At 44.6% G+C, this 216,350-nt stretch overlaps 7 protein-coding genes across 9 annotated transcripts in view; 5 read left to right on the forward strand and 2 right to left on the reverse strand.

Moving 5' to 3' along the window:
• Positions 1 to 2,096: 2,096 nt before the first annotated feature.
• LOC119656897 (ubiquitin carboxyl-terminal hydrolase 45) lies at positions 2,097 to 24,343 on the reverse strand. Of its 3 annotated transcripts, none has more exons than XM_038063578.1 (9): positions 24,135 to 24,343; positions 15,197 to 15,551; positions 14,479 to 14,987; positions 14,289 to 14,425; positions 14,044 to 14,161; positions 4,015 to 4,745; positions 3,406 to 3,962; positions 2,748 to 3,350; positions 2,097 to 2,683 (listed from the first exon to the last, which is right to left on the reverse strand). In XM_038063578.1, the coding sequence occupies exons 2-8, from the start codon at positions 15,518 to 15,520 to the stop codon at positions 2,793 to 2,795; spliced, it is 2,934 nt and encodes a 977-aa protein (XP_037919506.1). In that variant the 5' UTR covers positions 15,521 to 15,551; positions 24,135 to 24,343; the 3' UTR covers positions 2,097 to 2,683; positions 2,748 to 2,792. The 3 variants fall into 3 exon arrangements, with proteins under 3 accessions (XP_037919506.1, XP_037919507.1, XP_037919505.1); XM_038063579.1 differs by having other exon boundaries at positions 2,097 to 2,686; XM_038063577.1 differs by having other exon boundaries at positions 2,097 to 3,350.
• Positions 24,344 to 31,418: 7,075 nt separating this feature from the next.
• Positions 31,419 to 113,766, forward strand: LOC119657106 (ubiquitin-like protein 3). The gene is made up of 4 exons (XM_038063865.1): positions 31,419 to 32,239; positions 103,586 to 103,694; positions 103,760 to 103,924; positions 111,986 to 113,766. Exons 1-4 carry the CDS (start codon positions 32,210 to 32,212, stop codon positions 112,048 to 112,050), a joined length of 369 nt encoding a protein of 122 aa, XP_037919793.1. The 5' UTR covers positions 31,419 to 32,209; the 3' UTR covers positions 112,051 to 113,766.
• A 4,650-nt stretch (positions 113,767 to 118,416) lies between these two features.
• Positions 118,417 to 119,511, forward strand: LOC119656925 (probable cyclin-dependent serine/threonine-protein kinase DDB_G0292550). Its single transcript, XM_038063618.1, has one exon. It carries the CDS (start codon positions 118,417 to 118,419, stop codon positions 119,509 to 119,511), a length of 1,095 nt encoding a protein of 364 aa, XP_037919546.1.
• Positions 119,512 to 130,729: 11,218 nt separating this feature from the next.
• LOC119658237 (odorant receptor 13a) lies at positions 130,730 to 145,011 on the reverse strand. The gene is made up of 6 exons (XM_038065514.1): positions 144,671 to 145,011; positions 138,247 to 138,705; positions 138,083 to 138,182; positions 137,920 to 138,024; positions 137,647 to 137,862; positions 130,730 to 131,165 (listed from the first exon to the last, which is right to left on the reverse strand). The coding sequence occupies exons 1-6, from the start codon at positions 145,009 to 145,011 to the stop codon at positions 131,106 to 131,108; spliced, it is 1,281 nt and encodes a 426-aa protein (XP_037921442.1). The 3' UTR covers positions 130,730 to 131,105.
• Positions 145,012 to 152,516: 7,505 nt separating this feature from the next.
• LOC119658238 (UPF0415 protein C7orf25 homolog) lies at positions 152,517 to 159,865 on the forward strand. Its single transcript, XM_038065515.1, has 6 exons — positions 152,517 to 152,733; positions 152,806 to 152,995; positions 158,620 to 158,756; positions 158,815 to 159,106; positions 159,307 to 159,578; positions 159,633 to 159,865. The coding sequence occupies exons 1-6, from the start codon at positions 152,581 to 152,583 to the stop codon at positions 159,738 to 159,740; spliced, it is 1,152 nt and encodes a 383-aa protein (XP_037921443.1). The 5' UTR covers positions 152,517 to 152,580; the 3' UTR covers positions 159,741 to 159,865.
• Positions 159,866 to 168,061: 8,196 nt separating this feature from the next.
• On the forward strand, positions 168,062 to 199,677 carry LOC119657721 (ran-binding protein 16). The gene is made up of 24 exons (XM_038064764.1): positions 168,062 to 168,212; positions 173,401 to 173,630; positions 173,693 to 173,858; positions 173,924 to 174,153; positions 174,214 to 174,313; positions 174,373 to 174,489; positions 174,560 to 174,658; positions 174,725 to 174,871; positions 174,926 to 175,098; positions 175,159 to 175,282; positions 180,997 to 181,173; positions 181,230 to 181,435; positions 181,490 to 181,634; positions 181,700 to 181,847; positions 181,918 to 182,071; positions 191,812 to 192,002; positions 192,079 to 192,290; positions 192,350 to 192,488; positions 192,553 to 192,630; positions 198,395 to 198,459; positions 198,535 to 198,674; positions 198,735 to 198,854; positions 198,913 to 198,983; positions 199,375 to 199,677. The coding sequence occupies exons 1-24, from the start codon at positions 168,210 to 168,212 to the stop codon at positions 199,419 to 199,421; spliced, it is 3,282 nt and encodes a 1,093-aa protein (XP_037920692.1). The 5' UTR covers positions 168,062 to 168,209; the 3' UTR covers positions 199,422 to 199,677.
• A 13,184-nt stretch (positions 199,678 to 212,861) lies between these two features.
• LOC119657292 (paired mesoderm homeobox protein 2) overlaps positions 212,862 to 216,350 on the forward strand; it is a 7,240-nt gene continuing 3,751 nt past the window's right edge. Inside the window, exons 1-2 of the mRNA XM_038064138.1 lie at positions 212,862 to 213,272; positions 213,418 to 213,674. Of these exons, the coding sequence (XP_037920066.1) occupies positions 213,247 to 213,272; positions 213,418 to 213,674 (283 nt within the window). The 5' untranslated portion in view covers positions 212,862 to 213,246. The remainder of the gene's footprint in view (positions 213,273 to 213,417; positions 213,675 to 216,350) is intronic.

Below are 216,350 nucleotides of genomic sequence, written 5' to 3' on the forward strand. Positions count from 1 at the left end.
TGATTGTGGAAGTGGAGGATGAGCAAATTCTTCAGTTGAAATCTGCTCGAAGTATTCTCGCCATCTATCCGTTGCGGCTCCACGGTTGGTAAGCAAAGTACCGTTCTTGTCATTAACACAACAGAAGTGTTTGATATCCTGTGTGCGTTCACCACGGCTTTTAGCAAGTCGATACAGATCTCTCTCGCCATCCTGAGTGTCCAGTTTATCGTAAAGATTTTTGAAATGGTTCGCTCGGGTGACAGCGACCGCTTTCTTTGCTTCCCGGTTGGCATTCTTATAAATTTGCCAATTAGCAGGCGTTTTATCGTCGAGAAATTTGTGGTAGAGGCGTTTCTTTTCACGGACCTTCATTTCAACATTATCATTCCAAAGCCAGGTATCTCGGTTGATGTACCGCTTACCCGGCTTGGTGACTCCGACGGTTGCAGAGGCCGCTTTGTGGATCGTGTCTTTCATTTGGTTCCATGATTCTTCCACGTTTGTAATGGTCGGCAATCGTATGAGTGAGACCGTTTCTTCTTTCTTCTCACCAAATCGCCACCATTTAATGTGCGGCGGGCCAGTGCGTTCCTCACGCTGTTTTATCGGTGGCTTAATTCGCAGGACGGCAATCAACGGCTGATGTTGAGGTGCGATGGTCTCATAGGGAACGACTTTGCAATCAGTGACAGTGGTAAAATGTTGGCGTCTTATGAGAATTAGTCGATTTGCGTTTTATTGTTCCCACTATAAAATGTGGGAAGATGAGACAATCGTTTGATGAACCATGTATTCATAAGTACAAGGTCATGGGTGTCCGCAAAATCGATTATACGCTCGCCACCTTCATTGCGCGCTCCGAACCCCTTTCCCCCATGGCACCTGTTCCCGTCTGCTTTTTCACCCACATGACCATTAAGGTCGCCGGCAATGATTATGTAATCGTCAGCAGGCACGTGACAAGTCTTTTCATCGAGAAGTTGCCAGAAGGCATCTTTCTCGGCATCAGGTCGACCTGTCTGTGGTGCATACGCGGTGAAGAAGTGAATAGTGCGATCAGCTGATATAATGGTGAGCTTCATCAGCCGATCATCAAATTGTTCGACTTCTTTAATGGCATCACGAAAACCCTCTGAGATGGCAATGCCAACACCATATTGAGTGTGGGGGTTACCACAATAGAGAAGTTTGTAGCCATTTTTACCGCGTTCGCGTTCAATATCGCAGCTTTTGGCACCAGACCATCGGGTTTATTGCAGAGCGCAGATGTCAATGCACCTTTTCCGAAAGGCTCCGGCGAGTTCCTCCGTCTTTGCAGTTAGGGTACCAACATTTAGCGTGCAGACACGTATTTGTTTTGTTTGTTGTTTGCGGACTAACTTGCTTACGTCGCCGTCCATGCGTCAAGAACCCTTGCCCATTTCTCGACAGGACCGGGGCCCGTCCTGCCGCGTCGACTGAAGTGGACGCCCTAGCATTTCTCCGAGGCTTGTGACTCAATCCGATCATCATGTTTGTAACGACATTCTATGCATTTTCTTGGTCGACCTGTCGCGGGGCCTGTCACCAAGAGAGATCAGGTAGGATTTAGCATAGTAGAATAACTCCAACTATACTCTATTTATCTCTTTCCCTGATCTCAGCATTTTATTTTTGTTTTACTGGGGATAGTACAGAGTACGTTGCCTCAAACCCTCCTCCTTAACCTGGGCTTGGGACCAGCATACTATGTTAATAGTTTCTGTATGAATATCTTCGCAATGACGATAACCGGGCCTATGATCCCGAGAGGATCGAATAAGCGGGCCGTGTCTAAGCAAACGCTTCGCTTTGTGACGGTGCTGGCGTTGTCCCATGAGGCACGAACGCAGAACACATTAAGTTTGGGGGACCATCCCAAGACCAAGGCGTTACATTGTTGATCGCTGTCCTGGTCAAAATCCAAGGGAACCTCGACATCTTCCATAGGGAAGCCTTGGAGTAGCTGGGGATAGTTTCCGGACCATTTCCGTAATTTGAGGCAGGTACGGGCTCCTTCCTGACTTAAGACTTTCAAGGTATCGAATTGCCCGAAATGATGCCTTGCCGGCATTCCAGTGAAATAAAAAACAGTATTATATTTTCACATATATTTTTTTAAAATTTTTTCATTTCGTATTTATCATAAAGTATAATCAACTCTAAGAGAATGCTTCCTCTTTCTTTTCCTTCGTTTCTCATAATGCAAATTATCTCGAATATTTCCGATTTCCGAATGAATATATATAATTAGAATAATTTAACTAAGCACTCACGAATGATGGAAATAATGCGACCAATTCTTTGTTAAAATATGAAATAAGCATTCGAAATTTACTATGGAGAAAAAAATGGGGAATATTGCTGTTGCTGCAAAAAATACAATATCTACAAATTTATGTTTCCGGCTGTTCTGCTTGGCATTAGTTCTTCGCTTGTTTCATTCAATTAAATGGAGTGAGTTCAATGAAGTCATACCTCCGTAGTTTAATGTAACTATTGGTGTATGTTTGGGGAAAAATGGGCGAATGGTCGCCTTCAATGATGATGATCGTCCTACGCAAACATACTCTGCATTCATAGTAATTTGCTTCCTTGCAATGTTTTGCTACATTTACGTCCTAAAATGTTTAGCTTAAATAATTAAACAGAAAAGAAGTGACGGCTCGTCTTCGTCTATCAACTGCTGAAAAAAACTAAAATAAATCGCCGAATTGATGGAGTAAAACACACAGGGGGGGCAACACCTCGAGTGACTGGCTTTCTGACGAATTATTTCTTCCTTCCAAATTTCAGTAGATTCGTTCGTAAAATAGTAAATATGCCTGCGCTTTCAGGACACAATCTTCGGTCACCTCCTTTACATGACTGTCTGACACATAGTACCATTTACCCGGAGGGGCGGTTACCTCCGGCTCATCAGACCCGCCCACAGCTCCTTCAGCCTCTTGATTAGCTTCTACGTCAGACGATTCAGAACTCGATGAGTAATCGTCGCTGTCGTTCTCCTTCATTCGAAGTTCCCGGGCTTTCTCTTTTTCCAATAAGTTATCGAGTGTTGCTTTTTGTTCGTCAGTTTGATCCAATTCGGCTTTGCTGCCTTGAGGCAAGAATCTCCAGCGCGGATCCGTCAGTGGGAATTTCGAACGGACTTTCACAAAGGCCGTATAGTGTCCACCATACATTCCTCCGGAGTGCTCCACGATACCGTAGAGGGCATAGAGTAATTTCTTCTGCTTTCGATCAATGTTCGGGAGGTTCTTAACTTTTGATCCGCAAAAAGGGGCAATGTCCAGGACCATAGGGAACGTTACAGCACGAGTCAATTTTCGGAAGCCACGCGGTCCCACCTGAATTAAAGACACTTGTAATTAGAAGACTCGTTCAGGATAAGTGGAAACTTACCTGGAACCTTTTCAAATGTAGTATCAGCACAGCGGGCGGACTAGATATCAGGAATTGTTTCGTAGCATTTGTGTAGATAGTTTTTCCCTTTTCACCATTAATACGCTTCGTACAACCATCACAGCCTACCTTATTGTTGCCAGTCATTAATTCAACCGCTGTGAAGTTATTCAGGCACGATTGTACCGAACATTCACCATCTTCGCATTGATAGCGGGGTGCAATTGTTGTACTCCAGTCAGAGTGGCTTTGCGTTCGAATTCGTTTCGCTCGCATCTTGTTTTTGGCAGCCAGGAAGTTTTCTCTGTCTTTCAGAGACATTTGTTCTAATTGATAGGTAGGCGGAGCATAACCCGATGCTAATTCTCCTTCATTTTCTGACGAAAGAGTGCGTTGTTTCATCAAATTTGCTCCGCCGCGTTCGCTTATTCCTAATTCCAATACCAGATTAGTCGACGGTGTCTTCATATCGATGCCATTGGTTGAGAAACCTCCTCCCCGAACAGGTTGATCGCTGAAGGTGACCGTGTTTGCTGGACTTGTTGCTATGCCTGAATCTGCGAAATATGTTTTTAGTAAATTTATAAAACAAGGTTCAGTTGAAAGTACCATTCTCGTCATCATTTGAATCTTTGTTCAGATTTTCAGGTGAATCATCTCGCTTCTCCGGGTCCACGGGGCTCAGTGCTTGATTGTTCCCATTCGGATCACAATTAAGCGGCGGAATATTCCTATTTACATATTGCACGTATTTCGGCATATCGTCAATGAGATTATCTTCTACATCGGCATCCGATTGTTCAGAGGACGTTGATGATGATTGGGAATTTGAGTTGTTTTCATTGTCTTTTTGCGGTGATACTATGAGCGGATTATCTCCAGCTGGTCCAATACCAAGACCTAGTGGTTGAGGAGCAACTGTTACGTTTGCTGCTGTTGCTGCAGCCGCCGCTCGTTTATTATGATGTTTTTGAGCTCGTTTCGCTTTACGATCTTTCTCGCGTTCTTTTTCAATTTGGTGTTTAGAAGGAACAGTAGTGGGGGAAGCTTCAGGACTACTCTTACGACGAATCGGTGGTTGTGGTTTCTCCACACTAACAGGTAAGGACATATCTAGGAAATTTTCATGTCTTGAGGAAGTATGGAAGCAATCTTGACATGTTAATGTGGATACCAGGAAGCCTCGAAATACTTGTTCCGGCCGTAAAATACGATCGGCTGCTTGTTGACCGTAGATTTTACATTTTTGCTTCATATCATCACTAACAGAGTTGATGTCTTGTCCCTTGTAGCCAAGATTTTGGAGGATGACTTTTTGGTATCGCTGTAAGTCTTCAGATCTGTAAAATAAAAAAAAAACCGTAAGCGTGGATAAGCGCTGCATCGGCCATAATTTCTTGATAAGCTTGCATTTTTGCTGTCAGTTCCTTTGCCGAATAAGATTTGTATATATCGCGAAGGCATGTTCCAGTGCCGATGACAGGTCGAAGCTACGCCAGAGATGCGGAGCGGAGAGCCACATCAGCAAGGACTGTGGAATAGTCCCAAATTGCCAACTACGCAAAGGGAAGGAGGCGGTGGACCATCGGCACACAGCAGGCGGCAGCAGATGCCCGACACACAGGAGAACCCTTAACACAAGTCGCAGATGAGATTGATACAAATCAACCTGAACGAGAGGCGCTCAGAATCTACTCTCGCAAACCATCCGCGAGAAAAACATTCATGTGGCCATAATTAGTGAGCCATATCGAAATCATGGTAGTAGCATTTGGGTCAAGGATCAAACGGGCCAAGCAGCGCTGTGGGCTTGTAGAGAACAAGCCTTCCAGGAAATAATGGAGTACCCGGAGGTGGGGTTCATCAGAGCGAAGGTGAAAGGCGTCCACATCTACAGCTGCTATGCTCCCCCCAGCGCTACACTTGCCGAGTATGAGCAGATGCTTGCCGCTCTGGTTTTGGATGCAAGAGAATGTTAGCCGACCATAATTGCAGGCGACCTTAATGCGCGGGCTATTGAGTGGGGCAGCTGAAGAACTAATGTGAGGGGACGTGTTCTCCTCGAAGCATTCGCGGAGCTAGACGTGGTACTGGCGAATATTGGGCCTCGTACAATTTCCAGGGAAGGGGTTTTGAGTCTATAGCGGACCTGACATCCGTGAATGCCGCTTTAGCCAGTAGAGTCGCTTGGCATCTCAGCCACGGCTATACTCACAACCTTATGTTCTACTCAACGGTGCCGAAGCCTTGCAGCCAAACCCTCCCCCCCTGATGGGATAGCCTTTTTTAACGTAAGATTTTCCTACGGTCTTCTTAAGACGCGGATTGATTTTGTGATCACAAACAGAGCCCTGGTGCGACAAGCAACAACGGTACCAGTCAATGTCAAGTGCATGGCTTGGCATCACCTAAATCTCTACCGAACTATGGAGTACGGTACCCGTGTTGGTACGCAACACCACGTCGAGGCCCGAAGGTCTCTTCTCGCTTGAGCATCAACTACAGCCCCCATGAAACTCCCACTAGGGGGCCAACCGCAACTAACCGAGTTGTACTCAGATACGACAGGAATTTTCCTGAAGTATAGGAGTCCAGGGGCTACCTCGGTTCCCATGGTAACAGTATACCCCTGGTAAGGTTTCGGGACCGAAGCCACTTCAGATGAGTCCCCGTGCAGACTCGGGTCTAATCGCCCTTGCTAGGCTTTGGAGCATTCGCCTACTGCATCACGGTCGGCAAGCCAGTGTGATACAGCGTTTCCCGGTGCCACCACGAGGAGGTTCTCCCTTGCCACTTGGTTTTGGTTCAGCCGACAAGGTTGCCGCCCTATCTTTCTCCCTGCCACCTCAGAGCACCGGCTATACTGACAGTGACCACCAGGCAATCTGCACTGAAATCCAGGACAGATCGAGCTCGAAAAAGAATTCACGCAGAATGCCGGGTGGTATGCTCGGCTGGACAGCGAAAACTTTTGAGGGGGACAGGTTTTCCACGGCGTTCAAATCCGACATACTCTTGAATGGTACGGCTAGAGAAAAAGCCTCCCAAATCACCCGATGAGTAACGGGAGCATGCCACGATACTATGCCTAAAAGACGATTGCTTCCCATTAGGCAACCCAAATACTGATGGAACAACGAAATCGCAAGTTTGTGAGCTGCATGTTTCCGGACAAGGATCCTTTACCAGAGGCTCAACGGAAAGCCCGGTGGTGACGGTCGAGAGGAGGTACAGAGGCTGCGTGGCCGCCTAAAAGAAGCTATTCGGAGGAGCTGCCTCAAACAGCTGTGTGACCATGCCAACATAAACCCTCGAGGCGAAGTCTACAGAGTGGTAATGACTTGTCCACGCCTCCTGAAACAAATTGTTATCACTCTGTTCCCTCACCACGAAAATAGAGGAAGGCAAACGGTTGTCCAGCTAAATGAGGACATAATACCTCCAGTAACTATGGAGAAGCTGCGGGATATATGAGGTAAGATCGGTGAGAACAAGGCCCCAGATTTGGATGGTATCCCCAACCGAGCTTTGAAACTGGCAGTGAAGGCTAGGCCTGACCTTTTCGCCAACCACCGTGCCTAAAAGGAGGAATATTTCTTGTTCAGTGGAAAAAAGAAAGTTGATGTTGCTTACCAAACCTGCCAAGTCACCTGGAAACCCAGCATCGTATCGTCCTATCTGCTTGCTGGATACAATGAGGAAGATGATGGACAACTCCTACCCATCGTCGAAGCCAACAATGGTTTGTCGGAACGCCAGTTTGGTTTCCGATGTGCCTACTCTACGATGGACGCAATTAGCATGATAGTAAACCTGGCAAAAAGCGCATTGATTTCTAGCGGCTGCTGTATTGGCGCTGGATGTCAAAAATGCATTCAACTCGGCCAACTGGAACAGAATTAAAGGGGCGTTGGCTGACATAATTATCCTCGCGTATTTAGCAAATTTCGGGGAAAACTACCTCTCAGAGAGGACTCTCTCGTACGGAACGGGTGAGGGCCCAAAAGAGTACATTGTAACAGCTGGGGTACCACAGGGATCGGTACTTGGTCCTCTATTGTGGAATATCATGTATAATCGGGTGCTTGCTCGTCCCGTCGCAGAGGGAACTGCGATTGTCGCCATTGCTGATGACCTGACTGTGGTAGTCACAGCAAAACACCCAGAAGATGTGAAGGTCTACGCGACGGAAACAGTAAGACCGGTAAAGTCCTGGCTAGAAACTGCCGGGTTGCCCTTGTTGGGCGCGAAAACGAAAGCGATTTTAACAACCAACTGTAGGAAAAATAACACTGTGAAAACGGAAGTCGGTGTATATACGGCCATATCAAAGCCGGCTATCAAATACCTGGGGGCGATAGATAACATCAAATTGAGCTTTAGGGAACACCTGGAATATGCATGCAAAAAGGAAGGCAGTGCCACCGCGGCACTTGCAAAAATGTTGCCAAATATTGGTGGGCTGAAACACTGTCGGAGGTTTCCGGAGGGTTCTAGGAGTGGTGTGTTTCATTCTGCTTTACTCGTCACCTGTGTGGGCAGAGGCGCTTGCTAATTCTCAGAGATGGAAGCAGATGAACTCAATTTATCGGCTGATGGCTTTGAGGGTTTGCAGTGCCTTTAGAAGCACATGCGATGAGGCAGTATTGATGGTGGCATGCATGGTCCCTGTCGACATTCTGGCGAAAGTAATGAGTGTGCTGTGCAAGAATGCGGCAAGGTCAGAGTGGACTGATATCTAGCCACGTAGATGCGTTAAGTCTACAAAAGGTCGCAGGATGCACAGGCTCATTCCCAACGTTAGTGTGTTCCTTGAGCTGAAACATGGAGTTAGCAACCACCACATTACCCAGTTCCTCACGGGACACGGTGGTTGATACAGGCAGCATCTGCACCGTTCTGGGTTTGATGATTCTCCGAATTGTCCTAGATGTGGTGGCATACCGGAGGATCCAGAGCATGTGATGTTTCACTGCCCAAGATGTGCAATGGAGAGGAGGAGCCTAAACCAAATGTTGGGCAGGAGCGTGAGTCCGGAGAACTTAGTTGCCAAAATGCTGAGGTCCGAGGAGAACTGACTTATGGTTTACTCCGCAACCGTGCAAATACAGGAGGTTGTTAAAGGCCCAAAGAAGGAGGAAAAGCGAAAGGAGCAGTAGGACGAACGCATAAGGGCAAACCTATCCCGCAAAGTAATACCTAAATGGTGGTCCGGCGAGGCTGGGGCTGGAGAGACCGGAGGTGGTTTTTAGTGGGTGCGAATCCCACATGCGCCCGTTGTAGTTGCGGCGTTTATGCGGACATGTCTTGCAAGGTTTTCCACCTTCGTGTAGGAACAAATATATATAGCCACCAGGTGTACAAGGTTAATCCCGACCTTAGTTGCAAACGCACATAGCTGCATGCAACCAGGCGCGTGTCATGCGTTACGGATAATTACATGACTCAGCGGGTCAGCTACGAATATCGCAGGTTAATCCTGTAACTAAGTAGCCGCGGAGAAGCAGAAAGTTTCCATTGTGTTCGTCTTCCCTAACCTATTTTTCCCTGTCAGGGGAAGTAAGCCTCTTTAAGAAATCCGTAATCCGGGGTGAAGGAAACGTCGCGCCCATCGGATGAATTGCAGTGATTTTACACTGTATTTCAGCGACTGCCCTCCATCCTTCCTTTCCTTTGGAGGTAACCATGGGACACTAGCATTGGGGCTCTGCTGCACCATTGACTCCTTCCTCATTACTCGTGGGAAGAAATTGAAATTGAACAAAGAAGCAACTCGAATAGTTCATCTATAAGGCACTCCACGAACTCAGTAATCAGGAGAAGCTTAGTGACTGGGGATGTCGACCTAATTAATAATGAAACTTTGATCGCATACCAGCTCACATTCATAGCCTGATCGACGTTGCAGCTGCCACAATTATTCGTCTCAATAGTCAAAATCTTGAAGCGAATAACCGAGGTATGTGCAGGAGGTTTTTACCGTTCTGGGTGTTTTGACTCAACAAAAAATTCGAGAAAGGAGATTCACCGTGTCACGTAAGTGCTTCTTGAAAACCCATCATCAAGAGCGCACAGGCGTTGCAAACTACCATCTGTTCAATGATATGTCAAGCAATGAAATCCTCGAGGTACTGACGCAGAAACTTGCAATATGCTCCAATCGCATCCGTAGGTATCAAAAGAGCATTTGGCGAAGGACAGACAACACCTTTGTTCTTCCAGAACCAAACGGGATTTTATAAAAATCTCGCAACCTCGATCTGGATCAGTTAGAAGTCATTACAACACCTATATACACAATCTAGTCGTAAATACTGTCAGTAGTTTATAACGTCTAATTCATGAGCAGAACACCGATCGGAAAATTATCATTGAGTGGCTTCGGTAAATTTTGGCGGTGGTTTTGACTCCAGCAGTGTAGAAATGCAGAACTTTTCCAGGAGACTCCCCGCCAAATTATCACGGGTGGGGGATGGTGACCTGATTGAACTCATGGGACTCTGTTTTTGGCGAGGGTAAAATTTTTTCCGTCTGTGAACAAAATTTTTTTGCGCAAACTTTTGCGTCAAGCCCCCTATTGCGAACAATTTGCGCGTTTGTACAACCGCGAGCACATATATGTAGTAATCTGTTGCGCCAACATCATATCATTTTGTGGTGTCGTTCGTTGAACATGTCTGACACCCGGACGATTGCTGTGCCGCCCTAGTGACTGAGAAACGGACGGTTAAAAGAAAAAGAAAGCAAAGAGTGTGGGTGAAGGGTTGGCTCCAGAAGAGGAGCGAATTTAGTCATGACCGCCTGGTCACTGAGCTCAAAATAACGTCAATTGCGGACTACAAAAACTACCTTCGAATGGGCGCAGCTTCGTTCAGCGAGCTACTCGAAATGGTGACATCCCTCATAGGGAAAAACAACACGGTCATGAGAGACACAATATCTCCAGAATTGAGATTGTTGGCCACTTTTCGGACTTTACGCCCGCAGTAGCTTTTCCCGTCTTTCAGGAGACACTTCAATCGCGGAGTAAGGAAGTGCCCAGTATATAGTATATTGGCGCTAATTTGATATCAGATACAATGGCTTTCTGCTTACGACAAGCGTTTCGATTAATTCTCGATTGCCTCGCTTCAACCAGCTGTTCCGTACTAGCAGAGCGCAGAGTAACGGCTCTAGGCCGATCAGCAAAATCGCCTGTTTCTTAGTAAAGTTGCTTATCACGAAAAATCGGCCGTTCGTTCCCTTCAAGCGGCGGTAACGAGTTTATTTTAGTAATGCTGTGCCCCGCCTTCAAAAAAAGCAATAGTTATGCGAACGTGATACTCATTTCGCTCCATCTTATCGATTGCTACGGTGGCTACGCGGTCTGCAAATGTTAGGAATATGTATGGGGAACATCATTTTTTTTCAACACTGTTACCGCTCTCCATGCAACATAATTTCTCGTTAGGCAACGCTACTGACAGTATTTATGGCTAAAATATGTACAATGAGCTTTTAATTAATATAAAACTTGTAAGAGTTAATCTATACTGCCCATCCTTCCTTAAAAAGTCGGAAGGCTCTTGGACGGAATCTTCTAGCGAAACCTTGGAGCTGCTGGTTTAAACGCACTTTCCCTCCAGCGAGGAGAACTGTGAGTCAGAACCTTGCTTGGAGGGTTTGCAGCAACCCCAGCTGTGCGAGACTATCAAATCGGTAATTGCCGAGGATAGGATCGGCTGGGCTATAAACAGCTTCTCCGCATACAAGTCTCCAGGCCCAGATGGCATAATGCCAGTCTGGCTACAGAAGCAGCATGAAAGGGTTGTGCCGTGGCTTGTTGTGATTTACCGGAGCTGCATCTCTTTAGGATACATACCGCAGTCCTGGAGGCGCGCAGGAGTGGTTTTCATACCGAAAGCGGGCAGGCGCAGTCATAAGCCCGCGAAGGACTTTCGACCAATCAGCCTGACCTCTTTCGTGCTGAAAACCCTAGAACGCGTCCTGGACATTCACTTAAGGACGACTATGGAGAGAACGCCTTTCTCTAAGTCCCAGCATGCCTACCTCAAAGGGAAATCCACAGAAACCGCCCTCCACGAGGTAATTGGCACGGTTGAGCGGTCGCTGCGGTACAAGCAGTATACCCTTGCTGCCTTCTTGGATATAGAGGGGGCTTTTAACAACGTCAGTATCAACGCCATCAAGGAAGCCTTGACCGGTATTGGATTAGAGGGGTATCTCACGCATTGGATTATATCCATGCTGAGTACCAGGATAATCCAGTCGGACCTGGGAGGCAACCACTTGACCAGAGCTGTGAACAGAGGTACGCCCCAGGGTAGCGCCATCTCACCGGTGATCTGGTTAATAGTAATGGACAAAATTTTACGTACATTAGACAGCAGCGAGGTGAAGGTGGGGGCGTATGCCGACGACTTGGTGATATTAGTATCAGGGATGTTTCTGTCCATTATGAGCGACATCATGGAAAGAGCGTTGCGAAATGTGTGCCTGTGGGCCGCAAGATGCGGACTTAGCATAAACCCAACCAAAACGCAACTGATGCTGTTCACCACCAAGACAAGGATACCTGAATTCCATCTACCACGGCTGAATGAACAAAGATTGGTTCTTTCCTCTAATGTGGAAAAGATTTGGGTAGTGGTCTCGGCTATGTGCAGCCAATGTGAGGAGGAGACGACCCTGCACTTTTTATGCAGCTGCCCGGCATCCTCAGATCTCAGACGAAAACACCTTGGCAAGGTTTTCTTCAATGAATAATCTGCACACTCTCTGCCTTTGGGGAATGTTAAGATTCGCTAAAGCCTGGGTGTAATCCTGGATCCTAAGCTAAATTGGAGGTTGAACATAGAACTGAGGGTTAAGAAGGTCTGTATAGCCTTCTATGCCTGCAAGAGAACCTTTGCAAAGAAATGGGGTCTCCGGCCGAGGATGACTCTCTGAATGTACACCACTGTAGTGCGTCCGATCCTAACGTACGGTTCTATTGTATGGTGGCAGGTTTTGAAGAAAAAATACAATAAAACGGAGCTTAATAGGATTCAAAGAACACCGTATGCCCGGCAGATGCTCTCAATGTACTCCTGCATCTCCTCCCCCGAGACCTCCACATTAAATATGTTGCAGCGTGCAGTGCCGTCAGACTACGTGAGTCCGGATGTTGGACAGCGAAGTCCTACGGCCACAGCAACATTCTAGATGAAATACCTCGAGAAATCTGGGCATCCCCCACGGACTATGTCACACGTAAGCTGAACTTCAAGAGAAACTTTGCTGTGGACCTTCCAACCAGGGCAAGGTGGAAGACCGGCGGCGTGTTGCAAGACTATGACACAGTATTCTTTACGGACGGATCAAAGATGGCCTATGGAGTCGGCGCGGGGGTTTTCTCGAATACACACAGTGTATCTAAGTCGTATGGTCTCCCAGGTTTCACCAGTGTATTCCAGGCAGAAGTACTGGCGATATTGGAAGTCTGTCGATGGCTGGAGCGTGATTCGAGCCCCAAGCGTAACATAGCCATTCTGACCGACGGTCAAGCGGCCATCAAGACCTTGTACTCCACGGCGACATCTTCCTGGCTGGTGGGGCAGTGCAGACGAGCTCAACCGTCTGGGCGGCACGTTCAAGGTCACTCACCTCTGGGTTCCCGGGCATAGGAACATAGAGGGGAATGAGCGGGCTGACGGATTGGCCAGACAAGGCTCTGCTCTTGGCAGTCCCTCGGCGAATACAGTCGGTGTTCCGCTGGTGGCTGTCGGGGGCCGAGTCCACTCGCATTACCTAGCAGCCGCGGGCCTTAGATGGCGAAGGCTTACAAGCTGTGCCAAGTCAAGGAGAATTTGGCCCGCTTATAACATAGCCCGATCACGAGAGCTCCTGTGCCAGACACGTGCAAATTCATTCAAGATTACGGCGGTCTGCACGGGGCACTGACTCATAGGGGACCATGCCGCTAGGCTCGGCATATCCTACAACTCGCATTGGCGAAGCTCCGGAGAAGGAAGGGAAATCCTCATGCACTTTCTCTGCGATTGCCCAGCTCTGGCTAGAGTCAGGCTGCGAACACTGGGTAAACCATTACTTGGGGAGCTCAGAGAGATTTCTAACTGCAGCGTCGGAGAGCTGCTTTCCTTCGTGAATGCTACGGGCTGGCTCTGAAGATCCGAGCCGGCTGGACTCTGCCTCCCTGCTCCCATAACAACAGTCACGGTCTTAGGAGTTTGTGGCATCAAAACGGCGCTAATTTTGCTCCTCAGAGCGGCCACTGATACCTACCCTAATCTATACTGTAGGTTTTATAAGAGGTGCATATTTACAGACAAAAAAGTAGATCTCAAGGCTATCGTACGGAAGCACGCGGTTCAAATATTCCTGGTGACAGTGTATCGTGATTTGACGCCGGATACCAGTCGACTCAGTTGTGAATGTGTACCTGAGTCAAATCAGGGTAATAACCTCGGACGAGGGCAATGCTGCCCACATTACCTCCTATAGCGTACTATAATCCTGTAGTGAACCGTTACGGTATTGAATGAAGTGCTCTAACACACTCCAAGGCCCTGATCCAATTGGATTCTCCCACCAACGATTATTGTTATTAAAAAGTATATTTTGCAGAAAAACTATTACCTCACACTTTCTAATAGATGCCGCAGGAGCTCGTGCGAATCATGCTGATCACCACCTCGAAATTGGGGACATTTCGTTGTCAGTTTGTGGAAAAGCTTCTGAGGAGTGAAAACACCACCTGCAATGCAAACAAAAGTAATGGAGTGAATATCTAGTTTCCATATTCGCCATTCTGCTCTCTCTAATCTTAACTTGTTATTCTTTTTCAGGAAATAGATTATAATTGTTTTTGAAAATATGCTTACCGCTACTTTGCAATTCTTCTAAAGCTTCGGCAAGAGATGAAGTCAACCCTCCCCAGCTACTTAGTGATCCTTTAATGGGAGGAAGTGCAGTTTCTTCGCCATCCTTAAAAATAAATGTGCCCCCGGGTAACACGAACCTATAATGAAATTAATTTACCATACATCCTGCCGCAAGCCTTATTTCACTTACTCTTCTCCAGGTTCGGAGGATTCTTTCAAAACTTCTAACAAATAAGGTGTTTGCGCTAAACATTGCATCACTGCATTGAAGAAACATGTATTTCCTAAATTCGTTAAACCTCGCACCCTAGGTAAAGAGTCAGTTTGCTGCGGTTGTGGTTGCTGAGTCGTTTGTATTCGTCGAGCAATGCCTGGAATCGGGGGCGGGCCACTTGTCGATGGTACAGCAACGGAGGCAGGCGATGCGGATTGATGATTGTTCATTGTTAGCGGTTCACTTAGGAGCGGTTCCATTTGAACGAACGTTGTTAAAATTTTATTCTCAATATTGTTTATTTTGATCTTATCATCACCATTTGGTGTGGTCGGACTTGGCTGTTGGGCAACTTTTTTGACAATCTCCACACACTCGAGAAGTTTCTTTCGAGCCGAAGAATTGACTTCTGCATCACAGGAATAACACCAAATATCAAATGTTGTTGTATTGAGAGCCAAAGCATGAGAATCGGAGCGTGGAGTCTGTGAGAAAATTCAGATAATTTTTTTGTTTTAATCTTTTTTTTTATGTCAAATATCACAGATAATTTTGACAAAAAGAAAACTTTGGATATTTTTCTAACAAATTTTTAGGTGACGTTTCGATAAATCACAATTCACTTGGCATTATTAGAACCATTTTACAGTGAATTTTTGCAAGATCTAGGAAGAAAGTACACAAGGACACTTACCTCGTAATGTTTAAGGGCATGTTCATTCTTCGCTCTCCCACACAGTTGAGTACCACATTTTAAACACAGCCATAATGTTTTATCGTATTCGAAGGCGTCATCAACCTTACTAGCTGGCATTTTTTCACATTCGGAACAAACTTCGCTGGCCAATCCATTTGTTTTCAATATTTTTCTAAGTTTTGTTAGATCAACTGATTTATTTATATGTTGGCAATCGCGCATAGTTCCATTCCCAACAGAATTGTTCAGTTCCTTCTCGTCACAGGATTCTGTTGAGGAGTCATCTTCGTGCGGATCGCTTTGTCTCTTCTTTTTAACCATCTTGACACTGCGTCGTTGAATACGATGTTATCTATAGGAGTAAATACAATATCATTTAGCATACATATTGTGTACAAATTAATAACAAGGGAGATGTACATAATGTAATGATCGCCTCATGCAATACGGTCTCAGATTGAATCTAAACAAAACTGAATTTTTGACGAGCGATCCCCATGAAACAGGCACAATCACTATCAACGGCAGTGATCTGCCCAGAACTGAGTGATTGAAATACCTCGGGTCAACGCTATCAGCCAATGGAGAACTGCGTTATGAAATTGCCCCACGCATTAACGCAACCTGGAAGAAGTGGCGTTCCACAACTGGTATTCTTTGTGATCGACGTATAAACGAACGTCTCAAATCTAAAATTTAACTTAATGTTGTCCGTCCTGTCGCCCTCTATGGTTCTGAGTGTTGGCCGACTATAAAAGACAATGAACGGCGTCTTGCGGTAAAGGATACGAAGATGTTGCGTTGTATTAGCGACGTTACACGTTTTGATCACATTCGAAATGAGGATATCCGCGATCGTTATGGGGTTGCACCGATCGTGGAAAAATTGCGAGAGGCGTCTTCGGTGGTATGGTCACGTAATTCACACCAACGAGAATTCACTTGCCAAGATTGGTCTGAACATTGAAGCCGATGGTAAATGACCAAAAGGCAGGCCGAAACAACGGTGGCTTGATACGCTGGACAGGGATTTGAAAACCTCGAAATTGCATCCAGATCAGGAATTTTATAGAACCAAATGGCGAAACCGATCACAACGACCCGACCCCGCTTGTGAACGGGACAAAAGCTGAAGAAAAAGAAGAAATAAAGAAGCTGGCACCCAATCAACAGAACCAGTTAACGATAGTGCATAAGCGTGCTTGATGCGCTATGCTCAACATGGGAATCAATTAAATAGAAAGTGACTAAAGTGTTCCTAAAATCGTCGTGTCGAGAAATACCATTCACCCGTTCACCAGCGACATCAGTGATTCCGACGTTACATCTGGAATGCTTCCCTCGCAACCTGGGCACCGGAATGTCGGGATGGATCCGGTGTTTAGAACTACCAGCCCCATTCTCGCCGCAATTTCCAAAATTCTTTTGCCTCTGAAGTCTGTGTGAGGCATGCCCCATTCAAGTGCCATGAAACTGGGTCCTTGTTTCGGTATTGCTCACTGATTATTACTAAATCAGCTTTGGTCTCCGCAGCGAAATGCGCTAGCAAATCGTGAGCGGTTGCACTCCGGTGGATATTGATTTGTAGGATGCAAATCATGTTGGCCGCGTCCTAGCCCTTTCTAATTCTGCTCTGAAGACTGGAGCCCGCAGTGTGCGCAACGTTCTCATGAGACGCGCCACGGTCCCTATATAGGACGCAGCTTTCCGTTTCATTCCAGATGTTCGCTTTATGGCCTGACTAACTGCATTTACGTCATTTTGCTCTTTTGTCGGGTCCCTAACAGGTTGCAGATGTGTGCCCATAGTCCGAACATCTGTAACATTTGGTTGCGGCGGCCCGGATTTGTATCCTACACACTACCCAACCACTATTTTCCCACTGTTTAGAAGCTTCCTCGCGTATTCCTCGGCAACTTCTATCACAGCGAGTTTTTGGCCTTGAGAATTCGCAATGGTGATACTAATCCGGGCATTTGTTACCTCTGGATATTCGCTTTTGATGGCCTCTACTACCTCATTCTTTCCAGGCTGGAAACCAAAGCTTTCTCCCCTAGAAGCCCCTCTACTGCTTCACAGAACGTAGCTTTATTTACTGTCCTCGGGCCTAGTTCGACCAGGACTCCACCACCTTTCGTTTTACGAATGGAAGAATGCTCCGCTATCTTCGGGTTTGATCTTGTAATGAATTTACTGAGGACTTCCGCAAAAGTCTTGCCTTCTATCTGCTTAATAAGTAGAGCTGGCGTTATCGGGTGTGAATTCGCTGTCCCAAATCTTGAGCATAAGTTGATGAATCACTTGTTGTAGTGGGTCGCCTCCATAATTTACCAGTTCGGCTGTAATTCCATCGCCATTTAGTGACTGACAATTCTTCAGCCGATAAATTGCACGAAATGCTTCTTCCATGCCTGGCGGTGGTAACATTTGTCCGTCGTCTGCAGTTGGCGGGATTGGCAAGTTGCAATGCTGACTTCTTGGTAAAATTTGCGAACTGGTGCCGTTACTCCGTGCGCTTCTGCATTTCACAGACCTGTGGACCCTTGCAGGCTCCCATTTTCTGTCTTTAACTCGCTTCTCTGTTCGACGGAGTTCGTGATAGGTCTTTGGGTATGCCAGCGTTCTTTGTGATTCTTGCATTGCTCGATATAAAGGTTTTTTTTTCTGTTCCGTTGCTAGTTTCCATTCATCGTCGAGTCAATCGTTCCGTGTGGCACTGCTAATTGAAAAATTCGTAGTTCATTGTCATTGGCAATTTCATCCAAACTATGGGAGTAGACGTATCGTCTCAATGGGATCTCCCTCTCTGCTTGGCTGAAATCTCCAAGTTTAATTTTATATTGAGTTTTTTTTTTTCAAAATAGATCCATTTCGATAGGCCGGGGGACCATTTTTTATGCCTTATCAAAAAAGTCTCCCGTCAGCTCCTTCAGCGATTTCTCCACTTCCCCTTTCATGCCTGAAGAAGTACAAGTCGACCATTAGGACCGCCAGGAGGCATCGAAAACGCCAGTGAATCCGCGAGGCTCAGTAAGATTCTGTCCAAGGGACATAAGAGCCCATCCTTTCTTAAAAAGTCGGAAGGCTCCTGGACAGAATTTTTCAGTGAAACTTTGGAGCTGCTGGTTCAAACGCACTTTCTCGCCAGCGAGGAGAACTGTGAGTCAGAACCTTGCTTGGAAGGTTTGCTGGCACTCCAGCTGTGCGAGACTATCAAATCGGTAATTACCGAGGATAGGATCGACTGGGCTATAAACAACTTCTCCGCATATAAATCTCCACCAATCAGCCTGACCCTAGAGCGCGTCCTGGACATGCACGTAAGGATGATCATGGAGAGAACGCCTTTCTCTAAGTCCCAGCATGACTACCTCAAAGGAAAATCCAGAGAAACCGCCCTCCACCAAGTAATTTGCACGGTTGGGCGGTCGCTGCAGTACAAGCAATATACCCTAGCTGCCTTCATGGATATAAAGGGAGCTTTTAACAATGTTAGTACCAATGCCATCAAGAAAGCCTTGACCGGTATTGAATTGGAGGGGTATCTTACGCATTGGATTATATCCATACTAAGTACCAAGATAATCCAGACGGATCTGGGAGGCAACCACTTGAACAGAGGCACGCCCGAGGGTGGCGCCATGTTTTCGGTGCTCTGATTAATTTTACGAACATTGGACAGCAGCGGGGTGAAGGTGGTGGCATATGTCAACGACTTAGTGAAATTAGTGTCAAGGATGTTTCCGTCCATTATGAGCGACATCATGGAAGGTGCGCTCCGAAAGATGTGCCTGTGGGCCGCAAGATGCAGACTCGGAATAAACCCAACCTAAACGGAACTGATGCTATTCACCACCAAGACAAAGATACCTGAATTCCACCTACTCAGCTGAATGAACAAGATTGTTTCTTTCCTCTAATGTAAAGTATCTGGGTGTGATCCTGGATACAAAGCTAAATTGGAGATTGAACATAGAACTGAGGGTTAAGAATGCCTGTATAGCCTTCTACGCCTGGAACGGAACCTTTGCAAAGAAATGGGTTCTCCGGCCGAGGATGGTTCTCTGGATGTACACCGCTGTAGCGCGTCCGATCCTAAAGTACAGCTCAAAATACAATAAGATGAAGCTTAATAGGATTCAAAGAACCACGTGTGCAGGTGCTACTGAGATTCTGCAGTCCTGCCCTCCTCCCCCTAGACTTCCACATTAAATACGTTGCAGTGTGCAGTGCCATCAGACTACGTGAGTCCGGATGCTGGGCAGCGAAGTCCTACGACCACAGTAACATCCTAGATAAAGTACCTCGGGAAATCTGGGCATTCCCCACGGACTATGCCATACGCAAACTGAACTTCACGAGAAACTTTGCTGTGGACTTTCCTACCAGGGTAAAGTGGAAGACCGGCGGCGTGTTGCAAGGTTGACTCAGTATTTTTTACCGATGGATCACAGATGGCCTTTGAAGTCGAGTTTTATGGAATACACACAGTGTATCCAAGTCGTATGGTCTACCAGGTTTCGCCAGTGTATTTCAAACGGAAGAACTGGCGATGTTGGAAGTATGTCGATCGCTGGAGCGAGATTGGAGCCCCAAACGTAACATAGGCATTCTGATCGACAATCAAGCGACCATCAAGGCCTTGTTCTCAGCGACGAAATCTTCCAGGGTGGTGGGGCAGTGCAGAGACCCCCTGAACCGCCCTTTAGCTGTCAGGGACGAAGTCTACTCGCACTACCTAGCAGCCGCGGGCCTTAGATGGCGAAGGCTTACGAACTGTGCCAAGTCAAGGAAAATTTGGCCTGTTTATGATTTTTCAATCACAAGAGCTCCTGTGCCAGACGCGTGCAACTGCATTCAAGATTACGGCGGTCTGCACGGGGCACTGTCCCATAGGGGACCATGCCGCCATGCTCGGCATACCCTACAATTCGTATTGCCGAAGCTGCGGAGAAGGAAGGGAAACCCTTATGCACTTTCTCTGCGATTGCCCAGCTCTAGCTAGAGTCAGGCTCAGACACGGGGTAACCCATTCTTTGGGGACCTCAGAGAGATTTCTAGCTGCAGGGTGGGAGAGCTGCTTTCTTTCGTGAATGCTACGGGATGGGACTGAAAATCCGTGCCGGCTAGACTCTGCCTCCCTGCCCTCATAGCAGCAATCACGGTCTTAGGAGTTTGTGGCATCAAAACGGGGCACCACAACGCTAATTGTGCTGTTCGGAGCGGCCACTGATACCTACCTACCTACAATTTTTAGGTACACCGGAACATAGACTAGGTTTTTTACAATCAATACTCGATAGATGAAATAATTAGAATTTATTAATTTTAATGAATCAGTAAGAGCAAACGACTATTTACACGTTAGAGGCAGAAGAGAAACATCTCGCTTCATGTGTTTCTTTCTGCCCCTAACTCATGGCACACTTTCCTCGCTAGTCTTCCACTCCCGTGGCGAGCTCTACAAAGTGGATAGTTCCGCGCCATCTATTTGTTCGCATTCGCAACATTCGAAATAAATTTCGAATGCTGCGAATCCTGCCGCGCCACATCACTCCGCCCCCAGATGGGGTTTCGGCGACTGATCCCGGAACTTCGTTCACCGTCAATCCACAAAGCGGGCACGACGCTGCTTCGGGGCGGACACGGGGTTTCAGCCTGGACAGAGAGACCGCCTTTTTGTGTCCACCGATCTCGAGCTGAAAGAAATGTTCTCCCCGCTCGAGAACGCGGTACGGGCCCTCATATGGAGGCTGCAGCGGCTTCCGGACGGCATCCGTCCTGACCAGAACTTGCGTGCACGTGTCCAGTTCCTTGGGCGAACAGGCAGGTGTGGACGAGTGTCGGGTGGATGGTGTGGCTTTTATGCGTCGGAGATTGTCCCTCAGCAGACGCACCAACCCCGACTCTGTGAGACCCGATCTCTTGTCGAAGACCGGATCGATTGGGAGTCTCGGGTTCTCCCCGTATACCAGCTCCGCGGGGCTGGCAGCAAATTCCTCTCGTCGGGTTGTACGTAGGCCGAGTAGGACGAGAGGCAAGACTTGGGACCAGGACGAATCGTCGCGTGCCATAATGGCGGCTTTCTGCGTCCGGTGCCAACGTTCTAGCACCCCATTGGATTGCGGGTGGTATGCAGTAGTCCGCTGACGTTTAAAACCAAGGAGTTTGCCTAACTCGGAGAAAAGGGTGGACTCAAATTGCATTCCCTGGTCAGTGATGACCACTGCAGGGACGCCAAAGCGAGGTATCCACTCTCGACAGAGGGCTTCGGCACATGATTGCGCCGTAGTATCTTTCAGAGGTATTGCCTCAGGCCACCGCGTAAACCTGTCGATGATTGTGAGACAATACCTATAACCGTGCGAGTCTCGCAAAGGCCCTACAATGTCGAGGTGTATTGTGTGGAACCGTTTGGTAGTGCGGGGGAATAAGCCCACTTATTTCCTTACATGCCTGGAGACTTTACACTTCTGGCATGCGATGCACTCTGGCCCAGGAATTGACATCCTTATTCATAGAGGGCCAGAAGTATTTCTCGGTGACTAGCCGATTTGTTGTCCTGATGCCTGGATGCGCTAAGTCGTGAACTGCGTGGAACACTTCCTTGCGAAAGGTGGCCGGAATGTATGGCCGAGGTCCCTTTTCCGAGTCTTCGCAGCAGAGAGAGAGGTTTGAGCCGAAGATGGGAAACTCCCGAAATTTGTATTTGGGGTTGGATTTGAGGCTCTGAAGTGCTGCGTCATCCTCCTGTGCCTTGGCAATAGCCGAGAAATCGAGTGAGGCGGGGATGTTAACCTCGGAGACACGAGACAAAGCGTCAGCAACTATGTTGTCCTTGCCGGACACGTGCTGGATGTCTGACGTAAACTGGTTTATAAAGCTCAGGTGTCGAAGCTGACGAGGGGACGCTTTGTCGGGCTTCTGTTTCAAAGCATACGTGAGAAGCTTATGGTCGGTGAACACTGTGAACGGCCTGCCTTCTAGGGAGAAACGGAAGTATTTGATGCTCAAGTACGCGGCGAGCAGTTCGCGATCGTAGGTACTGTAGTTCCGTTGAGCGGAATTCAACTGCTTCGAGAAGAAGGTCAACGGCTGCCAAACTTGATCCACCTTTTGGTGAAGGGCAGCACCTACTGCGATGTCAGAGGCATCAACAAAAACGGCTAGGGGTGCATCTTGCAGAGGGAATGCCAAGAGTGTAGCGTCGGCCAGTTGTTGACGGGATTTGTCAAACGCGCGGATAGCCTCTTCAGACCACACGATCTCTCGTGTGTCCTTAGTTTTGGGGCCAGACAAGTACGCGTTCAAAATGAACTGGTGATGGGCGGCCTTGGGCAGGCTAAACTTCTACCGTCGTTTCCTGCCCAAGGCCACCCCCTCAATTTCGAATGCTGCGAATCCTGCCGCGCCACACTGCTCATTACGAGGCATTGATTCGCTTTCTCACACCTTGAGCGTAAGTTGATGAGCTGCTTGGTGTAGTCGGTCGTGTCTATATTTAACCAGTTTGGCTGTAATTCCATCAGCACCTGGCGGCTTGTGATTGTTCAGCCGATGAATTACGCAGACTGTTACTTCCATGCTTGATGGTGGTAGCATTTGTCCGCCGCCTTCATTTGACCTGACCTCCAACTAGTTGATATTCTGGTTGTTTAGCAGTTCATCAAAATACTCATCCCATTGCTTTGTGGTTTTTAAATTTTTTTCCTTCATTCACAGTAAATAAAAAATTATTTTTAAGGTCACTTGGTAGTTGTTAATTTCAGGGTAACCATGGCCTTAATTCTCACTAATTTCTCCTAGAAAAACATCACCGTTTTGAATCACAGGTTGATTGAAACAATGTGTTCTTCCACCTACGCCCATAAAATTCCGATGCACTTTTAATCGCTACTTTCGTTCAAAAAACGGTAGCAACCCTTTTTTCATTCTTTTAAAAAGTTTTCAGAATTGATTGCTGGAATGTGGGCCGAATTAGTAGAGAACAACTCAAAAGTGCTGTGTAGGAAGGGTGATGTTGGGGACCTCAACTGCAGTTTGCAGCTTCAATAAATATTTTAGTTTACTTTGAGTGAAAGGGAAATTACTTCAAAGTTTGTATCCTGATCCCAATGCACCTTTTGTGCGTAAATTTACATTTCTCTCCAAGCGAAGAAACCACACAAGATACTCGTATTCTGATAACCGAAAATGGACTTGATTTGTGTTTAAAATAAAACGTGACAATTGTTGAAGAGTGGCAGGGGGTAGCCGCACACATGAGGGAACTGACAGACCACACTAAAAAGCTGCTTTTCCCCCAGCTTAGGGTGTTTACGTGCAGCTAACACCACAATTCGTTAGAAATCACATTAGCCCCCGTCGTCCCAACAAGAAAACCTCATGAAATTCGATTTTGTTGAACTTGCCCTACTCGTTTCTGACCCCCGAGTTCGTGACGTAACGTAACGTAGCGCCTGAGCCAATCTGAACTACGCCAGTAGCACTGCATCAGCAAATAATCCGATTCAGGTCAATTGAACCTTGAGAGCCCCCCGTCGACCTAAATGTCAATGGAGAAGTTTCCATTGTTCCGAGCGGACGTGAAATATGTCAAATGCCTTCCTGCCCACTGCACCAGGTAAACACAACGGGAATTCTGCTGAGATGCTAATCCGCTCAGCGACGTTCGGGGGAGGCTTTGTTTTCCTTCTGTCCTCCCGACACCTGATCTGTTCTGCTCCGAAATCCAATTAATTCGTAGGCGGTTCGATGCATGGGCATTATAGTGCGCACATTTCCCATTTGACTGGTTTACCCCCCGTTTGAGGTTATGGAACACGTCTGCACAATAAAGATTTTTCGCTTGTCACTTTTCACTACAGACAATTCTTTCTTCTCGACGAAACTGAAACTTCGGCTGGGAACATGGACAAGGTGAACACTCTTTTACCTTCTTCACACGGGGTAGTTTCCAATTAGATTAACGCACTTCAATCACTTGAATTACGCACGCAATCAGGATAGACCGTTGAGACGAAATCCCAGTTAGGAACGTACGGCACTGAGTAGAAAATATATGACAGAATACTCTGGGCCGCGACAAATACGAAAGTAGGAAGAAAGCTAAGCAATCGCTCGTGCGAGACAGAAGACGACGAGCACATTGGCTGTTTTGCAGCGTCATGTTGGCTGCCTTGGATCCATTGTCAAAATACGGGCGGCCTCTGGATGTGGACCGGGTAATGGATTTTGGCGGGAACTTGATTGATCCATTTGTTGGCATCTAAAATCCGAATATCGTACTCAGTGGCCGTCGCAGGAAGAGCTCGTTTCAGTTGCATCCATGTCAACTGTGCCAGATAAGTTGCATTTTTTCAACGCCAACAAGCGAATTAATGTCTGATGATTAGTAATGAGGCATTATCTTCTCCGTACATGGGAAAGAAAATGTCCTTCTGGGATACGCCCAGAGGCTTCATTTCAGGCAGATCAATAACAGATCAGATACTAAGTCTGACTAGGGTGACCTTGTTGATTTTGTGCGTTCATACCGCGATAAAAAGCGATTGAATACGCCCTGGTGAAAAGGATGTCTAATCCGTATGAGTGCAGATAATTCAGCCCGGAAAGCTTACAGGTAATATTTATGATGGAAAAACGAGACGTGGCAAATCCTAGATGGGACTATAACGAAGACAATGATACCAGACATCTTCTAGGGATATCGAAGTGGACTTCAAATTAAAATTGGGAAAGTTGGAGTTCTCTACTAAGTCAGAATTAGAAGCTAAATTCCGTATCGCACACAAACTGGTTAACCAGGCGGAGTGACATCTCCGAAATACTGAGAGCCAGGTGATCACAACCAAGAAGGGAGAAGTTGGGATGTGAAGCAGTGGATACAAGGTTAACATTGGTATATTACGAGAACAACAACCAACAGACATTACTACTCAAAAGTATGTCTGAGATAAATATATCAGACATCAGGAAGGAGACAGGTCTTAGTGGCGCAGGTGCTAAATGGTACCTGCGTTATCTGAAGGAAGGCCTAAAACCAGAAAAGGCCCTTAAGAAGGCTCAGGATAGACCTAAGCCATTTTTATCGGAACCAGGAAAGCGGGGAGCAGCGGAGATTATCCCGCATGAAGGGAATGCTCCCAAAAAATCCAAACCTGAACTCAAAGAAAAGCCAGGCAGGTCAGGGGTGAAGGCAGAAATTAGGAAGCCCGCCATTAGCTATGCTAGTGCAGTCAAGGGCATTCGACTGGCCATACTGCCAAAAATGTTTCCCGAGCAAATACTCACTCGTGAGAAACAGGAAACTATCGAAGACCTTGTCGTTAGGCAGTTGATCAAGGGATGGACTGCGAAACTTGTGTTCACCGGGATACGCTTTCGACCAGGTCATATACTGGTGGACTTCGCGACAGAAGATACTGCAGAGTGGGTCTGAACCATAGTTCTTAATTTGTCAGGCTGGGAAGGAGGGGATGTGCTGGGGATGATATACCAGGAGTACACATGGGGGTAGTTTTTCTCCCGAAAGCCGCAACAATAGTGACGGAAGGTCTCATGGACCTCCGAATCTCTCAGAATGAGGATCTCCATACGCGATTGTGGAGAGTCTTCAGAAGCAAGGTAGAGGGCAAGGACTGACACTCTCTGGAGGCAATCAAACATCTCAGTTGCCATATTAACTATCGATTTGGCAGCACTTCTGTGCACAGGCACAGGGAAAAGCCGAGGAAAGACACCGGGTGAAAAGTATGCCGATGTCCCCGAACAACTCTCAAAAGTCATAGAGGCGGAAGGGACTGATTCAGCCAGGGAAGTAGACCTGCTGCCCAGTGAAGAGCAGAAGCTGCACGACCTGGAACTTCTAGGGCTTGGGGTGGACAGAGACGCGCAGGAAAGCGCCATGTCGTAGCAGGGCGATACTCCGACAGCTTTTTTAACCACTGACTTCACAGTAGAACGTATAGCCTTAAAATGCGCAAGGTCGGCGTCATTCTTATAAGCCTGAAACTTCTTCAGCAGTGTATGTTTCGGGCGAATGTTAATAAGAATTTCCGTTGTGAACCCAGTTGGGTACGAACGTAGGCAGGGAAGGGAAGAGAAGAGAAGGACAGTAACAGGAGAGGAGATCGGACAGGATATTATAAAAGTTATTTAGAGCTTGATCACACGATGAGTTGCTTAATATATGTACCCAGTTGAAAGACGTTAAAGCTGAGTTCAGACCGTCAAAATTGGCTTTGCAGAAGTTGAACTTAGTAGATTTACGCTTGGTTTTGAGTTTTGAACGAGGGAGCTCCGCTTCAAACTCAACTGGGGGGTGGTGAGCGTCAGTTTTGGCATATGGGGATATGCAAGAAAATAAAGAGAAGTGGCGCTCCGGGAGGTTGGAAAGGAAGAGATCCAGAGTGCGGCCCAAGGAGTTTTTGGTGGTATTGAAATTTTTTTTTTGGCTCCCTACATGAGAATGGACGATTCCTTAGCCTACATAACGACGAAATCTATGAGCGATATCATGACCGCCAGGTTGTGGATAAAATCCGGCTCAATAGGTTGTGGTCCACTTGGATGATCCAGGCGGAAAGTCTATAAGGGCAATATCTATGGTAGAAAAAGAAGACGAGGCAGACCCTGCCTGAATCCAGCAGTAAGGGAGTTCAGCCAATACAGGTGAGAAGGGCAAGTACAGAGGAGATATACACAAGATATAACGAACGGGAGGCAGTTGGGCGGGGAGACACGAAGAGCAACACAGCCAAAAGGAAAGCCAGAGGAGAAGAAGACGAGTTCGGCGGGGAGTGCATCTTTTATTGCAATTGGGACCCACCGCCGGTGGACTTACGAGATGCATCCCGGTCCCTGCCACAGCGGAAAGTGGAGTACCCTTTGGGGATCTCGGAGTTTAATATGGCATCGTCCACGCAGGTTTCGGAGATACAGATGGCATGGTGTTGCTGAGCCAGCGCGGGTAAATTAAAGGCTCCCAGTTTGGTTCTTAAACCCCTAACGTTCTGATAAAACAGACGGACAGTAAACATAGATCCAATTATATAGCTTGACGAGGCAGACGGGTTGCCCTGAAATTTACCCGCTAATTGGGGTGCTTGAATGGCATGATGAATACACCTTCAGGCCAGAAAGAAAGGTTGCCGTGGACGTCAACTTCGTGTGGATAAGTCACCTTGAAAGATGCAATCACCCAGTTGGTGTTGTTATCTTTTGTCAGTTTGAGGCAGGACAGAGGAGAAAGTAAACCAACTTTGCTCTTTGTATACTCCAGAACATCGTCCTTAGAAGTTGTGAATGCTAGCCTGGAGATAAAGAGCTGTTTAGGTGGTGGCGCCACCTTTAACTTGGGGTTACTGGTATGGGTGGATGAAGTGCCAGGATATAGTAGCGGCGGGAAGTGGAGCTTCGTTGGCGACAGAAACGATGTAAAAAAGTGGAGTGGCCGTGTTCCGATTCGTGACTTGCTGAGGAGGCTGCGGATATTGTCCCGTTGTAGTAGTGATGGAGCGAGGCAGGATCGGAGGCTCGTTGGACCGCTGGATCAAGGGTGTAGAGCCAGTGGAAGCAACCCTGATGTAGGAAGGCATTGCAGTCGAAATCAACTCAGATTGAGCGGCCTGGTGCATAGACTCCTGAGGAGATGTTGAGGCTACACTGTTAAGCACAGAAGGAAGCGCCTTTTTAGAAGTGAAACTCTTGTCGGGAGTCGCCGGGAACACGTACATAACGACCACTTAGTAGATCGTTGCATTTTTGGCAAGTGTTGCAGCGATAGGATATGTTATTGGCGAACTTTGCTCGAATCTCTACAAATACTGCAGGAATACCTAGGCATTTGATGTGGTAATATTTCCCGCAGTAACCGTCGCAATCGAAGAACTTAGAGCGTGCGGATTCAGGTTATGAAGGAGGTAACCTCCGAGTCAAGCAATGACAGCAGAACTTCAGAGATTTCTTGCTACTTCAAAAGTGAATATTGCCTGTAAGCTGAGATCATCAGCCGTCAGTCGGTTAACCGGTCTCGGCTCCCCTCATTTCGCGCCCAATGTGCCTTCAATCGCTTCAACCGGGACAACCGAACGGCCTGCATTTCCGGTTATCATCATCATCAACGGCGCAACAACCGGTATCCGGTCTAGGCCTGCCTTAATAAGGAACTCCAGACATCCCGGTTTTGCGCCGAGGTCCACCAATTCGATATCCCTAAAAGCTGTCTGGCGTCCTGACCTACGCCATCGCACCATCTTAGGCAGGGTCTGCCTCGTCTTCTTTTCCTACCATAGATATTGCCCTTATTGACTTTCCAGGCTGGATCATCCTCATCCATAGTGACCCGCCCACCGTAACCTATTGAGCCGGATTTTATCCACAACCGGACGGTCATGGTATCGCTCATAGATTTCGTCATTGTGTAGGCTACGGAATCGTCCATCCTCATGTAGGGGGCCAAAAATTCTTCGGAGGATTCTTCTCTCGAACGCGGCCAAGAGTTCGCAATTTTTCTTGCTAAGAACCCAAGTTTCGGAGGAATACATGAGGACTGGCAAGATCATAGTACATTGTAAAGTAAGAGCTTTGACCCTATGGTGAGACGTTTCAAGCGGAACAGTCTTTGTAAGCTGAAATAGGCTCTGTTGGCTGACAACAACCGTACGCGGATTTCATCATCGTAGTTGTTATCGGTTGTGATTTTCGACCCTAGATAGGAGAAATTGTCAACGGTGTCAAAGTTGTATTATCCTATCCTTATTCTGGTTCGTGTTTGTGTTTGACCAGTGCGGTTTGATGTTGTTGGTTGATTCGTCTTCGGTGCTGACGTTGCCACCATATATTTTGTCTTGCCTTCATTGATGTGCAGCCCAAGATCTCGCGCCGCCTGCTCGATCTGGATGAAGGCAGTTTGTAAGTCTCGGGTCGTTCCTCCCATGATGTCGATATCGTCAGCATAGGCCAGTAATTGGGTGGACTTGAAGAGGATCGTACCTCTTGCATTTACATCAGCATCACGGATCACTTTCTCGAGGGCCAGGTTAAAGAGGACGCATGATAGGGCATCCCCTTGTCGTAGACTGTTGTTGATGTCGAATGGTCTTGAGAGTGATCCTGCTGCTTTTATCTGGCCTCGCACATTGGTCAAGGTCAGCCTAGTCAGTCTTATTAATGTCATCGGGGTACCGAATTCTCTCATGGCCGTGTACAGTTTTACCCTGGCTATGCTATCATAGGCGGCTTTAAAGTCGATGAACAGATGGTGCAACTGTTGTCCATATTCCAAAAGTTTTTCCATCGCTTGCCGCACAGAAAAAATCTGATCTGTTGCTGATTTGCCTAGAGTGAAGTCTCTTTGGTATGGGCCAATGATGTTCTGGGCGTATGGGGCTATCCGGCCTAGCAAGATAGTGGAGAATATCTTATAGATGGTACTCAGCAACGTGATACCTCTATAATTGCTGCACTGTGTGATATCTCCCTTTTTATGTATGAGACAGATAATGCCTCGTTGCCAATCGTCAGGCATTGATTCGCGGTCCCATACCTTGAGCATAAGTTGATGAACCACTTTGTGTAACTGGTCGCCTCCATATTTAATCAATTCGGCTGTAATTCCATCGGCTCCTGGCGACTTATGATTTTTTAGTCGATGAATTGTACGGACGGTTTCTCCTAAACTTGGTGGTGGCAGTATTTGTCCGTCGTCTTCAGTTGGCGGGACCTCCAACTCGCCGATGTTCTGGTTGTTCAGTAGCTCATCAAAGTACTCAACCCATCGCTCTAATATGCCCATTCTGTCGGAAATCAGATTTCCCTCTTTGTCTCGACAGGATGAGTATCGAGGTGTATAAGGCTTCATCCTGCTGACTTGTTGGTAAAACTTCCGCGCCTGGTGCGGTTGCTCCCTGTACTTTTCTAGTTCACAGACTTGTTGGTTCTCCCAGGCTTCCTTTTTCCGTCTGTGAAGTCGCTTCTCCACTCGACGGCGTTCGTGATAAGTCTCTGCGCGTGCCCGCGTTCGTTGAGAATGCAACATTACTCGGTATGCGGCATTCTTCCGTTCCGTTGCTAGCTTACATTCATCGTCAAACCAGCCGTTCCGACTCCTTTTGCGGCTGGGGCCAAGTATGTTTGTGGCCGTATCCATGATAACGTTCTTCAAGTGATTGTGAAGATCATTTGTTGATACTTCATCTCCAGGTCCTCTGTTGACTGCAGTTATTGCGGCATCCATTTCCCTCTTATAGGTGTCGCGGAGGGTTGTGTTGTGGATGGCTTCAGTGTTTACTCTCACCTGATTGTCAGAGGGGAGTCTAGGTGGTATTGCTATTCGAGCTCGGAGCGCCATGCCAACGAGATAGTGATCCGAGTCTATATTGGCTGAGAGGTGGCGGCGTTCGATCAACACGTGGTCAATTTGGTTGAAAGTAGTCCCGTCTGGAGAGGCCCACGTATGTTTGTGGACCGCTTTCCGCGCAAACCAGGTACTTCCAACAACCATTTCGTGTGACTCTGCTAATTGAATAGTCCGCAGTCCATTATCATTTGTTTTTTCGTGTAAGCTATGGGAGCCAAGGTATCGCCTGAATACGGGCTACTTCCCTACTTGGCTGTTAAAATCCCCAAGTATGATTTTGATATCATATCTGGGACAGGCTTCGAGGGTTCGTTCTACTGCCTCGTAGAAGGTGTCCTTCTCCGACTCTGCAGTCTCCTCTGTAGGGGCGTGAACGTTTATGAGGCTTATATTCCTAAACTTGCCTCGCAAGCGCAGAGTGCATAGCCGTTCGTTTATGTTTTCAAAGCCGATAACAGCAGGTTTCATTTTTTGGCTGACTAAGAAACCTACTCCGAGCACATGGTTTACTGGATGACCGCTATAATATATGGTGTAGTGGCTCTTCTCCAGGAAACCGGTCCCTGTCCATCGCATCTCTTGCAACGCTGTTACATCAGCCTTATATTGGGACAGGGTACCGGCTAGCTGCTCATCAGCTTCATCTCTGTACAGGGAGCGCACGTTCCATTAGAAAATGCGCAAATGGTTATTCCATTATGCAACAACCCATCGAAATATTCTTCAAAACTTCCGGTTTTTCATATAATATTTCCACGGAAATTTCCCAATCCTACCCACCTCAGATGTTCGCATCGGGCATTCCACTTACTCTTGCTAACTTGAGTGGCCATCTTGTGGCAATCATATGAAAGAAAGAAGAAGAAAAACTCCACACAAAAGTGACATTTGTGGGGTCCGTGAAAAAGTCCGTGGTTGTGTTGGATTTCCTCGGTTTGCAGATCGAAGATTTCGCCATCAAGATTCAGAGTGTTTAGTGGCCGTGTTCGAACTCCCGTCGTGCGTAAGTTGGCAACGAAGAAGTCGTGCAATTACAATGCCTTGTGCCGTGCATAGAAATTGAAAACTTGCGTGAATGAGATCACGGGTTGTACGGAGCCATCAGCCCCGCTGCTGTTCGCACTCGCCTTCCCACTCGCTCGTGCCCTTTTTCTCCTCTCTCATTGTTGTTTCTTGAACTCGTTGCTTTTTATAGTTTCGTTGGATTTCTTGTGTGCGAAGTGTGTTTATGAAAAGCGCGAGATATCTTGCGAAAAGGTGCAGTGAAAAATTGGGGAATTGTCATTCCACGGGAACGTGCACGGTCATGCGAAACACGGCACGACGTGAGTGTCAGTGCAGAGCCCTTTGTTTGCAGTGAATATACTACGCGGGTGACCCCAGCAGCGAACGACTTTCAACTCGGTTGGATGTAAATAAACGCAGGGGCTGCATGCGAATCGTCGGGAAAATTGCTTAATTGTGGATGACGGAGTTCGCCTGAGAAACGACTGCAGGACTTGGCCAATCCACCATCTTTTCTGGCGTTGCCTTCGACCCTTTTATGAAAATTGACGAGTAGACATCGAAGGGCCACTTGTGTCCGAGGCGTCACACAAAGGATTACTTGTGGCAGTAGTTACGAAACGTTGTCGACGGCGACTCGAAAGATGTCATCGCGGAGCATACCTGCAGACAAGGTGAGTCCTTAGTTTTACGTGCAACCCCGCGGCCCTTCGATGCCCGTGAACATCCGCGGCGCTGATCCAACTTGGGACGGGTGAAACACCTGCGCGTCGGGCACCAGGGCACGGGGACGGGACAGGACTTGGGCTGACGTTTTTGGCGCTTTCGTTGCACTCGAGTTTTCCGCTGCCTCGTTCTTTGTGGCGTTAACTTGACCCGCTATGTCGTTCTATTTCGGGCGAGCAATTGGGTTTTTGGCGAACGCAGTCTATTCCCATTGCCAGCAATTATTCCCTTGACACTAAACTTTTGCATTTTCGTGATGTGCAGGAGCCTGGGATTTACGACGGCCAGGCGTCGTCTGACTGCTCCACTCGCCGTGGCCGAGCTTTGATTTTCTGCTGTTTATGTTTGTGACCTTAATTCCGAATGACAAGGACTAGTGGAAGAGCTGGGATTGCATACACGGTAGAAATCGATATTTTTTGTTTGGTCACCTTCGCTCGATGTATGCGAGATGGTCGTCCTTCGCATTTCTGTGACGTTTCTCAAAACAGCTGACGTCGATGCGGAGCCCTTCGCTACTCCCACGCTGCCTACTGCCTCCGATTCCAATTGTTCGAGTGTTTCTCAGCTGAAAGCCATCATACAGTGACGACGGTGACTTTGGAGTTATGTAATGGAGCCGAACTTAGCGGAAAGAAAGTATCGATGAAGAGAGAATCCTTCAATTTGCAATGGGTATCGGTGGTTAAAAAAAACCGAATGTAAACAAAAGATCCGAGGCGGGGCGGAGATAGTTTTCAAATTGGTCTGTTTCCTCAGAATGACTCACATTCTCCTCGCGGTTGGGAGTATGTACGGATCATATGTAAATGAGACAAATAAATCATCGCAGTCGTGAAGCCATTTAGGACGGGAGAGTGGTCATACGGAGCTGGGAATAGCATCTACTTCGACGTTCATGCGCTGGTACAAGTTTGTCACAACATTGCACATTTTGGGTTGCAAATAGTTGAGCTCCGCTGCAATTTTATGTGAGTGTGCTCTTATCTGTTGAATGAAAGTTTTGAAAGTACGCACTGTTCACAGATTAAGTGAATACATATCTTTGTCGCCAATCGTTACCGTTGCTGGCGTCTTCAATTTTGTAAAGAATCGCTATTGAGACAAAGATGAAGAAAACAAAGAGCAGTGGGGCAGCATATTGTGAAGGCGAACTTATAAGGCCTACAAATAAGTTCTGTCGGTTTTTTATTTAAATTTGAAGCTTTATTGTGAAAAATTGGTTCATTGTTCAAAGTATTGCCCAACGCTAGCCACAACTTTCTTCCATCTTTCAGGCAACTCATAGATACCATCGCGACAAAAATTGGCCGGCTTGGCCGCGCTAGGGTAGGTGAATGCATTTACGCACACAGTGTTGGACTCCCGATTCGGTACGTCGTCGGACTACCAACTAAACACCTCCCCATCGTCAGAGAGCTAGCCTGGAACCGTTTGTCACATTACTTCGGGCCAGCCCCCGAACTCTCTCACCTTGCGGAGCCTTCAAATCAGGGAATTCCTTTCACCAACGGGAGGGGACAGGAGGAAGGGAACTGTCAGTTCAAGGAATCCCCTGCCATTCGGCTCCTCCACCGCTCGAGTTCTATCTTCTTAGCAACGAGAAGGGCCCGAACGTAATGGGCAACACGGTTCCAACTGTCAGCAGTCCTCAGCATCTCTTCCACAATGTTGTCTGGAGAGAGATCCCCTGTGTTTAAATAGAGCTGCTGACGAACCCCATCCCACCTTCCACAAGAAAAAAAAGTGTGGTGGGCATCGTCCACAACTCCATTGCAAAACACACAATCCGGAGAACGCGCCTTTCCAATCTTGTGCAGGTAAGACTGAAAATGTCCATGCCCACTTAAAAATTGGGTAAGGAAATAGTCAGTCTCACCATGCTTCCGATTCAGCCACGCACCTAAGTTGCCGATGAGCCGCGCAGTCCATCTGCCTCTAGTTTCATTTTGCCAAGAGAGCTGCAACTGGTCTAGAGTGTGTTGCCGTTCTTCGCGAGCAACCACCTCCCTTGGCTCATCTCCCTTGCGCTTGTATATGGCCTGACGCTCCCTAGCAAGAAGGGCAACGGGGATAACTCCCGCGATCACCATCACGGCCGGCTGAGAGACTGTGCGGTACGCAGACGCCACCCGTAAAGCTCCCCGTTTCTGTACTTGCGCGAGGCGTCTACGATATACCTCCTTGTTAAGAGCGCCAGCCCATACCTCTGCACCGTAGAGCAGGACAGACTGCGTTGAGCTCATCAGGAGACGTCGCCTACTAGACGTAGGACCCCCAATGTTTGCCATTAGCCTACTTAACGCCGAAACTCTAGCCGCAGGCTTGTTTGCTGCTGCTTGGATTTGCTCAGAAAAGCTCATCTTTGAGTCAAGAGTCAACCTGAGGTACTTTACCGCTGATTTTGACTCGATTATCGACTCGCCGAACGATATGGGACGCAGGGTCGGAATTCTCTTCTTAGTCAGGATAACTACTTCGGTTTTTCCCAGTGCAAGGTTGAAACCATGAGTAGTCATCCATCCGCTTACCCGTCGCATCAATATGCCGAGTCTGCTTTGCGCCTGTTCGACAGTGCGCAACAAGCGCTGCGACATCATCTGCGTAGCCGACCAGGCGCGACTCTTCTGGCATGTCGAGTTTAAGCAGACTGTCATAGGTAGCGTTCCAGAGATCCGGCCCTAGGATGGATCCCTGTGCTACCCCCGACGTGACCTCCATCCACCTTTGATCCTCTAGTGTTTCATAGAGCAGGGAGCGGTTCCTCAGATAGTCCCTCAAAATCCGTAAGAGATAGTTCGGCACGTTGAAGGTATTGTCTAGTGTGCCTAGAATGTCTTTCCATCTTACGGAATTGAAGGCGTTTCTGACGTCAAGCGTTACGAGGAGCACCACCCGTCGAGTTCGGCGGCTATGTGCCTCTGCTCGTCGAACGGCGTCCACGACCTGCATGACAGCATCAATTGTCGATCTCCCTGCTCTAACACCAAACTGCCGGGGAGATAAATCTCCGGCAGCGCGTATCGCTTCAGCGAGTCTATTTCTGATGAGCTTTTCGAGCAATTTCCCAGCAGTATCAAGCATACATAGTGGGCGGTATGAAGACGGCAGTTCGGGAACGCCTTTCCCTTTAGGGATCAGCACAAGCCTCGCAACTTTCTAACGAGCAGGAAAAATGTCCTCTTTCAGGCAAGCGTTGAATGCGCCGAGCAGTAGGTCTGGCCGGTGTTGGAATACCAGTGTGTATACCTCTGCTGGAATACCATCGGGTCCTGGCGCCTTCTTATTTTTCATAGAGAGGACTGCCTGTTCCAACTCTTTTACAGAGGAAAGTGGACAGTCCTCTGCGCTCTCCGCGCCGACGTCACCATCCCATACGGGGTGTGCAGGGAAGAGTGCCCTCACAATGCGGTCCATCTGCTCGGCCTTAAGTGAACAGGGTTTCCGCAGAGTCCCGATTTTTCGGGTTACAAGTTTGTAACCGAGTCCCCACGGATCCCCATTCACCTCGTCGATCAGATCTTGCCAGCAGCGAGCTTTGCTCTTGTTTATTGCGCTGCGGAGTCTCCTTTTGGTTGATTTGTACTCCATCCTTATGGTACATGCCTCCCCCGGTCGCCTAGACGTTGTGTTAAGCGGCGGAGCCTGTGACACTCCTTCCGAAGCTCTGCGATTTCCACTGTCCACCAATACATGGAAGGTTTGCCGCGCCTCGATGTCTTCCTGAATTTACGACAGTGTCAGCAGCGGCACCACCGCCCCCAGGAGTACCCTTCAGCGTGGCCCCACCTGTTGCCAGAGTTTCGACAAACTTCCCGGTGTTCACTTTCGCGACGTTCCATACACAGAAAGATCGCTGGGGTGGCGCACACCGAGAGTTTGTGTCCACCACTTCGAAAGCAATGTATTGGTGGTCACTTGCCGAAAAGTCTTCCAGAACTCGCCACCAGTCCACCAGCGACACCAGTGATTCCGATGCGAAGGTTACGTCTGGAATGCTTCCTTCGCAGCCTGGGCGCCAGAACGTTGGCGTGGATCCGGTGTTTAGAACTACCAGTCCTGTTCTCGCCACCATTTCCAGAATTCGTTTCCCTCTGGAATCTGTGTGAGGCATGCCCCATTCAAGTGCCCTAGCATTGAAGTCACCCCCGACCAGGATCCGCCCATCCGTGTTTAAGATAGCGTCCTCCAAGGCCTCAAGCCTCCGACGAAAGTCCGGCATCGTCTCATTGGGCGTAAGATAGACACTAAAAAACGTTATCCCTGAACACCGAATCCACACAAAGCCGTCCCCTCGGCCTTGGGCAAGAACCCCCAGGAGGGTGCCGTCCCAAACCCAGATGGCAGCGGTACCTGATATGTCTGGGTGCCATGAAACTGGGCCCTTGTTTCGGTACTGCTCACTGATGAGTACTAAATCAGCTTTGGTCTCCGCAGCGAACTGCGCTAGCAACTCGTGAGCGGTTGCACTCCGGTGCATATTGATTTGTAGGATGCGAATCATGTTGACCGTATCCTAGCTCTTTCCAGTTCTGCTCTGAAAACTGGACACCGCCCCGATCCCGCAGTGTGCGCAATGCTCCCATCAGTCCCTGCATAGGACGAAGCTTTCCTTTTCATTGCAGCTGTTTGCTTTATGGCCTGCCTGACCGCATTTACGGCATGTTGTCCTTCTGTCAGGTCCCCGACAGTTTGCAGATGTAATATTTGGTTGGGGCGGCCCGAATTCGTATTCTACACACTACCCAACCAATTCTTATTTTCCCGCTTTTTAGAAGCTTCCTCGCGTATTGCTCGGCAACTTCCACCACAGCGAGTTTTTGGCCTCGGGAGTTTGTGGAGGTGATACCAATCCGGACATTGGTTACCTCCGGGGATTCGCGTTTGATGGCCTCTTCTACCTCGTTCTTTTCCGTGAGACAGTCAAGGTTTCGGATTTCTAAAGCACACGTGGGTTCCAGGCTAGAAACCAAAGCTTTTTCTCCTAGACGCCCCTTGACTGCTTCACAGAACGTGACTTTATTTATAGTCTTCGGGCCTAGTTCGACTAAGACTCCACCACCCTTCGTTTTACGTATGGAAGACACCTCCGCTCCATTGTCTTCGGGTTTGATTTTGTAACGGATTTCGCTGAGGACTTCCGCAAAAGTCTTGCTTTCCATCGGTTTAATAAGCAAAGCTAGCGGTCTAGTCCTCCTTCGTCTCCTCACCTTTTCTTTTGGCACTCCGTCCTTCGTGTCTGCCTTAGTTTTAGGTAGAGGTTTTTCTGATGGCGCGACGTGTTGTTGTCTTTTGATCCTCTTCGCCTTCTTCTTTTCAGCCCTGGAGAGTACCTGAGTGAAGTCTCCTTCAGATGTCTCTTCCTCCTTTCGTTTTTTACCAAGTTCACTCTGCAATGGGCTGTCAGCGATCCGTTTGGTACTCGTGGTGTTCTCCTCGGGAAGCGCAGTTGTTTCTGCTTCCTGTGGATTTTGTCTTACTTTCCATGTTCGCCTATAGTATGAAATCCTGTCCAGGAGCTCTTCCAGTTCCATTAGCCCGTTTTTCACCCCCTTACCGACGTTTTTCTGAAGGAACGTCGAAGATCGCATGTGCTTCACAACTGCCGTGTATTTTTTAATAAGTCTTTTCTCTTCCGCTTGCGCCAGAGTAATCGACAGTCCTCCCACTCGGCTTATATTCGAAACCATTTTATTAGTTTCGGCCGTTTCCACTGTGCCTCTTTTCCCAATTACAGCACTGTGCGGTATGGTCTGGGTTCCTATCTGTGTTGCAGGTGCCGCATCACTTTCCGAGTCTTTCTCTCCGTCTGCGCGTCCCGATGTCTCGTCGGGCATTTCAGCCCTTGTTGCGTCCTTCGCTGGGCGCTGGGGCGAACGGCGCATTTTCGTGTTGCGAATAAACGCAGCCAGCTCACTCTCCATTTCCACTATCTCCTCGTTTCGTTCGTTTTTATTCTCCATTTGAGTTGTTTACCAGCGCATCGTGTGCAAGGGAGCGGGCCGCGATAGTCAGGAACGGGTATACCCTCGGGGACACAGCCCCTACCCCAGTTCCCTGAGGCCTGACCTACGCTTAGCTGGTCCCGGAATTCACGGACGGATCAGCGCTCGCTCGGGGCAACGCGGTCTACTAATACCGGTTCAATGCACACTACCCGACCAGGGTCCCGAAGGGGCTGGCTCCTGATACACGCCACAACTACCACCTTGGCAGAGCTAGGCTCACATCACCCCATCGACGTCGACAGGGAGTTGTCGATGGCTCCGGGGACTCCCAGTGTGTCCCGGCGTGTATCGGTCATTAGCAGTTCGCTCTTCACCGAGAAACTTTCTCGAGGCTACTACCTAGGACGCAAGTATTATGCCAGCTAGGGGGTCAGAACTACTTGCTTGGGCACCTCGGGGACGCCACTCCCCGTATCGTAAACGATCCATGAAGGATCGTTGACGATCCCTGAGGATCGGTTTTAACAGCTCATAGTATACCACAACCAGCTGGTCCCACCATATACACAGCATGATCTTCTCACCATGAATATTCGCTTTGGCCGTCGATGATGAGGCATGGCCGGGGTATCCCCACGTTGCCCGACGCTTGGGGTTATCGTAATGGATCCTTTTTTCATCGCCAGTAACTATTCGATGCAGAAAACCCTTCCTTTTTTGTCGTTGAAGTAGTTGTTCGCACGTGAAAAAACGGCGTCCGACATCTCTTGGCTTCAGTTCATACGGAACCCAATTTCCGACCTTTCCGATCATTCCCATTGCTTTTAAACGGTGGGAAATGGCTTGTTAAGTGACTCCAAGTGTTTTTCCAAGTTCTTCTTGCGTTTGCGATGGATCTTCGTCGAGCTATGCCTCTAATTCTTCATCTTCAAAAATTGATGGCCGTCCGGCGCGCTCTTCGTCTTCCAAGTCAAAATTGCCACTTTTAAACCGTCCAAACCACCTCTGACACGTTCGCTCAGATAGAGCATGGTCACCATAAACTTCCACCAAAATGCGATGACTTTCGGTTGCTTTTTTCTTCATATTGAAATAATGAAGTAGAATTCCCCGCAAAAACACATTATTTGGTACAAAATTGGCCATTTTCGTTGATGAAAAAAGTATTGTTGTTTACACTTCAATTAAATAATTTATACTGACGTTTGTACCTATTGACAGTAGCTTTCCGATGAATGTTTGGAAATGTGGATCAATTGAATAAAAAACAAGCTACGCCATCTATTGTGAAAACCGACAGAATTTATTTGTAGGCCTAATACTTACAGTCTATGGATATCTCTGAGAGCCCTAACCCGAAAGATTATGATTTAAAATAGCGAAAATTCGAAGCTTAGGAGGAAGTAAGAGGTTCATTTAGTTCAACGCAGAATTTGAGAGGGTCTTATTGGCTAAAACTTCCTAATAGTCTTCTATAAAATCCCCTAATTTTTGGTGATGAAACGTAGCTATTCGAGTTTGACGTCCAAACGGCAAATGTCTCGATGGCACACTTCACAATCCCCTTAAAGCTTTAAAAGACGAAAATGAGGAAATCCGTGGTCAAAAGGGTACTAATTGTGTTTTTCAGTTCCCTTTTCCTCCTAGCTTGTTTCTGTCCTCGAACCGAATTCTGTCATAACATCGAAAAGCAATTTTCGCTATCAAAAATTGCTTTTCAATGTCATGACCACCGCGATTCGCACTTGCGTGCTTCCGACACGTAACACTCCATCCCCACCTGAAACCAAAGGGGGTTTCAGCGACTTACGGCTCCCGCAAATCAAAAGGGACGCGTCGCGCGCCTCTTACTCTGGGTTCTTGTCGGACGAAGGGCTTTAGTCGAGCCAAGGAGATCGGTTTGATCGTACCCTTAACTTTGAGGCTATAATGATGACGGTGTCGCTCGAGGGTTTCCAAGGAGCCACCATAAGGCGCCTACAGAGGCTTTCGAGAAGCGCCCGTCCTAATTAGGATATGCGTGCAAGATTCGCGATCTTTGGGCACGCCACGATTTTTGCGTGGTTGGCGGGTGGTGGCCGCTTCAGCTTTAGCATTGTGTTCTTGAGCAGACGGAATAGACCGGTAACGTTGAGTCCCGACCTGTGTGTCTTGCGGTAATGGAGATGAAGATGCTGCGTTGGACTAGTGGCGTGATACGTTTTGATCACATCTGAAATGAGGGCATTCGCGATCGATATGGGGTTGCACCGATCGTAGAAAAATTGCGAGAGAGGCATCTTCGACAGTATGGTCACGTAATTCGTGCTAACGAGAATTTACTTGCCAAGATTGGTCTGAACATCAAAGTCGATGGTAAACAACCAAAAGTCCGGCAAAAATAATGGTGGCTTGATACGCTGGCTGGAGATTTGATAGAGGTGAAACCGATGACGATGAGCCGACCCCACTTGTCGTCGGGACCGAGGGAACACTACTACGTCTTTCCTCACATGCTTTGTAGTCTTGCACTTCTGGCATAAGATGCACTGTCTGGCTCAAGAAATAATGTTCTTGTTCATGGACGTTGAGCGGGATTAAACTGTTTGGAGAAGAACCTCGACGGCTGTCAGATTTGACTCACTTTTTGGTGAAGAGTAGCGTCTACGGCAATGTCTGAGATATTGACGAATACGGTTAGGGGTGCATCTTCCTGCGGGAATGCCAGAAGTCTATCATACATCAGTTGTTGCTCGGTGGTCTCAAATGCCTGGACAGTCTCTGGGAACCACACAATCAGACGGGAGTCTTTGGATTTCGGCCCAGGAAAGAATGCGTTAAGGATCGGTAACGATGTAAGAAACTACGATAGAAGTTTAACAGGCGCAAGAATGTTCTCAGATCCTTAACGGTTTTTGGAAGCGAGAAACTCGAAACTGCTTGCACCTTGACCGAGCGCGTTTGGATGCCTTCAGGGATAATCACGCGGCGGAGGAATCTCACCTGCAGGAATTTACACTTTTAAACGCTGGGTACTAGGCTTTGCATATTGCGGCACGGATAAGCGGATGGAGGACTGTTTGTGGTTGACGCTTTCTGCTGGAAAAAACCGAAGTAGTCTTCTTGATTGAAAAGAAGATCCTGATCCTGTGTCACATGTCGATCGGCGAGTTGATTTAGTTCAACTGTTAAATATCTTGCATTGACGTCCGACTTGAAAATAAGCTCTCAAAACAGCTTCGGACAAAACCGTAGTTGGAGTTTCAGCCTAAGTCCAGTAATGACAGGGAAGGAAACGACTTCTTTAAGTCTATTCTGTGTTTGGGCTGATGTCTTTGACAAAAAAGTGTGCCGAAAGCGTCCGTGCCCTACTAGCTAAGGAACGCAAAACCATCCACAAACGGAGGGCCAGGAGAAGCGCCACTTCTTCAAACTATCATTTTTTCCTTCTGTCCCCTCCCTTGGGTGAGAGGAAATCCTTGACTTGAAGGCTCCCTAAGGCTCCATAAAACGGGAAAATTTGTATGTCTCAGAGTATAGTAGAAAATATACCCAATCGACAAAATTCAACAGTTGGACGAGTTGACCCACGGTATTCTAAGACACGGATTGTTTTTGTGACCACAATCACAGCAAATCGGGAAGGCGAGATATCGCGCAAACGGGCCTGATGAGAAAATGGACAAAAGTGGATGGTGGATACAAGAGTCATCTAAATCTCCAACGAACTTTGAAATACGGCACCCTCGTTGAAACGCAACCCCCCTCCTTAAACTCCCACTAGGAAGCCAACCGCTACAACTGAGCTAAAGAGTAGGTAGGTATCGTTTTGATGCCATAAACTCCTAAGACCGTGGCTGTTATGAGAGGAGGTAGGCAGCATCCAGCCCGCTCAGATCAGAGCCAGCCCGTAGCATTCACGAAGCAAGGTAGCTCTCCAACCCTGCAGCTAAAAATCTCTCTGGACTCTCCAAAGAATGGTTTACCCAGTGTCCGTAGCCTTACTTTATCTAGAGCTAGGCAATCGCAGAGGAAGTGCCTCAGCGTTTCCACCCCTTCTCCGCAGCTGCGGCAATGCGTATTAAAGGGTATGCCGAGCCAGCCACTGTCCCGTGCAGACCGTCGTAATCTTGGACGCATGTGCACGCGTCGGGTACAAGAGCTCTCGTGATCGGGCTATGTTATAAACATGCCAACTCCTCCTTGACTTGGCACCAGCTACTAAGTAGTGCGAGTAGATTCCGACCTTGACAGTTGCCAGCGAGACATCAACTGTACGAGCCGATGGACTGCCCAACGCAGAGTCCCGACTGGCCAATCGGTCAGCGCGTTTCTGTACTGCCCCCCACCAGCCTGGAGGGTGTCGTCGTTGAGTACAAGACCTTAATGGCCGCTTTACTGCCGGTCAGAATTACTATTTTACGCTTGGGGCTCGGATTATGCTCCAGTATCCCCAGTGCTTCCGTTTGGAATACACTGGCGAAACCTGGGAGACCATACAACTCGGATACATTGTGTGTATTCGAGAAACCCCCCGCCCCGACTGAAGAATACTGTGTCATTACCTTGCAACACGCCTCCCGTTTTCTACTCTACCCTGGTTGGAAAGCCCACAGCAAAGTTTCTCGTAAAGTTCAGCTTGCGTGCGGCATAGTTTGCGGGGAATGCTTAGATTTGCCGAGGTACTTCATCTGGGATGTTACTGTGGCCGTAGGGTTTCGCTGTTCAGCATCCGGACTCACGTAGTCTGACGGCACTGCACGCTACAATGTATTTAATGTGGAGGTCAAGGGGGAGGAGATGCGTACATTGAGAGCATCTGCTGGGCAGGACTGCAGAGCTGCAGTTGCACCTGCACATGTGGTCCTTTGAATCCTATTAAGCTTCGTTCTATTGTACTTTCTGCTCAAAGCCTGCCTCATACAATAGAGCCGTACGTTAGGATTGCAAGTACCACAGAGGTAAACATCCAGAGAAACTTCCTCGGCCTGAGACTCCATTTCTTTGCAAAGGTTCTCTTGCTGGCATAGAAGGTTACACAGGCCTTCTTAACTCTCAGTTCTATGTTCAATCTCGAATTTAGTTTCGGATCCAGGAATACGCCCAGATACTTTACATTGGAGGAACGAGCCAATGTTTGTTCATTCAGCCGTGGTGGGTGGAATTCAGGTATCCTTGTTTTAATTGGGTTTATGCCGAGCCAGCACCTTGCGGCCCACAGGCAATGCTCCTTCCATGACATCGCTTAGAATGGATGGAAACATCCTTGACACTAATATCACCTTCACCCCGCTGTTGTCCAATATTCGTAAAATTTCGTCTATCACTATTAACCAGAGCACCCGAGGGTTGGCGCCACCCTGGGGCGTTTCTCTATTCACAGCTCTAGTCAAGTCGTTACCTCCCAGATTCGACTGGTTGATCCTAGTACTCAGCATGGATATAATTGCATGTGCAACATACCCCTCCAATCCAATGCCTGTCAAGGCTTCCTTGATGGCATTGGTGCTAATGTTGAATGCCCCTCTATATCCAAGAAGTCAGCTGGGACTTAGAAAAAGGCGTTCTCTTCATAATCGCCCGCTTTTGGTATGAAAACCAATCGTGCGTGTATCCAGGGCTGTGGTGCATATCCTAAAGGCCTACAGCGCCAGTAAATATCAACAACCCACGACACAACTCTTTCCTGCTGCTTCTGTGGCATGGCTGGCATTATATGATCTGGGCCCGGAGATTTATATACGGAAAAGCTATTTATAGCCCAGCCGATCTTATCCTCAGTAGTTACCGATTTTATAGTCTCGCGCGGCTGAGGTGGCCGCAAACCCTCCAAGCAAGGCTCTGTCCCGCAGTCCTCCTCGCTGGCGCGAAAGTACGTCTGAACAGCAGCATGTTCCGTAGACAAAATCTTACTGAGCCTCGCGGATTTGCTGGTGTTTTCGATATTCTGACAATAGTCCAACCAAGACCGCCTCTTGACGGTCTTGATGGCCGGCTTGTACTTCTTCAGGCAATCCTTGTATGGCTGCCAATATTTATGGTTACAGCAAATGTTGAACATTTTCCTGGTCCGCTTCCTGAGGCTGAAGAGATCTTCATTCCATAACGGTGGCAGTGTCTTCTTGCTGAATTTAGCAGGGCACCAGACCTTAAAGGCGATATCGAATGCCTTTTCGAGAGCCTCGACCTTTGACTCCAGTTCGTCTGTCGTGCCAATCTTTCTAATCTGGGCACCGGAGAGTTTGTTCTTAATTACTTGAACAGACTTTCTCCAGCCGATCCTCTTGGGATCTCTGAAGGGTTTGAAGAACTCTGCGGCGATATCTAGACTGAAAAGTATTCAACTGTGATCTGGGAATGATCTCAGACACTTTTCAGTTCTCTATTGTCGGTTATTAGGGTGATATCAAGGACCTCCTCCCAACCGTGACAGTTCTCCGAGCTGGGGAAATGGAAGGTTGGGGTACTGTTCGTGTTAATACAGTGATAGGTTCGTAGTAATAATAAGATCAAAGAATGACTAGCCTCTCTCGTTGATTTCCGAGCTGCCCCAAAGCGTATGTCTTGCATTGGCATCGCAGGCTATCAACAGATTGGCCTTCTTTCCTGCTATCGTTTTCGTCAAATGCTGCAGTTCATCTCGCGGAGCTGATCGGTCGTGACCTATGTAAGCCGAGGAAATATACACGTTCTCTGCCTCCGCCTGCTCCAGTTTGATCACGACTAGGTCGCTGGAGCTCAAGTCCGGACATTGAAATGCGTGCAGACTCTTCTTCACGAGGATACATGCTCTATAGGTCTGTCCTGATTAGCGTCGCCTGTGCTGTGGAATAAGTTATAATATTTGTTTCGGAGCCCTTTGATGGTTCGGTCATCTCCGACCCAAGGCTCCTGTATTACTGCGATGTCGATGTCCTCCTTTAGGAGGGAGACAAACAGATTCGCTGAGGCGCACTTCGAGTGTTACAGATTTATCTGCGTTACCCTCAGCATGACCTGCTTGCTTGGGGGGTTCTTCAGTCTCCTTCGGACCGTTTCACCTGACTCCGAACCTTACTTTATAGTCGATCATTTCCAGTGCCTCCAGGCATTCTCCAATCTCCACTCTGCAATAGCATTTCTCGGTGCCACCCTGTGCAAGTTCCCTTCGGCCATTTGGTTTTGTTTTGGCCGACAGAGTTGCTTTCCCATCTTCATCGTAGTTACCTCAGAGCATCAATGGAACGGAAGTATCTTTTTCTAAATAAAATCAAATAAAGTCGACGCAAATGTAAGGAACATGGAATTATATTCCCAATAATTACGATTCGTTGACCGCGATATTAACATGTACATCCCCAGACGTGTAAGCAATTACATTATGAGTACCAGTAATTAAGCTAAAGATGAATTTCGAAGACTGAAATAACATTTGTCGTTGCTTCCTTTTGATTGTGTTGGACAATTAATTAAGTAGACTTGCGAACTCGTCTGCTACCTTTTTTTTGCTGAACCCCTTTCAAATTGGAAAGGCGGACTTGTACTTGCATCCATCTATCATATAGTCGCATTCATACTAATTTGTCGTAATTGCTAAAGTAGATTAAAAGTAATTTGTTAGCACATATTATGTATGTATGCGCGTTCCCCCCAGAGGACAGAAAGTGTGAATAACGTAATTGAGATATTTGCACTTTAAACAAGCTGCATTAACCTCTTTTGATCAATGTTATCATTCGAGATGATGGCGCTCGGAATAATGTAAGATAAAGACAAACTTTTGAACTTAGATACTCATTTTTAAGGTTTTGTGTAAACAGGTTTACTGTCTGTCTGTCTGTCTGGCTGTCTGTCCGCTTTTTTTTTTTTTGTAAGTAGGTGGAAATCTTCAAAAGACACTGGTCTGGACACACCAGCGTGTGGGATTTTTACCCACTAAAACCAAGCCCCAACTCCCTCCCTGCCCCACGGAACCACCATAAGGTATTACATCACGGGGCGGAGTCAGCTCACTCTAGCTTAGTCACCTTTCTTCTATACGCGGCGCACGTGACCACATTTTTCTCCTCTCCTCTGCTTTTCGCAGTTTATTTTGGATAGATCCGATCATGCACATCTCTTGATGCGCTAGCATTTTTGGCACCAGTTTTTCTGGTACCAGCACCTCTCCTAGAGTCTCCTCTAGATTCTTCCTTTCTTCCACAAATCTCGGACAGTGGAAGAATACATGCTCTGGGTCCTCTGAGACTCCATTGCAATTTGGACAGTCGGTGTGAGGTCTCCAATTTAAACCTGTGAAGGTATTGGAGATATCCTCCATGCCCCGTGAGAAATTGGGTGAGATTATAATTAATCTCACTGTGTCGTCTCTCTAACCACTCCTTGAATGCAGGAATGAGCCTGTGAGTCCACCGACCCTTTCCCGAGCGTTCCCACCGCTACTTATTTCCCTTTCAATCTTCTTCGTCCGCAATGAGGAAGAGGTTGGCTTCGCATTGTATATGTTCGCCATCCCATCTGCCAAGATGTCAATCGGCATCATTCCAGAGATGACGAATGCTGCATCATCTGGGACAATCCTGAAGGCAGAGCATACCCTCAGGGCTGTCCTCCTGTAGACTGAGCTCAGTTTGGTAGCATTCCCTGACATCCGCAATGCCTCCCTCCAAACTGGGGTTGCATAGAGCATGATCGAGGTCACCACCTTGGCCATAAGCAACCTAGAGGTATGTCATGGCCCTCTCACGTTCGGCATCATCCTTGCCAGGGCCATACTTGCAGTTGATGATTTGTCGCAAACATACCGCACATGTTGCTTATAGCTAAGCTTCCTGTCTATCACCACCGCCAAGTATTTGATCGGGGTCCGTCATCGGTGTCACACCAGAGCCTCCTTTCAGTTAAATAACTATCGACGATAGCAGCGAGATAGGTGGGAATACCAACTTTCGCTAGGAATTTCCGTATTAGATTCCAATTGGCCGAATTGAATGGATTCCTCACATCCAGGATCACCACTACGCAATATTTGCTGGTACAACCCCTTCGGGGATTTGCATTTTCGACCAAGCCAGCAACCATTTTGATGGCATCAATGGTTGATCTGGTTTTACGGAACCCATACTGCCTATCTGAAAGGCCCCCTTTACTCTCGACGACTGGAAGTAATCTATTATAAATGACCCGCTCCAACATTTTCCCAGTGTCTGGAAAACATATGGGTCTATAGGAGGACGGTTCCCCTGGCGGTTTGCCAGTCTTAGGCAACAGTATCAGCTTCTGCCACTTCCATGGTGCAGGAAAGATACCCTCCGACATGAACAGCTCCGCGAACATATCCGGTCTACTTTTGACGGCAAGTTTGAGGGCCTTATTCGGTATGCCGTCAAGACCTGGGGCTTTACTGTCGCCTATTCGACTGTAGATCTCCATCAGATCGTCCCTGGTGACTGGTGGAATCGGTCTCACATTCAGGGGGCGCTAGAAGGTGTCAGTACCCCCTCTTGCTGGGGAAATTATCCCTGAATTATTTTCAACAAGAGTATAGGGCACGTGATCTGCGAAAACGATCGGCCTCTGAATCGTCCTGTCACGATTTTATAGGCGCTACCCCACGGATTTATGTCCGCTTCCGAACAGAGCTCCTTAAAACATTCCCTCTTACTCCGCTGGATGGCGAGCTTGAGGTTGTTGCGAGCTTCCCTATAGGCATGCTCCTTTTGCCTCTGATCGATCCTACCTATTGCCCTCTGAGCCGTTCGTCTGGCTCGGTGGCAAATCGATCGAAGGCTGGCAAGTTCACTATTCCACCAATAATTGGGTCTTCTAGTGGGGAATGAGCATCTCCTAGGCATCGACGCGTCACATGCCTTAGAGATGCTTTGTGTAACATGGAGAGTTCTATCCGTGGGGTTGTCTGCTTTGCTAGGCAGGTCTAGCCACACTTCCATGAATGTTTGCTCTTCCATCGCTTTTACAGACCATCCTGGTGTTTTGTTGGATTTCGGCTTCCGGGGTGCGGGTGTCCTGCCTTGTGACTTCGTCCTTAGTTCAAAGATGATTGCCTGGTGGTCGCTGTACGTGAAGTTCTCACTAAATTGCCAGAACATGTCACGTGCTAACGCAGGGCTGACAAAAGTCAAATCTACAATTGAACCAGTTCTCCTTTTCTGATAAGTGTTTATATCGCCTTCGTTGGCCAGAACTACTTCCAACCGAGTGAATGCTTCTAATAAGCACCGCCCCCTTGCGTTAGTCTCTTTGCTACCCCACTCGATAGCCCACGCATTAAAGTCACCGGCTATCACCTTTGGACTTCGTCCCCTTGCGTCGTGAACAACATCGTCTAGCAAATCTCCAAATTCAGGCAGTGTGAGGCTCGGTGGGACGTAACAGCTATATACGAATATACCGCTTATTTTTGCCCACACAAAGTCTCTAGCCGCCTGACCAATGCTATATTGTATGGCTTGACAACCGCACGTCCATATCGCCGCTCCACCAGTCGAATCTGTGACCCATACACCACTGTCAAGATATCTGTACGGTTCACTAATGATAGCAATCTCCATTGCGGATTCGTAAGTGGTCTGCGCAAGCAAATCTTGTGCGACCCTGCAATAATTAAGGTTTATTTGTATTAACCACATTTTTTCACTGCAGTTAACGCCTTCCTAAATTCTGGGCATTTACCACTTCCGGCAATATGCCGGTTATCCCGTCCCTCCTTTCGTTCGCACAAAATGCATTTGGGGTCTCTATTGCACTCTTTGGCAATATGTCCTTTCTCCCCACACCTTCGACATGGATCGGACCGATCGATGCCGCTAGTGCATCCCTTCGCGAAGTGTCCAAACATTAGGCATTTGAAGCACCTTTTTAAGGAGATCTGTTCCCTTAGTCGGCAAACAACCCATCCAATCCGAACCTTCCCCACGGCCAACAACTTCTGCGCTGACTCCACTGGCAGTCGCATTGTGGCCGTTTGAGTACCGCCATACGGTTTTCATAGGCTCACGATAGATCCTTCGCTGAATTCCTCCAACTTGAATTGTTGCTTCAAGGCAGTGCAGATCTCTTCTCTGGATGTTACCTCATCAAGATCCTTGCACTGGATATAGATCTCATGTTTTTGGGAACGAACCGCGACATTCTCCCCAAGTGAGTTTAAAACTTGGTTACGAAAGCCGTCAGTTTTCCCTACGCTGGATTTTTTCAGTTCAAATATGAGATCCCCTTGCTGGGTTCTCCGGATTTTGCTGACATTTCCGCCTAGGTCTTTTAGGTCGGGGTCAGATTTCACCTTCTTCAGTATCTCCGCTACGTTCGATGTCCTTTGCTGGAGATTACAATTACCTCCGGGCGAATTCGCATCTTTGGTTTCCTGTCTCTTTTCTTGCTCCCGACCTTAGTCCAACCACCACTCTTATTTTCTCTCGGTTTCGCTTCGCTAGCCGACGTTCCTACTTTAGGCACTTTGGGTCCTTCTGAACTTTTAGTTCCGTTTGTTGAACTGGTCGAGACTCCTTTCTTCCTTTTTGGTGCCTGTTGATTCCAAAAAGCTTTGCCTTACTTGATCGAAGATCGATGAGTTTGTGCTTTGTGTCACTTGGGTCGCCTGTGACATTGTTGGGGCTGGAATGTCCGGCTTTTCCTTAGGCTTTCTTGCTTCTTCCTGGGATCTACTGTTAAGCACCCTGATGGCTCTCACCATGTTCTTAATGGCTTGGTGTACGTTGTGCTTATCCTTGATGAATTCGGACAGCTCAACTATTTTAGTCCCAAGCTGCATAAAAGATAGTTCTTTTGGGTCAGGGCTCTGTTCTCGGTGAGTCTTGGCCAGATTACTCCTTTTACTGACTCCTTCGCCTTTTTCAATTACTGGGTTCCCTTGTACTTTCCCTTTTGCCGGCTTTGGTATTGGAGGCGATCTTAAAATTGATGAGCTTCGCCTGAATGGATCTATTTGCTGCTGCTGGAGTACGTCTTGATTAAATCCGATGGGTGTCGAAATTGCCTTTTTTGGCCAGCTATCTCCTTTTAGCCCATCATTCTTTGCTTTCGTAATTGGTGTTCTTGGCAGAGTTGTGCTTCGTTTGAACACCTCCTTCTCCAAATCTAAAACATTTGTAGTATTAGATGCAACGGTGGCCAAGTTGTCCAGCACCGTGGTTTTGGTGGTGGTTTTTTAGCCATTTTGGTCCACGCACCAGAGATGAGCAAACACTAGCCCATGCACAGTCAGAAAAGAAAAGTGCATGACCACATATTTACACATCAACAGGTATGCCCCAATCCGCTAGCTTGGGTCGCCCCTGATGGGAGATCTGGCCACTCTTCACAGGCTTCGCGAAGTGCCTGTCCGTCTGTCTGTCTGTCTGTCCGTCACACGCATTATTCTCGGAGATGGTTATAGCAATTGGCACCAAATTTGGTAGAAAGGTGGGAACTGTGAACGCTCACACATACAGTTAGTTACATCCTTTTACGCCGAATTTAAGGGGGGGGGGGGTCCCCAAACATGCGAAAGGGGGGTCTAACATTTTTTTTCATCAAATATAGTCATGTGGGGTATCAAATTAAAGGTCTCGATTAGTACTTTTCAAAGCCGGTCTTAGTTTTGGCATTTGTTAGACAGGTGGGGAGTGCGGGGGGTTGAAAGTGATGATTTCTTTAAGGGGGCCATTCTCAGAAACTACCAAACCGAAAAATCTGAAAAGAAACATGGAAACATATTACGTGCTACGTACTAAGAAATATACAAAACTTTTCGTACTTGAAGCGTCCAACTTCCGGTTTCCCGACTTGTTTTTTTAGTTTTCCATTTATTAAGTGTATTTGCCGCAAAAATCCGCGCATTATAATTCCAAGAATTTCTTTGTCAGGGATAGGAAAATTGTTTGGCAAATTGATTTCCCAATTTTATATCAAATTACTTTCTTAAGCGTTGTTATCTATAAACCTTATAGGAGTATGTTGATTAGCGTGATTATGCGTCGTATGTGAAGTGATAAGGGGTCTTAAATACCAAACAAATTACAACATTGGTGAAATTCATTGTGCTAGATCTGTTGGTTTGAAGTATCTTTTTTAAGGTTTTGTGTTTCTTTTTTGAGGAGGTGGAAATCTTCAAAAGACACTGGCCTGGACACGCCAGCGTGTGGGATTCTTACCCACTAAAACCACCCCTGACTCCCTCCAAGCCCCGTGGAACCACCGTACGGTATTACATCACAGGGCGGAGTCAGCTCATTTTAGCTTCGTCTCCTTTCGTCTCTACGCGGCGTACGTAACCGCGCTTTTCTGATCTCCTCTGACTTTCGCAGTTTGCTCTGGATAGATACGACCATGGAGTTGATCGCATCCCAGTCTTATCCCAGTCTTCCTGACATGTTAGCATTCTTCGCACCAGATTCTCTGGCACAAGTACCTCTCTTAGAGTCTCCTCTAGGCTCTTCCTTTCCTCCACAACCCTTGGACAGTGGAAGAATACATGCTCTGGGTCTTCTGGGACTCCATCGCAGTTTGGACAATGGGGTGAGGTATCCAGTTTGCCTTTCCCCAAACTGGAGCTGCATAGAGCAGGATCGAACTCCCTACCCTAGCTATAAGCAACCTGGAAGCATGCCGTGGCCCTCCCACGTTCGGCATCATTGTTGCCAGGGCCACACGCGCAGTGGATGCTTTGTCATAGACATACTGCACATGTGCTTTATAGCTAAGCTTCCCATCTATCATCACTCCCAAGTATTTGATCGCAGGCTTAGAAGTGATGATATAATTCCCAATTTGAATACGGGCAAAATTTCTTTTACGGCGCTTGGTGATAAGGACCGCTTCCGTTTTTTCCTCCGCAAGTGTCAAACCAGAACTCTCAAGCCAACCCTTAACAGCACTGATCGCTTCGCATGAGTATAACTCAGCATCTTCGAGATGCTTTGCGACAACAACCAGCGCTATATCATCGGCGTAGCCCACCACCGTGGCTTCCTCCGGAAGGGGAAGATTAAGAACATCGTTGTACATAATGTTCCGCAGCAGTGGGCCCAGTACGGAGCCCTGTGGGAGACCCGCGGAGACAACGTACTCTTGGGGTCCGTCATCGGTGTCATACCAAAGCCTCCGTTCTTGTAAATAGCTGTTGATAATAGCTGCAAGATAAGCGGGAACACCAATCTTCGCCAGAGATTCCCGTATTAGGTTCCAATTGGCCGAATTGGATGCATTTCTCACATCCAGGGTCACCACTATGCAATATTTGCTAGTGCTGCCCCTTCCGTGGATTGCATTTTCGGCCAAGCTAGTAACCATTTTGATGGCATCAGTGGTTGATCTGGCTTTACGGAACCCATACTGCCGATCTGAAAGGCCGCATTGGCTCTCAACAACCGGGAGTAATCTATTATGGATTACCCGCTCCAACATTTCCCCACCGTGTTCAGAAGACATATGGGTCTGAGGATGGTTGACCTGGAGGTTTACCTGGTTTAGACAGAAGTACCAACTTCTGTCGCTTCCATGCCGCTGGAAATATCCCCTCGGACATGCACGCTTCGAACAACTTAGCGAACATGTCCGGTCTGGATTTCACGGCAAGCTTAAGGGCCTTATTCGGTTCTCCATCCAGTCCTGGCGCTTTATTGTCTACTATTCTACCGCAGATATCAAACAGCTCGTCTCTGGAGACTGGCGGACTGCCGTCACATTCAGAGGTGGTTGGAATGTGTCGGTGCTCTCCTCTTGCTGAGGGAATAATTCCTGGATGATTTTTAGCAAGATGGTGGGACACGTGATCTGTGGTGATAAACGGTCTCTGAATCGTCCCATCAACCCCCCCACGGGTTTATGTCCGCTTCTGAGCAAAGCTCCTTAAAGCACTCCCTCTTGCTTCGCTGGATGGCGAGCTTGAGGGTTTTGCGGGCTTCCTTATAGACGCGCTCTTTTTGCCCTTGGTCGATTCTCCCTACCGCTCGTTGAGCCGCTCTTCTGGCTCGGTGACAGGCTGATCGAAGGCTGGCCAGTTCAGCATTCCACCAGTAGTTTGGTTTTCTACTGGGGAATGAACACCTCCTCGGCATGGACGCGTCACACGCTTCGGCGATGCATTGGACCACATGGGCAGCTCTTTCCGTAGAGGCGCCTGCTTTATTAGGTTGGTCTAACCACACCTCCATGAAGGTCTGCTCATCCAGAGCTTTAGCGGTCCAGCCTGACATCTTTCTCGGTTTCGGGCATGATGATCTTATACCCGGTGACTCCACCCATAGCCCAAAGAAAATTGCCTGGTGATCGCTGTGGGTGTAGTGGTTGCTGACACACCAAAATGTACCACGTGCCAGTGCAGGGCTGACAAAAGTTAGGTCTACGATTGAGGTAGACCCCCCTTTCTGAAAGGTGTTTACACCTCCCTTGTTGGCCAGAACGACATCCAACTGTGCGAAAGTGTCTAATAGACTGCGGCCCCTTGCATTTGTCTCTCTGCTGCCCCACTCACGAGCCCAAGCATTGAAGTCACCAGCTATCACCCTTGGACTACGACCGCTTGCGTCGAGAACAAGGCTGTCAAGCATTTCCTCGAATTCGGGCAGTGTCAGGCTTGGTGGGGCGTAACAGCTGTACACATATGCCCCGTTTATTTTCGCCCACACAAAGCCGCTGTATGTCTGATTCCCAGTACATTGGATGGCTTGTCGACCGCATGCCCATATCGCCGCTCCACCAGACGAATCTATAACCCACACGCCACCGTGACGGTTTCTATAGGGTTCGCTAATGATGGCAACTTCCACCTCGGTTTCGTAGATGGTCTGCTCGAGTAAACCTTGAGCGACCCTACAATGATTGAGGTTTATTTGAATAAACCTCATTTGTTCATTGAAGTCAGCGCCTTCCTAAATTCCGGGCTTTTACCACTTCCGGCAATATGCCGGTAATCCCGTCTCTCACTTCCTTCGCATAATAAGCATTTGGGGTCCCTATTGCACGCTTTGGCAATATGGCCTTTCTCCCCACACTTTCTGCATCGATCGGACCGATCAATGCCGCTGGTGCATGGCTTCGCGAAATGACCAAACGCGAGGCACTTGAAGCACCTCTTTAGAGAAATCTGCTCTCTCAGACGGCAAACAACCCATCCGATTCGAACCTTCCCGGCCGCCAATAACTTCTGCGCCTGGCGTCCACTGGCAATCGCAATGTGGCCGTCTGAGTATTGCCATAGGCTTTTCGCAAACTCACAATGGACTCTTCGACAAGTTCCTCCAACTTGAACTGTTCCATCAAGGCAGTGCAAATTTCTCCTTTGGATGTCACTTCATCGAGATCCTTGCACTGTATATAGACCTCATGTTTTTGGGTCCGTACTGTGACATTCTCCCCAAGTGAGCTCTTAACCTGAGCTCGGAAGCCATCAGTTTTCCCCAAGCTGGTTTTTTTCAGTTCAAACATGAGGTCACCCTTTTGGGTCCTTCGAATCTTGCTGACATTTCCGCCTAGATCTTTTAGGTCGGGGTCAGCTTTGATCTTTTTCAGTATCTCAGCGTAAGACAAACTTCCATTGCTGGAGATTACAATCGCTTCTGGGCGTATCCGCACTTTTGCCTTTTTCTTCGCCTTTTTCCTAACTACTTTGGTCCAACCACCGTTTTCATTCCCCTTGGATTTCGTCGAGTCGATTGCCGGAGCTCGCACTTGGGGGACCTGCTTTCTCTCTTCGGTGTCTTTAGTTCCGTTTTTCGGAACTATTTGTATGGCTTTTTTCCTCTTAGGCACCTGTTCACTTCCCAGAGGATCCACATGTCCTTCCCGCACACTCTTGTTTGGTGGCAGGCCGATTGCAACACGATTAGGTGTCACTTGGGTCGCTTGTGACACCATTGGGGCAACAGATTTCGACTTGCCCTTGGAATTTTGTTCCTCCTGCTGCGATTTGTTGTAGAGCACTCTAATTTCTCTCACCATATTTTTTATGGTTTGGTGGACGTTGTGCTTGTCCTTGCTGAACTCAAACAGCTCCACTATTTTTGCACCAAGCTGTGTGAAGGGTAATTCCTCTGCTTCAGGGCTCTGCTCTCCATGATGATTCCTAACCAGATTACTACTTTTAAATACTCCTTCACATTTGGCATTCATTGACCTTCCCTCCGCTTTATCTTTTTTGATGTTTGGCATTGGCGGAGATCTCAAAGTTGACGAACTTCTTCTGAATGGGTCCTTTTCCTGGTCCTGGAGTACCTCCTGTTGCTGTTCCTCTTGAATATGTGCGGTCGATGTTGTTGCTGTTTTTGTTGTCCAATGATCTGCTTTCAATTCACCCTTCTTCGGTTTTGTTACTGGTGTCCTTGGTAGAGTGGTACTTCGCTTGAACACTTCCTTTTCCAAATCTAAAACACTTGTAGCATTAGATGCCACGGTGGCCAAGTTGTCCACCATCGAGGCAGTGCGGTCGAGGGATATCGACGGCCGGGAGCCCGCTTGCTCACTCCCAAAAGCCGCCGGTACTGGGGTTCCGAGCTCCTGCACCGTAAGTTTACTCCTTCTCAATTCGTCCATGTTGGTTTTATTTTCTGGGTGTCCTTCCCATAGCCATTTTGGTCCCCGCACCAGAGATGAGCAAACACTAGCCTATGCACAGTCAGAAAAGAAAAGTGCATGAACACATATTTACACATCAATAGGTATGCCCCAATCCGCCAGCTGGGGTCGCGCCTGATGGAAGATCTGGCCACCTTTCACAGGCTTCGCGAAGTGTCTGTCTGTCCGTCTGTCCATCACACGCACTTTTCTCGGAGACGGTTATAGCGATTGACACCAAATTCGGTACAAAGGTGGGAACTGTGAACGCTCACACATACAGTGAGTTACATCCTCTTACGACGAATTTAAGGAGGGGGGGGGGGGGGTCCCCAAGCATGCGAAAGGGGGGTCTAACATTTTTTTTCATCAAATATGGTCATGTGGGGTATCAAATTAAAGGTCTCGATTAGCACTTTTCAAAGCCGGTCTTAGTTTTGGCATTTGTTAGAAAGGTGGGGAGTGCGGGGGGTTGAAAGTGATCATTTCTTTAAGGGGGCCATTCTCAGAAACTACCAAAGCGAAAAATCTGAAAAGAAACATGGAGGCTGCAACTATATTACGTGTTACGTACTAAGAAATACACGAAACTTTTCGTACCTGAAGCGTCCAGCTTCCGGTTTCCCGACTTGTTTTTTTAGTTTTCCATTTATTAAGGGTATTTGCCGCAAAAATCCGCACATTATAATTCCAAGAATTTCTTTGTCAGGGATAGGAAAACTGTTTGGCAAATTGATTTCCCAATTTTATATCAAATTACTTTCTTAAGCGTTGTTATCTATAAACCTTATAAGAATATGTTGATTAGCGTGATTATGCGTCGTATGTGAAGTGATAAGGGGTCTTAAATACCAAACAAATTACAACATTGGTGAAATTCATTGTGCTAGATCTGTTGGTTTGAAGTATCTTTTTTTCGTTTGTTTATGAAAGGAGGAAATTGTAGCTAAACATGAGATTCATGTTTCTCCATGAAATGACATCTTTTCGGTCGATACACTGAAGCCACATACTCGCCATTGTTTTACGAGTGTGGAGCGAATTTTGATCATGGAAGCAATTGCAAATTATAGTACGTCTAGTGTTTATAAAAATTCTGCAGTAAGATACTTGTCGTTGGAATAGAAAGGCGACGTGAATATTCATTTCTTTATGGCTTAGCTGCTTGGAATTATAATGAGCGTTCTAAAAACTTTTGAAAATGTCGACTTTCACTCTCATTTCCATAAGCTTTTCTCGCGATTTTTGTAGGTCATAGCAAATGCACACTTCTGTGTTCGTATTGATTTCTTTATCTGTTCAGAAAAATATCTTTAAGGCCTCCATATGCAATATTGAAATTTGTGCGAAAGTGAGAGGAAAAAATAAAACATTTATCATATATTTTTCTGATGTGTTCTGTTCGAGGGGGATCGAGTTGGCAACTTGGTGGTAGTGCTTCGTTTTTAGAGCTTCACTTTAGAGCTATAAAACTTTATAAGAATGAATTGAAGAGCGTTCGAGGGGGTGTGGAAATATGCAAAGTTGACAGTAATCAAATACTGGAATTTAACGAAACACAAATAAGTCTTCAATATTGAAAGCAAATAATACTACCATAATGGGGAAATATAGGTGACATGGAATCGATTTCAATATTGCTACAATTGGGAAGCTTCTTTCCAAAAAGTGTTAGATTCATTTGGAATAATTTTTCAGGAAAGTAGATTTTCATTTTCTGGTTTATTTACCCTTAAAACTTAATATAGCCAATATTGTTTATTTATGGAATAATTTCCTAAAGTAGTTTCCAGTAAAGAAGGCCAATTGATGGTTAATTGTGTCGTCCAGGCTAGAGGAAACCCATCAGATATTGGCTTGGGAACTGTGTAACCAAATTTTTATTTACTTATTTATTACCAAACAAGGTATACAATGTCAAAGGGTAGTATAGGTCCCAGGGCGAGGCAAGTGAAGGCAGACTCCGAACTCACCAATTTGGGAGACAACGTCAGCCGCATTAGACGGTCCCAGAAGGGAGATCTTACGTTGGAACTTAAGAAATCCAAGGATGTAACCGCGGACAAATTCTTGAGCCAAATCGGGAAGACTTTAGGACAGGAAGCCGACATAAGAGCTAGCAGGCCGGAGATCACTATAATCTGCAAAGATATAGATGAAATCACGACGAAGGAGGAGGTTCGCGAAGCGTTGGAGAAACAGTTCGATCTTGCCGGACTACATGAGTCAGTGGTGAAAACGCTAAGGAAAGCCTATGGGGGAACACAAACCGCCATCATCAGTCTACCAGTGGAGAACGCACTCAAACTGTTAGCAGCAGGGAGAGTGAGAATAGGCTGGGTTATGTGTCGCCTTAGGGAACAGGTCGCGTTAAAACGGTGCTTTAGATACCTTGGCTTTGGCCACATTGCGAAGGCATGCACTAACCCAAATGACAGGTCAAAGCAATGCAGGAGATGCGGAGTGGAAGGCCATATCAGCAAGGACTGCGGAGCTGACCCAAATTGTCTACTGTGCAAAGGAAAGGAGAGTGGGTACCATCGGCACATTGCGGGCAGCAGCAGGTGCCCGGAATACAGGAGAGCCCTTAGCAGAAATCGCAGATGAGGTTGATACAAATCAACCTCAACCACTGCGAGGCGGCGCAAGATCTACTCGCGCAAACCATCCGCGAGAAAAACATCGATGTGGCCATACTAAGTGAACCATACCGAAACCGCGATGGCAGCGTTTGGGTCAAAGACGAAACGGGCCAAGCAGCGCTGTGGACTTGTGGAGAATAAGCCTTCCAGGAAATAATGGAGCACCCGGAGGAGGGCTTCATCAGAGCGAAGGTGAAGGGGGGTGAATGGGGCAGCCGGATAACTAATGTGAGGGGACGTGTTCTCCTCGAGGCATTCGCGGAGCTGGACGTGGTACTGGCGAATGTTGGGTCTTCGTACACTTTCCGGGGAAGGGGCCTGGGGTCTATAGTGGACCTGACATACGTGAGTGCCACTTTAGCCAGTAGAATCGCTTGGTATGTCAGTAAGGACTATACTCACAGCGACCACCAGGCAATCTGCATAGAGATCAAGGGCGGATCGAGCTCGAAAAAGAGTTTTCGCAGAATGCCGGGTGGTATGCTTGGCTGGACAGTGAAAGCTTTCGAGGGGGACACGTTTTCCGCGGTGCTCAAATCCGACATATCCCTGAATGGCACGGCTGGAGAGAAAGCCACCCAGATCACTCGATGGCTGACGGAAGCATGCGATGCTACTATGCCCAGAAGGCGATTGCTCCCCAGTAGGCAACCCAACTACTGGTGGAACAACGAAATCGCAAGTTTGCGAGCCGCATGTTTTCGGGCAAGGAGGCTTTGCCAGAGGCTCAGGGGAAAACCCGGTGGCGACGGTCGAGAGGAGGCACACAAGCAATTGCGTGGCCGCCTAAAGGAAGCCATTCGGAGGAGCAAAAAGAACTGCTTCAAACAGCTATGCGACCATGCCGACATAAACCCTTGGGGCGAGGCTTACAGAGTGGTGATGAAAAGGCTGCGGTAATCACCCCAGGTGACCTGTCCGCTCCTCCTGAAACAGATTGTTACTACTCTGCTCCCTCACCACGAAAATAGGGGAAGGCAAATTTTTGTCCAGCTAAATGATGGCATAATACCGCCTGTAACTGTGGAGGAGCTGCGGGAAATATGTGGTAGGTTCGGTGACAACAAGGCCCCAGGTTTGGATGGCATCCCCAACCGAGTTTTGAAACTGGCAGTGAAGACTAGGCCCGACCTTTTCGCCAACACCTTCGAGGCGTGCCTAAAAAAAGGAATATTCCCTGCCCAGTGGAAAAAGCAAAAGTTGGTGTTGCTTCCGAAGCCTGGCAAACCACCTGGAAACCCAGCGTCTTATCGTCCTATCTGCCTGTTGGATACAATGGGGAAGATGATGAAGAGAGTGATCTACAACAGACTCCTGCCCATCGTCAAAGCCAGCAATGGTTTGTCGGAATGCCAGTTTGGTTTCCGACGCGTTCACTCTACGGTGGACGCAATTGGCATGGTGGTAAACCTGGCAAAAGGTGCACTGATTTCTGGCGGCTGCTGTGCCGTGGTGGCGTTGGATGTCAAAAATGCATTCAACTCGGCCAACTGGAATAGAATTAAACGGGCGTTGGCTGTAATAGGTGTCCCCAGATACTTAGCGAATTTGGTGGAAAACTACCTCTCAGAGAGGACTCTCTGGTACGGGACGGATGAGGGCTCCAAAGAGTATATTGTCACAGCTGGGGTACCACAGGGATCGGTACTTGGTCCCCTGTTGTGGAATATCATGTATAATGCGGTGCTTGCTCTTCCCGTCCCAGAGGGGACTACGATTGTCGGCTTTGCTGATGACCTAGCTGTGGTTGTTGCAGCAAAACACCCAGAAGATGTGGAGGTTTACGCAACGGAAACAGTGAGAGCGGTAAAGTCCTGGCTAGAAAAGGCCGGGCTGACCTTGGCGGACGCGAAAACGGAAGCGGTCTTAATAACGAAACGCAGGAAAAATAATACTGTAAAAGTGGAGGTCGGTGGACATACGGTCGTATCAAAGCCGGCTATGAAATACCTGGGGGTAATAATTGACACCAAATTGAGTTTTAGGGAACACCTAGAGTATGCATGCCAAAAGGCAGCCAGTGCCACCACGGCGCTTGGAAAAATGTTGCCAAATATTGGTGGGCCGAAACATTGCCGGAGGTTGGTGCTACCCGGAGTGGTGCGCTCCATCCTGCTCTACTCGTCGCCTGTGTGGGCAGAGGCGCTTGCAAACTCTCAGAGACGGAAGCAGGTGAACTCGGTTTACCGGCGGATGGCTTTGAGGGTTTGCAGTGCTTTTAGAATCACATCAGATGAGGCAGTATTGGTGGTGGCAGGCATGATCCCCGTTGACATTCTGGCCAAAGAAATGAGTGTCCTGTACAATGCAAGACATATGGAGGGGCATGCACAGCGTAGCAATGCGGCAAGGTCAGAGTCGCTTGATCTCTGGCAACGCAGATGGGACGAGTCTACGAAAGGTCGGTGGACGCACAGGCTCATTCCCAACATTAGGGTGTGGCTTGAGCGAAAACATGGGGAGACCAACTACCACATTACTCAGTTCCTCACGGGGCACGGTGGTTGCTACAGGCAGTATCTACACCGCTTTGGGTTGGATGATTCTCCGAAGTGTCCCAGATGCGATGGCATACCGGAGGATCCAGAGCATGTGATGTTTCACTGCCCACGATTTGCGATGGAGAGAAGGAGCTTAAACCAGGTGCTGGGCAGGAGCGGGACCCCGGAGAGCTTGGTTGCGGAGCTGCGGCGGACGTGTCTTTCTAAGATTTTCCACCTCCGTGTACGCAAAAAAAAAAAAGATCCCAGGGCGAAACGTTGACTGGTACCCACGATGGAGCATAAAACCTGGGAAACGCCTTCTGTACCAACACCAACATCTCTACTACCAAACCCTATCTCCATCTCCACGGTGGAGCTGCAGCCGGAGACGGATGAAGGCGAGTCTTCCGCGCCTAAAAAGCGGACAAATTGTACCAAGTGGTCCTCCAGGTTGGGGGTTGGGTACGGCTGACAACCCTACACGGAAAACCGAAGTTAAAAAGCCACAACAGTAGCCCCGGTCGGGACAGATAATACAACGACGAACCCGGCAACGACAAAGGAATAACGACGCATTTTTTCATGCAAACTGCGCTCTCTGTACAGAGATGGAGCTGCTAAGCAGCTAGTGTAGAAACATGAAAAAGTATGTTTTTAAGGTTCTACCCATTTATTCAACAAACACCGAGAAGGTCGAGAGAAAAAGTGCGTAAAAGAGTCGGATGGCGTCGGATTTATATCGTTGCCGATCCATATAGTGACGTTACTTTGTTGAGCATATCAGCTGTTGAAAGGCGTTGCCATGTTGGTGCTGTCATGTCATTACCATGTCGCTACACTAGCCGATACCCTGTCCCAATATAGGGCTCATGTAACATTGTTACATGAAAGTCCTGGGGGGTTTAAGTAGTTTAAGTAAGTACCTGCCGTGAAGGCATAATCCCACGGTCCTCTTCGGACACCACCACAATCAGAGCCCCGCCATGCAAGCACAGCGGTCCTGGTTTATACTGAGTACAGGCTCAGCATTCATACCAGTGGATGCGAGGCCTAACTAACACCTCTGCCGCAACTAAGGAGTACGGCACCCCAGTTGTACAGCGCAACTCCACGCTCGAGCTCCGAGGAGCTCTGCCCGCGGTGTAGGCATAATCACAACCACCATGAAACTCCCACTAGGGGGCCAATCGGAAATAACCGGGCCGAGAACACATCCTCCAGGAATTCTCCTGGAGCATATGCTCTCAGAGGGCCATCCCGGTTCCCATGGTACCAGATAACCTCCAGTGAAGCTTCGTGGCAGAGCCACTTCAGATGAGTTTCTTGCAGACTCGGGTCTGATCGCCCTCCTCGAGTACGTGGGGACGGAACTCCCCAACGGGTTAACTGGTAACATTGTTACAGAAGATGCGTTGGATAGGGACATATATAGCATATATTATAGCGGCTATCCAGTAAACCATGTGCTCGGAATAGGTTTCTTAGTCAGTCAAAAAATGAAACCTGCTGTTATCGGCTTTATATTAGGTTGTTGCAAATGAAATGTCGGATATTTGAGTAAAATTTCAAAAAACTATAACTTTTATGAAAATTAATTTTATTAGTCAAAATAAGAACCAGCAGCTTCAATGCACTTCTCCCAACGAGATACAAGGGCATTTATTCCAGTTTCGTAAAAGTCTGGGTTTCTAGAGCTAAGAAATTCTTCAAAGGCACTTTTGACAGCTACTTCATTGCTGAATTCCCCGCCAAAAAGTGATCCAAATGCTTAAAAAAGTGGTAGTCGGTTGGCGAGAGGTCGGGTGAATATGGTGGATGAGGAAGAGTCTCATATCGTAATTCATTTAATTTTTGGACCGTCATTCTGGAAACATGAGGTCGGGCGTTATCATGGAGCAGTATCACTCCATCTCTGTTGACCAATCTAGGCCGCTGAACACGTAATTTCTCGTGCATTTCATCAAGTTGGGCACAATATTTCTCTGCATTAATTGTTTCACCACGCTCCAAAAACGAATAATGAATAATTCCAGATGCAGACCACCAAACAGTTACCATTACCTTCTTCGGGTGAAGGCTGGGTTTTGGCATGTGTTGTGGAGGCTGATCGGCATCTAGCCATTGCGCTGATCTGCGACGGTTGTCGTACAATATCCACTTTTCATCGCATGTCACTATTCTGCGCAAAAAGGGATTGTTCCTGTTGCGGTTGAGTAGAGAACTGGATATTTCCATTCGCAGCGCCATGTTTTGCTCGTTGAGTTCATGCGGAACCCACTTATCAAGCTTCTTCACCTTTCCAAGCTGTTGTAAGTGCCGAGATACTGTCGAATAGTGTACGCCTATTTTCTCTGCAATGTCACGAATCGATGATCGGGGATCAGATTCCACTATCAAACGCAACTCGTCGTTGTTGATCGATGGTCCTGGGTGTCCACGAGGTTCACTTTGGAGGGTCATGTCGCCTGATCGGAATTTTTCGAACCACCGCTGTGTCGTTCGTTCGTTTGCTGCGTCAGCTCCAAATGCTCTGCAAATGTTTCTGGTTGCCTCCGCTGCGTTGTGACCAAGTTTAAATTCATATAGAAAAAGTAGACGTTTTTGACTCCCTTCCATGCTTTTTTCTTTGAGTTTTACTTGGAACTTCAATGACGATTGAAACTGAAATGACTCCTTGATCGAACGAACGACTATTTATACTCAATTATCCCATACCACCAGAGTCACCTTGCGGCAGTTTTAAACATTAAAATCATAACTAACTTCACTTCATTGAAAAATCCAACATTTCATTTGCAACAACCTAATAGTTGCGATTTTGGTGTATCGAACCACCACCAGTTGGTGCTGTTGGTGTTGAATATTGAAGTATAAATACTCCTACATTTAATCAAGGAGTCATTTCAGTTTTGACTATCGTTGGGATAACAGGGAATAGAAAGGAAAAAAAGGATGGAAAAGAGCCATGATGTATGAGTATGGGTTCAAACTCGGTCATAAAGCGGCGGAGGCAACCAAGAATATTAACAGCGCATTTGTAGCTGATACGGTAATCGAACGAACCACATGGCAGTCGTTCGAAAAATTCCGGTCAGGCGACGTAAACCTTCAAAGTGAGCCACGTGAACATCCAGAACCATCGATTGCCAACGAAAAGCTGCGTTTGCTAGTCGAATCCGACACACGTCAGTCTGTGAGGGACATTACAGAGAAACTGGGCGTACACTATTCGACAGTTTCCCGGCACTTGCAACAAATTGGAAAGGTGAAAAAGCTCGACAAATGGGTTCCGCATGCCTTTACGGAGCAAAACATGGCGCTTCGAATGGCAATTTGCAGTTCTCTACACACAGAATAGTGACATGCGATAAAAGGTGGATATTATACGACATTCGTCGCCAATCAGCACAATGGCTAGATGCTGATGAGCCACCGAAGCATATGCCGAAACCAAGCCTCCATCCGAAGAAGGTATTGGTGGCTGTTTGGTGGGCTACAATTGGAGTTATCCACTATTCTTTTTTGGCACCTAGAGAAACGATAAATGCACAGAAATACTGTGCCCAACTCGAGGAAATGCACCAACAATTGAGTATTCAACGGCCGAGATTGGTCAACAGTGATGATGTGATACTCCTTCACGACAGTGCACGACCTCATATTTCCAGAACAACGGTTCAAAAGTTGAATGAATTGCAGTATGCCTCATCCACCATATTTACCGGACCTTTCGCCCGCCAACTACCACTTTTTTAAGCATTTGGATAATTTTTTAGCGGAAAAACAATTTAGGAACGAAGAGGCTGTCAAAATTGCCTTCGACGAATTTATCAACACCCGACAGTTGGACTTCTACGAAACTGGCATAAATGCTCTTGAATCTCCCTGGCAGAAGTGTTTTGAATCGACTGGCACCTATTTTGATTAAATAAATCAATTTTTGTAAGCTTTACAGTCGTTTCAAATTTTAGTACAAAAACGGCCATTTCATTTGCAACAACCTAATAGTTTCAGCAGCGACATATCAGCACATACTCATTGATTTGAGATAGAATTCCCAGAGTTGCTGGAGATGAATAGAGCCTGGGAATACCTGGTCTATGCAAAGGATCCATATCCGAGAATTTTATACACGCTCTTTGGAATTCGTCCCGAACCTCAGCGGAAACCTCAGCTGGACGGTGGAGAAGAGTGCTTCGGCGACGACTGAACCTGGTGCCTGCAGTGCGGCGTGGTGTTGTTGATGCCGCAGCCCCTGCCCCCATCGACTCTCGATCACCAGTTTCCGCGATGACCTCAAGTCGAACACCCTCCCTGGTGATGGCCGGGATTGTGTCGCTGCGAGTTATAAAACAGTACTGGTCTGCAACTCGCTGCACAGTCACGTGCGTGAACTGCGGAAAACGCTCGACGAATTTCTGGTACAACAAGGGGCGGTAATATGTTGTACTCGCCCCGCCGTTATTTCGTAGTAGGAACGGATGATGAAGAGGTTCATTTCTTCAGTCCACTTGATTCGCAGCCTACGCGAAACTGCTGAAGTGGTCGCCACAGATTGTGATGAAACAGCTGCAGCAGGCGGAGCAATGTTCCTGGTTGTCGTGGTGCCTAGACGTCGAACCGCCCCACGACTAGCGGTTTCGACGCCGTGTTGTCCATTACGGGAGCTCGACCCAGTCACCAAGTCAGACGACTCCCGCTGGTTATCCGTTCCGGACCTCAAGTTTCTTCTTCTTCTCATTAAGTGGATTTGCACTTTATACCTTACTGCCAGGTGTGGGGATAGTTTCCTCAGTGACTAATCTGCAAGACTGCAAAGTTCCTGCACTTTCCTCATCTACCCCCTGAGATGCTGCGGTGGCGTACAGCCATTCAGACTGAAGCTATCCATCCCTCCTCCTTTCACAATCGGGCTTGGGACCGGCTACAGTGGAGTTTATTATTTTCATCATTATTTATCCCTGGTTATTTCTTTTCGGGCGTTGCTTTTGAGTTGGAATATATATTGTATCATGAATTCTAACTAAATTTCTCGATTTGAGGACTCCTTTCTTCTCTCCTCCTCTTTACCCCGCAAAACTCTCAGGGACATCCTCGAATATAATGGCCTGAAGAAGGAAGGAGGAGGAGGCCGCGCGTCACTAAATAGCTGAGGCGAGAGGAACAATGATCGAAGATGTGATCCGTCGTGGATTCTCCTTTTCGATCGCGGCACTCTGGTCCGGAGAACTAAACCTGAAAATAAAATAAAAACGCGACCGCGTGTGGTTACGGTTCCACATTCGGAGATGGCGAGAGAGATCTGTATCGACTTGCTAAAAGCCGTAACGAACGCATACAGGATATCGAACACTTCTGTTGCGTTAATGACAAGCACGGTACTTTGCTTATCAACCGTCGAACCGCAACGGATAGATGGCGAGAATACTTCGAACAGATTTCAACTGAAGAATTTGTTAATCCTCCATTTCCACAGTCATTGCCGACATTTGGACCAGTTCCACCTGTCAGCGCAACTTCCAGTTAACCCGTTGGGGAGTTCCGTCCCCACGTACTCGAGGAGGGTGATCAGACCCGAGTCTGCAAGGAACTCATCTGAAGTGGCTCTGCCACGAAGCCTCACCGGAGGTTATCTGGTACCATGCGAACCGGGATGACCCTCTGAGAGCATATGCTCCAGGAGAATTCCTGGAGGATGTGTTCTCGGCCCGGTTATTTGCGGTTGGCCCCCTAGTGGGAGTTTCATGGTGGTTGTGGTTATGCCTACATCGCGGGCAGAGCTCCTCGGAGCTCGAGCGTGGAGTTGCGCTGTACAACTCGGGCGCCGTACCCCTTAGTTGCGGCAGAGGTGTTAGATAGGCCTCGCATCCACTGGTATGAATGCTGAGCCTGCGCTTGTATGGCGGGGCTCTGATTGTAGTCCCAAAATCAATCCGTGTCTGAAGAGGACCGTGGGATTATGCATTCACGGCAGGTACTCACGTTAAACCCCCAGGACTTTCATGTCAGCACAACTGAAGTCGAGGAAGCAATAAAACGAATGAAATCGTGGAAAGCCACAGGACCTGACGACATCGCATCTGAGCTCTGGAAAGCGAAGAGCTGGGACACAACACTGTGGCTCAGTGAATTTTTTAATCGGATTATTCAGGAAGGAAGAACACAATCTGACTGGCAAGAAAGTATCACAGTTCCAATATGGAAAAAGAAAGGTAATCCAGCAGAATGTTCAAATTTCCGTCCGATGCGGTTACTTTCCCGTACCATAAAGCTTTTTGAATGCATTCTTGACAACCGTATTCGCGAAATCGTTGAAATAACCGTGAATCAGGCCGGATTTGTCAAAAACTGCAAAACTACTGACGCAATACACGCTACGCGGTTACTCATGGAGAAACATCGCTCTCTTTACATTGTCTTTCTGGACCTAGAGAAAGCGTTTGACCGTGTATCACACGAAGTCATCTGATATGATTTACGAGAACACTTAGTGCCAGAAGAACTCGTGCGCTGGGTTCAATTGCTCTACCACGATCCGAAAAGTAAAGTTCGAAGTATGGCGGGTATATCAAAACCGCTTCGTGTCTCTGTTGGTGTTCATCAAGGAAGTGCCCCCTCACCACTCCTCTTTGTTCTTGTTGTGGACACCGTCACACGGGAGATCCCACGTCAAGCGCCCTGCATACTGCTTTATGCAGATGATGTTTTCCTAGCATCTGATACCAAAAATGATCCCGAGCAAATTGTCCAAAAATAGAATGATCGCCTCATTCAACACGGTCTCAGATTGAATCTAAACAAAACTGAATTTTTGATGACCGATCCCCATGAAACAGGCACAATCACTGTTAGCGGCAGTGATCTACCCAGAACTGAGCGATTTAAATACCTCGGGTCAACGCTATCAACCAATGGAGAACTGCGTTATGAAATTGCTTCACGCATTAACGCAACCTGGATGAAGTGGCGTTCCACAACTGATCGACGTATCAACGAACGTCTTAAATCTAAAATTTACCACAATGTCTTCCGTCCTATCGCTCTCTATGGTTCTGAGTGTTGGCCAACTATAAAAGACAATGAACGACGTCTTGCGGTAATGGAGACGAAGATGTTACGTTGGACTAGTGGCGTGACACGTTTTGATCACATCCGAAATGAGGATATCCACAATCGTTATGGGGTTGCACCGATCGTGGAAAAATTGCGAGAGAGGCGTCTTTAATGGTATGGTCACGCAATGAGAACGGAGGTACGAAAACTCTTTAATCGGGCAAAACAAACCGGGGACTGGCGGAGGTATAAAAATGCACTGACTGCGTATAGCAACACGATCAGGGAAGCGAAACGGAACAGCTTTAGGGAATTCTGTGAAGGGATTGAACAGATCACAGAAGCAACCAGGCTGTACAAGGCTGTAGCCAAAGACGGGGGAATATCCTTTGTCTGCTTGAAAAAGGAAGATGGGACATTCACCGAGAATGAGGAGAACAGGGTACACCTGCTTGTCAGAATTCATTTCCCGGGGTCCTACCCCTCGGCGGCAGGCGATAATAATCTGCCTGACACCCCAACAACGAATAAAAGGGGAAGGAAAGAGAGCTGGAAACTAGCAAAAGAGGCCTGCTCAGAAGCTAGGCTAAGATGGGCAGTGGGAACTTTTCAACCAATGAAATCTCCCAGAGTAGATGGCATTTTCCCAGCACTTATCCAGAAAGGCCTAGGAATTATCTCAGAGTCTCTTCTAAGGGTGGTAAGGGGGAGCATAACACTGGGTTACATACCAAGGGTATGGAGACGGGCAAAAGTGGTCTTTATTCCGAAAGCGGGTAAAAAGGATCCTTTTCACCCTAAATCTTTCAGACCAATCTGCCTAACATCGTTCGTACTCAAAACGGTGGAGAAGGTCATAAACAACTATATTAGAACTAACGTTCTAAAGCGTAATCCCCTACATCACGGTCAACATGCTTACCGGGCAGGAAGGTCAACTGAAACTGCTCTGTATCAGCTGGCAGAGGTACCACGGGACGCCATAGAAACAAAAGAAATTGCACTGTGCGCGTTTTTGGATATCGAAGGGGCATTCGACAACACATCGCACACAGAGATACAGGATGCCCTGAGCCGCAAAGGAGTGGGAAACACTCTGGCACTCTGGATGGGGAAAATGCTAGAAAGCAGACAAATAGAGGTACAAACAGGTACAAATTCTATTATCATGAACACCACTCAAGGCTGTCCACAGGGTGGAGTACTATCGCCGCTGATGTGGAGTATGGTAGTGGATGAACTCCTGGACGTGTTAACTAATACTGGAATACAAGTCCAGGGCTACGCGGACGACATTGTTCTAATCTGTAGGGGCAAATATGAAGATACCCTATGTGCCTGGTGCAGGTAGGTGGGACTGCGGATCAACCCAACCAAAACCACCATAGTACCATTCACTAGGAGGCGTAAGCTGGATCACCTGAAAGCCATAACATTACATGATATGGAGGTGAAACGAGAAACAGAGGTCAAATATTTGGGAATCACGCCAGACCAAAAAAAAATTACTCTGGAAGACACATGTCGGAAACACTTGTTGAAAAGCCACGAGGGCTCTGATGACTTGCAGATCCATAGCAGGAAAAAAATGGGGTTGCAGCCCGAAGATACTACTTTGGATATATACTGCAATAGTAAGGCCAATGATTACCTATGGAGCGGTAATCTGGGCAGAAAGAACCGAACTCAGCACACAAGCCAGGGAATTACATAAGCTCCAAAGGCTGGCTTGCGTGTGTATCAGTGGGGCAATGAGGACATGCCCAACGGCATCCCTGGAGGTCCTTCTGGGATTGACCCCTCTCCAACTGCACATACAGATGCAGGCAAGGAGATCAATATTCAGGATGGCCGGTAGTATGAGTGAGGCGGGGAGCTGCCTAAATCGAAGGAAGATTGATATCCTTTCTAGGCGGTATCCCGAATTACTGATACCGAGGGACAACATGACAACAAGGTTTCACTTCGATAAGAAGTTTGAAATACGTTGGAGTAACAAGGCAAACTGGGAGAGCGTGGCTACGACATACGGCTTAAACCAGCAACTGATTACTTGGTACACTGACGGATCCCTCACAGCAGAGGGAGCGGGTGCCGGTGTCATTGGTCCAAGGAAAATGTACTTTGAGCCAATGGGCAGGTACACTAGCATATTCCAGGCGGAAATTTACGCCATAGACAAATGTGCCTCCTTTAATCTGCAAAGGAACTACAGGGGGCAGAACATAGCTATTCTCACCGATAGCCAAGCAGCGATCAAGGCACTTAGGTCCAACCAAGTGAACTCTAAACTGGTATGGGAATGCCTTGAGAGACTGAATACACTCGGCTCGTCCAACAAGGTCTGGATACTTTGGGTTCCAGGCCATGCTGGGTTGGAAGGCAATGAAGCAGCGGATGAACTAGCCAAGAAAGGAGCAGGGATGCCTTTACACGGGCCAGAACCCTTCTGTTGAATCGGAAACGGTTTCATGGCTATGAATCTAAGAAACAAAGAGAAACGGTTGAGGGAACTATATTGGGCGGGCCTACCAGGAATGGAGCAGTCCAGGGTGCTTATTGGGGGATACGAGCCCATGCGTACAAAGGATTGCTTAAACCTCACCAAAAAGAACCTCCGAATCATAGTGGGAATTCTCACTGGTCATTGTCGGCTGAACTATCACCTAGGGAAGCTAGGGATATCTACGGACACTGCCTGCAGGTTCTGTGAGGAGGAGGACGAAACCTCTATGCACGTCCTGGGACAGTGTCCGGCACTTGTGCAAAGTAGGTCGATACATCTGGGAGAACACTTAATACCAGATGCAAAGCTGAAACATCTGGAAGTAGGGAACATACTAACATTCCTAACGGTTACAGGCCTGCTTGAGATACTATGATCAACAGGTACACTATAACCAGTAAAAGGGGCACAATAGTTCTTCAAGGACGCGGTGCGACTTTCCCTTAACAGAATAATAATAAAAAAATGATCGCGCAATTCGTGCTAACGAGAATTCACTTGCCAAGATTGGTCTGAACATCGAAGTCGATGGTAAACGACCAAAAGGCAGGCCTAAACAACGGTGGCTTGATACGTTGGATGGGGATTTAAAAGCCTCGAGATTGCACCAAGATTGGGCGTTCGATAGAGCAAAATGGCGAAACCGATCATGACGAGCCGACCCCGCTTGTGAACGGGACAAAGGCTGAAGAAAAAGAAGAAAGAGGGATTGAGGAGAACTAAGTCCACATCCACTTAATGTCGGGCCGGACCAAATGTCCCCAACTCTTTATGGTCCACGGATTTCTTTTTTTGGTTTTAACACCCAAAATTAAAAGAGGGACGAAGACGACTACGGTATCGTAAAGGGTTCAAATGCAACTCATTAGACGTTGCCTCACCTGAGCTTAATGGGACACGTAGCCTATGATTTAGATCCCCTAGTGAATGCGGTGTATTTTTCTAAGAAATAGGAAGAGCAACTCCGTTCGAAATGACTGCGGATTTGGGAAACCCCAAAAGAGTGGAGTTGTCTAAGGGATGATTGCGAAAATAGCTGCTGGACTGATAGTTTGAACTCGTGTATGGACAGTCCCTTAAGGGGCGCAATGTTTGTTAGGGACTTTTTCAGCTACTTCGAAATCCCGCTATCTAACTAAACGTTCTATTTGAAAACCGTTCTTAACTCACTTTTACTTTTCTTCAACCTAGAATCCTACTTTCTGAATAGTTGCCGCAATGGTTAAAATTTCGGTTGTAATTCATTTTAACACCATACATGAAAGTACTGTTTGACTGACGTTTTATTCAGCAATTAATTTGAGTTGCCGAAAAGTGAGAATGATTTCTCTTAATAAATTATCAAAGTAAATCCAGAACTAACTGTTACGTGTACAATTTACAGTTGAGACTAAGACGAGCAGAAAATGGTTGGCCTGAAGAAGAAGAAGAACTGGTAAAGTTTTATTTTCTCTTTGTTTGAATGGGAATGCCAAGTCGAAGTGTTGCACTCCGCTTACGTCTACCGTTGCCAAACTAATAATTGCTATATATGAGTGAGTAATATGGGTAATACGCGCCATCCACGAATGGTAGCGCTGTAAAAACTATTACAGAAGACGGAACCTATGCGTTGACCTCAATTCACGAGAAGAAATGGCTCACAATGCGAGCCCCAGTCTTGGATGTCTTACTAGCCATTGTTACATAGTAGTGGGTAACTGAGTATTGAGTACTGAATGCTAACAGTAATAGTGCTATCAACTGTTAAGAGGGTCAACACACCTAGGGATTACTGAGTCAAATTATTTGCTTAGAGTGTTGTTATCGTTTGAGTAAATCAGCTGAAACCAGTTCCATTGGAACAAGTTATCAAGAACATCGACAACTATAAAATCGTTATCAGAAGAAGCTTCAAGTTTGCTTGATATCCGTATTTGGTTAACGATAGATACTAGATAGATAGATAGATACTTGAAAATTATTCTAGGTCAAATTTGTTGTGTTGACGATTATTTAAATGTTCGTAAATATGCGGTTGAGGGAACTTTACTGGGCGGGCCTACCGGGGATGGAGTAGTCCAGGGTGCTTATTGGGGGGATACGAACCCATACGCACAAAGGATTGCTTAAACCTCACCAAAAAGAACCTCCGAATCATAGTGGGAATTCTCACTGGTCACTGTCGGCTAAACTGTCACCTAGGAAAGCTAGGGATATCTACGGTCACTGCCTGCAGGTTTTGTGAGGAGGAGGACGAAACCTCTATACACGTCCTGGGACATTGTCCGGCACTTGTGCAAAATAGGTCGAGGTATCTGGGAGAACACTTACTACCAGATGCAAGGCTGACATATCTGGAAGTATGGAACATACTAAAGTTCCTAACGGTTACAGGCCCCCAATATCCCAAGCTTCGTTATTCACTAAACAGCTAATAGTAAACCATGGATTACTCAAGAAAATTGAGCTCTCTAGCGGAATATTATGCGATGTTATTATTGTTAACATAAGATAGTCAACTTCTACCGTTGAGTTTACTATATCGAGCGTACGTAGTTATTATGAATGATAAACAAGAGAACAGGAAGGAACCTTCAATGCACGTTCGTGTTATCTTCATTGAAAAAGCGCAGATAGACACGTCTTGCTCCCAAAGAATATTGCTAGATGTCTATGAACCCTCAAGGTGTTTGGCGATGCCATACTTTCACAACACTACACTCCACACTTGAGACTCTGGGTTTCATTATTTGATGCAGAATAAGACAAGTTAGTTTCATCTGGTCTGTGAATTTAACAGAAAAAAAAACCCCACAAAATTGTACAGTTTCAGCAATATCTTGTCAAGAAGCTTTGGCTTTATGTTGCCAGTTGGCTATGCTATTGGATAAAAAAGCGTAGAAACGTTAGTAGTGGCGGAAACATACCTACAGCTGCGCGCAAGTATATAAGACCATTTACTAATTAAGTCAAGTCGCATGGGCACTGAAACAATGAATTTAGCTCGGAGCTTGGTGGAGTTAGTGACTCAGAAAGATCATGTAGCCGTGTCACAAATTATGAGTTCATCTACTAATGAAACATAATGAATAATGTCGGTTGCGTCAATCGTGAGGAAATTAACGAAAATAATTCGGCCAGTTGGGACTACATAATAGTTATAAAATTTATGGTAGAATGGGTCGAAGTGCAACTTGCGTTAAGCACTCAAGACAACTAGGTTTGATACGAAGTGATGTCTAAGTCTTACAAGTTTTGATGGTGTATATAAGTTAGAGTTTAAAGTAAGAAGCTCCCATTTTTTCTCTTTTTAAAGTTGTGTGTAAAACAAAACCTTATTAAAATCGATTCAATGTCTGTCTGTCTGTCTTTTTTTTTTTAGGCGAGGTGTCCAATTTAAACCTGTACAGGTATTGACGGTATCCTCCATGGCCGGTGAGAAACTGGGTGAGATTATAATTGATCTCCCCATGCTTTCTCTCCAGCCACTCCCCGATGGAAGGGATCAACCTGTAAGTCCGACGACCCTTTTCTGACTGGTCCCATCGCTGTTGCCACCTGCTTATGGATCTCTCCCTTTCGGCTTTTTTCACCTGAGATAAGGGAGAGATGGACCTGGTGTTATAAATGTTCATCATTTCGGTTGCCAGGATGTCAATCGGCATCATTCCCGAGATGACGAACGCTGCATCGTCTGAGACGGTCCTGAAGGCAGAACACACCCTTAGGGATGTTCTTCTGTAGACCGCACTCAGTTTATGTGTATTGCCTAAAACCTGCAGTGCTTTTCCCCAAGCTGGGACTGCATACAGCATGATAGAGCTCACCACCCTGGCTATGAGCAGCCTGCAAGTATGCCGCGGGCCTCCTACGTTCGGCATCATCCTTGCCAGAGAAATACTCGTGGTGGATGCTCGTTTACAAGTATGCTCTATGTGCTGCTTAAAATTAAGTCCTCCGTCTATCATCACCCCCAAGTATTTGATACCCGGCTTGGAAGTGATGATACGATTCCCGATTCTAATGCAGGCGTAATTTCTTTTGCGGCGCTTAGTGATGAGGACCGCTTCCGTCTTTTCCTCCGCGAGTGTCAGTCCAGCACTCTCTAACCAAGCCTTAATAACACTGATTGCTTCGCTTGAGTACAACTCAGCATCCTCGAGATGCTTTGCAAACACAACCAGTGCTATATCATCGGCGTAACCCACCACCGTAGCCTCCTCCGGAACCGGAAGGTTGAGCACATCATTATACATGATGTTCCACAGTAGTGGGCCCAGTACAGAGCCCTGGGGGACACCCGCGGAGACAACGTACTCTTTGGATCCGTCATCGGTATCATACCAGAGTGTCCGCTCTTTCAAGTAGCTATCGATAATAGCGGCGAGGTAGGTGGGAACACCAATCGTCGCCAGAGACTTTCGTATAAGGTTCCAATTGGCCGAGTTAAATGCATTCTTCACATCTAGGGTCACCACCACGCAATATTTGCTGGTACAACCCCTTCCGTGAATTGCATTTTCGGCCAAGCCAGTAACCATTTTGATGGCATCGATGGTTGATCTGGCTTTCCGGAACCCATACTGCCTATCTGAAAGGCCCCCTTGGCTCTCGACGACTGGAAGTAATCTATTATAAATGGCCCGCTCCAACATTTTCCCCATAGTGTCTAGAAGACATATGGGTCTATAGGAGGACGGTTCACCTGGAGGTTTGCCAGCCTTAGGCAACAGTACCAGCTTCTGCCGCTTCCATGGTGCAGGAAAAATACCCTCCGACATGCACGTTTCAAACAGCTCCGCGAACATATCCGGTCTACTTTTGACGGCAAGTTTGAGAGCCTTATTCGGTATGCCGTCAAGACCCGGGGCTTTACTGTCGCCTATTCGACTGCAGATCTCTAGCAGCTCGTCCCTGGTGACTGGTGGAATCGGCGTCACATTCAGGGGGCGCTGGAAAGTGTCAGCATCCCCCTCTTGCTGGGGAAATAACCCCTGGATTATTTTCAACAAGAGTATAGGGCACGTGATCTGCGGAGACGATCGGCCTCTGAATCGTCCTGTCACCATTTTATAGGCGCTACCCCACGGATTTATGTCCGCTTTCGAACAAAGCCCCTTAAAACATTCCCTCTTACTCCGCTGGATGGCGAGCTTGAGGTTCTTGCGAGCTTCCCTATAGGCATGCTCCTTTTGCCCCTGATCGATCCTACCTATTGCCCTCTGAGCCGTTCGTCTGGCTCTGTGGCAAATTGATCGAAGATTGGCAAGTTCACTATTCCACCAATAATTGGGTCTTCTAGTGGGAAATGAACATCTCCTAGGCATCGACGCGTCACATGCTTTAGAGATGCTCTGTGTGACATGGAGTTCTCTATCCGTAGAGGTGCCTGCTTTGCTAGGCAAGTCTAGCAACACCTCCATGAATGTCTGCTCATCCATCGCTTTGGCAGACCATCCTGGTGTTCCTCTGGATTTCGGCTTCCGGAGTGCGGGTCTCCTGCCTTGTGGCTCCATCCTTAGTTCAAAGGTGATTGCCTGGTGGTCGCTGTACGTGAAGTCCTCACTAACTTGCCAGAACATGTCACGTGCTAACACAGGGCTGATAAAAGTCAGATCTACAATTGACCCAGTTCCCCCTTTCCGATAACAGCAAACAACTCATCCAATCCGAACTTTTCCGGCCGCCAACAACATTTGCGCTGCCTCCGCTGGTGCTCGTATTGTGGCCGTCTGAAAACCATCATAGGCCTTTCGTAAGCCCACAACAGACTCCTCGGTAAGTTCTTTCAATTTGAATTGCTCCTTCAGAGCAGTACAAATTTCTCCTTTCGATGTCACTTCATCGAGATCCTTACATTGTATGTAGATCTCATGTTTTTGGGCATGCACTGCGGCATTCTCCCCAAGTGAGTTTTTGACTTGAGGGCGAAAGTGATCAGTTTTGGCTACGCTGCCTTTTTTCAGCTCGAACATGAGATCCCCTTTCTGGGTTCTTCGGATTCTGCTCACACTTCCGCTCAGAACTTTTAGGTCGGAGTTAGCTTTGACCTTTCTGAGTATCTCCGCGTAGGACAGATTGCTCTTACTGGAGATAACAACTGCATCTGGATGAGGTCGTACTTTTGTTTTTCCTTTCGCTTTTTTGCTGGTAACTTGAGTCCATCCATCGTTTTCGTTCGTCTTGGGCTACGCAGCGCTGGTCGACTTTCCTACATTCGCTGTACGCTTTCCTCCTTTTGAGCTATTTTCTTTCTTAGGTGCCTGCTGATTATTTAGAGGATTCCCCTCTTTTTCACGTATTCGTTTATTTCGCCGTGATTCGATGGTAGTACGGAGAGGCGTCACTTGGGTCGCTTGTGGCACAGGGTAAAAAGTTGCCTTATCTGTGCTTTTGCTATTATTGCCAAAATATAATAACTTATAGTAAAAATGAACTAATGGGATAACGACTGTCAAAAAACCCTGGATTTCGGGGAAAAATATAAAAGATAGACTAAAATTCTCTCTCTAAAACAGATAAAGACTGATTAGCCGCCGATTTGGGTCGCGTTTTGTGGAACGACGAAAGCAATCTTAATCTATTTGGTACTAATGGAATTAGACATGTTTGTCGTCCAGGTGGAGCCTGAAACGATCCCAAGTACCAACGGTGGAGCATAGGAGTGGGATCGTAATAATCTGTGACTCATATACCTTTTTGGTTTCTTGTTTTTGTTTTAAATAAATCAATGTACGAACTTTAATTGATATTGAATCGAGCGAAATCAATCATAAAAGAATAATGAAAATGTATTTAGTTTCTTCCTCATTAACAATCAAGTCCCGTCTCATGCAAATTAATCCACAACGTTTGCAATGGACAGTTATAATCAGCGTTTATTCGAAAATTATTTCCACTGAATAGTTAAAAATTGGATTATACTGCGCGTTCAAAGTACACTAATTGATTCTAGTTTCGGATTGGCGATTCACGACTGTTACCTGCAACGGTTGGAGACAGAAGAGACCGGCTTACTTCCATGCGGTCCTTTCTGTCCCAACCAACGGCACTTTCTCACCGCTAATTCTCCACCCCCGTGGCGAGTTCTAAATGAGTGGCGAGTTCTAAAGTGAGTGGAGAGTTCCGCACCATCTACCCGTCCGCATCCGCAACATTCGAAATAAATTTCGCATGCTGCGGATCCTGCCGCGCCACACCTTTTGTGTCAAATTTTCGACACTACCAACATTTTTTATGAGGTGCTTTTCCCGTGATGGTATCGGTCTATTAATCCAATTTGAAAGAGTTATGGGATCGCCAATGTATTGTAACATTTTAGAAAAGCACGTATTGTCACATGATTATGGCATGACAGAAAAAGGCTGGGTTTTCCAACAGGATAACGACTTTAAGCACACGTCAAAGTTTGTTCAGAACTGGCTAAATGACAACCAAGTTACAAAAATAACCTGGTCTTATCAAAGTCTTTATTTGAAACTTTTTGAGGATCTTTAGAAAGAGTTAGACCGACGTATTTAAACCCAAAACTTTTCGAAAACAGCTGAACCAATGGCTGCTCTCCAAAAAAATGGATCACAATTCCAATATATGTACGCGTGTGTGTGATTCAGTGGCAGATCAAACACAACAAATTTTCTCTTTTTTGAGGATGCTAAACGATTATAGAACAGGGCTGTCACGAATGCGAAGAGGAGGCGATGGGGGTGAGATTTGCACCGGCTAGACTGTGACAAAAGATGTAAAGTCTTTCTGGAAATCCATGAAGGGTTTCCGTAACTACTTTAGTGATAAATCTGCGTGCTGGAACCCAAGGAGAAATCTTGAATATCTTAAATTTCTGGCTGGGCAGTTCTACACCCCACCCCCTCCCTGCCTGACTACTTTATATATACCACAGTTTCTCAGCCTTCCCCTGGTCCAGAAAATTTTACTTACCAGTATATACGCTGGTTAGCACCAAAAACGTTCTCTGCTTTGTTGCAGTGTCTAAACCTGATCTGGTGCAATTTAAGTCCGCCTGAGGGCTGCTCTATAATTAAGGACTCCGAACTTTTGACTAGTTATCGACCAATTGCTCTCATTAATGTGTTTAGTAGACTGCGCTTAATTCAATGGTAAAGGCTCGAAGCAATAAATTCATTGAAGAATACAAAATCCCCCCTGCAAACTGTTATCCCTATTCTGCAGGTAAATATTACACATCGCGATCGCCAAAAGTAAATGTCAAAAGGTTAAATCCATCACCTTTTTAGGTAGGGAGAGAACGAGGAGGTGCTCTGTAAGGGACCATTTGAACTCTATCATCTGAAGGCTGGTATGTTGATTAATTTTTCAATCGGTTTTTCTTCGGGTTTCCCATCCCCTAATGTTATTTCCATAACCTCTTCAGGTTATGGACCTCTAAGCTTCAAGTTATTCTGTCCTATGACGGGTCGCACTTGTGGCAGAGCCCGTCTGGAGGGCTATGGAGGGCCTCAAATCAAGTGGTTTTCTTGTCCTTGCGTTGGACGCTGCTTTCATGCGAAGTGGGTCTGCCTGCGCTGTAGTTGGTGCTGAAGACACACATGCCTCAAGGGGTCTTAGCCGCTGAGCAAATAAATATAATAAATATTTCCAACACGGGTATTTCTTCGATATTTTATGCCTAAAATTGAAATATTATTCTCGACAATTTGTTTACAATTTTTGTTGCCGACTTAAGTAAGTTAAGAAATTTTTGTCGCCAACGTGTTGACAACTTTCTTCAATAGATACTCAGCTCAATAGATAGATATTCAGCTGAATGTTTATTCAGATTTTTTTCGGAATGATAGTCTCTCAGTATATAATTTTGAACCTTCATTATCCTTCCATATCTCTGCTTAGGAAACAGCCTGACATTATTTTTTTTATCACTCTCTTCTGCCATATTTCTAAAAGCTTAATTACCATAATATTAATGATTCATAAATCGTTATCCTTGGTAAATTTTGTTTCTACGAAAACAAGAAATGATGTCATAAATGTTTATTCCTTAGCATAAGGTTTTATAATTGAGTGGAGTCTTCCAAAAATTTCAAAGAAATCCAGAAAACAAAATACAATGCGATAATACGATGTATGAGTATTTCTGAGAAAAACCAAAGAATCATTGGAAAGATAAATTCCCCTAGAGGCATTTAAATTATTTTGTGATAAGCAATATAGTGTGTTATGCGTTTCGCGGTATTGACTGCGACTTATATGGGGAAAATTCTTTTGGCTGAATAAGTCATTTGTTTTGTGTTAAGTTATATTTAGTGTAATCACTTTTTGTGATAATTGAATTTATCTGAGATGAATAATCGAACAAGTGGCTTTCTTAAAAAATTATCAAAAAATTTATCAACTTAGACCATTGAAAATATGCATAATTATAAATTTATAAAACAATCGTTGCATCAACCCTGAATAACAATACGTCAATATGTCAGATTTGTAGGTAAAATATCATTCTCAATCGCCTGGAATTTTCTTAGTATCCCGGAATATAGATTTTTACAAAGTTAGATCAATATTATGATAAAACAAATCGGAATACCGGGAGCTGGACACTTTGGGTATAAAGGCTTCGTGATCATATTGTGTGAGAAGTTTTCTATTCACATTTCACCCGGTATCAAAAATATCATCAGTTTCGAAAAGTATGATACTAATTGAGCCCTTTCATTTGATACCCCACACGACCATATTCTGTGAAAAAAATTTACATCCTCTTTTCACATGTATGGGGAGACTCCACCCCAACACATGAACTAGTTGGCGACTCAGATATAAACTGATCACCAGAAAGATCTATGCTCTACCGAAATCCTGTTCACTTAATACCGAGCAGATGGACTTGTTCTGATTTTTAACAACAGCGATATTCTTTTATTTTTCATTAATTGTTTCACAACTTTTAGAATGTTTTTAAAAATGAAAATTCTAAGCGAGGAGTTTTTCACTCTTCGTGCTTATTTCGTCTCAAAACTGACATCGAAAAACAATTTTTGACAGCGTTGTTTTTGGATGTCGTGGCCAACGCGATTCGTACTTGGGCGCGTGTGAAACGCAAGTTGTTCGCTCCGTCACAACACTCCACTTCCAGCTAAAGCCAAAGGAGGGTTTCAGCGAGGAACCAGACGTAAGCCAAAGGGGTTACGTCGCACGTCTCTCGTCCTGATCGAAGGGTTTTAGCCGAGCCAAGGGGATCCGTTTGGTCGTGCCCCCGACGCTGAGGCTATAATAATGTTGATCTCGCTCGAGGACTTCGCAAGGGCCCTCATAAGGTGACTTCAGCAGCCTCCGAGGAGTGTCCGTCCTAATTAGGACGTGCATACAGGATTCGAGATCCCTGGGCACGTCAGTCACGATTTTTGCATGGTTGGCGGGTGGTGACGGCTTCCTTTTTGCATTGGGATCTTGAGCAGACGCAACAGACCGATAGCGCTGAGTTCCGACCTGATATCGAGAACAGGGATGCTGGGGAGTCTCAGATTCTCCCCGTACACCAGCTCCGCAAGACTTCCAGTAAAAATCTTCGCGATTGGCTGTTCGGAAGCCAAGAAGAACGAGTGGCAGGACCTGCGAACAAGAGGGGTTGTCTTGGGCCATTAAAGCGACCTTCAGTGTCCTGTGCCACCTTTTGAGCATCCGATTGGACTGTCGGTGGTAAGCGGTTGTCACCCTTAGGATCGCATAAACTTCGGTTTGAAAAACCGTTGCATATTGCCCCAAAGGAAAAGTCCACTTCTCGTTTTTATTCGAGAGGTAGACTCCGGCTCCAGAACTCTCTACTGTTTTTGAGCCATCGGTGTAGAAGACTTCCGTATATCCCGCCACACATTCCTCTGGGTCTTCCCAGTCCTCTCTACGCTTCAGGGTAACTATATATCTTCTACCAAACAGATGTATGGGGACACGAGAATCGGAAGGCATTGTAAGAACTGGATTCAGTCCTCCCAGTCGGACTTCTGTTTCAAAGCATACGTGAACGGCCTGCCTTCTAGGGAGAAACGGAAGTATTTGATGCTCAAGTACGCGGCGAGCAGTTCGCGATCGTAGGTACTGTAGTTCCGTTGAGCGGAATTCAACTGCTTCGAGAAGAAGCTCAAAGGCTGCCAAGCTTGATCCACCTTTTGGTGAAGGGCAGCACCTACTGCGATGTCAAAGGCATCAACAAAAACGGCTAGGGGTGCATCTTGCAGAGGGAATGCCAAGAGTGTAGCATCGGCCAGTTGTTGACGGGATTTTTCAAACGCGCGGATAGCCTCTTCAGACCACACGATCTCTCGTGTGTCCTTAGTTTTGGGGCCAGACAAGTACGCGTTCAAAATGGACTGGTGATGGGCGGCCTTGGGCAGGAAAGGACGGTAGAAGTTTAGCATGCCCAAGAACCTCCTCAACTCCTTCACTGTCTTTGGACGCGGGAAGCTTGTTATCGCTTGCACCTTGTCTGGGTCGGGCTGTATTCCTTCAGGGGAAATGAAATTGCCGAGGAATCTCACCTGTTTTTGGAGAAATTTGTATTTCTCAACGTTTAGGACTAAACCGGCAATTCGCGAAGTGATGCGCAAAGTCGTGGATGAGGAGAATTGGATATCGGTCAGGAACGGTCTGTGCATTTAGCCTTCTGTAATCCCCACATGGGCGCCATTCGCCGTTTGGCTTAGGGACCATATGCAGTGGGGAAGACCAACAGCGGTTTGAGGGCCTGCAGATACCCTGTTGAATGAGTTGTTCAAACTCTTTCCGTGCAATAGCCAGTTTCTGGAATGGTAGAGGACGCACCTTCGAGAAGATCGGGGAACCAGTAGTGATAATGTGGTGCTGCACATTGTGCTTCACTGGTTTGGAGAGACTACACTCGGTAGTAATCTGGCTGAACTTTTGGAGAAGTTCCCGAACACGAGAGTCGGTAATGTCTTCTAAAAGAACGGAAAGATTGTTGCCTGGGTGAGATACCATTTGTCCCGACGAATTAAGGTTGGTCGTGGGGTCTATAAGGGACTTATTTTGCAAGTCCACCAGCAACCCATAGTGACACAAGAAGTCTGCGCCTAATATGGGGAAGCTGACATTTGCCAGGATGAAACGCCACGTAAACGCCCTACGCAAGCCAAGACTCACGTCCACTTGCCTATACCCGTATGTGTTTATCATCATCATCATCATCAACGGCGCAACAACCGGTATCCGGTCTAGGCCTGCCTTAATAAGGAACTCCAGACATCCCGGTTTTGCGCCGAGGTCCACCAATTCGATATCCCTAAAAGCTGTCTGGCGTCCTGGCCCATGCCATCGCTCCATCTTAGGCAGGGTCTGCCTCGTCTTCTTTTCCTACCATAGATATTACCCTTATAGACTTTCCGGGTGGGATCATCCTCATCCATACGGATTAAGTGACCCGCCCACCGTAACCTATTGAGCCGGATTTTATCCACAACCGGACGGTCATGGTATCGCTCATAGATTTCGTCATTGTGTAGGCTACGGAATCGTCCATCCTCATGTAGGGGGCCAAAAATTCTTCGGAGGATTCTTCTCTCGAACGCGGCCAAGAGTTCGCAATTTTTCTTGCTAAGAACCCAAGTTTCCGAGGAATACATGAGGACTGGCAAGATCATAGTCTTGTACAGTAAGAGCTTTGACCCTATGGTGAGACGTTTCGAGCGGAACAGTCTTTGTAAGCTGAAGTAGGCTCTGTTGGCTGACAACAACCGTGCGCGGATTTCATCATCGTAGTTGTTATCGGTTGTGATTTTCGACCCTAGATAGGAGAAATTGTCAACGGTCTCAAAGTTGTATTCCCCTATCCTTATTCTTGTTCGTGCTTGTGTTTGACCAGTGCGGTTTGATGTTGTTGGCTGATTCGTTTATGATGTGTTTATGCGGGAGGAATTTGCTGCCGTAAGTTTGAGCGGTTGTGGAAAAAGTTGATGTTGCCGAGGTACGGGAAGAATCGAAACCTCCGCACCAGTATCGATGGGGTAGTTGCGCCTGCTGAGAGGGTCGTAAATTGTTAGGCGACGTGGCGCTGCGTTCTGGGTGGCCGTCGCCAGGACCCCCCACGGACCTAGTTTTTTGCGGCAGGCGTGAATTTACAAGGGATTGTACAGGAACACGCACGGCGAGGGCGGTCACTTGTGGGTCCGATAGGCCTGCCGCGTCTTTGTTGTCGATCGACATCTTGACTAATAAAAAGGAAATTTCTTTTCGACGCGAGTGTTAAAACGAAAACGCAGTGAAACTGTTCTAACTACACGGCAGGCCGAACCCACAAATTCCCGCACGTACAAAGAAATCACCACCGAAGCGGACGCTTTTAAGCGCAGACCGAAACCACTTCCCAGAACTTCGCCCAGAGAGCGGACAACCAACGATGATCTGCACCTAAAACGCCTGAACGCCGTCTCTTGCAGCGGGTATACTATTTATTGATTTTTTTTTAAATAAATAAATTCAACTAAAACAAATTAAAATTCAATTAAAACAAATTACAACAATGATTGGCTGCTGCGGCGGTGATGGTGACGACGGCTGCGGCGGCGCTGGCGGCAATGGCTGCGGTGTTGATGGTGAAGGCGGCGGCGACGTCGATGCTGGAGACGGCGAGCGTGTCTGCGGCGGCGTCTCTGGTGGCTGCGGCGGCTTCTCTGGTGGCTGCGGCGGCGTCTCTTGTGGTTGCGACGGCGTCTCTGGTGGCTGCGGCGGCAGCGATGGTGGCGGAGTCTTCGGCTTCTGCCTGATAGCGGTGGCTGTTGAGATGAAGTCAATTGTGGCCTTATTTGAGTTTAAGGCCGCGGTTGCCAAATAATCGTTCGTTTTCTAGGTTGCTGCTGCCAATGTTGAAAGGTCGTTGAACTTCTGATGCGTTGGCTCTCCGAGTGGTTCTGGATACGTGGCACATGATGGGTTCGCTGCTGCGAGTCAGAATTGCAACAACGGTGGCGGAGTCTTCTGACAGTGTGAATAGCCGATACTTTCAATTTTCGCATTCGCCACTTGTTGAGCGGCCTCAGTCGCTGCAAACGAATTGCTCTCAGTTAGACAAGTAATGGGATATGAGAATTTTGTTTTCCTTCATGGACAAATTCTTGCATAGGAACTAATGTGAATTTCTTTTCCTGGATCAATCCAGAGAATGTCAACATGATCCAACTAGGAGTCACAAAACAGTCAAACAACATCGAATTCTCGGCAATGGTTTTTTTAATTTTTAGATCCGTTACTCAAACTTTTTGTTTCGGGGTCACCAATTTAACTAAAATAGTCCATTTCTTGCAAACTACAATTTTTAGGTACGCCGGAGCATAGACTAACAGTTTTTACAATCAATACTCGATAGATGTAATAATTAGACTTTATTAATTTTAATGAATGAGTTTAAATTAATTAAAAACTGCACCGCGTGATAATCGACTATTTTAAACGTTAGAGGCAGAAGAAGAAGAAGAATGATCTCCCTTCATGCGTTTCTTTCTGCCCCTAAATCATGGCACACTTTGCTCGCTAGTCTTCCACTCTCGTGGCGAGCTCTACAAAGTGGATAGTTCCGCGCCATCTATTTGTTCGCATTCGCAACATTCGAAATAAATTTCGAATGCTGCGAATCCTGCCGCGCCACACCCTAAACCGATAAGTATCAAAGAAAATCATTCTTTTATTGTCCTAAACATCTTTCGAACACTATGGAATACTGAAGTGGGTAATGACTGCTCTGGGTAGTTAATAGTTCGGAAGCTTTTCTTATTGGCAGTCTGATTTCTGTGAAGCGATCTCGCTATTGAAACCACCAGGCTCTTAGCGGTTTTTCGGTAAAGACGTGAGGCTTAGTCTGTAAATATTTTTATTTTTTCCCCGCATACGATCGTTTCGGAGACCACGTGCCTCCTTCCTCAGTGCTAGTATCTAGGTACCATTTTCACTAAGGAAGGAGGCACCTGGTCTCCGAAACGATCGTATGCGGGGAAAAAATAAAAATATTACAGGCTAAGGAAAAAAACCTAGTTCCCTTTTTTAAACTTATATACCAACTGTAAAAAAAACAGGGACACTAATTTCAACTGAGTCTTAAAGTATGGAAGGGAGAGGGGAAGAGGAGGTCCCCTTCTTTGTGATCACTTCCTATTAAAAAGTTGTGGCATCTCAAAGTGAGGGCTTTTGATATTCACATGATAATTGTACCGGAAGGAAAGATGGTCCCCCTGTCTAATCGCTTTGAACATTTTCAGAGTCATCTCTCATTAAGAATTAATGGTGGAGCTATTTTGATATAATTATTAGGGAACTTGGTGGGCGACCGGTAATTATTGCCATGATTTGAAAGGAGAGAAGGCCATCTCCCTTTACACAGGGGTATTAACAATTACATTCCTTTATGGCCCTATAACTTACTAAGAGAGAGATGATTGCCGCAATTTTCCAACGAAGTTGTTGAGGGAAGGTTACCTCCTTTTCCTCTCCCTTTCTTTTTGGTACTTGTCAAGATGTCAAACTTAGTGCTCCAACCATATTTGTGAGAGTCCCTCGAAACCTGATTCAGTATCTTATCACGTGGTAGAACGCGTGGAAACAAGATTCTATTGAAAGCTACGAGCAGAGAACATCAACTATTCTTTACTTAGTTTATTATTGCGCTAACCAAAGCAATACCTGAAGGCAACTAATACACTAAACGAAGGCGTAGGAGTTACGTGAAAATTACCCAATGAATAATAAAGCAATTCTTACTCAAATATGTATGAGGAATCACTTCGCTTTATACTTATCCGACATTATATGAATTTTACAACTGCCGCCATTGCAAATGGTTATAGAATCAAATTGATTTGGAGCAGCCCCTTTTCTCGACTGTCCTTATCTCGGCTACCGCAGCCATCGAAATGTCTATAGAACATGCGTAGCTTATCAACAGCATTAGGCAAATTCGTAGCATTTCCCAACAGTTAATTTATCAAGCCGAATCAATATCGTCATGCAAATGAGATAATGTTATGCATATAAGACTCGCCAGGCGATACTTTGCGTGCTTAGACTAAGAACAACAGCCAACCATAACTAGAAAAGCAAACAATCCGCATCAAGTGTTTTCAGATACACCAATAACATTTGAATATTATTTACAAATATGAAGCCACTTACCTTGGGAATAATAGAAGCGATAATGATAAAATTCAAAATACCATCTGAAAACAAAGTAGCATTAGTACTGCATGCGTGGTGGCGCGAACGGGAATTTCGGTATTACCTAAGATACTACCTCTGTTTGGAGTAATCTTAGTGTCAACAGAATAAATCTTCTCTAAATAATTATTCTCAGTTATTGACGTCATTATGCGGTTCTTTAGCACTGGCTCTTAGAATATTTATTCGACGACATTAGATGCACAATTAATGGAGAAGATTTTGGAATCATGCAGTTTTCCAGATACTAAGAAGACAGAATGCAATCCACTTTTTGTTCTATTTTTCGGATATTTTTCCTGAAAAAAAAATTTTCGTTAGAAATCTAAATATGTCGGAAAAATTAGATACAATCTATTCGGAATAATTCCTGAATGGGGAATGTCCAAGTTCCGAATCAAGTTTAAAACTATTCGTAATAAGATTTTCCTTATGAATCAGTTTGTTACTGAATTATCTTACATTAAACCGAAATTATATTCTTTATCATTTCCACGAAAAATGCGGAAATCACGACTTGGGAAAGTTTCAATGTTAAAATGTGAAATTTTATATCTCAACAAATTTCCAGGGTTAATGACATTGTTGAGATAATATATACATAGATATAATGAAAATATGTAGATTCATTGCGAGTTTACATTATAAGATTTGACGTATCCTCTTTCCAGGAACTCATCTGTTCGCTTCTTCTTCTTCTTCTTTTTCTTCAGCCTTTGCCCGTTCACAAGCGGGGTCGGCTCGTCGTGATCGGCTTCGGCATTTGGCTCTATTGAATGCCTGATCTGGGTGCAATCTCGAGGCTTTCAAATCCCCATCTAGCGTATCAAGCCACCGTTGCTTAGGTCTGCCTTTTGGTCGTTTACCATCGACTTCGATGTTCAGACCAATCTTGGCAAGTGAATTCTCGTTTGCACGAATTGCGTGACCATACCATCGAAGACGCCTCTCTCGCAACTTTTCCACGATCGGTGCAACCCCATAACGATCGCGGATATCCTCATTTCGGATGTGATCTAAACGTGTGACGCCACTAGTCCAACGTAGCATCTTCGTCTCCATTACCGCAAGACGCTGTTCATTGTCTTTTATGGTTGGCCAACACTCAAAACCATAGAGAGCGATTGGACGGACGACATTGCGGTAAATTTTAGATTTGAGACGTTCGTTGATACGTCGATCACAAAGGACACCAGTTGTGGAACGCCACTTCATCCAGGTTGCGTTAATGCGTGAAGTAATTTCATAACGCAGTTCTCCATTGGCTGATAGCGTTGACCCGAGTTATTTAAATCGCTCAGTTCTGGGCAGATCACTGCCGCTGACAGTGATTGTGCCTGTTTCATGGGGATCGGTCATCAAAAATTCAGTTTTGTCTAGATTCAATCTGAGATCGTGTTGCATGAGGCGATCATTCCATTTTTGGACAAGTTGCTCGAGATCATTTTTGCTATCAGATGCTAGGAAAACATCATCTGCATAAAGCAGTGTGTAGGGCGCTGGACGTAACAAGAACAAAGAGGAGTGGTGAGAGGACACTTCCTTGATGAACTCCAACAGAGATACGAAGCGGTTTTGATACACCCGCCATACTTCGAACTTTACTTTTCGGATCGTGGTAGAGCAATGGAACCCAGCGCACGAGTTCTTCTGGCACGAAGTGTTGTCGTAAAGCATACCAGATGAGTTCGTGTGGTACACGGTCAAACGCTTTCTCTAGATCCAGAGAGGCAATGTAAAGAGGACGATGCTTTTCACGGTGTTTCTCCATGAGTAACCGCGCAGCGTGTATTGCGTCAGTAGTTCCGCATCATCATCATCAACGGCGCAACAACCGGTATCCGGTCTAGGCCTGCCTTAATAAGGAACTCCAGACATCCCGGTTTTACGCCGAGGTCCACCAATTCGATATCCCTAGAAGCTGTCTGGCGTCCTGACCTACGCCATCGCTCCATCTTAGGCAGGGTCTGCCTCGTCTTCTTTTTCTACCATAGATATTGCCCTTATAGACTTTCCGGGCGGGATCATCCTCATCCATACGGATTAAGTGACCCGCCCACCGTAACCTATTGAGCCGGATTTTATCCACAACCGGACGGTCATGGTATCGCTCATAGATTTCGTCATTGTATAGGCTACGGAATCGTCCATCCTCATGTAGAGGGCCAAAAATTCTTCGGAGGATTCTTCTCTCGAACGCGGCCAAGAGTTCGCAATTTTTCTTGCTAAGAACCCAAGTTTCCGAGGAATACATGAGGACTGGCAAGATCATAGTCTTGTACAGTAAGAGCTTTGACCCTATGGTGAGACGTTTCGAGCGGAACAGTCTTTGTAAGCTGAAATAGGCTCTGTTGGCTGACAACAACCGTGCGCGGATTTCATCATCGTAACAACTACGATGATCGGTTGTGATTTTCGATCCTAGGTAGGAGAAATTGTCAATGGTCTCAAAGTTGTATTCTCCTATCCTTATTCTTCTTCGTGTTCGTGTTTGACCAGTGCGGTTTGATGTTGTTGATTGGTTCGTCTTTGGTGCTGACGTTGCCACCATATATTTTGTCTTGCCTTCATTGATGTGCAGCCCAAGATCTCGCCCCGATTGCCGCCTGCTCGATCTGGATGAAGGCCCTTTGTACGTCTCGGGTGGTTCTTCCCATGATGTCGATATCGTCAGCATAGGCCAGTAGTTGGGTGGACTTGAAGAGGATCGTACCTCTTGCATTTACCTCAGCGTCACGGATCACTTTCTCGAGGGCCAGGTTAAAGAGGACGCATGATAGCGCATCCCCTTGTCGTAGACCGTTGTTGATGTCGAATGATCTTGAGAGTGATCCTGCTGCTTTTATCTGGACTCGCACATTGGTCAGAGTCAGACCTAGTCAGTCTTATTAATTTCGTCGGGATACCGAATTCTCCCATGGCCGTGTACAGTTTTACCCTGGCTATGCTATCATAGGCTATCATAGGTCGATGAATAGATGGTGCAACTGTTGTCCATATTCCAACAGTTTTTCCATCGCTTGCCGCAGAGAGAAAATCTGATCTATTGCTGATTTGCCTGGAGTGAAGCCTCTTTGGTATGGGCCAATTATGTTCTGGGCGTATGGGGTTATCCGGCCTAGCAAGATAGTGGAGAATATCTTATAGATGGTACTCAGCAACGTGATACCTCTATAATTGCTGCACTGTGTGATATCTCCCTTTTTATGTATGAGACAGATTATGCCTCGTTGCCAACCGTCAGGCATTGATTCGCTGTCCCATACCTTAAGCACAAGTTGATGAACCACTTGGTGTAACTGGTCGCCTCCATATTTAACCAATTCGGCTGTAATTCCATCGGCTCCTGGCGACTTATGATTTTTTAGCCGATGAATTGCACGGACTGTTTCTCCTAAACTTGGTGGTGGCAGTATTTGTCCGTCGTCTTCAGTTGGCGGAACCTCCAACTCGCCGATGTTCTGGTTGTTCAGTAGCTTATCAAAGTACTCAACCCATCGCTCTAATATGCCCATTCTGTCGGAAATCAGATTTCCCTTTTTGTCTCGGCAGGATGAGCATCGAGGTGTATAAGGTTTCATCCTGCTGACTTGTTGGTAAAACTTGCGCGCCTGGTGCGGTTGCTCCCTGTACTTTTCTAGTTCACAGACTTGTTGGTTCTCCCAGGCTTCCTTTTTCCGTCTGTGAAGTCGCTTCTCCGCTCGACGGAGTTCGTGATAAGTCTCTGCGCGTGCCCGCGTTCTTTGAGAATGCAACATTACTCGGTATGCGGCATTCTTCCGTTCCGTTGCTAGCTCATATTCATCGTCAAACCAGCCGTTCCGACTCTTTTTGCGGCTGGGGCCAAGTATGTTTGTGGTCGTATCCATGATAACGTTCTTCAGGTGATTGTGAAGATCATTTGTTGATGCTTCATCTCCAGGTCCTCTGTTGACTGCGGTTATTGCGGCATCCATTTCCCTCTTATAGGTGTCGCGGAGGGTTGTGTTGTGGATGGCTTCAGTGTTCACTCTCACCTGATTGTCAGAGGGGATTCTAGGTGGTATTGTTATTCGAGCTCGGAGCACCATGCCAACGAGATAGTGATCCGAGTCTATATTGGCCCCCCTATATGTTCTGACATTCATCAAGGCTGAGAGGTGGCGGCGTTCGATCAACACGTGGTCAATTTGGTTGAAAGTGGTCCCGTCTGGAGTGGCTCACGTATGTTTGTGGACCGCTTTCTGCGCAAACCAGGTACTTCCAACAACCATTTCGTGTGACCCTGCTAATTGAATAGTCCGCAGTCCGTTATCATTTGTTTTTTCGTGTAAGCTATGGGAGCCAACGTATCGCCTGAATACGGGCTCCTTCCCTTCCTTCCCTTATGTTTTCAAAGCCGATAACAGCAGGTTTCATTTTTTGGCTGACTAAGAAACCTACTCCGAGCACATGGTTTACTGGATGACCGCTATAATATATGGTGTAGTGGCTCTTCTCCAGGAAACCGGTCCCTGTCCATCGCATCTCTTACAACGCTGTTATATCAGCCCTATATTGGGACAGGGTATCAGCTAGCTGCTCATCAGCTTCATCTCTGTACAGGGAGCGCACGTTCCATGAGAAAATGCGCAAATCGTTGTTCCTTTGTCGTTGCCGGGTCCGTCGTTTTAAAATCCGTCCTATCCGAGGCTCCTGTTGTGGCTTCGTAACAAGTTGTTTTCCGTGTAGGGTTGTCAGCCCTACCCAACCCCCAACCTGGAGGACCAGTTGGTACAATTTGTCCTGTTTTTAGGCGCGGGAGACTTCCTCCTCCTCCGTCTGCAGCTTTGCGTCAAGAAAGAGCTCCCAACGGTCACCACGTGGAGGTGGAGATAGGGTTTGGTAGTAGAGCTGTTGGTGTTGGTTCAGCCTAGTTCCGCAGTTCTTGACAAATCCGGCTTGATTCACGGTTATTTCAACGATTTCGCGAATACGGTTGTCAAGAATGCGTTCAAAAATCTTCATGGTATGGGAAAGTAACCGGATCGGACGGCAATTTGAACATTCTGCTGGACTACCTTTCTTTTTCCATATTGGAACAGTGGTACTTTGTTGCCAGTCAGATGGTGTTCTTCCTTCCTGAATAACCCGGTCAAAGAATTCATTGAGTCACAGTGTTGGGTCCAAGCTCTTCGCTTTTCAGAGCTCAGATGCGATGTCGTCAGGTCCTGTTGCTTTCCCCGATTTCATTTGTTTTATTGCCTCCTCGACTTCAGTTGCGCTGACTGGTGGAACTGCTCCAAATGTCGGCAATGATTGTGGAAGTGGAGGATGAGCAAATTCTTCAGTTGAAATCTGCTCGAAGTATTCTCGCCATCTATCTGTTCGCTTCTGTTTACAAATTTAGATTTTTTATTAGAAATGATGTACTTACAGATTCGATAACGTATCGCAGGGTTTCCGTTAGTGGATGTGATGCTACCCCTCGCAACTGGAGAACATCGGCACCGAAGATCTGATGCTTGATGCGTCCATAGAAAATGCTCCGCATTCACATAGAAAATGCTCCGTGAATTCCGCTTCCTCATTACAGGAGGGACACCTATAATCTTGAATAATTCCTATTCTAAACATATGTATAGCTAGTGAATTATGGCCTGTCAGAATGCCTACAAGTCTCCTGCAAGTTCTCCTGCTTTTCGACAGGATAAACTTAGCGGTACGCATGTTCGATTCTGACAGGAAAAGTTTGGCGTGTCTAGCAGCATTTAGGCTGATCTGTCACTTGTCATTATGGGAAGCTTGTTCCCAGTTTTTGAAGACAGCCTTAGCCAATGCTACTTCACTTGCTTCTACGCCACAGTGGTCAGGTACCCAGAGTAGTTCCACCGTATTGAATCTAGAGATAGAGTTCAAACGGTTTCTGCACTCCTGAACGATTTTCGAGTTGATCAAAGGACTGCAGCCTGGCTATCACTGCAGATTGCGATTCACCTGCCCTTCAATCGCTCGATAATCACCCAGTTAGCCGCTCTTAGAATCGCATATACTTCGGCTTGAAAACCGTTGCATATTGTCCGAAAGGAAAAGCCCACTCCAGAACCCTGTTCTGTTTTCGAGCCATCGATGTAGAAGATTTCCATATATCCCGCCACGCATTCGGGACTTACCAGTTCTCTCTATGTTTCAAAATAACTTCATATCTGAAATAATAAAAAAACTTGTTGTTTCTTTTTCGTTGGTGTGGATATTTATTCTTACAAATACCGATATTTCGGGAACCACTTATTCCCTTCATCAGTGCTAGTGCAGGTTAGCACTTATTAAAATCGGTTCAATGTATGTCTGTTACACGCACTTTTCTCAGAAACGACACGAAATTTGGTGAGAAGGTTTGAATTGTGAACGCTCAGACATGCAGTGAGTGATATCCTTCTACGTCGAGATTTAAGGGGGGAGGAAGGGGGGTCCCCATATATGTAAAAGGGGGGTGTAAAATCACTGAATATAGTCATGTGGGGTATCAAATGAAAGGTCTCAATTAGTACTTTTCGAGGCCGGTCTTAGTTTTGAGATTTATTAAAAAGGCGGGAGGTGGGAGGGGTGGAAAATGATGATTTCTTTAATGGACCCATTATCAGAAACCACCCAACGGAAAAATCTGAAAAAAATCATGAAGCTGCGTCTATATGGTGCCCAGGCCTCAAAATACTCTCCATATCAATATCTGTTCAAATTAAGTTAATAATAGTATATTACCATCTTTTTGGCAAAATTGAGTAAAACCCCCCTTAAGTTTATCCCAGAGTTATAAAAGTCGGTAGTAGTATAAAATATAATATGAAGCATAATATCCCCAAGTTCGATCAAAGTCATGCTATTAGTAACAAAGTTACAGTAATTCAAAGTTGTCTTTACCGTGTAAATTTATAACCCGAAGTACAAATCTGACATGCTCAATGCATATACATAACGGGCTACATATAAATGGGATAGTTATACACTCACAGAAGAAGCAAATACAACCTTTCATACCTCAAGCGCCCAGCTTCCGGTTTCCCGACTTGTATAGTGTCTATTTTACGCCGAATGAGACAATGCCAGACTTTCGACGCAGGCTTGATGCTTTGGAGAACGCTATCTTAGGCACAGATGGGCGGATCCTGGTCGGGGGTGACTTGAATGCTAGGGCACTTGAATGGGGCATGCCTCACACAGATTCCAGAGGGAAACGAATTCTGGAAATGGCGGCGAGAACAGGACTGGTAGTTCTAAACACCACTGGAGGGTACTCCTGGGGGCGGTGGCACTGCAGCCGACACTGTCGTAACTTCAGTTATGAACCTGATAACAACGGTCTGCGGAGCCTCCATGTCCAGGAGGGCATCGAGACGTGGCAAACCTTCTATGTATTGGGGGACAGTGGAAATCGCAGAGCTGCGGAAAGAATGTCACAGGCTCCGCCATTTAACACAACGTCTAAGCGACCGGGAGGAGGCATCTACTGTAGCGACGGAGTACAAAACAGTCAAAATTAGATTCCGCTGCGCAATGAACAAGAGCAAAGCTCGCTGCTGGCAGGATCTGGTCGACGAGGTGAGTGGGGACCCGTGGGGACTCGGTTACAAACTGGTAACCCGAAAAATCGGGGCTCTGCGGAAACCCTGTTCACTTGAGGCCGAGCAGATGGATCGCATTGTAAGGGCACTATTCCCTGCGCATCCCGTATGGGATGATTTTAGGCACACTAGACAATACTTTCCACGTGCCGAACTACTTCTTATGGATATTGAGGAATTATCTGAGGAACCACTCCCTGGTCTTTGAAACACAGAGAGTCAGAGGAGGATGGAGGTCATGCCGGGGATAGCACAGGGATCCATCCTAGAACCGCACCTCTGGAACGCTATCTATGGTAGTCTACTTAAACACGACATGCCAGAAGAGTCACGCCTGGTCGGCTATGCAGATGATATCGCGGCGCTTGTTGCTGGACGCACTGTCGAACAGGCACAACGCAGACTCGGCATATTGATACGACGGGTAAGCGGATGGATGACTTACTCATGGTTCCACCCTTGCACTGGAAAAAAACCGAAGTAGTCATGCTGACTAAAAAGACAATTTCGAATCTGTGTCCCATATCGTTCGGCGAGTCGATAATCGAGTCAAAATCAGTGGTAAAGTACCTCGGGCTGACTCTTGACTTAAAGATGAGATTTTGTGAGCAGATCAAAGCAGCAGCGAAAGCAAAAGTTGCAGCTGGAGTTTCAGCGTTACGTAGGCTGATGGCAAACATTGGGGTCTTACGTCCAGCAGGCGTCGTCTCCTGATGAGCTCAACGCAGTCTGTCCTGCTCTACGGCGCAGAGGTATGGGCTCACGCTCTTAGCAAGGAGGTATATCGTAAACGTCTTGCGCAAGTACAGAGACGGGAGCTTTGCGGGTGGCGTTTGCGCACCGCACTGTCTCTGAACCGGCCGTAATGGTGATCGCGGGAATGATCCCCGTTGCCCTTCTTGCTAAGGAGCGTCAAGCCATAGACAAGCGCAAGGGAGATGAGCCAAGGCACGCTAGACTAGTGGCAGCTCTCTTGGTAAAATGAAACTAGAGGCAAATGGACTGCAAGGCTAATCGGCAGCTTAGGTGGGTTGCTGAATAGGAAGCATGGTGGGACTAATTATTTCCTTACCCAGTTTTTAAGTTGGCATGGAGGTTTTCAGTCTTACCTGCACAAGATTGGAAACGGGCAATCTCCGGATTGTGTGTTTTGTAATGGAGTTGTGGGCGACGCCCATCACACTTTTTTTTCCTGTGGAAGGTGGCATGGGGTTCGTCAGCAGCTCTATTAAAACACAACGGATCTCTCTCCAGACAACATTGTCGAAGAGATGCTGAGGAGTGCTGACAGGTGGAGCCGTGTTGCCCATTACGTGCGGGTCCTTCTCGTTCCTATGAAGATGGAGCTCGACCGAAGGAGGAGCCGGATGGCAGGGGGTTCCTTGAGCTGATAGTTCCCTTGCTCCTGTTCCCTCCTGTTGATGAAACGAGGAATTCCCTGATTTGAAGGCTCCGCAAGGCGGGAGAGTTCGGGGACTAGCCCGAAGTAATGTGACAAACGGTTTCAGACTAGCTCTCTGACGATGGGGAGGTGTTTGGTTGGTAGTCCGACGACGTACCGAACCGGGAGTCCAACATTGTGTGCGTAAATGCACTCATTTACGCTACCCCAAAAAAAATCTTTGGAAGAAGCTCCCACGGCAGCATTCAGCACTGAGGCTCCAGCTTGCGCATACGTCCTCTTCCTTCCCAACTTCGTGTCTGTATTCCTATGGGGGGAACAACTGCATTGAGATCTCTCTCGCTGACTTGGACCACCTCCCGGCACATCGGTCCTAATCTCCGCTGAGAGAAGAGTCTGGTGCGTACAGTGTGGGTCTCATCGGCGTTACTAGTTTATCCCCACCTTTCGCCGAAGATTCCGCTCCCTTGCTTCCGATTTCTCTGGACATTACCGTACCTTGTGGTACAGCCACGTCCATGTCGCGGATGAATTCAAAGTCTGTGATTTTTTACCACTTGGAGAGTGTAAATCCCTTGTTTCCACATTCATATTTGGACACCCTTAGTGGAGTAGTAAACTACTAGAGGCTCTCCCACCACGACAAGGTGGTGTCCGAGGGGGAGAGTGTTTGTGGTGCCCTAGATTAAGGAATATGACCCTATCACAATAAGAAAGTATGCAACACTACATATGTGTCCTGGAAAGTCATAACTGAAAAAAACATGAATTATGTAAGGCAAATTTGGGAAACTCAAGCCTTCGTTTGAAGCAGAATTCCCTTAACAAATAATACCAAGTACATATATCTACAAATAAATACATTTAAAAAATCTCCTGCGATACAGGGTGTATACATTTGCACATATGAATTTCAGCTGAAATTAGAATAGGATTCGCGAAACTCTTTCAACTTTCTCGAGTGTCGCAAATTAAAGCTGCCGCAAAGCTGATTTATATTCAACCGCGCCCGTTCTCTAATCTGATTGTCATGAAGTGTGTTAGTGATGGTTGGCCAGCGTTTTTTCAATTCGTTCTGGGCTACTCATATGCAAATGGTATGTTCTTATAAATAGTACATTGCCTTCTACCCCCGAAACTAGCCATGAAACATATTGAATGTGTATCGAATGCTCTCAATCAATTTTCCGAGTTTATAGGGCTTGAATGGAGTAAATGTGAAACGAATTGTATGTTGTAGTGGAAATTGGAAAGTCGTATGAGCTGTTTTTGAATGAATGGATAATCTGTGGGGCGCAGACAGCAATGGTATCTTGTGTGGCGGTATCATATGAGGTGTTAAATTCCGACCCAGCAGGGACACATTCATAAAATGCTAATTGAGATGGTAACGTTTTATTTTGCTTATCCAATTTGCAAACTGGGATTTGAATTCACAGGAGGAATGCAAATCAGATCAAGCTTTCCACTTTTGGGATTTTTTTGACTGCAAAACCCTTTCGAACACTTTCCAACATTTAAGCCTCATATACTTCCAGTCAAATGAGTCATAAGAGTTATGAGCCATCACTACAATGAAAAGAACCTGGACAAGCTTCTAGCCACATTTCCCCCTGATTCATTGCTCCACCATAGTTACAGGGGCCCAATATAACGATTTTTGTCCAGTCCTTCCCTCTTTGTGCTACATCTTGCAATTAAAACGTTTCCCAGTGGCTAGTATGGTCCTAATGGCGTTCACTGGCACTGTTTAGTAATATGACGCTGTGATTACATTTTCTATAAACTCGAAAGCATTAGCTCTCGACTCTCGAGATGTTTGGTATTCAAATGGCCATTACATTACTCGTTTCCACTTTTCCATGCAATCCGTAAATAAACTTTCAAATGCTAGGTTTCGTTGCAAACGTAGGGTGCAGCCGTTAGTTATCTGTGGGCAACTTAAATATTAATTACTCATTCAACATTTTGCATTGGTTGTAAACATAAAATTTGAGTTTTCCACTTGCCACTGATGATGATAATGAAGTATTCAAAGAGAGAATCATATTTGAATTTCGTACGCAGAGTTAAAATATTGCGCAATCGGTAAAGAGTTTCAATGATTGCCACTTTCTCTAAAATTGCCTCATTAATGAAGATTTCGTACTTAATGAATTTCCTCTGAAAGTACAATTTGCAATTTTTCAACTATATTGGGTAATTTTTTGTTGTTTCAATTGGAAAAAATGGTTGTCAACTTACAATATTTGAGCAATAGGGGGGACTGGGGCAGAAAGCTGGGTATTAAATTGTCACGCACTTACATTCATTTTGTAGGGTAATCTGTCCTCTTTGATTGTTTGTGATTCTTCTTTTTCTTCAGCCTTTGTCCCGTTCACAAGCGGGGTCGGTTCGTCGTCTATCGAATGCCTGATCTGGGTGTAACCTCGAGGCTTTTAAATCCCCATCTAACGTATCAAGCCACCATTGTTTCGGCCTGCCTTTTGGTCGTTTACCACCTACTTCGATGTTCAGACCAATCTGGGCAAGTGAATTCTCGTTAGCAGGAATTGTGATTACTTCTCGAAACAATCATGTTATGGCCTGTTAGGTTTCACTCTATATTAGAAAAATATCAGTTTCGAAAAGTACTAATTGAGCCCTTTCATTTGATACACGACCACACACATGACCATGGTCTATGAAAAAGAAATTTACATACTCCTTTCGCATGTATGCGGAGCCCCTCTTAAAATTCAACACAAAATGGCGTCTGTAATGATACGAGTGGAAATAGGTGATCAGGTCGATCATCCTTAGTGGCCGATAACGACCTAGAGGGCAGAGCTATCCCAAAAATCTAAACAAATTGGCTAAATTGACCGTGAAGGTCCGCCCACAAAGATTGAAGCTCCATCAAAGTGCTCGGTCGACACGTTCTGCACGCCTCTGTGCTAGCCAGGCTCGGGAATGTGGGGGGGGGGGGGTCCTTTGAGCGCTTTGATCCCTCACGCTTCATTACTCAAAACAACGTGCCGAAGAAAGGAGGATTAGAAAGGGAGGAAGTCCTCAAACCACTATCACTCTATTCTTCTCTCAGAATAGCAAGTTTATCCTGAGAACAGATCTCCAAGGTCGCATCCGGCAAGGCGTTCAGGCGTCGTAAAAGGGTGTAGGTACTCCCATGGGTGACCATGCTTTGCCCAAAAACGACGTGATAGGGTGATGTCCCTATCGAGACGTGTTTCGCTGAACGCAAAGCACAGTTGATGGATGACAGCTTGTTACCCCAATCTCTTTGATCAGGACCGATATAAGCGCGTATAGCAGCCAACAGTGAGCGATTTACTCGCTCCGAGGCGTTTGCCTGCGGGGAGTATAAAGCGGTGTAAATGTGTTGAATGCCATACTGGTTCAGAAGATCGTTGAAAGCCACGGATTTGAACTGTACCCCATTATCAGACGTGATCGACTCAGGGATTCCAAACACATGAAAGATTCTCTTCTCCAAGTATTCGGTCAGCACGTTTGCGGTAAACCGTTTAATAGGCTCCACAAATGAAAACTTTGAGAGAGAATCGAGAACGACTATTGCTCCGATACTTCCGGCGCGAGATCTGGGGTATGGGCCGATCAAATCGATATACAAACGTTGAAATACCCGATCGGAGATGAGCGCGTTTTCCATTAGAGGTTGGAGCGTTTGGTTGGGAGCTTTTGACGTCTTGCCTGAGATAAGGCCAATAAAACCACAACCGCAGTCTACCCAAGGTTTTACGGTGCAGTCAGTGAAGCGTAATTTAGCACAAATCGCTGATACCACCCACACGTCCCAAGAAACCGCCGCAGTTGCTTGACGGTTTTCGGCCGCGGAAAATCTTTGATGGCGTGTACCTTGTCGGGATCAGTACAAATCGTCCCGTTACCGATGATGTGCCCCAAGTATCGAACTTCCTTCATGACAAACTTGCTCTTCCGAATGTTCAACGTCAAGCCAGCGCGTCTCATACAGAGAGCCACTTCGTTTAAGAGCAGCAGGTGCTGATCGAAGGTCTCCGTAATAAGCAGCAAGTCATCTAAATATACAAAGACTTGATGACGTAAGTGAGCAGGGATGACCTTATCCATCAGTCGCTGCATGGTTTGAGGTGCATTGCAGAACCCAAACGGCATGGTCACAAACTGATAGAGTGGCCGACCTGGGATGGTGAAGGCAGTCTTATCCTTGGACGCCTCATCCAGAGGAATTTGCCAGAACGCATCCTTCAGATCTAGACTCGTAATGAATCTAGCCTTCGGGAAACGACTGAAAATCCCCTCGATGAGAGGTAAAGGATAAGCGTCCTTCACTGTTACACTATTCACTTTACGTGCATCAAGGCAAAGTCGCACTTTACCAGGTTACACCACAAGGGTAACTGGCGAAGACCAGGCGCTCTGCGATTCTTCGATGACTCCCAAAGCCAGCATCCTATCATGGCGATGGCGGGAGAGACTGAGAAGTGTCTGTTTAATTGGTTTGTTACCGCCGACATCGATGACGTGTGTTGTGAGACTTGTATGTCCTAAGCCCTCCGACTCGAAAGATGGAAAACTACCAATGACAGCCTCGAGCCTTGCTCGCTGGTGTGTCGTCCACTGGTGTTGATTGACGTTCTCAACATTTTCGATGGAACAAACGGAAGGTACAAATAAGTCCTGTGCGAGATGGAACTTGCGCACAAAATCAGCTCCAAGGTAAAGATTTTGCGTTAACGACGGGATAAGGAGGAACGACATCGATTCCGTCCGATCACGAAACTTGATGTCAGCTGACACTCTGCCTACTGTCGAGTGGCTAGTCCCGTCAACTGTCCTGAGATCGATGCGTAATCTCTCCCACTTGTACCGACCGTCGTTAATAATTTTCCGGGCGAAATCCTAAGCTAGGCAACTTACAGTGGCTCCGGTATCAATCAGTCCTGAAACACGCTCATCCAAGACTGTGACATCCGCATACGGGCGAATATCATTATTGGGCCGACTCGTGAGAATGGCAGAGTAGTAAAGACGACGGTTGCGCATTATTCGCATCCAATATTGGCGTAAGCGAAGAGTTGAGCGCTTCGGTTTTTCGTCGCCATCTCTGCTACTCCGAAGATCCGTTCTCTAGCCGCTTGATATTGTTGCAATCTTACGTTCAACGGCCTCAGAACCGAAAGCATCGGTTTCCTTGAAACAATTGGTGGTGGGGTCAAATCCGGGTAGGTCATGTCTGGTTTATCGGACCGCTTCAACACGGTAACTTTTGGAGTTACTGTGGAAGACGTTGCGCAATGCAGGAGCGCCCTGATGACTGGGGCTGGGCTCTGCAACTCGACAGTTCGGACATACGGGGTTACGAGTGTTCGGGCGTCCGCAACCGAAACAAAAGACTTTGGGATCCTCCCAACAATCTTCAAACAAGTGTCCAATCTGCCGACAATTCCAGCAGACCAAGTTCAAATTTCGATCACGAATCTCAGACTGAGGATTTCCTGAGATGTTCTTTATGTCAACACCCTCTTCAGATTCAGCAGAATAGCTGTGTAATTGGTGAGAGAGCCTGCTTGAGAGACGCTCCTCTAAAATTTCGCTCTGCTGCACTAACTTATGCAGCTCGCGAACCGTACTAGCCGGAAAATAGAGAAGTTGCCTCTGAATGTCGGGTCTCAGCCCACGACGTACCAACTCTACCAATTTGTCTTCCGTTAAGAAATTTTCTAGCCTATTGGCTAGCGAACAAACAGCTTTATAGTAACTGTCGAAATCTTCGGATGGACCTTGCGTGCGATCTCGCATCAGTTCAAGGATATCCCAGTCATCTAGAGAATCCTTAAACTCATGACGAAGAGCCTCACGAAAAGAGGTCCACTCGATTCGTCCGACAGACTGGTGGTAGTCCCAGTACCAATCTGCTGCTCTGTCTCTGAAAAGGATATGTACATAAGTAATCTATGTTATAAGCGGGCCAAATTCTCCTTGACTTGGCAGAGCTCGTAAGCTTTCGCCATCTTAGGCCCGCGGCTGCTAGGTAGTGCGAACAGACTCGGCCTCTGACAGCCGCCAGCGGAACACCGACTGTATTCACCGAAATTCTGTCAAGAGCAGAGCCTCGTCTGGCCAATCCGTCAGGCCGCTCATTCCCCTCTATGTTCATATGCCCGGAAACCCAGAGGAGGGTGACGTTGAGCGTGTCGCCCAGACGTTTCAGCGCGTCTCTACACTGCCCCACCAGCCTGGAAGAAGTCGTCGCTGAATACGAGGCTTTGATGGCTGTCGGTCAGAATGGCTATGTTATGCTTGGGGCTCGAATCTCACTCCAGCCATCGACAGACTTCCAATATCGCCAGTACTTCCGCCTGGAATACACTGGCGAAAGCTGGGAAACCACACGCCGACTCCACAGGCCATCTTTGATCCGTCGGTAAAGAATACTGAGTCATAACCTTGGAACACGCCACCGGTCTTCCACTTTGCCATGGTTGGAAAGTCCACAGCAAAGTTTCTCGTGAAATTCAGCTTGCATGTGGCATAGTCCGTGGGGAATGCAAAGATTTCCCGAGGTACTTCGTCTAGAATGTTACTGTGGCCGTAGGACTTCGCTGCCCAGCATTCGGACTCACATAGTTTGACGGCACTGCACGCTGCATCGTATTTAATGTGGAAGTCTAAGGGGAGGAGATGCAGGAGTACATTGAGAGCATTTACCGGGCAGAACTGCAGAGCCCCAGTAGCACCTACACACGTGGTTCTTTGAATCCTATTAAGCTTCATTCTATTGTATTTTTTTCTCAAAGCCTGCTACCATAAAATAGAGCCGTACGTTAGGATCGGACGCACTACAGTGGTGTATATCCAGATAACCATCCTCGGCCGGAGACCCCATTTTTTGCAAAGGTTCTCTTGCAGGCATAGAAGGCTATACAGGCCTTCTTAACCATCAGTTCTATGTTCAATCTCCAATTTAGCTTAGGATCCAGGATTACACCTAGATACTTTACATTAGAGGAACGAACCAACCTTTGTTCATTCAGCCGTCAGTGAATAGCATCAGTGGCGTTTTGGTTGGGTTTATGCTGAGTCCGCATCTTGCCACGTACAGGCACACATTCCGCAACGCTCCTTCCATGATGTCGCTCATAATGGACAGAAACATCCCTGATACTAATATCACCAAGTCGTCGGCATACGCCACCACTTTCACCCCGCTGCTGTCCAATGTACGTAAAATTTCGTCGATTACTATTAAACAGGGCACCGGTGAAATGGCGCCACCCTAGGCGTGCATCTGTTCACAGATTTGGTCAAGTGGTTGCCTCCCAGATCCGACATTATGCCATCTGGGCCTGGAGATTTATAGGCGGAGAAGCTGTTTATAGCCCAGCCGATTTTATCCTCGATAATTACCGATTTGATAGTTTCGCACAGCTGGGGTGGCCGCAAATCCTCCAAGCAAGGTTCTAACTCACAGTCTTCCTGGCTGGCGGGAAAGTGCGTTTGAACCAGCAGCTCCAATGTTTGACTAGAAGATTTCGTCCAGGAGCCTTCCGACATTTTAAGAAAGGATGGGCTCTATGTTCGTTGGACAGAGTCTTGTTGAGCTGCGCGGAATCACTGGTGCTTTCGATGTTCTGACAATGGTCCAACCAAGACCATCTCTTGGCGGTCGTGATGGTCGACTTGTACTTCTTCAGGCAGTGGGTGAAGGGAATTTGTATCTTCTTTCGGAGATATACGGCTATGACAATACCTCCTCACAGTCATATGAGGTCAAACTGTTTTGCAGCTTTGAACACCGACCATTCCTCCTTCCAAATTGCAATTCGCAATTTAAGTCGGTTCGGTGCATTTCACCAATTTAAGTCGGTTTCTATCATGCAATTAAATTCACATCGTAAAATGTTCAATATGTATTTGTATTTTATTACTTCTATTTTGATATTGATTGATATTTATATCTTTTTATTTCTATTTGCAGATTAACTTACGCCTAATTCTGGTTAGTGGCAAAACAAAAGAATTTTTATTTAGCCCCTCAGATTCAGCTGGTGATATCGCACAAACAGTGTTTGATAATTGGCCAGAAGGTAACAAAAACAATTTAAAAAAAAATTAATCTATTTAACCAACTATATTTTGCATGAACTTTTAGATTGGGAGGCCGAATTGGTTTCGAAAGCGGAAATATTACGGCTTATTTATCAAGGTAGATTTTTACATTGCAACGTAACGTTAGGTGCACTAGGACTTCCACTGGGTAAAACCACTGTTATGCATTTAGTTCCACGAGACAATTTGCCAGAACCGAATTCTCAAGGTATGTAATGATTTAAACAGGTTTAATTTTAAGATTACGGAGAATTGCCACCAATTTATTTATTACTTAATAAGTAATTAATATCGTATAATATGGAGTAGACTACACTCTCGAAAACTCTGAAGCAAGCAAGATCACACACAAGGATAGTCACCATTGTTTTCTGCAAGTCCTTCTATAATTATTATCCACCTTCGCTATGCCCTGTGAGTTGGAACTTAAGAATACACTCAAAGTCTTCAACGCCGCCGATAGAAAACGAATTATTTTCTGGAATATGCGGGTTGCTTCTTAAAAATTTTCGCCTTCCGGCAGAAGTTCAAATTGCTCCATTCGGCTGCGTGAATCCTTGTTATTTTCCCCTTCAGACTAGACTTGACAGTAGATGGCCGGATGCCAAAAGCTGGTTTTGGCTCTACCATTGTGAATTCAAAACCTTGGCGAGCCAGTCTGTTAGCTTCCTCATTACCAGTGATGTTTGAGCTCCCTGGCATCCACATCAGAAATGTTTCGTTCAGTCAGCCAAGTTTCAGCAGCATCCGATGACGATTCCACACCAACTGGTTTGATATCTCGTTGCAATTTAGTGCTGATAATGCTTCTCGACTGTCGGCACATATTCGAATGATGCGATCCCTCCATTTTTGCCGCAATTAAATGGCATATATCTCCGCCTGGAATATGGTTGTCGTTTTTCCGAGAGATCAAGCCAACTCCATAATCAGAGAAGACCCCTATGGCCGATCCGTTTTCCATGATTGACCCGTCGATGAAGATTATTAAGTCTGTAATCCCAAAAGATCCGTGGTCATTTATCAACCATTCTTCTCTTTTGGTGATTACTATGGAGTATGTCTTTTCGAAGACGAAACTGGAAACCATATGATCGGCGGGCATTAGGGCCAGCTGATGCTTGCAAAGAAATTTCCAGCTGGACGCATGACCGTATGATTGGCCGCCTTCCCACGCGCCAATAGTATCAAACCTATATGCGTCGTTAGCTACTTTCCGTTTTACCTCCAAATGGATTGGGGGTAAGTTTAGAATAGCTTCGATTGCTACTGTCGGCATACTACTCATTGCTCCAGTAATACTTAGGCAACCGAACCTCTGAATCTGCGTCAGCAGCTTCCTGCTGTTAGTAAAGTTCAGCCTCGGCCACCAGACGATGCACGCATACATCAAAGTGGGTTTTTATTTTATTGTGGATGTGTACATCCAATGAATCCGTTTTGGTGAAAGTCGTCAGGTCTTACCTATCGCAGTCCTACAGCACCAAGGCAATTTGCAGGATTTCTGGTTGTTCCTGGATATGGTGCTTCCACGTTAACTTGGAGTCGAGACGTACTCCCAAATATTTGATTATTTGTACCAGCTTAATTTCTGTCCCTGCTGAGGTGGGTAGCGTATAGCTGCCCCACCTGATGTTCCTACTAAACATAACTAGTCCCGTCTTCCTAGCATTTAAGGTGAGTCCATTATGGAGGCACCAAATATGGATTAGATCGTCCGCAAATGCTTGTGCGAAGATCTATGTGTCTTGCAGGAGCCATAGCAAGGTGTCCATTACCAGGAGCAATAATAGAGAGAGAGAGAACCCTTCCCTGTGGGCAACCCCTAAGACAACCTGCCTCAATAGACTTCTGTCCGACCTATATGTGAATTTTTCTCCATTCTAGCATGTGGAGGACCCAAATGATTAACAGCGAATCGATTCCACGCTGTCTTGCCGCCGAATGAGGCATAATTGAGGCATAAATGTCCATAAATGCGCCTAAGGCGTATCCTTTATCCGATATTAACTTTTCAATTTTTGCCGTTAGTTCATGAAGTGCTCTCCGGGGATTTGCCTTTCTGGTAGGCATATTGCCTACACTGGGGTTGGAATATAAGCGTGCGCTAGGCAAGCGGATTGGGGAATGTATAGACCCAGGGCATCCATCCCTTCTATTACTAGAGCAGAAATAATATCCTCCGGACCTGCAGATTTGTATCTATGGAACGAATTAAATGCTCATTTCACTCGCTCCCGTGAAACTACTTTGCATACCAGAGTCCAATCTTCCGATTATGCCAATTACGAAATCAATGCGACATCTTGCCTGACCACATTGAAGAAAGTTCATTATCCAAATTGAGGATCTGCAATTCGGTTCCTATCAGATACTCGAGTAGTCTCGATCCTCTCGCGTTGATGTTGGAACTTCCTCAGCATATATGGTTGGCGTTAACATCACATCCTGCTATTATTCCCATGCCTTTACTGTTGGCATATTGGTTAGCTCTGATGTTCCCACTGGGAACTTTCTTATACGTTGTAAGAGAAATAAACAAAATCTCAAATCTCCCTATCTTCCTGTTGGCTTTTATGGTCAGTTTGATCGTTGTGTTGTCGCCATCACATAGGTCGTTAACCAAGATAGCTTGGAGATCTTTTGAAACCGGGAGCGGGGTCGATCACTTCCATTGGCATACAACAAGTCAGCATGTCGGGAGTTTAATCCCCTAATTTCCACACCAACAACCCATGCTTCTTGTGTGAAGTATATACATGTCGTGCAGCTATTGATCCGACAACTGATGAGTGCAGTTGCCGCTTTACAATGCTGCAAATTTATGTGAGAAATATGGCACCTCACCTACAGTTCAGCTACAATCCCCCACGATAGTTTTGGGAGCCGACAATTGTAATCTGACGGTCTCAAGCCCGTAGTAGAGTCGGTAGCTCGTTTGTTCCCGAACCTTCTTAATATCCGCTTGGGGAACGCCGATAGTGAGGAAAGTTTCCGGCCTATCGGCTCTTCACCCTGCTTTGCTACCTAGTAACATCCAGGTAGAGGTGTTGAGATTATGCTGCACTTCAAGTTGTTCCAGGACCTCAGCACCATTACGTTCTTCTTCTAGAAGCTAGAGAGAGCACTTTCTAAACGATGGTAGCTCGGAAACCCTCTTCAGGATCAGGCGCGCATTTTCCCTCACATCGTTGAAGGAGGAGCAGTACTGTCTAAGCCACTCATTCTTGCTTTTGTCAGCAAAGTTTATCCGTAGCATTTTACGGTATACACTTACCGACTTAAAGCGTAGTATAATCCCTTTGAAGGATGCAGTCCTTACAGCCAGGAGGAGTTTCCTCCTAAGTTGCTCTGTATCATAAAAGGATCCATCGGTTTTGATAGCCTTGGTTGCAAAAGAAGACTTAATCGTAGCCGGTCGAGCCCTCTTTGCGCGCCATTTGAGCCGAAGAGTTGGGATCGTCAGAAGACCGCTGCTGCTTTGGTTTGCCCTTAGCTGCAGATGTCCCAAACGATCATTACCCTTCAACATTGGCACAACCCGGGGGTTGTGTTTTGCCCGAAGGCAGTCTGCTCGGAATCAGTTTGTCCGAAGGTGGTTTGCTTGAAGGATTTTTGCCTGGAGGCATTGTTTTGCCTAAAGGCTGTTTGCCCGGAGGCCGTTTGCTGGTCGAGGACATATACTTACCCGTAGGTAAGTAAGGCTTAGTAAGTGGCGTCGATTGGAACCCGCAGTCAGGAATGCTGTCAGAAGGGGACTGCTTTGACTCGTCCGTGAAAGACTGAGTCCCAGTAGAGTTATTTCCCACTTCAATAAGTAGCAAATCTGATTCTAGACTCAGGTTCTCCATCGAAGAGTTCAGAGTTACCCCTCCGTTCAGGGTTGCATCGTTTTTATCAAAGTGCTGTTGATTTCTTTTGTTTTTTGACTTAGTTTTTTCATAGTTGCCATGCCATGATCTTTGTTTTGCCGGGGAAAATAAGTCGATCTCGACAGAGAGCCTTTTTGCCGAGACAAGGCTAGTTAAAAGTGGGAGTCGACCGGTATCCAGAGTTCTCCGTTCACGACCACATCTTAACCCCTGTAACCATTGCCCTTGGCACGCTAGTCAATCTTGACTTGGGGTTTTTAGCTTCAAGTGTCATCTGGTTCTCCAAGTAATAGCAGTTGTGAATCCGGTGTCGGGTTGCTTCTGACGATTACCGTAAGATGAGCTCTTTTGACCTGGAAGCCGGTTACTGACAGACTTCAAACTGCAAGATTCCGGTCCTGGCTAAGGAACATCACAATTGTAGGTAAAATGTTACGTACCAACGGAGACTTCCGATATAGTGGAATTCTACGAGCAATTAAACGCAGTTCAGGGAAGGTTTCCTAAAGGTGACATTGTGATCGTAATGGGTGATCTAAATGCCAGAAATACGGGCATGTGATGGAGAAACACGATCTTGGCAACGGAGGGAGGTTTTTGGATTTCTGCAGCTTCTACCGCCTCGTCATTGGTGCTCTCATTGGTGGTTCATTGTTTGAGCACAGAGCCTGCCATAAGGTTAGTTGGGTTTCAACTGACCGACGCCGGATGGACAATCAGATCAACAACATCACAATCAGCGGTAGATTTAGGAGTTGCCTCCTCGAAAGGGATCACCATCTAATGGTCGCTTACGTTCACTTACGTGTTGTGTTCGCCACTTCTCGCAGGGTTGGAGAGCTGCGACCCCCTAAGTTCAGCATCGACCACTTGTATAATCCAGCTATCGCTCGACAATGGGAGAGCTATCTTGATGATTGGACGGTAGATATTCTAAGTAACTCGCGCGAGAATATTAGTGATCATGGGGCCGCCATAAAAAATGCTCTTTTGTCGGGTGCTATACAGGTTGTCGGCTATGTCCCGAAGGGGCATCATAAGATCTGACTGACAGCGGAATCGGATCGATGAACAGAAGGAGTTGAAGGTTCTACTGACCGCTGCGAGTGATGGCGGCGTGATGCGTTCGAACTACGACACCGAGCGAAATCCCGAGAAGTTCAGCCTAGTGTACGCCGTGCCAAGAGAGAATTTACTATTGCGCTAGACAGAGTAGCGGAAGATGCCGCAGATCGTAATGATTTCAGAATAGTATAATACATGACGAAAGAGTTTGCATGTGGTCACAAATCTTTCCATCCATCCACGATGGTGAAAAACTGAAGAGGCGGAAAGAACACTTCATCAGGGTCCTTAATCGTATTACATCCGGTGAGGTTCCTCCTCTTGTCGATGAGCAAGCAGATCTGTACACTCGTACGGAAATCTTGGGAATCCGAGTCCTTTCCCAGTGAGCGGAAGAAGGGCATGATCGTCAAAATCCCAAAGAAGGGGACAGGTTTTGAGTGTGACGATTGGAGAAGTATCTGGGTGCTCCCTGCCGTTGCAAAGATAATAGCTAAAATAATCCTGAAACTCATCAAAGAACAACTCGTTAGCTTGATCGGCACAGAGTAGGATGCTTTCCGCTCCGAGTCTTCCTGCACTGATCACATCAATACCCTACGGATCATTTTGGGCACTGTTGCCCGGAATTTAAATTTTGCTGCATCTGTTCTTCATCTTTCGAGAAAGCTTTCGAAAGCGTGAAGATTGAGTGTATCTGGAGTGCTCTACGCAGGAGGGGCATTTCGGAGAAACTAATAACTATTATCAGAGCGACATATGCTGGCGCAAAATGTCATATACTGCACTGAGCCAAATCTTCGTCAACAACTGTCTGCGTGGTATCCAAGGAGTAAGCTGGCCTGATATACTACAGAGTGCGGCGCGGAAACCTCCTTATTTGAACTGCACGTCATAAAGCGGCCATTAATCGTACGAAAGTAGACGTGTGAGTGGCGGTGTAAAAGAGCCAGAACACTCAAAAACCACTAGGACTCCAGAGAACGGCGAGAAGGTACCGAAGGCGAATTTGAAATCTTCCACGCGATCTGCATGCAGAATATGTGACTGTTTGGTATGCATAATCGAGAGCGGGCATTATTGGAGACAGGTTTTTTGAAGAAAATGGCAAAGGCAATTACAGTTACTTCTGACCCTTATATCCAGATGATTGAAGAATTTTTGCTTCCCAAGCTTGAAAAAATGAATCTGAGGGATATGTGGTTCCAACAAGACAGCGCCACAGCTCACACAGCACGTACATGGCTCTCTTCCGCGAACATTTTCCCAAACGTCTTATCTCTTGGCGCGAATGGCCAGCATTGGCATTGGCTGACAGCATTGACCCGAGATATTTAAATCGCTCAGTTCTGGATAGGTCACTGTCACTGACAGTGATAGTGCCTGCGCTTTATTTAAATTCAATCTAAGACCGTGCTATATGAGGCGATCATTCCATTTTTGGACAAGTTGCTCAAGATCTTTTTCGCTATTAGACGTCATCATCTGGTTAAAGCAATATATAGGGCGCTGGACATTGGATGTTCTGTATGACAGTGTCTATTACATGAACAAAGAGAAGTGGTGAGGGTGCACTTCCTTGATGAACACCAACAGAGAGACGATATGGTTTTGATACACCCGCCAAACTTCGAACTTTACTTTTCGGATCGTGGTAGGGCAATCGAACACAGTGCACGAGGTCTTCTGGCTGTCGTAGAGCCATACCAGATGAATTCATGTCGCACACGGTCAAATGCTTTCTCCAGACCCAGAAATAAAGAGGGCGATGCTTCTCACGATGTTTCTCCATGAGTAATCGCGCAGCGTGTATTGCGTCAGTAATTCCGCAGTTCTTGATATATCCGGCTTGATTCAGGGTTATTTAAACGAGTTCGCGAATACGGTTGTCAAGGATACATTCAAAAATCTTCATGGTATGGGAAATTAACCGGAGCTCGGGTGCGATGTCATCAGGTCCTGTTAATAATAATAATAATAATCGTTGGCGTAACAATCCATATTGGATCAAGGCCTTGAAGTGCGTTAGAGCATTTCATTCAAGACCGTAACGGTACACCACAGTACACTGTGGGAGGCAATGTGGTCAGCATTGCGTTCGCGCGAGATTATTACCCTGATTTGGCTCAGGTACTCATTCACAGCTGAGTCGACTGGTGTCCGACATCCAGTTACCATAACAAACAGGTCCTGTTGCTTTCCCCAATTTCGTTCGTTTTATTGCTTCCTCAGCTTCAGTCACGTTGACAGTTATGTCACCAGGTTTTACGTGAGTACCTGTCTCGTGGACTTAATCCCACGGTCTTCTTAAGACACGGATTGATTTTGTGACCACAATCACAGCCCCGCCGCAGCAAGCTATGACGGTACCAGTCTATACCGAGTGCATGGCTCAGCATTCATACTGGTGGATGCAAGACCTACCAAAGTCTCTACCGAACTAAGGAGTACGGCACCCGTGTTGAAACGCAACGCAACGCTGAGACCCGAAGGTCTCTGTTCGCTTGAACGCAATCACAACCCCTATGAAACTCCCACTAGGGGGCCAACCGCAAAGAACCGAGCTGAACGAACATACAACAGGAGTCCACCTGAAGTATGTGAATTCAGGGGCTATCCCGGTTCCCATGGTACCAGCACAGCCCTGGTAAGGTTTCGTGACTATTATCAATTCCTAACCGCGGGTGAATGGGCCTCAGGCAGTCCAAACTTGAAGCCTCTGAACTACAGGCTCTGGGCTAAGTTAGAGGAGACTACCTGCGATCGAACTTACACCGATTTGGAGCGTTTGAAGGCCAGCATCGTGCACGCAGCTCGAGAAATGCTGCTTCTTACCGTGCATGAAACGATCGATGCATGGCCTCAGCTATAAGGGCTTGCGACGGCCATTTTGAAGAATTTTTTTTCGTTTGAAAGCTCTATGTTTCCCTTTTCTAATGGTGTATTTTTCGATTGTTTGATTGACAGAACTTATGACTATACTATGTATAGTTGATATGTTAACTCTGACGTTTGATTGCCTCCAGGGATCGGTCATCCAGTCCATATTGGATCCACCTGGCTTCTGAAGACTCTCCATAAACGTGTATGGAGTACCTCATTCTGTTGCAGCCAATATTTTCATAAAGAAATTTCCACCAAGAAAAACGTGCAGAAATTGATTGCCAGCTTAATAAACACAGTGCTCTAATAATTTGAAATTTTGCCAAGGATAATGATAGCGTGACAAGTCCCTATCTTAAATTCGAAATGTAGCTCGAAAGTTGTTGATTTTGACAATTTTGAATGGTGACGACGATGCTTAATCCCATTATATTGTGTTCTTATTTCAGATCAACGGCAGAAAAGCAAAGGAGGTTCTAGTAGATGCTGTTCAACAGCTTGCTGCATTTTGTAACTAATTTTTCTAGGTCTAGTTATACATGTAACTATATAAGAATTATTTAAAGAAACTATTATTAATTTAATGTTTAGATTTTTATCTAAAGAGAACAGAAACAATAACCACACATAATATATATATATATAAAGCGCAGATAAATTATTTTCTTTAGAACTGTTAATTTTTGTCTCCTAACTAATGAAATAGTGTTATTACTACGTATTTGAGATCGAACATGCGGATCATGGGGATCATGCGGATGCAAAGTAGTATTTGATAAGAAACAATGTGTTGTGATTGAACAACAGCATTCAAAAGAAAATCAAAGATAAATAAAACTAAAGTAAATTGAGATTGTAAGAAAGTATCTAGTATCTAATGAAGTAATGAAGAAATATGAACGAGATTAGAGAATTTATTTAGATCAATTTATTAATCTCATTATAAATAATTGTAATTATTTGAATATAAGTGAAAACAATGAAACTGTGTAATCTTATGATAGGACGGAGGAAATGAGAGGTGTGCTGTCGATGCGCGAATTTTTCCCAGGCGGATGGACGGCACACCAAACTTTTTGTGGCTTCTAAAGCACTCACATGATAGCTTTCTGTTGTATTCGAAACCGTGAAAATTTACTAAACAAAACAAAAAAAAAATATTAGGATTTGTTGATATACTTTAAGCGAATAAGTGACTACTCTTAAACGCGCCGCAAAGTTATTCTTTAGTTGTGCTGAGGAACGCGGAAGATTATATTTGCGAACAAATTATTGCCCCCTTGGAGGCGTATTTTTACATCAGAATCGTTACTCAAACCGAGTACTTATATTTTACCCAAGGAGTTTCGTTTTTTTTTTCGTCTCTCCGAAACTCGATCGTCATCGTCCCTATTTTATTTTGTCTGGTGAATTTGATGTAGTTGACACTGTACTGTTTGCAAATCCAAGAAGATAAACTATTCAAACTCTCCGCTTTACTACTTGAAACTATAAACGATTAACATTACTATTTGATAGCATAGAAAGAACATAAGAAATCACCTACAAGTAACAAGTAAGACGATTGTATATACAAAACATAGATTAATTGCTGATCATTTTATTTGAGATGGTAAAGTAAATGTATTTTTTTTACTCGACTTTTTAAAGTGTTTATGTTTAGTTCGTTGCAAGCTATCGATTGAAATTTTCACCATATATTGACAGTTACTGACTGTAACTCCGCACGTCGTAATATGTGTATGAATTATGAGTACGTTAGTCTTGTTCTGATCTAAATTTTTTCACGTAAAACCAACATATCATATATGAATGCCAAGAGACTAAAAAATTTTTTAGGATAGGAAATTATTTGCTGTATTTTGCCCAAATATGTTAGATCATCTAAATTGTTTTATGATTAATGTGTATGTAGCTCTGTCTTGGATGAAATTTTGCTTAGGAAGTTTGTCTGCCTTTGATATACTTCGCATTCTCCATTGTATTTTGGAGCTGAGCCTAGGCTGAATGCAATTTCTTAAACTATCATCACGATGAGGCAAGTAGAAGGACAAAATTCAAGATTAGGGTGCATCTTGTTTAAACTATTTACCTCCTTGGCAATGAGTGCCCTTTCAGCAGATACGGATTGGGAATACAAAAACGAAATCTCCATTAATGTCTAGGATAGTGAGAGATCCTAAGTCCACATCCACTTGATGTTGGACCGAACCAAATGGAGAGCAACTTACTCTCACGTTCTTTGGTCCTCGGATCCCTCGTTTGGGGCATGGCACCCAAGCACTCAAAAATAGGGACTAATGGTTTCGTCCAGGGCAGATGCAACTCATCAGACGCTGCCTCACCTCTCCATATCTAAAGTATTTTATGGGCCATCATTTTCTTTTGATTAAGGATTGTACCGATTCTAAAACTATTTTCCGACAGGTTTCATCGATAACATGCGGCCGCTTCTTGTCACTGCAGGTGTCATGTCCCAATCAAACCCTCGTCGGTAGGACTAAATTCTTGTTCCTCAATTTAGCGAAATCTATGCTTGGAATAGAACGATTTGATTGTGACCAACATGATGGATCACTTCTTCTTATAGGTCCTACAAATAAGTTCTGTGGGTTTGTTTTTTTAAATTTGAAGCTTTATTGTGAAAAATTGGTTATACATTCATTGTTCAAAGTATTGCCCATTGCTAGCCACAACTTTCTTCCATCTTTCAGGCAATTCATAGATACCATCGCGCCAAAAATTGGCCGGCTTGGCCGTTATCCACTCATCGAGCCATTTTTTGAGTTCGTCGTAATTGAAGAAGTGCTGGTCAGCCAGGCCATGCTGCATCGACCGGAACAAATAGTAATCAGAAGGAGCAATATCTGGAGAGTACGGCGGGTGGGGTAGGACTTCCCATTTGAACGTTTCTAGATATGTTTTAACGGGCTGTGCAACATGTGGACGAGCATTGTCATGTTGCAAAATAACTTTATCATGCCTTTGCTGGTATTGCGGCCGTTTTTTCTTGAGTTCGTGGCTCAAACGCATCATTTCACGTCGGTAGAGTTTGCCCGTGACCGTTTCGGTCGGTTTTAGCAACTCATAATATACCACACCCAGCTGGTCCCACCATATACACAGCATGATCTTCTCACCATGAATATTCGCTTTGGCCGTCGATGATGAGACATGGCCGGGGTATCCCCACGTTGCCCGACGCTTGGGATTATCGTAATGGATCCACTTTTCATCGCCAGTAACTATTCGATGCAGAAAACCCTTCCTTTCTTGTGGTTAAAGTAGTTGTTCGCACGTGAAAAAACGGCGTTCGACGTCTCTTGGCTTCAGTTCATACGGAACTCAATTTCCGACCTTTCGGATAATTCCCATTGGTTTTAAACGGTGGAAAATGGCTTGCTGAGTGACTCCAAATGTTTTTCCAAGTTCTTGCATTTGCGATGGATCTTGGTCGAGCAATGCCTCTAGTTCTTCATCTTCAAAAATTGTTGGCCGTCCGGCGCGCTCTTCGTCTTCCAAGTCAAAATTGCCACTTTTAAACCGTCCAAACCACCTCTGACACGTTCGCTCAGATAGAGCATGGTCACCATAAACTTCCACCAAAATGCGATGACTTTCGGTTGCTTTTTTCTTCATATTGAAATAATGAAGTAGAACTCTCCGCAAAAACACATTATTTGCGTACAAAATTGGCCATTTTCGTTGATGAAAAACGTATTGTTGTTTACACTTCAATTAAATAATTTATACTGACGTTTGTGCCTATTGACAGTAGCTTTCCGATAAATGTTTGGAAATGTAGATCAATGGAATAAAAAATAAGCTCGCCATCTATTGTGAAAACCGACAGAACTTATTTGTAGGCCTAATATAAATAATTTAAGATTCGATGAACTTGAAAGAAAAATAAAATGTTCCGGAAACCTTCATATACCTCCATAACAAAGAAATGTTCAATCTCAAATATTGGGTTGGGAAAAAGAAATGTCGTATTTGTGATCGAAATTTGACGCTTTATTTAACATACTTGGAATTATCCGATTTAAGTCAAATATGCGCTGTTTTGTTCGCAAACTTGTTGCCATTTAGAAGGCAACTTCATTATCCCCCCCTTAAAAAATCCTTCTCCTTATTTGCAAAAACTCAGGCAACCAGTTTTCGCAACACTCTTTTGAGGCGAACTTAGTAGCACCAAAAGCGTTTTGCATGGACCGAAAGAGATGATAATCACTTGGTGCCAGATCCGGACTATACAGTGGGTGCGATAGGACATCCCATCCGAGCTCCCGTAGCTTCTGGCGGGTCATCAAGGATGTGTGAGGTCGAGCGTTGTCCTGGTGGAACACAACACCATTCCTATTGACCAATTCTGGCCGCTTCTGGTCAATCGCCTGCTTCAAACGGTCAAGCTGCTCACAGTAGAGGACCGAGTTGGTCTGGCCATAGTCGAGCAGCTCATAGTGGATGATTCCCTTCCAATCCCACCAAACAATCCGGGCTTGGCGATGGTTTGGGCCGGCTCGCCGCGCTTCCACCACAATTTGTTTCGCTTAAGGTTGTCGTACGTGATCCACTTTTCATCACCAGTCACCATCCGCTTCAAGAATGGGTCGAATTCGTTCCGTTTCAGCAGTTAATCGCATGCGTTGATTCGGTCCTAGAAATTTTTTTGCGTTAATTCGTGTAGCACCCAAACATCCAGCTTTTTTTGGAAGCCAATCTTCTGCAAATGGTTCCAAACGGTTTTATGGTCTATACTCAGTTTCTGGCCAATCGAGCGAATGCTCACATGCCGGTCTATTTGATGATTTCGACTTCAGTTTCTACGACGATTGGCCTACCAGTACGGGGTGTATCTTCGACACCCACTACATCAGAACGAAATCGATCGAACCAACGCTGTGCTGTGCGAATTGTTACAGTATCGGGCCCATAAAATTCACAAATTTTTTCGGCCGCCTTCGTTGCATTTTTACCTCTCAGGTAGTAAAAACGTAAAATATGACGAATTTCTTGCTTGGTGGACTCCATCTTTGACGCGCTATAACTTGAGACTGAAACGTACGATCACAACGCTGTCAAAGAGACACTTGTAGCGCAGAATGTCGTCTTCAAATCGCCGTATAATATGACCCGATGCGATAAGTAGAACACAAGATAGGTTTAAGTGTTGCCGCCTATTGACAAAATACGACATTTCTTTTTCCCCAATCCTATATATAGTGAAATTCTACCTTTTACATCAGCTCCGATTTAATCGATGAATGGATTTGTCCTTGTACATTGCCCAAAACACTTTCCAAACAAAGCTTTTTATCTAATTGGACGCTATGATTGCCTCGACCGTCGCCCAAGAGGACACTTCAAAACAAAAATCTTTTAGCTAATTTCTAAATCTTTAAAAAAAAAAAAAACTTTTTCTTTGTCCCAATGGTTCCCAAAGTATTACATATAAGTTTTATTACACTTTTTATTGTGAATTCTTCTAACCTGTGATATAATTCCATCTATAATACTATATTTTATGTATTTGTTTTTTTTTTCTTGTTCTTTACACCTCGATTTCCTTCATATCACTAAAATTGTGTGTTTCTTCATACTTTACTCCTTCATATTTTCCTAATTGTTAATTTAAGATTATATATTTGAAGTTGCAATAATAGTATTACTAAAAATTAAATTTATGTCAGAACAAGATTTACAAAATTTACGTTATGATTTTCCTAATAAAGTCGTTTTTGTCTGTATAATTTCCATACAAAATGAGAAAAATACTAGATATATAATTGAATAAATTAATAAGAATGATATAATGTAAACAAAATGAAAGAACGAAAATCGTAGTTAAAGTGTACATTTAATTTTAAAAGGAAAATAAACATTTTCGTTAACGTGTTAAATAGTTGTTGTTTTCTTCCATGAATGTATCGATAAATGAAATGTTTTTTGCATTGCATTTGACCAGGATCGCATCGTAATGTCGCTTTTCTACTTCCTGAGTTGTGTCTCGGAAAATTTCCACGACCACGGGGCGCGCAAGTCACATATCAGTCTAGGTATAATGAAATACTAGCAAATGCAATGCAACACCTTGCACATGCAGCTGAGTAAGCAGCTTGCAATTTGACCCTTTATAAAAATTCCACAATATGGCAAAAATGCAGACGACAGGCCAGCACTTTATTTTGAATAAATTAGCGACTGATATGTGGTTTCTCGCAGTCCGTTCTCGATACCATTAGCTGTAATGCTGTCCGTGGAATTTTGAAATCGTTTTATTAATAAATTGTGTAAAGTACAAAGTGTTTGTTTTTCTTAATTGTGGATTATCACAAGTGAAATTTGGACAACTTCTTTTTTTTTTCGCGAGTCGTAAGGCCACAACAAAACTGGCGCAGTCGGTCAACCTTGTAAATCGGAAAGTGATTATTCGTGAAGAATAAGCCGATAATAAGAACAATAAAACACAAGTTTGTAAATCAAATATAGTGTTCGAAAAGAACCAATTGATTACAAACCTTAATAAATCAATTAGTAAATTTTGTAAATCAAAAATAGTGTTCGCAAAGAACCTTTTGATTGCAAAACCTAAAAACACACATTGTAATCATAGTAAGTGTTCGCGAAGAACCAATTGATTACAATTAATTAAACAATTAACGTATTACCTAATTACACGCAGCTAAAATCATTATATTGCAAGTACAGGAAGTCACCCAAACTGTTTTAAATTATATGGTGAGACTGCCATATAAGCTTGCTCAGTTTTAATAACAACAATAATATAAAGAGTGAAAGTGCTTAGCGAATGCTTAGCAGCAAAAAGAGACGGTGCCATAAATTTGACGTGACAAGGAACATTGAAAATCAGGAAGAAATGGCAGAACAAGTTCAACATTTGCAACACCAAATTCAGGAACGAGAACAACAAATCCATCAGTTGGCAGAGGCATTAGAATGGTTAACACAACAACAACAGTCGGCGGAAAATAGACACAGGATCATGAAGGAGATCCAGTTCATGAGTTGTTTTACGGGCAGTGGCCCAGTGTCCGTTAATGCATTTATCAAAAACGTAGAGTACTACCTGAACAACATAACCGACCCAAATGCAAGGAAAGCAGCAACAAGGGCAATATACCAGGAAAAAATCCAAGGGGAGGCGAAAAATGCTGTTATGGGTTTACCTGAACCCGACAACTGGGATGACATCAAAAGCAGCCTGAAACTACGGTACCGACCGGAACTGGAACCGGCGGAAATTTACCGACAAATTACCAACCTGCGAGGAGATACGGTAAGCGATCTTGCTATCGATATACTAAATTTAAAATATAAGGCTGAGGAAATTATATTGTATTATGAGAATGATATGAATGTAGACCTAAATAGCGCTGAATCCCTATTGGTAAATGTTGTCAAAGAAATGACACAGGGTGTATTGTTAGAGAAAATTTATAGTCTAAAAAGTGTAAATGAAATTGTAAAAATCATGAGAGAGAGACGTTTCGAAGATAGTTGTATCAGACCAGAATTCCGGAAAACTGACGTGTCTAGCTATAATAACCATTTCAATAATAAAAAGCACAAAAATAAATTTCGAAAAAATTGGAGTCAAAATAATTCTCAGGATAATCCAAAGTATCAAGGAAATCCTAGCCAAGACATCCGACAAAACGACCAAAACACTGATAACAGACAATACAATAACAGGGAGGAATACAATGTTAGTAATTCTAACTCACAAAATACGAACGAAACCCGTAATCACAACCCTTCCAGAAAATTTAAAGCCAATTATAGACAGGGTAATTCACGTCAATATTCGAATACTCGAAAGCATCAGCAAGTAGAGCCCATGGAGGTGGACAATATCCAAAACACCTCATTGCGAAAGCCCTCTAGTAACTCACGGCAACCTTCCGAACTTGATAATAACTCGAACGAAGGAGGCCAATTTTTTATCAATTAGCCTCGGATGAGTTACCCTTAATTAAGATTACAATAGACCAATCAAAATTTATAGCTTTGGTAGATACAGGGTCATCCTTTAGTTTAATAAATGAGAAACTAAAGCAATTTCAGAAAATAAAAATCAAACCAATACAATTCCGCACAATTACTAACATAGATGTAATTAATTTCGAGGTGCATACACCTTTACCAATCGAAATCAATGCCCCACCAGGATTTAAAGTTCGCTGGAAGGTTAGGGATTTAGGAGAAAGGAAATATGATTTTATTATAGGGATGGATATACTTAACCAGTTGGAAACAATAATAAACTTAGAAAACTGTTATCCTTAATGGTCAAGTAATCCAAATGGTAAATAAACCTTATCCGGTGAAAGAGATATGTTTCCTTGAAGCTACAAGTCCTGATTACCTTAGTAGACTGAAATTAAACCATTTAAACCAAGAAGAAAAGCGAGAAATCTTAAAATTAATCAAACAATTTGGGGAGATATTCTTTAAAGAAGGTGACAAACTCACCAGCACACCAACTATAATGCATGACATAAAAACAACGACAGACCAGCAGATAAATGCTAAACTGTATCGCTATCCGCCCAAGCACGAGGAAGAAGTGCGACGCCAATTAACGGAAATGGAGTCACAGGGCATTATAACAAAGAGCCGTTCAAAATACTCAAGCCCTCTGATTGCCGTCCCTAAGAAGACGGACAACTCAGGAAAACCTAAATATCGTATAGTAATCGATTATAGAAGGTTAAATGAGGTAACGGTGGACGACAAGTTCCCGTTGCCTAATATCGACTCAATTTTGGACAAACTAGGGAGGGCACAATATTTCTCCACGATAGACCTAGCGAATGGCTATCATCAAATTTTAATAAAACCAGAAGATCGGCATAAAACGGCATTCGTTACTCCTCACGGACTATATGAGTTCGTTAGGATGCCGTTCGGCCTAAAAAATGCGCCCGCCACCTTTCAGAGGCTTATGAACGACATTTTACGAAATTTTATAAATAAGACCTGTGTCGTGTACCTAGACGATGTGCTTATTTTTAGCACAACGTTACAGGAACACATTAAAAATTTAACTGACATATTTAAGGTTCTAAAGGAACACAAATTGAAAGTCCAAGTCGACAAATGTGCTTTCATGCAGCACGAAACAACCTTTCTAGGGCACATAGTTACAAAGGAAGGTTTTAAACCTAATCCTGCGAAGATTGACGTCATTAAAAACGTACAACTACCAAAAACGACGAAACAAATTAAGAGCTTTTTGGGTCTTACAGGATTTTATCGAAAGTTCATTCGGGACTACGGCAAAGTAGCACAACCAATGATAAAATACCTTAAAAAAGAGGCTAAAATCAATATCAAAGATCCAAACTATGTAGAGGCTTTTGAAAAACTTAAAAGCCTGATTTGTTGTCCACCTATTCTCCAGTTTCCGAATTTTGATAAGCAATTCCATTTAACAACAGACGCCTCTAATTATGCGATTGGTGCCGTACTATCACAGGAAGGACATCCGGTGTGTTTCGCGTCAAGAACGTTAAATAAGCATGAAAGAAACTATTCGGCCACAGACAAGGAGTTCTTGGCCATTATGTGGGCAGTGAACTACTTCAGGCCTTATCTTTACGGTAGCAAATTCATATTATTTACGGATCACCAACCAATAAAATTCTTACATGCAAAGTATAAAGGAAAAGAGTTATCCCCGCAGCATCAACGGTGGCTCCTGAGACTAGGGGAATACCAATTTAGCATACAATATTTAAAGGGAAAAGAAAATCATGTCGCTGATTTTCTGAGCAGGCTTAAACAAACAGATGCAGATGAGGAAACATCAAGCAAATTATTTAGCCGTACAAACTCATATTCGGAGTTACCAGAGCTGTTTAACATGGAAGATGAAGATGACGTCACTATGGCAACAGTCCACTCTGCAGACGAAGAGTTACTTGACCACATCCCTATCAAAGAGGAGATAGTCAACAAATACAAGACTCAAATAATCCTTACTAATGATAAAACTAGAGAAATGGAGGCAATTCATAACAAACGGATAATATATATTGCAGAATATGACTTCGATAATCTATCTGACATCTTCAGACGCTACATTAAGAAGGGTATCACTGGAATTTTCTCTGAAATATCGGATCGGAAATACAATTTAGTCCAAGAAAAACTTAGGGAAATGTACTCAAACGATAATCAAATAAAATTTGTTAGATGCGCATTTAGAGCAGAGGATATGCGAAGTGAAGTAGAGGCCGTCAGGCAAATTTCCCTATATCACGTTAAAGAGAGTCTGCACTCTGGCATTCAGGAGACATTCAATGCGATAAAAAATTAAATATATTATCCTAAATTATTAGAGCTAATAAATATCGTAATCAACCAGTGTGAAGTGTGTCAAGAAATAAAGTACGATCGCCGACCAATAAAACCCAAATTTCTATATAGTGAAACCCCAAAAGATCTAAACGAAATTATACACATAGACATATATACCATCATGAAACATAACTTTTTAACAGTAATAGACAAATTCTCAAAATTTGGAACAGTTTACTACCTGTCAGATAAAAATCATATGACGATTATAGAAAAATTAGAGGAACATTTTACAAAATTTGGAAACCCTGAAAAGTTAGTCGCTGGAAACGAGTGTAATGGAATCTTGATAAAAGATTTCCTACAGAAGGAGGATGTCGAAATGCATCTAACTAAACCGAATAGTCATACAACTAAAATTAATAACACTTGAAATTATTAATTTAATATATTTTATTGATCTTCATCCTCTGACAGTTCCAACTAGACTCTTAGTTATTTATTTAATATATTTTATCGATCTTCATCCTCTCACAGTTTCAACTAGACTCTTCCTTTTATTATCTTACTGCTACCTTAATACCTACGATGCTCGCTCGTTTGTGCATCCGTTATGCAAGTGCACTTAATAATGTTTATGATTCTATTGGTTTGTGCATCCGTTATGCAGGTGCACTCAATAATGTTTATGATTCTATTAGTTTGTGCATCCGTTATGCAGGTGCACTCAATAATGTTTACAATGTTTCGGAATTAACTGTAAATGGGAGATAAGCGACCCAAGCGGATATTTAACCTACAGGACTTGCAGATATAGAAAGGTTCCACGAGACTTTAGTAGAAAAATTCAGGATTATCTATAACCAGAAGAATGGATTGTCCCCGCGGCGAATTATCCAACAAGCGGCAAGGAACTATAATGAGCGGTTTCATTCGTCAATTAAATGTACACCTACGGCAGTACAGCGACATAAAATTGATTTTGAAAAGGTATTCACAAATTTAAAGGAATCAAAGAACAAATGGTTAGAAAAATGTAACAAAAACCGAGAAGACTATGCCGAAAATAGAAGTACGGGATTTATAAAAAACTACAAAGCTACGCGGCAAAAACATCTACCGAAATTCAGAATATCAAAACTGGACAATGTACATCCAGTTAACATAAAAAAGAAACCGAAATTTTGCAATGAAGACGTCCCAGAAAAAGAATGGATTTTAACCACCGAAGAAGGAAAAATAATTGAAAAAGCAATAAATGGTGACGCTCAAGACGAGGTTTTGGCATCAAAATTCAAAATAGACATAACACGGGAAGACATAAGAACGTTGATGGAAGGAGAATGGCTCAACGAAAATATAATTAATTTCTATCTGAAACTTTTAGAAGATCGAAGTAAACAGGAAGACAACTTAAATCTGCCAAAAATATACTCCATGAACACATTTTTCATCTTACGTTTATTAGAAGCAGGATACCAAGCGGTCCGTAGATGGACACGCAAAATAGATATATTCTCTCACGATATTATATTAGTCCCTGTGCATGTTAACAATAACCATTGGTGCATCACAATTATCGATTTGAGGCACAAAACCATAAAATACTATGATTCATTAGGTAACACTAACCAAGTAGCTCTGAAAGCCTTGAAAGAATATTTAGAACAAGAATCATTAGATAAACACAGTAAAATACTGGATATGTCGGAATATATAATAGAGAATGTTGCTGATGCACCACGTCAAAGTAATAGCGACTGTGGAGTTTTCAGCTGCATGATAGCAGAATATGCCAGTCAAGATCGCAAAATCACGTTTACACAAGAGGATATGCCCTATTTCAGAAAGAAAATGATAGTTGAAATCATTCAAGGCAAATTATTTTTTTAATTCTACAGGTTTTTATGAGGATATTGTTCCTAATTCTCATCCTTTTCACCCCAGTAAGAGGGGCACTGAACATATTCGAGTTATCGGAGCAACGAGATTTTGCCGAAATCCAATTAAATAAAGTCGATATAGCTAATGAAACATCTTTAATTATACATGTCATAAATACAACAGAAATTTTAAACCTTATAAATAGCTTTTCTGAAAATATAAAACATTTGGACGTAGAACACCAAAAACCACTGTTTATAGAACTTGACCATCTAAGAAATAAAATTAATACGTTAGTTCCCCTAGTAAATAGAAGAAAAAGAGGGTTAGCCAATATAGTAGGCAATGTACAAAAGTGGTTGTTCGGGACTATGGACGAACAAGACAGCCGGGATATTGAAGAACACTTCCAGACTACTGACATAAACCACCATAATACAATAAACCAACAAATAACAATAAACAATGTATTCAATGAAACAGTTCACCAACTAAAAAATACAATAGAATCGGATCGAAAAATAATTTTATCTCGATTTAATAGTTTGTCGAATTTTCAATCACAAATAACATATACTATGATCAACTTTTTAAAGTTCAAATATTGAAGAGTAGAATAGAACACATTCAAGATAACGTTATTTCGGCTAGATACGGCATCCTACACCCAACTCCGCCATGCTATTAACATAGTATGCTGGTCCCAAGCCCAGGTAAAGGAGGAGGGTTTGAGGCAACGTACTCTGTACTATCCTCAGTAAAACAAAAATAAAATGCTGAGATCAGGGAAAGAGATAAATAGAGTATAGTTCGAGTTATTCTACTATGCTAAATCCTACCTGATCTCTCTTGGTGACAGGCCCCGCGACAGGTCGACCAAGAAAATGCATACAATGTCGTTATAAACATGATGATCGGATTGAGTCACAAGCCTCGGAGAAATGCTAGGGCGTCCACCTCAGTCGACGCGGCAGGACGGGCCCCGGTCCTGTCGAGAAATGGGCAAGGGTTCTTGACGCATGGACGGCGTCAGGACGTAAGCAAGTTAGTCCGCACACAACGAACAAAACAAATACGTGTCTGCACGCTAAATGTTGGTACCCTAACTGGAAAGACGGAGGAACTCGCAAGAGCCCTTCGGAAAAGGTGCATTGACATCTGCGCTCTGCAAGAAACCCGATGGTCTGGTTCCAAAAGCTGCGACATTGAACGCGAACGCGGTAAAAATGGCTACAAACTTCTCTATTTTGGTAACCCACACACTCAATATGGTGTTGGCATTGCCATATCAGAGGGTTTCCGTGATGCCATTAAAGAATTCGAACGATTTGATGATCGGCTGATGAAGCTCACCATTATATCAGCTGATCGCACTATTCACTTCTTCACCGCATATGCACCACAGACAGGCCGACCAGATGCCGAGAAAGATGCCTTCTGGCAACTTCTCGATGAAAAGACTTGTCACGTGCCTGCTGACGATTACATAATCATTGCCGGCGACCTTAATGGTCATGTGGGTGAAAAGGCAGACGGTAACAGGTGCCATGGGGGAAAGGGGTTCGGAGCGCGCAATGAAGGTGGCGAGCGTATAATCGATTTTGCGGACACCCATGACCTTGTACTTATGAATACATGGTTCATCAAACGATTGTCTCATCTCCCACATTTTATAGTGGGAACAATAAAACGCAAATCGACTATATTCTCATAAGACGTCAACATTTTACCACTGTCACTGATTGCAAAGTCGTTCCCTATGAGACCATCGCACCTCAGCATCGGCCGTTGATTGCTGTCCTGCGAATTAAGCCACCGATAAAACGACGTGAGGAACGCACTGGTCCGCCGCGCATTAAATGGTGGCGATTTGGTGAGAAGAATGAAGAAACGGTCTCACTCATACGATTGCCAACCATTACGAATGTGGAAGAATCATGGAACCAAATGAAAGACACGATCCACAAAGCGGCCTCTGCAACCCTCGGGGTCACCAAGCCGGGTAAGCGGTACATCAACCGAGATACTTGGCTTTGGAATGATGATGTTGAAATGAAGGTCCGTGAAAAGAAACGCCTCTACCACAAATTTCTCGACGATAAAACGCCTGCTAATTGGCAAATTTATAAGAATGCCAACCGGGAAGCAAAGAAAGCGGTCGCTGTCACCCGAGCGAACCATTTCAAAAATCTTTACGATAAACTGGACACTCGGGATGGCGAGAGAGATCTGTATCGACTTGCTAAAAGCCGTGATGAACGCACACAGGATATCAAACACTTCTGTTGTGTTAATGACAAGAACGGTACTTTGCTTACCAACCGTCGAGCCGCAACGGATAGATGGCGAGAATACTTCGAGCAGATTTCAACTGAAGAATTTGCTCATCCTCCACTTCCTCAATCATTGCCGACATTTGGAGCAGTTCCACCAGTCAGCGTAACTGAAGTCGAGGAGGCAATAAAACAAATGAAATCGGGGAAAGCAACAGGACCTGACGACATCGCATCTGAGCTCTGGAAAGCGAAGAGCTGGGACCCAACACTGTGGCTCAGTGAATTCTTTAACCAGGTTATTCAGGAAGGAAGAACACCATCTGAGTGGCAAGAAAGTACCACTGTTCCAATATGGAAAAAGAATGGTAGCCCAGCAGAATGTTCAAATTACGGTCCGATCCGGTTACTTTCTCATACCATGAAGATTTTTGAACGCATTCTTGACAACCGTATTCGCGAAATCGTTGAAATAACCGTGAATCAAGCCGGATTTGTCAAGAGCTGCGGAACTACTGACGCAATACACGCTGCGCGGTTACTCATGGAGAAACACCGTGAGAAGCATCGCCCTCTTTACATTGCCTTTCTGGATCTAGAGAAAGCATTTGACCGTGTACCACACGAACTCATCTGGTATGCTTTACGACAACACTTGGTGCCAGAAGAACTCGTGCGCTGGGTTCAATTGCTCTACCACGATCCGAAAAGTAAAGTTCGAAGTATGGCGGGTGTATCAAAACCGCTTCGTGTCTCTGTTGGAGTTCATCAAGGAAGTGCCCTCTCACCACTCCTCTTTGTCCTTGTTATGGACACCGTCACATGGGATATCCAACGTCCAGCGCCCTACACACTGCTTTATGCAGATGATGTTTTCCTAGCATCTAATAGCAAAAATGATCTGGAACAACTTGTTCAAAAATGGAATGATCGCCTCATGCAACACGGTCTCAGATTGAATTTAAACAAAACTGAATTTTTGACGACCGATCCCCATGAAACAGGCACAATCACTGTCAGCGGCAGTGATCTGCCCAGAACTGAGCGATTTAAATACCTCGGGTCAACGCTATCAGCCAATGGAGAGCTGCGTTATGAAATTGCTTCACGCATTAACGCAACCTTTGTGACAGACGTATCAACGAACGTCCCAAATCTAAAATTTACCGCAATGTCGTCCGTCCAGTCGCTCTCTATGGTTCTGAGTGTTGGCCGACCATAAAAGACAATGAACGGCGTCTCGCGGTAATGGAGACGAAGATGCTACGTTGGACTAGTGGCGTGACACGTTTAGATCACATCCGAAATGAGGATATCCGCGATCGTTATGGGGTTGCACCGATCGTGGAAAAGTTGCGAGAGAGGCGTCTTCGATGGTATGGTCACGCAATTCGTGCAAACGAGAATTCACTTGCAAAGATTGGTCTGAACATCGAAGTCGATGGTAAACGACCAAAAGGCAGACCTAAGCAACGGTGGCTTGATACGCTGGATGGGGATTTGAAAGCCTCGAGATTGCACCCAGATCAGGCATTCGATAGAGCCAAATGGCGAAGCCGATCACGACGAGCCGACCCCGCTTGTGAACGGGACAAAGGCTGAAGAAAAAAGATACGGCATCCTACACCCGAATATTTTGACAGATGAGGAAATTAAAAAATTTAATATCGATGTACACAAGTTACAATATATAAAGTTGGGAGTAACGAAATCTGTGAATAACCTTTTAATTTTTGCATTAAAGATTCCTACCAATTTTGTAACGGTACAACTCAAAAGAATTGTCGCTTTGCCGAATAAAAACCAAAAAGAAATTGACTTCCCATCTGAAACAATCTTTACATATAAAACCATTGTATTTAGATACGAAAATTTGAAAACATTAAACGAATTAGATGTAAGTAAACATTGCTTATATAGTCAAAGTTGTGAATTAATACGAAATAATAATACAGAGATTGTAGAAATTGATGAAGAAACCCTTTTGATTAAAAATGGATACAATTTGAACTTACATCAAAATTGTGATGAAAGAAGCTAAGTAATTAAGCAGAATGCATTAATCCATTTTAATAATTGCTCAATTAAGATTCTGGATCACTACTTTTCAAATACAAAACAAATATTTAATGAAAGATTTTACTATCCATCAAGCGAAAATTTTACAAACTTTAACGACAAAATCACCCTGGATGAACTCATTGTAAAACATACAAATAATATCCAACAAATTAAAGAACTATATTTTCATAAAAAAAATTCATATATATTTAATATAAGTTTTATAGTGATCCTGACAATTTTAGCATACGGAATTTTTACCTACCTGAGGAAAGAAAAACAGTGTAAAATAGTTTTAGATAATAGAATTCAGGAGAATTCTAATCCAAAGGGGGGAGAAGTCACATATCAGTCTAGGTATAATGAAATACTAGCAAATGCAATGCAACACCTTGCACATGCAGCTGAGTAAGCAGCTTGCAATTTGACCCTTTATAAAAATTCCACAATATGGCAAAAATGCAGACGACAGGTCAGCACTTTATTTTGAATAAATTAGCGACTGATATGTGGTTTCTCGCAGTCCGTTCTCGATACCATTAGCTGTAATGGTGTCCGTGGAATTTTGAAATCGTTTTATTAATAAATTGTGTAAAGTACAAAGTGTTTGTTTTTCTTAATTGTGGATTATCACAAGTGAAATTTGGACAACTTCTTTTTTTTTCGCGAGTCGTAAGGCCACAACAAAACTCGTATACACCTCCTGGACCTTGTCGGCCAACACCTCAAGCGATCCTGAGTCCTCGCAGACCAAGATGGGGCGGGTGCTCTCCGGGAGTCGTTGTAGCCAGAGGGACTTCAGCAGCTCAGAGCCGACCAGTTCACGACGTAGCGCATCCAGGCATCAGGACAACAAATTGGCTAGTTATCGGAAAATACTTCTGGCTCTCCATGAATAAGGAGGTCAACTCCTGGGCCAGAGAGTGTATCGCATGCCAGAACTGTAAAGTCATCAGGCATGTAAAGAAAGAAGTGGTCTCATTCTCCCGCACTACCAAGCGGTTCCACACTATACACCTCGATTTTGTAGGCCCTTTGCGAGACTCGCACGGTTTCAAGTATTGCCTTACAATCATCGACAGGTTTACGCGGTGGCCTGGGGCAATACCTCTGAAGAACATTACCGCGCAATCTTGTGCCGAAACCCTCTGTCGAGACTGGATTCCTCGCTTTGGTGTCCCTGCAGTGATCATCACTGATCAGGGAATGCAATTTGAGTCCACCCTTTTCTTGGAGTTACGCAAACTCCTGGGTTTCAAACGCCAGCGGACTACGGCATACTACCCGCAATCCAATGAGATGCTAGAATTATGGCACGCGACGATTCGTTCTGGATTCAAGTCTTGCCTCTCGTTCTACTCGGCCTACGAACAACCTGCCAGCCCCGCGGAGCTGGTATACGGGGAGAACCCAAGGCACTTAAGTGATCCGGTCTTCGACAAGAGACCGATTCTCACAGAGTCCGAATTGCTGCGCCTGCCCTCCACCCGACACTCGTCCGCACCTGCCTGCGCACCTAAGGAATTGGACACGTGCACGCATGTCCCGGTCAGGACGAATGCCATCCGGAAGCTGCTGCAGCCTCCATACGAAGGCCCGTACGGTGTTCTCGAGCGGGGAGAGCATTTCTTCCAGCTCCAGATCGGGGGACACAGGAGGGCGGTCTCCTTATCCAGGCTGAAGCCCGTGTGCGCCCCAAAACAACTTCGTTTTCGCTTCGCGGAATGATGGGGAACGCAGTTCCGGGTTCAGTCGCTGAAACCCCCTAGGTTTCATCTGGGGGCGGAGCAGGGTTAACAATCTTCGAAATTTATTTTGAATGTTGTTAATGCGAACAGATAAATGACGCCGCCGGCGCTCCCCGTTGTAGATTCGAACTCGCCGCCTAGGCGGAGAACCAACAGTGAAAATTCCGTTGGTTCGCAACCGGTCCAGTGAAAAATCGCTCTCTCCGATCTCGACCAGCAAACTATGCGGACGTAGTGTGCAATCTCCCGACCGAGTAAAATTGTAAAATAATAATTAAATAAAATTTTTTGCGAAGGTCAATTGGGATCTGTATTGTTCTGCGCAAGAGTTCCTTTTTATAGGAAGCACGATTTTCAATTTTCTCGATTCTCACCAGGCCCGTTTGCGGTGGATTTTCCACGATATCTCGCCCTCCCGTGGTCGAAGTGTAAAAATTCTTGCATTTTTTGAATCTGGGCCGCGTCTCCTTTCGAACGAGGTATAGCCCATAGAAATCTAACGATTTTCAGTTTTTGCCCCTTTTCACGATTTTCAATTTCCTTCGACTCTCATCAGGCCCGCTTGCGCGATATCTCGCCTTCCCGATGCCGTAGTGCAAAAATTCTTGCATTTCCTGAATCTGGGCCGCCTCCCCTTTTGTACTAAATGTCGCCCGCAGAAATCCGACGGTTTTCCCTTTTTGCCCATTTTTATCATTCGAGGGCCGTGGAAATTCTCAATTCTTAAGCGCTCCTTCGTTAGATTCTCGCGTTGCCAAAGTCGTAGTGTAAAAATTCTTGGATTTCGTGAAACTGGCCCACCTCCCCTAGATATCGTCCCTGGCGAAGCGACGGTCGAGGGGTACATTGCCTTTAAAAAAAAGCCACTCATTGGCGAAGAGAAAACATTTAAACAACAATCTTTTAGCTAATTAATAAATGTATTTCTTTGTGTGAATGGTTCCCAAAGTATTACATATAAATTTTATTACAATTTTTATTTTAATTTCTTCTAATCTGTGATATAATTACGTCTACGATTCCTTTACATTACTATGGAGTGTGCTTCTTCATATTTTACTACTTCATATTTTCTAATTGTTAAAGGGAAAATCCACTTTAGAAGTCGTCGAAAATCCAGGTTTTTAAAGATCAAACCAACATGTACTGCAAAATTTTAAAAATGGCTGCAAATTTTCGTAAACCAAATGAAGATCGAAAATCGTAGTTGTTAGTTCTCATTTACTTCCTTCCATAACTATATTTGACTAGTCAAATATCACATCCTGACGAGGTGTTCATTCTTTACCATAAACTGCTTGTAAGAGGGTAAAATAAGACATTGATGTACTGAGTATCTGCGAAAAGATAGACATGCCAATAGTTTATTTACTAATTTCATTGATATAAAATATTCTTGCAAACCTCAGTAAGCAATGGAGATTTACTGTTTATCATAATAAAATTGATGTCTGAACGCATCATAAAAGATTTTGTGTATTGCTTACATAAGCACATTTGAGTGGGCAATCGTCCTATTTGTATCATACCTAACTCGTAACGTTTTTGCGTTTAGTTTGCCAGACCTTTCACTTCAGTATGGTACTGAGTTTCGAAGTCTTGGAATGGAAGAAATTTGCACAAAAGTAACAATTTTGATCTATTATAACTCTGTTAGTAATAATGCAATTTCCACCAAAGTTCTCAGTAACATGCTCTATAGTAAAGCATGCATATATTACCACAAAAGTTAATGATTCTAGGATAAACTTAAGGGGGACTCACAGTCAATTAAATATTAAATATGCTAATATACTATTATATTATTAACTTTAACTGGTATCGGTATGGAGAGTAATTTGAGGCCTAGGAACCATGTGCATGGAACATCATATTTTTTCAGATAGTTGGGTTGGGTAGTTTCTGAGAACGGATCATTGAAGTAGCTAACCCTTTTCGGATCCCCGCACTCCTCCACTTTGTCACCAATGTCAAAATTAATATCAGCTTCATAAAGTACTAACCGAGGCCTTTCATTTGATACCCCACACGACTATACTTGGTGAAAAAAATGTTACACCCCGACTACCAAATTTTGAATCAATGGGAGTAACCGTTCCTAAGATATGTGTGACAGACAGAGCTTTGTTTCACACAAAACCTTAAAAGGGGCAGAGCATTTCGGGCATGTATTTGTATCCATGCGCTTGCCAAAGCTCAACAAGTCGTCGAAAATTCAAACGTGGTGTGGATACAGTGGTTGACTGGGTTTGTGCAGGCTTGCAGTTGATCCGATCAAGTGTCGATTTTTTGGCATAAATTAAAGGAAATTTGCCGCCTCCGCTTTCGATACGTTTCTACATTCACACGTTTAACCATAAGATAAAAAGATGATAAGTGGTGTCGTCTTGATAAAGCCTGTCCGTCATGGTTACCTATTCAGAACATACCAACGCAACTGCCAGCCTGTGGAAGGCGATATTTGGTCCCCAAAATCAAGCCAAATTAGCACTACTTTGCTGTCTCTGCTATAGGCGGAGAGATCTGTTGTGCTGACACCGACGAAAGTGTTCATACTATTCAGCAGGTAGCGTGTCCAGCACAGAACGAGCCAGACACAAACGTATTTTTCCATACTTGTACTTCCACTATGCGAGTATTCATACTTGCCTGTGTCTGTATCAGCCACGCTCCGAGCTGGATACGTACGCTAGCTGCTGGTAAGTATGAACACTAGCATAGTGAATATATGCAAGGATACTTTTGTGTCTGATACGTTCGGTGCCGAAGACCGATGAAATATTTGTAGTTGGTTTTCAACTGCCTGGCAACGAACTATCAGATCGACCATACCGCGATCAGCAATAGATTTACGAGTTTTCTTCTGAATGTGTGTAATAGAAGAGGTGTTGACATTAGCCTCGAAAGGGATATCACTTACCGTTGGTTGCGTGTGCAAGTGACACAAATTTTAAGCAACCCGTCCGAGACTAGTGATGAGCCCTAGGGCGCCATTAAAAATGTCTTTGTCTTCTCTGGTCGGAACGAATTTGTCGGCCACATCCCAAGGCGGATCGATGAATGTAAGGAACTGAGAACTTAGTTGACCGCTATCGCTACGAACAGGAGTAATTGCGAAGTGCTAGGGTCTCGTAGTGTCCTTTGTGGCGGAACGAAAATTGTTTTCCGAAGGCAAACTAAGGAAAAGTTAGAAGTGAGAGGGGAAGGAAAAAGGTCAACGGAAAGTCAATGATGATGATGAAAAAAGTAGTGCACAATTAAATAAATTATAGACTCGGATCACTATCTCGTTGACATAGTGCTCCGGGCTCGAATTACCATTCCCTCTGACAATGAGGTTAGAGTGAATACTGAAGGCATTCACAACACAACCCTCCGTAATACCTATAAGCGGGAAATGGATGCCGCAATAACCGCAGCTAACAGATGTCCTGGAGATGAAGCATCAACAAATGTTCTTCGCAACCGCCTGAAAAACGTTATCATTGATACGGCCACAAACATACTTGACCGCAGCCGTAAGAAAAGTCGGAATGGCTGGTTCAACGATTAATGTAAGCTAGCAATGGAATGCCAAGAGCCGATGAAATTACAGCCGAATTGGTTAAATATGGAGTCGTCCATCAACTTGTACTCAAGGTGTGGGACAGCGAATCAATGCCTGACGACTAGCAGGCGAATAAAATCCGGCTCAACAGGTTGCGGTGGGCGGGTTACCTAATCCGTATGGATGGGGATGATCCAGCCCGGAAAGTCTATAAGGGCAATATCTATGGTATAAAAAGAAAACGAGACAGACCCTGTCTGAGATGGAGCGATGACGTGGTTCAGGACGCTAGAGAGCTTTTAGGGATATCGAATTGGTGACCTTTGGCACGAAACCAGGGTTTCTGGAGTTCCCTGCTAAGGCAGGCCTAGACCGGATACCGGCTGTTGCGCCGTTGATGATGATGATCGGAGTTCGAGCGCGTCACGTCCGCCATCGATCAGTAAAACCTTCTACCCCTTCTGCTCACCGATCAGCTTTCACGACTCCGCAGTCAGCCAGATCTTATGACACACTTTCGGGACGTAGTCGACTACCTGTGCAGCACCCGGGAAAAGAGCATTTTTGATGGCGCCCCAATGCTCATTGATATTCTCAGGCACGTTACTTAGTAGATCTGCTGTTCGATTAGCAAAATAGCCCTCCCATTGTCCAGCGACAGCTGGGTTGTACAAGCGGTCGATGTTGAACTTAGGAAGTCACAGCTCCCCAACCCTGTTAGAAGTGGCAGACACAACAGCGACTCTCCTGTTACGTACATTCAGAAGACATCTCCTGGATCTACTGCTGATTGTGAAGTGGTCTACTTGATTGTTCGTGCAGTCTCGGTCATTTGAAATCCAACTGACCTTATGGCAGGCTCTGTGGTTGAACAGTGTCTCACCAATGACGAGGCGATGGAAGTTGCATAAATTCACGAACCTCCTACTATTACCGTTATTACCGCCATGACCGCAAGAAGTACTCTCCTGAGTCCCACCATCTTACTTCGCTTAGGCCCAAAATTTTCAGTTTATATCGCTGAAATTCCCGTTCAAGTTGGAGAAAAGCGAGCACTGGCAGATCGTACAAGGCGGTTTTTGTGTTCATTATAATTCATACACATGTCATGTTTTTGAATTGATGTAAAGGAGTAAATGCCAAGTTGTAACCACTTCGGTCACGCTACTCCCAGGGGAGAGGTCAGGCAGCGTCTGATGCCTCTGCCCTGGACGAAACCGCAAGTCATAATCACAGTCGGTTTTCAATAGCCAAAGGTCGTTTCCGTGAAGTCAATCTCCATCCGAGGAAGAGGAAAATCCACAGAAACCGCCCTCCACGAGATAATTGGCACGGTTGAGCGGTCGCTGCAATACAAGCAATATACCCTTGCTACCTTCTTGGATATAGAGGGAGCTTTTAACAACGTTAGTACCAATGCCATCAAGGAAGCCTTGATCGGTATTGGATTGGAGGATCTGGGAGGCAACCACTTGACCAGAGCTGTGAACAGAGGCACGCCCCAGGGTGGTGCTATCTCACCGGTGCCCTGGTTAATAGTAATGGACAAAATTTTACGTACATTGGACAGCAGCGGGGTGAAGGTGGTGGCGTATGCCGACGACTTGGTGATATTAGTATCAGGGATGTTTCTGTCCATTATGAGCGACATCATGGAAGGAGCGTTGCCAAAGGTGTGCCTGTGGCCCGCAAGATGCGGACTCAGCATAAACCCAACCAAAACGCAACTGATGCTGTTCACCACCAAGACAAGGATACCTGAATTCCATCTACCACGGCTGAATGAACAAAGATTGGTTCTTTCCTCTAATGTAAAGTATCTGGGTGTAATCCTGGATCCTAAGCTAAATTGGAGATTGAACATAGAACTGAGGGTTAAGAAGGCCTATATAGCCTTCTATGCCTGTAAGAGAACCTTTGCGAAGAAATGGGGTCTCCGGCCGAGGATGGTTCTCTGGATGTACACGGCTGTAGTGCGTCCGATCCTGACGTACGGATCTATTGTATGGTGGCAGGCTTTGAAGAAGAAATACAATAGAACGAAGCTTAATGGGATTCAAAGAACCGCGTGTGCAGGTGCTACGGGGGCTCTGCAGTCCTGCCCGGCAGATGCTCTCAATGTACTCCTGCATCTCCTCCCCCTAGACCTCCACATCAAATATGTTGCAGCGTGCAGTGCCGTCAGACTACGTGAGTCCGGATGCTAGGCAGCGAAGTCCTACGGTCACAGCAACATTTTAGATGAAATACCTCGAGAAATCTGGGCATCCCCCACGGAATATGTCACACGCAAGCTGAACTTCACGAGAAACTTTGCTGTGGACCTTCCAACCAGGGCAAAGTGGAAGACCGGCGGCGTGTTGCAAGACTATGACACGGTATTTTTTACGGACGGATCAAAGATGGCCTATGGAGTCGGCGCGGGGGTTTTCTCGAATACACACGGTGTATCCAAATCGTATGGTCTCCCAGGTTTCGCCAGTGTATTCCAGGCGAAAGTACTGGCGATATTGGAAGTCTGTCGATGGCTGGAGCGTGATTCGAGCCCCAAGCGTAACATAGCCATTCTGACCGACAGCCAAGCGGCCATCAAGGCCTTGTATTCAACGACGACATCTTCCCGGTTGGTGGGGCAGTGCAGAGACACGCTCAACCATCTGGGCGGCACGCTCAAGATCACTCTTCTCTGGGTTCCCGGGCATAGGAACATAGAGGGGAATGTGCGGGCTGACGGATTGGCCGGGCAAGGTTCTGCTCTTGGCAGTCCCTCGGGGAATACAGTCGGTGTTCCGCTAGCGGCTGTCGGGGGCCGAGTCTACTCGCACTACCTAGCAGCCGCGGGCCTGAGATGGCGAAGGCTTACAAGCTGTGCCAAATCAAGGAGAATTTGGCCCGCTTATAACATAGCCCGATCACGAGAGCTCCTGTGCCAGACGCGTGCAAATGCATTCACGATTACGGCGGTCTGCACGGGGCACTGGCTTACCCTACAACTCGCATTGCCGAAGCTGCGGAGAAGGAAGGGAAACCCTCATACACTTTCTCTGCGATTGCCCAGCTCTGGATCGAGTCAGGCTGCGGACACTGGGTAAACCATTCTTTGGGGACCTCCGTGAGAGAGGGTCGGAGAGCTGCTTTCCTTCGTGAATGCTACGGGCTGGCTCTGAGGATCCGAGCCAGCTGGACTCTGCTTCCCTGTTCCTATAACAACAGTCACGGTCTTAGGAGTTTGTGGCATCAAAACGGCGCACCAAAGCGCTAATTGGGCTCCTCGGAGCGGCCACTGATACCTACCTACCTACCCCTCCATCCGAGGTGTTGTTGACGTTTCGGAGATCCAAAATTTGCACGTTGCTAGCCCACAAATTTGTTTCCCTTTTAGTCGCCTCTTACGACAAGTAAGGAAGCCTTTGATCGTATTATTTTTAAACGCCAACCCACAGGGCAATACAGGTGACATGTTATTGGAATGCTAAGGCAGATAACTTGAAACTTAACAGCTTATTCCTTAGAATCCTTACATTTTGGTAAAAAAAAGTCTTAAATTATGAAAATCATTCAAGGTCGACGAGGCGAGCGGGCAGGCCGGAAATTTTCTCGAAGCTTGATTCTCTGATAAGGCTTAATGAAGAACCCTTGTGGCCGAAAGGAAGATTGGACGGTAGCGTCGAAGTCATGGGAATATGTACATAACTTTGCAGGAAGCTATCACTCGGTCGGGAGAGGCATCCTTCATCAGCTTCACGCACTAGAGAGGTGGCGGAGTTGAGCTGGCCTTGCTTCTGATGTAGGCTAGAATTTCGTCGGAAGCGGTATAGTAAGCTAGTATCGACACGAATAGTTGTTTCGCTAGTGTGCCAATATTCAGCAGGGGCCGCTGGAACGACATGGGTTCGGGATGACGGCAGGTGTGTTCTGCGGTTCGACGGTGGCAGGCATCAGTAGGACGATCGTCGGAGTTGTCTAGCGCAGCCGATGCTGAGTAGGGAAGGTGTATCTCGGATGGAAGGCGATTGTTAAGGATAATTTGGCTTGGACGCACCTTAAGTTTGATGCGACCTTTAATAGTTGCACTGGAATAGTGTATGGCATACAAAGGCGGGCGATTAATCAACTGAGGCGAGTTAGGTATGGTGCTCACATTGTTAGCTGTAGTTACTGGCAAACTATATGCAACTTGGCTATTTCATGACTTTTTCCCTTTCTTCAAATAAGACTCAGATCGTCTTTTCTGGAGAAATTCAATTCAAATAAATTTCAGTTGTTCTCACCTTTGTAAAACTCTGCAGTGACAGAACCGAGAACTTCAAAGCTGTAATTCGAAGGGGTTTTTGAGATCTAAGCATTACTAGGATCATACGCTTCATGAATTCAATATCAGAAGGACACCTGTACTCCTCCTTTCCATTTCTTCCACTGCCTTTGTATAAGCTCATTGATGTTCCTTCCCAATTGCAGGAGTATAGTTTCCAAGCCGTGTCCATACTCTACAATTAACCATTAAATGCAAGGTTACTTTTCAGTATTGATTTTCAACTCCTTACATTATTTATTAGTTTATCCCCACTCCAGCAAATTATAAAGAGCTGAGAAAGTTCCGAAATTATGTATACCCCGAATTTGATTAAGTTGACCAGTGACATCTTAACCTGGAAGAGAAATCGTAATTGAAATAATGATTCAACGTGACCAAGTTGTATTACGAACAGTAAAAAGTTGAAAGCCAACCACACAAATTAAGAACGAACTAATAAGGAAGTTCGCTAGCAAGTATGGACTGCAAAAATCATCAAGATCCATGCAAAATCTGAAAAAAAAATCCATAATTTCAGAAAATATGAAGAAGACGTAAGGAAGCATGTTATTAATACTTAATCAAGACGTTGTGCGCTCTGATGATCCTCCTCAATTCGAGATTATATTCGTTTTGGACCACCTTCTCCGTTACATCTTCTCCATACTTATCAAACGCGGAACTATAACTTCTTGGCAGGACTTGCTCTATTTGCTTATGTAACACTTTGAAACGTCCGCATGTGTGTATTATGAAGAATCCAAAAAGACTATCCTCGGAGAAAAGAGTCGTTACCGCAACGAAACCAGCAAAGGCGGTATAGATGTAAGTGATGACATAGGGGGCTCCCCGCTGAGCATAATAGGGGAAGACCATTTTATAAGGAAAAGGCCGTTCTGGAGCATTCAGGTCCGAAAACAATTCTGCAAGGGGCAGAATGCAGTACATACAAATTAAACTGAAAAGCATCGCCGACATGACGCTGTATACCACTAGCTCCCTGTTGCATTGCGCTTTGATTTTAGCATCTGTAATCCTGTAAGAAAAAGATAATCCATGAACGAGTTGTACACCAGGAACTGGGCGTATAAGACATGAGGGGATTTGTGTTGTTACGAGTAATCAGAAAATTAAGGTATCGAGAGCCCTTTCCTTTTGCGAGAGTTTTCGGAGTTTTTTGTAATTCCATTTCGGAGCCCAGCACCATATAGTGACAGCCTCCTGATTTTTGTCAGAATTTTCGGTTGGGTAGTTTCTAAGAATGGCCCCTTAAAGAAGTGATCACTTTCAACCCCCGCACTCCCCACTTTTCCAACAAATGTCAAAACTAAGACCGACTTTGAAAAGTACTAATCGAGACCTTTAATTTGATATCCCACATGGCTATATTTGATGGAAAAAAATTTGACACCCCCTTTTGCATGTATAGGGACCCCCCTTAAATTCTACGTAAAAGGATGTAACTCACTGTATGCGTGAGCGTTCACAGTTCCCACCTTTGTACCAAATTTGGTGTCAATCGCTATAACCGTCTCCGAGAAAAATGCGTGTGACGGACAGACAGACAGACAGCTGTTATGCGGCTCCAAGCCTCACGACAGAGGAGTTCCATTCTTTGATGGAGCGACTAGCAACAGATGCACACAACCATAGCCCTAAGATAGTGGCTGGAGATTTCAACGCATGGGCTGAAGAAATGAACGCAAGAGGACGTATATTACACGAAACTCTTTCTCGTCTGAATCTTGTAGTTGCTAACACTGGATGCGTGAACACTTTCCGTAAGAGAGAAATGGGGTCCGTGGTAGATATCACTTTTGTTAGCGATGTTTTAGCTAAGGATCTGCAGTGGTATGTCAGTGATGAATGTACACATAGCGACCACCAGGCCGTCATTTTTTAAATCAGGCATGGTAAACGAATGAAACGGTCTCGGACGAGAGCTTGAGGCAGACGGAGTGCTGCGTCATCCTCCTGCGCCTTGGCAATAGCCGAGAAATCGAGTGAGGCGGGGATGTCAACCTCGGAGACACGAGACAAAGCGTCAGCAACTATGTTGTCCTTGCCGGGCACGTGCTGGATGTCTGAGGTAAACTGACTTATGAAGCTCAGGTGTCGAAGCTGACGAGGGGACGCTTTGTCGGGCTTTTGTTTCAAAGCATAAGTGAGAGGCTTATGGTCCGTGAACACTGTGAACGGCCTGCCTTCTAGGGAGAAACGGAAGTATTTGATGGACAAGTACGCGGCGAGCAGTTCGCGATCGTAGGTACTGTAGTTCCGTTGAGCGGGATTCAACTGTTTCGAGGAGAAGCTCAACGGCTGCCAAACTTGATCCACCTTTTGGTGAAGGGCAGCACCTACTGCGATATCAGAGGCATCAACAAAAACGGCTAGGGGTGCATCTTGCTGAGGAAATGCCAAAAGTGTAGCATCAGCCAGTTGCTGTCGGGATTTATTGAACGCGCGGACAGCCTCTTCAGACCACACAATCTCTCGTGTGTCTTTTGTTTTGGGGCCAGACAAGTACGCGTTCAAAACGGACTGGTGATGGGCGGCCTTGGGCAGGAAACGACGGTAGAAGTTTAGCATGCCCAAGAATCTCCTCAACTCCCTCACTGTTTTTGGACGCGGGAAGCTTGTGATTGCTTGCACCTTGTCTGGGTCGGGCTGTATTCCTTCAGAGGAAATGGAGTGGCCGAGGAATCTCACCTGTTGTTGAAGGAATTTGCATTTCTCAACGTTTAGGACTAAACCGGCCTCAAGGAGACGTTGAGAAATGCACTCGAGATGGGCTAAGTGCTCAGACTCAGTGGAAGAAGCGACCAAAACATCATCAAAATAGACGAAACAGAAATCGAGGTTTCGCAGGACTGAGTGAATGAACCTTTGAAAGGTTTGCGCCGCATTGCACAATCCGAAAGTCATTCGGGTGAACTCGAAGAGTCCAAAGGGTGTGCATATTGCCGTCTTTGGAATGTCTTCAGGAGCTACTGGGATTTGGTGATATGCCTTGGTTAAGTCCAAGGTCGAAAAGATGCGGCAATTCGCGAGGTGATGCGCAAAGTCGTGGATGAGTGGAATCGGATATCGGTCAGGAACAGTCTGTGCCTTTAGCCTTCTGTAATCCCCACAGGGACGCCATTCGCCATTTGGCTTAGGGACCATATGTAAAGGGGAAGACCAACAGCTGTTTGAGGGCCTGCAGATACCCTGTTGAACAAGTTGTTCAAATTCTTTCCGCGCAATAGCCAGTTTCTGGGGTGGTAGAGGACGCACCTTCGAGAAAATCGGGGAACCAGTAGTATTTATGTGCTGCTGCACATTGTGCTTCACTGGTTTCGAGAGACTACACTCGGTAGTAATCTGGCTGAACTTTTGGAGGAGTGTCCGAACACGAGAGTCGATGATGTCTTCCAAAAGAACGGAAAGGTTATTGTCAGCGTGAGATACCATTTGGCCCGACGAATTAAGGTTGGTTGTGGGGTCTATAAGGGACTTATTTTGCAAGTCCACCAGCAACCCATAGTGACACAAGAAGTCTGCGCCTAATATGGGGAAGCTGACATCCGCCAGGATGAAACGCCACGAAAACGTCCTACGCAAGCCAAGACTCACGTCCACTTGCCTGTATCCGTATGTATTGATGCGGGAGGGATTTGCTGCCGCCAGTGTTTGAGAGGTTGTGGATATAATCGATGATGCCGGGGTACGGGAAGAACCCAAGACTCCCAAGCGATCCGGTCTTCGACAAGAGATCGGGTCTCACGGAGTCGGGGTTGGTGCGTCTGCTGAGGGACAATCTCCGACGCATCAAAACGCCACCACCCACTCGACACTCGCCCACACCTGCCTGTTCGCCCAAGGAACTGGACACATGCACGCACGTTCTGGTCAGGACGGATGTCGTCCGGAAGCCGCTGCAGCCTCCATATGAGGGCCCGTACCGCGTTCTCGAGAGGGGAGAACATTTCTTCCAGCTCGAGATCGGTGGACACAAAAAGGCGGTCTCTTTGTCCAGACTGAAACCCGTGTGCGCCCCGAAGCAGCGTCGTGTCCACTTTGTGGATTAACGGGGAACGAAGTTCCGGGATCCGTCGCCGAAACCCCCTAGGTTTCGTCTGGGGGCGGAGTGATATGGCGCGGCAGGATCTGCAGCATTCGAAATTTATTTCGAATGTTGCGGATGCGGACGGGTAGATGGCGCGGAACTCTCCACTCACGCATTTCAGAGCGCACCAAGGGAGTGGAGAATTAGCGGTGGAAAAATGCCGTTGGTTGGGACAGTAAGGACCGCATGGAAATAACCCGGGCTCTTCTGTTTCCAACCGCGGCGGTGAACACATTAATTTTCTTACCATCTGTTTTGTATCGCCCTTCATAATTAAAGTGAAATTGAAATATTCAGTATACGTTAAAAAAATAAAAATACTTTAAGGAGAAGAAAGTTTTTGAGAAACATCATAAGTTGGCAACGTGCTAAAAGCTGACAGGTGGGCAGCTAATAAGTTTGACGAAGAGATTTTCGAAGAAGTTCTGCAGCAAAATACAGCGCTTAAAGGAAGCGCAGAAAATAAAGCTTTACAGATTGGCGAAAAGTTGCGAGGAGCATGTGACGCATCCATGCTAAGGTATGTTGTATCACAGAAGCGAGTTCCGAACTTTTGGTGGAATTCTGAAATCGGAGAATGCCGCAAGGCCTGCCTCAAGGCCAGAAGGCGCAGTCAGCGAAATAGAAACCGATCTGGATACGAGCAACTACATGAAGAATATAAAAACGCTCGGAAGAAATTACATGTGGCCATCATGAAAAGCAAAAGCGAACACTTTAAGCGACACGAACCCCTGGGGTGGCGCCTATAAAACCATAATATCAAAAATTAAAGGCAAACGCTCCCCACCGATCTCTTCCCCTACTCTGCTTGATGAAATAGTAACGGATCTTTTCCCACAGAATGTGAGTACCGCTAACCTTCCCACTGTCGAGATAGACACCGCCGAAGTTCCCATGGTAAGCGAAAAAGAGGTCCTCGAAGCTGCGGATAAAATAGTTGGAAATAAAGCACCTGGCTTGGATAGCATCCCCAATAAAGCTCTCAAGGCAGCAGTCAAAATAGCTCCAAATATGTTTGCCGAGGCGTTCACCACATGCCCTAAAGAAGGAGCATTTCCTACACAATGGAAGAAGCAGAACTTAATTCTAGTCTCCAAGCCAAACAAACCTTTGGGTGAAGCTTCGTCCTACAGGCCGATATGCCTTCTAAATAATACTGGCAAACTATTCGAACGAGTAATCTATAACAGATTAATTCGAATTGCCGAAAAGGATGGCGGTCTCTCCGAAAATCAGTTCGGTTTTCGAAAGGGGAGGTCTACAACGGATGCACTTGTCCTAGTAGCAAACACAACTAAGTCCGCACTTGACGAGGGCAAATGTTGTGCAATGATTACACTTGATGTGAAGAATGCCTTCAATTCCGATAGATACTTGAGTCCCTAATCAACTTAGGCATGGCGAAGTTCCTGATGCGTATCGTTGCCGACTTCCTGATCGATAGGATTCTGTGCTTGCGAATCAGATGAAGGAAGGAAATCATACCAAACGACATGCGGAGTTCCACAAGGGTCTGTCCTAGGGCCACTCTTGTGGATTATTATGTATAACGGGGTACTGACGTTAGACCTTCCTACTGGTGTGGCCTCCATTAGTTTCGCAGACGATATTGGTGTGACGGTTGTTGCACGCCTTCTCGAAGAAGTCGAGCTTTATCCAAATGAAACATCTATGAGATTAAATACTGGTTAGAGAATGCTGGTCTACAGCTCGCAGAGCATAAGACGGAAGTAGTATTTATTACCAAGCGGAAAAAGTGCACTTCCGTGACGATCAAAGTTGGAAAGCAAACAATTCATTGCAAGCCTGCACTTAAGTACTTAGGTGTAATGATTGACCAGAGGTTAAATTTCAGATTGCGTGTGGAGGGTGCAGCAACCAAAGCATATAACATCGGAGCGCTGGTTGCGAGAATGCTACCAAATATAGGTGGCCCAGGCCGAATCGTCGACTCCTTATTTCGAGGGTAGTCAGTTCGATCTTACTGTATGCAGCCCCAGTATGGGCAGATGCACTGGGAAATATAGCAAATAAGAGAAAGATTGGAGTTGCGTATCGCATAAGTGTACTCCGAACATGTTGCGCTTACAGAACAATATCTAATGAAGCAGCTTGCGTGATAGCAGGAATGGTCCCGATTGAGATTCTGGCGAAAGAAGTACAGCGACTTTACGACCGAACGTACCTCACCGGAGAATCTCCTGCCCGTCGCCGACAGTTCACACGAACTGAGACTGTCGCGGAATGGCAAGAGAAGTGGGACGAGTCAGAAAAAGGCCGCTGGACTCACAAAATCATATGGGATATTCGGAAATAGATCGAGTGACCCCACGGCGAAGTAGGTTTCGACCTAACTCAGTTCTTGAGCGGACACGGAGGCCATCGAGCATATCTGTATCGATTTGGGCTAGATGATTCGCCATATTGCCCAAAGTACCCAAATATTGCAGAGGACGCAGAACACGTCTTTTTTCATTGCTCCAGATTCGAAGCCCAAAGGGCTACATTAGAAGCTACAACCGGGGCGCACTTTACACCCGAAAATATCATGGAACTTATGGTGAAAGCCAAGGGAATGTGGACCGAAGTCGAAAAAGTGATTGCAGCCATCGAAAAGAAGGTTAGGCAGGAAGAAGTCATCCGAAAGAATCAACGCGAGAGGAACACGAATATTAACATGAGCGCAGAATAAATTCTGATCCAGCACCGCGACGTAATACCAAATGGGAGTCATGCGGGGAGAGTGGAAGAAGAAAGAGGTGGTTTTAGTGGGTAAGAGTCCCACATAACCGTGTGGCAGGAACCTGCGGAAAAAAAAGACAATCAGACAGACAGACAGTAAACCGATTTTAATAAGGTTTTGTGTTTGCACAAAACCTTAAAAACGTACGTTGTTACATAAATATGTTGAGTAAAGTTTGCCATTAAAGTTTTCATCTGTCTCCTTTTGAACCACATATGTATCAATCGCAACAGCGTATGCAACCCCATAAAGGAGGTGCAACAATTCTCAGTCACTTTCAAAATATCACCAATATTATCAACCATATACCACACTTGAAATGTACACGTTGCCGCCACCAACAATATTACGAAAATCGACCAATAATAGTAGAAAAATCCAAAAGCAGTATTGTCCTTGCGAACTGGCCATGATCCATTTGATTTCAACCAATTACATTGCACGGGGAACGAAAAACTGGGACTACGCGCCGGCCGTGGGGCAAACATCTTGTAGAATGCTATCGAACCCGAAAAACAATCTTTTATATTCAAATCAACCTTTGATGTCTAAAGAGAATATTTAAACGTATCTAATTGATGTGATTATAGTGCAACCTCCAATTATGCTCATTAGAATCAACAGAAACGGGAAATGCCTTTAAAGTTTCGAAGGTCAGCCAAATCAAAGGTAGATTGTTCCAGGGAAAAGGAATACTACAGAAAGCATCCTTTGATTAAAACGTATTATATTTAGCTAATTTAGTTCGGTGGTTAAACTGTGGTAAATAATTCCGTGCAGCTATTTTCGCAGAAGATTTAGGAAATTTAGATAATTTGTCTAGGATAATAAGTTTGGACGGCCTCATTTATTTATTGTACATTAGTTCTTATCATGGCTGACTCGAAAACTGTCTCATGAATTATTTATTTATTCATTTAGATAATGAGACCATATACGGAGTGGATCCAGAAGGAGGAAAAAGTGAAAAACTTAGCCTACCCCTAAAATGGAGTCTAAAATCGCGCATCTGATTTCTAACAAAACCGCATTTCAACTTCACCTTGTTTTTCTATGTGGCCCTCGATATTTCATTTTTTTCACCAAATATAGTCACGTGAGTTATGTGGGGTTAGTAATTTCTGACGCCAATCTTAGTTTTGACATTTGTTGGAAAGGTGAGGGGTGCGGGGTGTCGAAAGTGATGATTTCTTTCAAGGACCCATTCTCAGAAAACACTCAATCGAAAAATCTTAAAAAGATCAGAAGGGGTGCCACTGTACCTAGGCTTCCAAATATCCTCCATATCGATATCTGTTCAAATAAAGTTAATAATAGTATCTTACTATAATGTTTAGTAATTGACTGTAAAACCCCCTTTAAGTTCATCCCAGAATCATTAAATTTTGCAGCATTTTTTGTAGACTATAATATAGAGCATGATCCAACCAAGTTTATTGGAAATCGCACTATTATTAATAAAGTTATAATATACCAAAGTTGCCGATTCTGTGCCAATTCAAAACGCTAGTCGTGGGGCGGTTCGACGTCTAGGCGCCACGACGACCAGGAGCACAGTTCCGCCTGCTGCAGCTGTTTCGCCACAATCTGTGGCGACCACTTCAGCAGGTTCGCGTAGGAAGCGGATGAAATGGACTGAAGAAATGAACCTCTTCATCATCCGCTCCTACTACGAAATAACGGCAGGAGCGGGTACAACATCTTACCGCCCCTTGTTGCACCAGAGATTCGTCGAGCGTTTCCCGCAGTTCGTGCATATGACTGTGCAGCGAGTCGCAGACCAGTACCGCTTTATTACTCGCAGCGACACAATCCCGGCCACCATCAGGGAACGTGTTCGAGTCGATGGGGGCAGAGGCGGCGGCATCAACAACACCACGCCGCACTGCAGGCAACAGGTTCAGTACTCGCCGAAACACTCTTCTCCACCGTCCAGCTGAGGTTTGGGACGAATTCCAAAGAGCGTGTATAGAATTCTCGGATATGGATCCTTTGCATAGACCAGGTATTCCCAGGCTCTATGCATCTCCAGCAACTCCGGGAATTCTATCTCAAATCAATGATGAGATTGCATCTCGACTGTGTGCTGATATGTCGCTGCTGCAACTACAATCACTTGTGTATTGTGGTGCAGTTGCGGCTATCAGATTGCACGGTCAGAAGATTCGCTTTCGCGTCATTGGTTTGAGTGACAAAAGAGATCCACCATGGAAAATTCGTCTAGAACGTCGGCGGGACTCACTAAGGCAGGACATTGCTAGACTGATTCAGATCAGCACTGGCAGTGCCAGCCGACGGGTGAGAAACAAAGTGCAGAGGGTTTACCGGAACTATGCCATCCCCTGTGAGACACCCGTTGTTGAAATTCTGGACACACTAAAACAGAAACTTTCTGTCATATGCAGTCGGTTACGACGGTATGGCGAAAGTTATTCCAGACGTGTCCAGAATTCAACATACGCGAGGAACCACCGGAGCTTTTTTAGATCTCTCAACGAATCCCAACAGAGCGCCCAGATAATACAGCTCTCGGTGACGGAAGCGAAAGAGTATTGGGGTGGACTTTGGGGGTTACCTGCGCAGCATGCTGAGCATGCTGAGTGGATCACCGCCGGAGGCACCCGCCTTGCCAATACACCTGGCATGAATTTTGCGGATGTTACCGAAGAGGAAGTTCGACGAGCCATAAACATCTCGAAGAACTGGAGGAGCCCAGGTCTGGATCGGGTGCAGAATTTCTGGTATAAGAAATTTACCAGCGTACACAGTCGGTTGGCACGCAGTATAAATGAGGTCATGAGTCGGCCGGAGGAATTTCCACCTTCCCTCACTGCGGGGATTACCTACCTTATCCCTAAGAAGGACACGGTGCAGGACCCCGCAGACACAAGACCGATCACTTGCTTACCAACCCTCTACAAATTCATCACGTCCATTATTAGGGGAAGGATCAATGCGCACCTCAAGACCAACAACATTCTGTCCGAGGAGCAGAAGGGCTGCCGAGTTGGGTCAAGGGGTTGCAAAGAGCAACTCATTATCGACTCGGTAGTTGTAGGACAAGCAACTAGAGGCCAAAGAAACCTCTTCAGTTGCTATATCGATTATGCCAAGGCTTTTGATAGCGTTCCGCATACCTGGCTAATCGACATCCTACATCTGTATCGCATTGATCCGAAACTAATAAAGTTTTTGGCGACAGTCATGGAAGGGTGGCATACCACCTTATCGGTGCTAATACCTCAGAGCCCATCCGTATACGGCGGGGCATCTTCCAGGGGAATTCATTGAGCCGTCTTTGGTTTTGTATGGCACTGAACCCCCTTTCATGGCTACTGAATGATGCTAGAGGGCATGGTTTTGCAATAAAATATGGCCTACGTGCTAAGTGCGAACTGACACACTTGATGTACCTAGATGACATCAAACTGTATGCTGGTACTGACAACCATCTTAGAAGTCTGTTGCGAATAATCGACATGTTCAACCGTGATATTCGGATGGAGTTTGGATTAGACAAATGTCGAATCCAAGCCATCCGCCAAGGGCATCACGAGCCGCATGCCGGACATAGCATTGGTGCCCTCCACATCGAAGCTATGACCGGGACAGACTTCTACAAGTGCCTAGGAATTCTGCAAGGAACCCATGCTCGAGTTGGTGATCTGAAGGAAGCTCTGCTGTCCGAATCCCTGCTACGTGTAAAGCTGATGCTGAAATCGCATCTCTCGGGGAAGAATAAAATGAGCGCGTTGAATGTATTCGCCATCCCTTCACTGGCTTATGCATTCGGAATATTGCCGTGGACGAAAACCGATCTGGAAAACGTCCAGCGGCGGATACGGACAACTATGTCCAAATACCGAATGCATCATCCAAAGTCTGCCGTGGAGCGGATGAACCTGCCTCGTGACATCGGAGGTAGGGGCGTGGTTGACGTGGCGGCACAACATCATCGTCAAGCCGACTCGCTGCGCGCTTATTTTTACAGCAAAGAGCAGGCGAGTCCCTTGCATGCGGCTGTCTGTAAGGCAGACTGTGGACTTACTCCACTTAACTTGAAGGATCGATCCTTCAATCCTCTGAGTGGGGTGAAGTCGGACCAGGAGCGGATCGATGAATGGAAGTCGAAGGCAATGCACGGTAAACACGTGAATTGTCTTTGGCAGCCATTTGTCGATTTGCATCTGTCGAACAGATGGCTGTGTGCTGGGGAGCTCTTTGCTGAGACGGAGGGGTTCATGTGTGCCATTCAGGATGGCGTGGTCGCCACCCGAGCTTATAAAAAGCTCATCATGAAAGAACGGGTGGAGAACGACCAGTGCAGAATGTGTGGTTCAGCGTTAGAGACGTTGGACCATCTCATTTCTGGCTGTACTGTTATGGCACCGGTGCAATACATCACCAGGCATAATGCTGTATGTAAGGTTATCCATCAAAACCTTGCATATAAGCATGGGCTGATCACGGGAACATGTCCGATTTACCGATATGAGCCGCAAGCAGTACTTGATAGTTCTGCTTACAGCATGTATTGGGACCGGCAAGTTCTGACTAATCGCCATACCGCACACAACAAGCCTGACGTACTGTTAGTTGACAAGACGGGTCGCTCCGCGTATATTATTGATGTTGCTATCCCCCATAATAACAACATTGAACGGAAATACGTGGAGAAGAAGGTGAACTATGAGCCATTGGCTCGGGAAATCAAAGAAATTTGGCGTCTCGAGCGGGTGGTTGTAGTTCCCATAATTTTGTCAGCTACAGGTATTGTACCTAAATCCCTGATGGCTTCCCTTGATGTCCTGGGACTTTCGCACAGTCTGGTTCAAACCATGCAGAAGTACATCATTCTGCATAGGTGCTCGATGTTGTGGGGAGTATTCGACGGAATCTCCCACTGACCTACCACCGGCCACCACCACCAATGCCCCTTTAGTTTTTAAGTAGGTAGGATCATCCGAGCCTAAATGCTTGGCACTTAGTGTTAGTATTAAACTCTTCTATTTTAATTTGAAATTAAAATTCTAAATTTCAAATTTGAGTCTTCGAACTTCTGTCACGGAAGGGAAATTTGTCCGTGTGGCGCCCTCCTCTGCTTTGCCGCGTTACATGGCTGGGGAATTGTTTTTTTTTTTTCGGGAAGAAAGAAGGGAGATAATATGTGAGAACCAACAACCCCGGCCCACATCTCGCCGAACTGCTAGCATTCGAGTTAGCTCCAGCACGTTCCGTCCGGTTCCATATATTATCTGGCGCAGTCGGTGTTCACGACTGGCAAACCTGTTAGGAGAGTTTGGTTGGTTGGCAGCCTTGGGGACTATTTTGGTGCCAAGGAGATTAAACGCTGGACTCTCACTGCAACAGAGTTGGCGCCCAACGTGGGGTCACAATTGTTGGGTACGCAACAATGAGGAGCTGTCTTCGTAGGATTGGTATTTGGCAATTTTCAAGGAAGATTGCAGAGAAGCCTTTTTCTTCCTTCTCCATATTACCTCCCTTTACAGGGGTGGCGCTAACAAACCAAATTTTACTATGATGATATCAAAATGTCCTCCATTTGAAGCGCCGCTACTTCTTAAGGGGAGGTGATCGCGGTGTTTTTCAACGGGCTTGGAGAGAGAAACTCACTACTAATTTCCGCCGAAGTGGATAGGGTTCAAAGTTAAACCCTACCGTTTTGACATGCAAAGAGTCCCCATAGCACCATAACTTTCTAAGCGGGGAACTCCGTCGCAATTTTTTAACGTGGCTAGAGAGTGGGACCTTCCTCTTGAATACCCCCTCCACCCTTTCTCCTATCCATGACGACATAAGAAAAACCAGGGTCATAATTTTTTAACCGCGGGGGGGGGGGGGGCGCTATCATCAGGATTGCCCCTTTCGCTTCTATAAATTCCTCACCCTCCTCGACTGAAAATTCAACGTACTCCGATTTTTATGGTAATCGGGTGAATGGTGTAAAGGTTGATCTATTGCAAAGCCATCTAGTGGCGATCTATAATAATTTGGATTGGACCAAAATATTTTCCATTGAAAAATACATATATACACTAATGTTCATGCGCGGTTACTCATGGAGAAACACCGTGAGAAGCATCGCCCTCTTTACATTGCCTTTCTGGATCTAGAGAAAGCGTTTGACCGTGTACCACACGAACTCATCTGGTATGCTTTACGACAACACTTGGTGCCAGAAGAACTCGTGCGCTGGGTTCAATTGCTCAATCACGATCCGAAACGACCAAACGGCCGGCCGAAGCAATGGTCGCTCTCTATGGTTCTGAGTGTTGGCCAACTATAAAAGACAATGAACGGCATCTTGCGGTAATAGAGACCAAGATGCTACGTTGGACTAGTGGCGTCACACGTTTAGATCACATCCGAAATGAGGATATCCGCGATCGTTATGGGGTTGCATCGATCGTGGAAAAGTTGCGAGAGAGGCGTCTTCGATGGTATGGTCACGCAATTCGTACCAACGAGAATTCACTTGCCAAGATTGGTCTCAACATCGAAGTCGATGGTAAACGACCAAAAGGCAGACCTAAACAACGGTGGCTTGATACACTAGATGGGGATTTGAAAGCCTCGAGATTGCACCCAGATCAGGCATTCGATAAAGCCAAATGGCGAAACCGATCACAACGAGCCGACCCCGCTTGTGAAGGGAACAAAAGTTGAAGAAAAAGAAGAAGACCAATGTTCATGGTGATCGGATGGACAGTGTCGAAATTAATCCTTTGCAATTGCGAATTTGATAATCGTTTATATTTGTTTTTTGCGGTCAAAGAGGACTTTTCTAAAAAAAGGTGGATGACTGGCGGGAAATATATCTCCTTTATAGTGAACTGGAACCAAAAATTCAAATGTATATAAGTTAAGAAAAGAACTAGGTGTTTTTCCTTATCCTGTAAATATTTTTATTTTTTCCCCCGCATACAATTGTTTCGATTTATTCACTTGTCGTACCAGCTCCAGATTTGACCTCGTCACAGAATGCCCCTCCTCAATGAGGTGCATAGTTACCGATGATCCCACCATGTTGGTTCCTTGTCTTTCCCCCTTGTCTACTTCCTGTATGTGTTCTTGGAAACACGTCGTGATTAAGCGTTTTGTTTGGCCAATGTAAAACATATCGCAATCATGATTTTGTATATTCTACTTTTTTCTTCTTCCGTTAATGGGTCCTTTTCTTTTCCTAATCGTCTTCTAAGTGTTGCGTCTCTGCTGGATCCGACCACTTTTATATTATATTTTCCTAGAAAAGATTTATTTCTGTAAAAGTATTTGGACAATGGCATGCTAACCCATTTCGTTTCGACTAGAGTGCTTGCTTGTTCGAAGAATGTTGTGTGTTGGTTCTTCCATATCTGGTTTTGCTTTTTCTTGATCAGTTTTTCTATTGTTTCGGCGGTGTAACCGCTCTTGATTGTTGTATCAAGTATGTACATCCTTTCTTTATGGAAACCTTCCTTGTTAAAGGGGTATGTGCAGAGCCGGTGAAGCATTGAATTATAGGCAGCCATTTTTTGTGTTACAGTATGAGTCGCCGTTGGTTTTCTATATACCTCGAATTCGAGCTTTCCATTGTTGTTCGTTATTCGTAGGTCCAAGAATGGTGCAGATCCGTGTTCTTCCTTTTCCATTGTAAATTGAATATTCGAGTGTATCTTGTTAATTTCTGTTAGCGTGTTGTTGAGCTTGTCCTTTTCCACTATGGCAAATATTTCATTGGCATATCTGAACCAAATTCTCGGCATTATTCGCTTTTCTTCAATAACTGAGTCCACATATGCCAATAAAGGGAGCACTGTTAAACAATTTCACCAGCTCTGTCAAGAGATGGTAGTAATAGTCTTTAGACTGATTTCATAACGGCACAGTAAGAAAAGCTTGTTTACTACCTCAATCAATACACCACAGTAGATACAAAACTCACCTCACACTTCCAAGCCTGGCAGTTCTCACGCCATCTTTCAATACATAGATGACATGAATTCAGCTGATTTCGGCATATAAACAAAGAACAGAAAGTAAACATCGGCGCCCAAATGGAGATTGACGCACAAGATTTGATCAAATTAGCTTCTGAGAAACTAGAACTCGGGCAAAATCTGAAAGCAAAATTATCGCAGTTCGAGGCCATAGAAGGAGTACCAAAAACGATCCGTAAAATCAACCAAGAGATAAAGTTCCTGCAAAAGGTAAGTAATCGTTTGTCGTTAGACCGGTTTTCTAAAATATTACGTATTCGTATTTTCCCTGTGTGGTTTCAGGTCATTTCAAATGGAACTCTCAAGTTAAGTCATGTAACCTGCAGCAATCTCACGCATTTTGAGTTTTTAGTGAAGGTTCTCGAACAGCAGATAGACGTCCTTGAAGTAGACGCCGCTGTGAATTCTGATGAGCGGGAGACGCCGCTTCGTGTCGATATTATCTGCGATGGAGGTCGAAAATGGATAAAAGGTTGGATTCAAATTATTCTAATTTTCTGTAATAATATTCTTGAAGGAATCTTTTAAATTGAGCATTACTTATTTGAGGCGAAATTTTGTCTTTAGCGGGAAGCATTAACGTTTAAATATCGTGATTTATTCAAATGACCTCATTTAGATGCAGGTAACGATGAATAAAGAAAATTATAAAAATGCAGGGTAGAATATATTCGCATTGAATAGTCGAAAACTTCACTGTTCGACGGCAATCTTGTATTGCTCTGATCGCGAATTCAGGCAGACCTCGATCTACCAAAGAATGGTGGATAACTCTTCGAAGGTTGGAACTACCTTGCCTCGCCAAAAACCCGCTTCAGGTAGTCCTTTGTAGACTTGACTTTGGTAGACTTGACTTCGGCCTCCCATAAGCCACCAAAGTTACGAGAAGCCACATGTATTGCAGATATTTGTGAGGTCTTTCTCCATTTTGTTCTATGCCAATAAAATTTGATCCATGATCACCGCAGATCTCCCTACAAAGTCTTCTTCGGCTGGTAAATAGCAACTAGGAAGGCTTCAGTTGTCATGTCGCTAACAAGCTCCAGATGGATTGCCTTTGTGATCAGGCAAATGAATAAGGCAACATAACCCTTTAGTACCATCACTCTACGGCCCTTTGCCATCCATGTTTTGCCCCAATGCATAAGTGAAGACATTCGCAGGATTATTCGAACCGCAGATAGGCCTTCCATCAGAGTACTGTTGTTGAGCTCACTCTCATACGCAGGTAGTTCCGTACGAGTCAAAGACCTTCATGCACTGTCTTCTTGTGTGCATCTCTTATGATCAAAAACGTGACGTGATGGTGTTGCGGAAGGAGAATAGAATATTTCGCGTCTTCCAATGTGTCTGCATTTCGGAGTCTACCAACAACTAGCAGAATCCCTTTTTCATCTTGCCTCAGAGGAGTTACTCTTTTTCAAACGTTCGATTTCTTCTTTGAATCCTGTTAATATGAGCAGCCAGATGATTCTGTTGAAAGCTTGATTGATTTCATCTGAGGTTAGCCTGCCCGTTTTCCTCTGTTCTCGAGGAAGTATCAGCGTTCTAAAAGTTATTGCTCAGCTATAGACGTGGCAAGAGTGTTGACGTTTTCTATAGTGACTGACGGGCCTTTCAACAAATGAAATTAACGTTTCAACAAGTTAAATTGACGCCTTGACAAATAAAGTTAGTAAACAAGTTGACTGACATTTCCGTCCAGGGCAGAGGCAACTCATCAGACGCTGGACAGGGACCAGTTTCCTGAAGATAAGCCACTACACCATATATTATAGCGGCCATCCAGTAAACCATGTGCTCGGAGTACCTTCTATGAGGTAGTAGATCGAACCCTCGAAGCCCGTCCCATATATGATATCAGAATCATTTTAACAGTCAAGTAGGGACCGAACCTTTATTCAGGCGATACGTTGGCATAGCTTACATCAAAATACAAATGATAAAGGACTGCGGATAATGTAATTAGCAATGTCATACGAAATGATTGTTGGAAGTACCTGGTTTGCGCGGAAAGTGGTCCATAAACATACCTGGGCCTCTTCAGACGGGACCACTTTCAACCAAATTGACCACGTGTTGATCAAACGCCGCCAACTCTCAGCCTTGATAAATGTCAGAGCATATAGGGGGCCAATATGGACTCGAATCACTATTTCGTTGGCATGGTGCTCCGAGCTCGAATAAATACACCACCCAGCATCGCCTCTGACAGTCAAGTGAGAGTTAACACTGAAGGCATCCAGAACACAGCCCTCCGCAACACCTATAAGAGGGAAATGAATGCCACAATAACGGCAGTGGACAGAGATTCTGGTGATAAAACATCAACAAATGATCTTCACAGTCACCTGAAGAACGTTATCATAAATACGGCCACAAACATACTTGGCTCCAACCGCAAAACGACTCTTTAACGGTTTGGTTTGACGATGAATGTAAGCTAGCAACGGAACGGAAAAATGCTGCATACCGAGTAATGTTGCACTCTCAAAAAACGCGCAGAGACTTATCACGAACTCCGGGGAGCGGAGAAGCGACTTCACAGACGGAAAAAGAAAGCCTGGGAGAACCAAAAGGTCTGTGAACTCGAAAATTACAGGGAGCAACCGCACCAGGCGCGCAAGTTTTACCAGCAAGTCAACAGGATGAAGCCTTACACATGTTGATGCTCATCCTGCCAAGACAAAGAGGAATACTCATTTCCGACAGAATTGAAGCGATGGGTTGAGTACTTTGATGAACTACTGAACAACCAGAACATCGGCGGGTTGGAGGTTCCGCCAACTGTCCGTGCAATTCATCGGCTTAAAAATCATAAGTCGTCGGGAGCCGATGGAATTACAGCCGAATTGGTTAAATATGGAGGCGACCAATTACACCAAGTGGTTCATCAACTTGTGCTCAAAGTGTGGGACAGTGAATCAATGCCTGACGACTGGCAAGGAGGCATTATCTGTCTCAGTACCATCTATAAGATATTCTTCGCTATCTTCCTAGGCCGGATAGCCCGATACGCCCAGAACATCATTGGCGCATACCAAAGTGGTTTCACTCCAGGCAGATCAGATTTTCTCTCTGCCGCAAGCGATAGGGAAACTGTTGGAAAATGGACATCAGTTGCACCATCTTTTCATCGACTTTAAAGCCACCTATGATAGCATAGCTTACAAAAGCTTACAAAAAGTGTTCCGCTCGAAAAGTCTCACCATAGGGTCGAAGTTCTTACTGTACAAGACAATGATCTTGCCAGTCCTCATGTATTCCTCAGAGACTTGGGTGCTTAGCAAAAAAAAATGCGAATTCTTGGCCGCGTTCGAGAGAAGAATCTTTGGATGGATAAAATCCGGCTCAATAGGTTACGGTGGGGGGGGGGGGGATCACTTAATACGTATAGATGAGGATGATACAGCCTATAAGTCTATAAGAAAAAGAAGAGGCAGACCTTGCCTGAGATGGAGCGATGGCGTAGGTCAGGACGCCAGAAGGCTGTTTCCGTGGACAGGCGTTTACTCATGGGCAAGAGTTTAGCCTCAGCAGGTGGCGCCGATTGGAACCTGGGGTCAGGAGTGCTGACAGATGGAGGCTGCTCCGGCTCGTCCGTTAAGGACTGGGTCCCATTTAGATTGTTTCCCACCTGAGTAAGTGGAGAATCTGACTCTAGACTCAGGTTCTCCATCGATGAGCTTTGGGCTGCCCTTTGACTCGAGGTTGGATCGTCACGATCGAGGTTTGATTGTATTTGTTTAAAAGGTTTTTTTGTGTGTTCTTTTCATAATTGGCTGCCCTGGTCTCAGTTTTATCGGGGAAAGTATTAGGTTGTTGCAAATGAAATGTCGGATATTTGAGTAAAATTTCAAAAAACTATAACTTTTATGAAAATTAATTTTATTAGTCAAAATAAGAACCAGCAGCTTCAATGCACTTCTCCCAACGAGATACAAGGGCATTTATTCCAGTTTCGTAAAAGTCTGGGTTTCTAGAGCTAAGAAATTCTTCAAAGGCACTTTTGACAGCTACTTCATTGCTGAATTGTTTCCCCGCCAAAAAGTGATCCAAATGCTTAAAAAAGTGGTAGTCGGTTGGCGAGAGGTCGGGTGAATATGGTGGATGAGGAAGAGTCTCATATCGTAATTCATTTAATTTTTGGACCGTCATTCTGGAAATATGAGGTCGGGGGTTATCATGGAGCAATATCACTCCATCTCTGTTGACCAATCTAGGCCGCTGAACACGTAATTTCTCGTGCATTTCATCAAGTTGGGCACAATATTTCTCTGCATTAATTGTTTCACCACGCTCCAAAAACGAATAATGAATAATTCCAGATGCAGACCACCAAACAGTTACCATTACCTTCTTCGGGTGAAGGCTCGGTTTTGGCATGTGTTGTGGAGGCTGATCGGCATCTAGCCATTGCGCTGATCTGCGACGGTTGTCGTACAATATCCACTTTTCATCGCATGTCGCTATTCTGCGCAAAAAGGGATTGTTCCTGTTGCGGTTGAGTAGAGAACTGGATATTTCCATTCGCAGCGCCATGTTTTGCTCGTTGAGTTCATGCGGAACCCACTTATCAAGCTTCTTCACCTTTCCAAGCTATTGTAAGTGCCGAGATACTGTCGAATAGTGTACGCCTATTTTCTCTGCAATGTCACGAATCGATGATCGGGGATCAGATTCCACTATCAAACGCAACTCGTCGTTGTCGATCGATGGTCCTGGGTGTCCACGAGGTTCACTTTGGAGGGTCATGTCGCCTGATCGGAATTTTTCGAACCACCGCTGTGTCGTTCGTTCGTTTGCTGCGTCAGCTCCAAATGCTCTGCAAATGTTTCTGGTTGCCTCCGCTGCGTTGTGACCAAGTTTAAATTCATATAGAAAAAGTAGACGTTTTTGACTCCCTTCCATGCTTTTTTCTTTGAGTTTTACTTGGAACTTCAATGACGATTGAAACTGAAATGACTCCTTGATCGAACGAACGACTATTTATACTCAATTATCCCATACCACCAGAGTCACCTTGCGGCAGTTTTAAACATTAAAATCATAACTAACTTCACTTCATTGAAAAATCCGACATTTCATTTGCAACAACCTAATAAGTCAATCTCGGCAGAGCCCCTTTTGCCGAGACAAGGCTAGCTGAAACTGGGGGTTGCCTGGTACTCCGAGTTCATCGTTTACGGCCACATCTTAACGCCTGTGACCATTCAGCCCTCGGCACGGTAATCACACCTTGGCTTGGGGTTTTGATTACCACTTGCCTTCAAGTGTCACCTCCCATTTCCTGGTGAGTTCCTCCACCACGACAAGGTAAGTAATCGTAATATTTGGCAGTGATCCATCCTGCTCCATTTTCTTCTCCAGTGATGCCGTAAAGATTTCACTTGAAAAGTGGAGAGAGATGATTTGCCAATCGCTACACCTGACAACTTATGTTGTCTTGAAATATTTTCCTATGAATGTGAAATAATTTTCATTCATGCAGAGAGAAGGCAATCGCATATATTGTTTTGCCTTTCTCCTCCATTCTGATGTCGACCCAAACCGTAGTAGTCACTCTTCAAATTTCAATATTGCTTCTTTTACAGGCGTGTTGGGAAATAAGGCTCAAATGACATTAGGCGGCCATTCTCAGCTAAAGCCCTCGCTATACTCAATCTTTCAATCAATTCCTTCGAATTTTTGACAGATTGTTTATAGTTTTAAGACCCCAATTTTTGGCATTCCTTGACCAATCACTTTGCAATGTTGTAAGTAGGGAAGTTAGAATCTGCTATAATCTCTCTCATCTCATTGCTTGCTTCATGTATTTTTGGTTAGCATCGGAATCTGGGTAAAGAGGGGTTTGGCATACGGAGCTGGACTGGGTTATCAACCACTAGAGAGCACTCTTTCAGAGTCTTCTCTACTAATTTTATGGATGCTGGTAACAGGTTATTTGAGCATTCCATTTGTAAAATGACTCGATTTCAATAAAACTATGTAAACTTTAATACGAATATGTATGTGAAACGAAATAAGAAAATACGTAGCATATGAACACAATTAATTAAAGCTCTTTCCTTACTAAAAAATCACTTATTTTTTCAGTCAATGCCCGTAATTCTAAATCTATTCATGATGCTGCCTTAGGCCGAGCCAGCTTTGGTGCAAGAAGTATTTTTGATCAAGCTGAGGAGTATGTTTCAGTTGCTGAGAAAAATCTATGCATGTTCAAACCACCAGAGGTAACTCGTAGATAAATTGTGTAGGATGACACAAGGCACTCATGGTACCTATTTGCAGGTTGTGTTTCAATTCTGCAATGACATTGACGGAGAACTAAAACAAGTCTTAGAAGAGATAGGAGTGACTGTTTGTACATCGCTCACGAGGACAGAAAAAGAATCTGAATCTCTTAATTCGGAATTATTAAATATAGATACTTTAAATTTGGACATTACATCAATGCTTGCGTATGTTAGTGCCCTTACGAATGGAAGCAATTGCTGGGACTTTAATGAACCTATTTTGAACCAACAAGCCGAATGGGAGGTGCAATCGCCAGTGAAACCAATTTTAGACAAACTTTTTGAAGGTACATTGAATAAACATTGAAAAATAAGCAAAATGACTAGTTGTAAGTGTTATGGAAATGGAACGACTCTACTTCGATTCAATGAAATACTTCACACGAATATTCATCCATTCATCCTACCACTTAAATACCACTAACATATCAACAAAGTTCACGATACTCGTCAAGTTTTCTTGATTCTGATTTATAAACTATTACAGGGAAACGCTTGATTTGTTGTAAAACTGCCCTAAACTCCTTCCAGGAAATTGTCTCTATTTTGGGCGGACCAAATGAAAAATCGCGAGCAGAGCAACTTGTTGAGAGGATGGAAATTTTCGATGATGTCCAAGATATCCCTGATGATCTGATGGAAATTAATGTTGGTGGTAAAATTAAATCAAGAAGTTTGAGAATTTTTGCTTTCGGAGTTGCTATGAAAGCGGTCACTGTAACGTCAAATGAAGGGTTTATCAGATCTGCTAAAATGAAGGTAACACAATATGAGAAATAGTTTGCTTGGAAATGAATAAATGACTTTTTTTAGGGTGTGAAAATTCCTGTATATATTATTCAAGCTAGGGCTTTAACGGAATCGAAAGAGAAGACAGCACGAAAAGTAGAAGACCGTTGCAATCATATTGTAAGAGTTTGACGAAATGGCACGCAATGGGTTGGATCAGACACGATTGAAACGACAGGCAATCAATTGTATATATGAAAATATTGTTCTTCTATTAAAAGGAAGTAAAATGGAAAATGGTTTGTTGGACATGTTAATTCTGTCGTTCATTTTTTCACATCTTACCTTCCGGCAATATAGCCAGGAAATGACATCAAAATTGAGTAGACATGTAAGGATTTTGCGAATTGCTGAGATCCAAACCAGAGTCCCCCAGGGTTGCATCTTGTCATCAATATTATTTCTTCTTGTTATCAGTGACATTTTTCATGCTGCCTTGTTCGGAAAGCGTGGAGGAGTTCAATGGACGATGATATCTTTCCTCAAACACCTCGAATACGCTGATGACATCTGTTTGCTCTTGCACCGGGTCATGGTACTTGGTCAAATGGCTGGATTTGGAAAGAGAGGCAGATAGAGTTAGACTGAAAATAAACACAAAACCAAGGTTCTCAATCTGGCGGATGAACGTACTTTCCCTACCTAAATTAATGGACACAGCAAACGTGGTTTCTATCTTCGGTGGCGTCGAACTGGACGTTACCCAATGCATTAACAGAGCTAAATCCACTTTCGCTGCCTTGCCTAAAATCTGGAAATTCAGTTATCTTAATACTAATTGAGACTATTCTATGCTAGTGTAGTTTATGTTTATGCAAGTAGCACAAGAATAATGACCCCCACTGTCACTCGAAGGCTCTTAAGAAGAAGGAACATGTTGTATTCGAAACACGTGCCTGCTATCTTTAAATAAATAAAATCTATAGTTAAACTGGAAACTGTTCCTTTTAATAGTTTTATTTAAAAAGAACTATAGTAAGCAAAGGAACTATTTTTATAAAGGCTCTTAAGGCTTTTTGTGAACGCCTGCCTGTGTCGTATCATCGGACCTGATCCGATACTATTACAAACGAATAATTTGGTTGGCGCACAGACTTGGCATCCGTATGCGATGCGATTGGAAGGCGGAAGTGTCAGGTCACCCACTAAGAAGAGGTGACAATTGCATTGTTGGCTGTGTCATGCAGTGAAATCCAGTCTCCCAAAATGCCCGACGAGTGAGTCGCCCTAACCGCACTTGGTCCAGAACAGTAGAGAAGATGTGCATTTCAGATAATCGCAAACGATGACACATGTTATACCCCCACCAAGGGGTGGATAGCAATCATAAAACAGAAACCCAGAGGGTTTAAATTGGAAACTATGCAACGCAGAATGGAGGGGCGTAAATCCAAGAGGGACTTTTTGAGACATTCTGGGAAATGTACCCCCAGAGGACCGTAGCTAAGAAACCATCCCATTAATTGAAGTAATAAAAACTTGTTGTTTCTTTTTCGTTGGTGTGGATATTTATTCTTGCAAATCCCGGTATTTCGGGAACCACTTGTTCCCTTCATCAGTGCTAACAAGGGAATAATCGAGAGAGAAGATCGACGACGGATCTAATCCTCAATCGATGTTCATCTTGCTTCAGACCTTCATGGGACGCAGCCTTGGGAGTTCACACCTTTCCTTAATATCCTCAGGTCATAAAAATGAAGGATGCCCTGTGTTGATGGGAGCAACCACCTGAGAACACTCCAACCGTTCCACAATTTTGTTTACAGCTTCAGAACATCCAATGAATCCATGGAAGCTTTCCCCTGGCTGTTGTTCTTTTCCGCATCAAATCGGCAGCTCACAAGAAAAACGTTCATCTTTGAATGCACGCTGATTTCAATATTTTGCAGTTTAATTTGCCCCTGGACAGGTAACGCTGCCATTACCCATCAGCGACTACATAACTAATGAGCACGTGGGTGTGTTTTCATTGCCAGTAGTGCGACGCTGGTCAGTTCGAATGCTCAGCGGCCAATCACTTCACCGACAGGATTGTGCATATTATTAGCTCTGCGACGTGAATTTCACAGGGCAGGAGAACGCCATTCTTGTGAAGCTTTTTTTCCGAAGCATTAGCATGGTCTACACTGGGCTATTTAACCATGAAGCTAATGGCTAGTACCGACAGTATTACCACTTTAGGGATCAATTAAACCGGAAAATATGAAATTGGCTCTACGTGACAACATCAAAGATGCAAGCAGCTATTGAGGATAAATCTTCTCTGTCTATCGCAGCATTCGAGTCCTGAGCTGTTATTGCTCCACGCGACCGGTTCTCAGAAGTGGCGGTCAGGAAGTCGGAGCGGCAACCAAGTGGCCGAGAAGAATCTACATAGTGGCGGCATCGGGAGAGGCTGTATCACGTTAGTTTGCCGTGATGCAATAGGCGAATGCTCCAAAGGGCTAATGAGGGCGATCAGACCCGAGTCAGCACGGGGACTCATCTGAAGTGGCAATAAGTCATGAAACCTTACCAGGGGTATACTGGTACCATGGGAACCGGGTTAGCCCATGAATTCACATACCTCATCAGTTTCTGTTGTATGTGCGTTCAGCTCGGTTGACGCGGTTGGGCCCTAGTGGGAGCTTCATGGGGGTTGTTGGTTACGTTCAAGTGAACAGAGACCTTGGGGCCTCGACGTGGTGTTGCGTTTCAACACGGCAGCCGTATTTCGGTAGACATTTAGGTAGGTCTTGCATCCACCAGTATGAATGCTGAGCCATGCACTCAACATAGACTGGTATCGTTGTAGTTTGTCGCAAGCGGGGCTATGATTGTGGTCACAACATGAATGGCCGAATGAATGAAGAAGACCGTGGGATTAAGTCCCCGATACAGTTACCCACGTAAAACCATAGAGGTAACTGCTCCACGCGACAATTATTAGGTTTCGCTATGCGCGTTTTTCGATCGGATCGCGCGATATTCTTTCTATTAGTTTTACCAGGCCACAGTACAGGTCGGAGGACCATCACAGTCAATTTCGCTAATTTTTGAGGTTTTTGTGATAGCTCTGCCGTCTAGGCAGTTCCAATCTATAAATTGTTCGTTAGGTTTCAAACAAGTAATGCATACGTGCAGTACGTTTAAGGATTGAGAGATCCTTTTCTTAGTCCATTGACTACTCGTTTCAGGCTTAGCGCCCAAGCTTCAAAACTAACCGAAGAGGGCTATGCGGTTTCGTACCAGGGCAGAAGCAACTCATCACACGCTGCCTCATCTCAGCCCTGGGAGCAGCGTGATCGAAACTGTTCGCAAATGTTAAACGTTCCTTTATATAATTCGGAATATACGACATTACTGCGAATTAATTGAACGTAAATGCGCCCACACTTTGGCCAGAGCTACGTTTTGTTTAAAGATGGAGGGGTTCTAAGTTCGCATCTACTTAATGTCGAACCGTACGCACTTAGTGCATCAGGCCTCATAAAATCACCTTTCTTAACTCGTGCGAAACATTTAAGCGATAGACATGACGATAGACGTAGTACTTGTCACTTGTGCAGACTTGAGGATAGGTCCGGATCCCATAACTTGAATGGGCTTAACAACAGATTCGGTACCGACTATATGTATAACTACGACGAACTGGATAAGGACAACACGCCTTTGAATGTCAGGCATATTTGTTTAATTCCTTAATGGCGAAGTGTGTCGACATTATTATGACATCATATGGGCTGGTATTTGATGGTACACCAATATCTCTGCCTACCAACCAGTTTCTTTTCCGCGTGGAGGCATTGGCCAAATCAACCCTATAGGGGAACTTTGGGCTGCTGTATCCTCAAGTGTACACCCTTTTCAGAGGTGGAGCAGCAGATTTGTATTGGGATAACTACCAGTCTATAGGACGAATTTAATAGACCTCTTTTTGTAAGGTTTTTCGCCAGCAGTTTAAGGACCCATTATATGACTAAGATACCCTTGAATTGATGCAAAGCCTCACTTCCTTAAAACTGCGTTCACTAGTTGACCGGCTAGAAAATTCTTTAAAGGGAGACAAATTGGTAGAGTTGCCCTTTGCGTCGTTGGCTGGAACCCAGCGATTAGAAGAAACTTCACCCGTTTCTGGCTAGTATGGTTCGCGAGTTGCATGAGCTCTCAAGCAGGCTCTCTGACTGATTGCACAGTTATTCTGTGGAATGTAGAGAAGAGGTGCACCTGCATCTCAGTAAATTAAAGGATTGGACTTACGTATGCGAACTGCCTTCAGGATCCCAAATCCTTCTGCTATGATTGCGAACTTCTAAATATGTCCAAATCTGTATATCTAAAATGTCGACTTTCAGACTCCGCCGTCAAACAAGGCATTCCTATTTGGGACGCACGTGACTGCGTGGACGTTACGATAACGTCTTATACGGTAACACTGAAAGTTACCGTGTTGACAAAAAAAATTGACATGACAACCGATAGTTTCAGGGAAACCGATGTTTTCGGTTTTGAAGCCGTTGCACATAATAATAATAATTGTTGGATCAGGGCCTTGGAGTATGTTAGAGCGCTTCATTCAATACCATAACGGTACACTACAGTACACTCTAGGAGGCAATGTGGTGTGGTTCTTGTGGAAGGTGGGATGGGGTGCGTCAGCAGCTCTATTTAAACACAGGGGATCTCTATCCAGACAACATTGTGGAAGAGATGCTGAGGCCTGTTAACAGGTGGAACCGTGTTGCCCATTACTTTCGGGCCCTTCTCGTTGCTAAGAAGATAGAACTCGACCGGTGGAGGAGCCAGATGGCAGGGGGCTCCTTGAACTGACAGTTCCCTTCCTCCTCTCCCCTCTCGTTGGTGAAAGGAATTCCCTGATTTGAAGGCTCCGCAAAGCGGGAGAGTTCGGGGGCTGGCCCGAAGTAATGTGACAAACGGTTCCAGACTAGCTCTCTGACGATGGGGAGGTGTTTAGTTGGCAGTCCGACGACGTACCGAATCGGGAGTCCAACACTGTGTGCGTAAATGCATTTACCTACCATACCCCAAAAAAAAAAAAAAAGGAGGCAATGTGGTCAGCATCGAGCTCGCCCGAGATTATTACTCTGATTTGACTTAGGTACTCACTCACAGCTGAGTCGGCTGATATCCAACATCCAGTCACGATAACAAATCCTTCTGTCACCAGTGAAATTTTAACCGAGACCTTCCGCTACGACAGCCCAGCGCTCTAACTGCTTGAGCCGTCCGGACACTTGCACGTAAGACTGCGATAATACGGCGATATAAAAGCTTAAGTACTCCACGCTTCGCTTGCGCGAGTAATGCTCAATCATCGTCCCTACCATTCTGCTGTTCTCAGATTGGAATATTCATGATATCCACTCAATCAGCTAAGTCATCACAAAGCTAATGCTGCACTGAGCTGCATATACACTGATGGCAAATTGGGCAACTTGACCAGCAGAACAGAACGAAATTAAACGCAGATTGTAAAGACCCAATTTTTAGAAACTACCGGAGAAATTTACGGTAGCTCCTGTAGATGGGTATATTAACTAGATTTGAAGTCAGGCAATAATTTTTGTTTATTTCTCCATATACACATTTCGTTGGTGCAATAATTCATATTGGATCAAGGGCTTGAAGTGTAGTCGTGGAACTATGAGGACTGAAAAAGACTCAATGCAAACTACTATAGGGAAACTAATATTAACTAGAAAGTGCAGTCCAAAAGCGAGCAGGCTACATAGATTAAGCGAAGGCGATGAAAGCCTGGCCAACGTACAGAAAGCATATGGCCGTGCTTAAGTCTGCAACCAATGAAACTCTAAACACATTCTTTCATTGAACCCAGGACAAGGATATCTCGAAAGACTTAATGGATCAACAACATTGCGAGTCAACCACACCTATGCGTTGTCTCTGTAGAATCTGGGCAATGTGCTTCAATCCCCTCCACTATTTCCCGGCAAGCTTGAACTCTTCCTAGTCTGTTCTATGCCACAGACTGGGTCGCCCTCGGCCACACTCTATCTTAGGCTATTGCATAATCCGCAACCGAGATTGCCTTACGGGTATTCCAGAATAGCTCAATGGCACGACGCAGACACGATTTGTGGCGCCCCAAACGGCAATTCCAGTTTCACGACGAAAACGAGACTTGGCTCGCATCAGGACAGTTTGTAGAAACTCTAAACTCTCTTTCTTACTGAATTTTAGTTTTTTACTCCCTAGAAATTGATGAAAGCTTGCAGTTTTTGAGTAAAAATATATCTTCCAGGGAGTAGTCCCGAAACAATCTCAACTCGATGTTAGTGTTCAGATATTTGCATCACTAGATTTTGTATAAAAATCCGAAGGGGCATTTAGTGTTGTTAATGCGTCGAGCGACATCAAGTTTCGTGTCACCTTCGGCAGGAACACCGCATCTTAGATGTACTAACTGTTTGACACACTCGGATTTCGGCCCATTAACGCAAATAGGAACAGCACGATGTCTCGACAGACTGAAACAAGTACAATTTATTTCCAATTCAACTCCGTTTGGCTCTTTTTCCAAATTCACAGCCATTTGGGGAAAGTTCCTGACTTGATCAAAAACAAACCAGATGTCATCAGCGAGGATGAGGTTCTTAAGAGAATGTGGCATTGTCCATTGAGCTTCTCCACTTCCCCCACCCAAGGCAGAATTAAGAATATCACCCATAACGAGAAGGTGAAGATCCTCGGTGTTAAACGTGAATGCGTGCGGTGCAGGCATAATCCCGCGGTCCTCTTCGGACACGTATTAATTTGAAGACCACAATCAGAGCCCCGCCACGGCTGACACAGCGGTATTGGTTTATACTGAGTGCAGGCTCAACATTCATACTAGCGCATGTGAGGGCCATCTAAAATCTTTGCTGCAACTAAGGGCTACGGTGCCCGAGTAGTACAGTGCAACTCCACGTTTGAGCCCGCAAGGAGCTCCGTTCGCGATATAGGCACCACCCCAAACTCCCTGGTCAAGAGCATAGCCTGCAGGAATTCTCTTAGAACATAGGCTTTCAGAGGGTCTCTAGGTCCCCTGGTACCAAATAAACTTCAGTGAGGCTTCCTGGCAACAGCCACTTCAGTTGAGTCCCTTGCAGACTTGGGTCGGATCGCCTTCCTCGATACGATAACAAATCCCTAGCGTGTCTATATCGATTCGTGGGCTCGCACCGGATTTCAAAATAGACTATAAACGAAGGAATTCGCGACGGCCTAACGAAAAAAAAAACCAAAACGCTAGCTAAAACTGAAAAATAGCCGAAGCCGTAAGTCTCCGGGTGGCGAGAACAAAGTGAAGATGGATCATTTAGGACGAAACGGCACAGCATATAACCGACAAGAATTCACTTCATCCGTCACTTCATCCTTACGAAGAAGAATATTTCGTTTTTTCAAATTCTAAATCGAAGAGATAGCTGTTTCACATAAAGTTAGGGAAGAACACTCCTCAGAAGCTCGGACGGCAATACCTTTCAGCATATAGCCGCAAAGGCCCATAGATCCACAGGCTTCTGGAAGACATTTTATAATGAACTTAAGGGAAGTAGGAGGACCAGACGGAAAAGCTATTCCAAAAACCTAAAAAGTTGACGAAATTGACCGTGAAGGTCCGCCCGCAAAGACTGAAGCTTCACCAAAGCGCTCAAACAACCCCCCACATTGCTGAGCCCGGCTAGCACAGAGGGGTGCAAGAACGTGTCGACCGAGCACTTCGATAGAGATTCAGTCTTTGCGAGCGGACCTTCACGGCCAATTTCGCCAACTTTATAGGTTTCTGGGATAGCTCTTCCGTCTAGGTCGTTCTCGGCCACTTAGGATGATCATCTGGTTCTCCTACTTCCCTTGAGTTCATTACACACGAGCCATCCGTGGAGTCTAACCGCCTCTAATGTGGGAGAAATTCTGCATTTAGTAGAAAAGTGCCGTCGATACCTTGGTAATTCATTGTTCCCTTCAAAGCTATCTCATTTTCAGAGGTTCAAGATTTTGCTGACATTTCAATACCAGCTTAAATCTGGCTTAAGATGATGTCATGGCTGTTTAACTGGCAAATAGAATACGGAGTTTAACGTGTTTGTATATGCCTCGGTAGATTTTCTCTGAAAGACATGTTTATCGCTTGCACTTCTACATAAAATACAGTGATATTTTGGCCTAGGAGATATAGCATCTCATCTATCTCAACCTAGATTCCATCTTTGGTTATGAGATGCTGGTTTCAAGATTTTTCAGTATTTCAGGATCAAGCAAATAGCTTGGGTACAATTGTAAATTACAAAATTATTTGTAATAAAAACAATATTTTTTCCGAGATGTAACGTAGATTTCAATTTGAAATTTCGCGTTACATTTAAAACTTGCCCACAAACTATCCTATCCACCTCCAGATGTCATGAAGGTGGCACCAGCGAAAACGCCAATTGGTCGTGGCGAATAAACTAACAAAAATATGGTCGATCAGCGGCCGATTTAGACAGGGGGATACTTTGTTGTAAATATTTTTGTGTGTTGCGATTCGAAGTTGGAGTTGTTATATGTGAGTTGGTTGCATCGCGAGTGGATTCCAGTTCGAGAGCAGTTTGCAAAATGGTACGTCAAAGATTTACGGAGATTTTCATTCAAGATAGCGGGAGGTGACGGCTATGGGCCTGCCGAATGCAATTCGGCCGCGAATTGGCGAATGAAAACAATGCATTGGATCTGTCAATGGCCGGATAATTTGCCGAATTATCAGATGTTTTTGTGGAAGATCCGGCCCAAATAGGCTGATGTTTATGCGAATGTGTCTTACTAGGGGTTTCCGGTCTTTGCGGCAATAAATCATGACTGTCTGCATTTGTGCAGAATCCTTCGGTGGTCGTGAATTGCTGCTGCGGCTTCTTCTCCTTTTATTTTATGAGGAATTCCAAATTATTCCATGTAGGTTGTCAATAGAAACAGAAAAACATCCTTCGATAATACCGAATAAGCACATATTTCCAGGATTTATTCGGGTAATTTATTTTTATAACCTCACTTTGCAGACCGACTCAGCCCCAAGTGTACATAGTGCGGAGTAAGTTCACTGAAGTGGATTAGTACGCACTTTGCCTATTTTCCCGAGCTAAATTCCACATTTTAAGGGGAAGAACGGAAAAACAGTAGCAAAATATGACTTGAAATAATCTTATAAGAGCGATCTTTTGAGTTCTGCAACAAGTTGCGGGTACATTACTTTCGTTCGCAAATGGAGATTTTTGTTGTTTCCCAATATTCAGGAGCGTTTTTGTTTTACTTCGCTAATTGTCGCTTGTTGCTTATGAAGTACCAAAACGAACATTTCGCAAATACAGCGGATGTAAAAATGATACGACACCTCATGTTTTTCAAGAAATCTTAAAATAATAAAACAATTCTAAGAAGCTGTGTATGCATCTCAGATAACTCCTTTCTCTTGAGTAATTACCTGGGGTTTCGCCTTATAACACATCCAGTAATTAAAGAAAGTCGGGTTTCAGGTAGGTAAAAAAGATGAAATATCGGGGATCTGACGACATCGCATCCGAACTCTGGAAAGCGAATCGAGTTATTCATGAAGGAAGGACACCATCTGAATGTTTCAAGATGGAAAAAGAAAGGTAGTCCAGCAGAATGTTCAAATTACCGTCCGATCCGGTACGCGAAATCTTTGAAATAATCGTGAATCAAGCCGGATTTATCAAAAACTGCGGAACTATTGATGCAATACACGCGGCGCTGTTACCCATGGAGAAACACCGTGAGAAGCATCGCCCTCTTTACGTTGCCTTTCTGAATCTAGAGAAAGCGTTTGACCGTGTGCCACACGAACTCATCTGGTATGCTTTACGAAAATACTTAGTGCCAGAAGAATTCGTGTGCTGGGTGCAATTGCTCTACCACGATCCGAAAACTAAAGTTCGGAGTGTGGCGGGTGTATAAAAATCGCTTCGTGTCTCTGTTGGTGTTCATCAAGGAAGCGCCCTCTCACCACTCCTCTTTCTTCTTGTTATGGACACCATCACATAGGATATCCAAAGTCAAGCCCCCTATACACTGCTTCATGCACATGATGTTTTCGTTGCATCTAATAGCAGAAATGGAATGATCGCCTCATGCAACACGGCACGCCCAGAATTGAGCTATCTAAATACCTCGGATCAACGTTATCAGCCAATGGAGAACTGCATTATGAAATTGCTTCACGCATTTATGCAACCTGGATGAAGTGGTGTTCCACAACTGGTGTTCTTTGTGATCGAGGTATCAACGAACGGTTCGAATCTAAAATTTATCGCAATGTCGTCCGTCCTGCCGCCCTCTATGGTGCTGAGTGCTGGCCGACTATAAAAGACAATTAACGACGTCTTGGGGTGATGGAGAAGAAAATGTTGCGTTGGACTAGTGGCGTGACACGTTTTGATCACATCCGAAATGAGGATATCCGCGATGGTTATGAGGTTGCACCGATCGTGGGAAAATTGCGAGAGAGGCGTCTTCGATGGTATGGTCACGCAATTCGTGGAAAGGAGAATTTACTTGCCAAGATTGGTTTGAACATCGAAGTCGACGGTAAATGACCAAAATCATCATCATCAACGGTGCAACAACCGGTATCCGGTCTACGCCTGTCTTAATATGGAACTCCATACATCCCAGTTTTGCGCCGACGTCCACCAATGCGATATCCCTAAAAGCTATCTGGCGTCCTGACCTACGCCATCGTCGTAGTCTCGTCGGGCCTGCCTCGTCTTCTTTTTCTACCATAGATATTGCCCTTATAGACTTTCCGGGTGGGATCATCCTCATCCATATGGATTAAGTGACCCCCCTCCCCCCACCGTAACCTATTGAGCCGGATTTTATCCATAATCTGACGGTCATGATATCGCCCATAGATTTCGCCACTATGAAGGTTCATCCTAATGTAGGGGGCCAAAAATTCACTTCTGACGGAATTCAACCAAACCACGACAAGATTTATGCCATTAAAAACTTTCCCCTGCCAACCACGCAACTATTGTTGCTTCCTGACCAAAGCCGCTTATCACCAAGCGATCCTCAACGCTTATTTGTCTGGGCTCAAAATAAAAGACTCCCGCAAGATTTCCTGTTCTATTGAGGCCGTCCAGGCGTTTGAAATCGTCAAACAACAGCTAGTGGACTACACTTCTGGCATTTCCTCGACCAGATATATCCCTAATCGTGTTCGTCGATGCCTCAAACACAACAATCGGCGCCGCTCTTCAACGGGTGAACCAAATCTGACAACCGTTCAGCTTATTTTCGAAATAACATAAACCAGCTCAGGTAGGTAAGTGTCTGTGGCCGCTTCGAGGTGCCCAATGCTAAAAGATCGTTACGGACGGTTTGTCACGAATCTCGGAGGTTCGAGTCCCCGCCGTGGTCGATTATACGATAATCGCCGAGACCGAGAAAGGTGACCAAGAGACAGAGGACAAACTCTAAATACAGGTTCAAGCAGTATTCTATCTTCGTCGCAAACTCGTACTTATTGTGTGGGAGCTCGGACAAGAGAACTAGGCCATTTATTTTGGTTGATTTTCGCAGGGATCTTGCATACCCAGGACGACGAACCAGCTAGTCAATGGAAAATACTTCTGGCCGTCCATGAACAGGGACGTAAACTCTTGGGCCAGACAATACATCGCGTGCCAGAAGTGTAAGATCAACAAGCACGTAAAAAAGGAAGTAGGCGTGTTCCTTCGGTCGACGAAGTGCTTCCACACCGTCCACCTGATGTCGACGTGGCGCTTTGCGAGACTCGCAACAGTACCAGTATTGCCTCATAATCATCGACCGGTTTTCGCGTTGGCCTGAAGCAATATCTCTGACAGACATTACGGCGCAATCATGAGCCGAGGCCATCTGGAGAATGAATCCAGCGCTTTGGTATACAACGTGTAATCATCACGCACAGGGAATGCAGCTTGAGTCTACTCTTTTTTCGCAGTTAGGTAAGCTGAGTTTCAAACGCCACAGGACTATTGCTTACCATGCAAATGGTGTACGGGGAGGACGCCCCACGCCGACCCTGTGCTGGATATTAAAGCGGCGTTAAGCGAAACTGCGGCCGACTCCACTTTCCCGACATACGACGCTGAAGGCCGACACCCCAGTCTCGAAACATGCTCGCAGGTCCTCATTAGGGTGAACGCTCTTCGGAGACCGCTACATTCACCATATGGGGGCTCCTTTAAAGGCCTGGAGCGACGGGAGCACTTCTTCAAGCTCGACGTCTGGGGGGCCAATTGGATTTTTTTGTCGAGACTGAAAGCCTTCACAGAACGGGGGCACGCTTCGAACAAGCGACCGCGAAGCGCCAGGTTTGCCCGGTAACACCATTAGCGGAACCACGCCCCGGGTTCCTCCGCTGAATCCGCGCGGTTTCAACTGGTGGCGGGCTATCGCCGGCAGTGTGAACGCCTTCTCCGATGCACTGAGCTATTGTCGGCATATCTAGCGGCTTGATACGAGGTCGGTGCGTTACGGTGCCTCCTTCTGTTCTAACCGCCAGCGCAAGCGGACGCGTGCAATGACGATTTGAAATCAAAAGTCAAGCACCCGTTTCTTCACTTAATAAGTTTGTTCTTTGTATTACGAACGCATAAAAGTTAAGACGAAGACATAATGAAAAACATTTTGATCATTCCGTGCGTGTGCCTTTTTACGAGGTCATAGTAAACATGGACGCAAACCAACTCGTGTAATACTTGAAATAACAATTTGAGGTTTAACCACCTTCGTGGAGCAATGATCGGAGAAAGATCCCGTGGGAAAACAAGTTTTAGCTTCATTTAATGGAGAGAGCCGCAGCTTTAAGTACTCATGTTTTTAGTAAGGTCCACTGTACTATCCCCTAAAATGGCTTAGCCAATGGCCTCCTGTTTGCGGTGTTTGCACATTTTTGCGAATTTAGGACAAAATCTAGAGGCAGAGTGTGCACAGATTTTGCGTCGCAGAAAACCTTACCAGAGCAGCAATCAATCAAGCAATCACCTGAGTTCATTTTATAGAAATGACACGCGACTCTGCAAAATATTTTATGCCAGCCAACTCAGCCGTGTTGTGTCACTTGGCTGAATGTCGTGTGTAATGCTGCCTGCAAAGCTTTATTAAGATTTTTTGACAAGCAGAGTAGTTTGTGGCCGCGTCGCGTAGTGTATATGGGGTCATACCTTTAGTAGCCACTCCAAGGAGCCTAATCAGCACTCGTCGTTTTGAAGCCACAAACTCCTAACACCATGACTGCTATGTTCAAAGCAAGGGGGTAGATTTTCAGTCAGCCCGTAGCATTCACGAATTCGAGTAGCTCTCTCATCTTGCAGCTGGAGATCTCTCTCGGGTCCTCAAAGAATTGTTTAACTAGTGTCCGTAGCCTGGCTCTAGCTAGAGCTGGGCAATTGCAAACGAACTGTCTGAGGATTTCTGTCTCTTTCCCGCAGCTTCGGCAATGCGAATTTTGGCATGGTCCCCTGTAGGCCAGTGCCTCGTGAAAACCATCATAATTTTGTGTGCATTCGTCTGGCACAAGAGCTCTCGCGGTTGAGGACCGCCATTCAGACACTTCTTCAAATTTTTTTCGTCCAGCTTTTCGGTTGATCAAGTCCTTTTTTGTCTTTCAAGTCCAATGACCACTTTTAGAAAGTGAAAACCTGTGTCAGTTATTGATTCGATTTTAATAGTAAATTTCAAACAGAAAAATATTAATTTCTTACAATTTCACATTATGACACATATTTAACGTTACTTATTCCAGGAGATACAGCAGTTGGAGATATTGTGCAAACAATTGTATGAATCTACAGATCCTGTAGTTAGAAGTGAAGCTGAAAAGGCATGTGTCAGTTTTTTAAATAGTCCAGACGCTCTTCCAAAATGTCAAATGCTTTTGGACCGTGCGGACTCGAGTTACGCCCAAATGTTAGCCACCACAACACTAACAAAACTCATTCCGGGACTAAGTTTAGAACAAAGAATAGACATTCGGTGAGTTGAATGATGACGAGGTTAACTTCTGAATATAAGCTAATCACAGTTGGTCTTCGCAGGAGCTATATTCTTAATTACTTAGCAACTCGGCCGAATTTGCAAAACTTTGTGATTCAAGGTTTAGTGACCCTGCTAGCGAAAATAACAAAATTTGGATGGTTGGACGTATACAAGCAGCAAAATGTGTTTCGTAATATTGTGGAGGATGTTAAGAAATTTTTACAGGTAAAGCGACGATTGTCTGTCGTCATTTGAATTCGTATTTCACTCAGGAGACTTTGAAATTGCAGGGATCCGTAGAGCACTGCACTATAGGTGTGCAGATTCTATCACAGCTCGTAATGGAAATGAATTCATTCGCAGAGCAAGATATACATCTGTCATTTTCAAAAAATCGTAAAATTGCATCTTCATTTCGCGATATTCATCTTTATGATATTTTTTTATTATCATGTTCGTTGCTTATCACTGCACGCGAGAATAATAAAAACTTGAATTTTATGGATGAAGCGCAACAAAAGTATGATTAATATTTGGAAAATGTCTGCAGTGGTACTAATTTTCTCTCCCCAATTTCCAGCTTAATATCTCATATTCTAAGACTAACAAAAAATTGCTTAAGTTTTGACTTTATTGGAAGTTCTACAGATGAATCGACTGATGATATGAGTAGCGTTCAGGTGATCAGATTGATTGATTAGTTGTAGGAATAAAGCTAATTTGCATTGCTCTTCTCTAGATACCAGCAACCTGGCGTCCAGCATTTCTGGACACGAACACCTTAAAATTATTTTTCGATTTGTACGAAAATCTGCCCGGTAGACTGGCTAGTTTAGCACTTGGATGCCTTGTTCAGGTAGGACGAGGGTTCAAAGCCAATCTATAAATATCTTTCATAATTATTTGTATGTCTCTTTATCAAACAGATGACTTCAGTGAGAAGATCATTGTTCAGCAACAATGAGCGAACGAAATTCCTTACAGTATTGGTTAGTGGAGTTAAAAATATCCTTGAAAATTTACAGGTGAATGTTTGACAATTTATCGATTGTGTTGATTGAATGTATCTAATGAGATTTTATTCCGACCAGGGGTTGAGTGATGCGGATAACTATCATGAATTTTGTCGGCTTCTTGCACGTCTTAAATCGAACTATCAACTTGGGGAGCTAATCCAAGTCGATTGTTATCCAGAAGCAATTCAATTGATTGCAAAATTCACGGTCCAATCGTTACAAGTAATTTTTGATAATCTCCACTCATACTCGCGACTTATTATGGAGTAATTTCAGATGTGGCAGTTCGCACCAAACAGTGTACACTATTTGCTTTCACTTTGGCAACGAATGGTTGCGTCAGTTCCTTATGTGAAAGCGGCAGAGCCGCATTTGCTGGACACCTACACACCAGAAGTTACCAAGGCATATATTACAAGTAGACTCGAATCAGTACGTGTGATAGTTAGGTAAAATATTGCTTTATCGGAAACAGTGAGCTACATTTTCACAAATAAATATGATTCCAGGGAGGATTTAGAAGATCCTTTAGATGATCTTGGGATGATACAACAACAACTAGAGCAATTGTCCGTCATAGAACGCTGTGAATATGAGAAAACATGTACCCTCTTAGTGCAACTATTTGATCAAGTAAGTATTAGGTTGTTGCACATGAAATGGTCGATTTGGCAATCAAGTGAAGTTAGTTGCAATTTTGCTGTATCAAACTACCGCCAGTTGGCGCTAATGGTGTCGGATTATGAAGTATAAATACTCCTACATTTAAGTAAATAAGTAAATAAGTCGGGAAACCGGAAGCTTGACGCTTCAGGTATAAAACGTTTTGTGTTTCCCTATGTAAGGAGCATAACGTAGTTCTCCATTGGCTTATAGCATTGACCCGAGGTATTGAAATCGCTGTTCTGGTCAGGTTACTGCCATTGCCAGAACTCAGCGATTGAAATATCTCGACTCAATGCTATCAGCCAATGGAGAACTGCGTAATGACATTGTTTTTCCGCATTAACGCAACCTGGATAAAGTGGCATTCTCCAACTGGTGTTCTTTGTGATCGACGTTTCAGCGCACGTCCCAAATCTAAAATTTACTGCAATGTCGTCCGTCTGCCGCTCTCTATAGTTCTGAGTGTTAGCCGACTATAAAGGACAATGAACAGCGTCTTGCGGTAATGGGGACGAAGATGTTACATTGCACTGGTGGCGTGACACGTTTTGATCACGTCTGAAAAGAGAATATCCGCGATCGATATGGGTTTGCACCGATCGTGGAAAAACTACGAGAGAGGCGTTTTCGATGGTGTGGTCACGTAATTCCCGCTTCAATAACCAGTATTGGTCAGAACATCAAAGTCAATGGTAAGCAACCAAAAAGCCGGCCAAAACAATGGTGGCTTGATACGCTGGATGGGGATTTAGAGGTCTCGCGATTACATCTTGATGGCATTTGATAAAATAAAATGACGAAACCGATCACGACGAGCCGACCCCGCTTGTGAACTGAAGGCTGAAGAAAAAGAAAAAGATGTGAGGAGCGGCGAGTGCACGACAGCTCCGTGTAACATAGCTAACAATTCCATTCTCCTCTATTTTCTAGAAAGCGATTTAAATAAATCATTTGATGGAAAGCCCTGTATTGATAATAGTCAACCTCACACGGCTCAAATTCGGAGTTTAGTATTATTAGCAAATGCCAAGAATTTAACCAACATCAAATATAAACAAGTCGGAATACCGGAAGCTCGCGCTTCGGGTATAAAGGTTTTGTGTTCATCTTATGTAAGAGACGCACATTTCTCTGTCCGTATATAGCTACAAATCCAACATAATCCTTCATATTTTTCCAAACTACGAGACATACGTACATATTAGAGCCATAGATATCACGCTCACCCTAAACAAACAAACTGCCTATTACCTACTGTACACATATATGCACTTATCTAAATTAATCCTACCCATATTTCCGATTTACGTCTTATATCTATCTGAATTAGGCACTAGCCGCAAAGTTCATTAGCACGCATATACTATATACCTACAGATACACATGTCTGGTTGACAAATAACTAAAAAACTAAAACAAAATAATTGTCTGCGACCCAATTCATAAGAATTCATTTCGTTGTGGTATTGACGAATTGATATGTGATGATGACGTCATGCGGGTTGTAGAGTGCACGAAATTCACAAAAAATTGTAAAGTTTCACCCCCAATAACTTTGTTAATAATAGTTGGATTTTCTTCAAACTTGACCAAACTGTGCATTATATTCTTCGTTACACTCATGCCAAATTTTGTATTTCTGGGATGAACATAAGGGGGGGTGCCGGGTAAATTTCTAAAATGTGGAAATATACTATTATTAACTTTATTTGTGCAGATATCGGAACCGGATATATTTTGAGGCCTAGATTTCGTAGAGGTGCACCACTGTGATTTTTTCCAGATTTTTCGGTTGGATAGGTTCTGAGAACGAGACCTGTTACACTTTTTGTGGGTCATATTTTCAACCCTTACTCCCCTATGTTTCATCTAATATCAAATATTGAACCAGTTTCGAAAAGTACTAATTGAGACCTTTCATTTGATACCCTACTTGGCTACATTCTGTGAAAAAAAAATTTGCACCCTCCATTCACATGTACGGAGAGCCCCCCCTTAAACTTAACGCAAGATGGCGCCACTTACTGCATGTAAAGGGATCACCAGATTACATACTCTCACCAATTTTCGTGACAATCGGTCTAGCCGTTTCCGAATAAATCGGGTGTGACAGACAGACAGACAGACAGACAGACAGACAGACAGACAGACAGACAGACAGACAGACAGACAGACAGACGGACAGACAGACACCGTCACCATTCTAATAAGGTTTTGTTTCACACAAAACCTTAAAAAGGGCTAGGGAGAATTAGGTTCTTCTTGAATGGAATTTTAATATTTCACTCGAATGTCAATTATTTCCGTTAATTATGACGTCAGCATCTTATTTGCATGGCTTTGGAAGCAGTTAATTCGCGCGAAAGTGCTAAGTTTGAACTGCTATAACTTTGGCGTTAATGGCCAGATTTCCATGAAATTTAGCACGTGTATAGGAAATATTATAGTCTATGCTGGTGCAGTCCTAGGATGAATTTAAGGGGGGTTTTACAGTAAATTTGTAAAAGTTAGTAATATACTATTAGTAAGTTTATTTGAGCAGATATCGGAATGGGACATATTTTGAGGCCTAGATTTCATCTAAGCGCTCCACTCTGATTTTTTTCGGATTTTTAGGTTGGGTAGTTTCCGAAAATGAGTCCTGTCTCACTCTAAGTGTGTACATTTTGACTCCTTACTCACGCACTTCGCAATTAACGCCAAAACTAACATCAGTTTCGGAAAGTAAAAATCGAAACCTTTCATTTGATACCCTAAACGACTATATCTGGTAAAAAAAATTTTTGAATCCCCCCTTTGGATGTATGGGGAGCCCCCTTTAAACTCCACCTAAATGTATGCCACTCGCCGTATGCGTGGGATTTCATAGTTCCCATCTGTCGACCAAATTTCGTTCGGACCGGTTTAGCCGTTTCGGGGAAAAGTGCGTGTGGCAGACAGACCGACAGACGGACATTGAATCGATTTTAATTTTGTTTTACACAAAACCTTAAAAAGGAAAAACAAGTCGGGAAACCGGAAGCTTGACGCTTCAGGTATGAAAGGTTTTGTGTATTTCTTTTATATGTGCATTTGTCCCATTAGAATGTAGCACGTAAAATATGCATATATTATGTGAAAATAGCCACTTTCAAGTGATATTGACATTCATAGTCTCGAATTTGCAGAGAAGCGACAGCTTTGACTTAGTATTACTTTGTTAGTAATAGTGCGATTTTCACCAAATTTGGTAGGATCATGCTCTATACTGTAGCCTATATTGTTGCAAAATTTTGTGATTCTAGGATGAACTTGAGGGGGGTTTTCCTGCCAATTACTAAAAATTATAGTAATGCACTATTATTAACTTTATTTGAACAGGTATCGATATGGAGGGTATTTCGGAGCCTAGGCACCATATAGTGACAGCCCCCTGATTTTTTTCAGATTTTTCGGTTTGGTAGTTTCTGAGAATGGGTTCGTTAAAAAAATGACCACTTTCAACCCCCCGCACCCCCCACCTTTTCAACAAATGTCAAAACTAAGACTGGCTTCGGAAAGTACTAATCGAGACCTTTAATTTGATACCCCACATGACTATATTTGATGAAAAAAAAATTGACACCCTCCCTTTGCATGTATGGGGACCCCCCCTTAAATTCGACGTAAAAGAATGTAACTCACTATATGCGTGAGCGTTCACAGTTCCCACCTTTCTACCAAATTTGGAGCCAATCGCTACAACCGTCTCCGAGAAAAATGCGTGTGACGGACAGACAGACAGACAGACAGTAAACCGATTTTAATAAGGTTTTGTTTGTTTGTTTTACAAACAAAACCTTAAAAAGATGGAAAAAGTCGAGAACTTTATACTTTTTCTATATGAGTTCAAACTCGGTCATAAAGCAGCGAAGGCGACCAGGAACGTTAACAGCGCATTTGGGGCTGATACGGTAAGCGAACGAACCACCCGGCGATGGTTCGAAAAATTTCTGTCAGACGACGTAAACCTTCAAAGTGAGCCACGTGGACATCCAGGACCATCGATTCACAATGGCGAGCTGCGTTTGCTAGTCGAATCCGACCCACATCAGTCTGTGAGAGACATTGCAGAGAAACTGGGCGTACAGTTTCCCGGCACTTGCAACAACTTGAGAAGGTGAAAAAACTCGACAAATGGGTTCCGCATGCCCTTACGGAGCAAAACATGGCGCTTTGTATGCAAAATTTGCAGTTCTTTACTCACCCGCAACAAAAGCGATCCCTTTTTGCACAGAATAGTGTCATGTGATGAAAAGTGGATATTATATGACAATCGTCGCCGATCAGCACAATGGCAAGGTGCTGATGAGCCACCGAAGCATATGCCGAAACCGAGCCTCCATCCGAATAAGGTAATGGTGACTGTTTGGTGGTCTACAGCTGAAGTTATCCACTATTCTTTTTTGGCACCTGGAGAAAGGATAAATGCACAGAAATGATGTGCCCAATTCGAGGAAATGAACCAAAAATTGAGTATTCAACGGCCGAGATTAGTCAACAGAGATGGTGTGAGAGGTGGTGGCGAGATGGAGATAGTATGAGACTCTGCCTCATCTACCATGGTAGGTAGGTAGGTATCAGTGGCCGCTTCGAGGAGCCCAATTAGCGCTTTGGTGCCACCAACTCCTAAGACCGTGACTGTTATGGGAGCAGGGAGGCAGAGTCCAGCCGGCTCCGATCTTGAAAGCCAGCCCGTAGCATTCAAGAAGGAAAGCAGCTCTCCGACGCTGCAGCTAGAAATCTCTCTGAGGTGCCCAAAGAATGGTTTACCCAGTGTCCGCAGCCTGACTCTAGGCAGAGCTGGGCAATCGCAGAGAAAGTGCATGAGGGTTTCCCTTCCTTCTCCGCAGCTTCGGCAATGCGAGTTGTAAGGTATGCCAGGCCTAGCGGCATGGCCCCCCCCCACACTTGGGGCTCGAATCACGCTCCAGCCATCGATAGACTTCCAATATCGCCAGTACTTCCGCCTGGAATACACTGACGAAACTTGGGAGACCATATGACTTGGATACACCATGTGTATTCGAGAAAACCCCTGCACCGACTCCATAGGCCATCTTTGATCCGTCCGTAAAGAATATTGTGTCATCATCTTGAAACACGCCGCCAGTCTTCCACTTTGCCCTGGTTGGAAGGTCCACAGCAAAGTTTCTCGTGAAGTTCAGCTTGCGTGTGACATAGTCCGTGGGGAATGCCCAGATTTCCCGAGGTATTTCATTTAGGATGTTGCTGTGGCCGTAGGACTTCGCTGTTCAGCATCCGGACTCACGTAGTCTGACGGCACTGCACGCTGTAACATATTTAATGTGGAGGTCATCTACCATATTTACTAAACCTTTCACCAATCGACTACCACTTTTTTAAGCATTTGAATCATTTGTTGGTGGAAAAATATTAAGGAATGAAAAGGCCTTCAAAATTGCCTTCGACGACTTTATCAACACTCGAAAATTGGACTTCTACGAAACTGGCATACATGCTCTTGTATCTCGCTGGGAGAAGTGTTTTGAATCGACTGGCACCTATTTTTAATAATTAAATAAATTTTTGTAAACTTTACAGTCGTTTCAAATTTTAGTACCAAAACTGCCATTTCATTTGCAACAACCTAATATAAGAAAAAGTTGAATTTTAAATAACACATTCATTTGGGTATGCAGACGGCAAGGTCGTACCAAGAGTTGATTCAAAACCCCGCCTCAAATGCAATGGAAATAAAAATCCACGAACTTCAATTAACATGGCTGGTATACATCATTGGTTCAGCGATAGGAGGCCGACTATCTTTCAGTGCCAATGAGGAGCAAGATATAATGGATGGGGAGCTAGTTATTAGGGTAAGAGAAATGCGACAGTTTGACTAGATTTTATGATGAATAAATGATTGCTTAAGGTTCTTCAATTGATGAATTTGACTGATTCGAGACTACCCCAAATTGCATGCGAAAAGCTCGAATTGGCCATTCTAAGTTTTCTGGAGCAAGTTCGAAAAATCCACATCAACGAACAGATCCAGAAGGCAAAAGTGTATAAGCGGCTGTCTGAAGTCTTAGGACTGAATGATGAACAGATGCTTCTGAGTGTGATAAACAGAAAAATGTAAGTACTCTGCCGCTGTAAGAAGAGATTTTAACCGAATCTCGGCCTTTTCAGAATAACAAATTTAAAATTTTGGGGCCGATCAGAACAAATAATCACAAAGACGCTGTGCTTACTCAACGATCTCTCATTGAGCTATTCTTGTATAAGGAAATTGGCGAAATTGGAAGAAATTCAATTCATGTTGAATAATCATACGGTTGGTGAATTGCAGGCTAAGAAACCCCTTGGATATCACTATAGTGACTGCATATGTCTTTACAGGGAGAGCATTTTTCATTTCTTAGTACAAACACATCACTTAGCGAAATGCGATGTCGCAGCATGTTTTATACATCTCTAGGGAGAGTTTTAATGATTGAATTAGGCGAAGATGAGGAGCGTTTTTATACCTTCATGGCACCACTAACAAGTAAAAATGAAATTTTGTCTTATTTTGTGTTGATTTTAATGGTAATCACTCTGGATTGTATTCGTTGCAGCTCAATTTCAATCAATAGCGTCTAAACTAATGGATGAAAGTAGTTTTCCAACAGAAGAAACAAAGAAAGCAGTCATTGGGCTTGCCCGGGATTTGCGTGGACTGGCTTATGCTTTGAATTCGAAAAATCCATATTCAATGTTTTTTGATTGGATGTAAGTTTCTGCATTTTTTTTATTTAGGTTTGAATTTGACAAAAAACCCAATTTGATTTATCTTGGTGAGTATACGAATTTGCTTTTTTAGATACGATTAACGAATACTGCACATGTTACACTTTTTATGAAATTCTTTGCAAAAAAAGTAGATAAACATTCATTTCAAACGAGGCTCTACTCTACTGAAAATAAGTTTATCAATGTTTTTGTAGCATCTTGAAATTGTCATTTATTTTTCCCATATATCCTGTGAGTCGGGGTTCAAGGTTACACTCAAAGTGTTACCTGCATGTCGGAAAACGCGACTAAAAGGTATAGAAATTGATGGGTTAAAAACCAGGATGTCTTTTACGAGCAGAATTAGGCATTTTAAGGGAGGATTCCTAAAGGTAATAATATGATGGTGATGGATGACCTGAATGCCAACGTGGAGTTTGGTAACATCTTGTTCGATCATGTGATTGAGAGGTATGCTCTTGGTGACCGTAGAAACAACAATGAAACTTGCACCATTTTGTCATCGGCGTCACATTGTTTGAGACAGCACCTTCCATCAGGAGAGTTACATTTCGATTGCCCGGCAACAAACATCTGATCAGATCGACCGTATCGTGATCAACACTATATTTAGGCCTTATCTTCTGAATGTGTGCCGACCTCGAAAGGGAAGACTATTTGATGGTCGTTTATCTTCGCTATTACATCTACCTCCTAAATTCAATACTGTGTATCTCCGCGAGCCCGTGTCGTCCTACATAGCAAAAGTTTTTGCGGCGCAGACGACACAAACTAAACAAATTTTATTTTTGAGGATGGTGGGAGTTCTGAGTCCGCACTCACTTGGTGACGGACCGGACCACTTGGAAAGCAACTTCTTGGAAGCATGGCTTAGAACCATGTACTGGCACTTTGTGCGTGATAGCGCCATTGTCCGTTGTTTCCTTGATTGACAAAAAACAGAATTTCCATTCATCGTGAAAACATACTTGAGGTATGATCTTTCGACACCGATACAGGTATTCCAAGCAGCATCGATCTCGGCTATGAGTGTATCCCCTCTCATTCCAAAAGTGATGCCTGATTCCGTTGTACGCTTCGCTTCTTTCCAGTTATAGGTCCCAAAATAGCTATTGAAGTGACTTAAAGGGCGAGCCGCGATTGATAATAGACCGAGTCCCCTGTAAGGCGGCTTCTTTCCATCTTTCGCGGTCCAGGAACCACTTGTTCCCTTCATCAGTGCAAACAAGTTGCCGAAATATCGGTATTTGCAAGAATAAATATCCACACCAACGAAAAAGAAACAACAAGTTTTATTATTTCAATTAATTAATCGTTGGAAACACCGCATAATTTCACTCTGATTAAATCTCTTTGTTCTCAACCATCGGCGCGAACAGTCGAAAGTAGTTTCGATTTGGAAGTAAAAACTAAATAGTAAAAATACACATAAAAGTTCTCTTGATATTTATATTTTATTATTTCCCCATTAAACAACGGAGACAATTTGAGTGCAATCGCGAATTGATTGGGTCGCTGCCTATCTTACAGTTCAGTAGTTCATGCGATTCTATCATAAAAATGTATTTCTCCGAAATTCGTTTTGTTCTTGGATCGTCATATAGTGAATTGCCTATGCGCCTATATGGAGGAAGATGAATTCATCTTTCAGCCGTATCTGATTTATTCGAATTTATAATTGGTTGATCGCGCTACCATTCTATGCAACGTGAAATCACATAACAACGTCTAGTTTGTTTTCATCCCTACAAGGACTACTTTAAATGACACCCTCTGCTCCTTGAAAGTAGCTCGGATAACATCTCGGCTTGGAGTCAAACTTACTTTCAATGATAAACTTCAAAATTCCCTCAATGTATTCCTGGACCTCCATATGACTTTCATTTTTAACGACGGTGGGCGGGTCACTTAATCCGTATGGATGAGGATGATCCCACCCGGAAAGTCTATAAGGGCAGTATTTATGGTAGAAAAAGAAGACGAGGCAGACCCTGCCTGAGATGGAGCGATGACGTAGGTCAGGACGCCAGACGGCTTCTAGGGATATCGAATTGGTGGACCTCGGCGCAAAACCGGGATGTCTGGAGTTCCTTATTAAGGCAGGCCTAGATCGGATACCGGTTGTTGCGCCGTTAATGATGATGATAAGTTCAAAAAAGTAGTGCAGAAGTCGAATTGTCTTATGTGCATGCCACTTTATGTTGTGAGAGCCATGACAAAACGAGCACAGAAAACGAATCACAGAAGCGAATCTAATCCTTTCCAAAAAGTTGAAAAAGCATCTTTGCGACTGCCCTGGTCGTCCATTTAGTTTTAGAACCATGAGCGCCTTATTCATTCCTTATGACTCTTTGAGTTCCTATAGTTGGCCGATCTTTCGGTCACTTTATTAGATCCCGAACGTTGTTCTTTAATGATGCCCCTTGTGACTACTACTACGTACTACTCTATGTATGCTACTCTTCGAAACTTTGAACATGTGCCTATACAGTTGCTGAAGATTCCGCCGTCGTACTCAAACCATCGCTCGACGATACTCACTCGTGTGTCCTCCTTACTTTTCAATTTTGCCGATCTACCTTACTCTTGGCAGTAATTATTCCAAAACTCTGGCCTTTCTCGTGCCAATTTATCCATCCGCTCTGGTCCCTTCCACTTCCTGCGACGCTTATAATTCCGTATTACGTCCTTTCCTCTACTCCAATTATAACACTCGCTTCTAAAAACGCGATCGATTTTATAATTTGGTGCACAATTGCTTTCAGGTCACTAAGCGAGTTGTGCGCTGTTGCTACATTCCTTGCCGTCCAGCGTATGCCTGTTGCTATCTTCACTCTTCACTCTTTTCTTCTGCAGACTTATCACCTCTTGAATAGTCACCTCCCCCGGCTTTGCACTATGCTAGGTATGCCAGGTATTCTCACCCTGCTTACAAATTTCTTCTGGCTGTTTCGTACCTTTTCGCATGGCCACCTCCGGCCATTTTACATCTGCACTTATGACCTCCTTTTCATGCTCTTCTGCTTCTTGGTAATTTCGCTCTTGCTCCTTAGTTACCTCCTGTCCGATTACTTCTTGTAGTTTTCCAATATCCCGACTGGAACCCTTATGTAGTTTCGCTGTTACTTCCTGCCTCTTTGTAGCTTTTCGGATAGCATCCACCTGCAGTTTCGGAAGATACTGAATAATTTTTTTCTGCTTTCTAACTTCTTGTTTTATGACTTTTAGTTGCATAATTTCTTGCGTTCTTCTGTGCTTGATTTTTATCAATTCGTCCATTCTTCTTTTGAGACCCTTTGCGGCCTTTTTCCTTCCTCCTGTCGTGTATTTATCTCTCCATTGTGTTCTTTTCCGATATCCTCTCTTTCTTGCTTTGGTAATATCACCATTTTTTAAGGTTTTGTGTAAACACCAAACCTTATTAAAATCGGTTTACTTTTCTCGGAGACGGTTATAGCGATTGGCACCAAATTTGGTAGAAAAGTGGGAACTGTGAACGCTCACGCATATAGTGAGTTGCATCCGTTTACGTCGAATTTAAGGGGGGGTCCCCATACATGCAAAAGGGGGGTGTAAATTTTTTTTTCATCAAATATAGTCATCTGGGGTATCAAATTAAAGGTCTCGGTTAGTACTTTTCGAAGCCGGTCTTAGTTTTGACATTTGTTAAAAAGGTGGGGAGTGCGGGGGGTTGAAAGTGGTCATTTTTTTAACGAACCCATTCTCAGAAACTACCCAACCGAAAAATCTGAAAAAAATCAGGGGGCTGCCACTATATGGTGCCTAAGCTCCGAAATATCCTTCATACCGATACCTGTTAAAATACAGTTAATAATAGTACATTACTAGATTTTTTAGTAATTGACAGGAAAACCCCCCTTAAGTTCACTCTAGAATTACGAAATTGCAGCAATGTAGGCTACAGCATAGAGCATGATCCTGCCAAATTTGGTTAAAATCACACTATTACTAACAAAGTTATACTAGGTCAAAACTGTCGCTTCTCTGCAAATTCAAGATTATGAATGTACATATCACTTGAAAGTGGAAATTTTCGCATAATATATGCATATTTTACGTGCTACATGCTAATGAGACAAATGCACACTCAAATCTCTTTATAAAGGAAATACACAAAACCTTTCATACCTGAAGCGCTGAATTTCCGGTTTCCTGACTTGTTCCATTTTCTTTTCGCTTATCCGCCTCCCAAATTTTCGTCCGCCCTTTTTTTGCTTTTCGTTTTGGAGCCACTCGAATGGCATCTTTCTGACGATTTGGCAAATGCATCTTTTGGTATTTCACGTGATTTTGATGTCACTTTGAAACATTTCGGGTCAGACTGCGGCTTTTTTACTTTCTCGTACAACCTCTGCTTCTCCGCTTACTTTTTGCTGTCTTGCCACCGTCTGATGACTCACTTTTTGAAATATGAGGCTCCCTTCTTAACACACTACAGTTCCCTTATTTTTTATCCTGAGATTTTTCAGGGGAATCTTCCAATTCATTTGTAGTTTCTGCTACTTGTGGAGTACCCTCATATTGCGATTTTTCATTCTCTCGGCACGCTTCTTCCTGAGCGCTTTCATTTTGTGTTTCGTTCATCTCCCTTTCATTAAATATTTCTTCGAACCATTGCTTGAATTTCATACGCCAACTGCAGTTTTCCTCGATCCAAGAATCATCCATCCCTGCGGTTTATACAATACCACCACTGTACGTAGACTCGTTTCACTAGATTGCGTAGCACTATACAAAAAGCCCGATCTTTAACTTTAATGTAAGCGTTTAGCACAATTAATTATAGAAGAATTCTTTCAACTGTCTATCAATTTGAGGCGTATTTATAACCGACGCAACCTGTCCTAACTCGAGAACTAGGCTGACTCCGTGGGCGGACGTTCGCCCCTTTTATACCCCGCAGAACAATTCAGAAAGGCATACATTTTGCTAGAAAACTACTTAGTTTTTAGATCAAAACTACTTAGTTTTCTAGCAAAATGTATGCCTTTCTGAATTGTTCTGCGGGGTATAAAAGGGCCGGACGTCCGCCCACGAAGTTCATGAAGCAGTTCCTGCAGATCTTTTCATTGCCCTATTGATCGTCTGGTGCCGATCAAGCAATAAATGTTGATGGCTTTGCGTCTTCAAGCTGTTGCAAAGATCCAATTCGATGATGAATTTGGTCCCCGATCTGTAAAGTCGGAGCTGAAGTCAGAATTGCAGATCTTTGATCTCCAAAAAAAAGTTGCCTTGGGGTCGAATTCCAATTGTTATGGATGTTTGTATTCGTTTTGTGTTTCTCTCGCTTCTGCGAACTTATCATTTGCATGACATTAAGTGTGATGATTGCGAAACTAAACCACCGCCCCACTGCAAATGAGGAGAGCTGTAGCGACATGGTAATGACATGATATCTACCACCATATCCTGACTAAAGGACCGCCTGTTTTTGACCGACCCAGACGATTAACGCCCGAAAAACTGCGCGAAGCAAAGGCCGAATTTGACTACATGCTACAACCGGGAGTTTGCCAACCATCGAGTAGCCCATGGGCGAGCCCGTTAGACTTGGTACGGAAGAAAAACGGACAATGGAGACCATGTGGAGATTATCGGCGTTTGAACGCTATCACCGTCCCAGATAAGTACTCCATCGCTCACATTAGTGACTTTGCGCACAAACTGAGTGGATGCAAGGTACTTTCCACGATTGATCTGACGAGAGCATACCACCAGATTCCTGTAGCACCCGAGGACATTCCCAAAACAGCTGTCATTACTCCTTTTGGGCTTTTTGAGTTCCGAGTAATGACGTTCGGTCTACGTAATGCCGCACAAACTTTCCAGCGGTACATTGATCATGCACTCCGCGGATTGGACTTTTGCTATGCATACATCGATGACATTCTTACCGCTTCTAAATCGAACGAGGAGCATCGGAAGCACTTATTGACGATATTTAATCGACTCCGTGAAGACGGATTGTCCATCAATGTCGATAAATGCAGCTTCGGAACATCTTCTGCCGAATATTTAGGATATTTGGTGAGCGAAAATGGCATCAAGCCCCTTCCAGGACGAGTGGAAACCATTTTGAATTTCGGAAAACTGTCAACAATTGCCGATTTGCGACGATTTCTAGGAGCTGTTAATTTCTATAGAAAATCGTTGCAGAATGCAGCCGAAATTCAAGCAACTCTCCACGAGTATCTCATTGGTGCAAGGAAACGGGATAAACGCAAAATCGAATGGAATCCACGAGCAGATGTCTCATTTGAAATGTGCAAACAGCAAATTGCCAACGCTGCGTTACTACGACATCCCATTGAGAATGCACCATTGGCCATCAAATCAGACGCATCGGATACGGCTATGGGAGCAGTTCTCGAACAGTGGAACAACGATGTTTGGGAACCGCTCGGGTTCTTTTCGAAGAAGTTCTCCGATACACAACGTAGGTACAGCACTTACGACCGAGAACTCCAAGCAATCTACAGTGCAGTCAAGTTTTTTCGCTACATGGTCGAAGGTCGTCCGTTATTAATCAAAACCGATCATAAGCCGATAACGTTTGCCTTCCAACAGAAAGCCGATAAAGCTAGTCCACGGCAATTAAGGCAACTGGACTATATCGGCCAATTCTCGACCAATATCATATACGTCACTGGCGAGGAAAACGTTACAGCAGACGCCTTGTCCCGAATTAGTGCTGTTACATTGCCGGTTGCCATAACCACCGAAGAATTAGCTACAGCGCAACGAAACGATGAGGAACTCCAACATCTACTGCGTTCTGAAACGACCTTGGATTTGAAAAAGTTGCGAGTTGATGACAAGGATACAATGTTGTACTGCGACGTGTCAACTTCCCAAATATCCCAATACTTCTCAGGAGGAGAATATTTGAGATTACTCACCGCCTATCTCATCCAAGCGGACGCGTCACGAAAAAGCTGATTTGCCGAAAATATGTCTGGCCTAGTATGTCCAAGGACTATTCTCGAGTGGGCACGAACATGTCTAGCGTGTCAACGAAGTAAGATTGGACGACATGCAAAACCATCGCATGGCCAAATCGATATGCCGGACACGAGATTCAGTCACGTACATATCGATATTGTCGGACCGCTAACGCAATCACAAGGTCACTCGTATGTATTGACTATAATCGATAGATTTACGAGATGGCCTGAAGCGGTTCCGATACGATCAATTACGGCAGATGTTATCGCAGACGCATTCTACACCAACTGGATTTCACGATTTGGAGCACCTACTATATTAACATCGGACCAAGGATCCCAGTTCGAATCCTTGATCTTCCAGTCGCTGACACACTTAGTGGGTTGCAAAAAGATTCGAACCACTGCATACCATCCTGCTTCGAACGGATTGATTGAGCGATGGCACCGATCGATGAAAGCAGCTATTATGTGCCACAACAATCGTGAATGGGTCGAAGTTTTGCCAACGGTTTTGCTCGGTCTTTGTACAAGCGTTAAGGAGGATATTGGCGCAACAGCTGCTGAGCTAGTCTATGGGACAACGATTCGCATTCCTGGAGAGTTCTTTCTTGACGAGGAAATACCTCCCGATCCGAAATTTTTCGTTGAGAAATTTCGTCACCATATGACGCAAGTTCGTGCAACGCCAATCTCTCGACATGATAGAAGGAAGGTGTTCGTCCACAAGGATCTTTCTACATGCTCACACGTGTTCGTGCGGATTGATCGAGTGAAGAAGCCGCTAGAGCATCCGTACGAAGGACCATATAAGGTGTTAGAGAGACTTTCCGACAACGTTTTTAAAATGGAAATTCAGGGCAAAGCAACAAATATCAGCGTCGAGCGACTAAAACCTGCCTATTTCGAAGTAACATCTGATCCAACGGAAGCAGCCCAACGACCAATAAGTTTGGCTCCCAAAACGTATGGAGGACCAAGAGCGAAACCAGCGAGTGAGAGGCGAGTAATGATGGTGCTGTCATGTCATTACCATGTCGCTACAGAGCCGCACAATAACAACAAGAGGACTCCAGAAGGAAGTGATGAGGACACATACAGAAAAAGTAAACAAACGTTTACTGTCTCGAATATCGGATTGTATTCGGGCTCTTTGGAAACACCCGTTGTATTCTTGAGCCTTCGATAAAAAATATTGTGATTCTGTGTTCCGCCACGAAGTAATGAATGCAATGGCTCAAGTGGTCGAGGTAATAATTGCAATTTCACAATGAGGCAGAACAATCCAGGCTTTTCACCAGTGAACTTCAATGCACCGCAGTGATCGCACAAAGCCTCCGTTGGACCGATTCGAATGAAAGGATGCAAGCTGTAGTCAAATGTGCAATCGTATTGAAATATTTTTCCATCTAAATTAACCCTTAAAACATGTCTTGTGCGGTCAGCTCGACGAATGATGCTAACCGAGCCGTTTAACTACGGACTTTTCTTGTTCTTGTGTTTGTAGAAAACGAAATGAGGCTATACCATTACTTCGCCAAGAGCTGAGACCCAATACTGTGGCTCAGTGAATTCTTTAATCGGGTTATTCAGGAAGATTCAACACCATCTAACTGGCAAGAAAGTACCACAGTTTCCGTTACTGTCCGATCCGGTTACTTTCCCATGCCATGAACATGTTTCAACGCATTCTTGACAATCGTATTCGCGAAATCATTGTATCAACGAACGTGTCAAATCTAAAATTGAACGCAATGTCGTCCGTCCTGCCGGTGTCTATGATTCTGAGTGTTGGCCGACTATAAAAAACAATGAACGGCGTCCTGCGGTAATAGAGACGAAGATTTTGCGTTGGACTACTGACGTGATACGTTTTGATCACATCCGAAATGAGGACATTCGCGATCGATATGGAGTTGCACCGATCGTGGAAAAAATGCGAGAGAGGCATCTTCGTTGGTATGGTAACGTAATTCGCACTACCGAAAATTCACTTGGGAAGATTGCTCTGAACGTCGAAGACGATGGTAAGCCGAGACAACTGTGGGTTGATACGCTGCATGGGGATTTAAAAACCTCGAGATTGCATCTAGATCAGGCATTTGATAGAACCAAATGGCGAAACCGATCGCGACGAAACGACCCTGACCCGGCTGAAGAACAAATAGAAAAATTATCAATGCGTACATAATCGCAAATATCATAGCCCCACAAAGCAATCATTTTCGAGGGCAACTTACCGCTTCAAAGCTTGATCGAAAATAGAATTCCACACGAGAATGATTGACCGAAAAAAAGTGAACGACGAATTCAAATTGAATTACGACGGAATCCGAAAATCAAACACGTGCACCAAAATCATCGATTGGATTTGAAATAATAAAAAACTTTGTGTTTCTTTTTCGTTGGTGTAGATATTCTTGCAAATTCCGATATTTCGGGAACCACTTGTTCTCTTCATCAGTGCTAACAAGTCCAAGTCCAACCATTCTTAATGTGCATTTCATCTAATGGAAATCACGTCTTTGATATGATCAAAAAGCCATTCTATTGAAAATGTATGGGAAAGCTAATTTTCTTCATATTTTTTTCGTCGGAATATTTCTGATTAATTAACCGATATTCTGCTTTTTGGGGCGGAAACAAATTGAGCGAATTATAAGTCATCAAAATTTAACTGGTCGCTCTTTCCTTTCATTTCCTTTCCTTTCCTTTTGGTTCGATATACGTTTGGAATTAAATTTGTTATTACAGATACCCAGACTTCACACCGGTTTTAATTCGAGCGGTAGCACTATGGGCCCATGATCCTTCAGTTACTACACCTATTTTGAAATTGTTCGCTGAACTTGTGAATTGTAGATCGCAACGGCTACAAGGGAATGTTTCTAGTCCAAATGGTATCTTGCTATTCAGAGAAAGTTCAAAACTTATCTGTACCTATGGTAAGTCAATAGATACTTTATAGCTTCGATAATAAAAGATTGATATTGATCGCCTGTCATTAACTTTATATTGTAGGAAATCGGATTTTACTTCTTGATGTTCCCCGCGAGCAACATTATGCTATGCGCCTTAAAGGAATTTCAATATGTTTTCTGATGTTGAAACACGCTCTGAGTGGAAACTATGTAAATTTTGGAGTGTTTCAGCTGTATGGCGATGACACCCTGGATAATGTACTAAATATAACGGCCAAAATGATTTTGTCCATACCACAAAACCATCTTTTGGTAGGTTGTGTAGTGATGGTGATTGTTTTGTTGAAAATAATTTAAGATTTCTTTTGCAGGAATATCCTAAGTTATCAACTTCATATTATCTCCTTCTCGACTGCTTAGCACAAGATCATATTACATTTATAGCTTCATTAGAACCCCGCGCATTTTTATATATTCTTGAAAGTATATCCAAAGGACTAACAGCTCTAGGTGAGTACTTCAATCTTAGTTTGAGTGTATACAATCGTTTTAATTATTGTCTTTTTTCATACAGACACAGCAGTGTGTACCTCATGCTGTTCCGCTTTAGATCATATTGTATCATATATATTCAAACAGCTTCAGATAAAAGGTAAATATGGTTACTCTCGTAGTGTGGAATTAAAAGATTTTTTTGTTAATTTGTGGGTAGACATGGTCTGTCCTTTAATTGAAGAAAAAAACAATTTCTCAAGGGGGAGCCTGCCTTAGGAGGCCTCAAACAGGTGTTTCTCCCGATTGTTTTGGTCGGAAAAATGAATTGAGCTCAGCAATATTTTTTGTGTGTTAAAAAAAATTGTTTTCAGTTAAAATATGGCATGGAAATTTGTAGAACGCCGCATCACTGGAGTGTCCCAATTCCGCAATTCTTCTCTGAAATGAAAAAAATGAATAGTTTTCATTATAACGTATTTTTCGTTTGGGAAAACTGTCCGGGGTTCCGGATGGCTCAAGTGATTAGAGCGCTGGGTTATCATAGCGAAAGGTCGCGTTTGAAATCTCACTCCTGAGGTGAGGGGATTTGTTATCGTGACTGGATGTCGGATATCAGTCGACTCAGCTGTAAATGAGTACCAGGATAATAACCCCAGGCAAGCGCAATGCTGACCACATTGCCTCCTAGAGTGTACTGTGGTGTACCGTGACCGTCTTGAATGAAGTGCTCTAACATACTTCGAGGTCCTGATCCAATATGGATTGCTGCGCCAACTATTACCATTATTAAATTAAAAACACGAAAGAAATTAAAAAATTTCAACTTTTTGGGGGTTTCAGGAGAAAAATGTGGTTTTCAGAAAAAAAAATGTACTTCGACTTGGTAAAAAATGGTTTAAACATTTTCTTTGGCTCAAGCAGAAGTTTAGTACAAGAACAAGCTTTAATTCATTCCAAAAGGTTCATTAGTTTCCTTCAATTGCCTCCGCAAATTAATAAATAAATATGTAATATTTGGGCTGAAAAGTTGGCAGACTAACGGACAGATGGTGCTACTACAGGGTAGGCCATTTAATGTGGGTCCATTTGTTTCTGAAAAAAACACATTTTTTTTCTGGAATAATAAAAACTTGTTTCTGAGGTTAGCACTGATGAAGGGAACAAGTGGTTCCCGAAATATCGGTATTTGCAAGAATAAATATTCACACCAACGAAAAAGAAACAAGTTTTTATTACTTCAATTTGTTGTTTCTTTTTCGTTGGTGTGAATGTTTATTCTTGCAAATACCGATATTTCGGGAATCACTTGTTCCCTTCGTCAGTGCAGTGCTGTTCATATTAAAAATCATTTAGTTCAAGAAGATTTGTTCCAGCTATTTCTTGAAAATGATATCTTTCAAATGTTCGCCTTTGGCCTTGATTGCTGCTCTTTATTTTAGCGTTTTCCATCGGCCAAAGTTTCGGCCGATATGCCGGTTATTTCGCGTCGAATGTTGTTTTTGAGTTGAGCTAGAGTCCTTGGATTGTTGATGTCTACCTTGGATTTTAGATAGTCCCACGGAAAAAAGCCTGGTGGCGTCAAATCTGGTGATCTCGGTGACTATGGAAAATCATCACTTTTGGATATCAACCTTCCGAGGAACAATGGGTTCAAAAAATCGATTGTAGCGCGTGAAGTGTAGCAAGTTGCTCCGTCCTGCTGAAACCAGAAGCCTTCCATGTCAATTTCTTCGATGATTGGCATCACGAATCATGGCTCGATAACGCTCACCATTGATGGTAACAGAGGCTCCTTCGTCATTTTCGAAAAAGAACGCTCCGATGACCTTTTTCGCACAAACACCTCACTACACAGTCATTTTTTGATCGAAGAGAGGCTGTTCTTCAATTAATTAAGGATTTTCGGTAACGTAGAACCGACAGTTTTGCTTATTTACGCCTCCATTTAACTGGAAATAGGATCTGACATGATGATTTTTCGCTAAAAGTCTGGTTCATCATCAAGACATTTCGGATAGTCAGCTGGTTTTAATTTTTGTGCCAATTGAATTTTGCATGGATACATTTTTAAATCGATACGAATTATGCACCTGAGTGTGGTTCTTGCAATGTCTAACTCCTGGAAACGGTGATAACTCGACGTTCTCGGAGTATCTTCAATACTGGCTCGTACGGCTTCAATATTTTCATCGGAACGTCTTGTACGTTGTTTGGATACGTGACTGGTATTGCTGAGACTACCATGGTTAATAAATTTTGGGTATAAACGCTGCAAAGTGCTTTTAGATTGAGCACTTTTCACTTTATTTTTTTTTTTCCGAAATGCACGATGAGAGAGTGAGAGCTTATTTTGAATGTAAAACTGAAATATTTCAGCGCATTTTTTTGGAGTGTACTGCTCGATGCTATAAATTGTCTTGGACTGACGCTTCAAACGCGGTATGTCATTAGTCAATCTGACATTGCTGCCAAAAACTACAGGGTTGCCAGATGGGCCCACATTAAATGGCCAACCCTGTAGTATTACATCCATATGATTTTTAGTTAACCCCAACCTTCAAAGGACATATGTACAAATTTTACAGCGATCAGACTATTATTTGTGGGATAATAGAGGATTTTGAGTCAATCAACTTGTGTTAGTGTGAAGAAAATGGACAAAATGGAATTTCTTGTGTTGGTGAAGAATTGCTTTTTGGCGAAAAAAATACTGTTGTAGCCAAGGTTTGGCTTGATAAACCTTATTTGGACTTTGCACCAGGAAAATCAACCGTTAAGAAGTGGTTTAAACGATGCGAATTCAGCACCGAGGACGAAGCACGTAGCGGACGCCACAAAGAGGTGTTACCGACGAAAACATAAAAAAAAAATCCATAAAATAATTTTGGATGACCGCAAAATGAAGTTAACCGAGATAACTGAGACTCTAAAGATATCAAAGGGATTCGTGCAAGAATTTTTGGGTATGTGAAAGATCTGTCCAAAGTGGGTGCCGCGTGAGCTCACAGTCAACCAAAAATCGTTAATCATCAGCTCGTTGTTATTTTTGAGCAGTGTTTCAAGCTCTTTCCCCATAAAAAAACTCGATTTTATGCGTCAAATATAAAACAAAACATGGCTCCATTATTTCACAAAAGAATTAAAACGATCGTCATCTGAGTGAACTGCACGTGATGAATCGACTTCCAAACGGCCGGCAAGGCTATGGCAAAATTTCATGAATTGGGCTTCGAATTGCTTCCGCATCCATCGTATTCTCCAGATCGACTTTTCCCAGTTCTCAGACCTTAAGAGAATGATTGCTGGAAAAAAATTTAACGCCGATGAAGAGGTAATCGCCGAAACTGGGGCCTATTTTGATGCTAAAGACAAATCGTACTATAAAGGGTTTCGATAGATTGCATGACGCCTATAATCGTAGTGTGACGGTGGTGTACTGCTTGGATCGCTCATCCGTATCGTACCAAAGTGTCCTCTCCGAGAGGTAACTCTCGCGGAGCTTAGTCAAATAATTGGGCACACCCGTTTTATCCAGTAAGCTTTTTATCTACTCCCAGCTGGCTGAAATGAACACATTTTTGACGTCCAGCGTCACCATAGCATAGCATTTATTGGAAATCGCGTTTCGAGCCAGCTTCAAAACAACGTCTACGGTGTCAATTGTTGAGTGGGCTTGTCGAAATTCAAATTGTGGCTCCGATAGTCCATCCTTATATTCAATGATAGAGGAAAAGTTGGTAAAGAGGTAAAGAGGATCGTACCCCTTGCATTTACCTCAGCATCACGGATCACTTTCTCCAGGGCCAGGTTAAAGAGGACGCATGATTGGGCATCCCTTTGTCGTAGACCGTTGTTGATGTTGAATGGTCTTGAGAGTGATCCTGCTGCTTTTATCTGAACCGCACATTGGTCAGGGTCAGCCTAGTCAGTCTTATCTATTTCATAGGGATACCGAATTCGCTCTGGGCCGTGTACAGTTTTACCCTGGCTATGCTATCATAGACGGCTTTAAAGTCGATGAATAGATGGTACAACTGATGTCCATATTCCAACAGTTTTTCCATCGCTTGCTGCAGAGAGAAAATCTGATTTGTTGCTGATTGGCCTGGAGTAAAGCTTCTTTCGTATGGGCCAATGATGTTCTGAGCGTATGGTGCTATCTGGCTTAGCAAGACAGCGGAAAATATCTTATAAATGGTACTCAGCAACGTGATATCTCTATAATTGGGGCCCTGCGTGATATCTTCCTTTTTATATATGAGACAGATAATGCCCCGTTCCCAGTCGTCAGGCATTGATTCGCTGTCGCATACTTTGAGCATCAGTTGATGAACCACTTCGTGTAATTAGTCGCCTCCATATTTAACCAATTCTGCTGTAATTCCATCGGCTCCTGCCGACTTATGGTTTCTAAACCGATGAATTGCACGGACTATTTCTTCTATGCTTGGTGGTGGCAGTATTTGTCCGTCATCTTCAGTTGGCGGGACCTCCAACTCGCCGATATTTTGGTTGTGTAGCAATTCATCAAAATACTCAACCCATCGCTCCAATATGCCCATTCTGTCCGAAATCATCTTTCTCTCTGTGTGTCGGCAGGATGAGCATCGAGGTGTATAAGGCTTCATCTTGCTGACTTGTTGGTAAAACTTGCGCGCCTGGTGCGATTGCTCCCTGTACTTTTCTAGTTCACAGACTTGTTGGTTCTCCCAGGCTTCCTTTTTCCGTCTGTGAAGTTGCTTCGCCGATCGACGGAATTCGTGATAAGTGTCTGCCCGTGCCCGCATTCTTTGAGAATGCAACATTACTCGGTATGCGGCATTCTTCCGTTCCATTGCTAGCTTACATTCACCGTCAAACCAACCGTTCCGACTTCTCTTGCGGCTGGGGCCAAGTATCTTTGTGGCCGTATCAATGATAACGTTCTTCAGGTGATTGTGAAGATCATTTGTTGATGTTTCATCTCCAGGATCTCTATTGACTGCGGTTATTGCGGCATCCATTTCTCTCTTATAGGTGTTGCGGAGGGCTGTGTTGTGAATAGCTTCGGTATTCACTCTCACCTGATTGTCAGAGGGGATTGTAGGTGGTGTCGTAATTAGAGCTCGGAGCACTATGCCAACGAGATAGTGGTCCGAGTCTATATTGGCCCTCCTATATGTTCTGACGTTCATCAAGACTGGGAGGTGGCGGCGTTCAATCAGCACGTGGTCACTTTGGTTGAAAGTGGTCCCGTTTGGAGAGGCCCACGTATGTTTGTGGACCGCTTTCCGCGTAAACCTTTCCAACAAGCACAGCATACACGACATTCGGTCGACGTACGGAGCGCGGGCGCCCCTCCCGCGGCCTGTTAACCACCTCAGTTGTTTCGCGGTATCGGGCTAATGTCCTAAAAACGAATCGTTCGTTTACCGGCAGCTTTGTTAACAAACTATGAATATTTTTCGCCGTATTGCCACATTGGTGCAACGCAATAATCGCGGTTCTTTTTTCGTATTTACCGAACTTCATCGTGTTGTCGTTCACGCACTACTGACCTTCGGAGCCCGAAAGTGGGGTATGGTTACGTACTCTTCGTGCGCAGTGTTACCAGTTTCGGCGACATAACATTTCTCGCTATACGCATCGACTGGCAGAACTTCTGGCTATACTATTTATAAATGGAGCGATTCCAACCTTTCGCTATTTTCGGTCACGCTGCTTCCAGGACAGGTGAGGCAGGTTCTGATGAGTTGCCTTTGCCCTGGTCAACTTTATTGAGTATTAGGCTCTGTGATTTTGTGTGTTTGTTCTCAAATATGTTAGGAATCGATTGACGTGGAATCAGGTTCGATTTTTTCGACCTCTTAAAGCAGGCTACCCCCTTAATTCTATACCTACACCTCCTAATTAATTTAGTACTAATGAAACATATTTCGTAGTTTCGACATTCCCTAACAAAAAACTTCGACATGGGGTATTTATGGAAAATACTCAGTTCTTAAACGTAAGTTTTAAGTGAAATTAATTGAAGGGTAAGCATCTTACTGAATTAAATCTACATTTGCCTAACTAACTACAGATGGTGGAAATGCACTCTGAAATCCTGCAAGGAATTTTATCAACACTTTTGAACCTCGTCATGTCGGAAGATTGTCGAAATCAATGGTCAATGTCCCGTCCTTTGTTAGTTCTTATTCTGTTATATGAAGACTACTTTGGGTGAGTCGCTTGATATCCTTTTAAGAAAATTGTGGATAATGATTATTGCATTCCGTTTAGTTCGCTCAAGGAAAGCGTGATTCGTGCTCAGCCTATTGAAAAACAAGAATTCATGGTGCAGTGGTTCAATGGTCTGATGGAAGGCATCGAAAGGAATTTGACTGTGAAGAATAGGGAAAGGTGAGTTGCCGAATCAGTTCAATTTCTGTGAGTTGATATCTTTTGTCTTTGTTTTCAGATTCACACAAAATCTTTCGATGTTCCGTCGAGACATAACTAATTCTTTAAAATCGTCAAATTATAACACTGGTTCGTCTATAAATGATATGATTGTTTCATAGTTTTACAAACAAATTGAATTTTTATTTTGTTATTGAATTCTTTTATTTTATTTATGTGTTTGTTTTATTTATGACATAATTTTCGAATCAATTTTTAAGGAAATGCTTTTGAGTAACACCATTGCCTCCTGTCGGAATTGTATTTGATTCGTTTGTGAGATGTCGTTCGTTTGTTGACTGCCTGAACAAGTCCTGTCCATCGTATCGTAGGTCATTTGATGTGTACGAAATGCTGTTACTCAAAATTTCCAATGGCAATTAGTTTCCCTTAGTTCGAGAAATCTTATTGCTCTCCTTATTGCCCCCTTTTTCAACTTCACCACAACAATTATTATCACACATTCTTTTTTAATTTACAGAAAATTCTTATCAATACCCTGAGCAAAACTACTCAGTTTCTGTCTAAACTGTGTGTTTATAAAAATATATACGTTTTTTGTAATTTGTATGGGTGCGTGGAGTGGCTGAAAGAAAACATATTTCCTTTTCTTTGTGTGCCGGGAACGGCAAAAAGAAACATATATATATGAATACAAAGGAAAATACCATCTAGAAAATAAAAAATAGTAAATAAAATGAAAGCAAAGTATTTTTATGATGTTTGTAGCATAGTTCTGTCTATGTAATTTTACAAAAACAATAAAATATTTTATATAAAATGATATTAAAAAAGTAATGTGATGATATTTGTTGGGATGACAAATGTTCCAACCTGTGTGAATATTGGACAAAAAATTTTCGATGAATCTGGCAGTTTGCTTGTTACGAAATGCAAATGCGATTGTTAGTTTTACTTAATTTTTGTGATAGGTTTTGTTCATCGGAAATTGGTCGGACATGAATTGGCTGCATTTGTATATAACTAAATTTTGTGTACATGGTATCATGTTTAGTTAAGTGGTGACCCCGAAAACCAAAAATAAATTACCATTTATGTAGAGATGTTAAATTGAAATTGTGTATTTTTAATAACAAAGTGTTCGCTATCGTAGTGAGGGTCGTAAAATTAGTTGGGGCGATGTGGGGTGATGGTTTCCGTCAAGTACTTTTTAAAATGTAACGAAATGGTCACCTTCAAATCTGTTAGATTAAAACCATGCAACTCTTTCGGAATAAGCGGAGGAGAATGATATCGAATCATAGTAAAACTCTTCTGACTCCCAAAACTGCATAGAAAATTTTCTAAAGTGATAGGACAACCAGGAAGATTATTATTGTGGTGTTATTTCCTTGTGGCTAGAATATGGACATTTTTTTAACTGCTGCGCTACACAGGGACCTTGATGTTACATGTTATCTTAGAATTTTCTAATCATCTTCATCTATCGATTGGTAGCAGGTGACAAAAAACCAGGAACATATTTGTGAAATTATTTGTAAAAGTTACCATTGGAAATAGGAAAAAAATCCAAATTCGATCAACAAATCACGGTTAAGGTAAGCTTTCTGCTTGATACATATTGCGTTGGACCTCGAAAGCTTGCATGAATTCCAGTACGTTATTACCATTCATCCTAAATTTCAAAAAGGTGTACAGGTCCATTTGTTTCCTGATGCTTGAGAGTGAGGTAAAAAACGTTGCACAGATTTTGGCAGTTTTCTTTTTCATATAAGGTTGTTCAAGAAGGTTTTGTGCCTAAAAGTGTACTTTTGTGAAAGATCTAACACATCGTTCAATAAGTTCCGGGACTAGCGTAGAAAAGGCGCTAATAATGCCATTTATATACCAAGGTTCGGAAGTACCAACCTTCAGATAAGATGTGTCAAAATTTGATGTAATTCGAAACATAACCAAGAAAGCTATAGTGGTTAAACTGACGCTACCTTTGCAATCGTGAAAAAATGGACCAAAACGAGTTTTGTGTGTTGATAAAACATTATTTTCTAATGGGGAAAAACACTGTTCAAGCTCAGCAATGGCTTGGAAAACGTTATCCGGACTCTACTCCGTCGAAAACAACCATTTGTCGGTGGTTTTCGACGTGAAACGCGGTCGTGCTGATCGTTTGAAGGCCGAAATAGCGAAAAAACGCCCACACATGAAGAAGAAGAAAGTCATCTTTCATCAAGACAACGCACCGTGCCACAAGTCAATCAAAATGATGACCAAATTCAACGAATTAGGCTTCCAACTGCTTCCTCATTCTCCGTACTCGCCGGATCTGGCCCCCAGCGACTGCTGGCTCTTTGCGGATCTCAAAAAGATGCTCCAGGGAAAAAGATTTGGCTCAAATGAGGAGGTGATCGCTGCTACTGAGGCTCATTTTGAGTCAAGAGACAAATCGTTCTACAAACATGGCATTGAAAAGTTAGAGAAGCGTTGGAATGATTGTATAACCCTTGAAGGAGATTATGTTGATGAATAATAAAGAATTTTGCCGATAAAATGTTGTTTTCATAGTTAGTCCCGGGACTTATTGAACGATGTGTTATTTCATTGTTTTTGTGTGTTAACAGTAACGTCGAAAAGAAACATATACACAAACAATTTGTTAAACGATTTTTTTTAATGAAAGCAGATAAATGAAGGTATCTATAAATGCCAAATTAGAAGAAATTAATTTTGGTTTTTTTTTTTATTTTCGGTCTTTAGTATTTCGTATGACTGCCTTTCGTACTAATCACCTCTGCAACTCGTGCGGGCATCGATTGGTATAAATTTTCAATAAAACCGTCCGGAATTTCATTAAGCCATATCCCTTCTAAAGTTTTTTCTAGATTTGCTTTGTTCGTTATCGATTGCAGTCGCCGCTTCATGAACCCCCATAAGTTCTCAATGGGGTTCAAATCTGGACTGTTTCCTAGCCATAGTAGCGACTGGATGCCAAGCTCCTCTTTCCAAGATATTACTTGTGAATAAGATCCGTATTGAGGATAAACAGATAAAAAATTTGACACGGGAAAAATTTCGTTTACTTACAGTACAAGCTCTATGACATGGAGCCGAGTCGTCCTGAAACATCACTTCATCAAAGTGCCCATGCATCCCCACATCATTACTGAGGGAGGATGGCGTGCAGTTCGTACAACACACTGGGAGTCAAATCTCTCTCCATTTCTTTTTCGCATTGGGACAGATCCCAGTAAATTTAATTTCGACTCATCAGAGGACACAACTCGCCTGCAATCGACCACAGTTCAGTCACGTCATTCCAACGCCCAATTCAGCCTTTTTTTTTTCGAACATAGCCTTGGTTAAAATCGGCTTTTTTGCTGGTCTTCGTGCTCCGAGTCCTAATTCATTCAACTGTCGGTGCACAGTTCTCACACTAATTGACACATTTTCCCCCCTTCCAGTAATCCAGTACGTAATTGCTTGCTCTAATGGCCGCCTGACCCTGGCAGTAATCACCTACTTCCTCCCGCTCCCTTGTTTTCGTCCCAGACAGCCATCTCTGGCATTTTTTTTTTAAATGTTAACACTTGCCTCAGTACAATTGGCTTTTCTCCCTATTTCCCTATTACCATCACCCCGTTCCAGCGAAACCAGAATACAAGCCTTTTCCTCAACACTTTTCACACAAAATTAGGGGTTTCATCCTATCGCCTCCCAAATCTTCAAGCAAACATTATTATTATTATCTTCAAGCAGACATTATTTCATGGTACTATGATGAACTTAAGGGGGGTTTTTAACCAATTACAAAAAATTGTAGTAATATACTATTATTAACTTTATTTAAACAGATATTGGCATGGAAGGTATTTCGGAGCCCAGGCACCATATAGTGGCAGCCTCCTGATTTTTTTCAGATTTTTCGGTTGGGTAGTTTCTGAGAATGGCCCCCTTAAAGAAGTTATCACTTTCAACCCCCCGCGCTCCCCACTCTTCCAATGAATGTCAAAACTAAGATCGGCTTTGAAAAGTACTAATCGAGACCTTTAATTTGATACCCCACATGACTATATTTGATGAAAAAAAATTTTACACCCCCCTTTTGCATTTATGGGGACCCTCCCTTAAATTCGACGTAAAAGGATGTAATTCACTGTATGCGTGAGCGTTTACAATTCCCACCTTTATACCAAATTTGGTGTCAATTGCTGTAACCGTCTCCCAGAAAAATGCGTGTGACGGACAGACAGACAGACGGACAAACAAACAGTAAACCGATTTTAATAAGGTTTTGTGTTTACACAAAACCTTAAAAAGAAAGATGACTGACGGTTTCGTCCACGGTAGAGGCAACTCATCAGACTTTGCCCAAAACTAGGAGTCTATGGACCAAAAAAGTGAGAGCAAGTTGCTTTCCATCTGGTCTGGCCCACCATGAAGTAGATGTGAATTTAGGATCATTCACATCCCAAACAAAAAAATCAACTTTGTCCTGGCTTTGGCTTAAAGTACTGGCGGTTTTAAGTTAGATACAAATCGTAAAAATGTTAGAAATTAACAAGGATGACGGCTTAAAGTCGCGGGATACATACAAAAACAAGGAAATTGGGTCCTATAGTAGCTGAAACCAAAAGACATCGAACAACTATTTTTCATGTTTGGGTGGTGCAAAATGAAGTCGACGAAAAATGGATTCACAAACCGAAACACCGAAGGTAGTATTTAACGCTTGGCCAACCGGGAATATTAACGCCGAAGCCGAATATCTATGGTGTCAAGGTGATCCTCTACATTTTGTGGGAGGGGTGTGTGTGACCTACTCTAAACTTAGAATGCCGGGTCAAAACATCACGTGAGACTTCTACAGACAACAACTGATCCAGTTAAAGAGAGCTGTAGCGGAAAAACTTTCAGACTATGCAATCAGTCACGAATCCATAATATTTCACAATGGAAACGTTCGCCAGCATATCGCTGTCTGGGATAAAACTATTTAGAAAATAGCAGATGAGAAGTTCTGACTCACCTGCCTTCCTACTACGAAATGTGCCGAAAGCGCGGAACGCGGTTCAAATCTCATTGGTGGTAGAGGGATTTACTATCATGACTGGATGTCGGATACCAGTCAACTCAGCTGTGAATGAGTACCTGAATCAAATCAAGGTGGTAACCTCGGGCGAGCGCAATGCTGATCAAATTGCCTCCTACAGTGTACCAAAAGAAATTGGATCTCGTACTAGCTGAAACCGAGACACATCGAACGACGATTTTGCATGACTGAAATGTTGCTTGGACAGTACAAAATGTCGTTTTTGCATTGAATCATAATCAGAGACGAAAATGGATTCAGCACCATCAACCCAAACACCGAAAGTTGTATGTAAAGCTCTGCCAACCAGGAACATCAATACTGAAGCCGAATATCCATGGTTTCAAGGTGATGCTTTTTTTTTTGGGGAAACTTTTATGGGCAACAACTGATCCAGTTTAAACAAGTCGGGAAACCGGAAGCTGGACGCTTCAGGTATGAAAGGTTTTGTGTATTTCTTAGTACGTAGCACGTAATATATCCATATATTATGTGAGAGTATCCACTTTCGGGTGATATTGACATTCATAGTCTTCAATTTTCAAAGAAGCAACAAATTTGAGGTATTATAACTTTGTTAGTAATAGTTCGATTTCCACCAAACTTGGTGAGATCATGCTCTATATTATAGCCTATATTACTGCAAAATTTCATGGTAGTTGGATGAACTTAAGGGAGGTTTCTAACCAATTACAAAAAATTGTAGTAATATACTATTATTAACTTTATTTAAACAGATATCGGCATGAAAGGTATTTCGGAGCCCAGGCACCATATAGTGGCAGCCTCCTGATTTTTTTCAGATTTTTCGGTTTGGTAGTTTCTGAGAATGGCCCCCTTAAAGAAGTGATCACTTTCGACCCCCCGCGCTCCCCACCCTTCCAACGAATGTCAAAACTAAGATCGGCTTTGAAAAGTACTAATTGAGACCTTTAATTTGATACCCCACATGACTATATTTGATGAAAAAAAATTTTACACCCCCCTTTTGCATGTATGGGGACCCCCCCTTAAATTCGACGACTGTATGCCTGAGCGTTCACAGTTCCCACCTTTCTACCAAATTTAGTCTCAATCGCTATAACCGTCTCCGAGAAAAATGCGTGTGACGGACAGACAGACAGACAGACAGTAAACCGATTTTAATAAGGTTTTGTGTTTACACAAAACCTTAAAAAGCTGTAGCCAAAAAACTTCCAGACTAAAATTGGCTGTAGTCATTCTTGACTTCGAAAGATGAAAGCTTTTTTTGGGATGAAGTCCATAAATTGGAAAAGGTAATATGTTAACGACGGACAATTATCATAATCATCAACGGCGCAACGCGGTATCCGTAACGTATCCGGCGTAACCTATTGAGTCGGATTTTATCCACAACCTGACGGTTATGGTATCGCTCATAGATTTCGTCGTTATGTAGGCTACGGAATCGTCCATCCTCATGTAGGGGGTCAAAAATTCTTCGGAGGATTCTTCTCTCGAACGCGGCCAAGAGTTCGCAATTTTTCTTGCTAAGAACCCAAGTTTCCGAGGAATACATGAGGACTGGCAAGATCATAGTCTTGTACAGTAAGAGCTTTGACCCTATGGTGAGACGTTTCGAGCGGAACAGTCTTTGTAAGCTGAAATAGGCTCTGTTGGCTGACAACAACCGTGCGTGGATTTCATCATCGTAGTTGTTATCGGTTGTGATTTTCGACCCTAGATAGGAGAAATTGTCAACGGTCTCAAAGTTGTATTCTCCTATCCTTATTCTTCTTCGTGTTTGTGTTTGACCAGTGCGGTTTGATGTTGTTGGTTGATTCGTCTTCGGTGCTGATGTTGCCACCATATACAGGGTGCGGCAGCATAACTTCCTTTTTTAAAATGCGCGCCACTCAGTTAGTTGATGTCATAACGGAGCGCTAGTGGTCTCGTTCAAGAGGGGATACTGTAAAGTTTTGTCCCGACACGGTTCAGTCGCCATCATGCGTTGGAATAGTGAGGAGCGTGCCTTTGCCGTTGAGGTTTACTTTTCAACCGGATGTTCGGTTATTGCAACACAGCGTGCATTTCGGAATCGCTTTAATTTAGCCCCGTTGGTTCCCGTCCCAGACCGCAAATCAATTGTTACATGGGTCACTACATTTAGACAAACTGCAAGTGCGACAAAAGGAACAACTGAAGTCCCTCGGCCCGTTAGATCACCTGAGAACATTGAAGCAGTGAGAGCGTCAATTTTGCGATCGCCACGGCGTTCTGCTCGCAAACACGCATCTGCCCTTGGACTATCCGATCGTTCTGTGAGAAGAATTCTTCGTGATGATCTTCATTTTCATCCCTATAAGATGGCGATAGTGCAGGAACTTTCAGAACGTGACTTCAATTCTCGGATGAACGCGTGTGAGCTTCTTCTTGATGTCGTTCCCGAGGGTGCTATTGTTTTTTTTTTAGCGATGAAGCCCATTTTCATTTATGTGGGTCGGTTAACAAACAAAACATGCGCTACTGGGCTGACACCAACCCTCGAGAATTGCATCAAAAGCCTTTGCATTCACCCAAAGTCACAGTGTGGTGTGCAATTTCCTCAGCTGGAATTATTGGTCCCTGGTTTTTTGAGGAAAATGAGGTTACAGTGACAGTGAATTCGGACCGGTATGTAAACATGCTACAGAATTTTTTTTCCCACGGCTAGAAAATTTGGATTTGGGGGACATTTGGTTCCAACAAGACGGTGCAACAGCACACACTTCAAGAGCATCGATGACTGTTTTGAGGGAACACTTTCCAGAGCGCCTTATCTCAATTAGAGGCGATTTGGAATGGCCGGCACGCTCTCCCGATCTGTTCCCTTGTGATTTTTTTCTATGGGGTTTTTTGAAATCCCGTGTTTATGTGAACCGTCCAAGAACCCTACAAGATTTGAAGACCAACATCCAAGAAGAAATTGCCAACATAACACCTGCTATGCTAACAAGAGTCATGACAAACGCCAGAAATGGGTTTACGCAATGTATGGAGAATGAGGGACGTCACCTAACAGATTTGATCTTCAAAACAATGTAAATAAAAACTTTAGACATGTACCTACATTATAAAAAATAAATAAATATTTTCCGATGCAGACAATAGTTTTTATTGAGTTTAGAAAAAAGGAAGTTATGCTGCCGCACCCTGTATTTTGTCTTGCCTTCATTGATGTGCAGCCCAAGATCTCGCGCCGATCACCGCCTGCTCGATCTGGATGAAGGCAGTTTGTACGTCTCGGGTGGTTCTTCCCATGATGTCGATATCGTCAGCATAGGCCAGTAGTTGGCTGGACTTGTAGAGGATCGTACCTCTTGCATTTACCTCAGCATCACGGATCACTTTCTAGAGGGCCAGGTTAAAGAGGACGCATGATAGCGCATCCCCTTGTCGTAGACCGTTGTTGATGTCGAATGGTCTTGAGAGTGATTCTACTGCTTTTATCTGGCCTGGCACATTGGTCAGGGTCAGCCTAGTCAGTCTTATTAATTTCGTCAGGATACCGAATTCTCTCATGGCCGTGTACAGTTTTACCCTGGCTATGCTATCATAGGCGACTTTAAAGTCGATGAACAGATGGTGCAACTGTTCATATTCCAACAGTTTTTCCATCGCCTGCCGCAGAGAGAAAATCTGATCTTTTGCTGATTTGCCTGGAGTGAAGCCTCTTTGGTATCGGCCAATGATGTTCTGGGCGTATGGGGCTATCCGGCCTAGCAAGATAGTGGAGAATATCTTATAGATGGTACTCAGCAACGTGATACCTCTATAATTGCTGCACTGTGTGATATCTCCCTTTTTATGTATGAGACAGATTATGCCTCGTTGAACAACAACAAATTCAATAATCATCCTTAATTTAAGTCTTCGTCGTTTTAAACATGTACGTAATTTTATATATTGGGTGTCTAACTTAATTCGATCCGTTTCCATAGCATAGCACCCAAATTTTCAAAAAAGAGAAAGACGGCTAAGGATTTCGTGCGGGATAGAGGTAACTTATCAGACGCTGCCCAGCTGGTTCAGTCAAACACCAAGTAGATATAGATTTGAGATTGAGGCTTGGGCTTAAGGTACTGACGGTGTCAAGCTGGATATAATTCGCACACTTGCCGCGTTTGTATAAAAAGGAACGATTTTCTTCTGTTGCCACTTTCGGTCACGCTGCTCCGCACCATCGGATAAATTTTGCAGAGGAGTTCGCTTGTGACCGTCAAAGCGAATAGTTCGTCCTGCTGATATATTGCCCCTGCGCTTGGAATGAGCTTCTGCGTTGTTACCAACTTTCTCTCTAACGTGTGTTTAGCTGGTTTAACGATCAAATTAGTGGCACCTGGATATTAAGAGCACGTGTTTTATCTGAAGGCATAATGAAATCGAAACAGGGCTCTCACCGCGAGTGCGGAGCCCACCCTTACATGAGGGACGCTAAACCCCTGCATGTAAAGGGCATCATCGTCGTCCATGGACAGGACATACCTAATAACTGCACGCACCACCGTCGTCCGGCCGTAACTGCCGAAGGCATGAGCTATGCTCCGGAAGCCCGGAACGTCGACGTAAATCTCTCAATCAATTTTATCCACGGACTCTAAGACGAATTCCGACTAGCCCCAGGTAAGTTAGTTTATAGACGCAAACAAACGGCTTCTGGCATCTCGGACTTCGAGACACCAGCAAATTCGACAAAACCCAGAAGAAAATTCGTTTCCTCCCGCCAATATCTTTGTATGGTTTGTAAGGTATTAGGTCTAGTTGTAAGGACAATGAATGAACATGTACAATCGAGATTACTAACCTGCCTGCCGACAGACTTAAAATCTCGCTCAACTGTCCTACCCCACACAAGTAAAGCCTCCAAATTAGAAGGCCACTCCTACACCATTAAGGAGGAGAGGGAGCTGACGATGTGGCAGCGGAAATTAAGGACTTACCCCATGTTACACCGATTCACGTCTCGAGGCTCTCCATCCCGTGGTCACGGGCCAACAATACCAACTTAAGCCTCTTTCGTGTAATTCAATTTTGAGGCAGATGCCACAAAAGTTTCCAAACTAAAAACCCTTCTACATCAGCGGATCAACTGCCAACAATTTGATTACGTATCTACGAATTGCGCTAACAAGCACAGATGCGCGGGCCCACATGTCTCTAGGTATTGCCCTCCCTCGTCTATCCAAGGTGTAATTGGTCGCCTCCATATTTAACCGATTCGGCTGTAATTCCATCGGCTCCTGGCGACTTCTGATTTTTAAGCCGATGAATTGCACGGATTGTTTCTCCTAAACTTGATGGTGGCAGTATTTGTCCGTCGTCTTCAGTTGGCGGGACCTCCAACTCGCCGATGTTCTGGTTGTTCAGTAGCTCATCAAAGTACTCAACCCATTGCTCCAGCATGCCCATTCTGTCGGAAATCAGTTTTTGAGTTATTCATGTTCAAAATCTTTTCAAACGGTGATAGTAAGCGAAACAAAGTTCATTTGATACATTTTGCGTGTGCAATAGGAACCGAGTTTTGGCACATCAACCGTAAACTCATAGTCGCCTAAAACAGAAATGAATACTTTCAACGTCAAATAACACCAAACCAATAACTTTTATGTGAAAATAATATCAGGCCTTTTTTGAAGTGCTTGAAAAGGCTTTTAAATGAGCCATGATAGAAGTTGGCGGGATAAATAATAACGAAGCTATGATCAAACATGCCCTATGAGTTTGAGCTTAAAAATAAAATCAGAGTCATCGCAAATTTTGAAATTGTATTGCTACCGAAATGTAGTGGGAATTCCAACGATATGAGCTGGATATTCTGGGCCTAAGCGAAGTAAGACGGTGCGACTCTGGAGAGTACTCCTCTCCCTCTTTCCACACTTATGGCAATGTGCTTTCGTACTTTGAAAACCCAAGTGGTCCCAGACGTGACTCCGGTGTAAAATTCCGGCCCAGGTTAAAGAGCATCAGAATTGTACAATGCTATGCAGCAACGGAGACTTCTGATATAGTCGAGAAGTCTCGAAAGGGATCACCATCCGATGGTCGCTTATGTTCACTTGCGAGTTGCGTCCGCCACTTGTCGTAGGGTTGGAGAACTGAATCCCCCCAAGCTCAATATGGACCGCTTGAATGACCTAGCTGTCGCTCAATAGTGAAAGAGTTATCTCGCTGATCGGACGGCAGATGTATTGCTCTGGTGAGAGAGATGGAAGATGTAGAACGCAATGATTTCAGTGTGTACCGGATCACGAAGGAGCTTCCATGTGTTAGCAAATCTTTCGATGGCCCTGTGACGGATGTTAAAAAAGGTGGAAAGAACACTTCATCATTGTTCTTAGCCGTATTACATCCGGTGAGGTTCCTTCTCGTGCCGATAAAATGACTAGTCACCATAACATGCGGATACGGGCTGTTCCTCCAAGTAGAAGAGAAATCACTTCGGTCACTAATGTACTCAAATGGAGTAAAGCCGTTGGATTTAGTGGTCCGCAGAGTTATTTATCGCTGCACCCGCAGTTACCGCAGATCGGTTACTTTGACTCGTGATGAAATCTTCTAAATCCGAGACCTTTCTGACAGTGTTGGAGAAAGGATGATCGTTAAGATTCCAAAAAGGGCACCGTTTTGAGTGCGACAAATATAGGAGTATTTGCGTGTCCCTGTCGTTGTAGAGATAATAGCTGAAATAATCCTGGAGCGCGTCAAAGAACATCCCACAAGTTTCACTGGCAGAGAGCAGGCTGGTTTTCGCACCTCATCGTTCTGCATTGATCACATCAACACCTAACTAGGGATCATTTTGGAACATTTGGACGATTTTGAAAAAGCTTTCGATAGCGTGAATAGGGAGTGTATCTGAAGTTCTTTACACTGGAGGGCATTCCTAATAGGTAGTATCATCTCGACTACATTGATGACATCTGTTTGCTCTCTCACCGGGTCATGGATCTTGACCAAATGACTCAGGATTTATAGAGAGAGGCTAGTAGGGTTGAACTAAAGATAAACACCAATAAAACCAAGGTTCCCAGTCTGCCGGGTCATCGGTCAAAAGAAAAGATAAGGGAAAGTTCGTGGTCCCACAGCTAAATCAACTGTTCAGATTCAGTTTTGCACGAGTGCAAGGAAAAGAAAGTGTCCAGTCGCGGTTAAAAAGTGTGCGAGTTGGCGAGCGTGCGAACAGTTCATTCTGAAAAATCAGCGCCACGTTCGGTGGTAATTTTCTTGACCGCAAAATTGCCTTTTTGCACCGCGTGTCCCGCCTGCTGGATGCAATAAGAACCATTCTTTGGAGGAGACGTACGGTAAAGCAGATATGGAAAAGTTGAACAATGGTACAACTTCCATGAACTAAAGAAAGACCATCTACCAGAATCGATTGAACGGGCTGAAAAAAAAATGATTAAGAAATGCCAAGGTGTCATTGGAAACCTATTCACCCAACCCAATTATTGCAAGGATCAGGTGCCTATCTAAAACCCACAAACGTGGAAATGAAATGCGGGAGATAATCACCGCAATAGAGTCACCAACTCAGAAACAAGCGAAATTGCTGGTTTCGAGACTGAGTACTTTGGAGCTCAAAAGCAAATACACGGTGAACGATTGGGAAGAGCTCATCGAACGGATACGGGAGAACCTGAAGAAATAACAAACGACGAAATGCTAGTTCCCTCAATGCAAAAGCTAGGTTCCCTAGTATCCCTCCATGTTCACATTATTTGTGCAGATATTGTAATGGGGTCTATTTTGAGGTCTAGATTTCATATGGTTGCAATACTGTGTTAGTTTTCAGGTTTTTCGGTAGACCTGTTTCATTTTTTGGGACACCTATTTTGAGCCCTACCTCCCCTGTTTAATCTAATATCAGAAAGGAGATCAGTTTCGGAAAGTACTAATCTACTGATGGCCATATTCGATGATAAAAAATGTACACCCCTCTCGCATGTATGGGGAGCCTACACAAAATGGCGCCACTGACTGCACAGAATCCGCTCAAGGCTAGCTCTTCCCTTTCCATCCCGCGCGTGTTAGTTATTCGGCAGTTTAGCTCCTTTTGTGATATATTATCTCGCGGAGTCGGTGTTCACGACTGCCAAACATGTTAGGGGAGTTTGGTTAGTTGACAGCCTTGGTGAATGCCAGGTGATGCAACGTTGGGCTCTCATCGTAACAGAATCCACCCTCCTAAGATGACCAACGAGTGGGTCGCCCCAAAGGTACTTGGCGCAAAACAGTAGAGAAGGAGTGCAGGCGTCTCAGGAAATCATGGACGAGCTGAAGCGCGTTTTATGTAACCGCGATGGCGTGTAAGTGTGGTTAACGCGCTGTATCCTCCCCCCCCCCCCACATATGATTTTTTAATGGGACATTTCAGACTGTATAAAAATGAGGAGCAGCCGTTTGTGCATTGGTTCCATTTCTCTGTAGGCTCTCAAGAAAATAGTGAAGAAAATACCTCGATGGATTAGGAATCTTTTTTCATAGAATAACATGAAATGACCCGCCTCATCCAAATATTCAAGACCAAACCAGACTTTGAACTTGGGGTCAGTCGTGCATTTTCATTATAATAGTTTCATCTTGGACAATTGGACCCATCAGTTCCATGCAATAAACTGTTATTAAAGGCGAAAGCTTTTCAAAATATTAGGTAATTTGTTGCAATTTTCCTGGATACTGAAACCAAGCAAACAAGCACGGTTTGCTTTTCCTGCATATCCGTATATCCATGTGTAGACGACACCGCCAACTGCTGACTGTTTAGCCACACGTTAAATCTCTTTTGTTTCACTAAAGCAATAGATATATTTGTCCATAGAACTTATCAAAGAGGAAACTAGAAAATGCACTTGTGGGATTTCTTCACCACCTTTCAACTTTTATTTTCATCAGAGTTCAAGAAAAAATCATCCCCTAGTCAGTCGTGAAAATGCCTTCCAGCGGTAAGTTTTAATCAAGTCAACTTAGGAGCCTCCAAACGACGCTCGCGTAAGATTTTCTTGGACGGAATGTTATAGATACTTCTTTTAATAGTAATTCCAATTAGGAGTGGATATTCAAAAGTTCGGCTCCGGATCATGGGAATCGACACGTATTTAACGAAAAAGATACTTTTTAGTAGTTTTAGATATAAAATCGATTGTGTATCGGTCGGAAAAACAGCCGAGCGGTAAGTGAAGTGAAAACTGCCACGAAATAGAAGGTGCACATGTGGGACATTTTATCATGAAGCCTTAGATAGTTTCGTATTTGCGTCTTATGCAGTGGAACAAAAGTGTCTCCTCACTAAAAAAATAAATAGCGATGAAACGGAAGCAGCGGCGCTATAGGTAAGCCCCAAACTATCAGCCTATTATAAACTTTGGCAAATTTGTACTGGGATCAATAATATTCTGAAACTAGATATTACTACTCGTACTCAATGTATTTCATGTCCTCGTTGCATGCTTTGTATCTTTTTCCGACAATTTTCAGGACTACTTTTAATTCCCTTCAACTACAGGAGCTTGAACGAGCCTTCCAGCGAACGCACTATCCAGACGTTTTCTTTCGGGAGGAGTTGGCGGTACGGATCGATTTGACCGAAGCTCGGGTTCAAGTCTGGTTTCAGAATCGACGAGCAAAATGGCGGAAACAGGAGAAAAATTTGATCAAAGGGAGTAACATGGACATGAGTGGGGTAAATTATGATAACAACGGGAGTGGACAGAATTCTGTGCAGCTAGCAAGTAGTGAGTATCGTCTACAAGTTCCTATTTAATATATTTACAGAAATATTAGAGCTTGGTAATGTGGTCGTTTTAAAGTCATCGGTTTTTGGATAAAACATTAGAGAGGAATTAAGGAAATAGATTCAACAGATTCTACCATTTGAGGAGTTAAATGAGCCACCTTTTTTGAGTGCATTTCTCCTAATATTTTCAGTGTCCACCTGTACTCTGTATCGGTGAATGAATAGAGGTGCTTAGCGAACTGGGTTACGTTGCCGAATACTGCAGTGTATTGGCTTTTTTTAAGGCTTTAAACGACCAAACCTTCCGTTCTTCGCGTCCTCCTTGCGTGCTCTACTTTCCCAAGTTCACCCTGTATGCTTTCAATTGCGGAGTTCACCGTACACCAGTTTCTTTCCGACTTCAGCATTTCCCCGATAATGTTCTGCGGGATAAGGTTGATCTTCCAGGCTCCTCCTCTCTGAACAAAATCGTGGACAGTGGAACATAACATGCTCCGGGTCTTCAGGTGCGCAACCGCATTCAGAACAAAAGGGAGAATCCTCCAGCCTGAATTGTTGCGGATACTTCCTATAACCACCATGTCCTGACAGGAAGTGCATCAGATGGTAGTTAATTTCGCCGTGTCGTTGCTGGATCCACTCCTCAATACGGGGAATCAAAGTGTTGGTCCAGCGACCCATCTGCGAGTCATCCCACCGTTGCTACCACTTTTCCAGCTACTATCGCTTTGCCGCCTTTCAGTATTCTGCATCCTTTTCAGGTGGATTAATTTTCCTTTTCTCGTACAGGCAACGTGTCTCACTTGCCAGAATGTCTACCGGGGTCAATCCTGCATTAACACACGCTGCGTCGCCTGATATTGTCCTGAAGGCGCTGCATACCCTTAGCGCCACTAAGCGGTAAGTCATATTTATCCTCTTCCGATTACTCTCGCACGATAGTGGCTTCTTCCAAACTGGTGCCGCGTATAATAGTTTGGAGCGAACCACTCCGGCCACAAGTAAACTGCGATTGTATCTTGGGCCTCCAATGTTAGGCATTATCTGCGCTAATGATACGCTGGTATTTGCCGCGTTCTCATAGGCATAGTCCAGGTGTTCTTTGAAATTGATTTTAACGTCAATCATCATCCCCAGGTATTTGATAACCGGTTTCGAAGTGATGATGTGACTACCAGCACAAATATTAACCGTATTCCTCTTCCTACGGCTGGTAATCAAGACCGCCCCCGTTTTTTGTTTTGTTTCTCGTTTTTGTCAAGCTCAACCATCTCTAGCCACGCTTTTATGGCGCTCGTCTTTAGGTTGTTTCGCGACGACAACAACAGCTAGGTCATCTGCGAACCCATTATCGTGGCCTCCTTTGGCACCCCGTTGCACATCACATTCCACAGGAGAAGATCCAACACTGAGCCTGGGTAGTACCTCTGTGGCTTGTCAAAATTCAAATTGCCGCTCCGATAGTTCATCTTTATATTCAATGATAGGGAGCAGTCTATTGTAGATAGCCCTTTCGAGCATCTTTCCTACCGTGTCGATGAGGCAAATCGGGCGGTGTGATGATGGATGTCCTGGGTGCTTATTCGGCTTTGAAAGCAAAACTAGTTCCACTGGTTGGGGAAACTTCCTTCTACCATAAAAATTAGGTGATGATGGCTTTACGGTTTCTTACCAGGGCAGAGGCAAATTGTCAGACGCTGCCTTTGCCTTGGGAGCAGCGTGACCGAAGCGACTCGCAGATGTTGAGTGCTCCTTTATATAATTCGCAGAACACAACATGACTACGAATTATATTGAGCGCAAGTCCGCCTCATTGACCAGAGCTTGGCCAGAGCTGAAAATATTTTTTTTTTTTGAGAACTGTGGGGTCCTAAGTCCGCATCAACTTAATGCTGGACCAAACCAAATGGACAGCAACTTACTCGCTCTTCCTTCTAGCATGCATGTTTCAAATACGCTAATAAACCAGACGGGTCTGGTCTGGTCTTAACAGAATTTAAAAGCTCTATTGGGAACAGCATCCAGGCCGGGTGCTTTGTTAGCACCAATTCTCCGGCAAATTTGCGCAAGTTCCTCCTTAGTTACCACAGGTATAATATGCTTTATTCCCTTTATCCGGGGGGAGGAGCGCCATTACGATATCGAGCAGAAGATGCGGGCTGCTCAGTTGTGGTGTTCGCCCAATGTGACGCTCAACCAGTCTCTTCAGACATTTCACCGAAAATTATTTTAAGCTGACTTTCGGAAATTTTTTAGATTTGAATAGTCATCTTTCCTAGGCTTGAGTCTGAAGACCACCTTAACTTTCTGCCAAGAGGAAGGCGCGAAACCCAGAGTAAAACCTCTACAAAAATATTTCTTAGAACTCTCTCTAAGTGCTCTATACAATCCTTTGCTTTAAAGTGTTCAAATGATAGTATAGCAACTCTCGCTTTTTTATTGGTAACAATCTCTCTCGCAGCGTACCGATTCCCCTATCAACACCTTCATGTTAAAAGGATTGTAGAAACCGCGAATTCTCTTCCTCCCACTTCTGAGACCTGCTCACCCGGGTAGAGTACATATAAGAGAGTCTGTATAGAGACAACTCTGGAGTTCACGAAAGTACTATCCGGTTTTCTAAGAGAGTCCAACCTGCCCGACTCATCTTTATTAAGGACTCTGCACAGCCAGC

This window comes from Hermetia illucens, chromosome 5, assembly GCF_905115235.1.
Source record: "Hermetia illucens chromosome 5, iHerIll2.2.curated.20191125, whole genome shotgun sequence".
In the NCBI taxonomy this organism is placed as follows: domain Eukaryota; kingdom Metazoa; phylum Arthropoda; class Insecta; order Diptera; family Stratiomyidae; genus Hermetia; species Hermetia illucens.

Coding starts and splice junctions, on each gene's coding strand:
- LOC119658238 (XM_038065515.1), top strand. CDS start 152,581: ATGGAGATTGACGCACAAGATTTGATCAAATTAGCTTCTGAGAAACTA. Junction 158,757..158,814: donor GCATGTTCAAACCACCAGAG/GTAACTCGTAGA, acceptor ACCTATTTGCAG/GTTGTGTTTCAATTCTGCAA. Junction 159,107..159,306: donor TTTAGACAAACTTTTTGAAG/GTACATTGAATA, acceptor AAACTATTACAG/GGAAACGCTTGATTTGTTGT.
- LOC119658237 (XM_038065514.1), bottom strand. CDS start 145,011: ATGTTTGCCCCACGGCCGGCGCGTAGTCCCAGTTTTTCGTTCCCCGTG. Junction 138,183..138,246: donor GCGCACAACGTCTTGATTAA/GTATTAATAACA, acceptor TTTTTTTTTCAG/ATTTTGCATGGATCTTGATG. Junction 137,863..137,919: donor GGGATAAACTAATAAATAAT/GTAAGGAGTTGA, acceptor GGTTAATTGTAG/AGTATGGACACGGCTTGGAA.
- LOC119657721 (XM_038064764.1), top strand. Junction 174,872..174,925: donor TCACGGTCCAATCGTTACAA/GTAATTTTTGAT, acceptor GAGTAATTTCAG/ATGTGGCAGTTCGCACCAAA. Junction 181,635..181,699: donor TCATGTTGAATAATCATACG/GTTGGTGAATTG, acceptor ATGTCTTTACAG/GGAGAGCATTTTTCATTTCT.
- LOC119656897 (XM_038063578.1), bottom strand. CDS start 15,520: ATGGTTAAAAAGAAGAGACAAAGCGATCCGCACGAAGATGACTCCTCA. Junction 14,426..14,478: donor TCCTCCGAACCTGGAGAAGA/GTAAGTGAAATA, acceptor ATTTCATTATAG/GTTCGTGTTACCCGGGGGCA. Junction 4,746..14,043: donor CATCTATTAGAAAGTGTGAG/GTAATAGTTTTT, acceptor TTTATTTTACAG/ATCTGAAGACTTACAGCGAT.
- LOC119656925 (XM_038063618.1), top strand. CDS start 118,417: ATGGCAGAACAAGTTCAACATTTGCAACACCAAATTCAGGAACGAGAA.
- LOC119657106 (XM_038063865.1), top strand. CDS start 32,210: ATGTCATCGCGGAGCATACCTGCAGACAAG. Junction 32,240..103,585: donor GGAGCATACCTGCAGACAAG/GTGAGTCCTTAG, acceptor TTCTATTTGCAG/ATTAACTTACGCCTAATTCT. Junction 103,695..103,759: donor GTTTGATAATTGGCCAGAAG/GTAACAAAAACA, acceptor ATGAACTTTTAG/ATTGGGAGGCCGAATTGGTT.